Genomic DNA, 202322 nt, shown 5'->3' on the forward strand with positions numbered 1-202322 from the left:
TGTAGTGATACTGTAGAGAGCAAAGCAGTAGCACGTCGTTGGCTCGTCACTCATTCGTCTTGCTTCCCACGTCCACGGTCAGGGAATTGGGGCCGAGGCCAAAGTGGAAGTATCCGCGACGCCTTCTCCGATCAGCCTAGTTCCAAGGCGGATGCTGCTCATCAAATCAAACTCAGCAGCGGTAGTTTGGGCTGTGTTTTGCTTGGCTGCCAGCTCGCAACGGCACAGAGTAGCAGTGGGCGGCCGGGACAAGAGTAATGCTGCGGCGAAAGCCAGCGCCACAAGTGGGAACCGTAACCAGATTTTGCATCAGCCGGAGCCTTTCTCCACGCGCGTCACATAGCGGGACTACAAGAACGCGCACCGCAGTAAAACAACATTGCGCTTGCTGACTTACCCATCCCGTCCCAGGCACATCCCTGCAAAGCCTACTTCCCGCCGTCGCCCGCTAAACGCCACACATCGGCTTGTCCTCATCTATGGCTTGCCGTTTGTTCGTGCTGCTCTCATGTGTTTGCGGCCGTCACTGCCGTTGGTTGGCCCGACTCCAGTCGGTCCTCTTCCCTCCTTGTCACACCCATTCCCCACTGTTGCCCACTTTCACTCGCCCTTCACCAATCTGGACCTGATCGACCACGCCGGCCCACGCGAGTGCTTTGTAGAAGCTTGATCTTCGTTGCATCGAGCCTTGCCTGTTACTCTTTGATTTCTTCTTCGCTGCCCTGCTATAGCCGCGAATCAGATTGATCCGCCCACGCCTGCCATACTTTGACCCTAGGCCGTAAGGGAACGGGTACCAATCTCATCCCGGGTCATATGTGGATGGTGGTCCTGGCAAACATACTCTGGTGAATAATAAGTATGTACACCGTCCTTTCTCTTTCCGGAACTACAAATTTTGGCGCCACCCCGACCACTCATTTCAATGTCGAATTGCTTCCACGCCATCTTCCACGCCGGCCACTTCTCCACCCATGTTGCTCACTCTCTCTAACCCGGTAAAGTCCGACTTTGAATTCAAATCCCATGCCTACTCCCCAGCCTTTTCACCTCCTACCGCTCGATACTCTGACCGGCTCCCTGGTGGCCGATCACCCTCCTCCTCCACCACCTCACAGGCTGCCAATCCGTCTTCTCGCACCATGAGTACGCCGCATCGGGGTCTCCCTCCACCCTCGGCCATGACGCTGCCTGATCCGGCGAGGGGAGGTGCTCCATCCATGTCTTCTTCCCTTGGTCAACTACCTCCAGCTCCTCCGCAATGGCAAGGTGCCGAGGACGGCATGAAGAACTGGCTGGCCGCAAAGGCTGAAGAGGAACGACGAAAGCAAGAGGAGGAGAAGACGAGGCAGGAAACGCTACGGCTCGAGCAACGCAAGGTTGAGCAGTCTATGCTACGAGAGTCGATGCAGGGAGGGATCCCGCCTCATCTGGTGCCCATCATATTTGCTGGCATCGGAGGGGGTAACCTCGCAAACGTCAGTTCCGAATGGATACAGCAGTACGCGAACCAGGTCCAGGCCGCCCAACAGCATGTGCAGGCTCAGGCGCAATCCCAGCTTTCCCCAGATCTCCGGAGAGACCCAAGATTAATCGGACAGGCCCTGTCGACTGTGTATGCCGGTCAGGCGCAAGCCTCGCAAACCATACTCCCCCCAACGTCAGTCCTGCCTGGCCAGCCTCTACAGACGCAGTCTCAACAAGGCTCGCCCTCCTTCACTGGCTACACGGGTGCATCGCTATCACCGCGCTCGAGAGCTGCACAAGCTGGTCTTGGTGGCGCTCCAACTTCGGCCCCACGGTCTTTAACGCAGTCGTCACTTCCTCGCTTGACAACGAACGAGATGAACATTCAACCGCCTCCTGCTGCTCCAGCGGGCGTACAGCAGCTTCAGCAGACACAGACACAACAGCAAGAACAATCTTCCCCTTCTATATATTTTCACCATTGGGTGCCCCCCTCGTCTTCTTCCCAGGACAAGAGTTCGAGTGGTAACCCGCCAGCTACGCCCTCAGGTAAATTCAAAACTTCGCCTGTTCACCAGTCACGGCAACGTGCTGCGTCGCATGCGTCTGACGTAGAGTACACCAGCTCCCCGAAAAAGCGCAAGGCCCAAGGCCCACACCCCGCTCCGCCGCCGCCTACATCAGCGCCGGGGTCATACACATCTCCATCCTTTTCCCACATCTCTTCGTCATCAACGTCGACACCGGGGCGACGAGGGCATGCTCGAAACCGGTCTGATGCATCGGCACGAGCGGCAGAGGGCTCCAGCGGTTCACTAAGCAGAAGAGGCACGGTTTCTGGGCTCGCGCACGAGACTGTGCGGCCGCGCGACGCAGGAGAAGAAGCAAGAGACGCAGAGGGCAAAGCCCAGGCCAATTCGGACCATGTACACGCAAGCTCGCCACCGCGTAATGACCTTCGAGGGCCAAGCCAGCAGAATTACGCGCCGCCATCGACAGCTGGTCAACCTGAAACGGGACAATTCAGAACACACCAGCATTGGGATCGGAGCTACATGTCATCTCCCAAGCGGGAAGTTGGGGACCATTAGATTGGGACATGGTTCTAGCATCGCACTCGCACGGATCTGGAATGGTTGCTGATGGGCGGTCGATATCGGGCCTTCGATAAGCAAAGTACGCACGCGCTACAGAGGTGCCTTTCAAAAGTTATTGCTGACAGGGGGGTCTCCTATTTGACCGAGAAACTACCGAAATACAGACAGATCAGTCTCCACGAACTCTTGGCAGGCCTCTGCCTTCCTTGTACTCATTCCCACCTTCAAGTTCAATAATCTTTTGAACATGGATAGGAATTCTCTCTATCCATGCCTGAATCTGTGACTGTGGGAGATCACTCCAGGCCTGCTCCCATGCTTTTGTGGCCTCTCCTCTACTCTTTGGAGCTCCTTTCTTGGTAGTTCTTCTCTTTAACCATGGCCAGGCTGGCTCAATAGCGTTGAGATCAGGTGAGTTACCACACCAGAAGAGCTTCTCCACACTCTCTCGTTGATAGATAATATTCTGGGCCTGGTGAGCATGAGAGGGAGCCTTATCTTCTTGAACAAGAGTACCTGGCCTCTCTCTCATACACTCCTTAGCAAAGGGGATAAGCTTCGGGAGAAGAACCTCAGTCTGATACCGCCACCAATCAATGCCACCTTTATCATTACCACGAGTGAGCTTCCCATTCTCCAGAGATGTCAACAAGCAAGTCAAGCTGGCTTGATTCTTATCGATTGCAGATCACAGACCATTCTCTGGGACGTGCCACTGTGCACGAGCCTCTATATTGTCTGTGATCTGCAATCGATAAGAATCAAGCCAGCTTGACTTGCTTGTTGACATCTCTGCCATTCTCCTTAGTCCATCTCCATTGAGGAGCTCTACCAGGCTTATTCCTTAAGCCTATCCTCTTCATGCCTATAGTAAGCTCCCACTCCTCTCTCATAATAGGCTCTAGGATCTTATTCATCTCTTCAATCTTAAGAGCTGCTTCTCTCTTCTCTTGGGCTGTCTCTGGCCTCCATACATGAAAGGGACCTTTGTAATTATACGTGAAGCAGCCCCAGAACATAAACTCAGAGTATCCCTTCCACCTCTCTCGTATCACAGATCTTGTAAGAGCCTCATCTGCCTTTCTCCACACCCGATACCCACCACGGCGGTGGTTCAGTACGACAGAGGTCTCATCTGACCAGATAACGTTCTTCCAGTCCTCAAGAGTCCAGTGCTGACGAGCGAGACACCAGGTAAGTCTATCTTGTCTCATCTTCTTCGTCAACCCAGGCTTCCTCGTCGGCTTCGTCTTCTTGTATCCTGCTGCCTTGAGGACTCTCCACACCGTGGTAGGAGAGACGTCGTAACCGTAGAGACTAAGATCACCAGCTATGTCAGCACAGCTCTTCTCTCGTCCATAACGGTCACGGCGTACTTTGTCAACAGTAGGTTCATGGATAGCCTCTTGTTTACGTGGGCGGCCTGAGCGAGGAGCATCTTCAAGGTGTTCAGGAAGAACCTTTAGGGTTGGTCCATTTGGCTCAAAGCCTCGAAGGCAGGCTCGGCTGAAGATAGCGTCGATAGTGCGTGGGGAAATACCCAGGATCTCGCTGATCTGGCTCGTTGATTTGCCCACAAAGCGGGACTTTAAAGTAACAATTATAGCACGTGTGAATGAGTCTGTGTGAGAACGAGGAGCCATTACTAGTATAACTAACCTTTGAGAAACACCAAAGAAAGCGAAGATACTGCTATCTTCAGCTTCAAAAACTCCGACTGTGCCAAGAAATATCGGGCCGATAGATCTACCGCGCTAGCAATAACTTTTGAAAGGCACCTCCGTACAAACTACGGCCCCAACCAACGCGAAACCGAGCAGCAAAGACACAATGCCATGGCAGTTCAACGCTTTTCTTGATTTAGGAATGTGCGCGAGGGAGAGAGAGTTTGCTGACCAAAGCAAAAGCTGCAGAAGGCTTCTGCAAGCGAAATGAGACGACTCCACAGACTTGGAATTCTGGCCTTTTTGTTCCAATCTTGAAATCTAGACGCACGGGCCCGGCTACCCCACCCGCGAACATCTTGCGCTCATCTCATGAAATTGCATCGCAATGTCGTTTTGCCTGGCCGCTTGTCGTTCGGCACGGCATGCCAACTTTGCTCGCCGCGACTTGTAGCCCTAGGTGTTGTATGCCGAGCACTCGTTTATTCCCGGGTACTGGTTCCCTTTTTTGTTCGGGTCCGATCTTAATGGCTGCATGTCAGACAACGTTTTTGGACGACATGCCGGCTATAACTGGCGTCTTAAGACGGCGCACCCACGCTTGGGCGAGCTCCCAGGATTCCAACGATTTTCCATATTCAACCTTTTTCTTGTTCGTTTACGGCAAAACCGAGCAAGCTGAACCGATGTTGGCTGCTATTAGGCAGTCTCCACATAAGCGGCGTTGTTTTCGCCTCCCTCATCCCGGCTGTTATACTGTACATTGAGGAAGTGCCGCTTTTCTTCTTGAGCAGTCGTCGCCCGTCGCCGCTGCCGCCGCTCCGTGTGTGTGTGCGTAGTCGACCCCGCACGCATGCGAAGCACAAGACCATTTGTACGTCCAGGCGGACGTTGGTTGTGTAGTTGCACCGGTTGAAGTTGTCAGCTATGCTTGCTTAGCCGACAATTGTGGTGCTGGCTGGCTGGCTTGTCTGTCCGTCCGGCTGCACCCGACTATACTTGAACAACATCTACCGGCACATTTTCGGCGCGCGCCATTTATTTATCAATACTTCTTCTTCTTGACCACGTTCAAGCGTCGGTCGACGCCTACTCTTTTGAGGCAAATTCTTCAATACTTGATTTTTCTTTTCTATAAACTTCATCAGACAGATAAAGACACGGACTGGTTCCGGTCTTACTTCCTTGTACTTATAACCCGAGCTGTATTCTCCATTGTCTCTATCGACCTTGCCCGTTTTACGCTTTCTTGGCATTGGTTTTGTTCCAAATCGGGGTTCGGCTTCCTCCCCGCCGTCACCTCCACCTTGATCCTCCCCCCTACACCCTCATGGAGCAATGTTCTTAGTCTGCTCAATCCTTTACATTGACGGCGCTTTTTTTGGTCGGATGCATTTTTTTTTAGGCCATGGGCTCTTGGCATCTTACGTATGAGTGCCCATGCCCCCGGTATCTGGCATACCCTCAATTATGAACGAACATGCACAGCGTGCATACATACTATCAAGACTGGGAAGAACAGCACATATGCAACGCAACGCAACGCAACGGGAACAAGGGGAAATCGGACGGTACTTTCCACACTGCGCACCTGTCTTTCTCCTTTAGTCCGAGAGAGACAGTGTAGCAGTCAAGTGGCTATCAGCAATCCAAACACATTCCTCCTTTTATCCAACACAACTCATTGCTCCTCATGACATCATCACATTATTTCGGGTTCTTCTTCATTTTGCATGTTATCGTCGTTGTTTTGGGCTACGTACTTATCAGGCTGTTGCACATATACCCCCTGGTCTGGTTCTCTTTCCCACTGCACTCTCCCCGTTTTTAGATGGGGTCGTTGTATTGTTTGTCTTAACGCATGTCTAAACGTTATCATCGTTCATCATATACGTACAATGACTATATTCGGTATCTATCACTACCCCTTGGTGTGGTCTTCTGATTTCGTCCGAGCTCTTGTTCACCCCCGTTGTCGCATAGATGTTTTGACTAAGAAGGTGATGGAGATGGAGAGGGAGACAAGCATCAACCTACTACGGTACGGTACTCCTATCTATCCCCCCCTCTCTCGCACGCAGCCCATTCCCCCGCAACTCCATGTACATAACCCTACTTCCTTTCTTCCATTCCTCCGCGCCGCGCACACCAACCGCGCCGCGCACACCAAGTGCGCACATCATTTTAGGACGGGCTATCGAAACGTCGATCTCCTTTTTTTGTGGCATGGCGAGGTATGGAAACGGGACGGTGTCATGTTACGGTAGGTTGGCGTCAAGGACCGAAGTCGGCATGTGTGGTTCAAACGTACGTACGTATTCATGTACCGATACGGCACGGCACGGCATGGTGAATTGGAGGGCGGCAAGGCAGGCAAGCAAGCAAGGTATAATATGGCCTGATTTTCCTTTCGGTCACTCGGGACGAGATAGGTAGGACTAGGGTATCTGATTACAGTACTAGCCTTACCTCGCCTTACTAGCTCCTTTTGTATATTTGCTTGGCTAGTTGGGGATGCAGGGGCTGACCTTACTACCTACTACTTACATGTCATGTGTATACGGTGCGTGATACGGTCGGTGTGCGGTATTCCCCATCCATGCGCCCCCCATGTGGAAATGCAGTTTCACCGAAAGAGCGGAGTGAGCAACTGAAAACGGCACAGCACAGAGCCAGAGGCAGAGCGGGAAAAAAGACGGCATGCGTGTGCTGGAAGTGGGGCTGGCCTGTTTTTACTACCCGGGCTGACTGGATGGTGTTTCTTACCGGTTATCGCGTAGGGCTAGGTGGGGAACAGGCTTGATGCTTGTTCTTGTATTTAATATGGTCTTATCTTTGTCTGCTTGTGTGTTTGGCTGGCTGGCTGGCTCCGGTTCCCCGAGGCGAGGGCTGAGAGCTTCTGGCGTACTTACATGTAGTAGAGCTGTGGTTTGATTACGTAGATGTCTGTTTTATAACGGAACGGAACGAAATGAAATGAAACAAACCCCATGAACAAACCACGCCTGTTTTATGCATACTAACGGCTTCATAGCTTGGGTTAGTCAACTTCCTTTTTTGGTCATGTTTTCCCTACGCTGTGCTGCGCTGCGCTGCTGGGTTCGGGGGTCGGGACTTGGGTTAGGTGGTCGGGTCAGGTGGGCGCCGCGCGTGTTGCCGGTTTCGCTTTTCTAATCTCTACTATTTCCTTGGTTGGAACGGGATGATAGGGTAGCTGGCGATGGATTGTGAGGCTGATGGCGCTGCTTTCGCTGTGGAAGCCATGGCGTGATGATTGGGTTAGGCTAGGTAGGTTAGCTGTGAGGGTCTTTTTTTCGCCGTTTTTGCTCGGTACTTCCGGCGGCGATGTGGTTAGGTCAGGTGAGGTGAGGTTAGACTGGGAGTATGTGTTTTCCGGTGAGGGGAGGCAAAGAGGCTTTTGCTTTTGCGGGTGAGCGGTGTGGGTGTTGTGAGCGGTAGCAGGGAGGTCTGAGAATAGTTTAAATGGAAACACATGGAGCTGTGCAGTAGGATTGGCTTAAGTGGAGGGGATAATTGGTAGATATTCGTTAGCTGAGGTCTGATGATTGTGCAGTGTGGCTTTTTTTTGGGGCTGCTTGGGGTTAGAGTTGTGTAATTAAGGGTTTAGGATGTTTGCTCTAGGATACTAGTTTATCTTAGTACAAAGGGCCGTTGTGCTACGGAGTTGAGCGGTTTCCTCGTTTTCGACGGAGATTGGATGCTTGTATGAGAGGGTTACCCTAAATGAGCGGTTGGTGGTGAGGTAGCGGGTTTTGAGCAGTGGTGTTCCTGTCTTTCCTTCTTTTGTGACATTCTTGGATTTGAATACTTTTCTCTCGTTTTAGGAAATACTGAACATTTTTTTGGTTGGTTCGAACGTGAATACAGTAAACTTCAGGTAGGTACCGTGGACTCGGCAGCCTGTCATTACTCCAATATAACCAAAGTTCTACCTCAACACAATTCCCTTAGGGAAAAAAAGGGTAGCCTGCATGCTTATTTTGAAATCAGTTCGGGCTGGAAATAAACTCAGTAGTAGTACATTTCATCGACTAAACGATGCATGTCCAAGTCACCGGGTCTTGAATACACATGGGAGTCAGGTTGCGATGGATTCACTAGCCACAGTTGTCCCGCCTTGTGGCGCAGGTACCCCACCATGATGGTCTGTGGTTCGCGTCGGTCCAGCAGCCTGACGGGTCCAAGGTCCAACCCAAGAGCAAACCAACAAACACTCCTCCTGGCTATTATTTAACTCTACGCGCACGGCATCTTCCTACACCAAAGGAAGCCCCCCATTCTATATCGCATACGTTCGCGACTCTAGAACGTCCGATACAACGTCAAGCAGCTTGCAACCCGACACCGCTTGAGCGCAAGTGAGAAACACACAGTCACAATGCAGATCAAGTACGTTGCGAGACTTGTAGAAGATGCGCGTTTTCTTTGGAAAGAGTGAATACTGACAAGGGACAGAGTACGAACACTCACCGGCAAGGAGATTGAGCTCGATATCGAGGCAGACTACAAGGTACGCTCATCCCATCGACTGCATCGCGCACTCATCGTCGAAACCATTCCAAGTCTCGAGTCTCTACTAGAAGCAAAAGCGGAAGATCACAGTAGCGACACGGAAATGATTTAGGCTGACAATATGCAGGTCTCGAGGATAAAGGAGCGCGTTGAGGAGAAGGAGGGTATTCCACCGGCGCAGCAACGTCTGATCTACGGAGGAAAGCAGATGTACGTCTGTCCATGTCAAGGAGTCTATCCTGGATATGATTATACCCAAATTGTCTATTCACGGGCAAAATAAGCCAAACAAAACTAATACAAGTTTCGCAGGAGCGATGACAAGACCGCATCAGACTACCAGCTCGAGGGTGGTGCTACTCTGCACTTGGTACTCGCGCTTCGCGGTGGCTTCTAGGCCTCCATTCGTCCACCCGCCCACTCTGCCTACCTACACGCCCTTTCCGCCTACCTACTACATGAGACCTCGCATACTGTTGGAATGGGCGTGAGCTGATTCTTTGCCGCACATCCCGATGATAAGATTGCAAAAGGGCTCGATGTGCCGTGAAGTCACCATAAATTCAGCCATATGATGTGGGAAGGGCGCAGGATTGGCATAACATGGAGTGTGTATTTTTCTATTTGAATGAGAAGGGCTGAGGTCAGAGTAAGCATGCAGCTTAGAGCACAGAGATGAAAGACCTACTGTTTAGTAGTAATGCGGATTCATGATTGGCATTTACGTGTACTTTGTCTATACTGCTTTTCACTTTCATGGGTTTGTTCATCTGGGATCAACAGCCAAGTCAAGCATCTTGGCTATGTCCTCCGTACTGTCTCGGAAACACACAAGTCAGGCGTCCCAGCCAGCACAGATACGTCGAGTATCCAAGAATTCGCGCAAAATAGGCAATGACTCACATCCCCATACTGTCCTGATCTAGAACCCCCGATCAGGATCACTAGCCGTCTACCCAGAAGGACCTAACACGTTTGCTTATACCAACAAAGCCAAGATCATACCACAAATTGCTGACAAACTCGGTGTCTGTTGGTTGGCTTTGCACTAAGTGCGTAAAGGGAAATAACGATAACTAGGAATGCATTCTGTTCGGTGGTTCTGATTGATTGTCTACGAACATAGCTGCTACGAAGGTATACCTAAGCTCTGCGCAAGGTGGGCCGAAGTCGGGCCGAAGTGTCAAGCAGCCGACGTCTCTACCGATACTCACGATCCGACAGTGTCCGAGTTTCCCGTCCTTTTACCCCACTACCCCACCGACTTATGCGCATTACATAGCAAGCAAGTCCACATATATCTACACTTGTACTCTCTCTGTTGTTCCTAGGTTAGTGACCTTGGCAGGGACAGGATTTCCACGCTTTCAAACCCGGAGCTGTTTTCTGTTAAAGTCATTGACATTTCACCATTACAAAAAAACACCTCTACCAACTCCATGAGTATAAGAGCTGGAAGTAGGCAACATGGCACCACTTGATGATACAACACCCAAGACGCGGTTCCACAGTTTTCATGTATACAGGATACCGTACAAGAAGATTGGCGAGCATGAGATTGAAGCTGGGATTTTGGTTCCGAAAGATTTGAAAGCAGGGAAACATCCCGCTATGGTCAAGTTCCACGGTGGAGGTCTGGTATGTTAACCCATCTATCTACTTACAACTCCCCTACCTACCCCACTACTTCCGCTACAGATAAACATACCATGTTAAACTAAACCTCCACAGATCACAGGCGACTGTCTCTACCCCGACTGGATTAGTGCCTTCTCCATCCCCCTAATCCATCGCACATCCTCCATCGTTATCCTGCCCAACTACCGCCTCCTCCCCGAACACACCGGGGCAGAGATACTATCCGACCTATCCGACTTCTGGACCTGGTTTCACTCTGGCTCCGTTGAGAACTTCCTAAACAACCAACCCGCCACGCCCGCCGGTGGATTCGCCCTAGACTACGACAAAGTACTCGTGTCAGGTGACTCAGCCGGCGGCTACATGGCGCTTATGAGTGGCCTTTTGCAGCCGAAAGGAAGTATCAAGGCGATTCTGGCACAGTACCCCATGACGAATTATCTGCGGTATGAACGCGGTCCGGAGTTTTTCGGTATGCCAAGTCCACCGGAATCCGTCTTCACAGAACACGTCAAGAAGATGGTGCCAGACGCGGTTGTTTCGTCGGTTGTGCCGCCCGAGCGCATGGGCCTGGGGTATGCGATGGCGGCGTATGGGCATTATCTAAAGTGTTTCGGTGAGGACGAGAAGATGTGGCCGATTGGGTTGGTGGGGGAGAAGACGTGGGTGCCACCGACATGGATTCTGCATGGTGGGGCGGATACGGTAGTTGACGTTGGAGATACGAAGAAGTTTGTGGAGAAGTGTGAGAGGTTGGAGGGGGTGGAAGTTAGGTTGACAGTTAGGGAAAGTATGGAGCATGGGTTTGATGGCGATGCGAAGGAGGACGAGGAGCCGTGGCTTAAAGAGGGGGTGGCGTGGGTTGAGGGGAAGTGGTTGAGTTGATGAAGTCAGGGAGCATATATGAGAAAGGATGAGTATCTCTGCTGTTCATCCTATGGTAGTGGAGCTGATACGGCATGCAATATCACACATTAACGATATCTTGATTAATATACTAGTATATCCAACTACCCTTAGAGTCCAAAATCTACTTGAAAATCCCCATCATCTGCCAACATGCTTCGGTCATACATGCCATTACCAGCAGTAACGAGACCCTCGAACTGTCCCCAGCTTGCCAAATCAGACCAGTCAAAGAGATCGGAATTGAAGATTGGGTTGTTGAGCGCTGCCGCACTGTCCGGTGTCGCGGGAACATTGCCATTGTATGGAGTATTTGATAGACCCCCAGTGGGGCTCGGTGGGTTGTCCTGTGGTGTAGAGGTCGGCATCGGAAGCAATGCTGGTCGCGGCATATCGGGGTTTGCCTCGGCTGAATTCTGGAGATGTAATGTCAGTCTATGCGTTGCCAAAAAAATCGCAAGGACGCAGGGGACTCTGAAATCGCACTATAGGGACAACTCACTTCTTCTGTGACCGGCGCGGAAGTTGCCGCTACCGGTTTCAACAGTCTTCCTGATTGCCGCACAGCCTCTACCCTCAGTTCTTCCAGAACCAGACAGTATCGACGTGCAAGACAGTCGGTATCACTAACGGTCTCCAGCTGTCTTTGGCACATGACTGCCTTCTCGAAATAGCCCTCGCTCCTCACCTTCATCTCAACACCCAAACCTTGCTGAATACGATGGACATACAACACCACCACAGCACAAAACGCATAATACTGTGTAAACCAGAAGGAGCGGAAAAGGTTCGACGAGATGAAGACGTCATCGACAATGCGCAAGATTGCCATGGCGGCTTCGAGACAAGCCGTGATATTAGTGGATGTGTCATGAGTCCTGACTGGATTGGCACTCCAGTTGGGGTGTGTGGGCATATGCGTCAAGCTCGCAAAATCCCTCAGTAGAAAGGGACGGTGAATGAGCAGCAGCGCGTGGTGGTACGCCAAGTTGAGTACGGAACGCTGGCGCTGGTAGATGGGTATCAATAACTGGCTGTCGAAGCCTCCTTCAAACCCCGATCCTGCGAGGAAACCCGAGAGTGAGTTGTGCCATGCGTGCAGATCCGAAGTGTATTTTGTTGAGAGCTCAATGCGACGGGCTAGACTTGGAGGTCGAATGCAATATAGATCTCGCAGTACGAGAGAGACGATTCGGGTTAGCTTGATGTGTTCGACTGGCGCCGTCATTACGGAGTGGCAATTTGGAGCCGTGGGCTTGATGTAATTTGGAAGTAGGTCACTGTCGTTCACCACAGTTGGAAGTTCCTAAGATAGTTGTTAGTGATGTTTGGTTTCGCATAATTGGCATCGTATACCTGATCGATATCCTCGTCCTTGAAAGTACGCGGCCGACCAAGGGCTGCGGCAAGATACTTGTCTAGGGAGTATGCACACCAGAACAGCCGTCTTCTACACTCAAGTTCCACATAGTCGATGTTGTTTGATGGATCGCATCTCCTACTACGATTTAAGCCAATGGCAAGCACGAGATGCGAAAGCGTGCCGAATAAACTCCAGCAGTGGTTGATGCGAGATTGCGTTAGTAGATAAAAGCACTGCAGCAATCTTGCCTGCACGCTCGCTAGTCTTACAGCTCCACGTTCCTTGGAGAGTTGGTGCTCGGCAGCGAAGAAATAGCGGGCGCTTCATTCTGTAAGCCATGCATCCTCCATATTGCAGGTATAACTCACCTATTATTCCTAACGGCACTGCCAGGTGGCATGTACGCTTGCGCCTGTGCGAAAACCACCATCAATAACGCAGCTTTCGCTTTACCATCTTCTTTACCTCTCATTTCACCCTGGGTCTCGTAGAATTCTTCGACCAACTTTTCGATACTAGGTCGGTGTAGAAAACGGTGCGTTGGTGCCGCATAGTCGAAGTACCTTTCCACAAGTCTCTGCGCATCAGGCTTGGGAGGTAGTAAGAACAAGGACAGATCAAACTCTGGTAGTGGAGCATCACCAAAGGTGAAGATGGTAGAGTCATGCGACAGAGACGAGTCTTGATGTAGGCGCCTCTGAATACGAATCAGGAAAGAGACAGCACTCGAAGAACCAACGTAATGGCCTTGCTGGTCTCTTTGACCTCCTTGCGGCACGGGCGAGTCGCGCGAAGAAGGAGGATTGGTGTAGTCAGCAGCCGCATTAGAAGTGCTTGGGTTGGCGGTATTGACACAAGCATAATCTGGCCGGTCGATAGAGACGGAAGAGCTTGGAAAGGCGCGTGGATTCTTCAATGTCGTCCCATTGGACTCATCTTTGGCAGGTGTCTCTGATATCTTTCGCCTCTGAGACTGCGGAGTTGTGATCATGGCTGAGTCATCAACTATGACCGAAGGAAGTCTGCCTCGAGTATACGATGCAGTAAATTCGCATGGCAATTCAGCTCTCAGACACAAAGCGCAAGGGCATCTCCCAGTGCACCTCGTCTTCTTCCTAGTTTCGCGTTAGCGGACGCGTCAACCACGTGCATTTGACACCGAAATCACACAAGCTCACTTCTTACATCGGTCGCAAGCCCTACTGACTCTGCTCCTCTCTTTGTCCTCTCTTCTTCTCTTAGCTGGTGGCGCCACCCCGTCGCTTGGACTCGCCTCTGGGGTTGCGAGCAAGTTCATTCCGTTAGCGGGTGTCCATGCAGGTGCAGCTGCCGAGGATCTCGCATCGCTATCGGAGTGGACCTCTGGCTGAGGCTTATCATTATCCATTGCCCCAAAAGGTGGTACCAAGTCCACCTCATCAAAGTTCAGAAAGCGGAGTCAGAAGTCGCGAGCCGGATATGAGTCGGAAGAATTGCCGGAAAAGCGGCACGCTAACCCGGAAATGAAGATTGACCAACCAGCTTTGGACCAATGGCTTTCCAGCGAACAAGACGGTCACGCGACCATGACTATTCGTCTTTTAACAAATTTTGACCTTGTGCAAGTAACATCGACATGGAAAATCGGTCAGCTTCAGAGCTGAGGGTCGCTAAAGAATGCATCATAAGCCAAGGTCATCGGCACGACCAAGAGACAACCCCGGGTGTTTTTAAACGAAGGCAGACTCGTTATGGCTATGTTATCGATATTGAAGTGTGCGTTGAGTGGTGGAAGATGAACATTTCCTCAAGACTATACGCGCAGTTCTTCGGAGGGGCTCACTCCTTCTCCACAACCACAATTAGTAGAGCTATAGTACCGTGCGAGGGAATGCTACGTCAGCCCTATCTATCTATATTGGAAAGAGCTAGAACTTACTGCGCAAACGTGTTCATCCAGTAGCTACAAGTAGAAGTAATACCAATCTGAGTTCAGGTCAAAGCTTGCATGAACGAAACTGCGAGAACACCAGGCGTTGATAGAGGTAACCTGACCGAAATGAAAATGCCCCGTCAATCAGCTTCGTGGTAAAATCTTATGGTGGCTTCCGGTGCTGCTGATGGCATCAAAAAATCTACGCCACGGTCTTGTTGACATCTGTCTAGAATAGGCTCTGCAAAACTGCCAAACATCTGGTTTCATGGCTTGTGTTGCTGATGGAAGACTCCGGGATATCGAGTAGAATCAACTGTTTCGATGTAGCCGGCAGAACGATAGATGGAGCTCGTTATGCAGGGTCGATGCGATCATCCGTTAGAAACGCGGGGTCACAAGATCCCAAATGCGACAACACCAAGATCAGGAAATAGGTTAAAAACCCCCGGTTTTCGAGCGTTATTCACGTTGTCTTGGTAGATGCTCTAGGTGTAGCTTAATCGTTCGACCACACAATTTACGGCGTTTTTCGTTTGTTGAAGAGTTTCACCTCGTATTGGATGACAACGTTTTGGTACCCGGGACTGCACCTTACCTTCGTGCAAATGGTAAGTACGTTTCCAAGATTTTAGTTCATCTGTTTCTAATACAACCTCAGGATAGGTCAGGCGTGTGTTTGGTCATTATTGTGATGACGATGAGGTGGTCGGGAAGAGAGAAGGCATAGTCTCATCTACTACTTTTCAAAAGGAGGTTCGATGGAACTGGGACGGACCGTGGAAGACCATATCGTTATTTCCAGAACTTGGGGTTGCCTCGGATGCCAGGATATCTTTGGTCCGCGGACCCTTGTTTTCATCTGGGCAAAGGTTTATGCACGCCAAGGTGTGGGATGAACGAAGTCTGCTTTCTAATTTGCTACTCGCGTGTTGGTACGAAGGGTTTGCATGTCGATGGCTATAGGTATACCGCAGATCGATATGGAGGAATTCTCGGACCATACAAGAAGCTCTAAACTCTACGGATCCTAGTAAGATGGTGTCACAGATCGGAGATGTCGTGTTCGCAAACGTTCCGAACACTTCATGGCACCCATGAAAAAAAAACTAGCCATCGAGCCAAGCATCTCCGGACGATAGATCCTAGTAATCGTCTAGAATATTTCGCAGTGGAGCAAGGCGGAGCCGCAAAACTACGACTGAAAAAGGACTGCTATATCTCGTGACCTTTGTGTAATCTTGGCGCTGCATGTCAGGCCACCCAAGGCAAATAAGAGAAGTAAGACTCCGACTCCGAGCCATCTCCAATGGACATAGAGACAAAGAACGCCTTGACAATTTCGGGAACAAGCTTCGCCGTTGGGATGCGCAGTGACGCGATGTCAGCTGGCGCCATGGGAAACCGGGATAAGATGCAAACTAACTCTTGGCACGGCGATTCAAGAGCTTTGTTGGTAAGCCTTGCAGTTTGGTGTTCTTGGAAAACCAGCACAGATGACGATGGTGGCCAAGGTGTTGTGGCTTCGGTGCGGAAGTCGGCACCATTACAGCTGCGCCGAGAGAGTTAGACCGGCTAGGCGGATCCTAGGCGAGCGGGATGCTTGGCTGAACTATACCAGCCTCGCCACTTGTTGTCCCTTCCCCCCGCCTGCAAACGGTCCTCACCATCCCCGCTGTCGTCATCTCTGTACTACAGCACACAAGAACACCTGATTCGTCTCGAAACAGACGCTTCTAATGCGCATGTAGGCGAGATTGACGGCAATAGGATGCAATAAAGCGCCAATCGTTGTGGTAGGCGTCTGACAACCACACGTTTGCGTACATGCATCTCTTTGTTGGACACTGCCGATTGTGACCGAAAGTGACGTCCCTGCACCGGTCCCAAGATGTTTCCCACTCTGCCAAGATCTCGATATCGCACGGTTCTTGGCTTTCGACATGTATGGGTGCCGCCTGTACGCTTACCTTGGGAGGTTGAATGCTTAAAGGTTGCAAAGTCCCCGGATCTCGATTGCTTGACTCCATCAACCTTCTCCTTCATATCCCAAATCACTCACTATGGGAGAGAAGCAACCGTCCCTTGAGGGCCACAAGTCTGGCCAGTCCAACGAGCCACTCTCCAAGCCCGCGCATGCCCTTCCCTGGAAGCAGGTTGTCGATGAGATCAAGTGCAATGCTGAAGACGGGTTGACTACCGCTGATGCAAAGGCAAGACACGAGAAGCATGGAAACAACGATCTCGGTGAAGATGGCGGAGTACAGCCGGGTAAAATTCTGCTGAGGCAAGTTGCCAACGCGATGACATTGGTAAGTCAGCACTAGTTGTCATTCAGTGTAATAAAATCTAACATGTGCTCAGATCTTGATCGCCGCGATGGCTGTGTCGTTTGCTATCAAGTCATGGATCGAGGGTGGTGTAGTAACCGCCATCATCTTGCTGAACGTCGTCATCGGATTTGTCCAAGAGTTCAATGCTGAAAAGACCATGGACTCCCTTCGATCGCTTTCCTCGCCCACAGCTACCGCTGCGCGAGATGGAAGGACAGTCACTATTCCCACCATTGAGGTTGTACCAGGCGATTTGATCGAGCTGAAGACGGGTGACACCGTCCCAGCGGATATTCGGTACGCTTAACCCCACTAAACTTCATACCCATGTCACTGACTCGGGAACAGCATCATCGAAGCCCTCAACTTTGAAACCGATGAAGCTCTTCTTACTGGCGAATCGCTTCCAGTAAGCAAGGATGGCGACGCGGTTTTCGACGAGGACACCGGCCCTGGTGACCGCCTCAACGTTGCCTACAGCTCTTCGACTGTTACCAAAGGACGTGCCCGTGGTGTCGTCTTTGCGACTGGCATGTACACTGAAATCGGTTCAATCGCCATGTCCCTTCGACAAAAGGGCTCGCGTGTCCGTGAAGTCAAACGCAAGCCGAATGGAAAGGCCAAGCCGCACCGATATGCTCAGGCATGGTCTTTGACTGCAGCCGACGCGGTTGGTCATTTTCTTGGTGTCAACGTAGGAACGCCGCTGCAGAAGAAGCTTGCTCGTCTCGCCATTCTCTTGTTTGGCGTTGCCGTCGTCTGCGCAATCATTGTTCTTGCTGCCAATAGCTTCTCGAACAACAGCGAGGTCATCATCTACGCTGTCGCGACTGGTCTCAGTATGATTCCCGCATCTCTCACAGTTGTCTTGACCATCACGATGGCCGCTGGCACAAAGCGCATGGTTCAACGCCACGTTATCGTTCGCAACCTCAAATCGCTCGAGGCCTTGGGCGGTGTCACAGATATCTGTTCCGATAAAACGGGTACCCTCACTCAGGGAAAGATGGTGGCAAAGAAGGCTTGGATCCCTGCGAAGGGCACCTACTCTGTTGGCCAGTCTGACCAGCCACACAACCCCACCGTTGGCGCTTTGTCTTTCAACCCCAAGCAGCCCAGACACATCGACCCTGACATGGATGAGAAGACCGAGACCTATGAGGAGCTACTGAAAGACAACCCGCATCTCGTCGACTACCTCAAAGTTGCCTCTCTCGCTAACCTGGCCAATGTTCACCAGACCGATGAAGGACAGTGGAATGCGCGAGGTGATCCCACAGAAATCGCTATCCAGGTTCTTGCGTCTCGTTTCCAGTGGAACCGTCTCCAACACGCTAGCGGTGACTCACCACAGTGGAAGCAGCTGGCTGAGTTCCCATTCGATTCGGATGTCAAGAAGATGTCTGTCATCTTCGAAGAAATGGCGACCTCCAAGAAGTACGTCTTCACCAAGGGTGCTGTCGAGCGCGTCATCTACTCTTGTTCGCACGTCTTCACTGACGAGAGTGACTCCATCGTCGAGCTGGAGGACGACTACCGTGAGGAGATCTTGGCCAACATGGAGTCGCTAGCTGCCATGGGTCTGCGTGTTCTAGCCCTTGCTAGCAAGGAGTACGACGGCCCATCGCCAAAGAAGGGAGAGGACATCAACCGTGAGGGCATAGAGCAAGGCTTAATCTTCCGCGGCCTTGTTGGTCTTTACGACCCACCCCGACCTGAAACCGCCGGTTCCGTTCGTCAGTGCCAGAAGGCTGGTATCGAAGTACACATGCTTACTGGTGATCACCCGGGTACTGCTAAAGCTATCGCTATCGAGGTTGGCATCGTGCCTTCCAACATGAGCACTTTACCTAAGGAAACCACCGACGCCATGGTCATGACCGCTTCTCAATTCGACAAACTGAGCGACGATGAAATTGACGCACTCCCACTTCTGCCACTTGTCATCGCTCGTTGCGCACCGAACACCAAGGTCCGTATGATTGACGCCCTACACCGACGAAAGGCTTTCACTGGTATGACTGGTGATGGTGTCAACGACTCTCCTTCCCTCAAGCGCTCAGACGTGGGTATCGGTATGGGTACAGGATCCGATGTAGCCAAGGACGCCTCTGACATTGTTTTGACTGACGACAACTTCGCTTCTATCCTCAACGCCATCGAGGAGGGTCGCCGCATGTTTGACAATATCCAAAAGTTCATCCTGCATCTGCTTGCTCAAAACATTGCGCAGGCATGCGTTTTGCTTGTCGGCCTCGCATTCAAGGATCAGAGTGGCCTGTCAGTTTTCCCAGTGTCTCCTGTCGAAGTCATGTGGATCATTATGATTACTTCCTCCCTGCCCGACATGGGTCTCGGTTTCGAGATTGCTGCTCCAGACATTCTCAACCGCCCTCCCCAAAATGTAAGTTTCTTCTGTCGAGTCCGATCTAAGAGTATATACTAACACATTGTAGCTCAAGCGTGGTGTATTCACCCTCGAGGTCGTTCTTGACATGTTCGTTTATGGACTCTGGATCGCTGCTCTCTGCCTTGGCTCATTCGCTCTCGTCATGTTCGGCTTCGGCGATGGCAACCTCGGAAACAACTGCAATGAGTCGTACAACAACACATGCGACACAGTTTTCCGCGCTCGTGCGACTACCTTTGCTTGTCTTACCTGGTTCTCAGTCTTCCTGGCATGGCAGATGTTGGACATGCGCCGATCGTTCTTCAGGATGCAGCCAGGATCAACAAAGTACTTCACGCAATGGGCTATCGATGTCTGGCGCAATAAATTCCTCTTCTTCTCCATCATCTTCGCCTTCGTCACCATCTTCCCAGTCCTGTACATTCCTGTCATCAACGACACGGTCTTCCGACACAAAGGGATCACCTGGGAATGGGCTATTGTCTTCATCGCTACTTTCCTTTTCTTCCTCGGCATTGAGTCGTGGAAGTGGGCCAAGCGAGTGTACTTCAGGAAGCAAGAGGCAAAGAACGGTGGTGGACGAAGGGGCTCCATCGATCTTGAGTCGCGTGTCTTTGAGCGCTACCTCAGCACGGCTATTAGCACTGACGGCGAGGAAGCGGAGAAGAAGTCGGCTCACTAGTTGCCGAGATGTATTTGAGTCTGTCGGCGGAAGCCGAGAAGAAGTCGGCTATCAGTCGCTGAGAATTTACTTGAGTATGTTGGTCACGTTGTGGTGGTCCTGCAGAGGCGTTTTTCTTTTACTTGCATAGCCTGCGATTATGATACCTCATGCCTTGATGGCTATGATCTGAAGGCTTTTCATAGTTATACAACGTCTATATATTAATGAAGATACCATGAACTATCATCAGAACTTGGTATGAAAGTGACTATTACTAATACTCGGTCTATTCCAGCCCGAACTGAACTCGAAACGAACCTGTCGGCTATCCTTTTCTCCCAAGGGAACGGTGTTGAGGTAGAATTTTGGTTGTAGTTGATACAATGCCAATGCATTATGAAAGTGAAAAAGTCATGTTAGGATCCCAGCGACGAGCAAAACCATCAACATTGCAACTTAGAATCCAACATCGCGATACCTGCCGTTTAAAATAATCTACCCTTGTATACTCTGCGCTTCGGAACTATACGGTAGCACGCCATCGATAAGTTAGTCGAGCACCCCGCCTTTCAGCCAAGCGACCCACTTGGACTCCGCCCAGCCATTGCCAAACCTTTCCGCTCCACCATCTACCAAGCCCGAATGCCGCGCGATTGCGCAGCCACTGGAGCGCCCAGAGAAATCTAGACACTTAGTGGCGCTCTAACTGGGCATGTCAGACGTCAGCCCAGGGCTGGTGTTTGCTTGGGCGTTTGGATGTTGTGGCCAGGATGTGGCCTGATAGTCAGAATGTCGCTGCTGCTGACTGCTGATGGGGTGGCAGGGCATCGGCGAAAACCCGCCATCTTATCAACACACGGACGATACACGTCAAGTAAAACAAGCAGGTTTCAATCACGCCCGTCACATAGATTACGACAGTATCAACCAGGCGAAAATATGCATGTGACTTCCATGACGATGATGTCCAATTGAGCCAAGGCTTCATCGACACGTGATTCATGACGACGAGGAGTCGCGGGTTAGGATAGCAGATAGACTAAGCCGGAAACTGCTCAGGCAGTTAAGCCAGCACCTGTCAGCTTTCCTGATCTGACGACTGGGCGTAAACTACAAGGTTGCGCATCGCTCAGAATGCCATGCTTACATACGTGGCAAACATACGCGGTGGTGGAGGCTGTGAAGTAGAAGATTGATGGCAGGTGTAGGTGTCATACAAAGTTTAGTTGGTGCGCTCGGCTGTTTCGACATCCGGGGATTGAGGGACCTGTCAGCTGTACAAAGCATATTAAAGAGGAACACGAACAGAAAACCAGTAATCGCAACACTTGCCCTATAAACACCTACATCTTCCTCCCACCTTTGCGCAAACTACCTAAACATTCCTACCAAAATCGTTCCACGGCTCATCCGGGTAATACCATACCAAACCCAATCGACCCGCGCCTCGCTGTATCGGAGCCTTGCATATTCCGAGAAACGCGCAATCAAGTCGCCGGCATATCCGGAAACATCCGTCATCGCATTTTCCCCGCATTCGGTTTCCCTTCCAAGCCGTCGTGTGTTCCACCTGCATCTTCCCCCCAGTCTCCACACCTCCAGCCAGACAAACTGCGCCGTCTGCCTTTCCGCCTGCACAATCAAAAAATAAATAACATAACCCCTCCAAACCGTTATCGATATCGCACATTTTGCTATGCCGGCGATAATATCAGAGCACGGCACCACCGCGGTGCTTCTGGGGGCCCGCGAATGGCGCGATACCGTCGGCGGGTCTGGTATGACACCTACGGCGTTTAGTTTCTTGATTCCGGTGTTTGTGGTTGCTATTGCCGCGCCTTTGTAAGTTGATGTCTTTGTGATACCATGTGTGTGGGCTGATCAAAAAACAGTCTATGTGTGTTTTGTATAAGAAGGAGAAGGCAGGCTACACCGATTCCGGCGCGACCGCCACCTAAGATCAAGAAGCCGGCGTTACGACGGGCGGAGGCGAGGGAGAAGTTGCTCGAGGTCACTGAGGTGTCGTCGCGGAGTAGCAATGATGTGGGAGAAGAAGGAGGGAAGGTGAATGTGGAGACGAAATCGGTGTTGGAAAGGGAATGGTATGTTTTATGGATCTGGGTCAATGGTGTCCCTGCGCATACTGATACGGGATGATAGTGCCATATGTCTGTCAACACTCCACGCCCCTGCACCACCAGAACCAGCAAAACTCTCCCCAGACACACCTATCACCGACGCTGCCGCACTCCCAGCTTCAATACCCGCTTCCGACGATGCCGCGACTGCCACCGCCACCCCCGACGCAGAAATCATCCTTAAGCTCTCCATCTGCGGCCACGAGTTCCACGCCGACTGCCTCGTCTCCTGGTTCGTATTGCGCAAAACAAGCTGTCCGATATGTCGCTCAGTCTACATGAGCAAAGAGGAACTGGACCAGCACGACGAAGAGGAACAATTAGCGTTAAATGCCGGTCTTCCGCCTGCCATGTTGGAAGAGGGACGGGCTGGTCAACCGCAGGGCCCATCAACGCGTAATTGGCATTACTTTTTGCGCGGGAGGAATGCGGCGAGGAGGGAGGCGGTGCAGGCGCCGGAGCAACCTGCTGTTGAGATGCAGAGTCAGACACCGAGAACAGCAGAAGGAGAGCATGTCCCTGTGGAGGCCGCGAATGGTACTGCTGTTGCACAGGCTGAGACGCCGGCCAGATCTCGGTTACAGAGGCTTTTGAGGAGGGGGTGAAAAGGGGGTGCATTTATGGGGTTGATGTTATGACTGTATATGATGTTGAGAGATGAGGGTATGGTCTACGGGTTTACGACTGAGAGGGGTGTGTTTTCTTGTGCATACATATGGGGTTTTACGACGGAGATTCTGCTTCTTTTCATCTTGATAGAGATACCCGTAGACTAGAGCCATGTTCAATTAAACAATGGACGACTCTAGCCAATAACACGGACAGATGGATACATTCATGACAAGTATGAATATACCACCTCTGTTCTCTCTTCGCCTTCAGGGATCTTGAAGGAAAACATCTAGAATATCCTTTTTCCCAAAGCTTAAGTGATTATTAGGAACGCCAAGAGTTTCACCAATGTCTACCACCACTTCATTCAATACATAACGGCCGTTGAGAAGAACACCAACGATCTCTTTGGCTTGTTCGTTTATAATCTTAACAGCTGCAGTGGCCCAATGATCGAAGACTCGCTGTCCATTCTTCATGACATATGTGGCCGTAGTGTCGAATATAATCTTCAGTCCGTATCTGTAAATGGCGGCTGGTGATCGGACGTTGTAGGGGACGCGGATTCTTCTGTACCGTGCCTACACGCGTGCCTCGAGGCTGTACAGGAAATGATAGTCAGAAGGATGATTGTGGTGGGTCAGGACAAAGGATACACATACCCGCGTTCATCTGAACGTGGCACATTTCCTGGTGTAGAGTCTGGAGCTTCGTCCAGCTCATACGCTTTCTCGGCAAGGTCCTCAGATACACACTTCACTGGGTGAGAGTCTAAAACTTCTTCCAGCTTCAATGCTTTCTCGGGAGGGCCCTTGTATCCATGTTTCTGAAGGCTACAAATAATTAGAATAGTCCTATACTAGTGGCTAAGAAAGAAGATTCACCCACGGGTTTGCCATTGCGGTTTCTCGAAAACTTGGTGTCACCCCATATGCACATCTAGCAGACACGACTCAGGTACATCGCAACTCACTAGTCGCCCGACTATTTCTAATCATGATACTGTTCTGTGCGGCATAGTCGCTGCTTCTGAGTAAAGTCATGGCTGCGGACCGTGTGGGTTTTTCCGTCAGCCTCTCGGGCCGCACTAGTCAGTGGCCAACACCACCATTGTACCGTGCTTCCTCGACACTAGTTAGAGACACCCGTAGACGCATTATGATGCTGTTATTGTGGAGTAAAATGTATAGAAACAGGCATATTTCATTTTTCCATAGCGATCATGCAACAGAGATGCAGTGCATATCCATGGCTGACTGGAAATCATTGCATAAGCACGCGACACTTCTGCGGGCCTGCGTCACCATTATGTTTAATTGCACAGTTATCCTACCATCTTTTTTCACGAAGCATAGTTCGCTCATCAATCCATTGTCTCGCCAGGTATGCCAGTCCCTCAAGTGTCATTGACAACCGTATCTTGGACCGTGTTACCAGTGTACTTCTTGAGCTCAGTCGTCTCTAGGCTTAGGATGGAATACAGTTCCTTTAAGATCATTAGCTCTTAAACAAAACACAGTAATTTATCAAAGAATTCAAGACATACCACGATATGGCGGCCCAAAGACTCGCTCCATCTCAACGCAGAGATCTAGAGTGCGCAAATTATGGTCATCCCACTCTTTTAGCTATCCCGGACTCCCGAGATGCACATCAAACGTAACCTGTGCTTTCGAGAGGATGCCGAAAGCAGGATGGGGATAGGTCTTGAACACAAAGGCCTCGTAACCATCGCCGAACCACTGAGAGGTAAAGAAGTCGACCCTGTTGAGAGCGGGTAGGTGTTCCCGGTAGTAAGGTAGCGTATCCAGCCAGTCCAGAAGCGCGACCTCTGGTGTATATACTTCCAGGGTTTCGAGGGCAGAAGGGAGGAGCTCATCCATTCGAATCTGAACATGCAACCATTGTGGATCCACCTTGTAGAAAAGAGCTTGATAAGGGATAGCGAGGCGTTTAAGGCCCTTGAAGGATGTAGAGCCGTCGCTGGAGAGAGGGTAGTCGAGGTAATCAGAGCCTACATCTCCCCTATCAGGAACGCTGATGATGAGAGTGGTGAGTGTAGGCGATAGGGCCTTGACTTCATCTATCAAGATGTTCTAGCTGGTACCGTTTACCCCGTGGACAATTTATTGCTGTTCAAGTTCCAACCTCTCGTTGACGCTGTCGCTTACCCACATCAACAGGGTACGCAGGCGGGGAGTGTGCCAAGGACGGAACAAAATAGTCATACACATTGTTCTCCGGTATGCAGATGTCAGAGCGTAAGGGAGGAGTCATCTGCGTAATAATAGGATTCACCTCCGCTGTGTCGTCCGGCAATATGGAACTGGCCACCTTGAACTCGATACTGTCGAGTGCCGGTGACTTGGCAAGTATCCAATGGAAGTTGCCGCTGCTTTTAAACTCGAGATGGCGGAGCTTCTGCAGTACAGCAAAATGTGGATGTATAGTCATGTTGTTGAACCTTGTATAAGCAGATCGAGACCAGATCTGTCATCTTCTGCAGTTTCATATAACAATGCTGACTTTAGGAGTACCGCCTCCGGCTGAGCTTCTGTGCTCCAACAAAATGTAGATGCATAGTCATGTTGTCGAACTTTGCAATTGAGGAGATCGAGACCAGATCTTCCGTCTTCTGCAGTTTCAGACAACAATGCTGACTTTAGAAGTGCCTCCTCCGGCTGAGAAGGAAGTGCCATATCTCGCCGTAGAGGGGTAGTTGCTCAACCGGAACGGGTTGCAGTTCGACAGAGTGGTAGAGATGGCGCGTAAAGTCACATAATTTAGTGCTGATGCGGGCGAGAGCGGGGAGGGAGCTGCGCGCGCATTGTTTGATGATGAGTTCGAGGAGCACAGTAGGGAAGAGACTAGGACGACTGTGTTTGAAGGTGCTTGTGTTCCAGGTAGGGTCGATGATGTCAAGTTTGGGGATCCATTGCTGCGCCTGTGGCTAAGCCATGATCGGGAAAGAGCGTCAAGGACACAGTCAAGTGGATGTCAGTCTGGGGAAGGAGCGTCGAGGACGCGGTCAAGTGGATGTCAGTCGGGGAAATTTGATGCAGCAATATACCTGTGGGCAGAAGATTGTGATCCGAACCACACTATACCACTCGGAGTCTAGCATGGGGAGTGGTGAGGGAAATGGTTTGTTTTTTCGCTAAGAGGTTGTGCAAATCACTGTGTATCCGTCACATGACTGACTGTTAAGTGGCCCGTGTTGGGCTGCACATGTTGAAGTGCAGTATTATATATCTACATATCTCAAGATCATCCTGTTATCTACTGCAAGCTAGGAAATATAAGGCTCAAGATCGGCGTATAGTCCCATTATAGGACTACGATCACAGACGCCTCCAATGGACTTGAGTTGCACTTGTGGCATTAGTAACCCCTAGGTAGCAAAATTCACACCGGCTTCCAAGCCTGAGGGAACTCATGCTTCCCAGTCGCAGTTGAAACGGCAACTTCTCTCTGGATGACAATGTGGCCACTTTCCAAGTCTTTCCCACTTGTGTCGATTCTCTGGACCGATTCCCTCCGATTGTAAACGGGTACGTCTGGCGTCGGAGGGATAATCTTCTCCTGGCTTTCATTGCCCTTGTTTGTGTGGAGAGCGCTGATGTTGTATGGATCCTTCACAGCACGGAAGCCTAAACGCGATTGCTTGGAGGCTGAACCATCGCTGAGCTCGTGCGAGTCGTCCGAGTTTTTGTTTGATGGGTATGAGTTGGAGCCTTCATAGGCGCCGGTCCAGAATCGATGAGTGAAGAGAGGTCGAATGATGGTGGCTTGGCCGACCAGGACTGCGACAATGTCTTCTCGACAGGACCAAATGGCGGCTGTTGCGGCTTGTTGAAGCTAGGTCTGTATCAGTAACGCGTTGTGGTAGTAGATGATCTCGGTACTTACAGCCATGACGAAATAGACCCGCAAAATCGCAGCTATCATAATGAAGATGCCCGCACAGAACATAGCCAATAGTCCAAGCTTGCGAGCCCATGAGATCTTCAAAGGAAGAATAATCGGAATAGGGATGAGTATAATGAAAACATCCGTCAAGAGATTGAAGACAAGGACGACGACTAGGAAAGCCGGGCTCTGAGGCATACAGTATTCTACAGATGATCAGCCAAAAAGTCGATGAGAAGGGGGTGATGAGTACTTACGTCCTGGATCTGGAAGAATTTGCCAGAGCCTGTTGAATGGACGACAAGCCAGCGCAAACATCAACCAAATCGAAATACCGGTAACACCCACCAAAAGCATGGTTGGGAGTAAAAACGCGCTGACCCATACCACGCTGACGACTCGGCGATACAGAAAGAGCATGTTCAGCTTCAGCGACCAGATGAGTCCTATATAGGTGAACCATCCGACCATGAACCATTTGCTCGAGCGTTGGTGTAAAGCTGCTTGTTCTGGGGTCAAGGAAAGTCGATACTCCATGGTCATATGCGAGGTGTCGCTCACGCCGCCGACCTCATGTGCTGCTACAGTCATTCCGGTATAACAAGCCTAAACATGTGAGTCAGATGTCCTTGTTCCTAGAAGTGCATATGTAGGCTCGACTTACCCAAGAGAAAAATATGATGTAGTCGTCAGCTTGCCATCCAGCAATGCCAACCATGCGCGTCCGTGTGAAGATTCTCAGAATAATGGCAATACTGCCTATGCCGTATAGCGTCCATGCCTCAACGAGCGCAGCTACCAGCGGGCTCAGTGCCATAATTAATAGACTGTATAGGGCTCCGGCACAACAAAGTGAAGAAGAAGAAAAAGTCGAGTAACTTTCCAATAAATACCGAAGACTGCAGATTGATTTGTCGATTTATCAACGAAGACATTGGCGCTTATATGTTCTACAAGTCACAGCACCTCGTTGGACTGCCATGTACCTAGGTACACATGCCCGATAACTTCACCAAGAAGCCCAGCCGATCCGCAGGCCCATGGCTATGCTCCTTCGATCCGACTCAAGAGCAAGAATACGCGGATCCGGGCTTTCTCAGCTACGCCGTCGACCCGAAATACCAAATACTTGTTCTACAAACTGCTCCCGTACAGCGATGATCCCATTTCACTATAACGTTAACGTCTTGCCGAGAACGCTCCCCGTAGAAGCCGCTGTCAGCACTGGGAACGGTTTAACCATTTGAATCTTTATATGCCGTTAGATATGGCTGACAATGGCACGGGTCGCTTGCCTAAAAGGTAGGGCGGTGTCTTGCTTACGTTATCGGGCCTGCTTTGTGAATACTGATGCAACCTTGGAAATATCTCAGGCATCATCGAGGTATACCAAGGTGAGCGCATAGTGTGTAAGCTATTAGTCTCGATTGAATTCCGCTGTTCATAATCGAGACGGCTTTCGATTAGGCCATACACCGTATGATCCAAAAGGTTGAAAATGCGATGAGATAGGAGCGTCTGCCATCGCTGTGGTCTTTCCCAAAGACTTCCCGCATCCTGCCAGCAGTCACAGTCAGCGGAGAATAGATCCCAGATGCTGCACTAGGGCTTACGCATATGCCATGCTTCCAGCAACAACACCGTGCATTGAAGCCAGAAAAACAAAGAAATAGGTAGGCCCGATCCTTCCCGCAGTCGCATGAGTCGTAGTGACAAGACCATATCAAGGTATCCATGACTTGTCATTACCCAATCGAGAACAACAATGCTTATCTGAAACATTTTGTTGCGCGCGATACCTGAGACACTTGCGCGGCTGCGGGGAGAGTTAGGCATCATCGCGATAGAGTTAGGGGCGCGGAGCAGGATGGCCAGGACCAAGTTGAGTCACGATCCGACCAAATTGCACCTCGGGCAACTATCGTGCTTCGCGCTACTGAGATTGATGCAAGTGTGGAAGCCCTCGCTCCGCTAGACCCTGTGCCGGTAGATGTGGAGGCGGGGCCTACCATGCTAGTTCTACCCCAGGACTGCTTGCGGGTTTTAATATCGATTTCCAAGGATAACCGCCAAAGATTAGCAGATACCCAGGAAACTACAGTAGTCGCTAGATTAGTGTCGATTCGCGATCATATTTTGCCGAGATAATTTACGAGATCCAAGTTGGTATTGTTTTTCTCCTTGTATAACTACTATCCGTCCAGCTGCGCAGCAACTCTCCCATCCAACACCTATTTGTCTTCTATTCTCCCTTTATAACGAAGAAACGTTATCTCGTATTTTTGCCCTTACGTGGTCACTTATCAAGGAGGCGACGGCTGCATAAAACATCAGCTCCACATCAATAAGGCCTGACCATTGTGTCGGAAACAAAAGTCCACCAGCATGGGTTCGATTGATGAATTTGAGCACCTTTCCCCGGGTGAAACCTTCAACGGGACCAATACCACCGAAACCAAAGAGCTCGATGCTCTGATAGTTGGCGCCGGTTTCGGTGGCGTTTGGCAGCTCAAGCAACTCCGTGACGCAGGCTACCGCGTCAAACTAGTCGAGCATGGTTCCGACTACGGAGGCGTATGGTATTGGAACCGGTACCCAGGTGCCCGCGTGGACAGCCCTATCCCCAACTACGAGTTCTCTGACCCCGCACTGTGGAAGGATTGGACATGGAAGCAGCGCTTTCCTGGCAGCGCCGAGATCCGAGCCTATTTTGCGCATGTAGCCAAGGTGTGGGATTTGAGAAAGGATACCCAGTTTAACACTTTTGTTTCTTCAGCCGTCTGGAGTAATGTTGAGGCGAAATGGACTGTGAGGACGAAAGGGGGAGAGGCGTACCGCGTCAAGTTTTTCTTACTCAACACGGGGTTCGCTGCGAAGAGACACATTCCAGACTGGAGAGGCATCGGCTCGTTCAAAGGTAAGAAGGACTAGCTTCTACTAAGATATGGACTAACAGGTCGTTAGGGACGTTCCTCCATCCCTCATACTGGCCCCATGAAGAGCCTGATCTGCATGGCAAGAGGGTGGCCATTGTTGGTACCGGTTCCACCGGTGTTCAGCTGGCACAGGACCTGAGCAAGGTCGCTGGTCAACTCACAGTCTTCCAGCGTACGCCGAACATGGCTATGCCGATGAGACAAGTGGATTACAAAGCTCCCAATCAAGCTATCCCCAAGCCCAAGTACCCCGACTTCTTCGCCGGACGCCACGAAAGCTTCGCTGGTTTCGACTACAACTTCTACCATAAATCCACATTTGAGGACACCCCAGCCCAACGGAAACAAAAGTACGAGAAACTCTGGAGCGAGGGCGACTTCAAGTTCTGGCTTGCCACTTACCACGACATGTTGTTCAGTAAGGATGCAAACCGCGAAGCATACAACTTCTGGCGGGACAAGTCTCGAGCGAAGATCCAAAATCCAAAGGTTGCCGACATACTCGCTCCCATGAAGCAACCGCACGCTTTTGGCTGCAAACGTATATCCCTAGAGAAGGACTACTTTGAGATTTTCAACCAACCCAACGTTGCGGTAGTCGACGTGAGTGACAAGGGAACGCCAATCCAGGGGATTACAGAGAACGGCATCAAGACAAATGACGCCGAGTACCAATTCGACTACATCATCAGCGCGACTGGCTACGACGCGGTTACCGGAGGTCTTAGCCAGATCGACATCAGAGGCCAGTCGGGCGAGAGCCTGAGTCAGCACTGGAAGGACGGGGCTAGAACGCACCTTGGCCTCGCAGTATCAGGGTTCCCCAACATGTTCTTCACGTACGGGCCACAAGCACCGACGGCATTCTGCAACGGCCCCACATGCGCGGAGCTGCAGGGCAATTGGATCCTTCAGACGATGAATCACATGCGAGTAAAGTCGATCAAGAAGATTGTCGCACAAATGGAGAGCGAAGATCAGTGGAAGAAGCTCGTGTGGGACATCGCCGATTCTTCGCTATTGACGTCTGTTGACTCTGTAAGTGATTTTGCTACGAAATCTCCGATGGGGAGTTTTACTAACATTTACTTCAGTGGTACATGGGCACCAACATCCCTGGCAAGCCAAGGGAGCCGTTGATCTATCTTGGTGGAGTACCGTCATATTACAAGACAATCTACGAGGCGGCCGAGAAGGGGTATATCGGATTTGACATGTCCTAGGATCATTCAAGTGTAGCCGAGTTGATGTTGATGTTGATTGTGGTTTAACGCCCTATCTGTAACCTCCCATAGGGTATTCGGGCGGGTCCCGCCGTGGTCTTATAGTGCTGTCGTACTTGCCTCGTGGAACCTATTCCTAGGTGTTTTGTATCTAAGGGGAGTGATGCCCTGCCTATATACATGTTCGTGAAAAGGACTCCCGCCATTTGAAGCCGTTTTCCTACAATATTCTAGTATTTCGTGGCTTGCGCCTTTGATCGATGCAGTACAATGACTACTTTTTAGAGAGAGAAACGAAAAAGTAACAAGAGGCAGTTTGAGATATAATGAAAAGTTTGAAAGAGAGCGTGTGGGTTGTGGCATCTATGCGGCGTTCTGCCGCGAATCCTACACTGAACAATGCCAAGGAATTCAGCGGGTCTTTGTGAAATTCAAAAATAGAAATCACTCGTCATAGAAGGAGTTCGTTACCTTCACGAAGGTCTCGAACTCTTGTGGCTGGTCTATTAATTGCGCGAGGTACGCTAGGCCTTCCTGTCTTGTGCGAGGGGGCACGATGGGGCGTAGAGGCCACTTCTTGAAGTGTGTTGTGGCTCTCTTGCAGAACACTAGGTGTTCTGGCGTCTTGGGCCTGCCGCATAGGCAATTCGAGGTATCCTCGTGGTTGAATTTTCGGTGGTACCATTCAAAGTCGCCATGCGTTGAGCGTATCATAAGGACTTTCGCGAGTATCCTTCGGGGTAGCCATAGCGCTGCGGGCGTGCGCCAAGTGTAGCCGAGTGTGGGGGTTTAGAGCATGGAATGGTTGACTGTTGGATATACCGGTAGTACTGCGCGTGGCGCGTCGATACGAGGACTTGTGGGGAAGTGCAATCAATCGTGAAGCATGAAACATATCATAACCGTCCGCTGCCATGATGTAAACTTGTGAAGTCGGCAGCAATGCTCCAAGTTTCTGCCTGAGTGAGCACACATATTGTACCGGTAGGCAAGACCAGCCGAGGTACCCGCTAAGCACTAGTAGTCAATGCTCAGGGCTATTCCCCGCACCCGGCTGTTAGGTATTACCGTGATGGTACCGAGTGTCGCAATGGTTTCCCATACAAACTCTAGCCTGCTCGTCCTCTGCCGCTTGATGGCGCGTCCAGATCTTTCGACAATTGAAAAGATAGATGGCAGGGTAAGGCTCGACATTCGGTGGTCGTGGTGAAAGATGGTCTCATCTGGATGGAGGCGGAATAGTGCGGATATGAGTATGATTAGGGTTGTGGATCGCGATAGTACATAGCTAGATTGGGCTGGACAAAGAAGCGGCAGGGGTTGGTCTGGGATCCAAAGTCCCAACTTGCCTATCTGCCGGCATGTCAGTCCCCCTGTGCTGGCCAGGTTCGGGGGACCACGGCCTGGCAGCCATTGGGAGCGTTGAAACTGCCTTTTATCTGCCGACACCAGCCCGGCCGAGACTTGGACAGTAACCTGGGTGGTTCTTCGTCTGGCCCGACTGCCGTGATATCCTAATTGAGAAAGACATAGCACGTGACCAATCTTGCTGGGCAATGCGCCATTCATATCTGCCGGGCTTCATAGTCAAAGTCATATCCAGCTAGAACCGAGGCTTGGTGATAAGATGATAGCAGCCTTGGTGCAATGTAGAATTGCTGCAGTTTCTAGGGAACGAGCCAGGTGGGTGTCTTAGAAGTGAGCGAAATATCAAATGCATAGTCCGGAACCCACAACTAGTGCCGGAGAACCTAGAAGAGGATAGCTTTGGGGTTTAAGGTATTGTGATGAAAAGGCCATTTTTTGCGAATGCTTTTGTTCTGGTTGATGAGGCGAGAGATATCGTAGACCCTGGCAAACACTAGCGCGGAAGGAGCGCGTCGACGCGCCTATGTGCTTACGCGCCTCAATTAACGACGGCAGGCGGACGTCCATCATCGACATCATCACCAAGCTTCATAATACTTTCACCCCTCGTTTCTGGCACCCTAGTTTGTCATTGCCACACACGAGAATGGCATCCCGGCCAGAAATCAAAGAAGAGGACGAGTCAGGCTTCTGCAAGTTCTTTCGCAACTTGGGCGAGAAGCATGACGAGACGGTGCGCATATTCGACCGTGGTGACTACTATAGTGCCCATGGTGAAGATGCAAAGTTTATCGCGAATACGGTAAGGAAGATGATTGTGTGTGCCATTGGCTCCCCGCAAGCAGCTGACATGCCTCTAGGTCTACAAAACAACAGCCGTCATACGCAAACTGGGCCGCGAACCAGGCCTCGAGTCCGTCACCATGACCATAACCGTCTTTCGCAACTTCCTCCGCGACGCCCTTTTCCGACTCGGCAAGCGAATTGAGATTTGGCAATCCACGGGCAAGCGCATGGATTGGAAGGTGGTGAAGCAAGCCTCACCAGGCAACCTGCAAGACCTGGAAGACGACTTAGGTGGTCAAATCGAGAACGCGCCCATTATACTGGCAGTCAAGGTTTCGGCAAAGGCGTCAGAGGCAAGGAATGTGGGTGTGTGCTTTGCAGATGCCAGCGTGCGAGAACTGGGCGTCACAGAGTTTCTGGACAACGATCTCTACTCCAACTTTGAGTCGCTGCTGATTCAACTGGGTGTCAAAGAGTGTCTTATTCAGCTTGATTCAAATAAAAAGGATGTAGAGCTCAGCAAGCTTCGCACCATTGCCGACAACTGCGGATGCGCTGTGGCGGAGCGAGCACAAGCTGATTTCGGCACAAAGGACATTGATCAGGATCTACCGCGCTTACTCAAGGACGAGCGAGCAGCTGGTTCTCTGCATTTGACGGATTTGAACTTGGCCATGGGTGCCGCTGCCTGTCTCATCCGCTATTTAGGTGTTATGTCCGACTCATCCAACTTTGGCCAGTATCAGCTCTACCAACACGACCTGTCGCAGTACATGAAGCTTGACGCAGCTGCGCTAAAGGCACTTAACCTCATGCCAGGGCCACGAGACGGCGCAAAGAACATGAGTCTATACGGCTTGCTAAACCATTGCAAGACACCAACTGGTAGCCGACTACTCGCACAATGGCTCAAGCAGCCATTGATGAACGTCAAGGAAATCGAACGACGTCAGCAACTTGTAGAAGCTTTTGTCAACGATACCGAGTTGAGGCAGACCATGCAGGAGGAGCATCTTCGGTCTATACCGGACCTGTACCGACTGGCGAAGAAATTCCAACGCAAAGCGGCAAATCTGGAGGATGTTGTGCGAGCATACCAAGTCGTTATTCGACTGCCTGGATTCCTCAGCTCACTCGAGGCTGTCATGGACGAGCAATACAAGGAGCCGCTTGACGCAGAATACACGGATAAGCTCCGCCAGTACACAACGGCATTTGCTGGTCTACAAGACATGGTGGAGACAACTGTTGATCTGGAGGCTCTTGACAACCATGAGTTCATCATCAAGCCGGAGTTTGACGAATCCTTGAAGATCATCCGAAAGCGGCTCGATAAGCTCAAGCGCGAGATGGAGTCAGAGCACATGCGCGTGGGAGATGATCTCAACCAGGACACGGAGAAGAAGCTCTTCCTGGAGAACCACAAGGTCAACGGCTGGTGCTTTCGATTGACGCGCAACGAAGCAGGCTGCATTCGCCAAAAGAAGCAGTACCACGAAATTTCCACCCAAAAGAATGGTGTATACTTTACGACAAACACTCTACAGGAGAAGCGACGAGAGTTTGATCAACTCTCGGAAAACTATAATCGCACACAATCTGGTCTCGTCAACGAAGTCGTCTCAGTCGCATCGTCGTATGTTCCAGTCGTGGAGAAGCTTGCTGCTGTCCTAGCACACCTCGATGTCATAGTCGCTTTTGCACACGTTTCCGTTCACGCACCCACCTCATACACTAGGCCAACCATGCACCCTCGCGGGACTGGTAACACTATTCTCAAAGAGGCACGACACCCATGCATGGAGATGCAAGATGATATTTCCTTCATCACCAACGACGTATCGCTCGTAAGGAACGAGAGCGAGTTCCTCATCATTACCGGACCCAACATGGGCGGAAAATCGACCTACATCCGGCAAATCGGCGTGATTGCACTAATGGCGCAAATCGGTTGTTTCGTACCATGTTCAGAAGCCGAACTAACAATCTTCGACTGCATCCTTGCACGTGTCGGCGCGAGCGACAGCCAGATCAAGGGCGTGTCAACTTTCATGGCCGAAATGCTAGAAACAGCAAACATTCTCAAGTCCGCCACAAAGGAATCCCTCATCATCATCGACGAATTGGGCCGCGGAACAAGCACATACGATGGTTTTGGTCTAGCCTGGGCAATCTCGGAATACATTGTCAAGGAGATTGGTGCTTTTGCTCTCTTCGCAACGCATTTCCATGAGCTCACTGCGCTCGTGGATACATACCCTCAAGTACAGAACTTGCACGTTGTAGCACACATATCCGAAGGCAGCGCCCCTGTAGTCAACGATGATGGCGATGTCGACATGGACGCGGTACAAAAGAAGCGCGAGGTAACGCTCCTCTACAAAGTCGAACCTGGTTTCTCAGACCAATCGTTCGGCATCCACGTCGCAGAGCTCGTTCGCTTTCCGCAAAAGGTCATCAACATGGCCAAGCGCAAGGCCGATGAACTGGAAGACTTTGCCGGAAAGCACGAGGAGGGCTTCGTGCAAGCAAGCAAGGAGGACGTCGAGGACGGTAGTCGCTTGTTGAAAGAGGTTCTCAAGACCTGGAAAGAAGAGGTGGAAAGCAAGGGTCTTACCAAGAAGCAGCAGGTGGAAAGGATGAGAGAGCTGGTCAAGGGTAACGAGAAACTCATGGTCAACAGCTTCTTCAAGGGTATTCAAGCCTTGTAACAGGTGCGGCGCAAAGATGGAGCAATGGGAATGTCTGGGCGTTCAAGGTGTACTAAAACAAAGATTTACCAAGCGGGAAAAGGTCGTCGTCAATCTTATCCAGCCTTCTGCCAACATATATCCATGATATCAAAACAATGTAAACCATAATTAAATGCCCGTCATATCCCGCTTTCTGACTAGCGTTTGAGCTCCGCAAACCGTCTAGCAAGCTCATCTACATCAGGTATCTTTCCCAACCCATCCTCCTTCTTTGCCGGCGGTTTCTTCGTAGCCTCAGTCTTTGCAATCTTCGCCGCTGCACTCCCCGGTAACTTCAACCGAGGCGCCACATTATCCGTACTGGGACTTGGCGGCACAACGCGCAGCGGACTTTGCGGACCGAGTTTCTTGGGCGTTGTAGCTTTTGCGAGAGCTTCCCTCTCTTCTTCTTTCTTGCTCTTGCCTGCATCATCTGTCATCAATGGGTCCTCGAGCTCTTGTTCCGCTATGCCGCCCGCCGGTTCATCGTCATCCTCCTCCCCATCATCATCATCATCGCTCTTTGCCGCCGACCCATACGCCACACCATAGAATTTCGCAATCTCCGCCATATACGCCTCGACCAGCTCCTCCTTGGGCGTCTCGACCCGCAGCTTCTTCACCACTCTCTCCGCGACGCCCTCACCCTCCATACTAGCCAGCGCCACCTCTTTCCCAAACTTCTCCACCAGCAGCGCTCGCACGGTGTGTAGCTCTTTGATCTCCGTGCGCGGCGCGGCGTATATTATGCTTCTTACTGCTTCCTCCAGCGCGGGATCCAGCATGCCCGATGTGGCCGACGTCGTCGTGTTCGAAGATGAAACCTGCGATTCGAGGAGCTGCGACCGTGCGAGGAGGAGTTCACAGTAGAGTTCTAGTATCTCGTGTAGTTCGGTGGTTATGTCTGTGCGGATGATGTTTTCGACTCGTATTCGTGCTGATTGTACTTTGCCGGCCTGGTGGGTTCTTGTTAGTCGTTGCCTTGCTTGCGCGCCTACCTGTCCGCGTGAAACATGTTTCGCAACAGCAGAAAGGAGCATGAAGACGTGTTTACGTACCTCGATTAGCTGCGCCATGTCTCTTCTTTGCTGCTTCACTTTTGCGCTGTCCTTTTGTTGTACCATGCGTAGTCGCGATATCGACAGCTTGAGCTGCACCTTGAGCTTGTTCTGCCCCGCGGTTAGTACATGGCGCGGTTTACCACAACGGAAGGCTGAAGAAGTTGCTTACTACTAATGAGACTGTGGGCGCCATGATTTGCGTTTTGTATGTACCTTGGTGTTGGTAGGTAGACGTGTCGTTGGGTAGCGTAATAGGTCGCGGTTGTTGTGTAGTGTTAGGCGCCGGTTAGTGGGGCAGACGTAGTTAAGTTAAGGTGGGGTGTTGAGTTCGTCGGCGCAACGAGCCACATTTTACTAGCGTCATTCCGGAGACCTAACTTCATGCCTATAATTACTAAGAGAGAGAGGTGATTCTCTTAGAACCTCTTTGTTGGAAAAACCCACTTTCTGCTACTCTGCAGTCTCGGCTCCACTTTTGTTTCTTCATTGTAGAGATGGAAATGTTCATTGTTCATGATTCATAATTGAAAGCTATCTAATAGCATCTGCTACATCATCTTCTATGGTCCAACGCTGGCTATGACTGATCCAGTTGTTTTGACTCCTATATAAGCAACGGACAGTTCATGGTGTTATCTGAACCAAATCTTGAATCAGATCCACAGCTAGGGAAACCTAATAGGCATGTCTCTGGTCCTACACCAGGGCTGCTCTTCTGGGATTCCCTCTACTGTGCTGGCTGGCCTTGGCCGTTGACCGCTCCGACGATGGTGGCAGTATCAGCTGCACCACCAATGACGCCGCCTACACCTTTAACAATGTTTCCGATAATGTTACCCTTGCTCCTCTGTGCCTCGCGCCCAAGAATAATAATGTCATCCCTCCTTCCACAGCCAGTCATAGCTTGGCAGTGGCCACCGGACTTTCCTCCAATGGGGTTCTTCTGGGCTTCCCTCTTCTGTGCTGGCTGGCCTTGGCCGTTGACCGCTCCGACGATGGTGGCAGTATCAGCCGCACCCCCAATGACGCCGCCTACACCCTTAACAATGTTTCCGATAATCTTGCCCTTACTCTTCTGTGCCTCGCGCTTCCCAAGACCAGACGCGGTATCGTAACAGCCGGGAAAACCCATGCATCGGATCTCGTCTTCTCCCCCAATGATTTTCTTCTGGGCTTCCCTCTTCTGTGCTGGCTGACCCTGGACCGCTCCGACGATGGTGGCGGTATCAGCTGCTCCACCGAGAGCGCCGCCTACACCCTTGACAATGTTGCCGATAACCTTGCCTTTGCTCCTTTGTGCCTCGCGCCTGAAATTGACAGGTACGCCAAGAAAAAGCTCGTCTCTGCAGCCAGTGATAGGACATCGGTGTATCTTTCCACCAATTTCGTTGGCCTCCCTCTTTTCTGGCAGCGGAATGTCTCCGCCGCTCTGTGCCGGCGGAGCGGTCCAGAAGACCTCGCCCTTACTCTTCTGAGCATCCCTCTTTTGTTGGCCCTGGACCGCTCCGACGACGGTGGCCGTATCAGCTGCACCACCGAGAGCGCCTCCTACACCCTTAACAATGTTGCTGATGATCCTTCCTTTACTCCTCTGCGCGTCCCGCTTCTCACTTGACTGGGTCTCCTCCTCTTGCTTCTGAACTCCCCTGAATGGTGTGGTTGGCAGGATGTCTGCACATGGGGTAGTAAGGCAACCGTTACCAATGCTGCCCCCTTTAGCCTCCCTCTTGTGTTGGTTGTTGACGAGATCGTCAACCGGCCTGACGCCCTGGGCGATTTGTCCAGCAGCATCGGCCAAGCGATTACCGCGGGCTACCTTTTTCGAACCAAGCTGCATCTCCGGGTAGGGAATGGCCAGTTGAGGGCGAAACGCCTCTTCGCACTGTTCCCGGTTGACAAAGTTGGCACACTGCTTGGAGCTTCGTTGCGGGTCCCTCTTTGCGTTTTGCTGAGCCCCCTGGACAGCCTGGCCGATAGTAAGGAAATCGGATACCGCGCTTACAGCATCGCCAACGCCCGAGAAGGCTTTGCCGACACGGCTACCACGGCTAGCACGGCCAGAGATCTTGTTGAAGAGATCGACATGCTCCTTGGAACTGTTCATGGATTGTTAGTTCAATGTTGTTCAAATTTTGATGAAAGACTTACTCAGGCATGACCGCTATGTGACCTAGTCCGGCGTAAGGGTTTGGTTGGCGGTTGGCGGGTGCAGCACTGGCAGGCATGCCTGCAGTAAAGGCCAGAATGGCGGCGATGGTGGAAGGATGCATGTTGAAAGTGTTTTGGTGAAGTGTTGTAGACTTGAAATTGGGTGAAGAAAGCACCTGGCTTGAAGTTGAGTGAAAAAGTAAAGTTGAAAGTGGTAGATCGAAGAAAAGAACAATGCGGGATAGTCAACCAGTGATTCCGAGATAGAATGTAAAAGTTGCTGAAGAACCGAGTGATGCTGATGCGATGATGTTTACTTCTGGTCGAACGCTCATCCCTATATACCAAAGATGCTTTGGAGAAGCTCTGAATGCCAAGTTAGATGGTATTGTTTCGCGGTGTCGGCTGCCAAGCCAGCACAATAAACATGAACCCATCATCATGCACTTTGACAGGCGATAGCAATTGTAGGTTTGTGTGAAACGGAGGTTCTTGGGGGAAGTCGTGGGTATGACCTTGGCGTAGACGTCATGTGAAGCGACCCGCAATGCGTTGGTGCAAACGCGCCATGCCTTGCACCCCGTACCCCAGCGCACAGACCACCCGGCATGAACCGGCCAGATTTTGACACGAACGCGCTAACTGGTGACAGCGCTAAACAGAAGGAGGCATGAACGAAGCGGCACCATCTGGTAACTGCGTCTCGACAGCTAATCAAAACGCATCTAAACGAATCCTCGCAGTTTCAAGTGTTTCTACAAATCTTCTATGCGCTCTGGCTTGGCCTTTACATGCGAATTCTACCTCTGACAGCCTATAACTCACCACAGTCGTCCTAACGAATGAGGGGAGCTTTTCAATCGTGAACCCGAGCTCGGTGCATGCGCTCAGCAAGACATCGCAAGCTAGTGTCACTCTAATGGCAACCATGGCTGTCGCTTCAGGTGTATAGAAGAGTGGTTTTTGATATTGAACTTCGCGAGTGCTTCTGTAACCGCTACTTGCATTGAAACAACAGGCTTCGCGGCTGTACAGAGCATACCGCGTTCTTGTTCTCGCCGCCACGACTGATTTCTAATTTTGACACTAGACTCCTTTTAGCTCTCGTAGAGGATGTATGGCAAAGACTGCGACTGAATAACGTCGTCTGTCCTATTCGACTGGCTTTAGAGGATTTTTCCCACATCTTCGTACGTGTTGCGGCTTCCTCGACGATATTGCGCTGGAGACTCATTGGATCTATCTATCCAAAATTCTCAAGCTGTCCTCGTCCACCATCTTTCAGGAAGCTTCAGAGTGTGCCTTAGCTATACGACCCGTGTTAGGACACTTTGTCTTTGGCCTCATATGGAATTCGACCGAAATGTCACCTACATCTGAAGAACTGCTCATAATCTTTGCTACCGTGGATTACCAAATACCTGTGCGTCTTTTCTTCTTTGCCATCGTATTTAAAGTGGATAACTTGCTCTAGATTCCTGTTAGTATCTTGTGATAATTGATCCTTCTCGGACATGGGCTTATCAATCCATACTGACTTCTCGATCAATATCGCTACCACTACGATACTTCCGCCGAAAAGACTTCTAGATCCAAGACTGCTTCAAAGCTTCAGAAATCTTGTCTGCCCTCATTACGGTTAGCCATCCTGTGATTGGTGTGTTGTTTAAGGCACGGCAAGGTTTCTCCACGTGTGCGTCATCTAAGCTAGGCCAGAGCTTCTCTACCTAACTTATTGTATCCTGCTGCAAGGGGCTATAATACCCCACCAGTTCGGGCTGGGGTAGACATAATGGTAGTAGCTTCAGCTGTGTATTGTTCATTTCTAATGTATGCATCTTGCACTTTGCTAGCTGATCCTAGTGCACCTAGGTCTACATTACTAGGGAGAGAGTCTTGAGGTGCAGATATAATGCATCTGCTTTAGTAGCATGTTCGACGAAGAACCCCTGTGTGACATGAACGTGGAGTCTGATGGAAGATGTGGTTTGAGCTGATGGAGGTAGATTCATTACGTCATGCGCTACCCCTAGCGCGACCTGTGTACCTCCATTACCACTGTTCAACCTCGATCGACTCATCTCAGACCTATCCAACACAGTTGGAAAACTTTTACGCAATGCTCCATGGCGGGACCCCAGATGCTGAGAGACAATTAAGGGAATTGAAACGTGCACGCAGCGATAGTAGTGCTTCAGCATCATCCCGGCGTCGCGATTGTCCTGATACCTCAGCACGGTACGCATATGCGATAACGAGCATCTCGCCCGAAAAACGTTCTAGTTTGCTTGCAACCGCCCAATGAGGATGGCTTAGGAGCTCAATGCGGCTGCGGCTTGTTGGCTATCCGCTTATCCTGCTCTTCTTTTGGTAGTGTGTCCCATTCAGCCACGTTCTTATCCTTCACGATTGTCAGTATCAACACGAACACAATACGTCTTACATCGACTTACCCATTCTGCTACACACTCCGGCTTCCAGTTGCACCTTTCCACCTCGCCATACATGGGGTGATTGTGTCGCGGGTGACGCGACGGCCAGCCCGAAGCGTGATAGTGATGCTTGACTAGGGCACCTCGCGAACCGTGGTTACCCGAATCAGAATGTCCTTGGCCAGCTGCGAAAGCCTCAACATTGAGGACCAGTATTCCGTTCACCAGCCTCGACTCCGCTAGGTTGTGGAAGAGATCCCACGTCACCGGCTTCCCACGGTTTTGCGCCGTCATCTGTTCAAGAACAGCCTTTGTAAAAGCCGATGGACCTGTTCCGCTGATGACTTCGTCGAAGTCTAGTTCCAGCTGCGATAGTGGTACGTCCTTGTCGTTTGAAAGCTCGTGTAGCCAGTCTTGTATGTTCTCGATGAGCCTCATCATGACCGGAAGCTTAGGCTTTGCGGCGAATGTCCACTGGCAAAACGACTTGCATTTGGATCCGAGAATAGCATGGTCCGAAAATGCCGGCTCGTCAATTTCCACCCCGATGATCATGTCGACATCTTGCTCAGTGTATCGCTCGGGGATGAACCTGTCGATGGGCCGGAGACACTCCACGTCAATGTCGGCATACACGCCGCCTTCCGCGTACATTACGAGATATCGGAGCAAGTCAGCTTTGATGATGGTGATGTTGAGCTCACGGTACAGATCAACAAGATCCGGCCTGTTGAACCCATGTGGGCCATAATGCCACTCCAGGTACTCATTCGCGTTGTCATCGGTCAAAACTTCGTAGCGATATCTGGGATTCTTCGCCGGCCATGTCTTTGCTGAGTCTGAGTCGCGCTGCTCGAATCCGAGAGGGCCAACCTTCCACGTCTGCCATATCTTCCTTGGGATGACTGTATCGGCCGCTTGCAGCGGTTGTTGGTATCTGAGCTCGCGCTTGTATCTTGAGGCGGCTCGGATGGGTGTTGTGAAGAAATGGGTGTTTGCGAAGAACAAGAAGAGGAAGATAAGAGCAAGATACGCGGGCAAGACTCTCCGCACTTGGCTTGTGAGCTTGCCCGAGAAGTGTGCCGTTATTGGGGAGTGTGGAGGCATCGAGATCGAGAGGTGAAGCTTGGGCGGATGTAGCCTGGGTCGTGTACGCATGCTGCGGATCTCAGAGCATATGAAGCCTCCAACCCTTACCCAGCCGTCCTGAAGTCTATGAAAGATTATTTCAGTATAAGCCTTGCACATGAGACTCTCGGCCACTTGATAGCGCGGTCGAGGTGCCCGCCAATACCAGCCTCATCCTCATCCTCGGTCCGTCACTTTAACCCCAGACGCAGGGGCGGCCATACGAAAACATACCCAACTCCGCGTATGCGTCCAGCGGCTACGGATGCACGTTGTGTCAATGTGGTGCGATGACTAAATCAAGGCGAGTGGCGACTAGGCGAAAGCTTGTCTAGATAGTTTAACCCTTGCAATATTAGTCGGCGGTTTTGACATTTTAGGCGTCTCCCCCACGGCCGACCCCGCACGGTATCTCACATGTAAGGAACACTCCAATCGTGTCACCAAGTCGCTCGAATACTAGCGTCAGCATGACCCCTTATTGAAATGCCACTAGCGCATGTCCCCAATCCCGTCACATCCCGCTTGAGCAGTCAATCTGGCTTTGATCGGCGCTTCACTGAGTCCCACTTGTATCTAGTCTGCCATGACTCGACCATCTCCTAGAATTATTGTTTGAACTCCCTGCGCATATACTGCTCTTCTCTTTTTTATCTCCGGCCTTTGCAAGGCATCACATACTCACATATTCTTGATAGTCGTCGCTGAGCTTCACTGTCGACAAATACCAGCAGTTCGCCACGCGCAATGTCATCTCCACACGGCGGTTTATTGGGCCACGTCGGTTTCGAAGATATCAAGCTGTCGCCTACCACCTGGAAGCCAGTACGAACAGCACGATGGAGTCTGGATCTTGTTCGACCTGAATTCCTCACATTCCGTCCAGGTCCTAAAACCAGAGTCGTCCGACCGACTGCATGGCTGGATGGCCTGAGAGGGATTGCTGCGCTTTTGGTATACCTACATCATAATCAACTCTGGGCTCACGATGACCGCGGTAATCAAATCCTCGAGAACGCTTTCGGCTATGAAGGCAGACACTACTTCGCAGCATTACCATTCGTACGCCTGTTCTTCTCCGGTGGCCACTATGCAGTCGGAGTGTTCTTCGTCATATCTGGATATGTGTTGTCTTTCAAAAGCCTGACGCTGATTCACGATGGTCAGATGTCTGGTGTTGCAGACACGCTTGCCTCTGCACTCTTCCGCCGATGGCTACGACTATACATCCCGATCATCGCAGTAACCTTTTCGTGGCTCTCTTTCCGGCACTGGAGTGGCTTGTGGATCGACATGGAGCCCATGCATGGTTCATATCGCGAGGATCTTGTCCACTATTACCAAACTTTCAAAAATTACAGTTTCGTCTTCTCAACCAACGTTTACGAGTTCACCAAGCCATACCAGCCGCATACTTGGTCGATACCGGTCGAGTTCAAAGGATCCATCATCGTCTACACAACCCTGTCTGCCCTATCCCGGTGTACCAAAAATGCCCGACTTTTGTGTGAGGCCGCTCTTGCCATCTATTTCCTTTACATTGTAGACGGCTTTTACGGCGCAATGTTTGTATGTGGAATGTTGCTTTGCGATCTCAATCTGCTGGCCGAGAGAGAAGAGCTTCCCCGTGTCTTCACGGTTCTTTCGGGCTTCAAGGAGTTCATCTTCTTTCACTTATTTATCCTTGCACTCTACCTTGGCGGAGTACCCGCATTCGATGCGCCTGATACCGACCGCGCCGTTCTACTCACGAAGTCCCCAGGGTGGGTTTGGTTATCTCATCTCAAACCCCAGGCTGTGTTCGATGCGAAATGGTTTTATCTCTTCTGGGCGTCGTTCCTCACTGTCGCATCAGTACCGCGCTTGCCATGGCTGAAGCGCTTTTTCGAGACGCGGTTCTGTCAGTATTTTGCGCGCATATCCTTTGCGCTGTACCTGGTGCATGGTATTGTTATCTGGTCTCTTGGTGATAGGCTCTACGCTGCGGTAGGGCTTGCCAGGGTTGGTCATAAAGACGGCATACCTTGGTGGGTCAACAAGTTCCCGCTACCTACAAAAGGACCAATGGGCCTTGAGTTGGCATTTTGGGCAACGCAGCTCATCATACTGCCTGTAACCCTGTACCTTGCCGAAGTTTTCACCAAGCTCATTGATGAGCCGAGCGTAAAGTTTACCAATTGGCTTTACGGGAAGACCCTGCCGCAAAGGACTTTTGCGCCAACGTTTCAGCGTAGCCAATCGTTCCGATAGCCATTGTGTAGTCAATCTCTACATAGCTGTAACGCAAAGTTAGTCATCCTATATTTTTCTATCATCCCTTGCAATATCGGGTATCAATTGCGTTGTTACAGCGTTGGTAGTATTCTGCCGCTCTCAACAGTAATCTTGGCTTCATGTGAAGTTGTCATGGCCAGGAACAGGCCGGTCACTTGCAGTAGCGTCGCAGGGGTGCAACAGGCAAAAAGGCAAAAAGTTATTCGCGCAGTACTGTAGATTGTCCGAAACGGCTGTTCGTCCGAGACCAGGTACCCCATGGGGGGCGGATTCAGCCGCCGATCACTGCCACTATAATCGGCTGTTGCCGGTTACGGTATGTTTACCGCTATTGGCCATCCTTTGCAACCCCATGTATATATTGGCTGGGAGATGATCTTTCTCATGGCTATGCAGTTCGGTGATCGAGGGATGCAAATCCGGTATTGTGGTTACGAATCATTACTATCAGTTGCAACCTCGGATGAGGCTGCGCACGTTCGATTCCATCAGTGCATGTGACAATGGCCCCCGTGCAGAACATCGCCTGTGCTTGCTGGAGGATTTGTGTGTGAAAAACCTTCACGCTGGCTCCATAATGAGACGGCGACACAATATCACTTTGGCAACGTTGGTATGTCTTGGGACGACATACCTCGTGGGGCAACATCGTCACGACCTCCAAGGTGCTTATGAAACCCATTCCCTGTACAGTAACATACCGAACGAGAACGGCATTGAGGTTTTGCCATCTGACCTGCAACCGGATGCGCAGGCCGGGGGTGGTTTTCATGTGTCAGGGAATGATATCTCAAACAAAGCATCTCCAAACGATCTCAGTTTACCAATTGGAGATACTCCGCTACCGGTAACTGGAGAATCAGTGGGAAACCTAAAGAAAGGCTCTCTTAGTCCCGAAGGAAGTCTGTCTGCAGGTGGCGATGAAAACCAGCCTAGCACCGAGAGGGAATTCCCATTCCAACAGGACCTAGACCTTGAGCTTCCTACTGCGACACTTCACCCTTTCAAAGCGTATAAGCCACACAATTACAAAGCCAACCCTGCCGCTAAATACGCATATGCTACGTTCTTGGCAACACGAAACCCTTCCCTCAAGGATCCATACTTTCTCGCCATTCACTCGCTCATCTACCGTCTCTTGTGGTCACCCAAATCAGGCACCCGTACATACCCATTCATAGTCTTTGTCGCCGATTTCGTTACCCCCGAGCAGCGCGCCCTTCTCTCCGGCGCCGGAGCACTAGTCCGAGAACTCGCCCCTCTAGAATGGTCGCCCAAAGTCTCCGGCGTGCAAAAGCGGTGGAAAGACCTCTTCGCCAAACTCAATATGTGGAAAGAAACGGAATTCGAGCGCATCCTCTTCCTAGACGCTGATGCTTTCCCACTCGCAAATTTAGATCAGATGTTCGATCTTGCGCCAGTGCGCGACTGCGTGCCGGAGAAACTACATCTCGATGACTTTCTCGCGGATGGTCCGGTTTGCGAACCTTATATCTTCGCTGGCGTCCCGCAGGACCCTTTGGGGCCTGTGAAGTCTAATCTTAACGTTGGGTCTATGGTTTTTACTCCTTCGCTGCGCATGTATGCGCGCCTTCAGCAGAACTATGTCAAGACCGACAAGTATGACAGTTTGATGGCAGAACAAGCGTTCTTGAACTGGCAGTTCAATCCTGAAGGTGCATACCCTGGGACGCCATTGGAGAGGATGTGGGGAGGGTTTTTCCCTACGGAAGAGGAGGGCGATGGGAGGTTGAAGGTCGTACATGAGAAGATTTGGATGACCGAGGGCGGCTGGCTGAAAGACGAGTGGGAATCCGGCTGGCGGAACATGATGAAGTTTTATAGCAGCAAAGATTTTCGGGTTGCGCGAGAGCTAGACGGTGTAGGTAGCGAGGTTATGTGAGCGTCAGCTGAACTGCGATTGTATTGGTGTCGCGCACCATCTAAATCTATCTATCACATTCTGGAAGTATCACTTCCTAGACCTGTACTCACTGGAATGTACTCTCATATTCACCCCGACTATTCCACGTTCTATAAAGCAGCCATACAAATCGTCTCTTTCTTCAAGATCTGGCACACGTTACAACCGACCAGTTGATTATGGTTTGGAGCACGCATAAAATAAAGTACGCTGAAGACCCTCAGCCGCCGAACGAAGACCATGAAGACACACCGAAGCAAGGAAGGAGAAAGAAGGTAGTCCAAGATATTGGTAAATCTATCAAGGCAAAGGAACCGCCAATTTCGCCCTTTCTGGCTTTGCCGGACGAAATACGGAATACAATTTACCGGTATGTGTTGTCAAACATCATCGGAAACCATGGACTGCGCTGTCAGCCTTGGTATGACAGCGACAAAGTAACGCACTGATTCTTCACAGAGAGCTCGGGCGAGCAAAAGGGGTACCATTTGCACCGTATTTATCCCTTCAGCGGGCGTGACATCAACCAGCTTAAGTATGTATGCAAGGCTCTATACAAGGAAACAGTCAATCTAGAGCTTCAATACAATTTCGTCGAATGGCGTATAAAATGGTCAGGAAGTACCATGTTCCACATATTCGGAAGCTTCTTAGACAGCTGTACGGAGATCCAACTGGCATGGCTGCAGCTCGACCGCGAGCAAGCGATCAACCACCAGAGCATGCCCGAGATAGGCACACCCGAAGCAAAAACGAAGATCTTGAACATACGCTACTTTGCAATGAAAGATGATAATACGGCTATCGCAAGAGAGTGTTTAGAGAGAATTAGATGTCATCACTTGATTGACGCAGCAAGTCTCTGTCGTCGCTACCCCTTTGTCCAGCTCCACATCAACTTCTACGACTTCACTTATGTAGACAAAGACGGAAACCCCCAGCCAGAGTATTTCCTCACGACTGCAATGTATATCTCTCTGATCTTCCGTCACATAGATCTTACACACCTCCTGCCTCGCCATATTGCGCTATCTCCGCTGTTCGACCCTCAGGTGCGCGAGAATATTCTGCGGTATCGGAGATCTCGCCGTTGGTTCACGCCACAGCTGGCGGAGGCGGCGGAGGAGGATATCGAGGCGCCGAATATGCGCTTCTATGCGCATAGTTAGGCTGCGAGAGAGGAACCACGGGGTTTGGTGGCGACAGTTGCACGACAGTGGGCGGGGTTGCATGTGATGGAAGGGTGAGATCGAGATTATTGGATAAATGTCTGTGAGAATGAAGTCAGACGCTGGTTCTTCGAAGGTATTTAGGGTCCCGTCAAGCTTCACAGTGGATAACATTAGCTAGTTCACTCATTGTTGTGCCTTTTGCTTGGATTTCTTAGAATAACTGCAGACAATCAAAAGCTTCATCACAATTTGTCTTGCTCAATCCGCTCAATTAAGGTGGAACTTGCCCACCACCACCAAATACATGAATTCAGAACTATGTGTACAAGTGAAAGCATGAACTGAGAACCTTCCGAGCATGGGCACCGTACTCTGCCTGGTAAATCCACCCGTGATATTAATTCCACTTTCCACTGCCCTGGGGTGCCATCGCCACTTTGTGACTCTTTCTAGCGTCATCATGCCCAATATAAAATAAACAAACCCCCTAGAAAGACGCCTCAACCCTCATCAATGTGCGACTTTTCCTAGATACCGTTCTCCACCCATCCGCGCACCAACTCCACAAGACCGTCCACACCATCCCCCCTCCATACCCATTCCCGAAAGACATCGACTATCAACTCAGCCGCTGTGTCATAGAATTTAGTAGCCAGGATAGGCTTTATCTTGAAGTTCTGGGGCATGACCTGTACTAGGCTGGTCGATCCGCGGCCGGGTCAAAGTGGGTTAAACCTATTCATAGGGCCGGACTCGTACACACGCTTTCCTCTGAGTTGATAATAAAACCCTACAGCGATCCTTATGAACAGTTTGATGGGGAAACCAAGATGAAAATATGTATTCGAGCAGTCGAATACAAGCCGGCACAAGTGGTAGAACAAGGTGAAGAGCGCATTCGTCCTCGCAAAGGCACATTCTATGGTGTCCAGGAAAACCCTAATGGTTTCTCCCTGCAAGAACTGGAGCTCTTCGGCATGTTCAACATGAGTGCTAAGGGTTCAGAGATTAGGACTCAGCGGAAGCTAAACCGGCCCCAAAACCGAGACTGAATATACCACTGCACGAGTTGGAAGAGCAACATCTTATCATGAACACGGAGTTAGTGAATCTAGAGTTGGGCAGCGATTGCTGGAAAGCTCGGACATAGACCAAACGCGCCGATAATGAGCACTGTGTCATCAATTTTCACACCGCTGAACCCACCGAAACAGCATCGAAAGCTGAGGAGGCAACCCAACCAGATCTGCAGATCACAACAGTCGTATCCCGAGAACACTGGATCAACACCGCAACGCATCTTAGAGCCGGTACCGTGAAGTTTGACACCGGCTATGATGCAAATCGCGCAATTTCCGTGACGGCGATCCTATTGTCGGAAGCGCAGTACCTGGGTAACGAGACAAGACCAGACGTTCTAGGTTATCCATTCTACAATATCATGCTTGTAGAGACCGTAAGAGCAAGAGGTGGTGTAAAGTTTATGGAGCGCATAGGTCTTGGTAGGATATACAAGTAAGCGTGGAGAGAAGCAGGGGCGAAAAAGGAAGTGGTTGTACTAGAGTAACGCAAATGGTTGATTTATGAGAAAGTAACGATCCTCTTGTGTACCTAAGTATAGTACTTTTGCCCCATACCACAGTAAAGCATGCCATCGCTAATCGGCCGAGCAATGCCGATCTACCAAGTCGGTACCGGCACCGGGGAAGAGGATGCCGCATGGTAGGACAAAGCTTCAACTGCACTCATCATTGCGGCTTGACCGTACTTTCAGGATCATGCCTTGGCGATATTCTCAAAGCAGTTGGCTAAGCATTGCTGCAAACACAGCCGCTGTTGGTACCCACCTTTACGAGTGAAAAGTAACATTCCAAGGTTGCATTGTGATTTTCCATCGTATTCGACTAGAGACCTGTGTCTCCCAATACGAATGTTTAGTTTCAAAGGCATATCCTCGGCATAAATGTTTTCTAAAGACGGTATTACTGTATCTATTTTGAGTGGTTTTCTGGAGACGGCATTACTGCATCTATTTTGAGCGGTGCGTTGGCCGAGGCCGTCCCGAATTGGCGTTGGATAGGGGGTTGCGCTTTACCTCTTTCGGCTACTTGCCAAGGGCTTCGGGCCTATGCCGTGGCAATTGTACGTCATTTCTGCCGAAACCCATCTTAGACGGTCATGGGCGCGCCACAGCCGGTGCTGGCCATTCCAGGTTCACGGAATTACCTAGGGATACGATAATTTACCCTCATGGGGAAATACGAGAGGGCATTTGCATATATAACGGATGGGATGCTGCTCTCTTTAGGCCTCCATCCAAACATCACCTCATCAACTCTACACTAATACTCAATCACTACAACTACCACTTCCACACTTCAACAACACCACCTTCAAACCATCAACATGAAGTTCACCGTCGCTGCCGCCGCTGCCTCCATGGCCGCCATCTCCTCCGCCCTTCCCCAGGCTCCTGCCTTCCCTCGCCCCGAGGCTGGCGACGTCTTCCGTCTAGTGTCTCTGGCCACCGGCACCGCCCTCCAGAATGGCAACGTCCAAGCCAAAGAGGGTAGCCTCGTCATCAACTCGCCCGACCAGACCAACAAGACCTGCGCCGTCAACGGCGACCGCGAGAACACCACCAGCGGCATCGACTTCGCCTCCTTCACGCTCAACCAGGACGACGGCAGCGTCTATATCTACACCTTCAACCCCCCTCTCCAGCTGTATGTCGACCGCAGCGGCATGGGCATGGGCAACGTCCGCTACTCCACCGGTGTCCAGCCCATCGGCAAGAACCAGGAGCGCGGCCCCTTCAAGATTGACGACAGGGGTGACCTCGTCTTCGCTGCTGGTGGCCTTACAGGCGACGTTGGCTTCCAGGCTTGCCCTGGCGCTGTTGGCGGAGGCTGGAAGATCTGGCTCTCTGGTGTTGCCAAGCCTGCTGGTTCTGAGGGATGCCTTCCCGTCACCTTGAGGGCGTCCAAGGAGGACGAGCCCAAGAAGTGCCTCTACTCCTCTGCTCCTGCTTAGATGATGAGCCGGTGAAGATCTTTGGAGAGTGTATATATTGATAGTCTTGGAGACCGGACTTTGGCTTTCTATTGTGCATATAATATCGCATTTAAGCGTCTGCATAGCTTTTTGTTTATGAGCTGCTAGAATTAGAAATAACAACGTTTATACGTACACTACATTGCTTCTTACTATCCTAATTTTGCATTTGACAAAATGCGATCAATATTGACGAGATGCAATCTTCAAGCCTTGATTGCATTAATAGTTTCGACAGTTGGAAATACGTACTCCCCATTTGTGAAGGCCTCCGCTGGCGAGTAAAACCGTATCGAGTACAGAAGCTTACCACCTCCTGCTGGGGCCGGAAGCCAGCTGTACAAAAGGTCTCAAGTCAGTCCATGTTCTGTTGCACCGAAACAATCGCATGATGCTACAATGGGTAAACTTACTTGCTAGTCCAGTTATCCGGTGGGGGAATATCAGCCGGTTGCAATAGGACCTGAAATCTCCCATCCACAGTTTCGTTCCCAGGATTTGCACCATCTTCACCATTCACCAAGCCTCCATTCTCAAACTTCAACTGCTTGCTTCGGTCCCCGATGACGTACCTACCCAGCTCGTTGGGCACTAGATATTGGTCCGCCCCATACACGGTCAAACTCCAAAACCCGGTCGACTTGATCGGAGGCCTGCCAGAGAAGGTGAAGAGAAAGGCCGACGTCGCGTTCAAAGTCAAGTTGTCCGATTTGTTCGTGATGAAGAGATTTTCGGATTGTACCAGGCCTAGATAACCGCGGAGTGCGCGGTAAGCACGACAGCCGTATTCGAGACCGAAGATGCCTTGACACTTCATTTTGGGGATGACCCAGTTGTTGCCGACATCAATCAAGTTTTGGGAGTAAGCCGCAGAGATGCTTGCGTTCGCTGCAATGGTAGCAGCGGTTAGGTTTATTCCGCTAGGTGGGGAGTAGATTCCGTCTGCAATACCAGCAAGACCAAGTTTGGATGCTACTCGGTACCGGTCTGAGATCACGTCGGGTTGGTTGAACTGTCCAATCTTGGCCAGTAGGTCTAGATAGCCCGTCACCCTGTCAGTGGCATTTGAAGTGTTGATGAGCTCACGTGACAGTCTCGGTGCTTGTGCTGCGAAAGGCTGAGATTGTGTACGAGGAATCTTTTTGAGGAAAATTTGATCTTGGTAGTTTCGTATAGTCGCAATATCCTCCGTGGTATTTTGGCGTACGAGGATACGACCGAGCATGATACCGTAGGTTGTGGCATAAGAAACCACACCTTTGTAACGGGATGATTCAGCCGGAGTAGTGTATTCAATGCCTGGTTGAACGAGAGCATCGTCTGCACGTCTGATCAAATAGTCGCCCGGCGGTGAGTCGTCATTGATTGACATTCCGGCAAAATTGTTGCCATAACTGGAATAAGTCAGTCTCTTGTTACAGATTGTTTATCTACAATGAAACTGACACATCGTAGCAAGGCCATATCCAGTTTCTTCCATCACTGATATTGGGAATGGTCAAAACGAGGTCCTCCTGCGATAAGTCGACAGCCACCCAAATGTACAACGTGTCTGCATTTGGGCCAACTATAGTGCGATTTAGGGGACCGGAAAGTGTACGGTATGGCCATAGAGTATTCGGTTCATTGACGGCATCTAAGATGTTCGTCACAGCTTGTTGCCATTGAGATATCGGATATGCATACTGAACGTATTAAGAGGGATACAATATTTTGTTTGTGATTCATCATGTACCTGGATTGCAAATGCTGTGGCATCTTGCGCGGCACTATCATGAGAGCTTGAAACATTCGCCGCTCTGGCAAGTGGAAAAAGGTATGCCAAGCATTTACCGGTAGTGAAGAGATAATTTGTCAACTTCATCTTTCTTAGCAGTGCCTCACTCATCTTTCTCAACATGATACTACCCCAGCGTATTATATATTGGAGTTGACTCCTTATCGCGTAGCAGAGCTTGCGACTTGGCTGTATTGCGCAATACTTCACAAGAATGACGAAGAGGCTAAGAGATGGGGCGGTGGAGCAGTGGTAAACGATCTACACGGGACCAATTCCTGTACATGATAACGACAAGATCTTATGGTTAATCCTGGAGCTCTATCAGTATCTCCCTAAAATGGTGGTCCACTACAATGCCAGACAAGTATTACAGCAGCTGTTCTTCGCCATCTTCAACAAATCCTACTTCTTCCCAGAGTTGGTAACAATCAATCGATCGGCGTAATTGATTCCTCTGTAGGTTAAAGGCGGCCTAATCAAGTAATCACTTGACCTAGATAGGAATCAATCACGCCGATCGATTGATTGTTGCCAACTCTGCTTCTTCCGCCCCACTCTCTGTATTATGCGAGATCTTGCGACTATTAGCGTGAAAAAAAGTATAAAAGGGAGAGTGAGACTCGTACCTACACTTATTCAACATACGAGTAGAGGGTTGTAGAGACACCATCACCCACAATGACGCAGCCGATGTGTCTGGGTTGCCCGAAATCCCTCGCGGAGAAGGTGGCCGTTGTGTCGTATAGATCACCACCTAGATGCCCGGCTATGAAATATAGACTGAACGTATCTCGGGCGTTTAATATTCCATAAACGTAAAGCCGGTCGGTTGAAGTACTGCAGTACTTGTCTGGTCGGGCGATAATAGTCATAGCTCCGCAATGAAAGGTACCGCCAGTATATAATTTTGTACCTGCAGGCTTCTCGACCGTTCCTGTTATGTCGATGGCGCATGGGTGACTTATCAATTTGAATGGTGGCGGAGCGAATGGTCGGCCAGGGGAAATAGTATTAGGCAGAGGGTAAGGTCGCTGTGCTAAGATCTGTCGGCAGAAAAGGAATGAGAGGAACAGGCAAAGAGTATGCCAAGTCATTTTAGCTTTTGTATATCGATACCGACGAAAGGACTTGCTGGTTATGGGCTAGAGGAGGCAAACTGACGAGTATACGTTTGCCGATATCACACAAGAAACAGATTTTCAAGGCAGACGACTCTACTTATAGAGAGTGCTTACAACGGTGGGACCCCGCTTTTCCTGCTCCAACAAGGCATGCATGTAAGCTTACCTGTTCCAACATGGCACGCTTACCTGTTGGATGTCAACGGATGGGCGTTCGTGAAGAGAGTCATCCAATTTGGCACTTCCCACGCAGGTCAAACTCTGATATCTTCGTCTAGAACGCGCTTGTGAAGCACTCGGCGTCGTCGAGAATACGGATTCTTCACCGGCTCTACCTCCTGAGCCGTGCACTACCGACCCGCCAACAGTACGAAAGCGTATTCGAAAATTTCTGCGATTGAAATGCTTATCCAGACGTCGGTCATCGTAGGACCTATATCTTATTCTTTTTGTTTTCATAGTAGACTGTTGATCGTCGTTAGACATAGTTGAAAGACCCTCGACTGGCTTTGACTGGTACTCGCACTGCATTGCGCTTACTTCGTAATATCGGGATCTGGGTTTGAGGTTAATTGCGAGGGTCGGTTGGGGTATCTCAAGTTTTTTCTCGATCGATGCCCATGTGGTTCTCTGCTGATTCTGACATAAGCGTGGATTGTTCCGCCCTGGCGTTCGGCATTATCAGTGGCAGTCGGTGTGCGTTGTCAGGGACATGTGCTGGTAGTTGTCAGCCTTCATTGTGTGCAGTTGTGTTCCTAGATACCAAAGGACCACTTCTTTCGAAGGCTGAATGATGGATTTGCATTGATAAGTGGCCATTAGTGCTTGGGTGTCTGCACGCGCATTGGGAAGTCGCCTGGATAGCGCCATCTAGCGATCGACTGCTTGAAGCCAAGCTAAGAGTCGAAGCTTTCTTGTGATCTTATATCCACGACTGATTTATCAAAACAAGCAAAGCGTACTGTTTCATTGACGCGGATGAACGAAAACAAGCTTGTCAGACGGAGAGTGGGTCGCGCTCGGACATGCATTGTCCCACTTTACCGAACCATCACCCTACGTCCTTCCATCAGCCCCATGATGCATCTCAAACTCCCTCACGCGAGAACCTCGATAACCACCCCATTTTCGCAGCCGGCAGAAGTCAGGTTTAGTGAGATTTGGGTCTAGCCACCGGTAATGACGATGACGATCCCGCGCGCAATACCGTAATCGGAGAAATTCAGCCCGAACCGCACCAATGGCGAACAGCCGTAACAGCCCGGTCTGACAAGCCCATTTCTGGGGTGGCAACTACCCCAGGTTTTTACTTCATTTCGAAACCCGTCTTATAGTAGTGCTTCTATCACGAGCCCCATGTGGATATATCGGGTAGTTTACTATATGGGCCAGATTTTCCGGTTAATGAGATGCGCTGCCAGCGACCTGGGCTCTCCGACATAGTATAAAGTTGGGATGTCTACCCCGGATCTTGCTCCCACACGAACTGTGCATTTGCAGTCGCATTATCCGTCACTATGCGCATCACAACAGCCGGTCTTGCCCTCGTCGGCCTGATACCGAACATGGCTCTCGGCAGCCCATTAGACGGCAAGCACACGCTTACTAGTCGGGCCGGGACTTTCAACAACCCAGTCCTATGGGAGGACTATCCTGATCTGGATGTCTTCCGGATAGGCGATGTATTCTACTACTCATCGTCAACGTTTGCCTACTCGCCAGGCGCGCCGGTGCTCAAGTCCTACGACCTCGTCAACTGGACTCCAGTAACCCACAGCGTGCCCACGCTGAACTTTGGTGCGAAATACAACCTCGACAGCGCAGCGGACCGCTCTTACGTCAAAGGTATCTGGGCCAGCTCACTCAGGTACCGCAAGTCAAACGACAAATTCTACTGGATGGGATGTGTTCAATCAACTGGCCAGACATATATCTGGACTTCCGCTGGATCCAACGCAGCTGCCAACAATGGCGAAGTTTCGACCTGGAACTGGCAATCCGCAGGCAGCATCCCCAAATGCTACTACGACAACGGCATCTTCATTGATGACGATGACACCATGTATGTGGTGTACGGCAACACGCAAATCTCGGTTGCCCAATTGAACGCCGCCGGCACGGCGGAGGTCAAGAGCCAAAGTGTCTACAAGGATCCCAACGGCGTCGTTCTCGAGGGCTCCCGCTTGTACAAGATCAAGGGAATGTACTACATCTTTTGCACGCGCCCCGCAAACGCAGAGTATGTGTTGAAGTCGAAGAGCCCATGGGGTCCATACACGGCGCAAATTTTGCTTGACAACATCAGCGGACCTCTCTCCAGTGCTGGTGTCAGCCACCAAGGTGGTGTAGTCGACACCAAAGATGGTAACTGGTACTATGTCGCTTTCATGGACTCTTACCCTGGTGGCCGTATCCCCGTTGTTGCGCCCCTCACTTGGACGAGCGACGGATGGCCACAGCTTGTCAAGGTCAATGGCGCGTGGGGAAAGTCATACCCCATGCCCGTCACAACATCCAAGACCGTGCCGCCGCCAACAGGAATCGACAAGTTCACCGGATCATCGTTGAGCGCGGCGTGGGAATGGAACCACAACCCCGATAACACGAAGTGGAGCATGGCAAGTGGTGGTGGTGTGAACCTACAAACTACGACTGTTACACAGGATATCTACCAGGCGCGCAACACACTCACGCACCGTATTCTGGGACCAAAGTCATCGGGAACCTTCCGCATCGACATCAGCAAGATGAAGAGCGGTGATCGCGCAGGTGCTGTGCTCTTCCGAGACACCGCTGCGTACATTGGTATCCACAAAGACTCGTCCGCTACAAACCTCGTCATGGTCAATGGTATTGCCATGAACAGTGATTGGTCCACAAAGTCCACTGGCTCTGTTGCTGCCACAGGACCTTCTATTCCTGCAAGCACGACGGATCTCTACCTGCGCATCCAGGCGGACATTACGCCAGCGTTTGGTACTAATACCGCCAGGCAGAACACTTTCTGGTATAGCACAGATGGAACCAACTTCAAGCAGCTCGGCCCGGCTTTCGGTATGTCAAACACTTGGCAGTTTTTCACTGGATACCGATTCGGTGTATTCAACTTTGCGACTCAGTCTTTGGGTGGTAGTGTGTTGGTGAAGAGCTTTGACTTGCAGTTGTTGTAGTTCAGGCATGTACCAGTATATAAACAGCAATCAATTGAATTATATAGATGCGACAAACATTGGTCCTGATTGTAGCACTCTTAGTGACTACTCTGCAGCCATGAAATTGTTTCAAGATGTGGAGAATATTTGCCAGTTCTCCACCCACTCGAGACTTACAACGCTTTCAATTGGGTCACTGCGAACACGTCCATCGCGAACACGTCTTCATTCGGCAACACTACCTATGTAACGAAAATCGTGGGTAATCTCCTTGCGGACCTCCCCGTCGGCACGGACTACAATGCCAGTACCCATACATCGATCGCTGGTTCACTCACGCGCTCACTTCGGCGGATACAACAACCCAAGTCTCAACGCCATCTTGAAATTTTGGCTTGGCGATGAGAATCGATCTATTGGTGTATCCAGGAAAGCTCAGGCTCACCTCATCGCAAAGACCAAGGACCCCGGTATCAACCCCGATGCCAGCTTTGTTGCTTTCTCGCGCGCAGTTCCTATATATGATTGTATAAAGGGCACCCATCCGACAATACAAGAGGTACCTACGCTGTACTTACAGACCACTTTCACGGAAATATGTCTAGGCCTACAAAAGTCTAAATGCACATGTTTGTGGTAACACCTGGGTTGGCTTCAAATGGTTTTGTAAATGTTCATGATCATTCGTGATTGCTATTTGATACAGTGCACTCAACCGCCAACGGACTATGACTCTGAAGCTTGCTTGGTGGTGCTCTGTCCCTTTCGTTTGTCCTTTCCTGCGATACGAGGGTCACTTGCGACAATATAGCTATTTAATTTTCCTAGTCATCATCGTTGTCAGAGTCATCGTCACCGCCACTACCTGCGCCTGCCGCTCCAGCTACCGCGGCAATAGCATTGCTAGATGCCGCGACGGGCTGTAACGCTGTTGCAGCGACAGCTTCGAACTGCGCGGATACAGCAGCTCCCAGCCTCGCCGTGAACGGTCCAAAACCGCGCTCGTGGAAGTCGAGACGAGCTCCAGGATCTGCGGAGTTCCCGAGAGGCGGTTTCTCAGACAAGGCCCAGCCCATGACAGCGTTCCCTGAAGTGTCCATGCTTAGGCCCAAAGTCGAGTCGATGCAGTTCTCGCACAAGAAGGTGTAGCTCAAGAAAGTTGCATTGACAATCGTTCCGTCAGGAATGGGGCGTACGCTGAATGCTCCCGTCACCTCTGGCGGATTATCTTCGTCGGTCGCTTGTCGGAAAGAGGCCATGACATCGCCTTTGCCATCGGGCCATACGGCGAGAATGAAGTTGCCTTCCATGTCACCAGTGAGTCCCATGGCGCCCCATTCCTGACCGTTGACGAGAGGAAAGCTGATTTGGCCGATGAAAGAGCTTGTGCTGCCTGCTGTTGCAGTCGATGAAGACGTGGCGAAAGCGAAGCCGAAGGAGGTGCGCGCGCCGAAGAACCGTTCCATCTGAAGACCCGTGTTCTGGTCAACGAAAGGAGCTGAGAATGTACTGGCTGAAGATGTGGGTTCGTCATCATCGTCGGCGTAGGCCAGAGTTGCGAGGAGACATGCCAGCATGGTCACCACCAAGATGTCGTAGATCCTGATAGCCTGGCCACGCATAGAAGATGGGGCACCCTTGTTAAGGCACAGTGAGAGAGGCATGCTTGATTCTCGAGTATAAGCTTTAGAAAGCTTGCTTGATGAGATATGGCTGTTGATTTATCTAGGCAGGAATGGTCCAATACAATATATACAGTCCTAACGTGTGCAATGTAGCGGAAGACAAAACATGACGTGCACAAGTTGTGACAGCTACGGCATTTCTCGTCAAGAATCCATAGGCAACAAAATCATGCCTTCAATGATTATGGTTAGACGTCAAGAGTAGATCAAGCATGCCAAGCTCTAAGCAAAGAGAATTGGCTATGAAAGCATTGGTGGCTCCGCCAGTGGCTGAAGGCGCCTCGTTTCGTGACAAATGCAGAAGGTACCGAGGTTTCGAAGACTCACACTATCCTAAGTATTTTGTCGACGACACCTGGAGGATTTCTGTCTCTTCGATGTCAAGGCAGGTTTTGGCGATTAAGGCGGCAGGACTAGCGGATATCGGCAAAGTGGTGGGGCTGCAGATGGCTCAACCGCGATGCCTGAGGGAAGTTCGGTTTCAGTGTTTTGCACGCAACAACCTGCAACCAGAGATTGGACGGTCATCGAAACATACTGCGGGTTGACAGCCTTCACCTGTCATTGTAATTGTAATTAACTTCGCGGGGATATCTGAAATCAACGAACAAAACTGCGTTCTGTGTTCTGTCATCCGTGGACAACGAGGCGCAGAAACCCATAAAGCAGGCCGAGGTTAGAATCGTTGACCTCGAATCACTCACAACCGCCGGTTTACAAACGTACCCCACGAAACTAGCTAGGGTCATCGTTTGAGGGACCGCATGCGGCCCATGCATTCACAATGTATCATGCAGATTTCAGAACAAGCGAAGCCCGGGTACCGCTCTGACGTTCTTGAAGTCTGTTACATACATATGTAGTCATGTGCGGTCACGTGCTTCATACGGAAAGCGACGAGTACCACAGCACGACTGTGCAAATCATGGAAGCTGATAGACAAGCGCTCGATAGTCAGCTAACCTGTGTGACATGAAACACTTGGTCGTGAGAGTGTAGGTAAACTGTACTGTTATATTCCTAATAGGTGTATTTGGCGCCTACAGTGACTTTTGTATATTAGTGTGTTAACTATCTCACGTCACCCATGTGGCCCGTAGATATCACACGAGTACCCTACTTCTTCTCCAAGCGACTCTTTTCATCCTTGAGGATTTCTTCGACCGTGTCCTCGATGCTCGCCCCCTGCGGTTGCCAGCCCACGAGCTTCTTCGCGCGCTCTGCCTTGCCACGACTGTTGAAGCCCCAACTGACTGCTTCGAAACCAGCTTGTTCGATTGCCTTCTCCTTGCCGAGCTCGCGTTCCTCCAATTCCTTTTTCTCGACGAGCCCTAGCTCGGTCGCTTTCTTGCCCATGAGACGCGCAAGATCAGCCCAAAGATGCTCACCATTCTCAACCAAGTAATAGCCCTGCTCGTTCCACAATCTTGCATCGGTGTTGTTAGAGACGGCGGCTTCGGTCAAAAGAACGAAAAGCTGCGCGAGATCCGAGACGTGGACACTGTTCCATCTCGCTTTACCTTGACCAATGATGGGGATGTATTGGCCAGTGAGAATCAGGTGCGCAAGCTCGTAGGCCTGTCTGCTTCTAGTGTTCAATGGTCCTCGGCCGCGTCCGTATATGGTTGGCGGACATAAAATTGCGGTCTTAACCGATTCAGAGCCAGCTAAAAGCACCAAGTCGTCGACATTCTTGTGAAAAGCATCTTTGGGTAGGCCAGTCAAGTCTTGCACAGCCGTCCAGTCGTTGTACTCTCGCTCTGACCACTCACCCAAACGGTTGTCGTCCCGCATGGTTTCCCAACACAAGATACCAGTACCGCCTGTATGCAGCCAAAATCCTGGCTTCTCCTTGGAATGGCCGGATGCGAGACCCTTGGCAATGGCTTTTGCTGCGCCCTCGTGGTCTGACGCATCTGCGGTATCTAAAATTGTGAGCATCGTTCTAACCATACGATGGTTGCAAGGGATCCCTACGTATGACCACATCTGCCTTTGCAGCTTCTTCTTCTAGGATCTCGGCATCTTCAAGACCTCCAAGGACAATGCGGACCTTGGGAAATGCCTCTTTCACAACCTTGCCTTTCTCCTCTTCGCAGACGTTAGCGCTATCTACGTATCATGATTTCCGCATTTGCATATACCTGTTCTTACAAGTGCTGCAATGTCATAGTGTGCGTGCTTATTGTAGAGTGCAAACAGCGTGTCGCCGCCGATGTAGCCTGTCGCCCCGGTGCTGTAGCCATAATTAGGGATAAAGCCATGCTGTGAGGTCTGATCACTCACAGAAATATATTCGGTGACATTTTGAGGAACTCTGTTGAGTTAAATACTGAAGAATAAATTAGTTAGAAGTTCGTACCTTTTGTGCTCGTGGGGATGGTTGTGTCTGCACGCCTGTGCATGACGTCATGACGGTAGATTCGTTGCCGTTGGAAGAACTTTTAATCGCACGGCAAGTCCTACACTTAGCGCCCTCAGTCGCGGACGCTGTTCCGTTTCCTATTGCAAATCAACGTCTATCATCGGATATCGAAAGCTAATCTGGCAGAACGAAAAATCTGGTGGGGACTGCGAGATTGAACACGTCGCGACTCATGTTGAGAGATGAAGTTTCATCATAGGTCGTTCATCGCAAATAAATCTCGCATACGTAATGCAGGTCCCGAAAGCATGTGGAGAGTTGGGCGACTAAAGTCGCGCAAACTAGATCCGCAACAGGGTGCATACTATAACCTTCGTTGGGGATATCAAGGTCATGAACACTCGCTAACTACATCACGCATGTGGTACAGTCACAATGTGAATAAAGAGGGTAGGTATTGATAAAGCCACAGTGGTTGTGTTGGCTATCTCTGTGACAAAAGAGTAAATTTAAGGTACCTCTAAAACTCAAATACACTCAGACAGCCGAAACACTGCCTCTCATGCTCATCTACCAAGCCACCATCGCGAAATTACCCAAGAGATACATGGTCGAACAAGATCTTCTTTTCCCAACTAAGATTCATTCCCTAGGGAAGAGGGGAGAGGATGGACAATACTCACGCGACCTCTTTCACCTCAGAAAATTGCTTGCCGGCTGTAAGAAAGCCATTCTTCTTTCCATCTTTCAGCACCATGTCCATGAAAGCAGCACAGTATGCGTTAGTTATTTGCGACATTATGATACCTTTAATAGTACCCAGGATATCTCCTACCTCGGCAGGTAGATGTCCTTCCAGTCCCAGCGCCGATGTGACCAGGGGTAGGTCTGAGAAGCTGTAGTGTGCAGCGCCGTTCACTTCAAACTCCTTCTTCCAACCCTTCAGCTGTGACCAGATCGCTTTCCATGACGGGTCAGTTTCCTGGGTCTTGTTCTCGTGGCCCATGAGCATAAAAGGGCGATCAAGGCCGGCCTCCACTACGGGACCAAAAACCGAACCATCAAGGTTGAATCCACCGCGAAGCGAGGGTACTTGCATCACTGCATTGGCTGCAGCTGCACCGCCTAAAGAATGTCCGAAAACAGCCATCTTAGGTACGCTGCGAGCGTGCAATCTCCCGGCGAACATCTTCTCGACTGCTGAAGCATTCTTCATCTGCTCGGACACAAAGACGATATCAGCAGCTCGCGTCTTGACAGAAAGTTCAATCTGAGCATCACTGTCTATCTCAACACCAGTTACGACGGTACCGTCGGGAAATTCGACAAAGTCGGCGTCGTAAGGGTGGTCGATGGAAAGTACCAGGTATCCAGTGGCCGCGAGACTCTGGAGCATGGCGCTATATAGATATCGAGATGTACTGAGCGCCCCTGAAAACAGTACGAGAGGGAATGAGCCAGAATTGCAGGCCCGCCCACGTGTGGCCGTCTCATTGCACGATGGAAGATTGAGCGACTGGAAGAACCCATTCGGAAGTCCATATATGCCAAATTTCTCGTCCATGAAAGATGCAGTCGCCTCAGGCATGTAGGGAACGATGTTCTTCTGACGGCACGTGTTGACGGGAGAAAAGCTCGACACCATGATGGATCTAGCGCGACCATCATTTGCGTATGGATCCAGTCGGTCATTGTCGGTGAGGGATGTAGATGTGATGACAACATCGTAACGGTGGGATCCGACTATGGGAAGAATGGTTTTGGCCGTGGAAAGCAATGGCGAGAGTAACAGAAGTATGAGGGACAGTGAAGTTCTGAATGCCATATTGTCGAGATTAAAGATTGCGACAAGTTTTGCCTGGGGATGCAAACGGAATATCGAATAGAGATGGCAAACTGTTATGATGATGCTTTGCACAGCTACCAGGACGAAGTAATTGTATCAATGGCTCAGCGACAAACCTTCCTTGAGGATATTCAGTCATTCCCGGTGCGCTGCATTATGACCAAACTGGGCCAAGTAAAGCGGATACAGGTGTACGACGGATTCCCCCAGCCTTACGCAGAGCCTCTTGTATAATTGTCTTAGCCGGCATTTCGCTGGGTATACAGAGGGCTAATCCCGAATAAGCTTAGGCGCGTTCTTTCACTTCCCAATACGGCTAAGCCTCATGGTAGCGCCTGGGATACATAGGTAGTGTCCGCTGCATGTCGGTTTACAAACGCGCAGTACCACTTCCTAACACGTCTTTCCAACGCTTTGAGGCATATCGGTAGATCTGCTGGTAATACACCTTCAACGACAATTAGTGTCGGTCAGCCGCAACCACAGCACGCTTCGAGCTCATCTTGATCTGGTTTGACGTGCATATCGCAAATGATTGGGCCATACGATGGGCGTCGGTCCAAAAGAAAAAGATGTGGAGCATGTGCTAAGCGTAAGATCAAGGCGAGCAATTCCGACATGGAGATGATGACAGCACTGACGGAGCGATAGTGTGATGGAGGCGCACCGTGCGACTATTGCCGTTGGAAAGGCCTGGCCTGCGTATTCCCAACTCCACCTGCCACACCGAACTTCGTGTTTGTGGGCAATGAGCCTGCTGTGGCTACAGTTGCTTCACAAGGGCAAACGAAGCAACTTCAGATCTTGCCATCTGTCAATATGAGCCAATTGGAGTATGATATGACCTACTTCTTCGCCTGTTTTCTGCCCATGAACACTGTTCATAGTGGGAGCTATCTATTCCAGGGCCAACTGGAGGACATGATGCATGTCACCCCTGACCTCAGGGACGCGCTGTGTGCCGTAGCCGCACTTCATAGGTCCCGGCTAGCTCAGTCTACGACAGCGACGGGGAAACACCCAGAGCCACCCGACGTCGCTCTACAGCTATATGGAAGGTCGGTGAAAAGCATTAATCGTCGCATTATGTGCAATACGTTCGCAGGCGATTGCTCTATGCTATGGACAACGTTCTTCCTTGGGCTTTTCGAGGTACGTTTCCATCATGTTAACAAGACTTCTTTCCTTCTGATTTCGCTCAGCTCATGTGTGACCCAACTGGAAACAACTGGCTCGCGCACTTCCTCCATGGAACATGCGCAATTCTGCGCCTCCTGCAACCTTCAAGTCTTGCGTGCAAAGATCAGCACAGTACATATACTCGCACCTTCTTTCTCACGACCCGGATCTTCGAGATTTCCCGCGCCTTGATCTACTCGGAACCTACTTTTCTCAGCGAAGCTGTATGGGCGAATGCACTTGCAAGGTTCTGGAGTGGTGAAGGTGCAGCCGTGTGGCATCCAAAAGAATCGCTCTTCGACATGTTGCCGAGCGTCTCTGAATTGAGTATACGAGCCCTTCGCTTTTGCAGTTTTGAGGCAGTTTCCATGTCTGATCAAATGCAACTCCAGCGGGCACAAGATCTGGGTGCTGAAGGACTGTTGCTTCGGCAAATGCTTCAAGAGTGGTGGGAAATGAGCAACACATGGCAGCATACTTCACAAGAACTAATATTAGACTCGGAGCTTCTTTTGGGGCACGTGTACTATCATGCCATCAGCATATACCATTCCGGCACTTACGACTACCACATGCACTGGACTCAGCCCGGTTCGCCAGATGCGCCAATCCTCGCTCAAAGTGAGATTGATTGGCACACGCGTGAGATTCTTCGGCTGAGCCGAGAATTGTTGGCTTGTGGAGTCGCGGGTGTGCTTTTGTTCTTTCCTTTGAGGGTTGCTGGTGCGCGTGTCCAAAGCTCTCGAGAAAGAGAAGATATTTTGGATCTGCTGTACGTAGTAGTGCAGCGCGGATATGTCGTCGGTGATGCAATCACATCGGATCTCGCAGAGTTTTGGGAGTGCAGTCGTGTTCCGTAGAAGTCTCAATGCATTCACCGCGATGACCACAAGGTCGAAGGCCTATCGGGTTCTCTCAGACGTGATATCCTCTTGATCCAATCACGTTGGCCCTATTCCTCTCTGTGGCGCCTTGCCTTGTTGGGCGTAGGCGGGAAAATGGCTTGGCGAACCGCAGCTGCGCTCACAGCTTTCTAGAATCAACGTCAACGCCGTCAACCCACCCATTGTACCCCGACCACGACCGCCTGTATCATCACAATGGCTCTCGGACCCAGCGAAAACCACGCGAAGACTAAGACCACGTACGTCCAAGCTCCTACCGCCGACAATGGCTCCCACCTTCCCCGAAAACAGGCGCGCTTCGAATGCCGTCATACGCAACACCCCCATACAAAGACGGAGTAGGACGGCACACGTACTGACACTGGTATAGATGGCACATTGGCTCATGGGGTAACCCGTACGAGGGCGGCGGCCGACCCGGCAAGGGCGTCGTTACCTACGCACTGAGCCCCAACCGACAGCGCCCCATGGCCACTTTCATTGCCAAGGGCTTCTGGAACGTCGTGCGCCGATCAAGGAACCAGGTCCTTTACTTTATCCCGCCGCTTGTCGTCGCATACGGAACTATGCAATGGGCCATTGAGAGGTGAGTCGATAATACGGATCGGGGGTGAAGATGTGCATGAATTGGGACAGACGGCATGGGGTCAGAGGCTGACAACAGCAACAGGAACGAATTCCTCAACTCCAAGACCGGACGTGCCCTGTACGGCGATGAGGAGGAGTAAGGCAAAGACCGGATAGAGAGTTGTTGGTGGGGTGTGTGCATGTTCAGAAAGGCAGCTGATCGGATGCCGACCTTGACAGTTTTCTTTGCAGAGTCACCAAATAGACTGTACAACCAATATTTGCATCATCTCCGTCTTTCCCGATTGTCCGAATTATATCAAGTCCCTCCAAGTCCACTCACAGTCTATCTTGGTTGGCATTGGCGCCACTTTCTACTATATGAACGTCTGCAGCCCATCACATGGCCCCTCTTTCAACACCTCATACTCAGGTACGACGCCACCTGCGAAAGGCGCAGTGATGGTAACAGTTTCCTGATCACTGGGATACATGGTGATATGCCCCTCGCCTGTTGTGTCAGCGGCGATGACCAAACCGCCTCTTCCACCAACCAGCCATAGCTCCTGAGAGCTGTCTTGAGGCAGGGTGACGTGGGCAAGACCGGCGATGAAGTGTACGAGCCTCCAATTTGTTAGTGTGAGTTCTTCATGGGTAGAAGGAAAATAAGTGAGCTACATTAAATATGCAGCAATCATGCAGCAGCAGAAGTATAACTATATATCTACGCTAATGAATTGACTTAGTTACTCACTGAGGTACAGGCGCTCTATGCAATCCACCATTGAACCGCGGTGGCTGAATTACGTAGGCTACGTTTGTAGCATTGCTCACGGTTGCGACGCGGCTTCCAGTGATGCCTGCCTGCGAAGTCACAGCGAACGGACTATGTTTAAGGCGCCAGCATTGGATTGCAGTCGTGTTCTGTGGCGTGGTCACTAAAGCCGGGACAGTGAGGTAAGTCGTGTTCGCGCTTGAAGTTTGCGCGAACGCGGAGAGGCAAAAGCAGAGGGCGGAGATGTACGGAGATAAGTACATGTTACAGGCTGACGATGAAGAGATGAAAACACGGGCAGCTACACGACTTTCTATATCCAACCCGAGGATTACTCAGAAAGTCGCATTTCGGCAAGTCAGTGCTGATTACGCGCCATCGCGTTCCGGTTGATCTCACTGCAGTCGGACCGTGATGAGGTGTGGTGAATGGTGCAGGGCTAATCGATTGGTGCGTGCCCGTCGATGTATCAGACATGGCTATGCTTGCGAGTTGGTGGCTAGCCGGAGGCTGCTTGGTGGTACGATGACAGTGAATGCATACGCCATAATGAGCATTGTTGGTACGCCAGGCGGCGATGAAGAGTTGATGGCAGCTTGACGTGGGCGCGACGTCCGGTGCAAGTCTAGGTTCGAGGTCGGGCGGATCGCTTAGTCAGTCGGCGCATCGGTGGCATGGGAGGAACTTCGATGATTCTGTCATATCTTAGCTTTCGCCATCAGTGCGTACCCGCCACTATAGACACTCTCACTGCCAACGCGCAGTCGTCTCTTCGGCGTGGTATCCCTTTCACTCTATTAACTTGTACTATACCCTTACTTTCCATTCCCTTGTATTTCTTCGCTCAATTCCATACACGACTGCTACACGGCCATGTCGACACTTCTCCGCCGATCAGGCAACCTAGCGCGACTTTCCCGACCTGTCCTCCGCCTCGACGCCTCGACGAGGGCACCGCGCACATTACGAGCACCAATACCACAATGTATATACTTCCAGCAGCGGGCACGGCGGTTTGCGACTGGATCACCAGAGGAGCCGAAAGGCAGCAAAAATGACAAGAGGGAGGACGACAAGGCCGGGCCCAGTGAGCCTGCAAAGGCGGAAGATTCAGGAGAGTCGGGGGAGCAGATCAAGATGAGCAAATTGACAAAAGAGGAGGAAGAGCAACTGGACAAAATAGTGGCTTTTGTTTCCATGGGCGTACCAAAGTCGCAGAAACAGAATGTCAAGGAGGCAATGGATGAAATCAAGCGGACGGGGATACCAGCGGAGCTTCGGGAAGAGATGGATAAATTGGAGAGAGGCGAGAAGCTGGACTTGGCTACAGCGGCAAAGATATCACGGTTAACCACAAAAATGGCACGCAAGGCAGCCGACCAACACGTCTACGAGGACAAAGCTACCAAGGACGATGCGGCCAAGGAGCCACAGCAAAAGGCGGGCGCACACGATCCAGGCCCAGGAAAAGGCCCCAAGGGTAGCGCTGGCGGTGCTGGAGGCCCTGGCGGCATGGACACCAACACAATGATCATCAGCGCCTTCCTCGCATACATCACCTACAGGGCAATCTACCCAGGCGAGAACTCAAAGGAAATCACATGGCAGGAATTCCGCACAACTTTCTTGGACAAGGGACTGGTTGAGAAGATTGTCATCCTCAATGGCAACAAGGCCAAGGTGCACCTGCACCGCGAGGCCGTCGCATCCATGTATCCCGACTCTCCCGCCATCAACCAGGGCTTTTACTACTACTTCACCATTGGCTCTGTCGAGGCTTTTGAACGTAAGATGGACGAGGCACAGTATGAGTTGGGCATCCCTAGCTCAGAGCGGATACCTGTTGCATACTCGAGCGAAATCTCCTGGTTTGGTACCTTCCTGTCATTCGGCCCTACTATACTCCTTCTTGGTGCTCTCTTCTACTTCACCAGACGTGCTGGAGGCGGTGCAGGTGGCGGTGGCGGTGTCTTCGGCATGGGCAAGAGTCGCGCAAAGAAGTTCAACCACGAGACAGATGTCAAGGTCAAATTCTCCGACGTCGCTGGTATGGACGAGGCCAAGCAAGAGATTATGGAATTTGTCTCCTTCCTCAAGGATCCCAGTCGATTCCAGAAACTCGGTGCAAAGATACCCCGCGGCGCTATTCTGTCTGGCTCACCCGGTACTGGTAAAACACTGCTTGCGAAGGCTACCGCCGGAGAGTCGGGCGTACCATTCTTCAGCGTTAGTGGTTCCGAGTTCGTGGAGATGTTCGTTGGTGTTGGTGCCTCACGAGTTCGAGACTTATTCGCCAATGCCCGCAAGAGCACGCCATGTATCATCTTCATTGATGAAATCGACGCCATCGGCCGTGCTCGTTCAAAGCAGAACTTTGGTGGTGGCAATGATGAGCGCGAGGCTACCCTCAACCAAATATTGACAGAGATGGACGGTTTCAACACTACTGAGCAAGTAGTAGTACTCGCAGGTACCAACCGACCGGACGTTTTGGACAAAGCCCTCATGCGACCTGGTCGGTTCGACAGGCACATCAACATTGACAAGCCTACTATGGATGGTCGAGGACAGATTTTCGGTGTGCATCTGAAGAAGATCATCACAAACGAGGACCTGGAGTTCCTGAAGGGTAGGCTCGCGGCTTTGACGCCAGGCTTCTCTGGTGCCGACATTGCCAACTGTGTGAATGAAGCTGCTTTGATTGGTAAGCCTTACTTCTGTTGCATGCATGTCTCAAACTAACATACAACAGCTGCCCGCGCTAACGCTGATACCGTGGCCATGGTGCACTTCGAACAAGCCATTGAGCGTGTCATCGGTGGTCTCGAGAAAAAGTCACTGGTCCTCAAGCCCGAAGAGAAGAAGACGGTTGCCTACCATGAAGCTGGCCACGCCATCTGTGGATGGTACTTCAAGTGGGCAGACCCCCTCCTCAAGGTTTCCATCATCCCTCGCGGTCAAGGTGCACTCGGATATGCTCAATACCTCCCCAACGGCGATACCTACCTTATGAACGTAAACCAGCTCATGGACCGCATGGCAATGACACTTGGTGGACGTGTTTCCGAGGAACTGCACTTCGAGACGGTAACCTCTGGTGCGTCAGACGACTTCCGCAAAGTGACGGCAATGGCGACTGCCATGGTCAGTAAGTGGGGCATGAGCAAGAAGATCGGCTACATCTACTTCGAGGACGGTGAGGGCCAACAACTCACCAAGCCCTTCTCCGAAGACACAGCAAAGAACATCGACATGGAGGTCAAGCGCATTGTCGACGAGGCATACAAGCAATGCAAAGACTTGCTTACAGAGAAGAAGCATGAGGTCGGTCTCGTTGCTGAGGAGCTACTGAGGAAGGAAATGTTGGGTCGGGAAGATATGATCAGACTACTTGGACCCAGGCCATTCGAGGATAGCCAAGACTTCCACAAGTACTTTTCAGGCGAATATGGCAAGGCACCTGGCTACATCGAGCCGAAGGGGAATGACGGGGTCAAGGGACCCCTGGTTCCACCCAGCCCAGCGACTTTCAAGGACTTGGATGCAGGACGGTGATACCTGTAGAGGTTTATTTTGTCATGCATAACATGAGCTGGACAGTCGGGCATGATGGGGGGGGTTTCATTCCACTCTACCGGTAGAGATGCATGCGCAACTTGACTTGTAGCATAGAAGCGCATTCTGTACAATATTGTCCATCTGGCGCTCAAGCGACTAGAGGAAAGATATTCATTGTAAAGTTCATCGTTCTTGCATGTGCTCGTGTCTGGTGGTGATGTATTGTGGAAGACAGGCAAATGGTGCCAGGATGGGTGTGCGGCGGACGTGATGCCGGCGGCTCAGCTCCCTAGTCCCACATTTCGCCTGCGCCCCAAGATCAGCGTCATGGCTCCACAGCACACCATTAGACTTCAACACGAGGCGTCCTGGGCGCCTAAACTCTTGCGCCCCCCGCGTGCACATAGCAAGGCGATGCTGCGCCCCAGGCTAACAATAGTATCCTTATAACCACCATCACACAAGCCCTCATTGACCCATCATATCTCATTAACCTTCTCAACTCACCCATCGACAGCATCTCACCATGGGCCGCTGGACAGACATGGACAGTGTACGCAGGCCGCCTTATGCTCCATGTAGCCCCTCTCAACTCTAATACCCCATCACAGGATGCACAACGCCTACCCCCTGGTTACGAGCGTATCGGCTACGACGCCGACAAGCAAACATACACGTTCCGCGACGCCGACGGCAACATCTACGAATCCGAGCCTGGGAATCGCTACAGCAAGTTACGTGCGACGGGCGAGCGGTATTCAATTGATTCAGAGGCCGAGGCCGAGGCGAGACTGGTGCAGGACGAGGTTATGGAAAGCGGGAATACGGAAGCGGTGAGGATGATGATGCCTTTTGCGCTGATTGTGCTGGTGTTTATGATCTCCGTGTTCATCCTGGTGAGGTGAGGGCTGTGAGGTGTAGCGAGGGATATCAGAGGGCGGAGATTCGTCAGGGTGATACATATGAGGCCATTGCGAAAGTGGAGGTGCAGAGGCTGCTGAGGTTACATGGGAATGAGAGGCTGAGGACTGGGCATCTGCGTGCCGAATTGTGGGCAACTGATCCGATGATAAGCAGTATGCATTTGGTTGTCTGGCATTTGCTACGAGTGCATATGTCTACTTCCATTACCCTTATCAAAAAATGCATGAGTTGCTTGTTGCAAAGCATCCCATCGCTCTCCAGTATATCCGCTCAGCACGTCTCTTTTGGAAAAGCCAGTAGTTTGGCTTGCCGACTACAGCCCTCTAGATACCAAATGATACACTCCGGCCATGGCCATGATGCATTCCATATCTCCTGGGCATACACGAACCAGATCCCACGTCTCTTACCAATACTTCCGCCGCTAGTCACGGTTGTTGATACAACGTCTGCACTGCTCCATACGGCAAATGCTGCACCGCATAACCAAGTTCAGATTAGTGCCATCACAACGTGCGCAAGCCGTACCACGTTGAGGTCTCCAAACATGCTGACAAACGACGGGAGCCTCTTCGAGAGCTTCTGGCCTACGCCCCATAATATGGCCCTCGTCGGACTTCGGGCAGGTACAAGTCTTCCACTTCTTACCACAGTTATAGCAGAACTCATAACCGCAGCGACAACTACAATCTGTGAGATTCACGGGAATTCATGAGGAAGGACACAGTAGGCGTACCTGATATGGAAACAACCATGATCTAGCTCGACCATGTTCTTGCATTGCGAGCAGCGCTGCCACATCACCTTTTCTGCTGCAGCAATGAGAAGCTTCGTGTCATCATCTTCAGGACAGACACCCTTGTGCGCTTTGTTCTTGCAAGTTGTGCAGGTTGCGGTGTTGCAGCTACGGCATTCGGCAGTGCTATCCTTGGTCGTTTCTTCGGGAATGCGCCGTCCGCATGTACTGCAGAAAGTGGCGTGCACGAAATCGTACTCTGCCTTCTTGATCCTGACTTCTTCGAGTAGCTTGTCCGGGAGGACAGATGAGTGTTCGTGCGAGCCAGAAGTGCTATTGATGTAGAAGGGAGTCGGTACTTTGCAGCAGCGGGGAGGGAAGAGAGTGGCGTCCTGATGAATGGAGAACCTGAAGAGGTCGATGATGCAGTCGTGGCAATAGATGTGCGAGCACGAGAGTTTCATGCTAACTTTTTCCTCCTTGTCGTCACCGCAGGCACAGCACATGGCGGTTGGCTTTGGCTTTGGGTATAGCTTCGACCTGAGACCTTTCTTGGGCGGTCGTACGGTTAACTTTTGAACGCGGTCGTTGTCGCTATCAGATCCTTCGCTGCTGTATTCTGATGCGGCGAACGAGACAGCAGAGTCTCCATCCAGATTATCCTGCTATATTGTCAGCCTGTGGGTATGCCTAGTGGACAATTTCGAGAATAAACTGAAGGAGAGAAGCGCAACTACCTCTTCATCAAAGAGCTCCAACTGGTCTTCCAGTACGTGACGGAGAATTTGGTAGCTCAACGCTGAGTCCGTCTCAAGCTCAATGTCTCGAAGAGCGTCCATGATTTCATCAAGCCGGATTTGGACAACAAGTTTGCCAGTAGCGTTGTCCAAACCAGTGACATCCATCGTGTACAGAGACTCAGACGCGTAGGTGTCGGGACAAGGTCTTGCGATGGCGGAAGCAGCTTTGCCAAATTGTTGGTGTGTGGGGTTGACTAAAATGAAGCGCGAGAGACAAACAAACTTGAGCGATTGCACTCTCTTTCCCGAAACGGCAAGTGGTGGATTGGATAAGATTGCTAGGCTCTCGATTACCTAAATTGTACTAGGCCGTGAGTGTTACTCCATGGGACGTCTATAAGTGGCTTAGGGATATGTATAGACAGCTTGTGCGAAGCTTTCTTCGCGACACTATTGTTTCTTTTCCGAACACTACGACATTGCCCCATTTTACACACGTTTAAGGTTATCTGCCCTTCTTCTCGGTCATATTGCTGCAGCAAGTGTGAGTAGACAAGTGATGAGAGTGTGCTGTGATGCAAGGAGGATAATTATGTGCCCAAGGGCTGCATTGAGAGTGTATGTGCTAGAACCCTTCTTTGCCTTCTAGGGAAAGACGAGTGGTATTTATACGCAAACCAAACCCTCCAGACCATCTCACATGCGTTTGGTTACAGATAACACATGTTCGTATCATAGGGACCAAAGGTTCTCGTACATTTTCCAGTCATAAGAGGGCAATCTCATCTCGGTCAGTTTATATTTGTGAGGCAAGAGTTGAAAGTCCTCGGAAGAGCTCCCGTTAAAATGATGTAATCGATGGTTCTTCAGTTTTGCTATTCGTGTCATACAGGACCACCGTGTCTAGACCAGTTACCATGCATTCATATAAAGCAATTTCTTACTCAAGTCCCCATCTGTGTAACATGGCTCAATTCCGTCTTGGCTAGTTATTATTTGTGTTATATTGAGTAACCTCAACTCAACACCTCTGTTGTGTTCAAACCATGTAACTTGCAGGATCACAGATGCTAACATGCTGCCCGAATCTTGGAGTTATTGTAATAGTCTTATGAGTGACAGATCTAGTGGCTTGAAAACGAAATTGACATTTACTCGTTGTCAAACTGCTATGAGGTACACATCTTTTTACTTGGTTGAGTCAGATCTACCCACAACTAGCACGGCCATCTGCCAAACGCGGTCAACGCATTGCTAACCCAGTCGTCGAACCGTTTACGGGTGATGTCTTTCCTCACCGATGGTTCAGCAATGCTGTCCAGGCACATTCCTCGCTTGAACCAACACAGTACAACCTTATCTATCGCGCGGCTTTGTACTCTTAACAGCTACCATAGATTTGCAATTCCATTTAGTAGTTCCTGTTTTGGTAATACATCTTTCGCAAGGTTGTTTATACACATGTATCATTACATAACTAGGTCGCGTTCCACTACCTCACCATGGCACGTGCAACACAGCACCGCCATAGCGCGTGGGGGTGGCCCAACACGGTCTCGTGACACATACCACAGTAAGCCCAGACAGGACAGACTCAAGCCAAGCACTTCGGTATGTAGCTAGCCCGAGAACGAAAGGTTGCAGAAAAAAAGGAAACTAAATGGTGACCGAGAAAGGGCCCGATCTTGAGGAGCGGTGGCGTCCCTGGTTGCTACGCGAGTAAGCCACTTTGTGGGGACATGGTTAGTCTTGCATTGACCCTGCTTTTGATGGGCGTCTTGGGTCTGATAGTGCGGGCCTGGGTCGTGTGGGGGTGGAGTGCGGCTCCGGCGTTTAGGTGGCACGTGGGGACGTGCGTGGCAGGATATGGCAGTCATCTCTCGTGCGTGGTATCGGTGAGCAATGAGTAGGGTATCCTCACGCACCTTGCTGATGATGTTGGGTTGGATAACACGTAATGAAAATAAATCAAGATGACAATGCAAGTCCCGTATGCCGACACAGTGAAATGTTCATTTGATACTAACGACTGCCATTTACTTTAGAGACCAGACACCATTTTCTTGGATAATCTCAATGGGTCGGTTCTCGTCCAGCGATCTCCGGCCAGCCTCGAGAATTGCGGTTGTCGCGATGGTGTTCTTCAAAGTCGGTAGTGGCCGCGCATCGAGCTGGTCTAGCGTGACCTTGCCTGCGTTAAGGTTGTTGACAGCATCAATGAACTTCTCAAATGAGATGTATCCATAGCCCGTCTGCCCTGCAAAATTGCCCTCTTCATCAGGAGCGTACTTCATATAGAAACTGCACACGGTTAATATATGGATTTCGACTTGATGGATCATACGCATTGACTTACGGATTATACCAGAGCAGTCCGCCCTCGTCATCAGTGACGTCGTAGCCTCGCTTGGCCTGGTTGATACGAATCTCTCCAGTAGATGCCATGTAATGGAAGTATTGATTCGAGTGTACACCAGCCTTTTGTGGGGCTGCCCAACCTGCTGTGTAAACGCCCGTTCCAACCTTGCTGGGGTCATCCTTCTTCACCCAGTTGGTGAGAAGTGTGATTGTGTCCTCGGTGGCAGGGTCGCATCCCAGACCTGTTGCAATTCCCTTTGCGGCGCTAGCCATGACACGAACAGGTTTCCAGTCGGGAATCATCGATTCGTTGACGTCGATGTGGTGGGAGTTGAGGTAGTAGGAGATATCTGAATCAATACCTGCCCACGCTTTGAACGTCTCCAGCTGACTCCTGATTATCTCGTTAGTCACTGACACGGTTCTACCTGAGCATTTGACTGACTTTGGCTGGCTCATGTAGGAGTAAAAGTAGTTGAAGTCACCCAGCTTCTGTGCCCGGAAACGCGCATCCGCATAGGCGGGATCATATCGCTTGTGGTGCTCAATGTAAACAAACACGTTGTGCTTTTTTGCGGCATCAAGAAGCGCTTGATGGTGTTCCAACAGTTTCACTGCAGGCTTTGTGATCAAGACATGGATTCCACGTTCGATGGCATACAAGGCAATCGGGTAGTGAGTGGTATCAGGGGTGAAGATGGTGACTAGAATGCCGAAGGTCAGTCACTGCAATTTACAGTCTTTCTGTCCGCAACTTACTCGCACTGCCTTTTGGAAGCGCGTCAATAGCCTCCTTGTACGCGTTCGGGTCTGTTTTCCCTTGTTTCGGGAACTCGTCAAAAGATACATCCAGACCATTGTAGGCCTCGGAGATGTTCTTCTGCAGGTGCTCGCCTGGCTAAGATCAGCAATCTGCATCGGTAGAACAATCTACTCATAGGGCGACGTACGGATGGCGGGGAATTTGCCGCCCGATGTTCCAACCATGGACAGCTTGCCCACCTTGCCGCGCCTCCGGAGATCAAACAGCGTCAGTCCTACGACACCGACCTTCTTGTCTGATTTTGAGGCACCGCCTCCTACGAAACCAGTCGTGTACTCGCCAGTACCGACCTAGGTTTGAGTTAGCCCGAAAGAAGCCCACAATGGTGCGATTGTTGCACGTAAGCAGCCGATGACGCCGCATGGTATGATGTGTACACTACTCAAGGCGGTAATATGACAGGAGCGGTGTGAGACGGCATATATTGAGGGGTAGCTCACCATGAGAACTTCTACTGGCGCCATGATGAGGGTGGTATTTGGTGTGGCAATGAGGACGGGAGTGAGTGTTCAATTGGGATAGTCCTCAACTTGTGTAGTGTATTTGTGGGTGGTGGGCGCATGCAATACCCGACATGGCGTCGTCGGCATCTGAAGACTCGACGATAGCGACGGAAAATCATATAACTAGCCCAGAGACGCGATGAGGGGCACCCAACGCGTTCTGCCGGCAACCGCGGCCGGATGACGTTACGTTATGCCACGAGGCCCTCTGTGGACACGCAACGTACAGCAGGCCTCGTGCAAATTCCCAGCAGAGACAGCATCTCGAATGCGTCGTATAAACTCGGTACGCCTGCATCGAGGCGCGTGTCGTCCATGTTCGGCGCATCACGAGTGCTGGGCTTGGAGGGGTAGCAAGCTTCCCCAGGCCAAGCCATCTTCACCCCACGCCCCCGCGCGCTTCCCATTGGTGGAACAACTTGTCGACACGTTCCCGACATGCAACCCTGCCTTATGCAACATCTCCAACCACCAGGAATCCGCCGATTTAATCATCCGTATAGAAAAGGCCGCACTCTGTCCCGCAGTTCGCGCAGTTGTACCCCGAACTCGCCAGAGCCCTGTACTCTTCTTCCACCCTAGTTGTCGCGCTGTCAGTGCCCTTGGCGAATGAGAGCGGTGCGTTCGTTGCCATCTCGACAACGGCCCTACGTAGGCGGGCCGTTGAGGCGCCCCAGTAGTATTGAGTGGTGAGAAAGTGGGATGGGATGAGGACCGCTCTCTGCCGAACTAAGCTGTGAATTACTTTGCGCCGACTGTCTCCATCTCGCTACTATATTAAAGCTGACCGAACCCATAGCCGCATCCTTCATTACTGTTTGGCCACTTCCTCTCTGCCGAATCTTGATTTCTGCTGCCTCTCCCTCCCTCTCTCTTTACCTTTTCATCATCTCCCAGCTTCGGCTTCGACATCCAAACATGGCAACAAACGGAAATGGGACCAATGCCCACAGGGAACGCACACCCCTCCGACCGGGTATCTACTCACCCACCATGACGTTTTTCGACCCGGAGACCGAGGAGCTAGACATCCCCGTCATCAAGAAGCATGCAGTACGACTAGCAGAGGCTGGTCTCGTCGGGCTTGTCACCATGGGGTCTAACGGCGAGGCCGTCCACCTATCGCGAGCCGAGAAGACTGCAGTTACGCGAGCAACCCGCGAGGCCCTAGACGAGGCTGGCTACCAAAACGTCCCTGTCATTGTAGGAGCATCCGAGCACGGCATCAAACTCACTATTGAGCTCTGCAAAGAAGCCGAGGCTGCAGGTGGCGAATACGTCCTCATCGTCCCTCCCAGCTACTATCGTTATGCCATTGACGAAGAGGCAATCTACGACTACTTTGTGAAGGTTGCGGACGGCTCACCCCTCCCTATCATTTTGTACAACTACCCCGGTGCTGTTGCAGGCATCGACATGGACAGCGACCTCATTATCAAGCTTGGCAAGCATCCCAACATTGTCGGCACAAAGTTCACATGTGGCAACACGGGTAAGCTCACACGTGTTGCCCTTGCTACCAATGCCTGCACAGCCAAAAGCAACGGTAGCGGCTACATGGCCTTTGGCGGCATGGCCGACTTCACAGCCCAGACAGCTGCTAGTGGCGGATCCGGCATCATCGCCGGTGGTGCCAACGTGCTTCCCAAGACGTGCGTCAAGGTCTGGAATCTGTGGGCCGAGGGCAAATATGACGAGGCCATTGAGCTGCAAAAGGTGCTCAGCAAGGGTGACTGGGTCCTCACCAAATCTGCCATCCCTGGCACCAAGTCGGCCATTCAGTCATATTACGGTTACGGCGGATACCCACGTCGACCGCTCAAGAGGCTGCCGCAAGAAAAGGTGGATGCGGTCGCTGAAGGGATCAAGGAGGTCATGGAAGTGGAGAAGAAGTTATAGCTCTAAACCCTGATTTTTCCCCTGCTGCTATGAAACACTTGCACTCGTCTTATCATTCCAATTTCAAGTTTTTCTCTTCTCTCTAGCAACGCACACCGCACCTTCTTTTTGCAGGTACTCGAGCGAAAAGCAACTTCTCACTTTGCATTAACGAAACATGGTTGTACATACATGTCCCTTGTTATCAGTCTTGTTTCCATCACACTTGAAAATTTGACATGTCGATGCATACCCCACATGTGCATGTCCAGGACCGTTATATCTCCCACGTGATATAGCATTTGCATGTGATTTCCTGAAACGGAACAATCCCCACAAAAACACATGCCCTGACGTGTCCCTGTCGATGTTGTGGATGAGACATGACTCGGTAACGTGAACGGTTTCAACGCAAGAACGCAAAGACGCGGGTCACGTGCTAGCGCGACATATTCGCATTGCAGGGCTGCATTAAGGTTTCGACGTACCCCACACCACCCTGCAATGGAACACCCCTCATCTTACAGTGACATTCGGCGTGGTGGCCAGTGACATACATGTGTACATGGTAATGCGATTACATCGTCTGTGCGTCCATCACGTTTTCTTGCACACCGATAGTGCTCATACCCGGCGTGTCGCAGTCGCGGTCGCGGACCCCCAGTTATCCTACCCTGCCCTCATTTCTATCAACCGTGCAGACCCATCTTTGGCAGCCGTTGAGACCAGACCACCAGCTCCAGGGTCCCCGTCGACGCTCATTACTCACAGACACCACCACCAGCCACACTCCGCACGTCTCATCTCTTCCACTCCACAATTCGCGGTTACCGGTACTCCGCGTCGGCTTCTACATCCGCACCCACGCACCCTTGCCCATGGCTGCCCAAGTGGTCTGACAGAACAACTTAGCCCACCTCACTCAAACCCCCCAGTCTAGCCCAACCCAAACCCGGTGAGCAGGTGAGAGCACAAGTAAGTAAGCAGGAGACATGGGAATTATTAGACGTGTTTCCAGATCAAATTCAAGGCAAATATTGGGAGCAGAACCAAGGTAGGTACGCCGAGTGAGTAGGTAACCGGCAAACATGCGCGGCGTGGCGTGGCACCAACCAACCAACCAATCCATCACCATGCATCGTCAAATGCTGATAATCGATGTACTTACTTACCACGTGCGCGTCAAAGGGAAAAAAACCTGTCGCACAACAGCATCCTTTCATCTTAACGTTACACCGCTGCCCGCTGCAAAGAGCAGGTGTCATGTCCAGGTGCGCGTGTACTGTACCGGTGTGTTTCCTTCGGTCAAACCTGCGGCTTTGTGGCGGTCGGTCATCGGGGGAGGAGTGAGGAGAGTGTATGGGCGGCGGCGGCGGCGGAAGGATTGCACTAGTTTAAATTTGACCAGACCGAATATTTCCCCATGCGCGTTCGTACTGTTGGTGGTGCGTGGTTCGTGGTTCGTATGTGGTATGTTCTCGCCGGGTGTGGACGGGTGAGATTTAATATGCGTTGTATTAGCCATCTCCGGGGGCTATTGTGAGAGCAGAAAACAGGTATGCAACGGTGCTAAACACGTTGTGTCTTGTTTAATAATGTATATGTAATTTTTTCGTGACTCTTTGACGGCACGACGACCGTTCAAAGTCCTCCATTACCCCCTGCTGCAGCTGCTGCAGTTTGTTATTGCGCTTCCTTCCACTCTCCCATCATTCGCGTGTCGTTTCGTAAAAAGTAATATCAACCCAAATGATCCCACAATGAATAGATATAGTGTTACAGTCCAATCCAATCCATCCCATGTCTACTCATTGTTGAGTTGTCCAGAAAGCCAAACCAGTGCTTATGTGGTTCAACAAACGCCCAGACGCCTAGTTTTTCCATACCCCTCCGCCCCACCGCGTGTCCTGATACTCCATTAACTTTCTCTACGCCACCTCATCTCAGATCGCCAAACCGTTCCCCAGACTCGTCCATCGGTACAAGGATAGTACCTCTCGTCGCTTCGCCGGTGTCATTTCTCTTGCGTGGCCGTGGCCCTTGATTTGCGCTAGTGTCGATATCATCACTTTGCGGAAGTTTCTCTGCCATTCTCGTTAGTCATGTGCAGACGGATACAATCATCCGCAAGCATGCTTACCTGATACTCCGTGTTGAGCGTCACGACGGCAGCTTCGTGGGCGCGGACAATTGTTTCGCAGGCCCGAATCACGCTGTCATTGGTCTCGGTCGAGAGCTTGTCGGCCAAGAGAAGTAGGATGAGACTTCCTTGTAAAAGATACTGGAATGGGTTAGCGCGGATCTTCTCTTACTCCTACAGACGGGCCTGGACACTCCGGCGTTTTCCGCGCTTTCCATGTGGAAACACGGACAAAGCCGGCACGTGTCATGTTGAACATGGGATTTGACTTACCATGCCAAAGAGGTAGGGCATGAATGACAGGTCTGGATCGACGTCCAGTATCTGCTCGACGGCACGGGCGGCGGCGATCGCGTTGGAGCTCGCTGCGAGGAAGGACTGCGAGCATATCCACATGTTGTCGTCTTCGAGTAGTGCCACGGGGTCCCATTTGCCGTGCAAAAGGATATGCAGTACGTACATGATATGAGTGGCGTAGGCGGCGACTTTTCTCGTTTGGTGGACCCATTCGCCTCGTACTGGGTCTGGGGTGCCGTTGGGTTGCGCTTCCTCGTTTGGACCGCAGCCATGTTGTGCCTTGAACTCCTCGATGCTGTAAGCGTAGCGTTCCAGTTGGCGCGTAATCTCAGCCTCGTGTAATTCCCAGGAAGTGCGCTGACCAAATCTTGGGTGGTTCTTCTGGGCGTTCAAATCTACAATGTCTCCGAGGATTGTCATCAGGGGCAGGAAGAAGCCAAAGACATCATGCCTATACCAATTAGCAGAGTTCAGTGGAGACCAGCGGTGATACATACGATGTACATTGGAAACTGAGTCCGCGTTTCCGTGGTCCGGGGTGTCCGGTGTAAAACTCGCCCGCCTGCCAGAGCGTGTCTGGGACGGGCTGGAACAAGTCTTCGCACTCATTGTCCAACATGGCGAGTGGGCGGTTGTAGCAGAGACCAAGATGCCTGTCAACCATGTAGAGTAGCCACCATAGCCGGCGTCTTTCCTCCTTCATCTCCTCGATCAGTGCTGCAGATGGTGTGCCGACGGGCACCTGCGCACTGGAGCCATCTGACATGCCCACATCAATTTCTCCGTCAATAGCAGCTGTCTCACGCTCTTTGGCAGAGCCCGGCGGCAGCTCTCGGCCCAACTTGAGCTCCCTCGCCAATGACCATGCTGCATTCCACCACCGCAAAGAAGCCGCCTTGTACTCGCTTGCGGACGTGACAACTCCCAGGTTGATATATGTTGCCACATCGTCTAGCGTGCTGGTGGGTGCCATGGCGCTATCGGATCTCCCGTCGTACCGCCCTATTGCTCGGTCGACTCCAAAAGCGTCATGTGCGGCGGATGAAAGTCCAGGTCCAGGGGCGAATCCATGTGAGGAAGGCGAATGAACCAGAGGCCTCAGTAGATCCACCGTCAGATTCCACATCTTCTGGCTAATGATAGCTCTTGCCGAGGGCGAAGAAGTAAGGTAACTCGCTTCGCTTGTTTGGGCGGCTACCCAAAGCATACTGGAAAGCAATGCCGGGCTGCACTTTCTCGGTTTGTGCTGGCGGAGAAAGCTTCGTTTCCTGAATACGGAGCCGAGAATGTAAGGTGAGCGTGGTTCCATGAAGACGGACGAGGAGCTTTGGAAGTAGAATTCGAGTAAATCGCATGCGGTGGAGACGTTCATAATGGTGCCAAGGTGTGGTAGAAGGGGCTTTAGGACCGGGTACCTGCAGGCGACCATGATGCCACCACCATGCTGCGAAGAGTTGACGCTGACTCCCGACTGTGGCGACCCGGTGTCGGCGGATCCATAGCTGTGCGGCGATGACTGTCTTCCGGTTTGTTGATAATGCATTGGGTAGCTCATGTTGGCGTATTCGGAGGGAATCGACACTGGAGTAACCTTGGGACCGATGAGATGCATGCCTAGAGCTGTCAGTAAGTACCGAAGCACATTCCACAGTTGCCTGATGCCGGGATTTGTACACGTGGGAACTGATCAAGGTCACGGTGGCGGTCGAGACTACGTACCATTCATGGCATACATCAACTCTTCGCGAGGCATCTCAGCATGCATAGAAGGATAAGCAGCACCAGATCCGAGGAGCAGAGGATCGATCATCATGTGGTTTACAGGTGGGTCGAAAGTCGCGCCAGGGTTCATGGCCTGCCAGTCACCGGTAGGCAAACCGGCCTTGCCTTGTGGGAAATGCTGAACGACGGGCGTTGCTTCTGATTGCGACCAGACATCCTCGTCCATTTCGGTCATGACACCAGGACGCTCAAAATAACCAGTCATTCCATTGGGGGTCTGCGGACTACCGCCACCAGCAGCGGCTTCTTCCCTCTGCTTTTGGATGTGCCTTGGGACCTAGAGGGCGTTAGTTGATAATGGGTAGTGTTAGAGTCATGCTTACTTTTCCTCGTCGTTTCTTTTCACGGTTATACTGGCAGACGTATTCGAGCTCTATGCATCGCGAACACGGGGCCTGGCCGTTGCATCTTGTTCGCATGCGGTGGCAATGATCGCATGCCCGGCTCACTCTGCGCTTAACCGGGGCAGAGCCTCGACGTTCCAATTTGAGAGTTTCTGTGGTGGTTGTAGCCTCCATGATTGGGCGTGTAGTGACTTTCAGCACCAAGTGGGCGCCTTTGTTCCTAACATGAGAGATCAGCAGCTGCCGGTCCTCGCACCGAACATTGGCCGACGTACTGGTTAGAGGATTAGTTGTTAGTCGGTGGCGACTTGAGATGGGAATGCGTTCTGACAGCAGACGGCAGACAAGGCACTTTGTGACGTCGCGGGAGTACTTGAGGACGAAGGAGTCGGTTGCCGGAAATCTGGGGACGACCACGGGTCATGGGATACTTGGGGAGCATATGTGGGCCTCCGACAAGGCTTTAGGTGCCGAGGGTACAGGGCGACTTGTCTAGTCCTAGGCTGCAAAAGACATGTTCCCAGGGTCAGGTTGACGATCTGTGGCTTGAAGATTCCATGCGTCCACGCGGGCTTCGAGAAGCGAGATCAAACGGGGAGCGCAATATCAGACGACGCAATGTTTAATTCGAGCCCCCATGGACGTCTGAGAGCTGCGACCCATTGGCCAGGGCGACCAGGCTCTGGGGCAAAGGCGTGGCAAGGGTTGTGAGCGACATTGCACTGACAAGGCCGGGGGCCGGAGCCGGGGTTGGTCGAGATGCGAAGCGCATGATTTGGACAAAGGATAAAGACAATTTAGCCGGTGGGAGTAGAAGGATGCAGGCTGCAGGTGAGGTCCACTTTGTGCCCATGGGAGCTGGGAGCGGGGCTTCACGCGGTTCGCTCCTAGCGCCACGCCGTCTGTTCACACTGTTCACACTGTTCACACTGCACGCCAGCTTTCCCGCCAATCGCAGCCGGCATGCAGCCACCCATCCTGGTCTTTTGCTAGTCTTTTCCCCATCCCGCGCCGTCTACCAATACCTCGTACGTACCTGGCACTTCTCCAGGTTGTGGCTTGTAGCGCCTGACCCACGACTAGTGACAGCAACAACGGTCGTGAACTATCACTGTCATCATCATCATCATCATCATCATCATCATGTAGTGACGTCTACTTGGGCATTGTCATGATTTGCACACAGGCAGCCGGTTCCGTTTCATGGCATTGTACATACTTACTTAAGGATGCCATGTCCAAGATGAAACCCGATGCCGACTGCGAGCTTCTCGTCGCGGCATGGTGTCGGCGGCGGCGGGTCGGCCAATCAAGACGGCCCCTAGACCCACTGGCTCAGTCGAGACCCGAACACATCCACTACCCACTACATGCACTACGACAATGTCGTCGAGTCGTCTCCACCACGGAGCTTCTAGGTAGCAGTCAGTGTCGTCTCTTCTTGGTCTACTACACCGCACGCTGGGTGCCGCTGCATGGACCTCAACGCCAACAACGTTCGGACCTCTAGCCAAACTTTGCTCTCGCTCTGGTTCTGCATCTGCAAGCGAGGCCGCCATGCCTGCAAACCCACCTCCGATGTGTCGTCGGCCCAACGTCACCGTTTCTCGTCTATATGCGGAACACGCCTTCCCCTGCCAGCACACCACCAGCGCCGACAGTCCAGCTTCTAGGAGTTGTGATCGACATGAACACACATGACAACAGATCTCTATTACCACTCCGCCCCAGGTATAGCCAGGCATGCTACTCAGGTACACGTTACACGCCGACTTCTAGAAGACTTTGTGCAATTTATAACCCGTCCATATCATCTCGCACACCCACATTGCAATTCTCATTTCCTGCCCCACGCGGGCGCCAGCTGTCTAGCACCATACTCCCAAACTGAAACCCTCTGCCCGAACAAAGCGTCATCACATCTTCGCGCTCTCCGCAATCTTCATCCAAATTTCTTGTCACATCACGCGTCGCGACTTGGCCAGCACTTGCCGGCCCGTTGCACTAGCTCAAACATTCCTGGCTACCGGTGGACGTTGAAATTTGCTTCTTCCGAGTCGCTGCCAGCACGAGGGTGCGCGACACGTCTGCAGCGTGGCTGCCCCAGTACGAGGGCGGGCATGCACTGTGAAGATGCAATGCCCACCAATCTGCGCCTCTCGGGTCCTGCCTCCCGTGTGCAAAGCGGCGCAATCATCTGCGTGTCGCCTCGACTGTGACGCTGTCGTCTTGGCCCCTACTATCTCTGCGCCCCCAAGTCATCATGTACACACTCGGTCTGGTCAAGAGTCATGGACCACTAAAAAGGCCGTCTGCTCGGGGGCCGTGAACCACTGGGCTTATGAGCTCCGCTTCTCCACACAAGCCAAGCTCATCGCTCATAGCTTACCAATTCTGAACAATCCTGCGCAGATCGATCAACACTGAAGATACCTCGCTCTCAGAGACGCAAATGGCGAATCCTTACTCGGATCCCCACATAACCCTGCTACACATCGCAGCAAGCGTCAAAGGTGGTGTGCGTATGCGTATACGTGTGTGGGTGGCGACGTGATTCCAAGACAAAACTCCTTGGTCTCAATATCAAGACGTAAAACTAGGAGTGCGCGCTACACTAATTGCCAGATTAAGGGTCCAGCTTCACAACCACTCAAAGCCCAGGATAGCTAAATTGGCCTGGCAGTGCAGTCCGGGTGTGGAAAGACCCGGGTAATACGATCTAGGTACCCAGCCCTCGTTTCTGTCTCATTGTCTGTGGGCACACCCGGTCTTGCTTTTGCCATGTACCCCAGATTATGACTGCTGCGAGGGTGGTCAGTGTTTCCAGGTCGAGCACCCTGTCACGAAGATCTGGGGCGCCGTCAGCTTCGGCTGAGCGGAAAGCGCTTGTGACATTTACCATGTATGCTTAAATGTCCCTGGTAATGGTATGATTCTCCACCACACCGATAATGCTTTGCCTAGCATGGTATTTACCGCTGACATCAAGCCCTGACAAGTAGCGGGGTGCCGCCGCCGGCCGCCAACCGCTTCGGCTATGCCAGAGAGCAAAATAGCCGTAGTCTGACAGCTACGGCCTGAAGCCTCAAAGCTGGGGAAATCAAGCTCCCGCCTAAACCCCGATGGGCTTGGGAGGGTGCAGCGAAGCAAAAATATTTGCCCGCTGCGTCCGCATAGCCCGTCGCGATTATGCAGCCTGGCGCATCGAGCATTAATGCGGGGAAAGTTATCAGACTGGGGGGTGTGGGGAAAGGGAAACGCAGGTCAATGCCAGGTTGACGGACGATGCGAGAGGGCAGCGAACGTTGAATCAAAGGGCGCGAACGAGCATGCATCGGCCTTGCTCTTAACATGGAACCTGTCCTGCTGATGAGGTGCATGAGCCACTATGGATGCGATGCAGGTGCAGGTGCAGGTGTTCAGGGCGCACCAAAAAAATATCCTGGGGTTGAAGATATACGGGTACCGCAGCGGCCTCCCGTGTTCCTTGAGAACAGACCAGTCAGCATACCCCATGACACTGACACGCAAACACACGTGGTTTGTCGTCTTGTCCTCGGCATAAGGTGAGAAAACGTCGGATGTTTCCCGTCTCGCCCGTTGTTGTCTCGAAAGCAAGCGTCACCTCCATTGCATAATCTCACTATATACACGCAGCCTGTCTACCTCTATCAACGGCAACACCCGCAGTCGGACGTCCACGTTAGGTACCCCAGCCCAAACAAAACGATAATGTCGGAAACTCGTTCGCCCAAACTGGCGGTCAGTAGAAAAAGACCCTTTACCGGGGTCCAATTGTACAGCACGCCACCTCTTTTCACTCCCTCGAATGGTTTCAGACAAACAGTCCATGATCCGTCAATCGGGGCGTCTGCGGTGCGACTTTGTGTTGCTTTAGCGCCACCTGGGTAGTCGGACCCGGAGCTTCTTGCAGATCTTTTCTTTGTTTTCTGCGACAAATCATGGGGTGCATCGGGGGGTTATTCTTTTCTTGGGCAAGGACGGGAGGGTCTGGTTATCTTTTACATCTGCCGTGTCGACGGGTCTGGAGTACAGATACAGGTACAGATACGTACGTACATGCTAGCGGGAAAGAAGGACCATCGTGGATGGAACGTGCGTTGGCGTTCGTGATTCCCTCATTTCCTCAATGGCGGATGGTGGCAAAAATATCCATATATCCGTTTACATACTCATCTATTATATAGGGGCTACGCAATACACTTGCACATTCCCTTATCCCCCCTCCCTTACTTCCCTCCCCCTATAAGTCCCAGCAATATACCCTCTTTCCTTTCCTCTCCTACATCCCTCACCTCACCAAGCTTCTCACCTCGGCACAAACCCCACCCCGACGGACCAAACTACCGCACCCCATCCCTTTCCAGTCTAGCTTTCCCGGCACTAAATCGTCGTCTGAGACAATTCTGGAAACCGCAACGCCCGATCCGAACGCGGCGAGCGACCGAAGTTTGCCCGGCTAACTCAACCTACTGGCCGGGCTTACTTACGTGCCAGACCAGACCAGGGGAATGCGCTTGTTGCTTGTAATTATCACCGTAAAACGTAAAACGTACACGGTCCATGTAGCGTAGTTGAAGGGATTTTTTTACCACCAATGGGATGGTGGGGCTTTTGGTGGTTTGAGCGGAGGGTGGGAATTGGAAGGGGTGGTGAGTTATTTTTACATATCGGACTATTTGTTTACGATGGGACGATATTTTTAAAATGGTACGATGGATGTGAAGAGGCATGTTTTCCGATTCGGGAATTCGTATACCGATAGAGGTAGCACGCTAGCTTGTAGGATAACTCGGTATGACAGAACAGTTACACTTACAGCTTCAAACTTCGAGGTGATGTTTGTATCATTCATCCCCGCTTAGAGCTTCAAGCTGGTGTTTGTGTCAGCTTCAGCTTTGTTATGGATTGTCAAGATTTGACATGTTTGGACAGGGTACCACGTGTTCGTATTGCATGTTTCGCTAAGTAGGTATGCACTTGAGCTGGGACCTGGGAGGGACCCAGTACGTGAAACGAATTTGCTACTCCCGAGATACCATTTTCTTCTTCATCTCTTCTCTTTGCCACTGCCGCTCATCTCATCCCCGCCACATGCAAATACACAACGGAAACATGACAGAGCAGTTCAAACTTACTTTGCCAGCTTGGCAGCATCCTCCTTCATGCCCGCCTGCACCCAGTTGCGGCTACTAGCTGCAATCTCTTCTACCTTCTTCTTGTCCTTGAGCGTCTCTTTGATGGTATGTGGGTCTGGGACGTGACGGCCTTTTTCCACGCCTGGTCGGGCCGTCATGCGTTCTTCCCATGCCATAAGCGCGGGGAACTCGGTAATGTCGATGCCGGCCCAGCCTGCGGCTGCTACCCAGCCGTAGTGTGAGAGATCTGTGACAGGGTGAGTTAGTTATGCATGGCATTGCCGTCAACATACGCATTCATGATTGTGCAAAGCATCCATGTGGATGGGCTTGTTGGCGGGCGGATCTCGGGAGATGGGTGATACTAACCGGCAATCGTGCATTTCTCGCCACAAAGGTAGGGGCGGTTGTCGGAGGATAGATGCTTGTCTAGCACGGAGTAAAGACGGCGAGTCTCGTTTTGGTATCTGTTGATGCCATACTCGATATGCTCGGGCGCGTAGCGCGTGAAGTGGTCTTTGGGAGAAAAGTTAGCTCATGCTCTTTGGCTATCTCAGCTACGAAATACGATGTAAGAGCAGTTCCGTCTTTTGGTCTTGACCATGTACGTTCTCTTCTCGTAACCACGTATGACTCAGAACGTCGTACTTACTGGATTGACCTTGCATGGGACCCACACCGGCATTCTGGAAGAACAACCAGTTGTTCATCTCATACCACTCCCTCGACCCCCTTGGAAAGCTAATCTTGTGTTCCGTGTCGTAACGGTCGACAAGGTACTGCATGATGCTTCCCGACTCGAAGAGGTTGATCTGTTTGCCATCCGTAAAAGTGTCGGTGAGCGCTGGGATGCGCCCATTGGGGTTGATGGCAAGAAACTTAACAGAGTGAGCTTATGTAAAATGGTAGTGGGAAGTGATATGGTTGGAGAGATCAACGTGGGGGCTTACCCAGTCTTCCTTTTGCGTGTTCTTTGAGATTTCAATCTTTTGGACCTTGTAGGGGATACTAGACGAGGTTAGTGGATTAAATGGAACGCTATCGTCCATGTGTTCTTCGGCCAAGGTTTTTGTGGGACATCTTCCAACATGATACAGGTGCTTCTAAGTAAAGGAACCAACATCTGCATCCGGATCTCATGATGTTCTACAACTAAAGACAGGGGATGCGAAGTTCTGGACCCAAATACTCTGATGACAACCCACCGTCAACGTGGCACTCCATTCATACGAGCATACTGCAACAAGGGTTCCAGCCACTGAACAAGGCCCGATCCAAAAAAAATAGAAAATTCGGATATGAGTGCCGATTTTTACTTACCCCAGCTCTTCCAAGGTGATAGACTAAGTAAACACGTGTCAGATACGATGTTACTTCCAGCAAACCCCGCAATCAAACTTACTATCTTGATGCCGTTCGGCGTCTGAGTGGTGTATAGCGTGATATCCGAGTTTTGGGACATGATTGCGGTCGACTTGAGTATATTGATGTAACGTCAAGGAAATGATGAGTGTGTAGCCCCCGTGGCTTTCTTCGGAAGCTAGTATCGTCTTGGAGCTTTATAATTCAGCTGTGCTGATGAGGAAGTGGGGTCCAGTCTGAAGAGGGGCAGCTATGACGAGCGTGTTCCGAGGTCGCTTTTGAGTAGCGCCGAGGCTTGGTCATACGCAGGGCAACCGGCTTGTCTCCGATGGTTCACGATTGGAATACGAGTGTGGGGGAAAGCCTCAATACATGTGTACGGTCGAGGCACTACGAGGTCATGTGCGCACAGGAAAGTACCGTGGAGTTCCGTTCACACGGCCTCCAATCTGAGCCAGTCATGGCAACCCTGGGTGTCTCTGGCAGGTCAAGTACGAGCACGCAAGAAAAGTTCAATCGCACGCTTTGCACACCAGGGTACGAGCTGCTGCCGATATAAAGCAATTACGCATTCTTTTGTTATCATGGGAAGCAGCTGAATGTAGGCCTTGATAGTACTTGTCTAATAACAGCAAGCCGGAACCATGTAGGTAATGGATGATGATGTAAATTGCTCCTGTCCTGCCCGCGACACATCAACGATGTAACACGTGTAATTAAGTAGTCGTATCGAAGTACCCTGGTCCCAATAGCCAGATGTGCAGCACGAATTCTGGCTGAAAGGGACCCTGAACCTGATCTGCAGGTGCCGACAACATCAATGCCGCGCTTGACGGGCAGAAGAGATCTGGCTGCCAAGGCCTGTGCGCTGACAGCTCCATCACGTGATGCCATCACTACCGCCTAGACTAGACTAGCGCAGCCCCCAACTAGCCTAAACTTTGCCTCGTCGCGACAACCAACTTCTCTCGCACCATCAACCTCAACTCACAACTGCAACCCTGAGCTTCGCAATCATGTCGTGGCGCAACCAGGGCATCACCGGCTCCAACAACATCCCTTTGGGAACTCGCCGTCGTTTCGGAGGTGAGAATGATGATGGCGGTTATAATCCCGCAGCTCCCGCCGAGGGTCTATCTGAGCTGAAGCGCGGCCGCAGCCCAGAGCGCAGTAAGTGCAGTCTCCCACACACTCACATCTTATGCTAACAACAATGTCACAGCCTCCTCCACCGACGGTCCGCGACAGCGCAAGAAGCGCAACCGATGGGGCGATGTCAAAGACAACAAGGCTGCTGGACTGATGGGCTTGCCTACTCACATTCAGGCTCCTATGACCACTGAGCAGCTCGACGCGTATACTTTGTATCTGCGCATCGAGGAGATTAGCCAGAAGCTCAAGATCAACGATGTCGTTCCCGCAGACGGCGATCGGTACGTGTCATCTCCCCCCGAATCTACCAGAGACTAACAGCCGCAGATCCCCGTCGCCCCCGCCGCAGTACGATAACTTTGGACGTCGTGTCAACACGCGCGAGTTCCGCTATCGAAAGCGCCTCGAAGATGAGCGTCACAAGCTTGTCGAAAAGGCCATGAAGACGCTTCCTAACTACCACCCACCTGCCGACTACAGGCGCCCTACTAAGACACAGGAGAAGGTGTATGTTCCGGTCAATGACTATCCGGAGATTAACTTTAGTACGAGACTAACCCCCCTCTCTTGCGTTCCTTCTACATCCTTGCTTCCCTCCCCTTCCTTGATCTTGGCCGGCCTGCTCATATTGCTGGATGTCTTGTGTGCATCTAGTGGCATCTGCAGCGTGGCTATATCACTAACCCAACACTTTAATCATATATTTTTGATCATTCACTAATTACAGCTTTTTGCACTAACAGTTGGACTACTCATTGGCCCCCGTGGAAATACACTCAAGAAGATGGAGACAGAATCTCAGGCCAAGATTGCGATTCGAGGCAAGGGCTCCGTCAAGGAGGGTAAGGGACGTTCTGACGCGGCCCATACCAGCAATCAGGAGGAGGATCTTCACTGCTTGATCATGGCAGACACTGAAGAGAAAGTCAACAAGGCCAAGAAGCTTATCCACAACGTCATTGAGACGGTAAGTCCCCTCAACTCCAAGCTGCACATGTCAATTCTAACAATCATAGGCTGCCTCCATCCCCGAAGGCCAGAACGAACTCAAGCGCAACCAGCTCCGTGAGCTCGCCGCCCTGAACGGTACCCTTCGCGACGACGAAAACCAGGCCTGCCAGAACTGTGGTGAGATTGGTCATCGCAAGTACGACTGTCCTCAGAAGCAGAACTTCACGGCCAGCATCATCTGTCGTGTCTGTGGTCAAGCTGGTCATATGGCTCGCGATTGCCCCGAGCGCAAGGTTGGTCAGCCGTGGCGCAACGACAACCGTCTCGGCGATCGTGGCCAGGCAGGTCAAGGCCGTATCGGCGGTGCTCCCGAGAACGAGCTCGACGCTTTCATGGCCGAAATGGGCGGTGCCCCTGGAGCACCCCGTGCCGCGATCGAGTACAACGACAATGGTGGTGCGGGCGGAGACAATTACGGAGGTGGCGAGCGCACTGTCAAGCCTTGGGAGCGTGGCCCTAGTGGCGGTGCTGCACCCTGGGCGCGTAACGACGACGATCGTGGTCGTGGCGACAGCAACTCGACCGCTCCTCCTCCTTGGGCTGGCGGTGGTGGCGGACGTGGCGCGCAGTCGTACGACCAGGGCTATGGTGCTGGCAACGGCGCCGCGCCTTGGGCTGCCGCTGCTCCCGCTGCTGCTGGTTACGGTTACGGCGGATATGGGTACGACCAGTCTGCCAGTGCGGGCGCTCCCGGTGCTTACGCTGGTGCTCCTGGCTATGGCGCTCCTCCTCCCGGCCCTCCTCCAGGTCTTGGTCCTCTCTTCCAGTCCTATGGCGCTGCTGGTAGCCCCCCGCCGCCGTCTGGTTCTGTTCCTCCTCCGCCTCCCCGGGTGATGCCCCTCCTCCCCCGCCGAGCGACGTGCCACCCCCACCCCCTCCTCCGGCTTAGTCGCCCTACAAAGGCAGCAGCTTACACGACATGTCAGCTCAGCGTTCGGTTTCGCACTAGCGCTTATCCGTTTCCCAGACTGTAATGGGGGGATTCTTTGGCGCTTGCTAGCGCACACATGGGGGCCTTCAGAGGGGATTGTACATGTAATAGCTACATGAAAACCCGGTATCTGGCTCTCACGACAACACAGGTAAGTGTATCGGACCGGCCAGGTTTATAGAATGCTTCAACTTCGCTTGGATAGTCAGTGCCCTGCTCTCTACAAGTAGCTAGCAAGGTTGTGCTTGAACTTGATAGTCAATGCACTTTTCATTGGACACGCAGACTCGTATGTGTGACCAGTGCTTGCACATGGGTATCATCTGGTATCATAAAATGCTTGAAATACTAGTGTACAAAGGCTACTGTAGTCGCCAAACGTGCATTATGAGTAAGCACCTTGTAGGCGTATTTGGCGACGACAGTGACCTTTGTACACCAGTATTTCAAATATTTTATAACACTCAGGTGCTCGTATGAACACGTCAGGCAGAAAATCAAACACGTGAAAAGTGTAACCACTCAGATGACGTTGACGGCCGAGATTATACTAGCTGCTAGCACAAGCGGCGGGACGGAGCAGCAGCGTGACAGGGCGGGCACATGCAGACGAGCCCCCATGTTGACCATACAAACTCATATCTCGCTACAAGCTCGCCGACAACTCAAACCCTTCGTTTGCCTTTGTTATTCCTTCTCGATGCTTATAGCAAATAGCTGCCCATTTTTATAGCGCCACTAGACCCCGCTTCGCCGCCCATAAGTTATCCAGGCCGATTGCGCGTACCCCGTCGCTATGGAGCGGATACGCGTGAGCAAGGTATGTGATCGGATTAATCTACAGTAAAAGATAGACGTCCTAATTCTGTCCCAGGTAGAAGGTGTCTATCTCCTCCGCAGAGGCACTCGCTTTGATGGCACGCTGCATCTCATGCCCCACCACATCGTCTTCAGCTACCTACCCAGCCTGCCTGCAGACGCACCCGCAGACGCGAAACCACCCAGGCAGAAGGAAGTATGGATCACATATCCAATGATCAACCACTGCAGCCTTAAGCCTTGCCCGCCTATCCTTCGCCAGGAGTCCTCGATCCGCATAAGGTGTCGCGACTTTACCTTCTTCGCCTTCTTCTTCCCCGATGAGAAGAAGGCGCGTGACGTGTACGACAGTATCCGTGCACTGTCGTGCAAGATAGGAAGATTGGACAAGCTGCTAGCTTTTACCTACCAGCCAAAGCCACCAGAAGACCAGCAAGACGGGTGGAACATCTATGACGCGCGGCGGGAGTGGAAACGTTTAGGCATCAGCCCCAAAGACACGGAGAAGGGTTGGCGGATATCGGAGATCAATGTGGAGTACAAGGTACATAATTTGCGACAGATACAGATTAAGGCATGTCTTGACGAGTGGAACAGTACTCAGCGACATACCCCGCCCTGCTCGTCGTGCCCACCAATGTCTCGGACAGCGTCCTTCGATATGCCGGCGAGTACCGTTCGCGACAACGTATTCCAGCCCTAGTCTATCGCCATCCTATCAACAACTGCTCTATAACCCGAAGCTCACAGCCAACACCTGGCCTTCGCGGGAACCGAAATCCCCAAGATGAGAGGCTAGTTGCAGCCATATGGGCTACGAATCGTGGGTGGAAAGCAGCGAATGCCCCGGCGACCAGCTCTGCAGACCTCAGCCCGGATGCAAGCGTTGTCAACTTGAATGAATGCAGTGCTAACAGCTCTTTTGTGGGCACAGTCGACGGCACCGGGAATGCCGGAAGAACCACCGTGGACGACCTGACCGGATCCGCGGAAACAGACCCCGACCTACCCAAGATATACGGAGCTCAGCAGCGGAATCTGATTGTCGACGCCAGGCCCACAATCAATGCTTACGCCATGCAGGCGGTCGGACTGGGTTCGGAGAAGATGGACTACTATCCTGGCGCAGAGAAGGCCTATCTCGGCATTGACAACATTCATGTCATGCGGAAGTCACTGGATACTGTCATCGAGGCCTTGAAAGAATCCGATCTGATATCATTCCCTCCAAACAGGCAGTTGCTAGCCAAGAGCAACTGGATCAAGCACATTGCAAACATCTTGGACGGAACTGCCCTGATAGCTCGTACTGTGGGCATCATGCACTCGCACGTTCTTATCCACTGCTCAGACGGATGGGATCGCACAAGTCAGCTGAGCGCACTCAGTCAGATACTCCTGGACCCGTACTACCGGACACTAGAAGGTTTCATCGTCCTAGTAGAGAAGGACTGGCTGTCCTTTGGTCACATGTTTCGGCATCGATCAGGATTCCTGAGCCACGAAAAATGGTTCACAGTTGAGAATGAAAAGATTGAACGCAAGGATGGCCAAGGAGGGGGCAACGCCTTTGACAATGCCATTCGCGGTGCACGAGGTCTCTTCAACCGTCACAATGAGTCGAACGAATCATTGAATCAGCTTCCAGAGTCCAACGGCGATAACGTTACGGACATTGCCGATATTACTGCGCCGAAGCCTGAAAAGATCGGGGCAGCAGAAGAACACCGAGTCACCAAGGTGAATGAACTGTCGCCTGTCTTCCATCAGTTCCTTGACTGTGTCTATCAATTGCATTACCAACATCCAACACGCTTTGAGTTTAGTGAGCGCTTTTTGAGGCGCTTGCTATACCATCTCTACTCTTGTCAGTACGGTACATTCCTTTTTGACAACGAGAAGGAGCGCGTAGATTCAAGAGCAAAAGAGCGTACAAGGAGCGTATGGGACTACTTCCTTTGCCGGAAGCAGGAGTTCATGAACCCAAAGTATGATCCGGAAACGGACGACACCATTCGTGGAAAAGAGCGGATAATATTCCCTCGAAAAGGAGAGGCACGCTGGTGGGCAGAGTGCTTTGGTCGCACTGATGAAGAAATGAACGTCTTTGGACCTCAGGCTCCACCAAGCCTTACGCCACAGACTAGCATCGCGAGCAACGGAAAGAGTGGTACTACCACACCGATACCCGAGGAGCCTATCGTCACTGGCATAGAGACAGCGGACGGAGCCATCGGTGCGGGCACGACGGTGAATCTTCCGCCTACGCACGCCATCGGTGATCGCTCACCAAAAGTATCCAGCACGCCGAAGCCTTTCGATGCGGCTGCGGCGCTTGGGCAGGATCTCCGACAGGGCGTCATGGCAAGTTTTGAGAAGCTGGGAATCACTGCAAGCTCAAGCAGGGCCGTTAGCCCTGCTGCAGAAAGTAACAGAGCAAGCGCGGACGTTGCGCGAGAAGCTGTCAAGCCGAGTTCGCAGCTCAGCCCAGACATTGATCAAAAGCCACAGCAAGCCCCAAAGCCTGAAGACGTGAAGATTGCGCAGCCTGAAGATGATAGCATTGATATGAACGCGGATAAAAGTGCGGAACAGGTGTTAGAGACGGAGGCAGCGCAAAACACTGACCTGGGTCTTGGATCAAATATTGTCGAGAAGAAGGCGGAGAATCGAACTAGAAGTAGAAAGCCCAGCCACAACCCTGAGGAGAAGAAGGATGTTGTTGAGATGGAGATGCAATGATTAGCAGGAGAAGTGGATGGATGGAGCTTTAACAAGATGATAATGCCGAAGATGACGACGATGACTTTGTTCAAGGCGTGGACCAATGAACTTATCATAATATGACGAACGCAAATGGATGATACCCCGCTTTCTTACATGCACAGACTTGTCTCTCATATCGTGTTGTCTGATCTAACGCAGGTGGTATTTGCTGAGGTGGGCAATGCCATTTACTATAGTCAAGTGAGTTCCTACCACTCCATTACCCCCTCTCCAATTTCTTCCTCTGCCCACCCAGTAGCACCCCAATCTCCTGCACCCTCTTCCCCCTTCGCATTTTCCTTGTCTTCCTCTATACCCCAAGCATCCCAAAAATCAAACACCATCACCTTTGGTGCACACTCTTTGCATCGTGCTCTAACATATATGACTGGATTCTCCACACCATCACTTAGCGGACTAGCACTACCCAGACTCGTGGTGCTGGTACTGGTGCCATGAGGTGTCACAGTGACGATGTTGGTGCACTGGGGTTCTGAACATTGTACTGTTATCATTGAACGTGGGTAGTTGAGAGAGCTTTTGGCGGTGGAATGGGATTGTATGTGCAGGCCGTGGAGGGGGCTGCGGTTGAAGAGTGAGGGGGTGGTTCGTCGGCGTTGCATTTTAGTTGGGTTGGTAAAGTGATTTTGCGTAACGAAAAGGATGTGACTGTGCGAGGTGATGCTGATGAGAGTGTGAAGAGAGCGTAAGGGCCTCATATATTAACGATATTGGGGGTTTGCTGGCAGTGGAAAACACAACTCGAACGATTGTGGCTAGTTGTTTGAGAAGAGATGCTTGCTATAACTGATTAATATACAGGAGAAGAGGGGTATACTACAGATTATACTACCAACAAACACACGTCTCATTCACCTTCCCACCACGCATCCTCCAGTACCTCCCCCACCGTTGGTTTATCCCTCTAATCAAGCTTCATAATCCTCAACAAAAAGTCCCTATCCCCACTGCTAACTTCCTTTCTACTGATCCTGCGAAACAAGCTCGTCATCTCTGGCGTAAACTCCTGCTCCAACCTCTCTACCACCATCATCGCATCCTCTCTAGCAATCTCGCGGAACTTTTTTGGAAACGGGCCAAACCACTGGTAATGCTGTACCAGAACCGCCAACTGCTCTTCAGGTAGATCGGCGACTGGTCCTTGGGGGGCAAAGAGATTGAAATTGCCGCCGTAGATGAGGCTGATGAGCAGGGCACCAAAGGACCAGATGTCTGTTGCTGTGGTCCAGGGAAGCTCGAACATCATCTCTGGGCTGGCCCACTCGGGTATACCGACGAAGGCGCCGGAGGAAGGGCCGTAGGCGTCAATGGGGTATGTGTCGCCAAAGTCACCGAGTTTAATGTCTTGGAATCGGTCTTCTTCTGGGTTGTTGGGGTGGTAGTTTATGAATACGTTATCTGGTTTGATGTCTATGATCAGATTAACAATCTAGATTCCTGTATCTTGGGGGCATGAAGAAAGAGAGTGGCGGGAAACATACCTGCGTGAACATATTGTTCAGCGTGTAGAGCCTGCAAAGCTTCGAGAATACATCGACATACACGTTTCAACTCCTTTCGATTGAGCGTTTTACGGGCTGATGCAAGTCTCAAGTCGCTTTTCTGTATACTGCAAGGCAATGGTCACAGGATCAGAAGGATGTTCAAGCTCGTCAATCATTCCTCTGATGTATGGTGTACGATGTTGGAATCTTTGGAGTACATCGCGTTCGTTTTCTACTCTCACGTGGTTTTGGACGCCTTTGATCACTACTGGTTTCTGCGCTTGGTCTCTAGGGGCTTTCTGTTAGTAGTTTGGGAGGATTATGGTCTTGGCTCGATCTCACTTTGCAAACCAGACGGTTGATCGGAGTTGCTTCGTTATAGTGTATGTCCCTAGTCTTCCTCTGAGAACTTGGCCGGTGCGAAAAAGGGATGCCATGGATACCCTGCGGCCAATGTCCTGTGCTTGTACATGGAAATGGTAGCTTCGTGGGTGTATGCGGCGCAGCAGTAGGGCCTTGGCGTAGACGACAGATTGCCGAACTGGTATTACACCATCCCTGCTTCTATGAGGTTCATGCAGGAAAATACTGTGCAATAAAACACTATCAACGGGCTGCACAAGAGTTCTTTGAAAGAGTGGTATTGATGATATAATTGTCATAAATCATTGATTAAGAATGATGTGTGTACCCACGAAACTTCCATCCCAGCATTGGACCGCTGTCCAGTTGGGTGTATTCATTTGAGAAAAAAGGCCGCTACCGTCCTCCTTGCATGAGCTGGATAAGGCCCTTGGCCGCATTGTCTTGCAGTCCGCCTATACTGCTATCCATGTACTGTTGCTCTTTGAGACGTTGTAGTCTTTGGTGTGCAGTGTCTTGCCTCGCTTCTTTCCTTGGTCCGTATCCAGTCGTTGACACCACGGACGCAGCAGGTGCCTGATAACGACTTGTCTGATAATCTGGTGATGTGTATTGTTGGTGCGTGTCATGGTTGGGTAATGATACGCCTGGGGGCGAGGACGAAGGCTCGTAGCCTTGTATTGTTCGTGAAGAAGTTTGGAAATTGTCTTTGGGCATGGCAAATTGGACTGGTGCCGGCCCAAGTTTACCGACGGGACGAAATGGATCGAGGTTTGCCTGTACAAAGGAAGGCGCCTGTTCGCGTCGTGGAGACGAAACTGTAATGTTGGGAACGCGATAGGCGTCGAGAGATTCTCGTGATGGCGTGATAGTTGTTGGTATCGACGCGTTGAGCGCGTCCAACGAGTATGAGTACCCGTGAGGCTCGCTGGCCTGACATGTCCTGGCTTCATATGTCCCAATAATGTCGGCATCGCGCTTGGTCACTTGGTTTGTCTTGACCTTGTATAGTCCAAACTTGAGACGCGTGCGCAACTGTTCTGCGCGTGATCGCCTCTTCTCTTGGGAGGATGTTGGGGCGGGTACGGGGGGTGGTGGCATAACATTTGTCCCATGTTCGCTCTTCTGGCTAGCGCACATTTCATAGTTGAGGAGGTCGGAGAAGGACTGGTTGCTCTTTTGGGACTGTTGCATGTGTTCTGGTTCGGGAGAAGGCGTGGCGCGTTCGGTGGGCGAGCCTGGGTCTGCGAGGCCGATGGGGTTGTTTTGCTGGCATGTTTTAGTAACGTGACGACGCGTAAAGTGTGGCGGGGGGGGGGTTACAGTATGTCTTTGCATGGCTTCGGCGGTGAGGCGCATGCCGGTCTCAACGGCACCATTGTCGCCAGAGCGAGTGAGCATCTTTAAACTTTGGGCCGTTTCGACACTATCAACCTGGTCTATGCCCCTCTTTTTACCCTTTTGAGACGCGTCTGGAGTCGCAAAGTTCTCTTTGTCTAGAAATCTTGGTGGGGTGTGGGTGGTAACGTGCTTTAGTTGGCTTTGAGCGCGAGTGAGTCCGGATGCCTCGTATGCCTTGGCTAGGTTCTGGGGGGTATTTATGGCACTCGGAGGGAGATTTCCCAGCACGCGTCGATTCGGTGTCTTGGAAGGGCTATGCTGACTTGCCATATTATGTCTTTGCGGTGTTATGGTGGCGCTCATATTATCGCTCGCATACATCGATTTCCGTGACGCGTTTGAGCTGAAATTAGGCCAATGACGCGCGGAAATGGAATGTAGTGATTTTGGATGGAATGATAATATCTATATAGGAATAGGCTCTGCTGTGTCTGTTATGTGCTCGGTGAAGACAAGTGAGAGACACGAGAGAGGCACAAAAGTTGTTATGCGTTAATAGGTGCGCGTGGTTGGGGAAGTCGCATCACGGACGCTAGACGACGCGATTGGTGGCATGTCAGGGTCCAGCTTGGCGGATGGTGGCGGGATGGCGCCCTGGACAAGGTAGATAGTTAGTAGTAAAAGTACCCGTCTGACTGCATTCCAGTGGGTTTAGCTTAATATTGCTTATTCTCGCATCGCTTACAGTTTGCATGTGCATTTGAAACTACCAGTACAATCACTTCTGCACGCAGTCATGTCTACGCGCCTAACTTACCCCACGTCACTTTGCTGCTCCGTCCGAACACGACCTCACGGACTGCATCCATGTCACCCCTGTGCACACGCTTTGAAATGAGTTTTATGCACAATGGTCGTTCATCACGGATAATCCCGTCTACTCCGCGATAACATGCACTTCCAGCTCAAGCGTTACGTCATGAGCGAAAAGCACATGCACGGTTACCCGGCTCCACTGTCCGCGTCGTGCAACTACGCTGCTATCATAAACTTCCAGATCCCCAACGTCCACCTTCATGTCCATTTACAAGTAAAAGTGGCCAGAGTATAAGCCTCAATTGTATGTCTACCCTCAAAAATCGATTGTATGTCCACCCTCAAAAATCGAGCCTTCCGAATATTGCAACTCACCAATTACCCTACACTGCTCCAGGCGCATACTTACGCGCTCTAGCCCCTCGATATGAAGGGTTTCCTTCAAAAAGCAAAGGCCGATCTGAAAAACTTCTCTCGGCATGACAACCAGCACGATGATACCCCAAGTCATAGTGGTCATAGTGGTCATAGTGGTCACTCTCAAGAACAACATCACCACTTCCCTCCACCCCACCATCATGGAGGACCTGAACACGGTCATGGCCATCAACAGGGTATCAGCGATCCAACAACTCTAGATATCCTCCGCTATCGCTATCATCATGGTACAAACCTTGGCTCCGTTTATGTCATTGAACGCTGGCTACAGTCTTCTCGCTTCCCCGAAGGCGCCGAAGGGTCAAGTGAACTTGCAGCAGTCCGCGCGTGGGTCGACAAGATTGGCATTGCCGGTACGAAACAAAAGTTTGAACATCACTGGGCAAACATTGTAACGGACAACGCTATTGGATGGTTGAAGAATGTAGCCAAGTGCACGACCATCCGTCTGCCCATTGGTTACTATGATCTTCCCGGACCTGTATTCACCCAGGGTACGCCTTTTGAACCTTTCGCTGAAGTCTACACTGGAGCTTGGAACAGTATCCGCTCCTTGATTCAACGACTACGCGCACATTCGATTGGCGTTTTGATCGATCTACACGCACTTCCCGGAGGCGGAAACGCACAAGAGCACTCTGGCACCAATAGTGGACGTGCCGAGTTATGGTGTAATTCCATGAATCGCGCGCTGGGTGTCCGTTGCTGTCAATTCATCGCTCATGACACAAGAGCCGGTGCCGAGATTGCTGGCCTTCAGCTCGTCAACGAGGCTGAATGGAAGTGTGAGCGCATGTACGAATGGTATGACGAATGCATTGCAGCCGTCTCCGCTATTGATCCTAGCTTGCCAATCGTCATATCGGACGGCTGGAATCTTACAGAGGCAATTGATTGGTCCCTGCAGAAGAACTCGATATATGCTCACCCGCAATGCCCGGTGATAGTCGATACCCACTACTACTGGGCTTTCACCAAAGAAGACAAAGCCAAGACACCACAACAGATCATTCAAGAAGCTGGCACCAAGCTAGGCCAGTTGGATGGCAAAGAGGGCTCTGTGAATGATCGTGGGGCTGTCCAGGTAATTGTAGGCGAGTACTCGTGTGTCATGACGGAGGATTCATGGGCCAGGGGCGGTGACGTACCTAAAGAAGAACTTGTAAGGCAGTTTGGTCAAGCGCAAAGCCATAGATATCAACAGCGGGCTGGCGGTAGTTTCTTTTGGACATGGAAGATGGACTGGATGCCCGGCGGCGAATGGGGCTTCAAGGCCAAAACAGAGGACGGGAGCATCATACCACCCAATTATTTGAACTTATCCGCTGATGATAGGCATAAGATGATCGAGAAGGCGCGACAGGAAAGAAATGGGCGCATGCATGAGGCGGTTCAGCAACACGTTTCCTACTGGCGCGGCGTGGACCCTGACGGCCAGTACGAGCACGAAAAGTACGAACAAGGCTGGCAAGTGGGATATCAGGACGCTTCTGCATTTTTCGAAGGTAGACAGACACGAGGTGACAGGATCGGTATGCTTGAACTCTGGGTTCTTAAGCGCGTAAGAGAGAGTGGCTACAGAGGTGGATTCACTTGGCTGTTCGAGCAAGGTGTGCGGAAAGGCATTCAGGATTACTCGGCTGCCATCGGTGCCTAGTTATTTCATAATGTTTGCGTAATCCGTTATTCACCGTCACTTGCCGTTCCTCTAGCGACTGCCCCGATCACGAGGTTTGTGCTCCCGCACTCATATGTAGCCTAGCGATAGCAACGACGCGCTGTATGGAGACAGTCAAATCCATATCGGTTGCTGCTGGTATCACACTGTCACTACTTCCAATCTACATTCTACTATTTCTTCTCTCACCAACTTGATCTCACGCGCTATTGCTAGTAACGGCGCCTTAACGCATGGATTACAGCCGTTTTATCCCCCCAGATACGACCCACGACGTGCCTGGCGAGGCGCTACCTTTAGTTCAAAACACAATCGAAAGAAGCCCATACCAGGCATACTGCGAAACGGCAACATCGTCATCTCGGTCTTCGAGTAGTAGGAGTTTGATGCCCAGTCCGCTGCGAATACGCCGACACCTCTCATCACGGATCGCAAACGACTCCCAGCCATCAGGACACAATGGATCCGATCAAAACACTCTTCTAATCCAAGCTGCGGCAAGCGCTCCCGGGTCTTATATCGATGTGGTAACATTGCTCAAGACGGGAGAGCATTGTAAAACACAAACACAACCGGCCAATTGCGATACTCTTACCGAGAGCGCAATATCAAATCACATTACACGAGCTGTCACTCCACGCGGCAGCCACTTGTTAGCTTTAGAAACAGTGACAGCGTGTGACGTAACACCATCACATCCGCGAATACAACAAGTAGGATATACCGACTGCACAACAACTCGCACCATATCGCGTAAGCCAATTCTAAGAGACTCCGGTACATACTACAGACCGTTACCACCACTTCCGCCTGGCGAAGATCCCTTCAAGGATGACCATAGTGCAGGAGACGTGGATGACCAGGAGGAATTCCGGCAAATTCCATCCCAGATAACTACACTGAATGGGAGCCCAAAAAGTACATATCGAATCAAGCGGCGGCCACTACCAAGCCAGTACGACTGTGTGGCGTCAACAGTACCGAGTGAAAACTTCCCAATTAAAGCGAAGCACTCATCTGGTAGTCTTCAAGCATCACTACGCCCCTACCATCGCAACTCAAGTGGCAGTCTCCGACAAGATGTCCTCTACGACCGTGCACAATCCATCGCAGCAGACGCATCACACATTCCTCGCGGTCACTGGTCTGATGTCGACAACTATGTATCCACATCCCGCCTGTCTCAACCCAATATTGCAATGCTAAAGTACAAAGCCGGTCAACTATCTCCCCATACCCCAGACATATCACCACCCACCCCTCCTCACCGCGCCACCTACACCCAACGAACCGACTACTTCCCCCAGCAACCATCTACACCACCAGCCTATATACATTCCACCCAATCTTCTCTCGACACTCAAAACGGGCCCCGCCCCCCTCCATGGGGTTCATACGACGCCCTCGAGATGCAGCGTCGACAACGCAGCGAAGCGAGGGAAACCCGCCTGCAGAAACGTGGTGGAAGCGTTCGATTGAGAGATGATACCGGTTCGACGCATCAAAAGTCTTACTCAACGGAGACTCTGGTCAAAGAGGCGGCGAGGGAGGTGGAAGTGTATAGGGAGCAGATTTTGGGGGTTTATCCCGATATGGAGTTTGATGGGGAGGCGGGGGCGGGAGGAAGGGGGACTTGTTGGTGTGTTTTGATGTAGAGGGTGATTTACAGGTTGGATAAAATGGGGCGGTGTACAAGGGCGGGTAGATGGGTAGATGGTGTGGTTGGAAGATGCATCGGTGTATGTGGAGACCAATATGTCTTGTTAGCATTTGCATGGGTTCTATCTGGGTTGTTTTACTTTCTTCATGAGTGAATATCTTTCTATATTTTCAATCTCGGGCTGTTATTGCACACCAAACAGATTGGTTATAGGGTCTCAAGTTGGAGGAGAAGGGGATTGAAATCTGAGAATCTTATTAACGTACCTCACGGGCGAGTGGGCCACACGGGCGAGTGGGCCACTCCGCTAAGACCCCACCAAAACATACTGTTACCTACAGTACTTTCACAATGAGCCAACAACAAAACAATCTACCAGCTTTAAAAGAGGCTCGATTACAGCTTGCTCTCAAGGCTATCGAACGCGACGCGACGCTGTCGCAGAGACGCGCTGCAGCTATCTACAACGTATCTCGAGTAACTCTTGGGCGCCGACGCGCTGGAATACCTCTTCGGAGCGATTGTACGCCTAACTCAATGAACCTCCTTAAGACAGAGGAGGATGTAATTGTCCAGCATATCCTTGACCTCGACGCGCGAGGATTTCCGCCCCGACTTGCTGCTGTGCAGGATATGGCTAATTCTTTGTTGGCTGAGCGCCACCGCGACCCTGTTGGTCAGAACTGGGCTGCAACCTTCGTCAAACGTCGCCCTGAGCTTAAGGTCAAATTCAATCGCAAGTATGACTACAAGCGAGCCCTCTGTGAGGATCCTGAGGTTATACAAGGCTGGTTCCGACTTGTGGAGAACACAAAGGCCAAGTACGGTATCCTTGATGAGGACACCCACAACTTTGACGAGTCTGGCTTCATGATGGGCATGATATCAACTGGAGCAGTAGTCACAGGCTCTGAGCGTCGAGGACGACCAAAGAGCGTTCAGCAGGGCAATCGCGAGTGGGCTACAGTGATCCAGGGTATCAACGCGACTGGGTGGGCAATCCCACCTTTTATCATCTTCAAAGGCAAGAACCACCTCTCTGCCTGGTACAAGGAAGATAACCTACCTCGCGACTGGGTTATTGCAGTCTCTGAGAACGGCTGGACAACAAACAAGCTTGGTCTAGAGTGGTTAAAGCACTTTGACGCTCACACAAAGAAGAGGACTGTAGGAAACTATCGTCTGCTTATTATCGACGGCCACGAGAGCCACGACTCGCTCGATTTCCAGCAGTACTGCAAGGATCACAACATTATTACTCTCTGCATGCCTCCTCACTCGTCGCACCTACTACAGCCTCTTGATGTGGGGTGTTTCTCGCCTTTGAAGACAGCGTATGGCCGCCAAGCCGAGGATCTAATGCGCAACAAGATCACCCATATCACTAAACTAGAGTTCCTACCGTGCTTTAAAGGCGCTTTTGACGCTGCGATTACAAAGGCCAATATACAAGGAAGCTTTCGAGGCGCTGGCTTAGTCCCATTTAATCCAGAGGCTGTGATATCGACGCTTGACGTGCGGCTGCGCACTCCACTGCTACCTACCGTCGAGGACGGTCCCTGGCAGTCGCAAACTCCAAGCAATACCCTAGAACTTGGGTCGCAATCAAAGCTGATTCAAGAGAGGATTCGAAGACATGTAGATAGCTCACCTACGTATATGGTTGAGGCGATCAAAAGCCTGTCAAAAGGTGCAGAGATGATAGCGCATTCTCTGGTGTTAATGACCAAGCGCAACGCTGAGCTCCAAGCCGCCAACGAGGCCTCAAGTAAGCGTAGATCATATAAAAGGAAGCGCTTACAGCAGCAAGGGACCTTAACAATTGATGAGGGCGTGCGACTGACGACTCTTAAGGAGTTTGGGGCATGTAGTGATAGGAAGAAGGCGAAGAAGAGAGTGCGCGTTGAGGCAGGCGAGCCTAGCCAACGACGCTGTGGACGCTGCGGCGAGGCAGGACATAATATGCGCACATGTAGGCAAGAAGCAGCGATAGATTCTGAGTAGAATAGCCTATTACGATTTCTATTTACTATCTTTGACGGTGCTATATAGTCGTGTACAGTCGTGGTTTTAATGGGGTCTTAGCGCAGGTGGCCCACTCGCCCGTGTGGCCCACTCGCCCGTTAGGTACGTTACTGCAAATTATCTAGACACCATTAATGTCTTCACCAAATCTTTACCTTTGGTCTTCTTCGTTACTTCCATCAAGAAGATCTGTAGAATTATGTACTCTGCTTCTCTTATGCTAAACACTATACACTTTAAGAGCGACCTAAGCCGAGCTTTCTTTACGCTTGTCTTTGTCCCTGTGTACATATCACCTCTTTTGATACTAAAAAAATGGCTAGCCGAGGACATTAAATTCTATGTAATGTGATGAACGATCCTCCGTTCTAGAGCTTTAGAAGACTAAAAAGGATGTGCATAGTGCCCTATACCCCACTAAACAATAAGAACAAAACTATGAGAATAGCAAGAGGTGATTTACTATTCTGTGTTGAAGTCTTCACTCGCGACATTATGCTCGCTATTGCATCTGTCTACGCTCGCTGTTCTGCCCCAACATTAGTCTTCACGCAATCGATTGATATGTTTCCCTTCCTATTTCACACTAATTTATGCGGTGCTGGTTGCCAAAAGAAAAAAGAAGGCGCGCAACTCTGTAGCAGCGAAAGCCTAGAATGCCCCCACTTTCTGGCGAAAACCGACAGATTTAACTTACCTATCTGAGGAAACCGAAGTTTGACACATCGAAGCCTGTACATAAACGATGCACTTTAGTGTGGTTGACACTTCCCAAGGCTGGGCCTTTTACTAGTGCAGATCCCTGCCCAGGTGGCTGGGAACCATGCAGCGGTAAGCGCGACACGTCAACCATCGTAGGGTCGCGGCAATTGCGACACTGGTACAGCTTGAAAGGTGACGAAAGTTTTGAATACATAGATCAAAGCCACGATTGTGCATAAAAAGTGTTTTAAATGGACCATCCACCACAACCGCCGCCTCCTAGACGACTGCCTAAAGTGTCGAACCAGAACGGTCCCATACCTCCACCACCTCCTCCACCTCAAGGTGCACATGTTCCCATAGACAAGATCACCTTCATGCGTTCCCTCATCGCCGAAAACACCAAAACATCAGAGGAACCCTTCAAGCCCTGCTACATGTTCTTCTACGGCTCCCTCATTGAGCAGTGATCGGAATGGTCTGGTCTGGTCTGGTCTGAGGGTACAGACCAGACCAGACCAGGTGCTTACATAAGGACCGGTCCGACCAGACCGGTCCGACCAACAAGACCGCCAAGAATGAGGCTGAAGCAAAGAAGGAAGCCGAGGAAATGTGTTTTACTACTGACTGTCAATCTAGTCGTCTTCGTTCTCACTATCCTCGATATCGCTGTTCCCCTCAGCTTGGGGCTTTCCATACCAGGCCCGGAGACACTCGCACGCTTCTATAATATCTGCCTTCAGCCTACCACGGCGATCGACGATAGTAAGCTTCGCGCTACTAAAAAGACGTTCGCATTCATCCGACATAGGCGAGATCGCAAACATGTCTAGAGCGAAGCGAGCGAGATCTCGTTGGGAGTCGTAGCGAGATAGCCAGTACGCAATAGCCTCATTGCAACCTGCCTCTTCGTTATGAAGCCGGTCAGTAGAGATGTATTGTTCATACAAATCAGTTGTAGAAACTGGAGCGTCTATTCGAATGCGCTTATGTTCCCGCTGGCGATCAAATGCTGGGTCAGGATCTCTCTCCTTCCTGGCTGGTGGTGGCAGCATCTCGACAGGGTACCTTCCCTTATACTCTGTCTCCCAGAGATGCTTCACCGCTAATTGTGCGTTTTCAAACCACCTCTTCTTCTCTTCGTCGCCATGAAGAACCCACTCTTGCCTGAACCATCCACACTTGCGATATGGATCAAGGATTTGAGCCGCATAATATGCCGGTGGAAGGTCAGTATCTTCAGGGAATCGATTTTGCCAATTCAGCTGCTGATTGTTATAGTACTCAACGCACTTTAACCAAGCAGCATCAGCGCAGCCTTGAAGGTACTTCCATGTAAAGTTGTTATCGTCCTCAGTGTGGATGTCGTGGTAGTGATCCTTCGTCTCGCTTATCTCCCGGAGAAGGCAGTCCAAAGTTGAAAACCAGTCCGCAAGTGACGTCTTCTTACCTTCAGAAAGCAAAGTTGCAGCATAGAAGTCTTTGAGAGCGAGTTCAATCTTTCCAAGCTCAAACCAGTGCTGTCCATCAAGCTTAAAGTTCGCGATCCCTACGGAGCCCTTTCCAGGTACATGACGAGCCGAGAAGAGCTCTAAACGTTCTCGAACATTTAATGCACGTGTAATCGAATAAAACCATGAGTTCCAGCGGGTCGAGTTGTTCTGGATAAGCTCAAGCCCGTCGAATTGCGAAAGATCTCCGCCGATAATAATTGTAGCAAACTCCTCACGCCGTTGTGGAGTAAGCCTGATGTATCGCACCAGGTTGTGAAGACGACCCAAACATCCGAACTTCTTCCAGAGCTCTTCCACCTTCGTATAGTCGCCACGTTGATGATGCTTCTCCAGCTTCGCAAGATACTTCTCACAGTTTCGCCCCATAAGGAACGCCTGGCAACAGAGGTTGATGACATGGCCCAAGCAACGCAGCCGGCGATGACGACGTTGTTTTGACTTCATCCATGGGCAGAGATCCTTGAGTATAAACTCAACAGCGGTATCATTTGCCGAGGCATTATCCAGCATAAAGTATCCAATCTGATCTCCGCTAATGTCGTATTCTTCCAGCAATTCAAGGACCACCGATCCAAGATTCTCTCCAGTATGTTCGCCGTATATACGTCGCATACCTAAAGCGGTAACACGTCGCATGCCGGTAGTATCAATCCACATAGCGACGACGCCTAGGATAGCGTAAGGGTTTGGTGAAGTCCAGAGATCAAAGGAGATAGAGATCCTACTCCGTGAATGGTGTAGGTCCTCCCTAAGCTGTTGCTTCTTCGATATGAATGCATTCATTACCCAGCTTCGGATAGTCTTCGCAGCCTTCGGGAGGTGGTTGAGTAGTGCCGGATTTAAAAAGAGGAGTAGTTCACGAAAGTACTGGTTCTCTAATTGAAAGAAGGCGATATGGCAGTACACAATCCAACGAATTAGAAGCTCTTTAAACTTCTCTACTGACTCCTTCCAGAAAAAGATGCTGGAAGCAGCCCCATCCTTTTGCTGGTCGATTATAGACTTCCGTACAGAACCCTTTCGCTTGATGCCACTCTGGGGATCAATCTGGTGCTTCTGTTCCAGGTGATTCCGGATCCTAGAAGTGCCATTGATGACAAACAACTCTTGCTTGCTCTTCCCAACCCTGCACTCATGGCAGTAATACACCTCTTTCTTATCGCTATCTCGAATGTATTGGAGTCCGTACTTCCAGATGTGTGATGTACCTTGACGGAAATCCTTCCTTGCAATTATTGCACGTTTCACGTACGTGATACCGCCCTGCACGAACTCATCTGGAGATTCGTGATATTGAATAGGAGTGGGTGATAGTATAGGGGTGGGTGATGACGTGGGGATAGGAGATGGAGTAAGAGACGTTAAATCTAGTCTTATAATATTCGATGGGGACGGTGAGGTTGGTGTTGAAGGCTCCATAACAATAGTATATAAGTAGGTTGTTAAGGACTTGATTGTTCTATGTAAGTAGAAGACTTACCTTGATCTTAATGACTCATATTGTGCTAAATTTTCTGGCTAGATTAGTCTAAGATCTAGTCACGTGGACCTATTTATAGCCGGACCGGTCCGATCATCTAGACCGGTCCGACCACGGTCTCAAAAAATCGCCAGACCAGACCAAGTCTTGGCGGTCTAGACCAGACCAAGACCAAGTCAGACCAGACCATTCCGATCACTGACCAGGTACAAGTCACTACTATGTCTGAGAATAAAGGATGCCAGACTACTGAGGTAGCGAGGGAGACTATTATACACTAGCAGACGGAGGTACACGAAAAGCCGAGTATTACTACAGGCATGGAGATGCAAAACACTGGTATAAGAAGGGAGACGGTTGTCTACAAAGAACCCGAGTCGACTGAAAAGTCTGGTACTGCTGGAGACGCAAAAGTGGACAAGAAAACAAAGCCTATCAACGTTCTGAACAACGCCATTGAAACCGGAAATATCTTGAGAAGCGAGCATCACAACATGACAGCGACAACTACTCAAGGCGACTACCAACCGCGTGGAATGATCCCAGTCACAGAGACGCATGAGCTGCATGGCCATGGCGGCGGCGAAGACAAAGTCAAACACATAGAGCACATGGAATATGACACTAACAGCGAGCACGAGTACCCAGATATTTCCGACGACGAAGATGAGCATGAAGGCGCGTATGAGCATAGTGGTGACGAGGAGAGCGTTGAGGGTGACTATAGTTCCGACGAGGAGGATGAGGATGTGAAGACTGAGCAAAAGGATTTGACTGCTCCTTCTGCCTACAAGTGAGCAGCTGGTGAGAAGGTAGAGAAGAGTCGTAGGTGGCATAGTTGAGTTTTTCAGATGATATTAAGTAGATACTCAGACTGAAATCAAATGCAATGGACTTGAATGCCTAGAAATGTGACGGTATAGTCTATCGTGGCCATCCGTTAGTCTGAAGATGTGATATCGATAGATCGGGGGTATTATTTGAATGGGATAATTCTAGGGTAAAGCCTATGAGCACGAGGGTATGTGGTATGTGCTCTGGTTTCACGAATTTCGTGGACATCTGTTGATGATCGTACCGGCTTTGAGTTCACCCATTTTTGTGATATGCACATAACCTCTTGGTGCATTTTACACAAATTCATTGAAATTTTGTGACTAGAAACGTGTCAGTGTATCTGATCTTGGCGATGTGTTGATATTGTTTCTTAGTAGGTTACATTTAGATTGGAGCTGAACACGCCAAATAATTTTTTCAGTGTAATATATATCACATACGTGCAGTCAGAACACTGTTGAATGAATTAAAAATCACGAGTAACTACTTTACTGAAGAAGAAGGTTGAAGTCGACTGTAATCTTTCTTTGGATCTATTAAGAGCTATCTAATATACATGTAACTAACAGAGAAATATTCCGGATAATTAAGTTCAGAGAGAGCAGTGATCCTGCGAAATCTGTATATAAAGGACTGCGTCTTTCACCCTTCTTGTCTCTACCAAAACACAAATTCCTACTCTATAAAGCTTCAACCCTGTCTCTCATACACAGAGATGTCAACAAGCAAGTCAAGCTGGCTTGATTCTTATCGATTGCAGATCACAGACAATATAGAGGCTCGTGCACAGTGGCACGTCCCAGAGAATGGTCTGTGATCTGCAATCGATAAGAATCAAGCCAGCTTGACTTGCTTGTTGACATCTCTGCTCATACAGCATCAGCACTACCACAACACAAACCTATATCCTACAAAAATTCAGTATTCAGACATAAAACAGGGCTTTTCAGGAGCGACAATGACTTGAAGCGGCCACGTAGCCTTGTAATGCAGGTTGTGGACCACTACCGATGGAAAAAGGTTTGCAAAAGGAGAGAAGAGTTCTGTGCGAACATGTCGCCAGCCCTCAAAGAACATATCGTCGCTATGAAACTTAAAGAATTGCAGAAGGAAGAAGAGTTCATCATAAAGCTAGAAAAGATGAGGCAAGCGGCAGATAAGGACGAAACTCGAAGGAGTAGATGGAGGAGAAGGCATAAACTCATGTAACTTGCATAGCCAAGACAATATAACCAAACTTAAATCAGGCCTGATACCTCATCCACCAAAGCCTCCGCATAATCTAGGTTCGTGACCAATCAGCTCTTGCGGACTCCCAAGATACAAATCCCCCCAAAAGGTCACGATGCCCTCAACCGGTGTAAAGGCGGCACATGCGTACGACAATGGCGTACGCCGTGTCACGTTATACACGCGCAGCACATTCGCTTATCTGCATGACCGTAACTACATGATGTTGTGTCGTCTTCTTGCATCCCAAACAAAAACATTGATCTTCGAGACATGACTTCAGGACTACCGTGGCACTGACTTGTTGGTTTACAAAGGGCGGTTGACCGAGTTTGTAAGGGAGCAAATGAGTCACTGACTTGCTTCAAGTATGATTGGATGTTGAGTGATAAGTGGAGGTGAAGAGGAAGCCAAAACAAACCAAGCCCAATTCGTACTTGCGCACTCACTCACACTCACCTTCACCTGGACTCGGCAGCGCAGAATCGACCATTTGCAAGCTTTTCTTCTCGCGTGTTCTACAGCCCAGCCCAGTCCCCACCCACAGTGTCTCCCATTCACAGAAAATTCTCTGCTTTTCTTTCTCTTCTTCCTCATCTTGTAACGCCGTCTTCCACACGGCCGATCCTTTCTATCCTCGTTGTTTACCTCCAGACCAACGGCATCGCAAGCATGGCTACACATATCACGCCCCGTCTGCCTACCTCGCCGCCATCAAGCCCAATGCGCCCAGAGACAGCACAGTGTACAATCCGAGCCATTCCGCCATCGCCATCGCCATCGCCATCGCCATCGCCATCAGCTTCGCCGCTTAGCCAGACAGCAGCCTTGTGGCTCAACTATGCTGACACGGGCACACGTGATCCTGACACTTTGACAGATAGACAAGTCCCCGGCGGAGAGGCCGTTGAATCGGCCACGGCGAACGAGGAGGGGTACTCCACTTCCAGTGACACGGAGGTGGAGTACCCCGATACTCCCACGCCATTGACGAACTGGCAGAAGAGGAGTGCCTACCTGGACCTGGGCACACCAACCCCCCCGTCCGTCACCAACTCCAAGGGCTCAGCAAAGCCCAAGGCCAGCAGCTCCAGCCTGAGAAAGGTGGCTGCTCCAGTGCCTCTTCTGCCAGTTCGTCCAGTGCACCCGATGCAGGAGACGACGCAAGAGGAAGCGGACAAGGAGCGTAAGGACCTGGAAGACGAGATCGCCCAATTCTCCAGGGAGTCAAGTGCCCAAGGCATACCGATGGAGCTTCAACGCTTCAAGAGGAGCGGCGAGGACGCCGCCGTCATCACCAAGAATGCATACAAACTCCAACCCCGTTACCCTAACGATCCTTCTACTCATCAGATCCCTCGTGGTCCTGTTCCTCCGCCCGGTCGTATGCCTCCTCCTGTTCCTCCGCCCAGCCGTATGCCTCCTCCTGTTCCTCCTCCTCAACCTCGCCGTCCTCCTCCTCCTCAGGTCCCTGCTCTGGCTGCTCATCCCGCCGTCGACATGTGCGGTAGCATGTCGTATCACGGATCCATCGAAGATCAAGCACGCCGCCCTTACCTCTCGCGTGTCCCAGCTACTACCAGCACCACTATGGTAAGAGAGCGACCCGTTTTCAGCATCCCAGGCCGCGACGAATATGAGCGGAAGAAGATCACTTTGGAAGCTGATGATGGACCATTCGCACAGGCTATCAGCATGCACGACTTGAATCGGTCGCGGCGAATCATCAACGAGGAGGTCGATGCCCGAGCTCCTGCTAGGCCTGATTGGAAGGAGGATATGATGTGTGGATGCGTACTCATGTGAGAGACGAGGCAGTCCGGGGATTCTTGTTTCTATTCTCTCTTCTCTTCTTCTATTTTCTTTTGTGTACAGAACGATGATGATACCCGCGATGGATGCGAGATGGATTGTATGCGAAGGCGAGGCCGGAATACAGACGTCTACGACAAGAGACACTAAGAGATACTTTTGCCTATATGACCCGATTGGGATCACTGGCGATGCGTGGTTACTGCTTCTTTTAATCTTTTTTTCACGATGACAATGTACGACGAAGCTACGAGAGACGAACAAAATGGGGGATGACGGCGTTTTTGTATAGCTCAGCAGAGTTCTACTTCTCATCAGTCCAAATGTACAATTATCATAGACTCACTATCGGGAGTAGTTCGATGCACGGTGAAGTAAAAATTGCGAAAACACCACCACCACCACCAGCAGACAAAGCCCATAAACATAGTCTCTCACCTAACATACCAGCAGCGCAGCGACACACCCACCGTGCGCGCTCCCAAACCACAGTACCATGGTACACCCACCCGCATCAGGAACAGCGAGCGAGCCACACACCCCCAAAACAACCACCGTTTCCAAACCGTCGACCGAACCATGAACGACTTCGACACCACCGCCAGTCCACACACCTTCTGACCGCTTTCCACCCTGAACACCACAAGCCGCCGAAATGCGCAAACCCAAATCCGCCGCCACCGCCACCGCCAGCATCAGCGCCAGCACCAGCTACAAAACATCGTCTAGCACAACCCTTAGACCCACCCCACCACGACCATTACCGCCCCGAATCCCTCCTCACACCTACACCGATCGGAGGCGCAGTGTCCACGCTCGTCTCCACCGCGAACGCAACGGCGCACCCTATATGCTATCCGACCTAATAGAGAGCACACATCGACTTTCAGATACCTTGCCGCCTGAGTTTTGGGAGTCTAGTGCTGTGTTTGGATTGCGGAGGGAGGAGGGAAGTGGGGAGTTGCAGATTGTGAGCTTAGGGTTGGGGGCAATGGAAGGAGACGAAGGGGAAGACGAAAGGGAAGAAGAGGAGGATAATAGATGGGGGCTGGGAGAGGCGACGACGACAAGAACGTGGGCTGATAGGTGTGTATGTTGGATCAAGAAAGGCGTGGCTTTGATGGCGTGGAGACGGGTGAGGGGTGTGCTTTGATCCTAGATACCGACGAAGAAGTAAAATCGAAATGGCTGCACTTTACAAACAACAAGTGGTTTCAGGAGCAGGATCTCTGGGCGCGAATAGACAGGGCAAGGGCGAGGAGATATAACATTGTTGAACACCAAAATATGTGAGCGAGCATTCTACGACAAAAGACATTCCTCTCCATGACGCGTCACTTGGCTGATAGAAAAGTACGAAGCACGAGACTCGAGAACTAATCGTGCTTCTTAGACGAGGAGAGTCCAGCGGCCATGTCGAGACCCTGGATAATATCGGAACCGAAGACGATGGTCATGTACATTGGGAAAGCAACCCAGAGACCGCTGTTGCGATACGTTAGATTGTGCTGGTTTTCATCACAGAAGAACACGGGAAGAGCCCAAGCTCGGAAGTAAGGGAGTACCAGAAATGGAAAACTTACTTCATAACGCCGTAGAACCAGAGAATGGTAAGAAAGTCGTTGTGCTTGATATTCGCGAAACCAGAGTAGTACTCGTTGAAATCTATCAATCATTAGCCCACAACCCCCCTCTCTCTCCATACGTGTATAACACTCACAATAAAGCACCGTCTTACTCAACGTCATCACCGCCGCCGCAAACCCGATCAACGCAGCGCGATTTCCATTCTTGCCCCGCACCTTCCTGCCTCCACCGAGAAACTTGCCCTTCCCCTCGACCTGCACGCCCGCCGCACCCCCCAACGTAGGAACACTGTGTTTGTAAACCGTCATGGCGTAAATCGCATACAAGACAAGCTCAATGGCATTCAGGACGCCCTGCGCGCCTCCGAAGCCATCGCCTCGCTCCCACCCGGGCCACCCGTATACATGGTCAATCGAAGCGTATATCTCGTATGGCTTCCACAAAGGCCACTGTAGCGCACCGCCTGCCATCGTGTGTGGGCGCAGCAAGATGTACAACGAGTCCCACAACACCAGTGGCCAGGAAACTGCGAGCCAGCCGAGGGTGATGTTGGAGGCTGTATGGCACCAACCGTCCTCGCCGTATTCCTCTGGCGCCGGGGGCGCGACTTCGGCAGCGACGTTTTTGGCTGCGCGCTTCGCGAGCGATTGGGCAGATGGCGACGACATGGCGCTTGGGTCTGGTGTTGAAGTGCGCGAGCGCGGTGCTTTCTTCATGGGCGAGGGTTCGGAGGCGGGGAAGTCGCCTTTGGGAGTGGAGCGCGTGGACACCATGGTTGCGCGCGCGCGTTTATATATACGTATATCACGTTTAGGGGCGGAGGACGACGGAAGCGCTGGGGGGGAGTTGAACGAGAAAAGCAAGAGTGCAGACGTAACGTGTTACGGAACCAGTGGGGTCTAGGTTCCTTGCTTAGCCGGCGGACCTATTCCCGAGCAGGAAGCAAGTTGAGGGTATTGTGGTTGAGGCCAATCAGGCTCAGATCGGTCCTGAGCGCGGCGTTATTAGTAGGATTATTAGTAGGAAGCCATTACTGCATACTGTGGCCCCAAGACTTACCCAAGATGCTATCAGCCATCTTGTGAAGCATGCCATGTCCCTGGATCTGCTATGGAATATTCGCGCCCGAACGAGCGCCTGCGGGTGGTGCCAAAATACTCAGGACAACACACTGCATGCACATATAGGTTGGGATGTGCCATAAGCACGCAGTCTCACACGCGTGTTGACTTTTCCACGTCATCTTCCTAGGCCGCGGCATGTGACATAACGATATTATGCGGGGGGAGCCTGATATACAGCTCAATCTGATGACGTCAAACACAAGGCACGGGTTAGTATTCACAGCGTAGTCAAGAGCAATGTAAAGCTTGATTGCACATCACCATAGCTTGCAGTTCCAGATGTGGCAATGGCTATGTTATTCCATTGCTTATACTATGTTCCGCATATGCTCATCACATGCTTGCCCTTCGTGAATGAATGTCGTGCCAATATCACAATCGTCTCCGTCAAGAGTAGGTTAAGCGGTGTATGTCAAAGACAGGTGGGTTCGGAGTGGTGTTGTCGCATGGTAGTGATCGTATCGGGAGTTTCTGACCAAGGCGTTAGAAAGGAACACCATCCAAACAGTGACAGTGACATACATTTGCCGCAAGTGCAAGCTCCCTGAGCGCAGCCGCAGTCGGCGCAGGTGCATCCAGAGTTTCCGCAGCCGCCCTTCATTTTGATGTTTGGTCGAAAAGTTCGAGAGTGGTTTTGAGAGTTGAGAGAGTAGTGTCGTGCTTTTGCTTTGATAGTTTGCTGGAGAGGAAGAAGAAGAAGAACAAGAAACTGGAGGGGTATCAGCGGGGACTGCCTTTTATCTTCCAGAATTCGATGACCAACCGGTCTCGGCACCAGCAAGCGTGACGCCGATACCCGCACTTGTTGTGACATCTCAAACGCTACGTCCCGGAGTATCTTCCAAGATTGTTCATTTAGGCGGGCCGGATTAGACGACCATCGAATCAGACCAGAGGCACGGCATGAGACCAGTGGATGGAGTGGCAAATCGAGCTGCCTGGTCAAGCGTTGGCGGCTGCACCAAACCGTGTTTGCGCAAGTTGCGTGGGAAGGTCGTGTGGGTTGGCTACGCAGTCTAGGCGCGTGGGGCAACCCACAACTTGCACTTCTCCGAGTGAAGCCATGCGTTGAGCTAGGAATGTTGTTGAGATACTCGGGACATGTGTACTCCGCATCATGGTCGAAAATGATGGATGAACTGACAGTGAAATTCGGTGTCATTGCACATCGAGAGGGTTACCTGCCTTCAGCCGGCATTGCCAGCTGTCTCCCACGTAGCCACCACATTCTTGCCCCGGGCTAGATGTGTAGTGAGCAGCTTACGTATCGATCCCAACCCTGACCCAACACGCAAAAGCAATGGCTGGGTATTGGAGTTTCTATCGCAGCCCCTTGCGTTTCTGCGAGACTCATGACTTCAGCCCGGGATTTCTGATAGGCGTAAACGGTGCAGAGTGGCTGGAAAGTACACCGTTCAATCATTCAGATGACGCCCCTTTTCTCCATGTTTGCGAGGTCAATGACCTCCTCTTCAATCTCAGACTCTGGCGCATGTTTGCCCTTTGCATTCTTGCCGCCTTTGGCGCTGCTCTTTCCACCGGCATTTCCCCTCTTTCCATCCTTGATACTTCCCTCATCGTCGTCATCGTCGCCAAACAGGAAGCCCTTGCCCTTCATTCGTCTCTTCTCGTCAGAGGAGAAGGTAGAGTGCGCAGTGCCAGAGGCAAAATTTGACGATGCCGAGTCTTCACCAAGCATCCAGGAGAAATTGGACGACGTGAGATGTGGTCTTGAGCGCGGAGAGAGAGCTGAGGCGAGGTTCGAAGGAGGCGACAGTGCCTGCGCTGGTGGAGAGGTGGGACGGGAATCGTGAGGAGAGGGGTTCTTGGGGACTACCGTCAATGGGGTTGTCGACTGAGATGTCGTCGTCAACGAGATTGGCGGGACACTAGAGGTTTGTTCCGACGAGACTGGGTACTGGGGACTCGGGGAAGCTAGTGTTGCCGCGGCCTGTGCTGTCGCAGCTTGGTCTGTCGCTTCGTCGGCAGGCAGCGGGATCGAAGAGTCCTCGAGGTACACTTGCACAAACTGCACTTTTGCGATTGCAAGACTGAGTGCTTCCATGGCTTCCTTTCCGTGTTGATCGTTCTGTCCCGCCTTTTGTGCCTCGTCGCGCTCCCTGTGGTATTCCCACAAGTCGCCAACGGCAACTTCCAACATCTTAGCCAAGCTCTTGTTCCTCCGGTCCAGCTCTGCTACTTTCCGAAGAGCGTTGGCCGATTGCACTCGCTCTAGGCTTGGTCGCCCGTTTGCAGTGGCTGTGCTTATGTTCCCGGGCTTTCGGAACTCCCTTCCCCCAGACCGCGGCGTTGTGGTTCCAGTGTTCGCGCCAGACTGGTAAGCTTCGACGTTCTTCTTCACTTCACCCACGGCATCTCGCAAAACCTTGCCGACGCCCCATTGCGATCCGCGGTCCATGACGTTCTTCGCAGCCCCTTGTAACAATGCCTCGAACCCGACGCCTTGTTGGTTTATGAAGTTGGTAGGTGACCGTATGTTATTGCGCGTTCGACTGGAGACGAACGACGGCGACGGCGACGGTTCGCGGTCTCTGGCCATTGGCCCAAGCTCGAAGACGGGCGCTTGCTTGCCGTATCGGGTGATGATCTCAGCACCACCTTGCGGTGTGAGATGATCTCGCAGATATAGAGCATCCTTGATGAAGGTATACGGGGGTGTGGCTGGCTCTGGGTATCTTAGCAAAAACGCAAAGGCCTCGTTGGTATCAGCTGCGATCAGCTCCCAGCGTATGCGCAGTAGCATAGCAACCGAGATCATGTCAACCAGCTCCAGCGACGAGTCTATGGCAAACAATGCGTCCCACATGTCGAATACGGCATCCAGAGAGAACTCGCGGCCGAACAGAAGGCGTATCCAGCGTCTAGCCATGTCAGCAAAGGCAGAACTGGGCGTGTTAGTGGCTTACAAAAGGAAAATTTGCGGAACTATTTCTAGCTTAACGAGATGAGCGTGTAATTCCGGATCCGCCTTCAAAAGGCAATTCTCAAAGATCCTGGAGCTTCTGATAAGCATCGGGGTGTCTTTGGTCGTGGAGCCTGTCTCTGCGGGCGCATAGAAGGACTTGGCAGTCTGCATGATGATGGAAAAGAGCATGTGCGTGTCGTGCTCGATGTAGCCAGAGTCGAGCATCTCTGCAAGCGTGTGGTCGATTGCGCCGGTCTTCTCCTTAACAATCTCAATGGCGTCTCTTTCCACGACCCAGAGCAGAGGCGCCAGTATCTCGTGCATGCCTTGTCGATAGCCTATGCCCGGGTGCATCTTGCACCACACAAACAATATGTCCAGCATCATGTTCTGCGTGGCGGGCTGGCGAAAGTAGACATTGTCTGGCATACATCGCTCAATGTCTTGAAAGATTTCGGCGCGGAGTTCTTCGTCGGCTCGGAGGGCTACCCATGGGGACTTTTAACGCTTAGTACATGTCAATACCAGTGTCTAGAGAGCACGGGTGGCATATACCTCAGACAGCTCGCTCAAAGGGTCTACAGAAGAATCAAATTCGTCTGGATTTTGTATCGCGCGGAGGTAGTGTGATCGCAGAGACTCGTACGTCTTGCGCGCCTGACTGAGGTGGGTAGGCCATGACGAGCGGTCGAGCGTCTTGAAGACGAGGAAGATCTAGCTATGGGATGAGCCGAGTGGGGGGATAGAGGGGTATAGCAGTTGCCACCTTCCAGCAGACAGATCGCAAGCCAGCCGTGATCTGGGGCTCCTTGTGTGAAGAGACATGAATCTTCAGGTCCGTCAGAGAGTGGAAGTCGTCCAACTGGCGCCAGTATTTCCTGTATGACATTAATAATTGTACGATACATGAGAGAAGAAGGCGTACGTGGCTTCGGCTACAGAGCGCATGGTGCAAAATTACAGCGCAGTGTGTGAGTACTGTGTCGGCTCCCAAGCGTACCCTGATGGTAGCTTGGGCTCGCGATATGCACCATGATGCGATGGCGCGCCGCGGGGCAACATGTGCCGATACGTCACGTGTATCACCTGTGTCATGGGCGAACTGTCAATTGCGCTAGGAACATCTGGGATGCAGTCTGTTGCGTTGCTAGGCGGCCAAGAACAGTGTTTGTTTGATGATTCAGCTGCAAAGGAGCATCACCAGCACAAGAATAGGTCACGACGTCACCATGACTTTCTAAACATGGATACGAGGATGCACGATGTGTAGCGTCTACCATTCCAATAGCGTGGTACGAAGCCACCTTGTCGAGTTTTTGCACACTATTCTGGCTAGGAACGGGAGCGCATCGCATGTTGCATGGCACTGTGGATAGCAGATGGTGCGGGATGCTTGCCATGGTCCACGATAGATTACCATCTAAACTAGAGGCCAGTGGCGGCGCGCGTGGCATGACATGCGCCGGTGTGGCGCAAACTATGCTGCGATTTAATCTCCTCTCTCCAACAGTCTGGGTGGTGGTGTTGTTCAGCTGTCGGGGCGACGGTGGCTGGCTGGGGGTGGTGGGAATTGCAGCTTCGGCGCGTCGGCGATGGTTTGCAGTGACTAAGCGGGCATAAGCTCCTCACATGACGGTGGTCCAGGTATGTTCGGTACCAGGCACGCATTGCATCACGCATCACGGCTTCGGCCGATGTGACCATGAGCGTTTACCGCCAGTCTTTCTTTGCCGGTACTGCATGTCGCTGGCCTTCGATGACTAGGCGGTCCATGAGGCCGGGGGCTAGAATGTCCTGTCGGAAGCGGTCCTGCTGCAGTAACTCGAGTGCACGGAGCGTGGGGCCCGGGTGACTGGGAGACAACATCAGCATCAGCATCGGCATCAGCATCAGCAAACATGGAATTTGGTCAGTGCACTGGAGGTTTGCTGTAGCGCAACGTACTGGAGAAATTTTGCATACTTTGGCTCCTTGAAGTACTGTAGGTAGCCGAGGTATGCGACGAATTCGGGCTTGTCAAGCGTCTTCTGCTGGGCAAGATAGTTGAGATAGACGGGATTGGCAAGGCACTGGACAAACTAGGCGGTGTTAATGAAGATAAAACAGGGGCTAATGACCCAGGCGGTATAGGGGAAATGTGCACACCTCTAGCTCGAGCTCGAAGCGTGAGAAACCTCCTAGGCCCGGGACGTCTTTGAGGGAGTGTTCAGAAGCCATGTTGTTTGGGGTGCAGTGTGCAGGACAAGGTCGAGGTCGAGGTCGGTGTTGTCGGTGGTTTGCAGGTGGTGACAGACTACGACTATGGCGGACAGGCGTGCAGGTCATGAGGCTGAAGAAAAGCAATTCAGGGTCTTTCCCCGCAAATCGAGGCCACAGCTGGGCACAAGGTCGGCAGCTAGTCCGGTTGAGCGGGTGAAGTGGGCTTTGAGCAAGTACAAGGGGGAGTTTGTCAGTCAGGAGAAGAAATCAGGAGAGTAGAATTGCGTGTATGCGTGTCAGCAAGTGCATTACAGCACAGTATGCGCGTAGATGAACGGCGGCGATATAGAGGCCTAGACAGACATGCTAGACATGCGTGCCAAACATGGTCAAGGACGTGATAGTAGGCTTGCAAGCCACGACCCTGTCCCCTGCGTTGCCGTGCAGCTCGGGCCCCTCCTCTCCTTGCCAACCCCACAGGCCGAGTGGGTGCAGTGCGTGTTCGGCCGTCTAGTAGGCAGATTTACCCTTGGGACTCTCGTTTTAGGCTTTCTCGACACCCATCTCGTGACTTGGCCGCCCAGGTTTGCCAGCCGGTGCCACCGAACACGGCAAACACGAGAGGCTTTCTGGTCAGTCTGGTCCGTCTGGTCTAAAAAGCCCTAGGCTGCTCTTGCGCTGACTGGCACTACTTACACCTGCCCACCTGCCGTGCGCCGTCGCAGTCTCAGTCTCAGTCCTGCCCACTTGCCATTCGTTTGCTTTTCAAACCTCCAGTCCCCTTCCCACCCCTCGACTGCGCTGTATTCACTAGACGTTGCATAGACTACTAACGGGCCCTCAAACACGACACCTCCCACACAACACACGACGCGCCCCCACTCAACAGCCCGCGGTTACCCACCGGGCCCGTCTATCCTCAGGTGCGAGACACGAGACACAGAAGACCAGAAAAGCATCGGTATCGGTATCGCCAGTCTTAGAAGTTAGCCAAGCCCCTATTTGCCAGGCTGCAGGCTGCCATAGCCGACGAGTGCACCAGCACCACAAGTCCCAGTGCGCGTCACCAGCCCAGCCCTTTTGCTCCGACCACGCCTGCCCACGTCTGTCGTCGCCCGCGCCGCCAGTGTTTGATTGGGCCGCCGAGCAGGGAAGTGAACAGCAGTCAGCATCATGTTTGCAGAGCCGTCAATGCCAGGTAAGAGGCCCCATCACAGCCTGTTTCAGCATATCTTGGGCTGCCACCAATTTGGACGCGCCGCTGATCACTTTCTTATCGGAATACAGAAAGGCGACCCTCGCCCGGATTGCAGCTCGAATTCTCCTCCAACAACCCCTTCCGCCGCGCTGCCTCGCCCGCCTTCCCTTCGCCCGCCTTGAACTCGCCCGCCAGCGCAAACCGCGACAGCTCTGGAAGCCGGCCAATGTCCCGCAACCCCTTCATCTCTACCTTTGAAAAAGAGTTCAACAAAGAGGCCAAGCGCGACCTCGTCGACATGTCGGCCACCATGAAGGAATCTCCTAAGAAGTCTTCCTTTGGTTTTGCCGCCGAGGAGCTCTTTGTACGTCATTTGCTCCCCTTGCTGCGAAACCCCCCGTCACCTTCACGTTGTACACGCCCTATCTCTCCACCGTACACCTGTACTCACCCGTGCACGCACTCACCTGTACAAAATCACCGAGACGGCCAAATCTCGCAATTCCTCCCCAAACTTTCCCTGCACAGCTGCACAATCCACACTCCGACATGGACCGCTTCAAGCGCTTTGTAGGCACCTTTGCTGACTATCCCTCCCTTGAACAGAAGAACCTCTCTATTGACGACGGCGACAAGAAGCGTGCTCCTCCGCCACGACCCGCCCCCGCCCGCAGCGGCACCGACCCCCGTGCAGGCCACCGCCCTTCGCGCTCCGAAGAGGAGAGAAGGGAGCGCGCACGCGAATCCTCGCGCGGACCTTCGCGGCCTCGGGGACCACCAAGCTCTTCCGACCGCCGGGACCGGGAGCACCGCCGCCCGCGACGCAACTCCGAGTCTTCCATCGCTGACAAGGGCACACTCGACCCACGCGAGGAGCGCAGGCGCCGAGAGCGTCGCCGGGAGCGCGAGGAGCGTTCCAAGGATGGCAAGGACGGCAAAGACAGCAAGGGAAAGCGCGTTCGCCGTCCCCAAGGTCTGGATCTGATCGACAAGCTCGATGTCACTGGCATCTACGGCCCTAGCATGATTCACCACGACGGTCCCTATGACGCCGTGCAGCCCCACCGCAACCGCAAGAAGGACCAGCGCGCGCCCATGGAGGCTTTCCCTGTCGGATCTGCCAACAACTCGCTGGGTGGCTCCGGACCGTTGAACACCAAGATCGACCTTGACCGAATTCACGGCAGGGGTGCAGAGGGCTTCACAGACTTTGCCGTCGCCGCCGAGTCGGACTGGAAGAAGGCAACACCGCCCACCGCCGAGTTCAGTGCCAAGGGCCGAGACGACATTGTCCATGGCGAGCAGAGCCACGGTCTCGGAACTTCCACCTTCCTGGAGGGCGCACCAGCATCCCGCAAGGCTATCGAAGAGGAGAGCGAGGCTCAGAGGCAAAAGTCGCTAGCTGAGGGTGGTCTTGGCCGCAAGAAGTCCATTGCCCAGCGATTCCGTGGCATCTCACAGCCCCGTCGTTATGGTGACAATCCCCGCATTCAGTCACCCGAGGCACGCTATGGAGCTGGTAGTCCCAGTGGCCCTTACAGTGCCGGAGTGCTTTCCCAGAGCAAAGCCACGGAGCCCAACCCGTTCTTCGGCAGTGACGAATACGAAAAGGCTTACGACGCCAAGGGCGCGACCATCCGTACCACCGAGGCCAACGGGGGATCTCCTCCTCGCGGCGCCAACCTGCAACGGTCCATTACAACCGACAGTGCAGGATCACCCACAGGCGAGGGCAAGCCTAGCGGCGGATTTCTCAACAGAGTCAAGTCACTCAAGGGCGGCCCACGCCGACGTCCCGCTTGAGAGGGTGAGAGATGCTACACATTTGCATTACCTCTACATCCAGTCGGCGCAGGTAGCCTGCTTGGCCGGTAAAAATACCAAGCATTGCACGAGGGCGACAGCAGCAGCGGCGACGCGACGGTAACAGCATCACAACTTTAGACGCCAGCCGCCTATCTCTCCCACCGTCACACACCTCCCTCCGGGGACCATTTTCTTTTCCTTTCGTCTGGTACCGGAGTGATTGGGACTTTGAAAGCACGCGAGGTCTGGATACCACTCATGTGTAAAAAACCGTAACAAAGGCGAGCTGCGTCATCGACGACATACGCGCGCGCGAACCGGGAGGGCTTCTCTTTTTTTTTCTACAGCTGCTTCTTCTTCTTCTTCTTCTATTCCACTTTGATCAAGAAACATGCGGCACACACCTCTTTTTTTTTCTAATACACGGGGAATTGCGGAGTGGGGGTTCGAATGAGTGAGTTAGTGGGAGACAATCTGTGTAACCATTCCATCACATCACACTTTGCAAGTTTTTGCGATCAAAGTAGCTGGGCAAGTGGGAGTGGTAGGGCGTGTCAAGGGGCGCGGGATCGGAATTGGAATTGAATTAAACCTATGTAGCGAATATCAAAAAGACTTGTCACGATCTTGGTCCCTTGGTGTTGACGGTGTTGCTGATGTCATAATGGCTGATCTCTTGGTCTTGGATCTTTGATATGGGCTGATGCGACTCCGCTGATCGCTGATCATTCAAGACGCACAGGCATCACAAACATTGGTTGATGACGCGCGTGACTTGCCCCTGGCGATCGTTCAGGGGCTGGCTTGGGCCAAGAAAGGCAACTCGTCGTCGCAGTCGTCGTCGCATGCCCGCCCACCCGCGGGCGCTACGTACATACTCCGCAGACACTGGCGGCTACATGGCTGGCCGGCGGTTAGTTATCCACGTGGATAGTTGTGCTTCTTCGCGTTTGTGAGACGTGCTTGTTTTGTTTTCTGGGCGGGCGGATGTCGGTCTCGCTGTCGCTGATGGATGGTCTAGACGGTCAGATTGCAGATTGACAAGGTAGGGGATATCGGCAATGTCAGATTTCTCGCTCAGCAACTGGAACCAAGGCGGAGGCGGAGATGAACGGGGGGTAAGGGGGGTGGTGAGATGGAATGACTAGATTGCGTGTGTAGATCGGGATCGGAATTTGATCGGATTACAGTATGTAGATCGGGTCTGGATGATGGAGGTTACGAGGTGGGAGGTGCGTGTGGGAGGTCGGAGATGCACGTAGGAAAGACGGATTGGTGTGTTGATGTTTTTTCTTTGTATGGTTGCATCGTTATTGTGGTTTTCGAAATACCTTGAGCCGCCTGGATCTGGTTAGCTTGGTGCCCAAGAACATCAACTCCCATAGTAATTTGTTAGTAAATTAATGCAGCAGCCGTTTCCCACCTCCAGAAGCCCATGAAGCTAGTCCTGTACTCTAAATCGTTCGTGTATAGCGTTTTGTTTGTGTGGAGCTTGTTGCGAGCTCAATCTAGCTGCTGTTGGGATGCCGCCCAAGCGCCAGCGTAAGCCGAAGCAGCCATTCGATCAAGGCGTTAACCCGTCCTCCCAGAAGCGTAGAGCGCCAGCAACTAGACAAAATCCTACCCATTTAACGCCTAAACGTGTCCGCCGTGAGGCGCTGCCGTCGCCTCCAGCGACTGCCCCGCCGCGCCGTCAAAGCCCGTTGTCCGAGCCTGAGCTGCAAGCCACCCAAACAGCTGCCTCCGCGCAAGCTGAAGATATCGTTGGCGAGGATGAGGATACTTTCGAGGATGGAGATGGCGATCCGCTGCCTGAGGATGAGGATGAGATCGCTGCTAAGGGCGCTGCCGGTAGTGTTGAGGATGAGGGAGAGCCAGCGTACCGACGTCAAGAAGGCACTCCATGGCTGCCTCGCTCATCGCAAGCGCTAGAGGATGAGGTTAATCCTGTACTGCGCGTTAGGTGGAGGGCTTGCCTTGGTGGTGATATGGAGAAACACTTTATTCCTGAAGCTGCCGATAGCGAGCACGGCGTACGGCTGTACTCGCTGCATTTCGACGACCTATGGCAGTGGGTAGATGACGTTGTTGCAGAATTACGGCCAAAAAGAGCGAAGATCTCATCTGTTTGCACTGTTGTTTACCCAGCTAAGCAGGCCAAACGCGAGCGCGCGATAAAGCGATTGCGGCGAGGTGTTGATGCAACGTGGAATAGCTTTCAGCGCCTTGTTGTAGAGGTTGATAACTATGTCAGCGAGCCAGTAAACGTCGATTTCGAGCTCATCTTGGCTGAAATTCCAGGGGAGCAGCAGCCGTTGCCAACGGTTGTCGACGGTCCTCGTCGACGCACCGCAACGGTGATTCAAGAGGAGGGGCTTGCTGGTGTAATAGCAGCTGAACAAGCAGGTAGCGGGCATGCTATTGCTATCCGGGATAGATGGCGCTGTACAGATACCCATTGCGAGAACTATCCTTATTGCTGCTGGATGGCGCCAACAGCGAGGCAGCCAGCGCGCTTCGAAGATCACCTCTTTGTCAACGGCAACATTATCTCCATGTGGGCAAGAGCAATTACAGCGAGAAGGGCAACGTACGATGAGCCATCTGATGATGTACGGCTTGCAATTTTGAGAGCAAAGGACCTGCGGGTGCATGAGAAAACGCGCAAGTTGCGGGCGGCTGGAGATGGCGACGATGATATCAAAAGCTTAACAAAACTGCTCATCGTTGGACAGCTTGAGCGGATGAACAGGCAACCTCAACAGGAGTCTAACTTGCAGGCAGCTGCACCAACGATAACAAGAGCTGAGGTATCTAGTGCATCTCAGTGGGCGCCTATCCGATATGATCATGAGCAGGAGATTAACGAGCATACTAGTAATTTCTTTAACTACCTTAAGTTAAAATTTCCTACAGTTGGAGAGGACATTAACGAGCTTTATAAGACTCTTGTTATTGACGGAGCTATGGATATCAACCTCTTGATGCAGCCATCTGGTGATATCTTGAAGTTGTGGACGCAGCATTTCAAGCAGCCTCCTGGCTGGTTTTTCACGCTACAAAACACTGCAAAAGAATGGCAAGCTGGGTACCAGGGTCTCACAGATCGTAACTGGAGACGAGTCGAACGTTGTAAGAAAAGAGAAGAGATTGCGCGCAAGAAATTGGTGGTTGAACCGTCTAGCAGTGTTGTGGAGGATGATGGCGAGAATGCTTGAAGCTTAGTGGCCTGAGCGTTTTTGGTGACAGCGGCCCGTGCCCGCTATAGTGTTGAGGTTTTTCAGGCGTTTCAAATGCGCTGCAACAATAGTCTATTTGGATAGCCCTATGTACAACACTACAACGTTATGCGATTATAACAGGTTAACTTCCTAAGATAGTTCTATATGTATAGAAATAGCTCTTATTTTTTTAGAATTATTAAATCGCTTTTGTGGGTTGCGCATTAAGGTGTAATCGTTCGCATTTGTATGGTATCATCTACCTATAGAAACGTACTGTGGCATCCATTTAAAAGCACAATTAATAGGGATAGCCACACCTATGGAACCAGCTTCTGCAGTTAATATTACAGCACACCAGCTGCGCTGCATACTCAAGAAAGACCCCAAAGTCAATGAAGTTCTCCGCTTGCGCTGAATTCCTTTTCATCCACCCCTTGAGCTGCTTAAAGCTCTTCTCGATGGGGTTGAAATCTGGTGAGTATGGCGGCAGATACTCAAGGAGTACTCCAGCACTTTGGCAAAGCACCCGTACACGCTCTGATCGATGGATGGAGGCGTTATCAAGCACGATTACTGAGGCTGGCCCTGGGTGAGGATTGCAGAACGGCAGCACTTGAAACTCTAAGAAGTCTTCTAGGATCTCAGATGTAATCGCGCCTTGAAAGATCTTATAGCTTATGTAGCCATCTATCGTCATGGCTGGCAGCAGCGACCACCGTTCTGATCGCCTGAAGCTGTGTGATAGCTCCACCGGCTCCCCGATTGGAGACCAGCCATACTTGCGGTCGCCCGTACGCTCATTGCAGGCGCTCTCGTCCAACGCAACGATCTGCTCCGCCTTATAGTGTTGCGCCATCCTGGCAAGATAGAGGCGGCGGAGTGGCTCACTCTGCTCCTTTGCCCGCTTTGTTGCAAGCTTGCGAGACCATCTCATCTTCTCTAGCTCTCGGTAAACGCTCGCAAGGCTTATCCTAACGTCGTACTCGTCGTACAAGAAGTCCCTCATCTCATCCATGTATGCGCCCGGTGAGCCATTGAGGTATGCCTGAAGGCCTTCGCGCTGAGCTTGCCGGAGTATAGATGGCCGCCAAGTCGAACGCAGCGCGGCGGATAAGGCACGCCCCAAAACTCTAAGCTCAACCTCAGCTTTGCTACTGTGTTACGGCTCGCACCTGTAGCTCTAGAGATGGCTCGATCACTTTCGCAGGCAGCAATTCGGTCGAGGATAGCCTGGAGAACAGCGGGCTGCAAGCGGTGGCCGGTGCCTGGCATCGCGATGAGATGGGCTCGAGAAAATTGCAACACCAAAAACGCGAGTCAGTAGAGGCGATCGCAGCAAACAATGAACTTCAAATACGTTGTGGGTGTTAGAAAGCGTGGCTGCATCGATTTACTAACAAATTACTATAGGAGTTGATGTTCTTGGCCACCAAGCCAACCAGATCCAGGTGGCTCAAGGTATTTCGAGAAACACCCATATGGGAGTTGACGTACCGGGTACAACAAATATGCGGGTGGAAATGCAGCATACCTATCACATCGGATTGTGCATCCTGCATGATGCCAATATATGAATATGCATATCTGAAAATGTCCATGAACAACTTAGACGCGCGTTTCTTTGCTCATCATGTTCCTGGGTTCTGACCTTGTTACCCGTTGCATATGCATGTGCATATTCGTCCTATCGTTATCTACAGTAGGATATCTCGGTACTGCTAGTAGCTAGTGCGGTGCGTGGCTTCATGTAGGAACGCGTGGCATGGCGGCGCGGCGCGATGGGCTGAGGCAGTTTGGTGTACGTAGTGGGTATGCAGTGTAACTGTAGTGTGGAGTATGTGGTGATAAGGGTGGGGGATAAGGTTGTATGTGGAGGGGGAGGGGGGATGGTGGAGATGGGCATGAGGGTCAGGGTGAAAGGCCAATCTCTATGATACTAGATTGTGAACGTGTAAGGGCGCGTAGAAGAAGGCACACAGGATACGTATACATCTTTCTTTTACCAACAATTCAATTCCTGCACTTCCCATCATCTCATCCTTACAACCCCCTCCACTACCCAGATACCGACTGCTAGATACCTTACCGGGAGATCTTCGGCACAAGCAAACCAGCACAGGTGCAGCTACACACACCCAGTCCCACGGAACGGTTTTCCTTTTGCCACAATCGTCGCAGCCCAGACGTTGGTTGATCTCTATTAGTACACCCACTTAATATACTACTAACTTACTGTATACACCGGCGTCGGGGCGGTACCGTAAAACCAAGGTACCGATACACGTGGGATGACGTCGATGGTGTTATGGATTCCAAGTTCGGGATCGGCAGTTAGCGGACACAGGTGAATGCTAAGCTTGTAGTAATGGTCTAGTCGGATAGGACCCAGGCAATGGCGGCCATGTTCGCATGAAGACATAGGTAGGGCAGATGAGGGTGTGGGCGGTGTTTGTTTCTAGCAGATTGGTTGTGATAATATTGAGAGTGATATAGTTAGTAATAATGTATGTCGGGAAATTACTAGGCTTGTTGGGATGAATGCGTGTGGGAAGGCCCGCTGTTATAATGAGGTTTATATAGAAGAGGGGCATGTGTTATAGGAGGATAAAACGTAGATCCTAAGGCTGTTTTGGGGGAGGAATGTTTGTTCGTTGTGTTATCTACAGTAGTTCATTACTGTATCTTGGTTTGTGTACGTGAGAGGTGAAAAAGAGCGCTGTGTTCAACGGTATTATGAGCGTGAAGCATGTTGATTAGTAGCCATTGAAGTTGCGCTATACCCTGTTATCTGTGTGATATTGATACAATGTCATCACTTCTCAAAAACACAACCTCTTGTGGACCTGATGTGCATTCCCCTCACATGTGTTGTTTATGCAAAGACATGCTCAGAAATTACCCCCATCATCGCATTGATCCTCAACACCCACAAACCTCCTCATTATCCCCCCATTTTAATCTCCCCGTACTCGCCAGCATTACCACTCCTCAACAAACCTCTCAACTATCTTCTCGCCCCCTTTTCACCCGAAACAACCTCATCCGACATATGACCAGGAACAGCGTATCTTAATCCCTGCCTACACAATGTCGCTTGCGAACGGCGCCTGGAAAGATAATTTTAGCGATTGGTTTGCGTAGCTGATGCAGGTTGTGTCAGACGCGTTCGGTTTGGTGCTGAGAATAGCAGTCTGACGTGTGATGTTTCACTTGGGCGGGATGGGAGGGGCGATGGCGATGGGTGGTGATGTGGACGGAGTAGGGGTTTAGTAGATGGGATAGCCCTGGAGGGATGCGCATAGGATGATGTTTTGGTTGGAAGGGGTCTTTGAGTACGGGCGCATGCGTCTGGGTAGATGAGAGGGATAGCTGGGGGCTTGCACAATTTTCACGCGTAGAAGAGTAGGTGAACCTAACCATCATTTCAGCCTGAAGTTTTAATTAAGAGTTTTTTGGTAATTGCGACATTATTGTCTTGTTGTATTCTGTTTGTAAACTTGGGCATTCAAAATGGTGACGTCTTTATCTGGAAGCTACACGCGTGAAAGTCTCGGAACGCGTTCCGAATGATTACATACACACCTGACATACCAACACTGCGCGACAAACACTAATCTCGGACTACTCACCTCCTACCAGCTTAATACATCTAATGGATGCATCTGTAGCCAACGTTGTTACCCCACCTGAGCATGTAGAACCCGTATTCGCCTCTCAACTTATCAGCGACGAAAAGCTGGACGATCTGGTAGACCGCGTGTGCCATTCCAGAACAAGCAGACGAAAGTGTGAAAAGAGCAGGCTAAAAACCAATGTCAGAAGTGTGGATGATGCGCTGGGCGGAGGACTTGAAAGTGCAACAGTAGTCTGTGTCAGTGGTGAAGCTGCAGCAGGTACAAGTGAGGTTAGTACATAAACGATCTGAACATGTACTCCTGCCTAAACATCGCAAGAAGCCCATCGGGATGGATAGGAAAGAGGGGCTGTGTCATAGGTATACACATCCGAAAAGCTGACCGCAGCTAGATCTGCCGCACTTATCTCGTCTCATCTCTCCTGCAGCACGCGAACTCAACGGCTGCCGTTATTGATACGACTGGAAACTTTGATATATTCCGAGTCCACACGCTAATTGTGGCAAGACTATCAGCGCATGTAGATGGCATCCCGGAATCTTTACGGTCTTTGCTGGACCCAGAAAAAGGCGTTGGGATCGAAGAGGTGGCGGCTATGGTTCTAGATCGTGTGAACATTATGCGGGTTTTTGATTTTGAGGGCGTGAAAGAGGCGGTGGGTGAGATTGAAGCAGCGCTGGAGAAAGTGGAAGATGAGGTGGAAAGAAAGAACGTAGTCGGCCTAGTGGGAGAAGAGGAGGAGAAGAGGATGAATGAAAGAGAGGACATGCCAAATGAACCGGAGAAACCAAAGAGGACCTATGTTGCAGACAGCGAAGATGAAGAGGACGGCGAAGAGGACGAGATGCTATTCAATATCGAGACTATTGAGACTACCACAACAACAGTGGCGGCACCACCAGTCCAAATCGCGACGTTAAACATAAGCCCCTCAAAGCCCTTAGAACAACAACCCAGTACCATCAAATTCATTCTCATCGAAACCCTCGCCCAAGTCATCAACCCCCTTTTGAAGAAGGATTACATACAAGGTACGTCCACACCACCTTTCTCTATCTCCAACAAACCCACACACTAACCATTCCTTCCCTCCAACAGCAAACGCCCTCTCATCAGCCTTCCTCGCATCTCTTGCATCCATAACTCATAAACATAACCTCCACACTCTGCTCATCAACCCCATCATCCCTCCCCGCCTACCCTCGCCCACCCGTCCACCAGCAGCAAACGCACCTCCACCACGCCAGCGCCAGGAACCACCTCCAATCCCGTCTGTATTTGCGAGTAACACTGCGGTCCCAGCATTGATGAGTGTGCTGGGACGGTATACAGATTTAGAGGTGTTGGTGGGGAAGATGCCGAGGCGGAAGGGGGACGCAAAGTTGTTCTATAGCGAGAGCAGTAGGAAGCAAGGGGTTGAGACTGTGGGGGTGTTGGAGGTAGTGAAAGATCGAACGGAGGGCCGGAATGAGGCGTGGGCAGACTTGTCAACAATCAATCAGATCGGCATGATTGATTCCTATCTAGGTTAAAGGCTGCCTAATGAAGTAATTCTTTAACCCATATAGGAATCAATCATGTCGATCGATTGATTGTTGACAAGTCTGGGCGTGGGCGATCTTTGGGGAGAGTGACAAGGGGATTGGGGACGTGATGGGGAAATGATGGGTGTTGTGTTGATCTATAGACTTCTATCCTCTATGGTAAAGTCTGAGGTGGTTCCTCGAGGTACCAGGCGTCGTCTCCTGTATTTCTTATCCACCCTTTCAATGCCGCTCTCACATCGTCTTTGACTTGCTTCCTATCTCCAAGTACCTCTGTCCCCTTCACCTGCTCATACGTCTTCCTACCAAGAGTCTCACGTACAAGCACTGCGCCCCCAACAAGTCCAGCCAAACGCAGAGCCTCCATCCACATACCCCTCCGACAAACCCTACTCGCCCCTCTAGGATCCATCTGTTTGCGTCCCTGCAACACACCTCCAATAAGCGTCTCCTGCCAACTCGGGGTCCACACAGCAGAAAGATTGCTCGACACCGCTTTTTCAGCTGCAGAAACCGCGCGGCGGGACCACGTGAATTCTCGCTCTGTGGGCAGGATATTGAAGGGTTGGAAACGGTACCCTTCTTTCCAGTTTCCAGTCTGCATCTGCGTGAGATTTCTAAGACGGCCTGAGGACGAGAAGGCTCGCGTACAAGCTTCCGGTACGTATTGAGAGGATGGTAGGACTAGGGATTCCAAGTACGCGTTCCGCGGGCTGATCAGGAGGGAAGTCGTTGATGATAAGAGGGAGGTTGCTTGCTTTGCGGCTAGTTTATCTGTGCACGACTTGCTGAGTGTAGGAGGTGCATCTGGGCGTGAGGGTTTCGCGCGAACGATGCCTAGGAGAGAGAAGTTTGAACGGCCTCGGAGGGCGGATGGCTCTTGGTCTGCTGAAGAGGAAAGGGTGGGTGGTGCGCTAGTCCAGGGCGTAGCATTTTCTTGTAATGCCATGGTGAGCTCCATACTGGCGTCGCCGCAGGGTGCTTCGGAACAGTACATGTAGAGGGTGACGTCTTCTCGGATGGTGAATGGTTGCTGTTCGGATGTGCATTGAGTGGCTTCTTCGGGTACTCGCTGTCGGACAATGTCTGAAATTGGGTAGGGCGGTGTTGATATGAGGATGCATTCATCCAGTAGGTAGCGATTAAAAGCTCGGATAGCGACGATTTCTGCATGCCAGTCGTGGAGGATGTTTCCGTGGGCGAGAAGGAGTTTGTTTGATGGGAGACATTTCATGCCAGTTCTACAATGGCGTCAGTTAATACATTGTTCTTCGGATGTAATTCCTGAAAAGCCAATTTTTTCTTTCATGTAGCCATGTGAATCAGTACGGCTTATGATAGTCCACTATTGCTAGGGAGCTAGAGATGCTCCAGTCCACGATGTTCTACAGAATCAAGTCATTGCTTACCCTAGAGAAACACATGAAAGTCTACCGCCTTCACTAGTTCATGAGCATAAGCAACTACAGCTCCTTTCGATTCCAAACACGCAGGAGCGGTTACCGTTACACGTGACGATACCTGCGAGAGGCACCCATTCCCTCGATCCATCATTGCGAGACCGAGGCTTCCTCTTGTCCGGCAACCGATCAAAGGCTTCCAGCACGCAGTCAGCGATGGCAGTTGCATCTGGCATCATGATGGATGGTGGTTGGTGAAAAGTGCGGAAGCCGAAGCTCGAGCGCCAATGCATCGCATCTTGTCGCGCCCCGCTTCAGACCTGCAAGCTCATGACCCACTGATTAGTCTACGCCTAGCTTACCATACCTTCATAACGCGCTGAAAGCAAACTACTGTTGCTCTCTACCCACCACCCATATTCGAGGGAAATCCACGCCAGCGCACCCATCATGGCCCCTAAAAATAAAGGCAAAGGCAAAGATGACTCCAAATCTGACGCCAAATCCGACTCCAAAGCCAGCAACTCCAAACTCAAACCCGCAACCTCGATAAACGTCCGCCACATCCTCTGCGAAAAGCACTCCAAAAAAGAAGAAGCCCTCGAGAAGCTCCGCAACGGCGCCAAGTTCGACGAGGTGGCGCGCGAGATGAGTGAGGACAAGGCTCGTCAGGGAGGGTCGTTGGGCTGGAAGGTGCGAGGTAGTTTGATGCAGGAGTTTGAGAAAGTGGCGTATGAGTTGGAGCCAAGTACGACAGGGAGTCCGAAGATTGGTGAGGTCAAGACGAGTGAGGGGTATCACATTGTTATGGTGGAGGGGAGGAAGTGATGGGGGATCGGTGGGCTGGGTTGCGCAGAGGGAAGGGCAAGGGATGGCTGCGGGAGATTTACAAAAGCTACCCTACTATGCGCGTGTTGGCAAGTAAGGAATAAACTATAAGAGATACCCCTTTACTTATGCGCAACCCATGCGTTTTCACGATGATCTGACAATGAGAATGGGTAGTAATCACAACGCGCACATATACACCACCCCCACGAAAAGATCGAGCCGCTGACAGCTCGTTTATTATGTTAGTGGTGGTCCATGTGATGAGTGACCGGCTCATTTTTGGCGTTATTGGGGATGTATACATGGTTTCTCGCAAATCGCGAGTTCTTGCTCTCGACAAGTCGCGTTCAGGGTCCGTGTTTCAGCTAGCGCACAAGCAAAAAGCATTAGAGAAACGCGTCTGGCGTCGCGCAACCCTCGTGATCTACGTCATACCTAGGTAGCCACGGATGTATTGCGGCGATGGCGAGATATAACAATGAGACGTCGCACGTCTTCTACCCCTCTTTTCGCCCACTGAAACGTACTCATTTTTGTTGAATTGTGATAGCTACTACTGCGTGTGGCTAAAATATCTCGCCTTTTCTATCGCAACCTGACTACGATACGACACGTGTGCTGCTTGCATAATGACGAAGCGCACATCAGACCAGTTTATGCAGACCAACCCGTATGAGGATGAGTTTGAAGTGCTGGGCTATGAAGGCGATGCACCTGTAGTTGTGGTGGACGATTGCGATACTGTGCGGTATACCAGAATTTCCTCTACCAATTTAGAAGATAATTTCCCATCTATCACGTTCGGCTGTTAATGACATGTCTTCTGCAGACGCAAGATCCGCGCCTTGATCGACAATGGGGAGATGAAGGTTGGCGAGTTCCAGAAAGCAATCGATGTCCTGCCGACGACGTATTCGCGCTTCATGAGCCAGAATGGTAAAACAAAGGGAGAACAGTCTTCTGTGTATCTGGCAGCATGGAAGTTTTTCAAACAGCGCGAGATGATGGGCATCAAGACTGTGCCAAACAAGAAGGTTAAAAAGGCTGGGGAAGGGGACGGTCCGCCGCCTGTTGACGATGTGGAGCTAGAGGGAGAGACCGAAGACAAAGTGCCAGTGTACGGTAAGTTGTGGTATATTCTAAAAGTAGTGAAAGCTAGCGCTGACCGTGTCAAGACACATGCGACGATGTTCGCAGGAAGATCAACGCGCATCTCAAGAAGCCTGGCGTGACACAAGCCTCCTTCCTCCGCGCTGCCTCGGCGTCCTTCCATACAACCGAAAAGAAGCTGGCCGCCCGTTCACTATCCACCTTCCGCAGCAAGCATGGAGCATACGAAGGCAACATGTCTGACATCTTCTATGGCGCCTACGTCTACTTTGAAAAACTGCGCATTAAAGAGAAAAAGCCAAAGAGCAAGAAGAGAGAAGAGATGGAGGAGATTCATGCAGAGAGAGGAGGTCTGCTTAGAGATCGTGCGATGGACCGGGTGATAACGTTGGTGAGTGACCACTGGCATTACGATGCGTATGCTAGGACAGTCCTCAACGGTCAAACTTTCGGGTGAGAGGGTGGGCGTGGACCTCGACTTGTTAGATGGAAACATCCATTGTATCGTAGCGAAAGGTAATATGTACATGTGCCGTTTGCATTGACTGCGTCCTGTGAATCCCAACGCCACCAACGCCTTTGCTCGAATGCATAGTATATGTAAAGCCGTGGCGCTCACAATGATGCGGCCGCCTCAGCAGCTCCTGCCAGCTTGAACGTCTTTGGACTGGAGAAGACGATTTCGACGGGGTATTTCCACTCCATGAACTTGGCCCACCCTTCTCGATAGTCAGCATCCAATCGAACAACTTCCATTTTCCCGTGACGCACCCCAATACGCAGCTTTCCTGCCAAAGTATTTGCCCAGGTATGGAACCATGACCATGGTTAGCAACAGCTCCAGCTGCTGCAGCGACTCTCTCCATTCTCGGTCTGCATCTGATATGTACTCGTCTTCGTCTGCCGAGGAGCTTGTGGCGGATGATGGTAAGGAGTCGACTTCGTCATTGGAGAATACACCTGGGCTGGTAGAAGGTTCGATGAAGCCCTCGCTGTTGCTCATATCCATGGCGGCGGTATGATGGGGGTATTTGAGACGAAGATAGAATCCGACTAAGAACGGCTCGCTACCGTGAGAACATTGAGATGCAATGCAATGCGACACGATGGCAGCGCGTTTGGTGATGGTGACCCTGCAGCCAATGAGCGTTGGTGGGGCTGAGCGGGTTGTATCACGTGATGCAAATCTTGGCACCCAGCGTTCGACTCATACATGTGTTGCGGCCAACTTTGAGGTAACTACCTGCCCTTGTTCTTTCACCACCGACCCTCTACAACACCGAAAACGACGAATTCATCCCAAATAATCTGCGCTACAAGACCGAAGCAGATAATTCGACTACAACCGCAATCATGGCTGATACTGTACGTCATCCAACCCCACGTTGGACGTCAAAATGGCGAAATAGGCGCACCTTTGCACTTGGGGAAAAGCGGAGACGAGGCTCCGAAGCGCCGTGAATTCTTGAGAAATCTAGAATCTAGGCCGCCTCTGATAGCTGCTGTCATGGTTGCCATGCTGTGGCGTAATCAGCTTTTCCTCAAACGCTGGGGTCGTACTACGCTATCGACTACCCAGGTCACTGTGATTCACATACTAATACAAAGACCAGGACGATCTTCCCGACCGCAAACCTCGCAAGTCTGTCCAGTTCTCAGAAGGCGCCACCATTGTTGACAGCAACGGTGAAGTCACCGAGTCGATCGATATGAACGGCAGCAAAGATTCCGCCGAGGCCCACTCCTCAGGCGCTGGTGAGGCTACCCACACATCACAGACAGGACACATACTGACTGCTATAACAGCAGGCGACGACAAAGAAGTCGACGAGGTTACCGACATGTTCGCTGACCTTGCTAAGAAGGTACGGCTCACCAACAACGTTACATATCAGCTGGCTGACATGGATACAGAAGAAGAAGAAGTCGACCAAGAAGAAGGAGGGGGAGGAGGAAGATGGCGCAGAGGGCGACTTTGCTGCTCTCAAGAAGAAGAAGAAGTCCAGCAAGAAGAAGGTCGAGGACGACTTCGAAGCCAAGCTCGCTGCCGCCGGCGGAGACAAGCCCGAAGGCGAAGAGGAGGCCGCCACTCCCGAACCCGAAGTACAAGAAGGCGATATGATGAAGGGAACCGGCATCTGGCAACACGACTCGACAGCGCCCATCAACTACACCCTTCTCCTCAACCGATTCTTCACACTTCTACACGCGCAACATCCCGACCTTGCAAGCTCGGGCACAAAGAGCTACAAAATCCCACCCCCACAGTGCATGCGCGAAGGCAACAAGAAGACTGTGTTCGCCAATCTCGCTGAGATTTGCAAGCGCATGAAGCGTTCAGACGAGCACGTTGCCCAGTTCCTCTTCGCCGAACTGGGTACTAGCGGTTCCTTTGCTGACCAGAAGCGCTTGGTTATCAAGGGTCGTTTCCAGCAAAAACAATTGGAAAACGTTCTCAGGCGGTATATCGTCGAGTACGTGACTTGCAAGACCTGCCGTTCACCCGACACGGATCTGTCCAAGGGAGAGAACCGTCTCAACTTCGTCACCTGCAACAGCTGTGGTTCAAGGCGTTCGGTACAGGCCATCAAGACTGGTTTCTCGGCCCAAATCGGAAAGAGGCGGAGAATGGTGGGTTAGAAAAATTGGTTTTACGCGCTTCACAAGGTTTACGGCTGGTATGGTATTGCTTTGGCTTCTTGATAGACGCCATGACTGTTTCTGTTCCAGTCTCGCTGGTGTAGGGTTTTCACAATGGATTCCACGGTATATGGAGGTTCGCTGGCTGTACATTCAAGACGGGTTAGGAACATGAACAATTCATTTTGTTGACGACGATTTGACCAAGGGGCTGAAAGTGGAGGCTAATCGTGCAATATCCCTCGTGTTGACGAATCAAATGCGTAGGAGTAGCATACGCGCTTGCACTAAGCATCCTTCTTCCTGCACCATACCCTCTCCATAAGCACCGAAAATAGCGCATGACCCGTACGAGAAATCAAAGCTTACCGTGGCACAGCGTTGGCACATGCAGAGCGGCGAGTGCGGGGCGCTGTTCGGGCGGCTGCACGTACCCCGCTAGCCAACAGCTGCGCGTTCGACGATGCCCAGTGTAGCTTGATCAAGAAGAAACGAATGGGGCGCGCGGTTAAATGTGTATGCTATACTGCTTGTGGACCTGATAACTCCGTGCCATGAACTGATCTATCCTCTCTCCTCCCTACTCCTTTCGTTCCTTGAGCTTGCGCTTGTGATTGCTAGTTGACATCTGCACGAAGCTCTTGTTTAGCTATACGTCTAACTGTGCCCCTCCAAGGCCCGAGTGAATTCTTCAATATGTCTGGATATCAAGGGACTCCGCCGCCTGGTGGAAACTATTATCCTCGTAAGTTGCATAGAGCAATTGTGTAGGTGTGTGATTAACAAGCAACAGCACCACCGGGTATGTGCATGTTATCTCGTGATTGCTCTCATTCCCCTTCAGACGCATGCCCTCTCAAACCTCCATTCAAGGATAAACATCCATTAACACGACATAGACCAACAGGGTCAGCATCAGTACTTTGCCCCTCCTCCAGGCGGCCAGTCCTACCCACCACCGCCCTCGTCCCCTCCCGCACACCAACAACAACACTATCCTCCTCCACCAGCCGGCGGCGCAAACACACAGCAACAGTACGCGCCACCGCCCGAACAACAGCAATATGCGCCGCCACCCGAAAAGCAGCAATATGCACCACCGCCCGAACAGCAGCACTTCCCGCCCCCGGGCCAAGTCCACGCACCGCAGCCGCAACAGCAGCATCAACAACCACAGCAACCCATGAGCCCAGGCTTTGGCGGCTTCCCCGCTGGAAGTCCAAGCGCGAGTCCATACCCAGCTGAGAAAGCTGGACACCCCGGCATGGGAGCGCAGCAGATGAGCCAGCAGAGCATACCACAGCAACCGCAATATGTAGGCAATGGAGCGAGTGCCGCCGCTACAACAGCAGACGATGTAGGCACATTCAACGGTGGCAGTTACCGCGTTAGCCACCGCGACACCAATTCCATTCTGACGGTACAACTGGCAATCGGATGTCCGCTCACCGCGAAGCCTGGTACGTTCCCCTATAGATCAAGACGAAAGCCGAATGTGCTCGCTAACGCTGCCACCTCCAGGCGCAATGATCGCAATGTCTCCCACCATGACGCTTAAAGGTGCCGTCAAATTCTCCCTCAAAAAAGTCCTTACTGGCGGCGACATGTCGAAATCTGTCTATACGGGGCCCGGAGAAATCCTCCTCGCACCCTCCTCCATTGGCGACATTACAATCATCAAGCTCGCAGGCAAAGAGACATGGTCGGTTGGTCGCGACGGTTTTCTCGCGTGTACGCAGGGTATTGTGACGGAGTATAAGAGCCAGGGGATTGGAAAGGGTATGTTTAGTGGAGAGGGACTGTTTGTGTATAAGATTAGTGGGACGGGTGTGCTGTGGTGTACGAGTTTTGGGGCGATTATCAGGAAGGATGTACGTATTTTCCTGTTTCTTGCCTATCTTGCTCTTTTTCCCATCCAAACCCCTCGCATGTAGGTTGGATAGTTTTATTAACGATATTACAGCTCGCGGCCAACGAAAAATACATCATCGACAACGGTCACCTCGTCGCTTGGAACTGCAAATACGTCCTCGAGCGTATTGCGAGTGGAGGTATTATAAGTAATCTGACGGCGGGCGAGGGGCTGGTTTGCAAGTTTACGGGGCCGGGGACCGTGTTTATGCAGACGAGGAATGCGGTAGCCTTTGGGCAATGGCTAGCGGCTCATTCGGCAGCGCCATAGATGTGATGGATGCAATGGAAGATGGGGGGATAGGGTAGGGTGGGGAAGGCGTTTGTATTTGTATTTATGGATGGAGATGGGGCAGATTGATGAACTATGCCGGAATAGCCAGGAAATCTCAACCGAGTCTGTCACATCCCACGTTTGATCGTAAGATGGTTTGCATGCCGTACCACTCCATTACTATTCACCTCAAGCTTAATAATCGAATCCAAGACGTAAGCAATCCTCATTTCATCGACATACACTACATGCTTTTACCGGGGTATCATGATGAATCATACGAGACCACAACCTCCTCCTCGTCTACCAACAAACTCGCCCACTCACTCAAATGTCGTCTTCTTACCCTGCGATTCAACAATCGCTTGACTAGCCCTCGGAGCATTCGAATGCGCAGCCCCACTTCTGATAGTTCTAGGATCCACCTTGCGCTTGAAGTCACGTCCATCGGGCTTCCCACCACTCTTCTCCTGTTTGCCAAACCGCCTGTCACCACCGCTTCCCTTGTTACCGAAATTCTTCCAGCGATCGGGACTAACGCCGTCGACGGCGTCAGCGGGCTTCTCCTTGCCGTAGCGTTTGTTGTACCGTGTTGTTGCGTCTTCAGCGAATTCGCAGCGAACTTCGCGGCCGGCGATTTTGTTGAGTAGCCATTTGCGCTTCTTGCCAGGTTTCTTGGTGTCGGCCTCATCAGAACTGTCGTGCTTGTCTTTCTTGCTCTTGAAGGCTGAAGGGTCTTTGTAGACGAAGCCGTTGACGGCGCATGTTGCGGCTTCTACGTCGCTAAAGGTAACCCATGCGTAGCCTTTACACTTGCCTGAGTCTTCGAATGTAGCCATGTGGATGTGCTCGACTTCACCCGCCTGGCCGTAGTGGTATTCTAGGTCCTCTTTTGTTACGTCAAAGGAGAGGTTGCCGACGAAGACGCGCTTGTTGGGGGGATGTCCGGGTTTGCCTGCACCCTTGGCTCCACGGCCACCGTCTTCTTGTTCCGTCTTGGGCTTGTCGGGTCGTCCTTCGAAGCTCTTTGCGTTCTTAATGAGCAACGCGCGGCCGTCCATCTTGGTCTCGGTCAAGGCGATGCAGGTATACATTGCAAGCTCGGTGGAAAAGTCTACGTATGCGAAACCTTTGTTAAGAGGCTTGTTGGTCCAATTGGGGTTCGCGGGCTTCGTGGGCGGGGGCAGGTGAACACGGGTGATTTGCTCGCTCTTGATCTCGCTGTTTTCGCACAGGAAGTTGCGCAGCGACTCTTTGGTGGCAGACCATGGCAGGTTGCCAATCCAAACGCCATATTCCGATCGCTTTCCAGTGTCCTTTTCCTCCTTTTCCTCGCCCTCTGTCTTTGCGGTGTTGTCGGCATCGGCGGTGGGCGTGGGATTCAGCTTCGCTTTCTTTGCTTTGCGAGCGGCCTTCTTAGAGGCAGGCTCGGGGAGGCTGACGTCGATTTCGAGTTCGTCGGGTAGAATCTCTCGCTTGCGCTTCCTGGGTGTCTCTGCTTCTGCTGCTGCTTCTTCGCTAGCGTCGCCCATGTCGACTTCGTTCATCGACTCGGATCTTGCCCGTTTCTTGTCCTTTTTTTCCTTCTTATCTTTTTTCTCGCGGCGCTCCTTCTTTGAGACGACGGCGGCCTCGGGCGAAGACTTCATTTCTACGTCTTTGGACATTGTGGTGGTTGTGGATTCTGGGTGCACTGGCCCCGAACTTTTTTCTGGGCCGTCACATTTTCGCCATCAGCAAGCCTCACGCTAGAGACGGGCTTAGTCATGCATGCTTACTTGCGGACGCCAAACATCAACCTGTCACTCAGTCTTTACAAAGGACTCCATTTGCAAGGCAACATGGTTTAGTTTTCGTGATACTTTACTTCCTAGTGGCAAGCACCTCTATCAAACTGGTCGCATAGCTCGACGAGATGCTTTCCATGATGCGGGTCTACATGATCTTCCGCCGTGCTCCTAATGTGGAGCGTTGGAATCTCAATCAACGCTGGTTGCGTTTTATTTTACTCCTATCGGCACAGCCCATATATGCCGTCGCTGAGGAAGGTAGTCCCATCTGTTGTCATTCTCTCCTCCAGCCTGCTTAAGAGTCCGAGCAGCTTCTTATGATCCACTTGATCTTCCTGGTCCACTCCAGGTTTGTGACGGAGCGCGCTAGATCGAAGGAACATCTCTTTTGCTTGTTGGAAAGTATGGGAGACGTTGACGTGGCCACTCACAGTGTCGACATCGTCGACATAGAAGACGCGTAATGGGGATGCGCTGTTCACGAAGACTGCAAAGCGGAACAAGGGCTCACTGGCAGGTTCGGATTTAGCAGCTTCAATGATGAGCTCAGCTGCTAGCGCTGCTCCGCCAGAGTATCCGAAAACCCCATCAAAAAGACCATGGTCTCGGATGATGCCGAGAAGTTCTTCGTGGGTCTGCCGGATGGACGCGGGGTCGAATGGGTTGTAGTATGTGTATAGAGGCAGCTTGGAAAAGTCGGATGTGTGTAGAGATCAGTTTCCTATCAGTCATGGAATATGTTAACCGTGCTCTTCCACTTCGAGACGTTGTATTTTTCTTACCTTCGGTGTGGCGGACGGTACCTTGGACAAAAACCCACTCAATGTCTTCTAGTGCTGCACGTATAGGAGCCATTTGCATGCGGAAAATAACTTCACGAATTGCTGCAAGAGAAGCAAATCTTTGTGAGGAAGCTGCCTATTCACAAGGCGTACCATCCGCCACACATGAACCGTATTGCGGTTGATTATGCTTCACTTCTGGATGGCCTATCACCGGACAAATCTATCAAACTAAATGCTGTATCCATGATCTCAACAGTGACTGGGACTTTCGCTACTGAAGAACTTTTCGATGCCGAATACTGGGTGAAGAACCTGGTATCCCCGGTTCGCTTTTCAGACGGCTTAGCGACTACATGTTTCCAATCCACACAAAATGGACAAATCTCCCTGCGTGTTGATGCTCAGGGAGGCAACCATTTTGCGGATGTTATATTGGAGCTTGGTCCGCACGGTGCTCTTCAAAGCGCTATCAAAGATATCCCTGCGACTCAGCCCAGCGGAACTAGTATAAGTTCGTTTCCAGTCTTGAATCGATCCAAGCCTAGACCCGAGACATTTGACTGCAATGGGCCATATCTGGTGTCGCAGCTATCCGATTAGCCTCCAGAAGATCAACGAGGGTGCTCAGTGCGAGCCGCTCACGCGGCCACATGCCCTGTTGACTGACATTCCTGGCTACGCTTTCAATCACTCTCAGCTCCTCTGGTATGAGAGCCGTCTGAGTCGTAACTACCGTCTCCGCAAAGCACCTCGCCATGATCTCTTTGGCGCACCAGTACCTGACTGGAACAAGGAGCGCCCTCAATGGAGAAACATTCTTTGATTGAATGAGCAGCCTTGGCTGCGTGACCACATTATCACGGATTCTCATATATATCCAGGTGTCGGGTACCTCATCATGGCTATCGAGGCGGTTCGGCAGATTGCCGATGAAGGTCTGGCCATCACTTTGTTTCGCCTGAGAGACATTTCTATCAAACGTACAATGATTGTTCCGGACAGTAAAGACGGTCTGGAAGTTGTGCTCTCCATGAACCGAGTGGACGAATCCAGTGTGTCGGTCTCAAATGCATGGTGCCGCTTTCAGATATCGTCGTACAACCCTGCTGGTGATGACTGGGTCGAGCACTGCACAGTCTACATTGCCGTGGAATATGCTACGACTACTGGCCCGATCGATGGCGGACGAGAGGCTAGGGGGGAGTCGGCCATTAGACGTCGAGAACTAGAGAATGCCGAGAATAGGTGTCAAGCAGCATTTGACATGTTCCGCGCGTACGAAAATATGGCTACAGTAGGGCTTCAAGTTGGCCCATTGTTTCGCAATGGTTCGGACGCCAGAGGTACAGGCAGCCAAGGCAGAGCGGTCATAGGACGAATGACGGTGCCAGATATTGCGACATCAATGCTTAAGCAACACTTCTCACCACATTTCATCCACCCTGCCACGTTCGATAGCATGATCCATTTCGTCCTTGCCGCTATCATGGATCTTTTCGGCGCCACAAGCCTGAAGAATCCGGCAGTTCTAATGTTCATTAAAGATGTATGGCTGTCAACAGAGCTGAGTCCGCTGCCTGGTCACAAATACAGAGTCCATGGCCGGACTGAGCGAGTCGCTTTTGAAAAATACGACAACGATGTGCTCGTGTGGGATGAGGCGGCCACTGGTGATGCTAGAATGTTGGTCACCGGTATCCATGCCACACCGCTAGACTCCGCGGACCAGCGAGCAGCAACCAGTAGAGAGTTGTGTCACGAAGTCAAGTGGCCCATGTACCTGGAAACCATCTCCCAAGCGGACTTGAGCGTAGAGAATTCTCCCCTAGGGTCGGATAGACTAACCGCTGAATGGGTACATCGGCTGCAATTAGCCACTCTCTGTCTCGTCCATGACGCTCTACACGAGTATCGAAAATCCCCGGGCAGTGCATAGGGTCATCTCCACAACTACCTTCAATGGTTGGAGCAACCCGAGCACTGGACCAAAGAAGACAAGGTCTCATCCGTCTCACGTTCCGATTTCGAGGCTATTCGATACAACGAAGCGGCCAAAGCGGAGCTCTACAGCAAGATCCAAGGATACAAAGCAGAAGGTCGTCTGGCCTACCGCATGGGCTCCAACATCGTTTCCGTGCTACGTGGGGAAACTGATCCCCTTCAACTCATGTTCGGTCAGGACGACATCTTGGACCAAGTCTACTCTGACCTTGTCCGACTTGGTGATCTCCCCGAGCTATTGGCCAGATATCTGCAGATTCTAGATGGAAACCGCACCAATCTTCGTGTCTTAGAAGGGCGCCGGAACCGGGTCCTTCACCGAAGCTGTTATCCGCCACCTGGCCCCAGTCTCCAATGACAGACGTCTTTTGCAGTCTAGCATCCTTCAGTATACGTACGCTGATATATCTTCTGCTTTTTTTGACAAGGCTCGTGATAGGTTCAAGTCCTGGCAGTCTATCTTTGAGTACCAGGTGTTGCATGCGGAAAAAGACATCGAGAGCCAAGGTTTTGGATCCGGGACGTATGACATAGTTGTCGCGCAGAATGTGATCCACGCCACTGAAGATTTGCATTCTACCTTGGCGAACCTGAGAAAGCTGCTCAAGCCCGGTGGTCGAATTGTGATTCAGGAAGGTATGAGGTAGGACTACTTCTGGTCGGCTCTGGCTTTCGGACAGCTGAGTGGATGGTGGTTGTCGAAAGGGGAGAGTAGGCGATGGAGCCCATTTGCGTCGAAAGAGCAATGGGAAACGCTATTGAGTGGAGCTGGGTTCGATGGCGTTGAGCTAGAGTTGAAGGACGCTCAGACTCCAGTATCGCATACGCAGAGCATTCTTGTGTCGCGCGCTGTAGAGCACAGCGCGGCGTTGAATGTGCTCCCAGAGAAGGTAATAGTTGTTGTACCCGAAAGAATTGGCAGTGATTTGGTCTCGGGATTACGACAGCAATTACAATCAACACTTGAAAGTGGGGATATTTCCATCACTCCAGTCCTGGAGCTGAAGGACCAGGATCTAGCCCAGAGCCTATGCATTTCGCTCTTGGAGATGGATAATCCCATCATGCCAATCCTGACATCAGAAGAGTACGAGGGCGTGCGAAAGATGCTGACGGAGTGTCGTGCCCTTCTCTGGATCACGGGCGACATGGTAGCAAACCCGGGAAATGGCATCTCGCTTGGCGTCATACGAACAGTACGCTGGGAGCGGGATCTAGACGATGCCAATCTCGTGACATAATTTGTGGCAAATCCACGGCCCGACACGGCAAATCTGATCCAGTGCATAGTCAAGCTCAGCGCTCTTCAATTCTCCAGCACCATCACCAGAAATGAAATTCAGGGCGAGTACCTTTTGAATGAAGGAACCTTCTTCACGAGCCGTCTTCACTCAAGCTCCGGGGGAAATCACTTTTTCAGTGACGCAGCTGGTCTTCCGGCTGTGTAAGTCACTGTGCTGTATGCACTGAGGGATGTGGCGATGCTGGCTAAGGGAGACAAGGTGCTGATCCATGCTACAGCAGGAGGAGTTGGACAAGCGGCGATCAACTATGCGAAGAGTGTCGGAGCAGAGATTTTCGCTACTTTTTCCACGCCAGAAAAGAGAGATGTGTGTTGCTACTTCTTCATGCGCGCAGAATCACTTACTAACTCGGTCTTAGTTGCTCGTGCAAAACTACGGCATCGCGGAAGATCACATCTTCTCCAGTCGGGACATGAAATTTGCAAAAAGCGTTCAACAAATCACTGGTGGCTACGGAGTGGACGTTGTTCTCAACTCACTCGCCGGTGATGTGAGTTTACAACATCTTACTGCTTAACCCATCCCACTAACACACTTTCCCAGGCCTTGCGATGCTCTTGGGACCTCCTTGCACCTTTCGGGCGCTTCATTGAAATCGGCAAGAAGGACATTCAATCCAACTCTAGGATAGAGTTGCGACCTCTGCTACGAAGCACTTCTATCACTTGTGTTGATTTGGTCACAATGATGAAGTGTCGGCCACAGCTAGTCAAACAGCTCACCGAAGACACCATACGCCTCTGGAGCGAGGGAGTCGTCAAGACAGCGACACCAACAACTGTCTCACCCCTCTCAAAACTGGTTGAGGGTTTCGAAACTCTGCGATCTGGACGTGGAACTGGAAAGATGGTGTTTGTACCACACGCTGACGATGTAGCCCCAATCGTACCCGAGCAGCAGACTCCATTCTTTTTCAAGCAAGACGCGACATACGTCCTGAGTGATGGTCTGGGTGGGCTAGGACGGAGTATCGCAAGATGGATGGTGAGCAGAGGTGCTCGCAACTTGTTGTTTTTATCCCGTAGTGAGAATATTACTCCGGTCGTTGCAGAGATGGAAAAACTTCTAGCTGAGCAGAAGTGCCGAGTCCAAATCGCGAAATGCGATGTCACCAACGCAGCGGAGCTTGTAAGAGTATTGGACCAATGCAAGTCTTCCTTACCGCCTATCAAAGGTGACATTCAAGGAGCTATGCAACTATCAGTAAGTCTATCCCCAGCCTGCTAAGCGAGTGAAAAAGAACTCAGCTGATTCTCATCTACCGGACTCCATCTTTAAGAACATAACCTATGATGCATACATGGCTGTGTTAAAGCCCAAGGTGCTTGGTTCCTGGAACCTCCACAAGTACCTCCCAGCTGATCTCGATCACTTCGTGTTTCTCTCTTCTGCAACTGGAATACTCGGCAATCGTGGCCAGGCAAACTACGCCGCCGGTAACACGTACCAAGACGCCCTCGCAGAGTACCGTCGCTCACAAGGCCTCTCTGCCAACACCATCGACGTCGGTGCGATTCTCTCCGTCGGATATGTCGCCGAACACTCTCCTCGGATCGCCATCAACAAAGGCGTAAGCGTCGAACTCGAACAAATCCGCGAAGAGGAACTGCACGCGATTCTTGAATATGCCATCGATCCACGGCAGAACCCACCCACCCATGTTGTGACTGGTCTCGCCAACAGAGACAAATACCGCACAAAGGGAATGCCAACGCCTTCATTCATGAGCTTTCCTCTCTTTGCGCACCTGAATAGTGAGAGCTTGATCGGCTCTGCTTCTCCTGAGCGCACTGAGATTCCGGTTGAAGCTTTGCTCGCTCAATCAACAACATTGGATGAAGCAGCTGATATCATCAAAACGGCGGTAACGGGAAGGCTTGCCAGTCTACTTTCGGTAGCAGCGGCCGACATTGATGAAGATAAGTCGGTGAGCGCAGATGGTATCGATTCGTTAGTGGCTATAGAATTCAGGACGTTCCTTGCGAGGGAAGTCAAGGCAGATGTGCCCATGTTGGATGTTATGGGGACCTCGACGATCAAGGTCCTGTGCAGAAAGATTGCTCCGCTGAGTCGTGCAGTTGAAGTCAAACAAGATCAAAAGGGCAGTGAGTGAGGTTGCTTGAGTGCTGCCGCGTAGTATAGAACTTTTTAGCTCTCTATTACCAGACACAATACTATGCGCATTCTCATACTAAAATAGCCAATGCTGACTCATCCCGGGACACGTGGGTGTCATGAAATACTTGCCATACTAGTGTACAAGGGCCACTGTAGTCGCCAGACACGACTATTAGGTGCTTACCCACACTGTCAAGTTTTTCATGACACCCGGGTGGCGGGGTCCTAACATCCATAGTTTCTATCAAACTTTGTTACTAATAGGTATATTTTTTCCAAAAAAAATATTAAATAAGAATAAGAGTTAGTTAACTAACTATTATTATGATTTTTGTTAGAACAAGGTCTCCTCTGGTGGTATGACTACCATAGGCGACCGAGTAGAGGTACGAAAGGTAACCCTGTATTGGATTGAACTTCACTAAGAGCTATTGTTCTTTGGCAGTGCTGTACCAGGTTTTTCTCGCAGACATAGAAGACTTTCTTCCCCTTAAGCTTGACCTTGTTTCGGCGGAACCAAGTATCGTGGTTTTCAGCTGTAAGTTGGGGAATCTTCCATTCTTCCTTCTCTACAGCCATCTTGTGTGTTTTGAGTTGGTGAGACTATTATGCGAGCAAGGTACGTGGTATGATGCTAAGAGTGTAGGTGATGCGGGCGATGCGGGCGATACAGGCGATGCGGGCGATGCGGGCGATCCGGGTGATATTCTGCGGGCGGTGCAGTCGTTATCGGTTCTCGGGTGTAGAGACGGTGTATTTAAGTGTGATTGCGTGTTAACCGCGTTGTACACGACTTCTTTTCTTTTCTGATTCCTTCTTGAATCTAAGTCCTTCGTGACTTGGGTGGATGTTTTGATTCCTTCTTGAATCTGAGTCCTTCGTGACTCGGGTAGGTGTTTGAAAACAATAACGTTGGGTTAGGCAACCGGGCTCATAACCTGTTAGAACAAGGTCTCCTCTGGTGGTATGACTACCATAGGGAACCGAGTAGAGGTATGTTAGGTCACCACGTATTGGATTGAACTACACTAAGAGCTGTTGTTCTGTCTTCTTATTATCATGATGATCTGGGGATTTACATGACAGATCATCATTCCGCGTCGGTCCTTCTGCTCGGGCTTACTTCCACGAGCCTCATCCCCGCCGACCTGGACTGAACCTTACATCTTCTCAACAATTTTGTAAATTATTATTTGATAAAAGTAGGTAACTAACTATTTAGGGAAATAGCTTGATTTTGAGAAAAGACATTCAACTCTGTAATTGCTTTGCCACTAGTGAAACGTTATCGTCGTGATGACGGGTGCAAACCATTGTGCCAATCATGTGCGGACGAACAAGAGACGCCGTGATATGCATGGAAAACGGAACTGGGTCAAGCAAGAGCTCCACAACATGCACGGCTCCTCCCCGGCTGACGCGCATTTGGTGTACAGTAGTAGGAAGTAGTCTGGAACTCCGAGGCTCACATGAAAGCCGTACGGAGCACTACTTAACTGAGCCACCCGCAGTGCAGTAGTGTGGGCAGCAGGTCGGAGCCGGACCAGGGCGCGTTTGACAATGTCGCGATGATTGAATTGCCCCAAGGCACCCACGGTTCACGTCGCTGATTCTGCCTCTTATCCACTCGGGGCGGCGATCTGGGGGAGTCCGGTGTACAAGTTGCACTAAGCACTGACCCCACTCCAGGGCTTAGGCAGCGACCATTACACCAGCTACTCGCCCGTCTCACCTGCTCCACCGTGCTCCGCTTCACTCTCCATCACCGCCCACCTCTCCTCGACAGCAACCACTTGACAGTAGCTGTATTACCCCCTTCTTCATCTTAGGAGCGGCGGTAAAGTACGGTCGCGCTGTCTCCTACACCCTCACCCTTCACCCTCACACCCAGCCTCGCCCAGCATGGCGGCGACTAACAATGTCCCCGTGACGCTGGAAACACCCATTGTCGTCAAGGTCCTGTTTCGCGGCCAGTACAAGAAGTTCAAGCTGCCGTTGAAGGACCTGGGAGCTCACGTTCTCCCCGAAAAGGTCCGTAACGCCCCCAGAGCTTCATGACGCACATGTCGATAGGACTGTGCCTCTTGAGCTCAATGAAACGCGCACTATAGACTGCAATACTGACTCGACTGGTGATGCGCAGCTTCGCAGCATCCTTCAGCTCCAGCCTGAAGACAATGTTGTCTTTGAGCGCTACTCCGACTCGGCTGCTGCCTACGTCACCCTGGACGCGGACAAGCCTCAAGTCTACAAGACGCTCTTCCGCGCCGCAAAGGCGAAGCTGAAGCTGCGCCTTAGGGCTACCATTCCCGGTGAAGAGCCCCCGGCTCCACCTCCAGCTGCCATTCCACCCCATCTGGTTCCCGGCTACGTGCCCTCGATGCACCGGATGAGCACCGACACTCTGATCCCCCAGGCCAATGCCACCGTCTCTCCCGTCATTGCCCGCTCACCCGATGCGAAGCCGAGTCCACCCCTTAGCCCAGTTTCGCCACCAAAGGCCACAGAGGCCAAGGCTGAAGAAGAGGCTCCTATACCACAGGCCTTCACCGCGCGTCAGAGTAAGCTTCCACGCGCACATGACATGGCATGCGACACGTCACTAACACGCAGGATAGGCTTCTTCCGCGGTCTCGCTACCGCCAACCATCACTCGGGCCTCGCTTTCCGTCCCAAGCCGAGCAACGCGTGCACTTCGTGGGTCGTGTACTGCAACAACTGCAATGAGCCCATGGAAGACGAGCACTTCCACTGCAGTGTATGTGACGGAGGCGACTACGATCTTTGCCCGGCCTGTGTAGACAACGGCATTCACTGCCCCGGAAACAGCCACTGGATGGTCAAGCGCTTCGTCAAGAACGGCACCGTTGTCAACAGTACCACTCAGCGCATTGCACCAAAGGTCAAGGCCGAGGAGGAGCAGGAAGTCCCCGGTGCCTTTACCGACGAGAAGCAATCCGTCACATTGGAGGAGGAGCCCACTCGCACCTGCAACTGCTGCGTCAAGGTTCTCCCCGAGAAGGACTTCGTTACCTGCGTCTCCTGCGAGGACTACGATCTTTGCCTCGAGTGCCATGTCAACAACAAGCACGGACACCACCCTGCTCACACCTTCAAGGCAGCCACACCCGAGACTGTACTTCCCACGCTGGCCGAGTTCCTCTGCAACTCCGGCAGGAATGTTCGCCACTCGGCCATCTGCGACGGCTGCGACAAATTCATCTATGGTGTCCGCCACAAGTGCTTGAACTGCCCAGATTGGGACTACTGCTCCGACTGTGTCAAGAATGCCAAGTTCATCCATCCACGCCACCGCTTCGTGCCCATCTACGAGCCTCTTGCTGAGCCCTTGGCCAGTGCCAACCGCCACTACGGCATCTACTGCGACGGACCTCTCTGCAAAGAAAAGGAGAACGTCTCATACATCGAGGGCGTCCGCTACAAGTGCGCCGTCTGCCACGACACAGATTTCTGCCAGAACTGCGAGGCTCATCCTAGCAACAAGCACAACCACACCCATCCCCTCATCAAGTTCCAGACATCTGTGCGCAGCGTCAGCGTGACAACTGTCAACGATGACAAGCAAGGCAGGTGCATGGCCAGGCTTGGTGACCGCCAGGTTGACAGGCGATCCACGGCCACCGAGACTACTCCCGTCGCACCTTCTACCAATGCTGCGACTCAGGTGCAGACCATCGTCGACATGAAGCCCTCAGAGGTGCCCCAGGTCAAGAAGGAGAAGATCACTATCAGCGATCTCCTCGTTGAGTCTGTGGAGCCTGTGCAGGAGGTCGTAACTGCTAAGCCGAGTGAGGCCGTCAAGACCGAGGCCATTGCGGTTCCCAAGTCCGCGGTCTCTCTTGAGGGCCTTGACGCGCACTTTATCCGAGACACCATTGTGGATGGCTCTAAGATTTGCATGGGCGCACAGTTTGTCCAAACCTGGACACTGCGCAACCCAGGCCCGAATGCCTGGCCAAAGGGATGCAGTGTCCGACATGTTGGTGGCGATAACATGCTCAACATTGACAACACCCGCCCTCTGAGCAAGACTGATCTTGCTGAAGCTAGCGAGAGCAACATCCTGACTCATGCCGTTGAGGCCGGAGAGGAGTTCCAGTTCCGCGTGATGATGAAGGCCCCCCAGCGCGAGGGCACCGCCATCTCATACTGGCGCTTGAAGACCCCTGCTGGTCTACCTTTTGGACATCGCCTGTGGTGCGACATTGCCGTTGTAGCTCCCCGGTCTCCCCCCGTTGCCACCCCTGCCTCGGGCTCGGCCACAACCTACGAGGTAGCGCCCAAGTCAAACCCTCTCTACGAGCGTCTTCTCCAAGCCAGGGCTGAGCGAATGAAGCACGTCCAGCACACTCAGCAGCAACAGCTGGAACATCTCAACCAGTTGCAGTTGAAGCACAACCAACTCACCCAGCAGCGCGACCAGGAAAAGATGGAGCGCATCCAGCGTATCCGTAAGGCTGCTGTTGAGCGCGTACTCGAGAACCGCCGCAAGGAACACGAGGCTGCTCTTGCTACGATCAAGCAGGAGCCCGTACCCTCACCCAAGGCCGAGGTTGCTCCCGAAGAGCCAGCGGCCGAGCTACCGGTTGAGATTGAGGAGAAGCCAGCGCAGCCAGCAGCTGAGCCCGTGGCTTCTGGCATGATCTTCCCCCAGCTTGATAAGGAGTCTCCTGAGTCTAGTACATACGAGGCCCCATCTACCGTTCAGCCCATGTCTCCCGAATCTCAGAAGAGTACAATTGCCCGTACAATCACCGTTGCCTCTGATGATGAGTTCTTCGAGGATGCCGAGAGTGTTGCTCTCCACTCTGACGACGGTTTCATGACCGACGAGGAGTACGACATTCTCGATGCCTCCGACGAGGAGATGCCGTGAGCGGATCATGTAAGTTGTGCAGAATGTGTGGTTCAACAAGGAGCGTGCTTCAATTGGTCTTTCCTTTTTCTCTTCTTGGGGCGCTTAATGGCGTCTAGCGTTTGGGTCGATTGTATCGATATCACAACAAACACTCCTTGCACAGAGAAGGCGCTGGTGCGCGCTTCCAAACATCCCCGACGGGAATCCGTGAGTTAGGGCGTTTTACCTATATCCCCTGGTCCGGTCACAAATCTCCTAACTACTCGGCTCAATTTGAACCTTTCCTTGTGTCTTTCAGGTGTCTCCATGTATGTGTAATCAATCAATGGTAGTCTTCTCTTTAATTGTGCTTTCGTTCTTGCGTGAAACTATGACATGACTTACGGCTACTCGTTAATGATACTCGCAAGGTAAGTTATTGCAGCTGTTGCAACCTCTCAATGACAATGACACGGTTCACAGTCATGAAAGAATCCCACGCTCGCCATCAGTCAAGTGTGACATACCAGGATATCCTTTCGTAAAAGACGTTGCACTGTATGAAATCTTACAAATGCAACTGAAGCTCCTAGTCCTACATATGTCAACTGACGCCACCGGGTCTTTAGTTTATGGCAAGAACCACATTGGCCTAGCAGCTACGTGTACGTGTGAGGAGGATTGAGTAAATGAAATGATGGTATTGGGGAGATACGAGGCATCTAGTAGGTGTAGCCAATGCTCGAAGATACATGTGAAAGTCCGCTTCCTGCTTTGCAATTAGAACGTTAAAAATCAGTCGTACTTTAAGGGTGCTTATTCATTACTATCTACTTGCTGCTAATTCTGCCGAGTAGTCCCCGATCGAGCATTCTATGTAGCTGGATCTACCCGCCATTACCAAGATGCTGGTTGAAGCAAAGGCTCAAAAGGATGCTCCCATCAAGGGTTAGACGGAGAGAGAGATGAAAATATCAAAGAAGACGGATTGAGAAGGCCGGGATGCGCACTGTCTAATACTTGCTGCAATCATGACAAAGGATATCAGCACAATGACTGTGGAGGCTGGGTGCCGATAGCCTTACACCCGACATAGACTTTAGTAGTCATCTTCATGTATTGAGAACCCATGTAATGAGAGAAATTGAACCATTTCCCCTCACAACGCTCCTTCAACCCCCTCAAGACGTCCTCCACTTCCCCCAAACCCGATCACGTCTCCTCGCCTCCTTGCCCCCTCAACCCCTCACTCTTTTCCGTCTCTCTTACCAACGTATCTTCGCGTCCCACCAAAAAGTAAAGATACCCTCCCACCTCTGTAGGTATTCTCTAACTCCCCACCCGCCAGCCCAACCCACCCCCCCCATTAGGTAAGAATGACAAAGCTTGGTAGAACTCTCGTCAAAATCATGTAAGGTTCTTCAGTTTGGTACGCCAATGGTACGTCTGGACATCTTCAAGTTTACACCTTTTTGCAGCAACATCAATTTCACGAACCTATCCATGTAGTGTATGCGTTATTTTCGAAACGATATTAGTACCCCACCTTCTCAAGGCGTAGATTGTGTTGTCTAGAGACGAACGTGATACAAAACCCAGCCAAGAGAAAAGCAATTGGATATTACAAGATATATAAATAATTCTTCCCCTTCCTCTCTTGAAGATGTTTGCAAAGCGTACGTCTTTCGCCATTGAAAAGAAGAAAGAAAAAAAAAGACGCAGACGTAAAACCGGGTAAACACCTAACCATCTCCACGAGTTCTATATCTTACTTGCCCAAAACTGGAATCCCACTCAAAACACCAAGTGACGCCATAGCAACGCCTAATATTCCAAACCAAAACCCAATCCTACAACAAGCGTAGATGATACAACGGCAACACGTACAGAAAATCTACCCTACAACCTCAACCTCCCTTCCTCACTCCTCCCCCCAAACAAGCTCAAAAACCCACTCCCGCGATCTCCCTCTCCACGCTCAATCCCCCTCCTCGGCCCTTGCTCCGCTTCATCTTCATCGCCACCCAGCCATTTTGGTCTTGAAAAAGAAAGCTCATTTGTCTCGAACGTGTTCTTCACTCTTGAGGCGAAATTTTCGAAGAAATTGCCCTCTTCGGCTGCGTCATCGTCGATGAGTTGGCGTCTGCGTTCTGGACGCGTTGCCAGTGGGCGGGTGGACGAGGCGGTGCTTGGTCCATCATGGGCGATTGTGGGATGATGGGATGATGACGGGTTTGGTGTATCGGTGTATCGTTCGGTTGGTGGCGAGGAAGTGCGTTGGGAAAGGCCAAGGACGTTGCCGCTTGCGCCCTGGATCTCGCGTTCGATCAAGGCGCGGCCTTCGCGCCAAGACCCAATGCCTGCGGATGCGCCACCAGCTTCATCCTGCTCGTCGTCGAGCAAGTCGCCGAAGCCACAGATGTTTCTGACTTTGCCGTAGAGTCCAAAGGCGGTCGCGAAAACGGGTACGAGAATGAAAATAGGAAAGAAGGCGCTGAAGCCTTCGCCGAGTGGTGTTAGGACAATCAAACGACCGAGGAACTTGTAAAACATGGTACCCTTCCAGATATTCTTGTCCGTCATGGTCAGGAAATTGTAGCTCAGGGGAACCGTCAGCTTGGCGACCTGCAGACCGTACCACGTTGCGCTTTCTTGGTATGTGTTACGTCGTACGAGTGCTCGGTTGCCCCAAATTTTGACTTCGGTGAGACTGTAGAATGCGCAAATACACATGTAGCAGAGCCAGGCGGCGGCAATGATTTGACTGTTGAAGCCAACTGATGACCGGCCACTGTCGTGGCGGTGGACGACTGTCCAGCCGATAATGGAAAGTTTGGGCCCGCCGAGATCTTGGGCTTCGCGGACGCATTCTGACCAAACGATGGAGATGGAGGCGAATATACACATCACCCATGAAGCGTATGTGAGTGCAGGGATGACGTGAACGTGCAAGTGGTACCGCAGCATGGGTGTGAGGATGGTAATGCGGTCCAAGGGGCCTCGTGCGGTCGATAGAGCGGCACCCTTGAACTCAAGATGTTTACTGGCTTTTGAGTCCAGGATGGCCTGTGTCCGAACTGCCTTGTGGACGATGCGGTCCCATTCATTTTCAAAACGACACTTTGCATGCCGTGCCCTCTTTAGCTTCCTCGTCAAATCGGCGAGATATCTTTCTGTGACGACAGGAGGGATGGTCGCTGTACCCATCCGACCAACAACACCGGCTCTGCTCTCCGGTAGGTTTCCCTTCTCAGCCAGCTCCTCAATCCACTCTTCAAACTCCTTTGTAGTGGCATTCTTGCGCTGCTTGAGCTGTAGGACTTGGTATTCATATTGGTCCAGCTTCTCCAGCGCCTCAGTCAACTTGTCGTGGACCTTGGGCGCCTGGCTTTGTATTCTCTTCAACCGTTCGCTTACACTTGCGTACCGGAATAGGCTTCTCGGGAATGCGACGAGTCCATGGCCCATGAGGTAGATGCCCAGTATAAGACCCCAGGTATAGGCGAGGGCCATGACCAAGCTCTTGAATGTGTCTGTCTCGAAACCGTTCCACCAGATGAGGTATATGGAGCCGACAATGCTGCATGACAGGACAATGAGCCAGTACCGCCCGTTACTCCTGAGCGCATACTGCAGCCGCGCCTTTGGTTCTCTATAGCCACTGTCGCAGTATTCGCCCAGCATGGGTAGAATAGCCCAGGTCAAGGCAAAGGTGAGCCAGTAGATGATGCGCCATGCCTTGTACACGACCGTGTCAGTCAGCCATATCCCCCTTGCGCCATCAGTAGTATCTAGTCCGGCGCTGCTCGCGAGATCGATGGGCAAGAGTACAACGATGCTGGCCGGTAGCGCTATTGCCAGGAAGACGGGTACGACGACGTAAGCGGGTGTGGTGCGGAGGGGGAGGTAGTAGCGCAGGAGGAGCAGGACAAGACCGCTTATGGAGACGAGTGAGAGGACGAAGAAGGCGATTGAGCCGGCCGCTGAGGACGTCATCGTGTGAAGTGCGTGGTGGGCATAAGAAGAGCGACTACGTGTGGACTGGTGGTGCAACGTGTATCGTATACGGACAAACTGGAGCCTGAACGAGCCAGATTATTCTGACAGACGTCGGCGTGAGGCGGAGGGTCGGAACGCGACGTCTCGGAACGCGGGAGTCGCGCGATCAATTACGTCCCAGGTTCCTCCCTACCGTCTTGATAAATGCAGTCTTTGTAACGACTAGCAATTGCAATGTTGGGTATCGATAAGCCCAGAGCCTCTCTCTCCAGGCACAAAATTTACCGGCGTCGAGCCAACGAAGGCGTAACATGTGTTACGAGCCTAAGCCCTATATTCGTCCGCCGTCTCTCCAGGCCAACACGCGTCATTCCGACTCTGGGCGGCGGCGGCCCTTGGTTGCATGTTCCGTGCTTTGGTAATCACCCCGACGCCGATCCAGCCCAAGAGGCTTAGCGCCATCTGCCACCTTCGATTGCATCATTTCCCGTCGAGGCTGTTGCTGCCACTGCGGGGCCCTTCTCACTAATCACTCTGCTACCATACAAACTCTCGGCATATCCCACCTCACAGACACTGCCTCCTGCAAGCTCACCCGCCACCACAAACATTCAAGTATGCCAACATGACTACTCAAGTCGCACGAACCCCATACTAACACCCACCCAGACCAACCGCCAAAATTCAATTCCTTCGCAGCTTCTTCACGCGCGCACCCTCGCCCGCCACCATGTCCGCGGCTAAGACCAAGGTCCAGTCCATCATCGACGAGAATGCCGTCGCCGTCTTCTCCAAATCATACTGCCCCTACTGCCGCCAGACCAAGCAGCTGCTCACCGACAAGGGCGCAAAGTTCTACGCCATCGAGCTTGACCAAGTCGGTATGTACATGCCTCACAGAATATAAAGACGGTAGCTGACATGTCTTGAAAGATGATGGCTCAGCCATGCAGGCTGCCCTCGGTGATCTGACCGGTCAGACCTCCGTCCCCAACATCTTCATCGCTCAGAAGCACATTGGTGGAAACAGCGACCTGCAGGCCAAGAAGGGCGAGCTCCCCAATCTTCTCAAAGAAGCCGGTGCTGTATAAATGCAGACAACGTCTAGAACAAAGCTGTAGCACATAGTAATAAGATGATCTGTCCATGCACCATCACCGCACACTTGCATCCATCACACAGTCACGCCATAGTAATGCATTGATAAGCTGCCCTTGATTATCTAACAGGGGTAAACTTGATGGATCATGCTCTCAGTGAGCCCAACTACTGGCCTCCCAAGCTTTTGAATCTGTCCTTCAAACTGAGCCTGGTGCCCTTCGGCCAACGTTGCGCCGCCTTCACCGGGCTGAATTCTCCCATCTACCAATGTCATTATCCATGCGTGCCATTCATCTTATCGTGCACTACCACCGTCTAGGTCTGCATTGCGTCCGTGAAGTTTTGCGCCGCCGTTGTTGCAAAGTATCGTACGTCGACGTCGTCGTCCTGTTGAAGCTTCTCCAGGTTGGGAAGAATGCTCTTCGTGATGACGTCCGTTGCCTTTTGGCAGCCCTGGCCCGGTGTGCCTGCCTTTTCCAGTGCAATGACGGTACCCTGTTCCGGCAGCTGCTTGAGTGTGTTGATGAGCTGGCCATATGACTTTGCCACGTTGAATCGGATGTTGGGAATGTCGTCGTTGACCAGCTTGTCCATCATGGGGATGATGGATTGCTCAATCACGTCCAGGCTGAGCGCGGGTGCGAGTGTCGAGACGGCGAAGCATGTCGTCATCCGGTAGAGGTAGTTCGGGTGCTGGCCCATGGCCATCACCTTGGGAACGATGGCGTCGTTAGCCCATTCAACCCCAAACACTTCAGTCAACTTCTTCAGGTTCTGTGTTGACGCCTCACGGATCGAGAAGACGGTGTCGCCGAGCCAGCTCATACACAGCGAGCTGAGCTTTTCGTCGAAGAATTGCACACCAAGTTGCGACGCGAGGAGGGGGACGTATTCGATAATGGCGAGACGCACACGCCATTGCTTGTCTTCGGCGAGCTGGACGATGGCGGGGAGGAGGGATTGTGAGAGGAGCTCGATGCCGATGACGTTGTTGACCGATTCGAGCTTGGAGATGATGTTGAGGCGGACGTCGGGGAATTCATCCTTGAGCATCTGCAGGAACATGGGTAGAAGATGTGAAATGGTTCTAGGACATGTTAGTCAGTACGCACGTGCCACGCATAGAGGGTAACCTACTCTTCCTTTCCGAGGATTGGAGCCAGTCCACTGATCTGGGTGCCAAGCGCGGCGCGGACATGCTGCGACTGGTCTGAGACCAACTCTTCTATGCTAGGCATGACGTCGTGCAAGAGCGTCTCGCGCTCGAGTAGGGCACAGAAGCCTGCGCTTGTTAGCGCTATTGTACCATACTGCGACATGAGACCTACCTGGAATCTGCCCTGCGATCGCACTGCGGACCTCGGCCTCTGTGTCCTTGAGAAGCTTGACAAAGGCCGGGACAAGGTCTCGGTTGACCACCTCATCGTCGACTGCTTTTGCAATCTGCTGGCGTTAGCGCACGCCTTATCCAGCCGTGTCCTGAAACGCACCTTCTCAAATCGGTCGGCGACCATGTATCGCACCCTCCAGCTCTTGTCCTCGAACAGACTTCGCAGTGCAGTCAGAAGAACCCCATGGCTCGACTGCTGCTCCTTGGGTACGGCTTCGGCGATGGCGATGAGAATGTCGACAGTCAGGAGTCGTACACTATCCTGGTCGTCTGAAGCGAGGTGCTGGAAAAGAGGAATCATCTCATCGATGACAATCGACGGCGGCATGGCCTTGATAAACTTGGCCAGATTGTTCGCAGCCTGTCTCCGCACCATGGGGGTGTCATCGTGCACCAGCTGGCCGTAGTGTTGCCTGAGGGCTTCTTGTGAGGGGGGTGTAGCGCGGCTGTACGGCGTCTGGTAGAGGCCTGTCGCGGAAATCTTCGACGTGAACCAGTCGGCTTTTGATAGGCGGAGAACAAGGGGAATGAAGTTTTCCTCAATCTGCTGCTGCGACAGCTCCTCGCAGATCTTGTTGAGTGATTCGACAGCCTGCCCCTGTTAGAGACAGCCACAGACGTAGTCATGGTAAAGCGCACCTTTTCGCGCACAAGCGGCTCCTCTATGGCAGCCAGGTTCTCAAGAGGCGAGAGGAGCACATGGGCGTGCTCGGGGCCTCCCACATACTCGACAAACTTGCCCAGCTCCTCGCTCAATGCCGTAAGAACCTCGTCTTCGTCCTCGACAGACTCTATATATATTCATTAGCTTATCCAGATACAACGACAAAAACTAAACAGACTCTCACCATCCAGAAACGGGATGAGTTCCTCGCGTGTGCGCTCGGCGCCTAGCGCAAGAGCAATTGTGTTCAGTCGGTGAATTGCGTTGAGGCGGAGGATAACGTCGTCGTGCTTGAGCTCGTCAATCAGCACGGCGATGGGGTAAAGCTCGTCATTCTGATTCGCGTCCATGTTGGTGTCTATGTGCTGTAAGTTATGGAGATTGCGCGGTGGAGAGCTCAGCGCGGGCGTCGTGTTGACGTACCTGGTGTTGGCGAGGAAGCGAAGAGGGGTGTCAGGGCAGGCACGACAGGAGGGCCGAGCTTTTCAGCCACACTGGTGCCACAGCCACCACACCAGCGCACCCACTTCACCCCAGACGTCAGAATAGACTTCTTACTCTTCGCAACCAGGCATGGAGCCCCTCAATGCCCCCGACACGGAGCCGCTGCTTCCTCGACCATCGTCGGCATCATCTTCCGTGTCGTCGACATCACCTTCGGCCTTATCGGCGACCCAGCGGCTATCGAAACAGCTCACCACACGACATGCATTTACCGTCCTCGTCACCCTCCAGATCGGCTCGGGCATCTTTGCATCCCCCGCCCAGGTAGATGCGAACGTGCCCTCGCCCGGTGCTGCCCTGGTTGTATGGGTGCTTGGCGGTCTTTTGTCATGGGCAGGAGCCGTGTCGTTTGCTGAGCTGGGTGCTGCCCTTCCCTTCAACGGGGGTATGCAGGAATACCTGCGCCACGTCTATGGTGATACTGCCGCATTTCTCATGGCTTGGGTGTACATCTTGGGCGTGAAGCCCTCGTCTATGGCGATTCAAAGCATCGTCATCGCCGAGTCTGTCGCCTCAGTCACATCTGCCACTGGCGAGCTGCCAGATGCTGGCATACTGAAGCTCATTGCAGCCCTTGCCTTTGTATCCATGGTTCTTCTTAACTCCATAAACACGAGACTTACCATACGACTGAGCGAGTCGTTTACTGTCTTCAAGCTCACAACTGTTTCCCTTGTCGTGCTCGGCGGCCTCATTGCTGTCATTGCTCACCTAGTTAACCCAGCTTCCTCGCTCTCCGGCTCGAGCGACTGGTATTCCAAGAATTGGTTTCAGTCAAGGCCAACCGTGACGGATGGCAAGACGATCGACTGGCCATCGATGGGCGCGTGGGATCGCTATGGCCATTACTGCGCAGCCATCTATGGCGGACTATGGGCCTACGATGGATGGGATAATGTAAGTCTACATACGGACCGCGTCCTTCGGCGTGTTGACAGCATCTCCAGGCCAACATGGTTGCCAGTGAGATCCGCGACCCAGGCCGTGCCCTTCCAAAAGCCATTAGAGCAGCCATGATTGTAGTCCTCGGTTCATTTGAGCTTGTCAACGTCGCTTACTATATTCTCGTGCCTTGGGATCGGCTGAGTACCAACAATGCTGTTGCTGTTGCTGCTGCGACATCCCTGTTTGGACGGCCTGCCGGTATTCTCATCACTGTTCTTGTCGCTGTTTCCTGCGCCGGATCCATTACCAGTAATGTTTTCTCGGTCGGCAGATTAACTATGGCTGCTTCGCAGCGTCACTATCTCCCGAAATTCTTCAGCAAACGAGGACTGCCAATGACAAAGGTGTCCGAGCCAGACAGCAGTGCCTCGTTCCAATTCGATGCCCCCATGTAAGACTTGCATGTGCCCATGCTATATGAAGGCTTACTAACGCCAAAGACAGCTACGCCAATGCTCTGGCCCTTGTTGTGACCCTTGGGTATATACTCACAGGCAGTTTTCGGGCACTTTTGACATTTGCTGGCATGGCCGTATGGGTCTTTTACGTCAGCACAGTAGTCGGCCTACTTATACTTCGTCGCCGAGAGCCACAGCTTGTGCGACCTTACCGTCCAGCTATCTTCCTTCCCATCGTCTTCATCATCGTCGGCAGTTTGGTCATCCTACGGTCTGCCATTTTTGCACCAGTGCAGAGCGGGGTACTTGCAGGGTTGCTGGTTGCTGGCACCCTAATAAACAAGGTTCGAAGAAGCCCATAGGTATATGACATCTCTGCATACACAGCCCTTTGACGTCACTGCTCGACGGCGGTACTACAGTCCAACATGTCTCAGCTTCGGATGTCTAATAATAGATTTGAATGCGTCTGTCAACTTCAATGCCTCGCACTAACAGGGCACTTCGTTACGGAATATATGCAGATTGCATATAAATCCAAGATGCGCTAAGCAAGGGGTCGTTTTCTAGTACGTGTGCGGGTGGTCTGGTTCCCCGCAACTTAATTTCGACCTCGCCAGTGGCATCTAGATTCCGATTGCCGCACCACAAACGGGTATTCAGATGCCCATGCCTGTCCTTTTTGTTCGCATAGACGATGTTCTATGACGTCTGTACTCTATCTGGTGCCGAAATCCGATGCGTTGGTAGTACTACCGGACAGTTGGTCTGGCCCCGGATCATGTGGCTATCCAATCAGACGTGTGTGGCTATTTCAACGTCTATATCGAACAAAGTTCACTTGTGTGTTTACCGACCCTCAGCACTATGGTATCCGAGCATCTCAATGCTCAATATTGTTTCAAAAGATATTATCTTTTGATTTTACATTGCCGGTTATACATCTTCTGATCACATGGCACTAGACTCCGCAACAATCAATTCAATCCGGTCACTCTCCTAGACCCACTTACCTATCTAGGTAGGGCTTAAACTCCTATAGGTAACTACTAGGCTTAAAGCGGTAATCAATCAATCCAATCTGAACCTTCTAGGACCCACTTAATTGATTGTTGCGGACTGTGCATGGCACGGTACCTTGCAGGCCTGTAGCTATATTTGAGTATCAGCCTTCCATTTGTGGATATCCAACCATTCCACCCACCATCTCTCTCGCTTAACTGTAGTCGCACAGTGTTTTTACGGGTATTACCTCCGAGCAAGGCCTGTTGTGGTTAGCCTTGTGTATCGGATCTTAGCACATGCTTTGCACATTGCCTGGCGTGAACATGTCTCGCTCTTTCCAGGCTGTTTCCTAAGGCTGTGAAAGCTCCGATACTCGGTGGAAAGCACAGGTTTTATCATCTCCTCTTTGCCAAAAGCTTTACGTTCTCCTCATCAAGAGTACACCGGTGGTTTCGCTTTGGACCCGGGGAATCATTTGAACCACCAAGTCTGCAGTGCGGGGAAAACCCATGACAATGTCATTTCTGCAACATATACAGCACATGTGAAATTTCATGGCTCTCTTACCTCCAGATCGAGCATCGAACACGCCCCTTGCCCCAGCTATCAAACACAGACTATCGAATCTCCAAGCGACGTTTGCTCTTTACCAGTCACATCGTTTGCGCTCCAGAGTCAATTTATTACCCTGCAGATGATTTTGTGGATGCGACGAACCGGACTGGCTCACGGGCCGTGGCACAGCGTCATGTCGCATCAAAACGGCCTTCAGGACGTTATAGACGAAAACAACCACAATCAAATGGACAGGAAGCACGGCGAGAGGGGAATACCAAGACTTGGGGCAGCGGTTGGGTAAGTATGGAATATGGCAAGCAGCGAGCATATAAAGAGGGTGGAGCATGGGCTTTGAAATGACCATCAACAGCAACGAGCAGTGCTTCATCATCTCATCCTCCTAATTTCACTCTCTTGAGGTCTCTGTCCTAGCACCTCTGCAACGCTCAACATGCGCTACATCGTCCTCACCTTGGCCGCCGGCGCTGCTGCCGCTCCCTTTGCTATGACTGAAACCAGCCTCTGCCCCGCCGGGTTGTACAGCAACCCTCAATGCTGCGCAACTGACGTACTTGGTGCCATCGGCCTGGACTGCGCAGTCCGTACGTCTCTCCCTTCCTTTCTTGTCCTCCTATACTGTACCCGAAAAAGAAAACTAACACCTCCAAAACAGCGGCCACTACTCCCGCCAACGTCGACGCCTTCATCAGCGGCTGTGCTGCAGGCGGCCAGCAGGCAAAGTGCTGTGTGATTCCCGTCGCTGGCCAGGATCTTCTATGCCAAGATGTCAAGGGAAGCGGTGGTGGTGGCGGAGGTGCCCCAGGTACCACTGCTACTGGTGGAGGTGGAGGTGCACCTACGAGCGTGCCTGGTGGTGGTGGTGGCGGTGCTACCTCCACTTCCTGTGAATCTAGCGCTGTTGTGACGCCGGCTCCTCAGCCTACTAAGCCTGCTCCTTCTTACCCTACGACTACTTCTGACTGCGGATGTGGCAAGTAGAGTGCTTTGGCGATCGAGGAGGGAGTTGGGATGGGATCACTCGATAGCAGCAGGTGTTGAGGTATGATTGGGCGAAAGATTGTGTAGTTGTAGTTCTACGTCAATAGTATTCGTGCTTTTGAGCTATACTCTGTTTACGCATCAAGTATCTTCGAGAAGTGAAAAGTGAAAAGCCATATGATTGGGTTAACTGAAGTAGAGGTTGTCAGCGAGCCAACCTTGAAGACCACGCTGATGATAGCGACGATTTAGATACACTAATACCAATGGCTTGCGATTCGGAAATAGACGCAACTCGCGAAAAGCAAACGTCTCGTGGCAGAAATGTGATGATCTCTGTGTGCACCATGGTGACCAACTCTAATCACTCTAGTGTTAATGCGCATTGGTCTTGTCGAGAGCGGCTATACTTACACACATCGATCACTTAGGCATGCCAGCTCAGGTCTCTGGTCAGGTTTAGAGGATTTGGATCAAAATGACAAATGCTGGGTGGCGATTAGCATGTGTTGTCCAATCTTCCACGAGCTTCTCATCGAAAAGCTTTTCGCTCGTTTTCCAGTCTTCACTTCCCAATGCAACACCCCCAGTATATATAGTAATTAACTCTACTAGTTCTCATCAAGTAGAAACTACAGCCTCATGGGTTATATTGGGACATGGAAGGGTGCCCTGGTTTACCTGTGAGGACGTGGAACGGAGAGCGATAAGACTGGACGGTGGTCCATCCAACGAAAGGTCGGCAGCCTTCGTATGCTTGATTTTTGCTTTGTGCTCTCGTTCGAATCACTGCTGTGTTAGTATCATGATTCTTTGTCTTTTACCTCTAATTCGAATCACCGCTATGTCGTAGTAACAGTGGGGGGTTTTTTTGAAGGTTTACAGGGCGATCCGAACAAAGTCTCTCTGGGTTCACGAAGGATATTTGCGTTACCACCACTAAGGCTGACGATAGTAAGTGATAGCAGTGTTTGGATTTGCAAGTACCAGGTGTGGCCAGTTTAGGGCACAGGCATCGCCTTTAAGTTAGCGGGCTGTGGAGATAGCGGGTCAGAGGCTTGTCGGAGAAGCTTAAAACTCTTGCCCTCCAGCTGCTACCATGAAATCGCTAGGTAGCTGGAACGGCAATACTGCGCATAAGATTACGACCCGACCCGCACGATGCAGCACATACATGGTGTTCGAAAGCACCAGCCCCATGATCAAATCAACGTCGAACCACACCAATCTCCGGTTCTGACGTGAGGCTCCACATGGCGCTTTGCCAAGCTTCCCCAGACCCATTGATTAGCCGGCGGCATCATGAAGATGCGGATCGGAGAATACATATATACCCTAGCCTCGGGCGGAAGGAACGTCTTTTCTTGCTTCATTCTGGTTCTTGGGCCCTAAAATAGTGTTTACAGGTGAATGATGAGGCTCTGCAGCTCCGGCGGCCTAAGCCGCATCCCTAGTCCGCTCTAGCGAGGACAACCATGTTTCAGAAAACTCGAACACCAATATATCGAACGGCAGATGTCGTGATTCCCGAGCCTATGGTCGAAACATGTCGTTTACCATAAACGAGCTAAGGCTACCGGAATGGCCACAGTACTTCCGGTGGGACCTTGGCATTCAATCATACATAAGCCTGACGAGATGCAATCACCTTCTGCGCTCAGCAAAATCGAGACTTTACACACGTTTCGCTTCTCACCAAAATGGGTCTCAAGTCTATCCTCGTTGCAGCCCTGGCTGCTGTTGCCATCGCCAAGCCAGTTCCTGATCCGCTCAGCATGATGAAGCGGGCTGGCCCTGCCGCCGGACAGGTACGTTAGTCAACAAGCCCCCCCTGAAAACATAAGTCAACGAAAAACCTCCCAGGTCATCACCAAGTGCGCGGCTCCCGGCCAGATCGCTCTTGCATACGACGATGGCCCATCGGGCAACACGCAAAAGCTCGTTGATACGCTCAATGCTGGCGGCGCAAAAGGCACCTTTTTCGTAACCGGCACCCTATACGGCTGCATCTACAACCAAAAGACGGCGCTGCAGAACGCATACAAATCGGGCCACCAAATCGCCTCGCACTCGTGGTCGCACCCGCCAAACTTTGGCTCCCTGTCTACAAACGACCTCACGACGCAAATGACGCGTCTCGACCAGGCCCTCGTCAACATCATCGGCAAGAAACCGACGTACATGCGTCCCCCGTACCTTGCTACCGGTGGAAACGTGCTCCCCACTATGCGCACTCTGGGGTACCGTGTCATCACTAATGATGTGGATAGCGGGGATTGGTCTGGCAACACGCCGCAGCAGAGTCAGCAGAAGTTTCAGCAGGCGGGCACGAGCGGTAATGGGCATATTCCGCTTATGCACGAGACGTATGCTTCGACTGTTAACACGCTTACCCCGTGGTTGATTACCTGGGCTAAGAACAACAACTTGAAGCTTGTTACTGTTGGTAAGTTTGCATCCTGGTTGATTGAGATCTAGGTGAATGCTAACGTTTTTTGTGCTAGCTGAGTGCTTGGGCGATAGTGCCGGTGCGTATACGAGTGGTACTCCCAACGGTGCTTCATCTTGCTAGATGCATCTGTGTGGCTGTTTATTCTTCTGTGGAGTCCTTCGCGGGCTCCCTCTACCTTCTTGTATATCTTTTCTGGCCCCCTTACCTTCACATATATACTAGATCAACGTGCAACAACAGCTGTATACGGCTTGTTTCTCATATGGAAAATTCTTACTCAACGTGATTGCGTTGTCAGGAAGCTCGTGCCGCAAGCATCCATGTACACATGTGCTCGATGCGACAGTTACATCGTGCACACCACTTCTTTTCGCAACGAAGCTATGCATGTGTAGATGATACGTAGTGCTATGCAGATTTACTTTTAGACAAACATATTGGTATAATCTAGGACATGGTCGCCGATATATCGGTGAGCCACATGGAAAAGCAAGCATGATGCTTTGGGACAACATCAGAGCTTCTGATTGTTGGGAAGCTTGTTCGTGAACAAGCAACGCCAAGCAGAGTAGACAGGACATCACCTAAACGCCAAGCAAGGAGAATAACAGAGTATCATAGCGAGTCGTGCCTCGCGCGCAACAATCATGTGTCAATTTGAGGACCTGTGAGTCGCAAAGCTATTAAAGTTTCTGTAGGGACCGTGAACATATTAAGATGAGACATGAAAAGAGAACCCCCCTCAACCTCCAGGCGAGAGCGGGCATCTCACGATGCCACTCGACCGCCAGCTTGCGGTGATGCCGCAAAACTAAGACCAGCCCGCTGTGATGCGATTTTACTCGAACCACGAGCGCGCGTATCTTGCCGAATAACGCCCTACATGGCGATCATTCTCTTCACCATGGCCTGAGCAAAGTCTACCACCTGCTTGTTGTTGACGTTGGTGCAGCGATGCTCGTTACCGCCAATAGCGCTAGCATCGCAACCATCGGGGTAGAAGAAACTCGCCAACGCGATAATGATGTAGGCTGCAATGAGCAGACTACCTTCGAGGTAATTACTGCGGCCATCCAACACCAAGAAGTTAACTACAAGGACAGTGACAAACAATGCGACTGTTTCAAAGATGTTGAAGTAAAGAGTCATCTCCTTGCCCATGGCCCAGCCAAGGATGACGATAACAGGCGTAATGAAGATGGCGATTTGGATAGACGAACCGACAGCGATACCGATAGCTAAGTCCATCTTGTTCTTCATGGCGACAGAGACGGCTGTAACGTGCTCCGCAGCGTTACCGACAATAGGTAGGATAATGAGACCGATGAAAGCTTGACTGATGCCAGAAGTTTCCACCATGGGTTCGATGGCATCACTCATAAAATCAGCGCAAACAGCGACGAGACCAGTACTAATCAAGAGCATGAATATGGCTGCCTTGATAGACATACTGGGTGTGTCGTCGTCTTCATCATCCTCATTGGGAGACATGGATGCATTGGAGGAGACGGTAGGACCATTGGCTGCACTGTTCATGGGGTGGGCGCGACCAATCTGATCCGGCAGCGACTTGGAGCGGCGGAGCGGAGCGGCACGTAGAGGTGTGTTGTCGCGCGGGGCTGCCATGCGGATATTAGGTGCTGGACCACCCAGCGGGGCCAGATTCTGAGGATTGGAAAAGACATTGTTGGAAAGCAGCGATGGAAGGGCAGGGCGGTTGTATTTGCGTGCGTTCATCGGAGAGATGGTACCTTGCTGGATGTCCTCAGCAAAGGCAACCTTGGGTGCCGGCTCAGCCGGAACAACCTCTTTCTCGGGGATAGTGTCAACGCGGTTGCGATTACGGCGGTCCTTGTGGCTCTTCCTATGCTTGCGTCGCTCCTTCTTTGTCTTCGACTGCGAGGTATGCGTGGAAGCGGCTTCAAAGTCGCGAACGACGGGGGCATATTGATCGTTGTCGGCTTCATCGCCACTCATGACGTCAAAGGAATGGCGACGAGAGGGAACAATAGTTGTCGTATTGGCAGTGACTACACTATTCGTCCTCTCCCTCTCGGTCTCGAAGGGACTCTGGTGATGCTCGCCAGATGGAGAGCTAACGCCCGAAAGCCCACTGCCATCTTTGGAGCTGGAGCTAGACTTGCGACGCAGCCTTTTGACCATACGCTTGGCCTTCCTCTTCATGGTGCCGTCAGATTTGGAAGAGCCGTCGCTGTCACTGGAGCTGGAGCTGGATGACGAATCCGAGCTGGACGAGTCGAATGCACCGGCGAGAACACCAGGGTGCGACTCCTCATCGATGATGTGTTGTGGCGTGCTAGCGTAGAGGTATCTGTGACTCTTGAGCTGAAAGAGTAGATACAGGCCGTAGACAAGCAACAAGATGATACTAGTGCCACGACTGACGGCTAGGGTCTCATGATCAGCGATGGCATTGTCCTCAAAGGCGGCGTGGAATGCGGTCGGTAGTAGAAGACTCATGACGGCAAGCGCCAACATAACGCCACTCATCTGAGTGACGGTGTTGTTGTAGACCTGCTCCTGATACTTCAGACCCCCAAGAAGGAAGGCCATTCCCAGAATAAGGAGCAGGTTGGCGAGAATGGATCCAAGCAGAGACGCCTGCACGACCTCGATTTGGCCAGAGGCGAGCAGGATGATGAAGAGAATCAACTCGACAGCGTTTCCGAAGGATACATTGAGCAGTGCACCGAGGGCGTCTCCAACGCGGGCAGCCACGACTTCGGTCGCGTGGGCGAGCAGGCCAGCCAATGGAATGATGGCGATGGCGTTCATGGAGAATACAATCTCGGGCTTCAATTCGGCAAGCTTGACAGCGATACCGAGAGGCACAAAGACCAGCAGGACGTTAATCCAGCTATGGGTGATGGCATTCTTGGTGTGTGAGATGAATCGGATACTTCCGTTCTTGATGCGCACTGGCGAATAGAACGGAAGCTTGTCCGATCCTATGGCGGAAGGCGTCTCTCCGTTGGCTGCGGTATTGACTGGGCCGTTGGCGTTGGCCTTATGCGTGTTGGTGCCATGACTAGCCTTGGCAGCGAACTTCTCGTTGTTGACGTCGCTGTGGTTGTGTGGGTTGCTGCCATTTCGGACAAAGTGATGGGTGTTGTTGTTGGGACTATGGGTCGGTAAGACGTCGCGCTCAGTCTTGCGTCCCAAGCCAAGCGCAGATGCTGCCTTAGACTTGAAGCTGCGTATAGAGGGGTCGTCGGGTTCTCCCATCGGTTTTGGTGTGTAAGTTTGTAGGGAGGGGTGAGTACAAAGTTGTACTTTGGGAATGTACGATAGTCAGGGAGGCCAAGTGAGCGAGGGCGATGGGCGACGCCTTATCTGCGCGCGGCACGCTTAGCCGGCTTGGGGCACTGCCGATCACCGTGGACCCTGCTAACGCGGTAGCCTACTTACACGCCGACTATTCGCACAGCCTCGGTGGCGCACCACTGCGTCTTGTTTGGTGTGTGAATGTGGCTAGCGCGCTGGAAGCTACTAGACCATGGGTGACGTTGGTGATCCAAGGGTAAACGTACGGCTCGTTGAAATCAAGAATTGCCGTGTTGAGAACCAGTTCGCACTTTCCGGTGTGTTATTCCGGGGGAGGGCGCCACTCCCCGGTAAGGGCTGAGGGAAAGAACGAGGCGGCGAGTAGGAAGCGGCGACGGATAGCGACCCACTCCCCACACAAGGTTGCCCAGCAATGCGACAATAGCTACGTCATTCAAACCATATCTCGTCCACCGCAACGTATCATTCAGCCTCACAAAGCTCATCAGCAAAGGAGCCAGACAAACTTCGGCCCTCTCTCTAAAATTCCTGATGCATCTTAATCTTGCTCTAGTTCGTGTGACGTGCGATGCAATCAGCAGACTAGTTACTTAGCTTACATTCTAGACTGCGCATGTTGCCTCATAATGCAGGGATCCTGCTGGTGAGCACGTAGTTCGTCACTATCTTAGCAGCCATGACTACACACCAGCCAGTCCACAGCTAACCTGTATCGCGTCCTACCCACCACATATGAACTTAATTTCCGCTCGTACTACTGGAGGGTAGTTAAATCGTCAGTACTGACATGTGAAATAAATTCAACTTGTATATGTTGATTGTGTGACTGCAGTGTATTCATCATGTGAAGTCGCTCAAGCCCATATCAGTGGACGAGTGTGGTGCGATGCAAGCTCACCGGCCATGCTCTTTCGCCCTTCCACCATCGTCGCGCCATCCTCAGCTCACTCCGCTTGCCCACTCCTCAACCCTCACCTCACGTTAAATTCGTAACATTTTCCTTGGCATAGCAGCCACAAGTCTCCCCCACCCAAGTCTGCGCCGCCTCTCTTCCCACTTCCCTCAGTCATTAGAGCACACCTGTGCGCCGCCAGCATGCACCTTCTCCATCTGCCGCCAGAGATATTCGGCGATATTGTACACGAATACGTGCATAGCAATGCGTGGGAAGACGCAGCAAAATTGCGAACTGTATGCAGAGTATTCGCCAAAGCAATCCTCGATGACATGACCGGCTGTTATCCACTCAGCCGCTATAAGAAATACGACTTGTCAGGAATAGCCGCCTATGGAAAAGTATGCTGAGCGTCAATATGCACACTATTCTTGATTACATAGAAGCTATGGTAGACTTCCTCATGAATCTTGCGTCGAACAAGAGCCAACCAACGCGTGAGCAATACTGACTAGCACTTTGCAAAGCTGTAGCGTGGCGCTCTGCTTCCTCTACTCATAGAGTGGTACCTCCCTTATTTGACAGAGCTCCAGGCCATTGCGGCAAAACGTCAATGGGTAGCATGGGCCATCGAATCAGGAAATATCGAGGTTCTACGTCTATGTTGGAAAAAGCCTAACAATCATCCCTATCTCTGCAAACCGACTCACTGGGACACAAAGACATCGTAGAATACTTCATCACCACAGCCCCGACAATCATCACCTCGCCCGCTAAACACTTATGCGACGACAAGAAGTTTTGTTATTTGATCTGCGGGCTCCGGGCAGCAGTATCCCGTGGCTGGCTCCAGACTGCAAAGCTACTCTTGGACCAGGGAGCTGACGCAAATGGGGTCCGCGAGGAAATCGATGACCGGCCTGGGACGGCCGTGCGGTTGGCTGTTGTTCGAGATAACGTAGATATGGTCATGTTGTTGCTAGTTTACGGTGCTGTGGTACCAGGTGACATGGTCGTCTACCCAAAGGCAAACAGTGTAATGGCAAGGGTTGCGCGAGAGGCTTGGGAACAACAGCAGCGAGGCTAGAAGCAGAAGTGGACGAGGAAGCGTGTTTAGTGTACATTGCCTGTTCGACAAATACATCTTATATGGCTCAAAGTATGTCCCTTGCCATTCGTTACCAAGCGATGTGTAGCTTATTTACACGTGCTCTGACACACACAACTAAAAGGGACTCAAGCCAATAAGAGACCGGGAGCACAAACTAGCAACGTGTAAGCAAGAAAGAGATTCTGAATAGAAAACCTATTAGCATGATATACAAAAATGCTTCTGACGTCATCTGTGTCTGTGTGGCTTGTCTCTTGTTGCTTGGCCCAACGACCTCAGTAACTCCTGAATTTCCTTCACTGGTGCCATGTTCGCTCAAGATATGTCCCTAATTCTATACGTTCTGATCAGGCCGGTGCGCTTGGAGTAAATCAGGTCGGCATCGTACCACTGCTACTTTGGTGCAGGGTTGGGCTGATCAGGCCTTTCTCAACGGGGTAGCAAGCAGTTAACAGCAGATCGCATTTGTTTTAAAATCGCGTACCGGAATCTCCGAGATGAAGAGCATGCATTTATCTGGCATGGTTGGCTATATTGCCCTGTGTCGTCATGGTTCGAGTTTATGCGCAGGCACCCGGATGACATGAAATACTTGACATACCATCAATCACTGAAGGTACCATTGAAAATCGCGTCGCAATTACAGAGATATTACGGGCGCTGTCACAAGTGACCGCACGCCGCTCCCGGTGCGAGGCGCACTATTTTACTCAAGTAGAGAAGTGTGTGGAGAAATCATCCCCGCATCAAACAATCTTTGTAGTGGTTTAGCTCCTCTGAGTCTTCCACTCTCACATGCCTACATACGGGTTGAATGTCATCATGCTGGTGCTCAATCTGCGCTCTTGCAGGTATATCCAGACCCTTGGCTTGGGCTACTCAGCAACCCTTGGTTCATCCAGAGACCTTTGAACAGCGCAGTTGTGCTTCAAACAGGCTCTGGCGATAATGGAAGCGCCTAGTGATATTGATGAAGGTGGAAAAAACGTGTGAGAACTTGTTGTATTGGAGCTACGGGAGGAGGGAGAATATCTACAGTGCGCGCACGGAGCAGCTGACTAATCAGTGCCTGGCCAATCAGAGCACGGGAAGCCTGATTCACCGTGAATACTAGTGAAGGCTCTCACCGCGTCTCGACAGATATAACATACTTGACGGCGACGGTATCGGTAAACCCTGGTGTCCAATTCCTGATAGGCGTATTTGGCGCCTACAGTAAATTTTGTACACTAGGATGTCAAGTATTTCATGTCACCTAGATGGACGTCACAAGGAACCTATTGCCTAGCTAGGTAGTCCCAGGCTTTTTTGTGAAAAGCAATTATTGCGGCGTGAACTGACACATTTAGATCCGGAAGGTCCTCCAACTTGCAGGCCGTCGGCCAGTACCCAAGGGCTACGAAACTGTTCCTTCCTGTGAATAGAGCCACTGTGACACCCCGCGAAACCTCACAATCGGTCGACCATATTCAGGAAATGGGGTTGACCCTGGAGATGATATGGGAAATCTCCCCGCTACATGTACTGAATGCATCGGAGTGTTCTACAATTATCACGTCTTGTCTGGGCATGAATGAGGCAGGCTCGATAGTGTTGAAAACTTGGTTTAGGCGCTGGTCGTCACGCACCGATAATCGATGTGCGGGAGCAGGGGTGGGTGACGCTAATTCAAAAAAAAAAGACTAGGCAGACTTTGACTTGCTCTCTTCATCGTTCTATGTTTTTGGTTGTGCAATATTTAGTGTACCATGGCTCAGCTTGGGACGCAGCTGACCGTTCCCCATATGAGTCACACCTTGCGGCAGCGCTGGGCTTATCGGCAAACCCTCAACCTTAGCAAGGTTCATTGCGCGTTCCTCGTGTATGACCACAACCCTGGAATTATCATAGCCATATTATTTTGGCGTTCTCCCTGCGTTAATTAAACGTTGTGTGCCGTGCGTCACTCTCAAGCCCCGTAACATGGCGTCCAAGCAGTTTGCTCACTGGAACGGGTTTCCGTTCATGACTGCTCCGAGAACAAGGTACTACTCTGCGCAGCTACAATCGGCTTTTTTCCGTCTTCCTCGTGAAATTCGAGATGCTGTTTACGACTACTACCTCGGTGAAGATAGATATCACTACGACAGCGAAACTGGCAAGATGCTCTACTAGAGCCCTAGTCTTAGGCTAAAGCAGTTCGTTCCCCTTAGTTTGATAATCACCTGTCGAATCGCCGCCGAAGAGATAAAGCACAAGCCCTTCCAAAAAGTCCATTCCAATACGCATCATTCACTAAACGACAGGTGTACCTACATATACTTATCCTCTCGAGCAGGGTGATTTAAATGCTGTAAGCCTTCTTGTCCGTGTTAGAAATTATCTCATAACTAACGCAATACTGCGATAGTATTGTTGTACATTAAACGACAAAAACGAAAGGTGCTAGTTAATGTAGCCGGTCTGTTACAGCATGATGACTTTGTTAATATCTACACTCAGTATCCCTCGGTCAAAGTTTGGTTCAACACCCCCTTGCGGCAATCAGTGGTAGAGCGAGTGGACAAGCTCGCGAATTCTGAAAGCTGGGTGGACGACATCGCACGCCAAGCATTCAGTAATGCTCTTCAGCATGCACTATTATTGGCAAAGAGCCAAAATCCCACGGAATTTGCGAAGCTTGCCTGTGAGGTGTTTGGCACACGCCAATGCCCCATTCCAGTCTATGATAATCTGGGTTCAGAGATCAACTTTTTCATAGAAGAAGCTCTATACGGCATTTTCTCCTGGCACCCGGCGCCTTGGAGTATGCCAAAGGATGACGAGGTGAAAAATCTGGAAGCCCTCATCTGTCGGCCAGAACACACTGACGACGGGCTACCCATCAAAGACGAAAGTGACCGCTGCTTCCGGAACATAGCGCTTCATATCAAGGCAGCTAAAGAGCGATGGTTTTTCTCTGCTGCATCCATCGCCATTGACTTTTGTAAGTAACAAGTCCTAATATCAACTGCCGGTTACAAGCAACTAGTCGCGTTTCAACGGTATCACTATGAACACTGCTGATTTTATTAGTACAACGACTGCCAGTCGAAAGACGGCACAATATGCGCAAAATGGTACTTTACGAAGACTTCAAAGCTGTGTGTCGTCCCGAATGCCATGCACGAGGTCTCATACCGTTTTGCCTTGAAAACCTAGAGCTCCGTATCGAAAGGCATATCAGCTTATTTGGTAACCTTCTCCCGGAAGGCTTCTATTCGCGTAATACTGTACGTCACGATTCGGCATGGCTGTTGAGCTCAGTGTGCTTTTGCGTGATTATTCCCTGGTTTGAAGAAGCTTTGTGTCTCTCAATTCATGGCATGCCCACCGGTTCCTTCACACTCGTTCTTGATGGGACGACTAGGGAGTCCTTTGAGATCTGGAAGCTTCTCAAATATGCCGCCGCTACTCAAGAGGCGCGAATGCGGCAACTACAGCTCACCGGGGCTTCTCCGCCGATTAGATACCTGCCTCCATCATACCGAGATTGCTGGGATCTACCGATAAGCTTTGCAGACACGATCCGCGATATTGTTGAAGGCAATTCGATCATCAAATTCGACGGCGACGTGTGTGATGTATGGGACTCGGAATCGTTCTTCTTTGAACGTAAAGATTGGACAAATGATAAATGGTATAAGGATTGGGTGGAGAGCGTTTTGCACTACGGAATAGGAACAACATTTTTCCAGAGAGAAAGTCGACGGTACTACATCCAGCCCGTAGCACTCAGGACAACATACACGGTGGTTCGAAATAAAAGGAGAGCTACCAGGTCACCAGATCTTTCGGGGTGAAGCATGGACTCACTTCACGGTTCCGAGGTAGAAAAGTAGTATGAAAGACTCTATCAATGGACATATTCGTAGAAACAACAAAACAACAAGCAGTTTGCCGAATGCCCATGATTTTTTACGGACTGTTACCGAAAAATAACCATATTATCAGACATGAACTGGGGAGGAGTATGAGCAGGACTTCAATGCTTAGGCAGTCTTTCAGCTATTGTTGGTATTCTAGGGTCAAATTTTAGACAGATATGTTTACCATACAAGATTCTTTGCATTTGTCCTGTGCTCTTGATGGTATATAAGAGGGTGAAGAAGGTGTTATGCAGATACTTCACGCGAATTTTGGCTGCATTGGATGAATGTGGGCTATGTAGTCCTAGGTGCACTGCATAGAGATGTTCCTACTTCTACTGCGTCGATTTCACCGCGAATTGATCTCAAATTGAGCACGGCTATCATTCTTTTCCACTGGAGGGACGGACCTGTCATCGTAAATCGGTCGCCGGTGAGCAAGGTCCGACTGTTGCCGTCGTTCCGCACATTGATTGATTCCTACGACCGCTTCGTAGTTGAGCTGAGCTTCACAAGGGCCAAGTCTGGACCCAGAGCAAAAGCTGCGAGCCCTACCTGAGTAAGCCGAAACGGGATCTTGCCCAGGTGGGCTGGACCCTTCAGTGGTGCATGATCGATCGCGGCTTGACTGACCCGCAACATTGACCCTCGGCATGCGCATCGTACTCCACTGGCTTGTTCATTTGGTATATGCACCCAGGTGTCATGAAATACTGGACATACTAGTGTAAAAAAGCCACTGTAGTCGCCAGACAAGTCTATTGGGTGCTTGCCCACACTGTCCAGTATTTTATGTCACCCAGGTGTATGATATATCCAACCCATGTGTTGGTATGGGAAAGGCGCTCAGTCATTGTTCCTTGTGAGTCATAGCCATGAGTCTAAACCGGAGGCGCAGCGGACGTGTCAGCCAATGCGCGCGTCAACCATGGGGCTTCCGCGCACTATGAACCACAGTACCGCTATCTTGGTGCAACTCCGCGAGGAGTCATCGATAATGAGCCGCCAAAATTCTGGAGTACTCACCATCACATATATATCTCATTTAGTCGTCGTTGTACTGTTGTGCCTTGCACAAAATTCACGATGGCTTCTAACAAGGTCGGATACAAGAAGTTCGCTCACTGGAATATGTTTCCATTCATGACGACCCCACGGACAAACTCCTATCTCAGACAAACGCAATCACCGTTTTTTTGTCTTCCACGAGAGATCCGCGATGCCATCTATGATTATTATAGTCAAGGCCGAGAAGAGTATGTCTACAATAAGGATACCAACAAACTGCATTATCGAGACGCGGCTGCTCAGCACGAGGGTCTTGGTCTCATGATCACATGCAGGATCGCGGCAGACGAGATTTTGAAGGGTCTCTACATGATGTCTTCTCCTGGAGACCAGATCCATGGATAATCCCCGCTGATAGCGAGCTTGCCAGGATGGAAGCGTTGGCGTGCCAACCCGATGAAGAGGGTCTCATGCATAAATGGTAGATGGTGGGAGATCCTCGTCGGCAACGGAATATCAGATATTTCTTCTCTGCTACTGCTGTAGCTGTTGACTTCTGTAAGTTATTCACTCATCCATTCCTCTCACAATCGCTCATTCATCTATCATGACACGCATGCTTTGCTATTGCTTTTTTCCCCACACGATCACCTCACTGATACCATTTGTAGTACAACAGATTCCTTCCAAACAATGGAGCAACCTGCGAAAAATTGTTCTGTGGGAGGACTTTAAGTCATCGCCGCGCTCAGTATGCCATGTTCGAGGCCTCATTGCCATTTGTCAAGCGAGCTCGAAGCTGCAGGTCGAGAGACACATAGGTCTCCTTGCCAATCTCATGCGTCTTAGATATTCTGATGGCTGTAAGGGAAACCAATTACGCATCATAGGTTCAGGGGTTTTATCCGCGATAGTTCCCTGGATAGCCGAGACACTACTACTCCATGAATACGGCATGCCTGCAGATGCATTTCAACTCATCATCGATGGAAGCTTATGAGAGTCGCTTGAAGCTTGGGATCTTCTCGAGTATGTAGCGGCCATGCAAGAGGCCATGGTCGAGCAATGCAAGATCAGTAATACACGTCCGATATTTTCATACCTTATCCGCCCTGGTCATCACGAGCAGTTGTCTTTGCTCTGGCAGTTACCATCAGCTTTCTCAAAAGCAATCCGAGAACCCGTTGAGGGGATATCGAATATTCAATTTACAGGAGAGGTGGGATCGAGACGTCTTCTGCTATGAGAGACGTGACTGGACGTTGGATCAGTGGCGAAAAGAGTGTTACGACCAGTGTTGTAGAGAGATCAAGACGGATTTCTCGAAGAGAATGAACGCTCGATATCGAATAGAGCCTCAAGGGCTCGGCAAAGTTTACAAGACGGTGCAGAATGGGGTGGTCATCCGTGGGGGCGACCGTACGTGATATACTTACCCAGCTTCAACATACCATTCAGATATGGTTCACAGATACACGCGTGTTTTAGAGAGACCATTTCCGCTGGTATTTCCATGCCTCCCATCATAGACAAGTCTCTTAATGTGCAAATACGCAATTGCTATCCTTGAACGTTCTTGTCGCGCCTGTTCTGCTCGCTTACTTATCCCCATCCCACCTGCGCGCCCCGCCACCAAACACTGCAGCCGCTGCTTCTTCCAAAACCGCAATTAATGACTGCACCCACACATCTCGATCCCTCGGAGCTAGGCACAAAATCCTACTGGGACGCTGCCTATAGCACCGAACGCCAGAATTTTGCCGCCAACGCCTCTGACGAGGGAACAATATGGTTCAGCGACGCGGGCGCGGAGGAGCGCATGCTCTCTTTCCTCGAAGATCTCAGCGATGAAGGGCACATACTCAAGGAGGATGCGGGAGAAGAAAAAGGTGCGCGATTTCTCGATCTCGGCACGGGAAACGGGCATCTACTATTTGCGCTGCGCGAAGATGAGTGGTGCGGGGACATGGTGGGCGTAGATTATTCGGCACAGAGCGTCACGCTTGCGACTTCGATTCGCGACGCAAAGGATGATTCCTACAGCGACATTTGTTTTCACGAGTGGGATATCTTGTCGCAGCCACCCGGCACATGGCTGGGTACTGGCTTCGACGTTGTGTTGGACAAGGGCACATTCGACGCCATTTGCTTGTCGCAAGAGGAAGATGCACAAGGGCGTAGGATATGTGAGGGATATAGGGAGAAGGTCGAGCCGCTGATGAAGAAGGGCGGCAGGTTTCTCATCACGAGTTGCAATTGGACGGAGGAGGAACTGAGGGGCTGGTTTGACGGCGGAGAGTTGGAGTTTGAGGGCAAGGTCAAGTATCCGAGCTTTACATTTGGGGGCAAGACGGGCAGTAGTGTTGTTACGCTGTGCTTCAAGAGGGCATGATTTGGCCCTATTTCCCCAGGGGGATATCCGCCATCACGATTGCATTACTTGTCGTGTCCGCGCGAGACCAAACACTTTCTCTGCCTACCCTCAAGTTCCCCCCGTACGGTTTAGACGTTCAAACCACGCTGCGCGCCTTCTCTCACGACCACCGCCCATACCCGCCTCCGTCTCGTATACGTCCAGCTTAAAGTCTTGCCCCGGCACGACTTCTTGCACGATGGGCGCGACGTAAGGCCTTATGGTTCCAGTGGCACTCATCCGCCAGGATGCGTGTAGCTGCGCGAGTGTGATTACAGGAAGTGAGACCATGTGAAAGCTCACTGCGATAATCTGAGGATTAGGAGATAATATATACCATTTGCGACGAGTGCATCGAGGGCAGAGGGAGAGGATCGTCGGTAACGGTAGCCTAGCAGCATCTCTATTGGTGCACGCGCGCGACTCAACCCAGCATACTTCCTTCGCCCCGGCCAATATACTTATAATGCCATGCAGTGCTCGTCCTGCGAGCCATACATGCTATCAGCCATTTTACCATAGTGCACCTATCCGACTATCCCGTCTATTTCCAGTTCCAGTCTCTCTCTGTCCTCAGCAATACACCATCTGTCTTCTTCTTCTGCTGCTTCTTCGGTCACTACTTCTCAATCTTCACGCCCGAAAGATCTGACCCCAAGCACCTTCCACACGCCAAGGCATGTCCACCTTTGACTTGCGCCCTAAGCAGTTCAGCTATCAACCACTCAGCATTCCTCGGACGATGCCTCAACTGCTTTCTTCGGTCCGCACCTTCTTAATCCGCCGTGCTCAAATTTCACCTTCACACTACCAAGATCATTGCCTGACTACCCACTGTATTCGCATCATACGTCATATGTGAAGACGTTGTCGAAGGGCTAGCTGGGGCTGTTACGAGAGCTGACGACGTGTAGAGGGTGCGGCGGAGGTTGTTGAGCGAAGGAGATATCTTCGATGCTACAGTGGCTCATAGGATTCGTTACGTATTCGCGCATAGCTATCTAAGAACTTTTGCGCTCGCGAGAGAGGCTGAAGATGCGCGTCGGCGGCTGGCTAGATTGCGGGGAAGTATGCTAGGCTCATCGTAGGAAAGCTGCATGCCTCGTGCTGCAGGGGCCCGTCTCAGCCATGTGGTGAGATCATCATTCGCCGAGGCTGCTCGACGCCGCATCGCATGAAGCTTGGTGACTTTGCTCAATAAATCTCAACTCACTTCGACAACTTCAACTTGCAACCTCTGCATTTGGTTCCTCTTTTTTGTAATCGACAATCTAATCCTGCGACAAATTTCACAATGTCGCTGTATTCCTTCAAGAATCCAGCAACGTACCATCTACTGAGGTATCATCTAATCACCCCTCACAATGCGCATAGCTAACATCACGTAGTTATGGCACCCTTCTTGGCTCAACACTCTTCCAGTCCTTCATCAGCGGCGTCGTAGCCTTCCGCGTCCTTCCGCGTCCACAATTCTCCACCCTCCAAAAGCATACATTCCCTGTATACTTTACACTTCAGACCGTTACACCTGTCGTAATGCTTCTTACCTACCCGCGCGGCGCATCAGCTATCTTGCCATATCTCTCTTCTTCTTCGGTTGCTCCCACGGCCACTGATAGCTTAAGTTCATGGCTCCACGCAACAATGTTTGTGACAGCGTTAGTAAACTTGGTATACGTTGGCCCCAAGACTACTGAAGTAATGGGCCTGAGGAAACATCAGGAGACTAGGGATGGGAAGAAAAGCTATGATGCTGGACCGCATAGTAAAGAAATGCAAGTGCTGAACAAGCAATTTGGAATCTTGCATGGGGTCAGCACTTTGATTAACTTGGCTGGGTTGGGCGCCATGATCTGGTACGGAGCGATCCTGGGCGAGGGCTTGACTTTGTAAGAGGTTATGAGCTGGTCCGTAAACACCGATAGAGTCTTGGTTGTCTGCTTTGTGCAGGGTGGGGAGCAGGCTACACCAATGTACAGAGCAGGCGAAGACAAGGGCTTCACATCATCTACATGGCTAGGGTGCTACAAGTGCACTGTTGGACCATTGAATATTGAGCACATGTTACGCACACTTCATTCAACTACAAACGCCTGAACCTCGGAATCCACGTACAAATGACATTCTTCTTCCTCCACTGCCCCATACCTTGGTTACGTCGGCCGCGTTCTATACTGCATCATGGCATCCAGTTTTCGATCGCTCAGTCTATGCAACCCCTGTAGCACTGAGTATAACACGGGCTTCTCGTCTCAGCAAGATACTGCAACAGAGGACAAGGCAGTGCAGTACAGACAGCTCATCTCTCGCGCCACCACACAGCGCCTCCACTCAACCTCACTGGAGGACCTTACTAGGCTCAAGAGATATATCATAATGGGTAGCGCGGTCGAAGCGTGGGAATTGCAGGAACGTGTCATCGCTCGGGGAAAGGCTCAAGCTGCAATTCGAAAACTCGGTATTCCATGGGGTTCGTCACAAATCCAGATCTTCCATTGCTGTAGCTAACAGCGGGTTAGAACATTTCGTTCAAGATGTCAAGAACGCAGGCGCCGAAATCCACGTCCTTACACCTACGCGATACGAAGCACCATCGAGTATCCCATATACCAACCAAGATGCGAATGAGGCGAATGAGAGGCTGGCATACACATATGTAGATGGTCATGTTGCAGATACGGATGTTACCTGGAAGAAGACACATGCGGCAGTGTTTGAGGCATTGAGCATGCTTGGTAGGGCCAGGTTGAAGGACTAAGGCGAACTGTAGTAAGAGTTAGGTAAACGGGCTTGCAGTGGAGGCTGCGACGCCACGAATCGATATGCAACTATTCTGCTTGACATCCTGCTCAACTTTTAGTTCCAGGCACGAAGATGTAACGTTGTTGTATGTTTCGCGTGACGTAGGCGAGCTTGTCTGATTGATATGAAGTCGACACCATTGTGTCAGTGGAGCCAGTGTTTACTTTGTACTTGCTCATCCTTCTTGAATATGAGTGACGAACAGCTTGCAACTTATTCTACGTAGACAAAGTGTGTGCTTTGATGTTTCTTGCGTTGGTATGCAGTTTTGAAGCAAGTTCTACTACTATACATGCTCTTGACAACGAAAGAAAGAAATAATGTGATACTTCTAGGAAGTTACTGGTCTTCTGTACGATCCAATGACGGAGCATGGTCAGGTAGCATGGCCCAGAAGCTAAAACAATGTCAAAAAATGCGAGTAATATCTCATATGCCTATAGCGAACTGAAGTCAGTGATCCCTTCTTTGGCCTAGCTTCCTTTTATGCCCCACGTGGGCCCTGGGGTAAGGGAGGTGAACAATGCATAGACATCAATATCACCGAGTGTCGAATTCAAGTGGTGAGGTGTTGGCAATGGTGACAGCATTAAAGGCGTCATATTTTCTCACAATCATCAACACTCTTCTAATCGTCCCAAGAAACGCAACGGCTGTCATCTGCTTGGTTGACCACAAGCAAGATATCCATCAAGACCACATACCATTTGCGCCACACTAATGAAAGTAGTAACTTTTCGGCTAAGTTTGACTCCATCTTCCGATAACAGTCCAGGCATCTCAAAGTCATTTCCAGAATGTCTTCGTCCCAACCAGTGAAAATGATCAACTCGGTGATCGATCTTGATTGGACGGAGACATTTCAAAGCCCGGTGAGAATGTTGATTTCACTACGGGGACTTCGCAGGGATCATACGCCGATGACCCTTACTGAGACTATCCCGGAAATTTCCAAAGACGCTCTGCAAGAGAGATGTCGACTACCCCCTTGCTACCAGATAAGGGCTCTTTTCGACGCGTGCATAGCAGCTCAAGGAGAGAGGCAATCACCGCCCACTGACGAGGAGGGTGAGGCCTTTGCTAAAGCTCTGTACAAAGCGTGTCCACGTACTCAGGCCATATCCTACTAACGATGAGATGAAGGCCATTTATTTGGAGCGTTTGAGTGCTCGGAGAAAGGAACATTGAGCCGTCAATTGGTGGGTAGCTGGAAGTGTGTTAGTCTTTTTTTGAACGCAGGCGACACTGCGCTAGCCTTTGCGATGATTTGTATTTATTGTGAGCGATTTGAGTGGTGCACTGGAGGGGTAATAGACTCTGCGAGCCGATCAGCAGGGATCGTTTTCGTCTTAATAAGCCGAGAGCTTTGACCCAGTGACGTTTTCTATACCCTCGGCACCGCCCACACCCCAAGCTACCCCAGTGTCAATTGAACCCTTCACACTGCAACTCACGGCCAATCCAACAATGGCCTCCTCTCGGCTCGTTGCTCGCTCGTCGCGGGCTCTTCTCACTCTCCAGCGCAGCCAATGCCGTACTTTCAGCATCTCCGCTCTCCGCAACAACGAGTTTGAAGCTCTCAACAAGCGTACAAACGACACGTCGGAAACATATCGCAAATACCAGATTGAGAGGCCCCTAAACCCTCACATGACCAACACAACTTCGACCATTGCCAATGCGATGCCTTCGGTTGGCGAGGACGCCCCTCCGCCAGAGTTGATCACCAACGCAGACGGCAAATTCGCACCCAAGGACTCGGTACCGGAGAACACGGAGCGCATGACAGGCGGTACACAGAGCAGCAAAAACCAGGATGTCAGTGGTACCAATGGCGAGCTAGGCGTTGGCGAGATGGAAGGCGCACAGTTCAAGGTCGAGCCGATCCGGAGGACGGGAGAGGATACAAACACGATGCGAGCGAGGTTATTATGTCCGTTTCTACACTGCCCTGGTCTTTGTTAGGCAGTCAATATGCCTCGCGACAATTTTGTAGCAAAGAGCTGTCACTAACTTAAAAGCAGACCAGAGTCGCAAGAGGGGAACACTAGAAAGTGATCTTCTTCTCAGTACCTTCGCCGACGCCCACCTGAGCACCATGTCACCCTCCTTGATGCAACAATATGATACCTTCCTCGACGAAAACGACTGGGACATTTACTACTGGGCGACCCAGGAGCCCACACCTACGTCGCACGAAACCGCAGAGGGCGCTGGCTCGACAATGTCTACCAAAAACGCCCAGGGCATGGATGCGGCGACACAGACCAAGCTTCCCGAGAAGGACGAGCGCAAGCGACAACCTGGCGAGGGCGAGTGGGCGCAGACCGTGGGCACCTTCAAGCCCGCGTACAGACCAGTCCCGTCAAGATGGAAGGGCAGCGAGATTCTCAGTCTACTGAGGAGGCATGTCAATGAGCGCAAGGCAGGAGGTGTTGTTGAAGGAACAGGAAAGTCACAGGAAGGCAAGGGTCTCGGCATGATGCCCGAGATCAAGAACTTTGACCAGTAAAAGGCGGGCTCCTGGTTTCCTGCTATATACATTGACTGATAGATATATACATAAACACGTCTCCGCCAGCTTTCGTCTTCTGCATTCTTGTTAGGCTCTAAATGGATGCATAGACCGCAAAACTACTCATAACCTTGCCATCGTCAGCCACCATGAGGTTCCACCCACAGCTGCTACCCAGCCCGGGGTTGTCAATCCACGCCGGCTCCCAGTAAAAGAGGCCTGTGCCCTTTCCATTCGGCACAGCAGCTACGCGCTTCGCAACTTCCTTCATCCACTGCGTCTGCCCATCCACACTAATCGGAATACTCTTTGTATCCGCGGGAAACGGCGTCGAGGGATTGGGGCAGTAGCTCGGCCAATTCGTCTCCACGACCATAATCTCCTTGCCATATTTGTTCGCCATGTTACCCATTGACGACGACAACGCAGCCAGCGTAGCCCCACTGTTATAAAACGGATAGTACGACACGCCCTGGACATCGAAATCCGACAACGACAATCCACCGCCCGACCCCAGCACCGTATCGTACCACCACTGCTGTGTAGACCAGTTCCACCCGTTGTCAAGGTGGATCATGATCTTCGGCTTTGGGCTCATCGTCGACGCTTTGACCGCTTTGCTGGCGGATTTGAGCAGCGCCGCTACGTTCTTGGGCCCATCGGTGCCGGATAATTTGCCAATGGGGAAGATGAGGCCCGACGTGATTTCATTGCCGATGCTGACCACCTTGAGCTGAATTCCCTTGGACTGGAACGTGTCGAGCACGTTTTTGGTGTAGTCGTAGACTTGCTGTATGAGCGCGTCGCGGTTTAGACTCTTCCACGCGGCGGGTACGACTTGTTTTCCTGGATCGGCCCAGTTGTCCGAGTAGTGGAAATCGAGGTAGATGCCCAAGCCCGCTGCTTTTGCCCGCTGCGCGAGCTTGACATTATAATCTAGGTTGTAGTTTCCGCCGGATGGGTTGACCCAGATGCGCTGGCGGACCGTGTTTGCACCAGAGTTTTTTAGAATGGTTTCCAGAGGTTGCGCTTGGCCGGCTGCGTTCTTGTACGTTTTACCCGCGGCTTCTTCGATGGGGACAGAGGACCAGTCCGCGCCTTTGTAGGGGAGCGCTGCGAGAGCAGTCGCGGCGCAGAGGAGCCCAGAGAGGAGGGTTGGGAGACGCATACTGGGTGGGAGGGATGCGCGTGTAACCCTGGTAGAGAGGCATGGCACCGTGATTGCTCTTATAGCAAAAGTATCATGAATCGCCATATCTTCCTTCGCATTTCGGAATGAGGACCTATTGCGGAATAGAGTCTCGTTGTGGCAGCCCTTCCTCTCCGGGAACTAATCAAAGGTATCGTGACTATTGACTAAACGGATTTCCTCCAATTAGACTACGCGAATCACTATGCGTAGTAAACAAGCCATCGTTTCAGGCTAGATGAACTGCCGGCACGTTGTGGGGTAATTCTTCCGGGGGTAATGTATTCTGCATCTTCACCCAGTCTAACACGGAAGCAGGCAATCGCGGCTGCATGCGCCGACTACCTGCCCGTATCGGATGGCGAGAAGGCAACAGTACAGAGAATGTGCCGGAATGCCTTGGAACAATCATGCGAAAGAATGATATACGAAATAACAAGGGGCAAAAGACCGGCGGTAATGAGATGCAAGACAATATGGGACTACTGTACCGGTTCAAGGCAGTCATCATTGATGTTTGGGTGGTTTCATTGAGTACATAGCAGTGAAGCAGTAGAGACTCCTTAATGCCTCCCTATCAAAAACAGCCCAGCCCGTTCCGAATGTGCAAAGGAATTGTAAGGGTTCATAATGGCATCACTCTCTCGCTAAATGCCTTTTTCATAACCGCATTGCGCCCGCAGACAAGTATCAACCTACTGCTCCTCAGAGTAGCCCTCACCACCAGCTGGCTGGGCCTCGCCCTCGCCCTGCTCGGCCTGCCTGGCCTGTTCTGCAGCCTGCTGAGCAGCGATGGCCTTGGCGCCGTAATCTTGCGACATGGGCTGGACGACGGGCTGCTCCTCCTTGGGCTCGATTATAGTGACGGAGTCGGGAAGAGACTTGGATGGGCCGGCCTTGCCCTCAGGGTCGGAGCCGCGCATAATCTTGACCTTGATACCGAGCACACCCTGGCGGAGCAGGACGTGGCGGGTAGCGTGGTCGATGAAGTCCTTGGCGGGCTGACCAGAGTGGATCATGAATCCGTCCTAGATTTTGTTAGTATGCCAATTCGAATGTCACCAAAGCATGTGAACATACGGTGAACTTCATGCTCTTAGCACGGGCGGCCCTGAGCTTTCCGGAGACGACGACCTCGCAACCCTTGGCGCCAGACTCCATGATGAACCTTAGCACACCGTAGCAAGCCCTTCGGACGGCCAAACCATTGAGAAGCTTGTATCGGAGGGACTCGCACTGGGCGACGGCGGAGAGACCACGGTTTTGGACCTTGGCGGCGTAGAGGGAGACGGAGTTTTCGGGGAACTTGAATCGCTTCTGGATGAGCGAGGTGAGCTCACGGATGCGGCGACCCTGCTCTCCGAGGACTTCCTGGGTGTGTGTGGCGCGGATGATGATGTCGGTGACGGTGGGGGTAACGCGGACCTCGACGCCGGAGTAACCCTCCTCGGCCAGCTCGCGCTGGAAGAACTCGTTCAGCTCGGCATAGAAGACACCGTCTGGGAGAAAAGTTAGCGATTGATCAATGTGCGCAATATTCCCAGTCCAGGCTTTCAGCATAGCCCAGGTCTTCGCATTGTATGCCACTCTGCTCTGACCCAGCATTCGCTTCTTCTGCTACCTCCTCTGTCTATCTGTAAAAGGGATATATCGTACCAGCAACGAACTTTCTCCTCTTGGAACTGCAGGCCGTCAGTACTCCGCTCCCATTGCGCCCTTTGCCGCTGTGTCTTTCGCTGTGCGGCGACTAGCTTGCGGAGTAACTCACATTGCGGTTTGAGTGGTGGCCATTTTGTCGAACTGTCGATGGGCGTAGCTGAACTCCGGGCGTGGGTGTTCAGAAAAGTCGAGCCGTTGTTTTCGAAGTCGTGATGTTCGGCGGCCGCAATTCGATATCGCTTAGCGAGTGCGCGCTAAAGCTCGGACCAGCAGACATCAGTCCCCGATAAGATAGGCAGCATCATCAGGGTCACATCACGTACCACAAATCCCAGTGTAAACACAACAGCAGAATGAGATTGGTAAAGCACGTTGGGAAAACAACACATTTGATATATAACCTACCATCTCTACATGCACCAGGAACGCCAGCTCAGGATTTCAATACCACAACGTGGACCGGACTTCTCTAATCCCAGTCGCCTTTCCGCTTCTAATGATGCTCGATAGGGTCCTCGGGAAGCAGAGGCTCGCTCTTCCTCTCAACGCACGCCTTTAGCGGCGGGCGGATCAAGTCATTGAATAGGAAGGTGCCATACACCAGTAGAGCGAAACCAGCGACCTGGAGCCATTTGAACGTCTCCCAGCCAAGACCAAGCGACACGATCCAGATGAAGAGCGTACGGCAGGTATCAATCGTCGAGCGCGAGGTAGCCGAGACAGTGCGTGTAACCGAGAGACCGAAGAAGTTGAAGCCACTATCGCATATTAGTACATGTGTGAATTTAACGAAAAGAAGGAAGACATACCCGATGCTGATCATGATCAAGAACGACGACACCGCGATGGCGCGGTAGTGCGTCATCTGGTACAGTCCCTCCCTGGCGTTGAAGTAGCCAGTTCCAATGGCAAAGTGCAAGACGATCATGCCGACGAACGTGACCAAGAAGCCGAATACGCCTTCCCAGCCAACGACCTTGATGGGCTCCATCGAGTACTTCTCCATGATTCTTTCCTCAACTACAAACTGGGTTGCCGTGAAGATTTGAGCGCCAGCAATCAGCAGTACACCGATAACTGTCATGGCAGCTTGCGAAGCCACGGCCTGCATGTCTACTGAGCCGGTAGCATCGACCGACTGATGACCAGGTGATGCTTTGTCGTCCCTGGTTATAGCTCCCGCAAGTCCAACGACTGCAACACCGGTAACGACTACGAAGAGTGAGAACCACTTGTAGAGACCGAGATGACGCTTGAGAAACCAGACGCTGAACAGGCCAACAAAGAGCACCAACGCGCCTCTAGTCATCTGATAAATGCTAGCTGCGACGAACAGGAGCCCAATGTTCATAAGCGTCGTTCCAGCAATGTCGCAGCACGCCGGGAGCGCCAAGAGCAAGATGCTCCGTCCCTCAAGTGGTATCCTGCCCTCATCATCTGCATGTACGGGCTTCAGCGGGTTCGCAACGGGGGCCGTCTCGCTGTCATCCGACGCTGGTGTAGCAGCACCATCGTTGTCCGGAATAGCCTCGTAGCCTGCCTTTGCGCTCGCGTATCGTTGGTAGAGGTTGAACGCGCCGATGACGAGCCAGCAGCCCATCTCGCCCACAAACATCTGTAGGGTCTGGAGAACGGGTTGTTCAAAGTGTTCGCGGTATTTCGGTGAGGGAGCGTCGCAGTTCTTTACGCATTGCATGTCCTGGTCGCAGGGGTCAGCTTCTATATTGCAGACGGACACATGGACAAGTTGTGTACCTGGTACTTGGTCAACAGCGTGTTGCAAACACCTGTCAACAGCATCATAGCCACCAAGAACGGCACCGCAGCTCTAACTGCCATGATGAAGATGAGTCAAGCTTTCGGAGCTTGCGAAGCTGACTGAAACGTTATCGGACGTGTAGTGCTGGCCGTGTTTGTTAACGGCAGACAGCGGGTAGGTGTGTGAACAGAAGGAAAGACGGGGGATGGAAGGAGACAACGTCAGCGACACAGATCTACTAGGCAGCTTCAAGCTGCGACTCGTGATGGTTTGGTGCAGGGAGTGAAGCGCGTGAGGCTGCATCACGAGCTCGGCGATAAGATATGGCGCTAACAATTGGCCTCGGTCGGACGAACCCCTGTAGGCGCGTCATTAGTATCATTCCGCCCCGAATGTCCTAACAGGGCAACAGTCAACATTGAAGCATACTCTGGGTCTAGAATTTCTTCTTTCTCATTGTAGGGAAAGACACAGTATTGGATTTGACCCAAGCTTGCGCTAGCTGCCTTGTCTCACCTTAGTTTGGTGAGCAAGAACGAGTGATCAACCATGATATGGCTTGCGCTGGATGCAAAGTTCGCTGAAACCGGCTATAAAACTTTCAAAGGGTATCTAGTATCGCACAATCTTGTTGGGAACCACCTTCCAATACAACTATTCACCAAGAGACCCCGAATCTCCATCTGCTTACAGGAACCATCTGAAATCCGGACTCCGAGGTCCATCGCGTAGTTTCTCAGTCGACACGTCCCTTGCGCTAAGATTGATACCTTGCTTCGCATTCCTCCTTTTGTTATCCACAATCATATAGGCTCCCAGTAGCAGAGCACACAAACATCCCGTCGCCCCAAACGCCGCTGTGGTAGCCAGAGCCGGGATGTACTGAGGTGCATCCTGTGGCCTGAAAATGTTCGAACTGACTACACCCATCAGATTCGCTAGTGGAACGCCAATCGAAGTAAGCGTCACGCGACGATTCTCATCGGCAACGTTGTTGTTATACCATGTGGAGAGTAGGACCGAGGGTGCTGATGTTCCCCATGTCATCATGAAGCAGGCGAAGTAGGCTATCGTGAGAGAGTGTTCGACGTCGATCGTAGCGTAGATGATGAAGCCGATGAACGTTAGAAGAAAGCCAAGGGCAATAAACGGGAAGCGTAGACGCGTGTGGTCCGAAGCAAAAGCCAGAATAAGGAGAACACAAGCTCCCACAATGTTTGGGGCCACGGTGTAGAGGTTCGTCTTAATCTTGTTGTAGCCTAGTCGTCCAACAATCTGCGGCAAAAAGAGCGAAACCGACTGTAAAGGAACACCAAGGCAGACTTCAATAGCAAGGAAGCCGTATGTAGAAGGATCCTTGAAGATAGTGAGGGCACTTTTGAGATCGAACTTTTCACCGACGACGGAGGAACTGTCGATTTGGATACGTGTGTACGCGAGCTGTTTTTCGGCTTCGTTCAGGAATTTGGCCTCGTAGGAGTTCTTTGGAAGGTACCAGTAGGCGATAAATGAAAAGCCGATTGTGAACAGCCCCTCAATGATAAACAAGTATCGCCACGATTCGAGCTTTGAGTGAATATGAAAAACGCCAAAGGCGAGAAGTCCGGAAAATGCGTTTGCAATGTTTGATGCGGCGTAAAACAGTGCAAGTCTTCGTGCAAGCTCGCCTCGACGATAAAACGTGGTGAGATAGTAGATGACCAGCGGGAAGAAGGCAGACTCAGACATGCCTGTATGTTGTCAGTCTCACGCAAGCTTTTTGGTACAGATCCGGGTACTTACCAAGAAACCACCTTAACGCCATCATCCCACCCCAGTTCTGGACACTGGCAGCAAGCAAGGTCGCACTTCCAAAGCAAAACATCATAATCGGTAACACGCGATGCGGCCCAAACTTCTTTCCCAGCATACCAACGGGTGGCGCGAAAATGACATATGGCACGTAGAAGATACTCAGCATAATGTTGTACTGATTTCCCTTGAACCCAAGATCCTTATCCATACCATCCGTTTTTGCGTTCCCTAGGTTCCCTTTGTCAAGTGCGTTTGCCAAGTACATGATCGCCAGCATAGGCAGAATGCGTAGGTCGAACTTCCATAACAAAGCTTTTTCATGCTCGTAATTCGGTAAATGGTGTGTTGTGCCCTCGATTGGGACGGGACCTGGGGCTTTACCCGATGAGAGGGAGGCGGTAACTTCGAGACCGTCCTTTGCGAGCTCGGGGTCTTTGCTTGTCGACATGGTGGTGGATGGAGCAAATCGTACTCAACGCCGTAGAATATCGAGGAAATTTGGGCCTAAGACCAGCGCAGGTGAAAGAGTGTGCTGAGGTGCTAAATAAGACGATGTGACGCTGTGCTACACGATCGACATCACTCCCAGTGCTTCTGTACGATGCTACCTAACCATTATCTTATAACTCCAACGGCAGCGACGTCGCCGTGGAGTTACATACTCCGAGACGATACTGCCTGCCCTATGCACTCGGTTAACTCGGCCGGCATCCGCTCAACGATGGATGCGAGCGCAGGGTGACATTTTCCCGCCGTCAAGTCACGTCGCGCACCATGGGGCGCGGATGTCTTGATAAACTCCCTGTCCTCTCTGACCAATACCGGTTATTTCATGCAGCTTGCGGGTCGTGTGAGTGGTTCGGCAACCGTTCTAGAAGTGGGATCGACCTGCATCTTGGCCGAGGATTGGAGGGGTTCACGCGAGATACGATGATAAGAAAAGGCCCGTTGAGTAGCGGTATCGGAATCCGGAGATAGTTGAACAGCAGGAGACGTTTCGACTTGAATTTTTCACGGTTTTGTCATGTACTCAGCATGATGAAGTGGAGGAGACGGCATCTCGTGCGTCTTGTTGTGATGTTCATGGAGTAGGCAAGAGTGGAACTCTGGATGTGCTTGCTTTCCCCGCATGGCATTTAGAGTGGGTCTTATCTACTTACAACATGAAATCACGACGGGACGAGCATCCTTCTACCTGATCCTGCGCCAACCCAGTAGCGTGTGTGATATAGTTGGAAGTATGCGACCAGCATGTCCGGTTCTCGGCGAGGCTGTATAGATGTACGTCATAGCACAAGGTTTGTTGTACATCTACAACGATCTGAAAAGACGGATTGGCAGTGCAGTATCGGTATTCTAGGTGATTACACAACTTTCCTTAGAAGGTTGGGACACTAGGTTGCCAAAGTACATACTCGACCACGACCACTGAGTTGCGTCACTCTTGGAACGCTTGGCTATTGTATCGCAAAAGAATCGATCTAAGCGACAATACTGCTAAACTGCTTACGCATATCTGCCAAATATTCACGTTTTTACCGAGATAAAAGGCAGCTATATCTGGGATTCCGGCCATACTCTCCAGCGATATTAGCAGAGTAGTGGTTGCTGTCCAATACTCTAATCATACCTTATCCATAGATGTTCAGATGCCTCGACAAGACTATCATCATACTTACCACAGAGATTACACATGCTTAACATAGGCTCAGTACTCACATCAACAAGCTTAGACTCACTCTTCAACTTCCGAGAGAATAACATTCCCAAGCCACCTCCACCCCCTACCAGCAACACAGCCTCGCCCATCCCGCCCTATCCACACGCAATATCCGACATTGCATGACCCCATCCGGGCGCGCCGTCTTGGCCTGTGGGTACCTCAAACGGTGGGTGGGTCAGATGTTCGCCGCCGCCGCCGGTTATCAATGTATGTAAGCAGATGATGATAGCGGAAAAGAAGCGATAGCCGTATCGGAGGGGCAGTAGCAGTAGCAGTAGCAGCGCAGCTGAAAACCCTTTTCTCCATATTGGAAAATAGAGTTTACGCTTGTAAGGCGCACGAACAGACTACCGACACGGAGAGCAGACGTCTTCTCGTAGTCTTTGTCATCGTTGAACATCAAGGGCTGTTGTTGGAACGACCATTATGGGTATGACGTCAAGACAAAACGAAGAAAGATGATGTGGTATACCAAAATTGATGTCAATACTGTGCTATTGATACATGGCGTGCTGGGAAGCAGCGAGCTAGCCTGCCCATTCCCGAAGACCGTCTATAGTCGAACAACGAAAAGCAGTGCATGTCCGCGAACGAAAAGGAATCGACCATGCATGCCAGTAACATCTTGAGGTATATGAAGTCTGTAAAAGAGAATCACAAGTCGCGCTGCTGCGCATAGGTGCGAACAACAGTACTATACAACGCCAATGGGTATCCTAAAAGCGAGGCTTTTACTCGAAAACGCCTCTATACAACAAAGATGGGAAATCACTGTACATATGGAAACATGCGAAAGAACATTGTTTCTCTCATGGGTTGTGCACGGCTTCTTTACCCTTTGAGGAGCGAGGATGCAGAAAGTTGAGACCGCCTTTGGCGACACCAGCGACGTTGAAATGCAGGGGCTCTTTAATACCCTTCTCCCGGACTGGCATCTTTCGCTTGGAGCGCCCCGAAATGTACATGGGCTGCTTGGCATGGGGACCATCGTTGACGTTGGGCATGCTTTGCTTTGCTCGCAGCTTGGGTTTCTTGTCGCGGTGCTCATCATCGGTTTCGGTGTCAAAGCTGCGAAGGCTGCTGCGCTCGGAAGAGAAGCGCGGGTTGCTGGAGTGACTTGACGATTGAGTTGGCGCACGCTGTAGGGGGCTCAGAGAACTCAGCCTAGAAGAGTAGGAAGACGAAACGGTTTGGGTACGCTCGATGGGACTCAGCATAGCAGCTGAATTAGCGAGGACATCCAGTCCCGAAGGCGTCCTAGTCGCCATCGAGTGAGTTCGAGATGAATAAGTAGGAGGAGGATCCTGGTAATCGTACATAATCTCTGAGTCCAAGCTCTTGTATTTGGCGGTGCCGTCGAGCTCCTCGTCGTGTTCCCAGCAACTGTCGTCAACACCAGTCACTGAAGGTAGGAATCGAATCTCGTTCCAAGTGACGTCCTCGTATTGCAGGGTGATGTAGAGAACGTCGCCTTGCATCTTGTCATGCGCAATGCAGTGGTCTTCAAGAAAAGGGTAGTCCCAGACGTCACGGTGAATCAGGTCTGGCGGTAGAAGCATGAGGGCCATGCGGCCAAATGGCTCGTCGAGGGGACGATGGCCCGTCATGGGCATCCATGGTCTGCCGCGAAACAAGCCCTTGAAGGCTGTCTCAATGCGGTTAGTGAAACAGGAGCTGTCCTGGCTCGGAAACTCGAGGTTTTGCTGAAGCTTGCGTGATGCACATCGTCGGTAGGCGTTGCTATCAGGGTCGAAGGCGTACCTCTGTGACTTGCGGGGCACGAAGATGACGCGGACGTTCCACGACAGGGGGTACTTCTTATCAGTTCGGATGGGCAGCTGGCCGAGGGTGTGTGGTGATTGCATCAATAGTGGCAACTGTGGAACAGGTGGGGTGGGGCGGGGTGACAGATGCGCTTTCGGCGTTGAAGAAACGGGTGTTGCGTCTCTCGACAGGCCATTCAGCTGCTCGACCCGATCGACCCTATTCTCCAGCTCCATGCTAAACTCGTCCACCATGATCAGGCGCTCACCCTGAACCTTGATCTGATCGCTGAGCTCCGTTGTGCGGTCGACTACAGCCTCCACCTTGTCATCCATAGAGAGCTTCAGCAGCTGCATGTTTTCGTACATGCGTGCCTGGACGGCAGTGTTCGTCCTCATCAGCTCTTCCCGTGCCAGCCTCTCCCTGAATAGCTCCTGCTTTAGATGTTGTTCCAGCGTCTCGAAGCGCTTGACCTCGTGCTTCAGCCGCTTCATCTGCTCTACCGCCTCAATGTATGCGTCCATTGACACAGTCGATGGTGGCTGTGCCTCATGGATCCAAGCCTGGTGCCCGCACCCACAGCGGGAGCGGATAACGGAATCTGGAAAGAAGCTCCGACATTGGCAGCGCTGGCGAGCGCCATTGGTCTCAGACGACGGGAGGATAAAGGCACATTCTCCCCGTGGGAGCTGTGCCTCGCCGGCGGGCGCGGGCTTTCCAGGCAAGTGGACAAGTCCCTGAGTGTTGCTATGGAACATCAGGAGTCGCCCTGGGGCGGTCGTTATAGCGTGGGTGTTGGATTGGTAATGAGCGGCTCATGGAAAGAAGATGCCGATACAAAGGGCGTCGATATATACTGCAGGAGCAAAGGGTCATGTACAGCGTATGGCGACAAAAAAGAGGGTCAAGAGCCTGAGGCGCGCCGTTTAGCTGGGACAAGAGACTCGAGTAATATACAGAGACAGGCAAGTGGCCAGGATATGCGGCAGGTGCACAAGATAAGCAATCAAGGACTACTCACGTCGATATCATGCGAATGGCAGGTCGCACAACCAAAAGAACAGGCAGGACCTGTGCACCCGTGGGTGAAGAGGGAGTTTGGGGGGCAAGGTAGAGAATGTACCAGTAATTTAGCCTGGCCGACGGTGCAGGTACTCGTTCTTTTTGGCCGTGAACTAGCTCCCGCGCCGGGGATGGCCAGCCCTGTCATTGCTGGGGACAGTGCTATGCTGGTTGTGGGCGGCGGTGGTGGAAGCTGGAGTTTGGGGTGGGTAATGGGTGCCAAGCCAGGAGTAAAAGATAAGACTCAGGCCCCTTCTGCCACCATGTGCGCCCAATGGCGGACGTCGTATGGGCGCCCCGAGATGGCCCTGGACACTCGCCGCAGGCGAATCTTCTCTCGGTGCTCGTATTAGTATTGCGCGTCTGAGCCAGCCCAAAGGCGCGTGGAACTGGTGCAGCCGCATGCCCTGCAGCACACGGCCGCCGTGCCCACCACACCAAGCATGTGCCCGACCTGACCGCCCATGATAGATTCGAGCTGCGAGGGCGACGAGCCACCCCACACGACCCGACCGCTGAGGTCATTTGTAAGACGTCTTCGTCACCGCAAGCTACGGCACACGTTCCGCCTCCGGAGCTAACATGCTGGCCTGCAACGCTTTTCCCACTGCAACCAGGAGCGTTGCTGAAATTGTCCTGGACAGTCTGCATCGAATTCAAGTTGCTGACGCCGTGCCTCCGACGGCTGGGGGGGGGGGAGGGGTGGTCGTCGTCGCCTTATCGCGACTGTGTCTGATACACCCCACGCTGCCCCGGCCTCGCTAATCTGATTGGCCCGCCCTGTCACAGATTCGACGCAGAGAACAATTCGAAAGCCTGAGCGGTGACAGCAAGCCAGATCAGCACATGCCAGTCACTTCCCAGCACATAGATTTCGCCATATGCGTTGCGAGGCCTGGACCGTCTCGATTCCCGCCTTCCCTTCCGCACGTCGTCCCTAATGCGGGTTTTGGGAAGGCGCGACCGACTCGATTGGCAGCTGCCCTTCACCCGCAGCTTCTTCCCCTTCAATACTCTTTTTCTCGTTATACCTGCATTGTCATGACCGCGTGGTACGTAAACTATGTGATAAACCGCTGCCATGTATTTTCGCCCTCACCCCAATTCTGAGGTCAAAAACGCCACATGCTGGGTCCCCTTGCTGGTACAAACTTCGTCTCATCCAGACACCATGTCTTCATAACCATCCCTTTACTCTTTACTCTCGGTTCTGCATCTCGAAAGCCATCTTCCACAGTAGCTCCACTTGATCAAAGCTACGTGTCGACCGCGTTGCTTTTGACACGCTGTCACATGAGGTCGAGTGTGAAACCATGGCACCCATGGACCGGCCACGTTCAACAACGCCGCGTTCAGCCGAGCGGCACCGGGACACAAGTCGACGGTATTTGCCACTTGCACCATCCCACATCACGCGGCATGTGCATCAAATTTCCTCCTTAGTTGGCCATGCCGTGGAACTTATGGGATAATAGCTACCAAACCCTCCCACGTTCTGACTGTCTTCGGAGGACTGGCAGTTCGCCAAGCAAGACTTTGGCGCGGATCTTGCAATTTTCTTCTCCTCTCCTCAACATGTGGTATGCTCCTGTCCATTGGAACTCACTTGCAACTTCATCAGCACACCCCGCAGCCGTCTTATCGTATCGCATCCTATCCTACAAACACGTCCCACACCCTCAGCTGCATCCTGGCCTTCCTCCCCCATCCTGGTAACAACGGGAGCCCAACAAGGTTAGCCCTCGGGAGCAGCCGTCAGAAAACGGTCAAATGTGTATCGATCACTTCCCTACCCGGCCACATATGTCTTGCGCATTTTCATTGCTTTTTTGGCGATTGCATGCCCATCTGTATGACCAACCTGTCATCGCTTATAGTATGCTCTGCTCTCCTATTAGTTGATTTGCTTTTGACGGCTGCACCGCATTTTTTCAACTGCCGCATAGAGATGCTACGTCATCGGTCGGTACATTTAATCTTCTATCCCATCACCAGAGCAGTTCTGGTGACACGAGCGGTCAGAGTACTATACAGCTTTCATCCGGGACCTTGCCGGACGTGCTATCCTGAAGATCGTGGTAACTGCAACAAATTGACTTTTTGACACCCATGGATACGGCAATTAGTGCTCACAGTGAACGCGTACCCCGTGTTTCGAGAGAGTTTGTCTCGACGGCGATCCGTTGCATGGTTTGAGCTTATTGATCATGGCAGCGCAGTCAGCATTGTGATTGCGAGGATGTTGCCTGCTCGGGTCTCGGGACGGTACTTCTCCGGAGATTTGTGCCAAGACACCCGAACAACAACCCTCTCCGCCTTTTGGAGCCGAATGTTACTCTCATCGCTGCCTACTCCACTTTGTGATTCCACTGTAACCAGATGCCTGAGGAGAATTGGGTGTCTCACGGCGGTGTGCCCGCATGCGACCTATGCCATGCTCGGAAGGTCCGTCGCGCTTACTCAAATCATACAATGTTCCTCCTGCATGCATCATAGTATACGGTACTGATATAAACAAGGTCAAATGCGATCGCAAAGAGCCATGCGCAAACTGCGTAGCGTCTAAATCTGATTGTTTGCGGAACAGGCACAAGCGGGTTCCGCGACCAAAAGTCCGAACGTACGCACTCATCCTTTCCCCTTGTGAGGCACGAGGTTGAGGGACTATACCTTTCCCCATCAGTGATGAAACGCCATAATGTCTTGATTTCTGATTGTGTTTTAGTGATGATAAGATTCAAGCCCTACTACAACGGCTCTCATCTCTAGAGCATTCAGTCCGTACCACTCACCGTAGCCCAAGCATGTCATTAGAGCATGATGTTGTGAGCGCGATGGCCGTGACAAGCACTGAAGAGTCTTCTGATCGCCCACCGAAGCGACAGCGTACAGCAAGCTCAATAGAAATGCCAAACCCGCATACAGCCCCGGATACTGATACAAGTCCTCAAACAGCGCAAGAGGCTCGTATACACATTAGCAAGGAGCTATCTACCAATGGGCTACTGTCCGGTCACCAACGCTCAGTTCTGGAGACAGCCATTTCTTTTGTCGACCGATTGTCCCACACGCCGACACCAAACATGATGGATCGTAGTACTTTTGACAAGTCCATGCATGTTTCAACGGACATGTCTCCGCGTGAGATCTTCAATGTCATCCTTGGCAGTAAGTTGGTTTATCATACAAAGGGCCATGTAAACTAACATACAACCAGCCGAATTCAAGGAGCTTGGCGATGCAGCCGCTCGCTACCATACTGTCGATCATGTGCCATCTGCAGCCTTGGAGAGGATTGCCCTTGCCTTGATGGAGGGCACCGCCGACGAAAAGACTCTCAATCTGTACAGAGTTATAATACATTTCCAAGCGGCCGTCGTCCTGTATGCAAGCCAATTGCAAGGACCCAAAAGTGCAGCAGTACAAAAGCACATTCAACAAATGGAATACAATCATCTCATGGCAGCGTTCACGGCGCTAGACAATATCAGCTTCTTAACCACGCCATCGCTACTTCTGGCGCAAGCCTTGGTTACCGGGGTAAGTCGCACCGCCTGTATAAGGTGTGCAATTGACTGAGCTTTTCCAGGCCATTATGATGCAAATCATTGGCAATCCAGTTGGCTCCTGGGAGCTTACAGCCCATGCTTCACGCACCATCGTAGCCCTCGGTTACCACCAAATCGATAAGACTGTAGCAGAAAATGATACGGAGAGGGAGATATACACCATCGTCGCCAACTGCGCATACTTCGATAGCGTCATGAGTCTCTTGCTGCTTCGACCGCGCTCCCTTCCGAAACTCCGGGTCAATGTCGCAGACCTCTTACGGGGCCAAGAAAGTGCTATGAGTATGCTAGAGATGATACCTGTACATGACAAAATCTTGGACTTGACGTTGGATTCGGGTACAAAGCGATCCCCAGCTATGTTGAAGAATGAAGTTGCCCAGCTAAGATCGCAGATGCAAGACGTCTATAAGTCGATGGAGAAGGTAAGCAACGCCGTTCGCTACCGATGAATGACGTGCAGAAGCTAAAGGAATCTAGGAACGACAAACACACCTATTGGTGAGCAAGCAGGATACCCTCATTCATTGGAAGGGCATGGAGTTCAAATACTACTCCACCATGACATCCGTCTACCGACTCAGTCCTACCGTCACGACCAATCACGCAGAGCGAGAGGAATGCCTGCAATGTGCAAGAAAAGCTCTCGAATGCGTGAAGCTCATCGAACAGCTTGGGCGGAGGCTAGACCATTTCATCGAAGGCTATGACCCCTACCTCGCCTGGTAAGATCTCTGCACCTCCGCAGCAAGAACGCGCTTACTAATGACGACATAGGTCTTTGCTCTCCTACCCACTCTGTCCTTTCTTCGTCGTCTTCTGCAATGTAGTCGGTACTTCGGACCCTCGCGACTTTCAGCTCCTCCAGGACGTCACAGACAGCATCTCAGGCCTCGTCACGGAGAACAGATATGTCCACCGCCTCCATCGGCTATGTGCCACCCTTCTGGGTCTATGTAAACCCCTTGTCAATGTTCCCGAGGTGCAAGAGCCCGTGCAGCAACAGCCACCCTTGGATATGGCAACGATGATGCCGGAGCCCTTCGCTCCGGTCATGACATTTAACAATGGGCCCGATCTGTTGAACGGAAATAATGATGCCACTGGCATGATGCCTTCGTCTTGGAATGACGACATGATGTGGCAACTGTTCCAGTCGCAGCCATCGCTGGATTGGTTCAATGCAGACATCTTGGATCCAGCTTGGGATCCCAGTCTGCCACTTTGAAACCACCAAAATCGCGACTTTTTGTTTTCTCTTTTTTTTTGGATTCACAGATACACAAATCATGACAAAAGTTGTGTTGTTTTATAGATATTAGAGTGCAAGTTCACTTCCATGTAGCATATAGATCACGTGACTAGGTCTTGGCTTGATGGAACACTCCAGCTTCCACCGTCCGCCTCACCAGTCGAAACTAAATAGACACAGATTTTAAATTTGGAGCTGTCTCATTGTCTAGCTACCTGATACAAAAGTTATTATCCACATCGTGCGCCTATTGAGTTCTTATCCTGTATCTATCCATGTTGTCCTTTCTCCTTCGCGGTGCTGTGCATCTTTCTAACGTGCATCTCCAAATTATCCTTCCTACGAGAAGAATGGCCACAATCTGGAACATGGCAGAAGTGCATCGGTGGATTCAAATTATGGATGCTGTCGTAGTGGTGGCTGATATCTGCGGCGCGGTCAAACGGTATACCGCATGTTTCACACTGGAAGCGATAGGGGAACTGCGGATGACCAGTACGATACATGATGTCGATTCTGGGTAGCGCAAGAGCAGCGGATGCATGTAGAAACTGCGGCGTTGTGACTTGTTCGACGTCTGGTGGCGGCAGTGCGGGGGAAGGAACAGAGTTGAATGGTGTAGCCCTGGAACAGCTGGCGTGTTATTGGAGTATTGTGTGATAGAGATTATGCCTTGGGTTATAGGAAAGATTCTGAAGATCGTCAGTTAGTACATTGTTGCTGAGGATTGTAATAGCATTTACGTACCTGTCGCTACTATTACTAGTGGGGGGACAAGACAGGTCCATCTCTCCGTATTTTGCATACTGAGGTTCGTATCGTAGAGAGGTTGATAGTAATTGCTCATATTCAGCCCAGTTCGCTGGACCGTGGTAAGAGTCTGACGCGCAATATCAGTCAATGCTACTGATATAATGGAAACTACTGGTTTACGTGATCATGATAGTTGATAGGAGTTACTAGCATACTGTTGAAGAGAACGCTTCAGAGGAATCGCAATCGGTCTCTAGACCCGTATGAGACATCTTGTAGAGTTGAATTACCGATTCGGAATCAGACTATCTAGGAGATTTGAGAATCCCGCCAGCGCAATACTATATCTCTTCTTTCCATGACCGCTGATCTACTCTTACGCAATCATCTCAACCTACTCTGACTTTGGAAAGACGTTGATCAGTGAACACCCGGGCCCTCACCAACATAGCTAAACCATAAAATATCTTACACAAGGATGTGGACGAACATTCAACAAGAAATCCATGGAGCGAAAGTTCGGTGCAATATTGTCGTCGAATTATGCACCTGTCTAGCCTATGCAGGGAGTACAGATGACGGCGGATGCCACGCCCGACAAGACCAGGTTGGCGGAACGAGGCGCTCGTGTCGCGCGG

At 51.5% G+C, this 202322-nt stretch overlaps 89 protein-coding genes across 89 annotated transcripts; 48 read left to right on the forward strand and 41 right to left on the reverse strand.

The window, feature by feature from the left end:
- Positions 1-1142: 1142 nt before the first annotated feature.
- Positions 1143-2558, forward strand: PtrM4_002310 (DUF2722 multi-domain protein; the record flags this gene model as incomplete). The annotated part of the gene is made up of 1 exon (XM_001941818.2): positions 1143-2558. The coding sequence occupies one exon, from the start codon at positions 1143-1145 to the stop codon at positions 2556-2558; it is 1416 nt and encodes a 471-aa protein (XP_001941853.2).
- A 175-nt stretch (positions 2559-2733) lies between these two features.
- On the reverse strand, positions 2734-3263 carry PtrM4_002320 (uncharacterized protein; the record flags this gene model as incomplete). Its single annotated transcript, XM_066102636.1, has 2 exons — positions 2734-3198; positions 3261-3263. The coding sequence occupies 2 exons, from the start codon at positions 3261-3263 to the stop codon at positions 2734-2736; spliced, it is 468 nt and encodes a 155-aa protein (XP_065964838.1).
- A 62-nt stretch (positions 3264-3325) lies between these two features.
- Positions 3326-4207, reverse strand: PtrM4_002330 (uncharacterized protein; the record flags this gene model as incomplete). The annotated part of the gene is made up of 1 exon (XM_066102637.1): positions 3326-4207. One exon carries the CDS (start codon positions 4205-4207, stop codon positions 3326-3328), a length of 882 nt encoding a protein of 293 aa, XP_065964839.1.
- A 4420-nt stretch (positions 4208-8627) lies between these two features.
- Positions 8628-9158, forward strand: PtrM4_002340 (ubiquitin multi-domain protein; the record flags this gene model as incomplete). The annotated part of the gene is made up of 4 exons (XM_001941819.2): positions 8628-8638; positions 8705-8759; positions 8889-8971; positions 9074-9158. 4 exons carry the CDS (start codon positions 8628-8630, stop codon positions 9156-9158), a joined length of 234 nt encoding a protein of 77 aa, XP_001941854.1.
- Positions 9159-10228: 1070 nt separating this feature from the next.
- PtrM4_002350 (uncharacterized protein) lies at positions 10229-10408 on the forward strand (the record flags this gene model as incomplete). The annotated part of the gene is made up of 1 exon (XM_066102638.1): positions 10229-10408. One exon carries the CDS (start codon positions 10229-10231, stop codon positions 10406-10408), a length of 180 nt encoding a protein of 59 aa, XP_065964840.1.
- Positions 10409-10762: 354 nt separating this feature from the next.
- On the forward strand, positions 10763-11284 carry PtrM4_002360 (uncharacterized protein; the record flags this gene model as incomplete). The annotated part of the gene is made up of 1 exon (XM_001941820.2): positions 10763-11284. One exon carries the CDS (start codon positions 10763-10765, stop codon positions 11282-11284), a length of 522 nt encoding a protein of 173 aa, XP_001941855.2.
- Positions 11285-11415: 131 nt separating this feature from the next.
- PtrM4_002370 (fungal specific transcription factor domain containing protein) lies at positions 11416-13659 on the reverse strand (the record flags this gene model as incomplete). The annotated part of the gene is made up of 4 exons (XM_001941821.1): positions 11416-11721; positions 11808-12611; positions 12662-12989; positions 13037-13659. The coding sequence occupies 4 exons, from the start codon at positions 13657-13659 to the stop codon at positions 11416-11418; spliced, it is 2061 nt and encodes a 686-aa protein (XP_001941856.1).
- Positions 13660-16643: 2984 nt separating this feature from the next.
- PtrM4_002380 (MgtA, Cation transport ATPase) lies at positions 16644-20005 on the forward strand (the record flags this gene model as incomplete). The annotated part of the gene is made up of 5 exons (XM_066102639.1): positions 16644-16892; positions 16945-17210; positions 17262-19317; positions 19370-19547; positions 19737-20005. 5 exons carry the CDS (start codon positions 16644-16646, stop codon positions 20003-20005), a joined length of 3018 nt encoding a protein of 1005 aa, XP_065964841.1.
- A 1678-nt stretch (positions 20006-21683) lies between these two features.
- On the forward strand, positions 21684-22730 carry PtrM4_002390 (RING Zn-finger protein; the record flags this gene model as incomplete). Its single annotated transcript, XM_001941823.1, has 3 exons — positions 21684-21829; positions 21880-22089; positions 22148-22730. The coding sequence occupies 3 exons, from the start codon at positions 21684-21686 to the stop codon at positions 22728-22730; spliced, it is 939 nt and encodes a 312-aa protein (XP_001941858.1).
- A 588-nt stretch (positions 22731-23318) lies between these two features.
- PtrM4_002400 (uncharacterized protein) lies at positions 23319-23636 on the reverse strand (the record flags this gene model as incomplete). Its single annotated transcript, XM_066102640.1, has 3 exons — positions 23319-23337; positions 23400-23570; positions 23626-23636. 3 exons carry the CDS (start codon positions 23634-23636, stop codon positions 23319-23321), a joined length of 201 nt encoding a protein of 66 aa, XP_065964842.1.
- A 729-nt stretch (positions 23637-24365) lies between these two features.
- On the reverse strand, positions 24366-25191 carry PtrM4_002410 (uncharacterized protein; the record flags this gene model as incomplete). The annotated part of the gene is made up of 2 exons (XM_001941824.2): positions 24366-24820; positions 24909-25191. 2 exons carry the CDS (start codon positions 25189-25191, stop codon positions 24366-24368), a joined length of 738 nt encoding a protein of 245 aa, XP_001941859.2.
- A 951-nt stretch (positions 25192-26142) lies between these two features.
- Positions 26143-27463, reverse strand: PtrM4_002420 (uncharacterized protein; the record flags this gene model as incomplete). Its single annotated transcript, XM_001941825.1, has 4 exons — positions 26143-26595; positions 26647-26852; positions 26904-27252; positions 27311-27463. The coding sequence occupies 4 exons, from the start codon at positions 27461-27463 to the stop codon at positions 26143-26145; spliced, it is 1161 nt and encodes a 386-aa protein (XP_001941860.1).
- Positions 27464-29031: 1568 nt separating this feature from the next.
- Positions 29032-30805, forward strand: PtrM4_002430 (Pyr-redox-3 multi-domain protein; the record flags this gene model as incomplete). Its single annotated transcript, XM_001941827.1, has 3 exons — positions 29032-29563; positions 29611-30620; positions 30677-30805. 3 exons carry the CDS (start codon positions 29032-29034, stop codon positions 30803-30805), a joined length of 1671 nt encoding a protein of 556 aa, XP_001941862.1.
- Positions 30806-32819: 2014 nt separating this feature from the next.
- PtrM4_002440 (MutS, Mismatch repair ATPase (MutS family)) lies at positions 32820-35670 on the forward strand (the record flags this gene model as incomplete). Its single annotated transcript, XM_001941828.1, has 2 exons — positions 32820-32975; positions 33034-35670. 2 exons carry the CDS (start codon positions 32820-32822, stop codon positions 35668-35670), a joined length of 2793 nt encoding a protein of 930 aa, XP_001941863.1.
- Positions 35671-35849: 179 nt separating this feature from the next.
- Positions 35850-36945, reverse strand: PtrM4_002450 (Ist1 multi-domain protein; the record flags this gene model as incomplete). Its single annotated transcript, XM_066102641.1, has 4 exons — positions 35850-36115; positions 36239-36647; positions 36750-36860; positions 36922-36945. The coding sequence occupies 4 exons, from the start codon at positions 36943-36945 to the stop codon at positions 35850-35852; spliced, it is 810 nt and encodes a 269-aa protein (XP_065964843.1).
- A 534-nt stretch (positions 36946-37479) lies between these two features.
- PtrM4_002460 (Atrophin-1 domain containing protein) lies at positions 37480-39022 on the reverse strand (the record flags this gene model as incomplete). Its single annotated transcript, XM_066102642.1, has 2 exons — positions 37480-38848; positions 38901-39022. The coding sequence occupies 2 exons, from the start codon at positions 39020-39022 to the stop codon at positions 37480-37482; spliced, it is 1491 nt and encodes a 496-aa protein (XP_065964844.1).
- Positions 39023-41220: 2198 nt separating this feature from the next.
- PtrM4_002470 (OCH1, Mannosyltransferase OCH1) lies at positions 41221-42490 on the reverse strand (the record flags this gene model as incomplete). Its single annotated transcript, XM_001930300.2, has 2 exons — positions 41221-41301; positions 41354-42490. The coding sequence occupies 2 exons, from the start codon at positions 42488-42490 to the stop codon at positions 41221-41223; spliced, it is 1218 nt and encodes a 405-aa protein (XP_001930335.2).
- Positions 42491-43207: 717 nt separating this feature from the next.
- Positions 43208-44710, forward strand: PtrM4_002480 (acyltransferase; the record flags this gene model as incomplete). The annotated part of the gene is made up of 1 exon (XM_001930301.1): positions 43208-44710. The coding sequence occupies one exon, from the start codon at positions 43208-43210 to the stop codon at positions 44708-44710; it is 1503 nt and encodes a 500-aa protein (XP_001930336.1).
- A 601-nt stretch (positions 44711-45311) lies between these two features.
- Positions 45312-46637, forward strand: PtrM4_002490 (Alpha-N-acetylglucosamine transferase; the record flags this gene model as incomplete). Its single annotated transcript, XM_001930302.2, has 1 exon — positions 45312-46637. One exon carries the CDS (start codon positions 45312-45314, stop codon positions 46635-46637), a length of 1326 nt encoding a protein of 441 aa, XP_001930337.2.
- A 647-nt stretch (positions 46638-47284) lies between these two features.
- PtrM4_002500 (uncharacterized protein) lies at positions 47285-47827 on the forward strand (the record flags this gene model as incomplete). Its single annotated transcript, XM_066102643.1, has 1 exon — positions 47285-47827. The coding sequence occupies one exon, from the start codon at positions 47285-47287 to the stop codon at positions 47825-47827; it is 543 nt and encodes a 180-aa protein (XP_065964845.1).
- Positions 47828-48660: 833 nt separating this feature from the next.
- PtrM4_002510 (uncharacterized protein) lies at positions 48661-48882 on the forward strand (the record flags this gene model as incomplete). Its single annotated transcript, XM_001930303.2, has 1 exon — positions 48661-48882. One exon carries the CDS (start codon positions 48661-48663, stop codon positions 48880-48882), a length of 222 nt encoding a protein of 73 aa, XP_001930338.2.
- A 1693-nt stretch (positions 48883-50575) lies between these two features.
- Positions 50576-50863, forward strand: PtrM4_002520 (uncharacterized protein; the record flags this gene model as incomplete). Its single annotated transcript, XM_066102644.1, has 1 exon — positions 50576-50863. One exon carries the CDS (start codon positions 50576-50578, stop codon positions 50861-50863), a length of 288 nt encoding a protein of 95 aa, XP_065964846.1.
- Positions 50864-51090: 227 nt separating this feature from the next.
- PtrM4_002530 (uncharacterized protein) lies at positions 51091-52772 on the reverse strand (the record flags this gene model as incomplete). The annotated part of the gene is made up of 4 exons (XM_001930305.2): positions 51091-51220; positions 51298-52278; positions 52331-52569; positions 52620-52772. The coding sequence occupies 4 exons, from the start codon at positions 52770-52772 to the stop codon at positions 51091-51093; spliced, it is 1503 nt and encodes a 500-aa protein (XP_001930340.2).
- A 524-nt stretch (positions 52773-53296) lies between these two features.
- On the reverse strand, positions 53297-53758 carry PtrM4_002540 (uncharacterized protein; the record flags this gene model as incomplete). The annotated part of the gene is made up of 1 exon (XM_066102645.1): positions 53297-53758. The coding sequence occupies one exon, from the start codon at positions 53756-53758 to the stop codon at positions 53297-53299; it is 462 nt and encodes a 153-aa protein (XP_065964847.1).
- Positions 53759-55302: 1544 nt separating this feature from the next.
- PtrM4_002550 (glycosyl hydrolase family 43 protein) lies at positions 55303-56955 on the forward strand (the record flags this gene model as incomplete). Its single annotated transcript, XM_001930306.1, has 1 exon — positions 55303-56955. The coding sequence occupies one exon, from the start codon at positions 55303-55305 to the stop codon at positions 56953-56955; it is 1653 nt and encodes a 550-aa protein (XP_001930341.1).
- A 283-nt stretch (positions 56956-57238) lies between these two features.
- On the forward strand, positions 57239-57577 carry PtrM4_002560 (uncharacterized protein; the record flags this gene model as incomplete). Its single annotated transcript, XM_066102646.1, has 1 exon — positions 57239-57577. One exon carries the CDS (start codon positions 57239-57241, stop codon positions 57575-57577), a length of 339 nt encoding a protein of 112 aa, XP_065964848.1.
- An 86-nt stretch (positions 57578-57663) lies between these two features.
- Positions 57664-58601, reverse strand: PtrM4_002570 (uncharacterized protein; the record flags this gene model as incomplete). The annotated part of the gene is made up of 2 exons (XM_001930308.2): positions 57664-57671; positions 57803-58601. 2 exons carry the CDS (start codon positions 58599-58601, stop codon positions 57664-57666), a joined length of 807 nt encoding a protein of 268 aa, XP_001930343.2.
- Positions 58602-59738: 1137 nt separating this feature from the next.
- On the reverse strand, positions 59739-60928 carry PtrM4_002580 (Epimerase multi-domain protein; the record flags this gene model as incomplete). The annotated part of the gene is made up of 4 exons (XM_001930309.2): positions 59739-60547; positions 60600-60713; positions 60767-60858; positions 60909-60928. 4 exons carry the CDS (start codon positions 60926-60928, stop codon positions 59739-59741), a joined length of 1035 nt encoding a protein of 344 aa, XP_001930344.2.
- A 738-nt stretch (positions 60929-61666) lies between these two features.
- PtrM4_002590 (dienelactone hydrolase) lies at positions 61667-62812 on the reverse strand (the record flags this gene model as incomplete). Its single annotated transcript, XM_001930310.1, has 1 exon — positions 61667-62812. One exon carries the CDS (start codon positions 62810-62812, stop codon positions 61667-61669), a length of 1146 nt encoding a protein of 381 aa, XP_001930345.1.
- Positions 62813-63652: 840 nt separating this feature from the next.
- PtrM4_002600 (Fungal-trans-2 domain containing protein) lies at positions 63653-64872 on the forward strand (the record flags this gene model as incomplete). Its single annotated transcript, XM_001930311.1, has 2 exons — positions 63653-63985; positions 64036-64872. 2 exons carry the CDS (start codon positions 63653-63655, stop codon positions 64870-64872), a joined length of 1170 nt encoding a protein of 389 aa, XP_001930346.1.
- A 240-nt stretch (positions 64873-65112) lies between these two features.
- Positions 65113-65645, forward strand: PtrM4_002610 (UcrQ domain containing protein; the record flags this gene model as incomplete). Its single annotated transcript, XM_001930312.2, has 3 exons — positions 65113-65156; positions 65288-65503; positions 65588-65645. The coding sequence occupies 3 exons, from the start codon at positions 65113-65115 to the stop codon at positions 65643-65645; spliced, it is 318 nt and encodes a 105-aa protein (XP_001930347.1).
- Positions 65646-65861: 216 nt separating this feature from the next.
- On the reverse strand, positions 65862-66522 carry PtrM4_002620 (uncharacterized protein; the record flags this gene model as incomplete). Its single annotated transcript, XM_066102647.1, has 2 exons — positions 65862-66108; positions 66239-66522. The coding sequence occupies 2 exons, from the start codon at positions 66520-66522 to the stop codon at positions 65862-65864; spliced, it is 531 nt and encodes a 176-aa protein (XP_065964849.1).
- Positions 66523-67132: 610 nt separating this feature from the next.
- Positions 67133-69814, forward strand: PtrM4_002630 (HflB, ATP-dependent Zn protease; the record flags this gene model as incomplete). The annotated part of the gene is made up of 2 exons (XM_001930313.2): positions 67133-68963; positions 69012-69814. 2 exons carry the CDS (start codon positions 67133-67135, stop codon positions 69812-69814), a joined length of 2634 nt encoding a protein of 877 aa, XP_001930348.1.
- A 529-nt stretch (positions 69815-70343) lies between these two features.
- PtrM4_002640 (uncharacterized protein) lies at positions 70344-70722 on the forward strand (the record flags this gene model as incomplete). Its single annotated transcript, XM_001930314.2, has 2 exons — positions 70344-70370; positions 70429-70722. 2 exons carry the CDS (start codon positions 70344-70346, stop codon positions 70720-70722), a joined length of 321 nt encoding a protein of 106 aa, XP_001930349.1.
- A 718-nt stretch (positions 70723-71440) lies between these two features.
- PtrM4_002650 (RING finger domain containing protein) lies at positions 71441-72382 on the reverse strand (the record flags this gene model as incomplete). The annotated part of the gene is made up of 2 exons (XM_066102648.1): positions 71441-72142; positions 72215-72382. The coding sequence occupies 2 exons, from the start codon at positions 72380-72382 to the stop codon at positions 71441-71443; spliced, it is 870 nt and encodes a 289-aa protein (XP_065964850.1).
- A 1871-nt stretch (positions 72383-74253) lies between these two features.
- Positions 74254-75862, reverse strand: PtrM4_002660 (D-galacturonic acid reductase; the record flags this gene model as incomplete). The annotated part of the gene is made up of 6 exons (XM_001930316.2): positions 74254-74518; positions 74574-74969; positions 75021-75279; positions 75335-75469; positions 75526-75688; positions 75839-75862. The coding sequence occupies 6 exons, from the start codon at positions 75860-75862 to the stop codon at positions 74254-74256; spliced, it is 1242 nt and encodes a 413-aa protein (XP_001930351.1).
- A 526-nt stretch (positions 75863-76388) lies between these two features.
- On the reverse strand, positions 76389-76535 carry PtrM4_002670 (uncharacterized protein; the record flags this gene model as incomplete). Its single annotated transcript, XM_066102649.1, has 1 exon — positions 76389-76535. One exon carries the CDS (start codon positions 76533-76535, stop codon positions 76389-76391), a length of 147 nt encoding a protein of 48 aa, XP_065964851.1.
- Positions 76536-76819: 284 nt separating this feature from the next.
- Positions 76820-77800, forward strand: PtrM4_002680 (DapA, Dihydrodipicolinate synthase-N-acetylneuraminate lyase; the record flags this gene model as incomplete). Its single annotated transcript, XM_001930317.2, has 1 exon — positions 76820-77800. One exon carries the CDS (start codon positions 76820-76822, stop codon positions 77798-77800), a length of 981 nt encoding a protein of 326 aa, XP_001930352.2.
- Positions 77801-79722: 1922 nt separating this feature from the next.
- On the reverse strand, positions 79723-82516 carry PtrM4_002690 (transcriptional activator xlnR; the record flags this gene model as incomplete). The annotated part of the gene is made up of 6 exons (XM_066102650.1): positions 79723-79863; positions 79920-80060; positions 80193-80667; positions 80714-81830; positions 81936-82275; positions 82322-82516. The coding sequence occupies 6 exons, from the start codon at positions 82514-82516 to the stop codon at positions 79723-79725; spliced, it is 2409 nt and encodes an 802-aa protein (XP_065964852.1).
- Positions 82517-87497: 4981 nt separating this feature from the next.
- Positions 87498-88963, reverse strand: PtrM4_002700 (Gst, Glutathione S-transferase; the record flags this gene model as incomplete). The annotated part of the gene is made up of 6 exons (XM_001930319.2): positions 87498-87748; positions 87871-88017; positions 88154-88379; positions 88452-88509; positions 88822-88844; positions 88904-88963. The coding sequence occupies 6 exons, from the start codon at positions 88961-88963 to the stop codon at positions 87498-87500; spliced, it is 765 nt and encodes a 254-aa protein (XP_001930354.1).
- A 916-nt stretch (positions 88964-89879) lies between these two features.
- PtrM4_002710 (MSL5, Splicing factor (branch point binding protein)) lies at positions 89880-91860 on the forward strand (the record flags this gene model as incomplete). The annotated part of the gene is made up of 6 exons (XM_066102651.1): positions 89880-90033; positions 90086-90296; positions 90343-90560; positions 90759-90982; positions 91032-91614; positions 91706-91860. 6 exons carry the CDS (start codon positions 89880-89882, stop codon positions 91858-91860), a joined length of 1545 nt encoding a protein of 514 aa, XP_065964853.1.
- An 893-nt stretch (positions 91861-92753) lies between these two features.
- Positions 92754-95518, forward strand: PtrM4_002720 (protein phosphatase family protein; the record flags this gene model as incomplete). The annotated part of the gene is made up of 3 exons (XM_066102652.1): positions 92754-92777; positions 92832-93320; positions 93374-95518. 3 exons carry the CDS (start codon positions 92754-92756, stop codon positions 95516-95518), a joined length of 2658 nt encoding a protein of 885 aa, XP_065964854.1.
- Positions 95519-96467: 949 nt separating this feature from the next.
- PtrM4_002730 (SPS1, Serine-threonine protein kinase) lies at positions 96468-97056 on the reverse strand (the record flags this gene model as incomplete). The annotated part of the gene is made up of 2 exons (XM_001930322.1): positions 96468-96992; positions 97045-97056. The coding sequence occupies 2 exons, from the start codon at positions 97054-97056 to the stop codon at positions 96468-96470; spliced, it is 537 nt and encodes a 178-aa protein (XP_001930357.1).
- A 750-nt stretch (positions 97057-97806) lies between these two features.
- PtrM4_002740 (uncharacterized protein) lies at positions 97807-99081 on the reverse strand (the record flags this gene model as incomplete). The annotated part of the gene is made up of 2 exons (XM_001930323.1): positions 97807-98679; positions 98734-99081. 2 exons carry the CDS (start codon positions 99079-99081, stop codon positions 97807-97809), a joined length of 1221 nt encoding a protein of 406 aa, XP_001930358.1.
- Positions 99082-99994: 913 nt separating this feature from the next.
- On the forward strand, positions 99995-101662 carry PtrM4_002750 (glucan 1,3-beta-glucosidase; the record flags this gene model as incomplete). Its single annotated transcript, XM_066102653.1, has 1 exon — positions 99995-101662. The coding sequence occupies one exon, from the start codon at positions 99995-99997 to the stop codon at positions 101660-101662; it is 1668 nt and encodes a 555-aa protein (XP_065964855.1).
- Positions 101663-101916: 254 nt separating this feature from the next.
- On the forward strand, positions 101917-103338 carry PtrM4_002760 (uncharacterized protein; the record flags this gene model as incomplete). Its single annotated transcript, XM_066102654.1, has 1 exon — positions 101917-103338. One exon carries the CDS (start codon positions 101917-101919, stop codon positions 103336-103338), a length of 1422 nt encoding a protein of 473 aa, XP_065964856.1.
- A 356-nt stretch (positions 103339-103694) lies between these two features.
- On the forward strand, positions 103695-105347 carry PtrM4_002770 (uncharacterized protein; the record flags this gene model as incomplete). The annotated part of the gene is made up of 1 exon (XM_066102655.1): positions 103695-105347. The coding sequence occupies one exon, from the start codon at positions 103695-103697 to the stop codon at positions 105345-105347; it is 1653 nt and encodes a 550-aa protein (XP_065964857.1).
- A 974-nt stretch (positions 105348-106321) lies between these two features.
- On the forward strand, positions 106322-106540 carry PtrM4_002780 (Gag-spuma domain containing protein; the record flags this gene model as incomplete). Its single annotated transcript, XM_001930325.2, has 1 exon — positions 106322-106540. One exon carries the CDS (start codon positions 106322-106324, stop codon positions 106538-106540), a length of 219 nt encoding a protein of 72 aa, XP_001930360.2.
- A 165-nt stretch (positions 106541-106705) lies between these two features.
- PtrM4_002790 (Dimer-Tnp-hAT domain containing protein) lies at positions 106706-109003 on the reverse strand (the record flags this gene model as incomplete). The annotated part of the gene is made up of 1 exon (XM_066102656.1): positions 106706-109003. The coding sequence occupies one exon, from the start codon at positions 109001-109003 to the stop codon at positions 106706-106708; it is 2298 nt and encodes a 765-aa protein (XP_065964858.1).
- Positions 109004-109384: 381 nt separating this feature from the next.
- On the forward strand, positions 109385-109861 carry PtrM4_002800 (uncharacterized protein; the record flags this gene model as incomplete). Its single annotated transcript, XM_001930326.1, has 1 exon — positions 109385-109861. One exon carries the CDS (start codon positions 109385-109387, stop codon positions 109859-109861), a length of 477 nt encoding a protein of 158 aa, XP_001930361.1.
- Positions 109862-112631: 2770 nt separating this feature from the next.
- PtrM4_002810 (uncharacterized protein) lies at positions 112632-112937 on the forward strand (the record flags this gene model as incomplete). The annotated part of the gene is made up of 1 exon (XM_001930327.2): positions 112632-112937. One exon carries the CDS (start codon positions 112632-112634, stop codon positions 112935-112937), a length of 306 nt encoding a protein of 101 aa, XP_001930362.2.
- A 1382-nt stretch (positions 112938-114319) lies between these two features.
- On the reverse strand, positions 114320-115303 carry PtrM4_002820 (EBP domain containing protein; the record flags this gene model as incomplete). The annotated part of the gene is made up of 3 exons (XM_001930328.2): positions 114320-114428; positions 114527-114608; positions 114664-115303. 3 exons carry the CDS (start codon positions 115301-115303, stop codon positions 114320-114322), a joined length of 831 nt encoding a protein of 276 aa, XP_001930363.1.
- Positions 115304-117077: 1774 nt separating this feature from the next.
- On the reverse strand, positions 117078-119528 carry PtrM4_002830 (GTPase-activating protein; the record flags this gene model as incomplete). Its single annotated transcript, XM_001930329.1, has 5 exons — positions 117078-118536; positions 118582-119078; positions 119136-119294; positions 119347-119458; positions 119506-119528. 5 exons carry the CDS (start codon positions 119526-119528, stop codon positions 117078-117080), a joined length of 2250 nt encoding a protein of 749 aa, XP_001930364.1.
- Positions 119529-120290: 762 nt separating this feature from the next.
- Positions 120291-120797, reverse strand: PtrM4_002840 (SOH1, Rad5p-binding protein; the record flags this gene model as incomplete). Its single annotated transcript, XM_001930330.2, has 3 exons — positions 120291-120432; positions 120525-120658; positions 120726-120797. The coding sequence occupies 3 exons, from the start codon at positions 120795-120797 to the stop codon at positions 120291-120293; spliced, it is 348 nt and encodes a 115-aa protein (XP_001930365.1).
- Positions 120798-121952: 1155 nt separating this feature from the next.
- PtrM4_002850 (membrane associated protein Pal1) lies at positions 121953-123780 on the forward strand (the record flags this gene model as incomplete). Its single annotated transcript, XM_066102657.1, has 3 exons — positions 121953-121977; positions 122067-122341; positions 122584-123780. 3 exons carry the CDS (start codon positions 121953-121955, stop codon positions 123778-123780), a joined length of 1497 nt encoding a protein of 498 aa, XP_065964859.1.
- Positions 123781-125306: 1526 nt separating this feature from the next.
- On the forward strand, positions 125307-127001 carry PtrM4_002860 (uncharacterized protein; the record flags this gene model as incomplete). Its single annotated transcript, XM_001930332.2, has 1 exon — positions 125307-127001. The coding sequence occupies one exon, from the start codon at positions 125307-125309 to the stop codon at positions 126999-127001; it is 1695 nt and encodes a 564-aa protein (XP_001930367.1).
- Positions 127002-127263: 262 nt separating this feature from the next.
- Positions 127264-128279, reverse strand: PtrM4_002870 (DDE-3 multi-domain protein; the record flags this gene model as incomplete). Its single annotated transcript, XM_066102658.1, has 3 exons — positions 127264-127267; positions 127379-128067; positions 128106-128279. The coding sequence occupies 3 exons, from the start codon at positions 128277-128279 to the stop codon at positions 127264-127266; spliced, it is 867 nt and encodes a 288-aa protein (XP_065964860.1).
- Positions 128280-131237: 2958 nt separating this feature from the next.
- On the forward strand, positions 131238-132174 carry PtrM4_002880 (uncharacterized protein; the record flags this gene model as incomplete). The annotated part of the gene is made up of 2 exons (XM_001930333.2): positions 131238-131673; positions 131741-132174. The coding sequence occupies 2 exons, from the start codon at positions 131238-131240 to the stop codon at positions 132172-132174; spliced, it is 870 nt and encodes a 289-aa protein (XP_001930368.2).
- A 166-nt stretch (positions 132175-132340) lies between these two features.
- PtrM4_002890 (tRNA-specific adenosine deaminase) lies at positions 132341-133420 on the reverse strand (the record flags this gene model as incomplete). The annotated part of the gene is made up of 1 exon (XM_001930334.1): positions 132341-133420. The coding sequence occupies one exon, from the start codon at positions 133418-133420 to the stop codon at positions 132341-132343; it is 1080 nt and encodes a 359-aa protein (XP_001930369.1).
- A 1626-nt stretch (positions 133421-135046) lies between these two features.
- Positions 135047-135984, forward strand: PtrM4_002900 (uncharacterized protein; the record flags this gene model as incomplete). Its single annotated transcript, XM_066102659.1, has 4 exons — positions 135047-135165; positions 135247-135539; positions 135593-135764; positions 135924-135984. The coding sequence occupies 4 exons, from the start codon at positions 135047-135049 to the stop codon at positions 135982-135984; spliced, it is 645 nt and encodes a 214-aa protein (XP_065964861.1).
- A 158-nt stretch (positions 135985-136142) lies between these two features.
- On the reverse strand, positions 136143-136536 carry PtrM4_002910 (uncharacterized protein; the record flags this gene model as incomplete). Its single annotated transcript, XM_001930337.2, has 2 exons — positions 136143-136246; positions 136299-136536. The coding sequence occupies 2 exons, from the start codon at positions 136534-136536 to the stop codon at positions 136143-136145; spliced, it is 342 nt and encodes a 113-aa protein (XP_001930372.1).
- A 1109-nt stretch (positions 136537-137645) lies between these two features.
- PtrM4_002920 (GCD7, Translation initiation factor 2, beta subunit (eIF-2beta)-eIF-5 N-terminal domain protein) lies at positions 137646-138167 on the forward strand (the record flags this gene model as incomplete). The annotated part of the gene is made up of 1 exon (XM_001930338.2): positions 137646-138167. The coding sequence occupies one exon, from the start codon at positions 137646-137648 to the stop codon at positions 138165-138167; it is 522 nt and encodes a 173-aa protein (XP_001930373.2).
- A 1183-nt stretch (positions 138168-139350) lies between these two features.
- Positions 139351-140349, forward strand: PtrM4_002930 (uncharacterized protein; the record flags this gene model as incomplete). The annotated part of the gene is made up of 3 exons (XM_001930339.2): positions 139351-139627; positions 139689-140038; positions 140131-140349. 3 exons carry the CDS (start codon positions 139351-139353, stop codon positions 140347-140349), a joined length of 846 nt encoding a protein of 281 aa, XP_001930374.2.
- Positions 140350-140675: 326 nt separating this feature from the next.
- Positions 140676-142019, reverse strand: PtrM4_002940 (RNA-binding protein (RRM domain); the record flags this gene model as incomplete). Its single annotated transcript, XM_001930340.1, has 1 exon — positions 140676-142019. One exon carries the CDS (start codon positions 142017-142019, stop codon positions 140676-140678), a length of 1344 nt encoding a protein of 447 aa, XP_001930375.1.
- A 344-nt stretch (positions 142020-142363) lies between these two features.
- On the reverse strand, positions 142364-142997 carry PtrM4_002950 (FSH1 domain containing protein; the record flags this gene model as incomplete). Its single annotated transcript, XM_001930341.1, has 2 exons — positions 142364-142828; positions 142941-142997. The coding sequence occupies 2 exons, from the start codon at positions 142995-142997 to the stop codon at positions 142364-142366; spliced, it is 522 nt and encodes a 173-aa protein (XP_001930376.1).
- Positions 142998-143825: 828 nt separating this feature from the next.
- Positions 143826-145286, forward strand: PtrM4_002960 (fatty acid synthase; the record flags this gene model as incomplete). The annotated part of the gene is made up of 2 exons (XM_066102660.1): positions 143826-144782; positions 144864-145286. 2 exons carry the CDS (start codon positions 143826-143828, stop codon positions 145284-145286), a joined length of 1380 nt encoding a protein of 459 aa, XP_065964862.1.
- Positions 145287-145992: 706 nt separating this feature from the next.
- On the forward strand, positions 145993-146169 carry PtrM4_002970 (uncharacterized protein; the record flags this gene model as incomplete). The annotated part of the gene is made up of 1 exon (XM_066102661.1): positions 145993-146169. The coding sequence occupies one exon, from the start codon at positions 145993-145995 to the stop codon at positions 146167-146169; it is 177 nt and encodes a 58-aa protein (XP_065964863.1).
- Positions 146170-146409: 240 nt separating this feature from the next.
- Positions 146410-148345, forward strand: PtrM4_002980 (Qor, NADPH:quinone reductase and related Zn-dependent oxidoreductase; the record flags this gene model as incomplete). The annotated part of the gene is made up of 4 exons (XM_001930342.2): positions 146410-146538; positions 146591-146722; positions 146776-147435; positions 147512-148345. 4 exons carry the CDS (start codon positions 146410-146412, stop codon positions 148343-148345), a joined length of 1755 nt encoding a protein of 584 aa, XP_001930377.2.
- A 368-nt stretch (positions 148346-148713) lies between these two features.
- On the reverse strand, positions 148714-148929 carry PtrM4_002990 (uncharacterized protein; the record flags this gene model as incomplete). Its single annotated transcript, XM_066102662.1, has 1 exon — positions 148714-148929. One exon carries the CDS (start codon positions 148927-148929, stop codon positions 148714-148716), a length of 216 nt encoding a protein of 71 aa, XP_065964864.1.
- A 1801-nt stretch (positions 148930-150730) lies between these two features.
- PtrM4_003000 (Herpes-BLLF1 multi-domain protein) lies at positions 150731-153247 on the forward strand (the record flags this gene model as incomplete). The annotated part of the gene is made up of 2 exons (XM_001930343.2): positions 150731-150911; positions 150969-153247. 2 exons carry the CDS (start codon positions 150731-150733, stop codon positions 153245-153247), a joined length of 2460 nt encoding a protein of 819 aa, XP_001930378.2.
- Positions 153248-155107: 1860 nt separating this feature from the next.
- PtrM4_003010 (LMBR1 domain-containing protein) lies at positions 155108-157204 on the reverse strand (the record flags this gene model as incomplete). The annotated part of the gene is made up of 1 exon (XM_001930344.1): positions 155108-157204. The coding sequence occupies one exon, from the start codon at positions 157202-157204 to the stop codon at positions 155108-155110; it is 2097 nt and encodes a 698-aa protein (XP_001930379.1).
- Positions 157205-157937: 733 nt separating this feature from the next.
- PtrM4_003020 (GrxC, Glutaredoxin) lies at positions 157938-158298 on the forward strand (the record flags this gene model as incomplete). Its single annotated transcript, XM_001930345.2, has 2 exons — positions 157938-158088; positions 158141-158298. The coding sequence occupies 2 exons, from the start codon at positions 157938-157940 to the stop codon at positions 158296-158298; spliced, it is 309 nt and encodes a 102-aa protein (XP_001930380.1).
- A 325-nt stretch (positions 158299-158623) lies between these two features.
- PtrM4_003030 (HEAT repeat protein) lies at positions 158624-160074 on the reverse strand (the record flags this gene model as incomplete). Its single annotated transcript, XM_001930346.2, has 4 exons — positions 158624-159395; positions 159446-159590; positions 159637-159751; positions 159799-160074. The coding sequence occupies 4 exons, from the start codon at positions 160072-160074 to the stop codon at positions 158624-158626; spliced, it is 1308 nt and encodes a 435-aa protein (XP_001930381.2).
- A 428-nt stretch (positions 160075-160502) lies between these two features.
- On the reverse strand, positions 160503-160712 carry PtrM4_003040 (uncharacterized protein; the record flags this gene model as incomplete). The annotated part of the gene is made up of 1 exon (XM_066102663.1): positions 160503-160712. The coding sequence occupies one exon, from the start codon at positions 160710-160712 to the stop codon at positions 160503-160505; it is 210 nt and encodes a 69-aa protein (XP_065964865.1).
- Positions 160713-160935: 223 nt separating this feature from the next.
- PtrM4_003050 (PotE, Amino acid transporter) lies at positions 160936-162571 on the forward strand (the record flags this gene model as incomplete). The annotated part of the gene is made up of 3 exons (XM_001930347.1): positions 160936-161763; positions 161814-162202; positions 162256-162571. The coding sequence occupies 3 exons, from the start codon at positions 160936-160938 to the stop codon at positions 162569-162571; spliced, it is 1533 nt and encodes a 510-aa protein (XP_001930382.1).
- A 1652-nt stretch (positions 162572-164223) lies between these two features.
- On the forward strand, positions 164224-164771 carry PtrM4_003060 (hydrophobin protein; the record flags this gene model as incomplete). Its single annotated transcript, XM_001930349.1, has 2 exons — positions 164224-164374; positions 164446-164771. 2 exons carry the CDS (start codon positions 164224-164226, stop codon positions 164769-164771), a joined length of 477 nt encoding a protein of 158 aa, XP_001930384.1.
- Positions 164772-166471: 1700 nt separating this feature from the next.
- PtrM4_003070 (CDA1, xylanase-chitin deacetylase) lies at positions 166472-167343 on the forward strand (the record flags this gene model as incomplete). The annotated part of the gene is made up of 3 exons (XM_066102664.1): positions 166472-166579; positions 166635-167217; positions 167276-167343. The coding sequence occupies 3 exons, from the start codon at positions 166472-166474 to the stop codon at positions 167341-167343; spliced, it is 759 nt and encodes a 252-aa protein (XP_065964866.1).
- Positions 167344-168102: 759 nt separating this feature from the next.
- On the reverse strand, positions 168103-170469 carry PtrM4_003080 (ChaA, Ca2+-H+ antiporter; the record flags this gene model as incomplete). Its single annotated transcript, XM_066102665.1, has 2 exons — positions 168103-168341; positions 168522-170469. The coding sequence occupies 2 exons, from the start codon at positions 170467-170469 to the stop codon at positions 168103-168105; spliced, it is 2187 nt and encodes a 728-aa protein (XP_065964867.1).
- A 4028-nt stretch (positions 170470-174497) lies between these two features.
- On the forward strand, positions 174498-176356 carry PtrM4_003090 (uncharacterized protein; the record flags this gene model as incomplete). The annotated part of the gene is made up of 3 exons (XM_066102666.1): positions 174498-174639; positions 174925-175500; positions 175590-176356. 3 exons carry the CDS (start codon positions 174498-174500, stop codon positions 176354-176356), a joined length of 1485 nt encoding a protein of 494 aa, XP_065964868.1.
- Positions 176357-179102: 2746 nt separating this feature from the next.
- Positions 179103-179822, forward strand: PtrM4_003100 (methyltransferase protein 10; the record flags this gene model as incomplete). The annotated part of the gene is made up of 1 exon (XM_001930355.1): positions 179103-179822. One exon carries the CDS (start codon positions 179103-179105, stop codon positions 179820-179822), a length of 720 nt encoding a protein of 239 aa, XP_001930390.1.
- A 1315-nt stretch (positions 179823-181137) lies between these two features.
- Positions 181138-181736, forward strand: PtrM4_003110 (DUF4149 domain containing protein; the record flags this gene model as incomplete). The annotated part of the gene is made up of 2 exons (XM_001930356.2): positions 181138-181184; positions 181232-181736. The coding sequence occupies 2 exons, from the start codon at positions 181138-181140 to the stop codon at positions 181734-181736; spliced, it is 552 nt and encodes a 183-aa protein (XP_001930391.2).
- A 288-nt stretch (positions 181737-182024) lies between these two features.
- Positions 182025-182601, forward strand: PtrM4_003120 (uncharacterized protein; the record flags this gene model as incomplete). Its single annotated transcript, XM_001930357.2, has 2 exons — positions 182025-182313; positions 182363-182601. The coding sequence occupies 2 exons, from the start codon at positions 182025-182027 to the stop codon at positions 182599-182601; spliced, it is 528 nt and encodes a 175-aa protein (XP_001930392.2).
- Positions 182602-184112: 1511 nt separating this feature from the next.
- PtrM4_003130 (Sdh5 domain containing protein) lies at positions 184113-185157 on the forward strand (the record flags this gene model as incomplete). Its single annotated transcript, XM_066102667.1, has 2 exons — positions 184113-184578; positions 184670-185157. 2 exons carry the CDS (start codon positions 184113-184115, stop codon positions 185155-185157), a joined length of 954 nt encoding a protein of 317 aa, XP_065964869.1.
- Positions 185158-185254: 97 nt separating this feature from the next.
- Positions 185255-186328, reverse strand: PtrM4_003140 (glycoside hydrolase family 53 protein; the record flags this gene model as incomplete). Its single annotated transcript, XM_066102668.1, has 1 exon — positions 185255-186328. One exon carries the CDS (start codon positions 186326-186328, stop codon positions 185255-185257), a length of 1074 nt encoding a protein of 357 aa, XP_065964870.1.
- A 716-nt stretch (positions 186329-187044) lies between these two features.
- PtrM4_003150 (40S ribosomal protein uS3) lies at positions 187045-188140 on the reverse strand (the record flags this gene model as incomplete). Its single annotated transcript, XM_001930360.1, has 4 exons — positions 187045-187377; positions 187430-187848; positions 188006-188031; positions 188118-188140. The coding sequence occupies 4 exons, from the start codon at positions 188138-188140 to the stop codon at positions 187045-187047; spliced, it is 801 nt and encodes a 266-aa protein (XP_001930395.1).
- A 361-nt stretch (positions 188141-188501) lies between these two features.
- On the reverse strand, positions 188502-189847 carry PtrM4_003160 (PutP, Na+-proline symporter; the record flags this gene model as incomplete). Its single annotated transcript, XM_001930361.2, has 3 exons — positions 188502-188766; positions 188818-189707; positions 189764-189847. The coding sequence occupies 3 exons, from the start codon at positions 189845-189847 to the stop codon at positions 188502-188504; spliced, it is 1239 nt and encodes a 412-aa protein (XP_001930396.1).
- Positions 189848-190454: 607 nt separating this feature from the next.
- Positions 190455-192009, reverse strand: PtrM4_003170 (ProP, Permease major facilitator superfamily; the record flags this gene model as incomplete). The annotated part of the gene is made up of 2 exons (XM_001930362.2): positions 190455-191497; positions 191550-192009. The coding sequence occupies 2 exons, from the start codon at positions 192007-192009 to the stop codon at positions 190455-190457; spliced, it is 1503 nt and encodes a 500-aa protein (XP_001930397.1).
- A 2084-nt stretch (positions 192010-194093) lies between these two features.
- PtrM4_003180 (uncharacterized protein) lies at positions 194094-195806 on the reverse strand (the record flags this gene model as incomplete). Its single annotated transcript, XM_001930363.1, has 1 exon — positions 194094-195806. The coding sequence occupies one exon, from the start codon at positions 195804-195806 to the stop codon at positions 194094-194096; it is 1713 nt and encodes a 570-aa protein (XP_001930398.1).
- Positions 195807-198944: 3138 nt separating this feature from the next.
- Positions 198945-200907, forward strand: PtrM4_003190 (Zn(II)2Cys6 transcription factor-like protein; the record flags this gene model as incomplete). Its single annotated transcript, XM_001930364.2, has 5 exons — positions 198945-199278; positions 199328-199650; positions 199700-200104; positions 200160-200404; positions 200457-200907. The coding sequence occupies 5 exons, from the start codon at positions 198945-198947 to the stop codon at positions 200905-200907; spliced, it is 1758 nt and encodes a 585-aa protein (XP_001930399.2).
- Positions 200908-202322: the final 1415 nt, after the last annotated feature.

This window comes from Pyrenophora tritici-repentis, chromosome 1, assembly GCF_003171515.1.
Source record: "Pyrenophora tritici-repentis strain M4 chromosome 1, whole genome shotgun sequence".
Taxonomy (NCBI): domain Eukaryota; kingdom Fungi; phylum Ascomycota; class Dothideomycetes; order Pleosporales; family Pleosporaceae; genus Pyrenophora; species Pyrenophora tritici-repentis.